The sequence below is a fragment of the Lepidochelys kempii genome, chromosome 1 (genome assembly GCF_965140285.1).
Source record: "Lepidochelys kempii isolate rLepKem1 chromosome 1, rLepKem1.hap1, whole genome shotgun sequence".
In the NCBI taxonomy this organism is placed as follows: Eukaryota; Metazoa; Chordata; order Testudines; family Cheloniidae; genus Lepidochelys; species Lepidochelys kempii.
Genome location: NC_136380.1, coordinates 115484384 through 115772741, shown reverse-complemented (window position 1 = coordinate 115772741; position 288358 = coordinate 115484384). Strand labels below are relative to the sequence as shown.

At 42.0% G+C, this 288358-nt stretch overlaps 2 protein-coding genes across 9 annotated transcripts; both read left to right on the top strand.

Moving 5' to 3' along the window:
• The first annotated feature begins 94773 nt into the window (after positions 1 to 94773).
• On the top strand, positions 94774 to 257662 carry NCK2 (NCK adaptor protein 2). Of its 8 annotated transcripts, XM_073351313.2 has the most exons (7): positions 95502 to 95818; positions 98421 to 98521; positions 106909 to 107016; positions 151658 to 151731; positions 198221 to 198462; positions 235478 to 236199; positions 256254 to 257662. In XM_073351313.2, exons 5-7 carry the CDS (start codon positions 198237 to 198239, stop codon positions 256446 to 256448), a joined length of 1143 nt encoding a protein of 380 aa, XP_073207414.1. In that variant the 5' UTR covers positions 95502 to 95818; positions 98421 to 98521; positions 106909 to 107016; positions 151658 to 151731; positions 198221 to 198236; the 3' UTR covers positions 256449 to 257662. The 8 variants fall into 8 exon arrangements, with proteins under 8 accessions (XP_073207434.1, XP_073207444.1, XP_073207454.1 ...); XM_073351304.2 differs by lacking the exon at positions 106909 to 107016; XM_073351333.2 differs by lacking the exons at positions 95502 to 95818; positions 98421 to 98521; positions 106909 to 107016 and adding an exon at positions 94774 to 95054.
• LOC140914186 (uncharacterized) lies at positions 167911 to 170045 on the top strand. The gene is made up of 2 exons (XM_073351426.2): positions 167911 to 168531; positions 169107 to 170045. Exons 1-2 carry the CDS (start codon positions 167973 to 167975, stop codon positions 169619 to 169621), a joined length of 1074 nt encoding a protein of 357 aa, XP_073207527.2. The 5' UTR covers positions 167911 to 167972; the 3' UTR covers positions 169622 to 170045.
• Positions 257663 to 288358: the final 30696 nt, after the last annotated feature.

Here is a 288358-nt window from a genome sequence, read left to right as displayed (position 1 = left end):
AGGCAGTGTTTTTAAGTGTAGACCTGCCCTAACTCAGAGTGTCACTGCTAAATACAAAGTGGAACAGATTGTTTAGCATAAGCAGTTAACACATATTTCAAGGCACCATTCAAGGGCCACTTCACCTTGAGTAGTCCCTTGAAATATGTGTTAATTGCTTATGCTAAACAATCTGTTCCACCTTGTATCTAGCAGTGACACTCTGAGTTAGTTTCACAGGCCTCAAAAAGAGCTCTGTGAAAGCTTGAAAACTTGTCTCTTTCACCAACAAAAGCTGGTCCACTAAAAGGTATTACCTCACCCTCTTTGGGTCTCAACTTAAGTTTAGTTATTTTCACATGACTGGGAAACTGAACAAAATAACCCCAGGAATGTTAATTATGGAAAGGAGTAAATGAATAAAATTTAAATTATTAGTTTAATTGTTGTTGCTCTTATTGTTAACTCTCAGACATGATAGTTCACCTCAACATTTTGTAGACACAGTGTGCCACATTCATTCCATGCCAATTAAAACCACGTGGGAAAAACATGTCCCAGCAGGTATTCTTTACACAGACACGTATGCAGTAAGGTATTGTAATTCTCTCCACTGCAGGAGTCACTGGGTGAAATTGTATAGCCTGTTATGCAGGAGGTCAGAGTTGAGGATCACAGTAGCCCCTTCTGCCTTAGAATCTATGAATCTGTCATGCTGAGGAATCAATACAGCAAATATTATCACTAGAGGCCAGCCCAAGCCACCATATTTGAATTTCAAAGCAGTATTTGTAGCTGGGCTTTGATTCAGCCCATCATAGAGGTAATGACCATCTGTAATCATAGCCAAATCTACCTTCAGATTCTGAATCCCATTTTACCCACTCATGGACACAATTTTTTGGGGGGAAGGATTAGATTTTAGCTTTTTCCTCAAGTTCCTTCCAAGATATAAAGTCACTAGGAATCTTGTTTTGTTTTTCTTCTAAAGTTACTGTTAACTTTAGCTATAAGAAGTTATAAAAAACTGTCTGAAATAGGCCACTCTCATTACCACTTCAAAAGTTATTTTTCCTCCCTTGGTATCCTGCTGTCAACTGAAATTAGACGGACTTCACACTTGGCAAGGCAACTCCCATCTTTTCATGTGTTTATACCTACTGCTGTATTTTCCACTCCATACATCTGATGAAGTGGGTTCTAGCCCACAAAATTTGTTAGTCTCTAAGATGCCCAAATAAATTTGTTAGTCTCTAAGGTGCCACAAGGACTCCTCGTTGTTTTTGCTGATACAGACTAACATGGCTACCACTCTGAAACCTTTAGCTATAAAGTTGCTTTTAAAAAACAAAGTCAGGAACTAATATTGTTTGTATTACTGTGCCAGGCCCACTCTATGACCCTTTTGTTTAATGCCAAGCTGGCATTTGATTTCCCAGCAATCATGCTTGGGAAGGTGTGGGGAAAATTGGTCCCCACTGCATTGAAAAAAAAGAAAGATGTGATTCAGCAGTCAGAGTACTACTACCCTTGTGGGTGAAATCTTCAAAAAGTGCCTTCTGCTTCTGCATTCACAGCTATGCAAACAATGGAATGCACAAATAATGGTGCTCAAAAGCGTTGTGTGTGCATAGCACATTGCTCCCAAATGGAGGGTGGGTTGAACGCTCTCTGAAAAATTGGCCCTGTGTGTGAGCACATCATCTGAGTCAGTTTGGGAGGAGAAAACTTGAACAGAGAGAAGATGATGAGAAGGCCAGTGTTGTAGCAGTACCAACATTGTGCAGGTCTACTTCCCAAAATATCACACACGCTGCGTAATCTGTTGAACAAAGTGAGAGGTGACTGGTGAGTGACAGACCTCCTCTACTCTCTCCTTTGGATATGTGGCCTCAGTGTGGTGAATGTTGTGTAGGGCTGTCAAGAGAACTGTGACACCAAGAGATCCACTAGACAGCAGTTCCCCTGCCAATTATGTGAATTAGATATCAGTCTAAGAATCCTGAGTTCTGTTCCCAGCTTTTCAACAGACTTCATATGTGACACTTGGGTCAGTCACTTAACTTCTCTATGCTTTATTCCCGATCTGTAAAAGGGGATTACAGTTGGACTGTGAGGATTAGTTAATATTTGCAAATTCTTTGAAAACAATATTATAATAATAATAACAAGGTCTTACATGGTGCTTTTTGTGCATAGATTGCAAGTGCTTCACTGTCTTTATCCTCATAAAACCAGTGTGAGCTAAGGCAATATGGTCACAATTTTACAGATGGGAAACTGAGGCACAGAAAGGCTAAGTGACTTTCCCAAGGTCACACAGGAAGTTGGTGGTAGAGCAGGGAATTGAACCTGGGTCTTCTAAATCCTAGTCGAGGGGCCTAATCATTGGACCATTCTTCCTTCAAGTTAAAAGCACTGTATAAGTCACAGTTATTCTTATTTCTTCAAATTTGGGTTGCTTTGTAGATCTGAGCAGTCAAGCTTTAACAGTTTTTAATAGTGGGGCTGCTGTGAGCCTGTCAAGGTTCCTCCCCCACTCTGAACTCTAGGGTACAGATGTGGGGACCTGCATGAAAAACCTCCTAAGCTTATCTTTACCAGCTTAGGTCAAAACTTCCCCAAGGTACAAAATATTCCACCCGTTGTCCTTGGACTGGCCGCTACCACCACCAAACTAATACTGGGTACTGGGGAAGAGCTGTTTGGACGCGTCCTTCCCCCCAAAATACTTCCCAAAACCTTGCACCCCACTTCCTGGACAAGGTTTGGTAAAAAGCCTCACCAATTTGCCTAGGTGACTACAGACCCAGACCCTTGGATCTTAAGAACAATGAACAATCCTCCCAACACTTGCACCCCCCCTTTCCTGGGAAATGTGGGATAAAAAGCCTCACCAATTTGCATAGGTGACCACAGACCCAAACCCTTGGATCTGAGAACAATGAAAAAGCATTCAGTTTTTTACAAGACTTTTAATAAAAAATAGAAGTAAATAGAAATAAAGAAATCCCCCCTGTAAAATCAGGATGGTAGATATCTTACAGGGTAATTAGATTCAAAAACATAGAGAACCCCTCTAGGCAAAACCTTAAGTTACAAAAAAGATACATAGACAGAAATAGTTATTCTATTCAGCACAATTCTTTTCTCAGCCATTTAAAGAAATCATAATCTAACACATACCTAGCTAGATTACTTACTAAAAGTTCTAAGACTCCATTCCTGGTCTATCCCCGGTAAAGACCAGCATATAGACAGACACAGACCCTTTGTTTCTCTCCCTCCTCCCAGCTTTTGAAAGTATCTTGTCTCCTCATTGGTCATTTTGGTCAGGTGCCAGCGAGGTTACCTTTAGCTTCTTAACCCTTTACAGGTGAGAGGAGCTTTCCCCTGGCCAGGAGGGATTTCAAAGGGGTTTACCCTTCCCTTTATATTTATGACAGAGCCATTGAACACAACTATAAACCTGTATATGATGGAAACCACTTCAAGCCAGGGGCACTCTAATTCCAGCACTCCTGCCTCGGAGATGTAAAAAATCACACCAAGTCTGAAGCCTGTATGTACTGCATTTTAGATTACTGTATGTAAGGTGATGTAACAAAATGCAGTTTGTATTCTGTAAAGGTATTCACTGACAATGTGAAACATAGGTAAAGGATTGGGGGAGTCAAGGCTGTGATGAGATAAGAAAAGGCTGTTCGGGGCAAAATCCTAGGAAATAGTTTTGGTCTGGACGAGGGTCTAAAGCTCTGAGAAATGAGCTCAAACTTTTGGAGGACCCAGGTGCCACGCGGCTTCACGTGCCCCTTTTTACTCCATGCTGATATGAAGAGTTGGCAGTGGCACACAGTAACAGAAAAACTTTTAGACCTGTACTCTCTACTCCGAATTAATCGGATCTGACAGATTCGCTGCTTCCCATGACCCTCACGTTTCACTTTCTGCTAGCTTGTCAGGCACTGATTTTCCTCTTTTCTTCCCCTAGAGCACACATTACAGTGATCTTCCCCACAACTGACAAGGGTAGGGCTTATTTCCAATAAAGGGGCATCGTAGTTAGCCTTGCAGGGTAAGGGAGGTCAGAGGAAGAGATGGGTGGAAATAAAAAGAGCAGGGAAGGCATCTGATTTCCAATATACTGAGACAGTTGCACATAACACATTCAGATGCTATCAGTGTTACTTTTTCATTGCTCACAAAAACATATCTATTTGCTGCTGTTATTTCCTCCCTTTACAGACTCCTTGCTAATTATTTTTAATATTTATATTCCAGAGCTGCTAGGTGCTGTTAAAATACACATGGAGATTTGCTCCCTGCCCTGAGGAGCTTATAAAATAAGGAGACAAGTGGTTACAAGCTCATAATCGTCTAGAACATAAGAACGGCCATACTGGCTCAGACCAATGGTCCATTCTAGCCCATATCCCGTCTTCAGACAGGGGCCAGTGCCAGGTGCCCCAGAGGGAATGAACAGATCAGATAATCATCAAGTGAACCATCCCCCGTCCATCCCTTCTGGCATCCATCAAGTGATCCATCCCTTCTGGCAAACAGAGGCTAGGGACACCACCCTGCCCATCCTGACTAATAGCCATTGATGGACCTATCCTCCATGAATCCTCAGATTCAGAACCAGAACAATGGCTGGGCAGAGCAGCCATTTCTTTCTTGAATTTGTGCCTTTGATATTAGCCTTTTGTAACAGGTAATCGGCAGGCATATCAGGGCATAGCTTCCAAAGGTTGGTTTTTGCACAATGAGTTGGGGAATTTGCATTCACCTCCCTCTAGAGATTCCCCAGGAAAACCACTGAGCATGTTTTGTTCCAAAAGTCTGTTTTGTCTGGCATATAGTTGAGTTATAGTCCTTTGCACCCTGAGATCTCACATATGTCACATCTCCCCACTCAAGAGGTTACATTCAATCCCAGGCCCACAATAATACGTAAACCATTCATTTAATGCAGTGGACCTCAAAGAAACTCAAACTTAATTCAATAAGATCTTCCATGGATATTGTGGGAAATTGGCATATGTGTCACAACTAAAAGACTTTCAGGCAAGGGGGGGCGGTTCTTTTTTAATAACTCTCTCCAGTTAGAGGAGAAGGGAAGAAGTGTTAAAAAGAAAGCCTTACTTAGTAAAGCTTACATTTCAAATGCTTTTAACTGTTTTTCCTTTATCTTTAATAAAAGGTTAAAAAGACGTTTAGTGGTATTTGCCAGGGCCTAAGCAGGCTGAGGTCTTGGTATACCAATCCCCAAACCATGTTTAATACTGTTTAAGGTTGGATAGTTACAAGGTCACATTAACACTTTTGACTCTTTGGGCCCATATATTACATCTAAATTAAAACAACAAATAGAGAGAGTGATACAATTTATTACCTGTAAGTTGTGCATTGTAATAGTAAAAATACATGTCAAAACAATGCAATAGCTTTGTATTGGATGAAGCACCCTCCTCTTCCTGTTCTCCTCCTTCTTCCTGTTTCGGCAACCTTTTCCTCCTTTAGTCCAGTCTTGGCTTTCTCCTGCTTCTGTCTGTTGCACACCTAACATTTGAATGGTCTTTAGGTTTTTGCTACCTCTACCTGTCCTGTATATCTCATGGCTTGTTGCCCCCTCCTCGTGCAAGCCAAGAGGAAAGAAAAACCAAACACAACACAACACAACCAGCCCCAGTTAGGCTACCTTTCTTACACTACACACCATGGCGGTGGCATGCAGTGCATGCATAGCTATGTGCTGCAGTGAAAAGCAGGCTGAATCCACACTGTGGTGTGTAGCTACACGTGTCGGTGAAAGGCTCTGGCAGAGGGGAAACAACAGAGAAAAGCTTCAGCAGCTCCCTGCTGACAGACCCTTTCACTGCGGCAAGCAAAGACTCTGGTGGCGGGGAGGCAGCAGGGAAAGGCTGAGCTTTTCCTCACTGATGAAGCCTTTCCCTGTGGTGGGGAAGGGCTCCAGCAAGGGAGGCAGTGGGACACTACACTGTTTAAAAGTAGCAGTGGAGATGGGGACACACGGCTTGTGCATGGAGACAGCCAGCTAGGGTATGTACTCTAGTACCCACTCCCTTCAGACATGTCTTTCCTCACCTAAGCCATGCCATACTGTCTACACGGCTGTTTTAATGTCTACTAGTAGGACTATATATGTGTGCACACCACACGCTGCCAAAAGAAGGATGCAGTGTAGTGGTATAATTTAGTCAGGGCAGTGATCTAACAGCATATTTAGAGCTCCTCTGGTGTCACTGAACCTGTCCTGCCAGGGTCCTCATTACTCATTACCATGCACACAGCAGCTGTTGCTAGGCAGAGAGCAATGAGAAGGCATCGCAGAATAGCAAGTCTGGCCTCCTGGCATCATATCAACGTCAGTACTAGAGAAGGGACAGGAGTCAGTGAATTTACTCTGAACTGCTGCTGGTGTAGCTTAGAAACTGGCCTCTTGTCATCTGATATGTCTGCAAAGCCTGATGCTCCCCAATCCTTTCAGCATTGCTTAGCCTTGGACCAGTTTTCAAGCTTCAGAAATGTCCTGTATTTTCCCCATATTCAAGTCAAAATGACTTCTGACTTCTGGGTTGTGTGTATCACCTGTGGTGTATGCAAGCACTAATGTGTGTTGCTTGGTTCAACAGAGATCCCACAAAGGGTTCTTGCCGGTATTGCAACATAAACCGGTTACCATGGCAATGTACCTGAAGTGACACTCTATTATTTCACTTTACTGGACATTGTGACATTTGTCTAACAACAGGAAGAAGAACCTGCCTTTCAAATGCATGTCTCTGTACTGAGCACCAGTGGATAATTTAAATGTACAAACATGTATTTATAAAGCATCTGAGAGAGAACTGTAGCAAAATAATAAGCAGAGACCAGACACATGTTCTAAGGGACCATGGAAAACATTTTTCTGCATAATTATCCTAAAGCTCTTAGAACATTAGTCAGGGAGGGAGGTGCACTAGTAGGCTTGTGTCTTCCGATTCCTTTTTCTTCCTCCTTTACCTCACTTAGTGTCAGGAATAGCTACTGGAAAACAGGTAGCTAAAAAACAGTGTGGGAAGTGGATAGCTAGAACAGGGAAGGATTGTCTTGTGTTTTAGGCGTTAAACCAAACCTCAGGAGATACAGGTTCAATTCCTAGCTCTCTGTGTGCTTGAGCAAATAATTTTAATTTTGTTGTGCTTCAGTTCCCTATCTGTACATTAGGGATATTATTGCCTTTTTCCTACCCTTTCTGTCCTGTCTATGTGGACTGTAAGCTCTTTGATTGTCTTTTACTATGTTAACATACCACACTTGGGGCTTGATCTCAGGGAGGGCCTACACAGTAATAAAAGTACAACACTAAAAGTGATTGAAGAGGTGACCAATCTGCAACAAATTATATTAAATGTGATACAGACCTTACTTCCACCCATTTGTGAAGAAGTCTTCCCCCCACCCCCAACCTTTATGAATATTAGGTACTTAGCTTCAGAATAAATATCATATTCCCTAAACTCACAGACCAGAAAAATATATGAAAATCCTTTTACTACAAATATAACATTATAAATTTGTGTGCCCCATGATGCCACATTGTATTGATAGTACTGTCTTTTTTTAGACTAGGGGAAATAAACAAAATACAAAGGTTTTTAAAAAAGCTTTCTAGCCTCATTACTGCAATACTAAGAGTCTGGATTGGGACTAGCAAAGCACTTAAAACACACACTTTACTTTAAGTGCATGAATAGTTCCACTGAAGTCAATGGGATTACTTCTGGGTTTAAAGTTAAGCATGTGCTTAAGTGCTCTGGAGGATCGAGGTCCTACTTGAGCGGATGATTTTTGTCATAGGAACGTGCTGGTGTACTGCATATAGCAGTTGTAGTTGTGATCAGCGGCCACTGATATACACTCGTGGTGCCCGGGCTCCAGCAATATTCAGGACCCAGGGGCCCAGCTCCACCAATGCTTGGGGCCGGGTCCCTCCCCAGGCCCCGCCTGCCACCCTCCCGCACCTCCCCAGAGTGTCCCCCGGCCCCCACTTGCTGCCCCAACTCACCTCCCCGGGCCCCGGAGCGGGCAGCTCACGCTGACTCTGCTCTGCCGGCTCCCCGCATCAACTGCTGCCGCAGGGTCCTAGTGACCCCCATTCCCTAATGGCAGGGCAGGCTGCCCTTACCCTGCCCTTCCGCCCTAGCTCTGAGCCTCTCCAACGCCCCAAATCCCTCAACCCCAGCCCCAGACAGAGCCCTCATCCCCTCGCACCCTAATCCTCTGCCCCAGCCCTGAGCCCACACCCCAAACCCCTCATCCTCAGCCCCACAGCCCTCACCGCTGCACCCCCTCCTGCCCCCAAACTCCTTCCCAGAGGCTGCACCCCTCACCCCCTCCTGCATCCCCACCCCCTGCCCCAGCCCAGAGCCTGCACCCAAACTCCCTCCCAGAGCCTGCACCCCAGACCCCCTCCCTCACCCAAACTCCCTCCCAGAGCCTGAACCCTGCACCCCTCCTGCACCCTAATCCCCAGCCCAGGGCCTGCACCCCAGACCTCCTCCCCCAACCCAAACTCCCTCCCAGAGCCTTAGGCAGGTGGAGGGTGGAGTTTGGGGGGGGGGGGAGGCGGGTTCTGGGCACCACCAAAATTTCTACAAACCTGCCACCCCTGTTTGTGATACAGCTTCCTGATGTCATTTCAGTGATCCTACCTACTTCTCATATGCAGATCTGTGTGGGTAGAGCATGTTAGGCTACTCCTGTGCAAGGAATGGCTGTTTGAGAAGGGATGCTTCTCTCCCACAGAATACATATGCCACTCTTGGCAGTTGGGGAGCCCAGGAGACTTGTAGAACATCTCTGGACCAGTCACAAACAGCTTTGAAAGCTCCTTGTGACTGGTTAGGGTGCTGACATTTCAAACTCCATTCTGTCATGTCTGAGCAATGGCGTGAGACTCAACACTCTTGTACAGAGAATAAACCATAAGGTCCGTCTCAGAATTTAGTTTATTAGTATGAGTAGAAATAACAAACCTATTTCGATTTTTTTTAAAACAAGTTCAAGTGTTGAAGGGGCTCTTTCCCAACCAATGTGTGACTGTTTTAGGCAGCACCATCACCACGTTGCTGTGACGCATGAATTAACAGCAGGTCCCTAAATATGTCTCTCGCTATCACATTATTTGAATGGCTAATAGGCTTAATCTGATGTAATTATCTATTTTAGCGTAAATGCAATGCATGGTTAAAATCCATTCATGGCTAAACTTTATTCTAACTTGGACTATGTTGAAACTATGTTGTGGCAAGATTTTATAACTTTCTTTTTTCAAATGTATATATTTCAAGTAAACTTCATGCACAGCTCCTCTCCCGCCACTAGAGGTCACAAGCAAAACATTTCTCTATAATAACTCCATATAGGTTTAGTGATCTCTTTAAATAACTATCCATAAGAGAGGTTTCAGAGTAGCAGCCTGTTAGTCTGTATTCGCAAAAAGAAAAGGAGGACTTGTGGCACCTTAGAGACTAACCAATTTATTTGAGCATGAGCTTTCCTGAGCTACAATTGCATCCGATGAAGTGAGCTGTAGCTCAGGAAAGCTTATGCTCAAATAAATGTGTTAGTCTCTAAGGTGCCACAAGTCCTCCTGTTCTTTTTATCCATAAGAGAGATACAACTAAGTAACAGGAAAACAATGTTCCATTCACAATATCATAAGTAAAATGATGGCTGTGGTACAAAGGTTTCCCAATACTTTTTGGAGGAGGTGGCAAGCTTACTGGTTGTACTGATAACAAATTATAAAAGGGGGAATGGAGCAAAAAACTAATGCATAATATTCTAATAAATAAAGCAAATAGTTCTGTTGGTATTTGATGACCTTCTTTAATGACTTATTAATGAACACTTAGACAGCAATTCTTTTTTTTCTTTTTTCTTTTTTTTTTGTAAGAATGTTTGCAGAACCTAAAAGCATTGTCAATACTACAGAAATAAATAATCACAAAAGTATTTGCACCTCAAGTGCTTTCATGGTCTTTTTGAAAACTTCTGTACTTTTTGAAAGCTAATTTATGGAACAGTAAAGAATATTTGCTAATAATTTGAAAATGTATAAAAAGATTTTTTTTCTGGCCATAAAGCTTGGGTCATCTAAGCAGGGGGAAAAAACAATGCCCTGTGGCTTAGGTGACCAATCAGACGGTGTGAATACTCTGGCCAGTTTGTGAAGAAAACATAGGTTCAAATATATTCACACAAATTACTTCCAAAACACAATTTGCAAAAGAAAAAGTGCTTACTTTATCAGACATACAATTCACAACTAATAATTTGATCGTCTCTACCTGTTATACTCCGAAACCAAACTCTTTATGTGTAAATCTGTTTGAAAAAAGTGGAGAGGATTGCAGGGAAAAAAAGTGGGGGGTGGGACTGACTCAAAAAATTTCTAAGATCCAACCCCCTGCAGAGACATTACCATATATATGTCATAGGGTGCCATCATACTCAGGTCAGACTTCTGCAGTATTACTTATTATTGACCAGGAATAATAATCTTCCTTCAAGAAGCACATATAAAGAGATAGAGAGAGAAACACCAGTGAACCAGAATTCTTCCTCATCAATGCAGTTTTCTGATGCTACATAAAATCATAAGCGCACCTGTCATAAATATAAAGGGAAGGGTAAACCCCTTTGAAATCCCTCCTGGCCAGGGGAAAGCTCCTCTCACCTGTAAAGGGTTAAGAAGCTAAAGGTAACCTCGCTGGCACCTGACCAAAATGACCAATGAGGAGACAAGATACTTTCAAAAGCTGGGAGGAGGGAGAGAAACAAAGGGTTTGTGTGTCTGTCTGTAGTCGTCTTGGCCAGGGACAGAACAGGAATGGAGTCTTAGAACTTTTAGTAAGTAATCTAGCTAGGTATGTGTTAGATTATGATTTCTTTAAATGGCTGAGAAAAGAATTGTGCTGAATAGAATAACTATTTCTGACTGTGTATCTTTTTTGTAACTTAAGGTTTTGCCTAGAGGGGTTCTCTATGTTTTTGAATCTAATTACCCTGTAAGATATCTACCATCCTGATTTTACAGGGGGGATTTCTTTATTTCTATTTACTTCTATTTTTTATTAAAAGTCTTCTTGTAAAACACTGAATGCTTTTTCATTGTTCTCAGATCCAAGGGTTTGGGTCTGTGGTCACCTATGCAAATTGGTGAGGCTTTTTATCCAACATTTCCCAGGAAAGGGGGGGTGCAAGTGTTGGGAGGATTGTTCATTGTTCTTAAGATCCAAGGGTCTGGATCTGTAGTCGCCTAAGCAAATTGGTGAGGCTTTTTACCAAACCTTGTCCAGGAAGTGGGGTGCAAGGTTTTGGGAAGTATTTTGGGGGGAAGGACGCGTCCAAACAGCTCTTCTCCAGTAACCAGTATTAGTTTGGTGGTGGTAGCGGCCATTCCAAGGATAACGGGGGTAATATTTTGTACCTTGGGGAAGTTTTGACCTAAGCTGGTAAAGATAAGCTTAGGAGGTTTTTCATGCAGGTCCCCACATCTGTACCCTAGAGTTCAGAGTGGGGGAGGAACCTTGACATGGTGGCACAGTGGTGGGATTAACCTGAAATCATTTTGAGATCCAGTTGAGATTTTTTGAACTAGAAATACAGATTTTAAAAAGGAATTTTTAGGAAGTCCAGAAGGCAGCTTTGAAACTGAAAGCAGCTTGGTTTCTCTCTGCTTTGTGGCCAAGCAGAGACAAAAGGGGATTATCTTGTGAATTGCAGATTTTCTTTGCCTGGAGGCAGGGTACTTAACTCCTGCAGGGAAATTCACAGTCTTCCAACCCAGAGGTTTTTTTTTTTTTTCTCTTTTCTTCCTAAAAGTAAATAGGGGGTGTGTGCTCTACCCATTTGCCTGGAGACAAAAGTGGCAGGGTTTTTTTTTAGGATTTTGATTTTTTTTTTGTTTGTTTTACAAGGAGCACAGGTTTGAAAAGAAATTTTTTTCTTCTTTGGGCTGGGTAAGCAGGTTTCCAAGTAGTTGGAGGTTTTTTGCTTTAATTTGGGCCCAGAGCAGAGACAAGGGAATTGTCTTTTTCTGTAGGCTGACAATCACTATCAGAGAATAGGTATTCTATTCCAGCACAGCAAAATTTTACAGCCAAGTTTTGTTTGTTTATTTCTAAACCTCGGGTGTAAAGTTAGTTAAAAACAGAGAGGTTAGAATGGCCAAATCCTCAGCTCGACTACAGCTGGAATTAGCCAAATTTCAGGCTGAGGAAAAACAAAGGGAACATGAAAGACAGATAGAACTCATGCAGCTGAAGAAGGAACAAGAAAGGGAGGCAGAACAACACCAAGAGGCTGCCCACAAGAGGGAAATGGAGGCAAGGAAGCATGTGGAGGAGGAGAGGGAAAAAGAGAGGAAGCATGTGGAGGAGGAGAAGGAAAAAGAGAGGAAGCATGTGGAGGAGATGGAGAGGATAAAGGCCCAGCAGAATATACCAACAAACCCTAGCAATCCTTCTCCAGGTACCACTTCCCATCCCAGAAAGTTCCCCACCTACAAGGCAGGTGATGATACTGAGGCCTTCTTAGAAAACTTCGAAAGGGCCTGCCTTGGGTACAACATCTCTACTGACCAATACATGGTAGAGCTGAGGCCGCAGCTCAGTGGACCCTTAGCTGAGGTGGCAGCTGAAATGCCTAAAGAACACATGAACAAGTATGAACTGTTTAAATCCAAGGCGAGAGTCAGAATGGGGATGACACCCGAGCAGTCTCGTCGGAGGTTCAGAGCCCTAAGGTGGAAACCAGACATGTCATTTACCCGACATGCCTACCACATTGTAAAACATTGGGATGCCTGGATATCAGGAGCAAGTGTTGAATCTCCAGTAAATTTGCCCTTCCTAATGCAAATGGAACAATTCTTAGAGGGTGTTCCTGAGGAAATAGAAAGATACATCCTAGATGGGAAACCCAAAACTGTAATTGAGGCAGGAGAGATTGGAGCCAGATGGGTGGAGGTGGCAGAGAAGAAGAAAACTGGTCGCAGTTGGAGCGGAGACCAGAAGGGACCACCCCAGACCACACCCTATTACCGGGGGCCGCCCAAAGCCCCACCTACCTCCCAAAGAACCCTCCAGACCCCTTATCGTCCCACCACCCCGTTCTCCAGCAACCCTCCTCGCCCCAGTGACCCGTCAGCTGGACGATGTTTTAAGTGTAACGAGCTGGGGCATGTAAAGGCCAACTGCCCCAAGAACCCCAACAGATTACAGTTCATTGCACCGGAATCACACCAGAGGTCCACAGGCCCAGATACCTCCCAGATACCCTTGGAGCGGAGGGAAACTGTGAGTGTGGGTGGGAAGAAGGTCACCGCGTGGAGGGACACCGGAGCACAAGTGTCAGCTATCCATGCTTCCTTAGTGGACCCCAATTTAATCAACCCAGAGATCCAAGTGACGATTCAACCCTTCAAGTCCAACTCTTTCAATTTGCCTACAGCCAAGTTGCCTGTCCAGTACAAGGGCTGGTCAGGAATGTGGACTTTTGCAGTCTATGATGATTATCCCATCCCCATGCTGTTGGGGGAAGACTTGGCCAATCATGTGAAGCAGGCCAAGAGGGTGGGAATGGTCACCCGCAACCAGGCTAAACAAGCCGTGAGGCCTAGCTCTGTTCCGGAAACTTCTATCAGGACCCAGTCAGAGGTGATGGACCTGGACCCCAGGCCAATGTCTGCAACAGCAGTAGTGGATCCAGTCCCAGAGACCCAGACGGAACCAGTCCCAGAACCGGAACCAGCCGAACAACCAACACCAGACCCCGTGTCAGCACTGAATCTAGTACTTGCAACCTCAACACCAGAGGGCCCCACCGAACCTGAACTGGCAGCAGCCGATAACCCTACACAAGAGGCTCAGCCGGAGCCTGAATCCCAACATAGTACACCAGCGGAGAGCGGTTCACAGTCAACAGAAACAGCTCCATCCCCTATATCGCTTCCAGAGGGACCAAGCTTAGGTCCACAATCCCATGAGGAACTGATGTCTCCAGCATCAAGGGAACAGTTCCAGACCGAACAGGAAGCAGATGAAAGCCTCCAGAGAGCTTGGACGGCGGCACGGAGCAACCCACCGCCTCTCAGCTCTTCTAATCGATCCAGGTTTGTTGTAGAAAGAGGACTTTTATACAAGGAAACTCTTTCTGGTGGACACCAGGAAGACTGGCATCCTCAGAGACAGTTGGTAGTTCCAACTAAATACCGGGCCAAGCTCTTGAGCTTAGCCCATGATCACCCTAGTGGCCATGCTGGGGTGAACAGGACCAAAGACCGTTTGGGGGGGTCATTCCACTGGGAGGGAATGGGCAAGGATGTTTCTACCTATGTCCAGTCTTGTGAGGTGTGCCAAAGAGTGGGAAAACCCCAAGACCAGGTCAAAGCTCCTCTCCAGCCACTCCCCATCATTGAAGTTCCATTTCAGCGAGTAGCTGTGGATATTCTGGGTCCTTTTCCGAAAAAGACACCCAGAGGAAAGCAGTACATACTGACTTTCATGGATTTTGCCACCCGATGGCCGGAAGCAGTAGCTCTAAGCAACACCAGGGCTAAAAGTGTGTGCCAGGCACTAGCAGACATTTTTGCCAGGGTAGGTTGGCCCTCCGACATCCTCACAGATGCAGGGACTAATTTCCTGGCAGGAACTATGAAAAACCTTTGGGAAGCTCATGGGGTAAATCACTTGGTTGCCACTCCTTACCATCATCAAACAAATGGCATGGTGGAGAAGTTTAATGGAACTTTGGGGGCCATGATACGTAAATTCGTAAATGAGCACTCCAATGATTGGGACCTAGTATTGCAGCAGTTGCTCTTTGCCTACAGAGCTGTACCACATCCCAGTTTAGGGTTTTCCCCATTTGAACTTGTATATGGCCGTGAGGTTAAGGGGCCATTGCAGTTGGTGAAGCAGCAATGGGAGGGATTTACACCTTCTCCAGGAACTAACATTCTGGACTTTGTAACCAACCTACAAAACACCCTCCGAACCTCTTTAGCCCTTGCTAGAGAAAACTTACAGGATGCTCAAAAAGAGCAAAAAGCCTGGTATGATAAACATGCCAGAGAGCGTTCCTTCAAAGTAGGAGACCAGGTCATGGTCTTAAAGGCGCTCCAGGCCCATAAAATGGAAGCATCGTGGGAAGGGCCATTCGTGGTCCAGGAGCGCCTGGGAGCTGTTAATTATCTCATAGCATTCCCCACCTCCAACCGAAAGCCTAAGGTGTATCATATTAATTCTCTAAAGCCCTTTTATTCCAGAGAATTAAAGGTTTGTCAGTTTACAGCCCAGGGAGGAGACGACGCTGAGTGGCCTGAAGGTGTCTATTACGAAGGGAAATGTGCTGGTGGTGTGGAAGAGGTGAACCTCTCCATGACCCTTGGGCGTATGCAGCGACAGCAGATCCAGGAGCTGTGCACTAGCTACGCGCCAACGTTCTCAGCCACCCCAGGACTGACTGAACGGGCATACCACTCCATTGACACAGGTAATGCTCACCCAATTAGGGTCCACCCTTACCGGGTGTCTCCTCAAGCTAAAACTGCTATAGAACGGGAGATCCAGGATATGTTACAGATGGGGGTAATCCGCCCCTCTGAAAGTGCATGGGCATCTCCAGTGGTTCTAGTTCCCAAACCAGATGGGGAAATACGTTTTTGCATGGACTACCGTAAGCTAAATGCTGTAACTCGCCCAGACAACTATCCCATGCCACGCACAGATGAACTATTAGAGAAACTGGGAAGGGCCCAGTTCATCTCTACCTTGGACTTAACCAAGGGGTACTGGCAGGTACCGCTAGATGAATCTGCCAAGGAAAGGTCAGCCTTCATCACACATCTCGGGCTGTATGAATTTAATGTACTCCCTTTCGGGCTGCGAAATGCACCCGCCACTTTCCAAAGACTTGTAGATGGTCTCCTAGCGGGATTAGGAGAATATGCAGTCGCCTACCTTGACGATGTGGCCATATTTTTGGATTCCTGGGCAGACCACCTGGAACATCTACAAAAAGTCCTTGAGCGCATAAGGGAGGCAGGACTAACTGTTAAGGCTAAGAAGTGTCAAATAGGCCTAAACAGAGTGACTTACCTTGGACACCAGGTGGGTCAAGGAACTATCAGCCCCCTACAGGCCAAAGTGGATGCTATCCAAAAGTGGCCTGTCCCAAAGTCAAAGAAACAGGTTCAATCCTTCTTAGGCTTGGCCGGTTATTACAGACGATTTGTACCGCACTACAGCCAAATCGCTGCCCCACTGACAGACCTAACCAAAAAGAAACAGCCAAATGCTGTTCAGTGGACCGGAAAGTGTCAGAAGGCCTTTAACAAGCTTAAAGCGACACTCATGTCTGACCCTGTACTAAGGGCCCCAGACTTTGACAAACCGTTCCTAGTAACCACAGATGCATCCGAGCGTGGTGTGGGAGCAGTTTTAATGCAGAAAGGACCTGATCAAGAATTCCACCCTGTAGTGTTTCTCAGCAAAAAACTGTCTGAGAGGGAAAGCAACTGGTCAGTCACTGAAAAAGAATGTTATGCCATTGTCTACGCTCTGGAAAAGCTACGCCCATATGTTTGGGGACGGCGTTTCCACCTGCAAACCGACCATGCTGCACTAAAGTGGCTTCACACCGTCAAAGAAACTAACAGAAAACTTCTTCGGTGGAGTTTAGCTCTCCAAGATTTTGATTTCGACATCCAACACATCTCAGGAGCTTCTAACAAAGTGGCTGATGCACTCTCCCGTGAAAGTTTCCCAGAATCAACTGGTTAAAATCGTCCTTGAGATGTGGAAAATATTGTTAGTCTTTATGTACTTGGTAGTATATTTAGAGATGCATGTGTCTTATTAACTCTGTTTTCCTAGAGCTCCAGGAAGAAATCCCAGCCAGTGTTTCACCCTAGCTGAGATTTGGGGGGCGTGTCATAAATATAAAGGGAAGGGTAAACCCCTTTGAAATCCCTCCTGGCCAGGGGAAAGCTCCTCTCACCTGTAAAGGGTTAAGAAGCTAAAGGTAACCTCGCTGGCACCTGACCAAAATGACCAATGAGGAGACAAGATACTTTCAAAAGCTGGGAGGAGGGAGAGAAACAAAGGGTTTGTGTGTCTGTCTGTAGTCGTCTTGGCCAGGGACAGAACAGGAATGGAGTCTTAGAACTTTTAGTAAGTAATCTAGCTAGGTATGTGTTAGATTATGATTTCTTTAAATGGCTGAGAAAAGAATTGTGCTGAATAGAATAACTATTTCTGACTGTGTATCTTTTTTGTAACTTAAGGTTTTGCCTAGAGGGGTTCTCTATGTTTTTGAATCTAATTACCCTGTAAGATATCTACCATCCTGATTTTACAGGGGGGATTTCTTTATTTCTATTTACTTCTATTTTTTATTAAAAGTCTTCTTGTAAAACACTGAATGCTTTTTCATTGTTCTCAGATCCAAGGGTTTGGGTCTGTGGTCACCTATGCAAATTGGTGAGGCTTTTTATCCCACATTTCCCAGGAAAGGGGGGGTGCAAGTGTTGGGAGGATTGTTCATTGTTCTTAAGATCCAAGGGTCTGGATCTGTAGTCGCCTAAGCAAATTGGTGAGGCTTTTTACCAAACCTTGTCCAGGAAGTGGGGTGCAAGGTTTTGGGAAGTATTTTGGGGGGAAGGACGCGTCCAAACAGCTCTTCTCCAGTAACCAGTATTAGTTTGGTGGTGGTAGCGGCCATTCCAAGGATAACGGGGGTAATATTTTGTACCTTGGGGAAGTTTTGACCTAAGCTGGTAAAGATAAGCTTAGGAGGTTTTTCATGCAGGTCCCCACATCTGTACCCTAGAGTTCAGAGTGGGGGAGGAACCTTGACAGCACCCACCTAGTTTCAATAAATGTACAAGGGAGAAATTAAAATAATATGTAGAGAAATCCTTTGCTCAGAGAGTAAAGAACATGATGGGTCTTTACGAAGAGATAAAAGTCCAAAGTAAAAATAATTTTATTTTTCAAAATTGGCAAACCATTTATGTTTCTGGGCAATGATCGAATATGCAAGTTTCATTCTGGAGTGAATTATTGTTACAATAATCAACCCCTGAAAGAGATTTATTAAGGCGATCCTGACAGATCATTAACTATATTAGTGAGAATGGTAGTGCAATAATAAATTTCCCATCACTTCATTCTTACAGTAAAGATAAGTAAAATGAATTCACCAGTTATGTCTCACATTGCGTATTGTATAGAGCCACTATCATATACTCTTCATAGTATTCTTTAATAAGTAGCAGCCTAGACATTGCATAATAATTTCAGAGCCATCCTTTGTCATGCTAGAACACGTATTACATTTTGTTGAAAAATTCTAGTAAACCACAAATGTTTATTCAGATGAAAAGGAATTTCTGGACATATCAGGTATATCAGTAGCAATGGACAAATAGGTCTGCTGAAGGCAGCTAGCCTGTCAGTCAGCATGGAAGTGATTAAATCCTGAAAGTAGCTTGCATGCCATCTTTTGAAGTTCAAATTATGGTTTACATGAATGATTGATGCAGAAAATATTTACATTTCATTATGTTGTAAGAGGATTGATAGGCTAGAAAACACATTTGATCAGTGAAGTGTAAGAACTGTTCATAGATCACATCAGGTAAAGTAGCAAATTGAGAAATATGAGGATAAAAAGTTAGTTGTGGATAAGACTTATTTGCTTTATTCAGTTACACTTGAGAATGGATTGAAACTTTATTGATTGTTGCAATTTCAGAACAAGATAACACTGTATGCATCCGATGAAGTGAGCTGTAGCTCACAAAAGCTTATGCTCTAATAAATTTGTTAGTCTCTAAGGTGCCACAAGTACTCCTTTTCTTTTTTACGGATACAGACTAACACGGCTACTACTCTGAAACCTGTAAATAGTAATTGGCACTTCATACTTATTTTGTATTAGATCTCTATATAGAGTGCTTTTCATCTATAGATCTCAAAGCACTTCACAAAGGTGGGTATCATTAATCTTATTACACAGTCTGAGGAAGTGAGGCACTGGAAGTGAATTGCTCAAGATCATGGTGGAAATCCTTGACAGTGCTGGGAATAGAATCTCCCACACCATCTCCAATTGATCACATTTGGGTGTCTTCAGACTTCTAATATCATGGTCTAATGATTAGGTCTAATATCATGACCTAAATCATCTGTTAATCTATTTATTTGCAGAAAAATGGGAACAGTATGTACTCTGACTGGTGAATTAGTCTGAATTTAATGAATGGGGATTGCACTGTTAGTCTGTCTGAGCACTACACTGGTTCACTGGCAAACTGCTTAAAGAGATTAGGTCTCCAGTCCAAAGTATCCTATATATTTAATTTCTTTACAATAGATTAAACTTTTCCACTAATAGTACAGTATATTTGGAACACTAGACTTCATTAGGCTCAGCAGTTCTCAAACCGGAGATTGGGACCCAAAGTGAGTCAGGATCCTGTTTTAATGGGGTCGCCAGGGCTGGCGTTAGACTTGTTGGTACCCAGGGCTGAAGCTGAAATCCCAAGCCCCACTGCCTGGGACTGAAGCCAAAGCCCGAGGGCTTCAGCCCTGGGCGGCACGGCTCAGGCTTTGGCTTCAGCCCTGGCAGCAAGGCTCAAGTTACAGCCACCCCATCAGAGGCTGAAGTCCTCAGGCTTTGGATTCAGGCCCCCCTACTTGGGCTCAGGCTTCAGTCCCCCTTTCTGGGATCATGTAGTAATTTTTGTTGTCAGAAGGGTCAAGGTGCAATGAAGTTTGAGAACCACTGGGCTAAATGTTCACATGTGCTGGATGGGTCATTTTGCCCATCCAATTGTGTGTAATGTATTTTGTACATTACTTCTATTTCTCTTTATTCTTAATAAAAAAAAGTTTCTCATGTCTCACTAGAGTTTGTCATGCTCTAAACCATACATTTACTCTGAAAATGATCCATAAGATCTAAATTCCTCTCCCCCTCTGTTGCTCCTCATCCTATATATACACCTTAATGATCATGAATGGAATCCTGGTCCCACTGAAGTCAGTGGCAAAACTCCCATAGGCTTCAATGGGGCCAGGCCTGCACGCCATGTCTTTGCAACCATTAAACTAAGTGAAAACCATTTGGCATTGAAAATTGAATGTATGGCAATACCAAATGATCTGTCAGGTTTCAAAGAGGTAGAGAAGATGGAACACTTTCTTTTGTTGTTCTGTTTCCATGGGATAGTGCCTCCAAAGCTAGAGTTAAACACAAACTTCCCAGAATTTATTCTGCCAGAATTTTGCCTTTGATCTGATTATGTATAATTGACAATGGGATTGCCCAATGGACACTATAGAAATGCTTATGGTGGGCAAAATTGTAAAAATCTGAGCTAACCACTTTTGGATGCTTTATTGGCCAAGAGGTTTTCAGCAAGAAGGTGACCTAGCTGATTGCACAGATGAGCATAAACTAGGGGTGACACATGGAAAAAGGGACTAGGCAGTAGCTGATTTACCATGGCACCAGCGGTGCCATGGCACCGGGCCCACACTCCGAAGGGGCCCCGGCGGCCGCCCTTCTCCACCCTCCGCTCTCTCCTGTGGGGACAGAAGCTTGGTGCTGCCGGCTCCTGGGTCTCTGTCCTGCTGCTGCAGGGCAGGCGCCACCGGCACCCAAGCTCCCCCCTCCCCTGCCTCTTCCCCAGCATGCTGCTTTTCCCCCTCCTCCTCTCACTCCCTTTCCCTGCTGCCGATCAGCTGTTTGCCGGCATGAGGGAGGGGGAGGAAGCGGAGAAGAGGCGGGGGAGGAAGCGGAGAAGAGGCGGGGGTGGAGCCTTGGGGAAAGGGGTGGAATCGGGGCATATCCCCTCGAGCCCCCTGCCGTGAGCCGCTCAGGGCAGGGGGCTGGGAGCATCCCCATGACCCCAGCCCACCCCTCACACCCCCGGGTCTGACTCCTGCATCTCCCTCACACACTCCCAGCCCTGACTCCTGCACCCCCCTCACATTCCCCCAGCCCTCTGCCCTGACTTCTGCACCCCCCCACATCCCCACCCCCACCCTAAGCACCAAACTGGAGCTCCTGCACTCTCTCCCCCATAGACTCTCCTGCACCCCTCGCACCGAATGGGAGCTGCCCCAGGTAAGCACTCCACACCCCAACCTCCTGTCCAACCCTGAGCCCCCTCCCTCATTCTAGCTCCTGGCCAGACCCTGCACCCCAACCCCAGCCTGGTCCTGCACCCTAACTCCCTCCCAGCCCCTGCACCCTCAGCTCGGTGCAGAGAGAGGCAAGGAGAATGGGCTAGAACCAGGGAGAAGGTATGTACCCGCTCTATGTGGGCGGGGGGGGATCCTGTTTACCCCCTTCCCAGCCCTGCTGCACTTGCAGTTTACACATGGCTCCTCTCTTGCTCCAAGGACCAACCCTAGCTCCTGCCCTGCTGTGTTTTTGCCCCCAGCCCGTGCCTTGCTCCAGTCAGCAGGGACTAATCCTCCACCCATGCCTCACTGTGCTCATCTTGACCCTGGCCCCTGCCTCGCTCCAGCTGGGGACCAATCCTTCCCCCTCACCATGCTCAGCTGTCAGTTACTTTAAAAAAAATCTGATTTTTTAGGGAGAAAACTAAAGATAGTTTTAATTAAGATACATTATATCTCATCATGGAATAGGGATTATAAATTCTAATTCTATAGTATGAGACAATATATTCATGTAATGTTTAAGAAAAGTTTTGCAAATGAGTTCTAATAGGTCATGTATTAGGGACCCAATTTTATGGGGTTCCAGGAGCTTTTGTATAGATTATTTAGGTTAATTTTTCTATCTATCCAATGGGACTCAGTGCTCAGTCTAGAAGATACCCATCAGAGATGCTTAGTTTTGCAGTACTCAGACTGTGGATTTGTCTCCAGAGGTAACATGGTATTTTCCACTGAATGCATCCAATGAAGTGAGCTGTAGCTCACGAAAGCTTATGCTCAAATAAATTTGTTAGTCTCTAAGGTGCCACAAGTACTCCTTTTCTTTTCACTTTTATGTAGACATCCATGATTAAATTGAGCCTTCCTAACTTGTGATTTAAATCATGATTTAAATCACATCCACACTGCCCGCTGTGCTCTTGCTCCTGGCCTCTTCATTCCGCAGGGTGGCCTCATAAATATGTTTGGTGCCAGGCCCACAAAAAGTTAATCTGGCCCTGAACATAGGGGAAGGCAGTTCTAACCTTGAAAATGAATGAACACTTCACCTGGTCTCTAGTGACAATGCAGGAGCCACAGTTAGTATGCAGCACATAGCAAGCAGCTGGTTTCGTAATGTGGGGGCCTGATCCTGCACAGATTACTTGGGGAAAACTCCCAGTGAAGTCAATGGGAATTTTGGATGAATGAACACAGCAGGTTTGGGCCCATGGGCCCATCCCATCGTGTAGAAAGGCAATCTTCACACCCTTCTGAAGCCTGATAATGTAAGCACAAGATAAGGTCTGCATTCCTTTCCCCTGATGTCACTGAGCCCTCTATCTCTCCCTAATCCAATGTGAGAGACAGCTGTATCAGTGCTGAAAAGACAAACATTTGTGCAAGAGATGACTAAGAATTTCCCAAATTATGTTTTGCATTAAAAACCAGTGTAATTTGTTCATCTCAACCAGATTTTTTTCTCCCTTTCTTAGTACTTTGTGTTCCGCCCACCCTGTGCATGTACCAGAAGAAGATCTACCCTGCGGGGGGGGGAGGGGGAGGCGATTATTGGGAAGAAACATTAACTGAAAGACTGGTGGCATTCTCTCTTGAATTATTCACGTAGGGTGAAATACATCCAAGTGTGGAGCCCTCCGTGGCATTTATATCCCATGTATGGCTTCACAGAAGAGAATTGCTGAATGGGAACTACCTGATAATTCCAGAAAAGATGACAAGGAGAGGCCACTGGTGGTGAGCCAAAGGAAGGTTTGGGGACCTATGTGGCTCCCATGGCTAGGAATACCTAAGCAGATGTAAACGAAACCATAAAACCTGGCTCTGAGGGTTTGGAGACTGTGGAGTTCAATGGACCCCCACCCAGTGCTTAATTTGTAATGAAAAAGGTGCCAGGGCTCAAGCAATTAGGTGCTGGGGCTCAAGACATCTTGTTTACATTCATAACTGATGCAGCAAGTCCAGAGGTGCCAGGGCTATGAACTGCCAAGCCTAAAGGTGCTGGGGCTCAGCTCTGCTAAGCCCTGCCACAAACTAAGCACGGGACTCCCACCCCCCAACACAATTACCCTCATTGCAGACCCAGCTGTATTGATGTAGTCATATGTATTTGCCTTTGGAGTATTTTGTTTGTGGTACATACATTATCTGTATGTATATCTATCCACCTTTGTCTGTAAACTGCTGTTAACTCCAGAGATCCAGGAACCCATACGATTGTTTGTTTGCATTACTATAACATTGACAGGTTTCAGAGTAACAGCCGTGTTAGTCTGTATTTGCAAAAAGAAAAGGAGTACTTGTGGCACCTTAGAGACTAACCAATTTATTTGAGCGTAAGCTTTCGTGAGCTACAGCTCACTTCATCTGTTAATTCTGCCCATTCGTCCCTCAAGCTAGTGTCCCTATAACTTTGAATAAAAGCTATAAACACCTAATTAATGAGCAAGCTTTTGCTAGTTTGATCTGTATCATTTAAGGGCTAGATAAAGCATCCTCTATAAAATGTGTTAGATGATTAAAATTATAGTAGATATAATCACAATGGTTAACCGTTTGTTTTTTCTTAAATATATCTAGGAAACCAAAGGATTTAAAACCTGCTGAATTAAACAGTGTGTAACATTTACCTGCAACAGTGCAGATGAACACTGTATATGTATGTGTGTAAAATAAAGTTGGTAATACATTTTGCATTGAAACATTATTTCAGTGGAAAATAGCTTTTCAACTAAACAGAAATTTGTGAAAAAATTGGTTTTGGTGAAATTTTTCATGGGGGAAAAAAAATCATCTTCCTACCATCTTACTCTGTAGATATGGCCATCTTGAAATTATCAGTCTTTGAGTACACATGACTTATTACTTCACAGCAAATTATGATTAACACAACTGGAATTTACCAGTTGATTAAGAATATTACAGTATATAGAAATGGCACATTTTATATCACATGATAGTTTGACATAATTCTTAGATCATAATTAGTACTGTCAAGTGTACCATTTAGACATGAGAAATAAATCCAAAATATCAAAACCACAAGTAGTAGTAATCCTGATTAAAATAAAGGGTAATCCTAATTAAAATAAAACAGCCCCATCTATTCAACTGATGGAGTATTTTGTAGATTAGTCCATACAGCGAAAATTATCTTTCTGCCTATAAAACAAATGTGTTATCCAATAGCATAACAATATTTTATTCAATAATATTATAAACAGATACTTTCAAGAGATAATAAACTTATGAAGGAACAGAGATGTGAACTTCGGTAGCCACTAGTGCTGGAACATCGATATCATTAACTCCACTGGAAAAGTCAAATAAAGAATTTATCAGGTTGACTTTATGGTCAGGAATACAAAGCAACCCATGGATTAGGAATCAGAATGTGATGTGTTTTAGGTTTAGTTTGGAGTTCAGTGTGGAAGAATTTAGTTCCGTTCTGGTTTGTCACAAAGTGGCCACCTTTTGTCCTCTTTAATTTGATGAAAATGAAAACCATCTATTACAGTGAATTACATGAGATGCAAGAGAAATTGACAAATAACAAAGACCATTGACAATAGCAAGCTGCAGCATTTAAGAGAGATTACATTGTCCAAATTTGAATGTTATTAAAAAATATGGTGAAAATTTCTAGAAAAGGGAAATACTTTTGATGAGAGCAGAGCAAATGATTAGTTTGTTCATCCAAAATCTTTCCCAGAATGCAATCAGTAACCATCTGGCTTCATACTATTTGTTTGTGGCTCTGGCTGTTTCTGACCAACATGTGACACTTATGAGCAGATGTGTACCAGGATGAAACAGATGAGACTTAAGTCACTGCCAAAAGGATTCAATGCACATTAGGAAGAATGAACACCAATAAATCACCACAATCAGATGGTATTCATCTCTGATATGGTCATAATTAATTAGACAGAATTAAATTGCTTGCGTTGTTAAATTCTTCAGTAAAAGTCTACCAAGTAATATATTGTATGTCTTCTATGTGTATCCATTTTTAAAATAAAAAGGTAGAATAATTTTCATGTAGCACCTTTCATACTCAGTGTGTTAAGGTTTTTAAAAAAGTTTTGAAGTCTGGAAATTCAGTTTGCAAAAAACAACTTTAATTCCATCCTGTATCCCCACCTAGCATGTATTTAATACTGCACTTGATTTGTGTGAATGAGTAACCCAAGCATAATGTTAGGGTGCACACGCTTAGGTGTTTTTATTTAAACTAGTTCAGGAAGTGAATAAGGGATCTATAGGTGTGGTATTAAGCTAATATATATTTGGAAAAGTGATTGCAGATGAGTTAATTAGCCTACACAACACATTGCAAAATGATGTCTCTGAAGTAGTTATTCCTGGAGCGATGATGATGAGTAAGAGAGGAGATGTCATTAGTCTTTGCAGGTGTGTGGCAGCAGAATGTGTGTGTGTGGGTTAAGGTCCCATATGAGATAGCTTGTGGATCTTTATTTAAGTTGATGGTTTGTAATGAATACTGGTGATGTGAAAGTGATGTTTTAGTGGCACAGTGAGTTGCCGTACAGGAGTATTCTGATAGAGTGGTGTGAGAGGGTGAAAGCTAAGGCTGTGTGTGGAATCTATACTTTTATTTGGCTGGCTTTCAAATATTGTTAGTGTTCTAATAAGGCTTTTTTAATACAGTAGTATGGCTTTACTTAATTTACTTTTTAATGAAACTTTGGTTGTAAATAGATGTCAATTCCCAGAGACCATCTTTAAAAGTACTTTACATTAACTTCTTTATACATAAAGCTGGTAAGTAGCTTTCATATCAATACTATATCAAATCATTTACCACAAATAAATCATAAGAGTATATCTATATAAAATGTGAGCAAAATTTATAAAATATAAATATGAGCATGAAACCAAAATAAAAAAAATACAGGACATTAGATTTGTTATATAAGCACTAGTATGATGTTTTAATCAAGATGTGGTTGCCGAGGAAGTAATAGGTATGTCTTTGATGCCATTTAATACAAGTCCAGTGGAAGTTATAAATCTAGACATATTTCTTCTATAGCACTTACTATTTTTTTCCCCCAATGCTCAAATATGAATTCACAGGTCCATGTTTCCTACTTCCAATTCCTCTTGCATTTACCACATATGTTAGAATATCTCCAATCCAAATGATGTAATGGAAGTGATGTCTAATTCACTCTGTAGATTTGAGAGTTTGGTAACTTGAATATGGTCTTTTTCACAGAAGTATAAGTGTTGTTTTTTTTTCATAGTTTGTCTATTGGATCTCCCTCCACTCCCACAAAACTTAAGTGATCTACAGGAGCTGAATTTTATTTATTTATAAACATATAGATTAGATCAGCAACTCAAATTGCGGCATGTGTACCACTTGTTGGTAGTCTGTAAAGAGCTGGTTAGTCATGTGTTTTTGTTTCTCCTCCATATTGACAGGTGCTAAATTGCATTGAGAGATAGCTAACATCCAGGAAATATCTGACTAATATAATTGGTACTTGCCTTAGTTGGTAGGATGACTATTTCACCTACTATAATGCTAGCTCCCTATCCCTGCAGCACAGCTCACATAAAAAGGTGATCTGGGAAGAATTTTCATCTTTCATCACAGGTTTCTGGCAGTTCAGACCAGACCTTTCACGATATTTTAATGCTTTTTGCTGATCCAACAATCGTGATTCACCACTTGGTATAAGGCCTCTTATTTAGGGTGACATTTTAAAGCAAGTATCAGCATGTTGTAATATTCACTGATAAAACCACTTTGAAACTACAAAGGAGGTGTAGAGTTTTCAAGATACATCAAAAGTAAACTAATGCTTTTTTTCTGCACTAATGACTAGAGTATTGTTTCTAACCTTTCGGGAATCAATCTGCTAAGTGTGTGTGGTTGTCTTTCAGGTTCCAATGGTAATTAAGTCTTCAAGGTTTCTTAAAATCATGTGACAGGAGTTTAGCCCAGGAACTAAAACACAGGCTCTTTTTTGCTGACAGGAAACAGGATATACATATAATGTATATAGAAAAATCTTACCCTATCCAGAGGGTTGACTTTAATAGTAACTCTAGTAACCACCACCACACATAAATTCCAGTCTAAACTTTTAGTAAGGTTGGTTGTTATTAGGAATCCTCTATGGCCCAGACACACTTTCTTTCAGTCTCTGAAAGAGACTCCAACCCCTCTTATCTCTCCAGTGGAGTTAGCAAGAGGCACCTGCTACTGTGACTCAGCAGTAATTATGCTTCACCTATAGACAAGCACCTGACACCAGGATGACTCAACAGAAGAGCCCTGCCTTCCCAACCTGGATCCTGCTGTGTAATATCCTCTTAGACCATTATAGGTAATCACCACATCCTTTCTGGAAGGAAGAATTAAACCAGAGCTGCTCAATGTGAAGACAGAAGAATTTAGGAATACCAATGTCTGCTCCCTAAAAAACAAAGATAACTGAATTGCCTGAGATTACACCCATTTCATCCTAATGGATGATCCCCTTTCAGTGCTCCAGAGAGAAGTGGAAAAAGTCATAAGCACGATTCATAGCTCAGACCCTCAAAACCTCTGAATTGTTCGCTTGCTTGTGGTTCTTTGTCCAAAATTTGTATATCCCTATAGGGATAAAGTACTTTAAACTGGATGTGGTATTGTAGGTGTGGCCTTATAAAATGCTATAATAATTTCTTTCCTTTTGGTTATAGTGCATGTTATTCTAAAATATAATTGATATGCAAACCAGAAAACTCGTCAGTACTTGCTGCATTTCTGGAAATGCTTCTATATTTAATAATTAGCATCTGTTCTTGGTGACAGATCTTGAGTGAAGTCCAAAAGTGCTGAATAATACTTGGCTTTCTTTAATAAGGTAAAAAATTACTTTTGCAGGCTCACAGACCATTAGCAGAACGATTCCATTTTATTCTATATGCCCTTTCCTAGCAGTAATCCCATATCTCATTGCCTCGGAGGGTGTCGACAGTAACTGGGTCAAACTCTGCCATAAGTTCCAATTGACCTGCAAAATTGACACTACAATAGGAATGTTCGCTGCAGCACTTAAACTACTGAGTGCCATATGTATCTCAATAAGCGCCCCAATTCATTATTTCAATTCAGAGAAACAGTTCCACGGATGTCAATGTGTGATTTGCCTGAGTAAAGATAGAGGGTCCAATTCTGCTCCCATTGAAGTTGATTGCAAAAATCCTGTTGACTTCAGTAGTTTTGGGATTGGGCTCCTCTGAAGACAGTAATCATCTTTTCACTGACTCCGTGTCTGTGAGAGATTCTCTCCAGTGGTAGTTACATTTTGCCATCTAAGTTTGTCCATATATGAACTCTGTTTCAACCTATTACATCTCATTAAAGACCACTTAGTCATTAGCACAAGCTAAATTCATCCTTATTAAGGACAATTTACACTGATAATGTTCTAATTAAGTCACAGTCCAAGTGGCCATGTTGATTCAGCATGCCCCAGCTGCTCTTCATCTAGCAGTGATCTCCTGTAAGTATTAAGACATGTTTGTGATGGTCTTAGCTGATTTTCTACAGATGCAGCCATCTAGCTGAGTGTCATCGGCATACTGTTGGCAGCAGAGTCAACGGCAAACTTGCCAAGTGATTTCATATATCTACTATAGAGGAAATGGTTTGTGATGAATATTAATTGCTTGCTATTGGGAAGGGGGACATTCACTACTTGCTGGGTCTGGTCCCAGCCAATTCACTGAAGCTAATATAGTGCTGTGCCATCTACCCCAGCTGTGTCATGTAAGTGGGTCACAGTAGCACTTTGTGGCTGGCTTTGTTGAAGCTGCAGAGAGGTGAAGTGGTATGAATATGAAGATGTGACCTCCATCCATAGACTGGAGGGGGTAATCACTTGGTGCTCCTGGAGTTGTGCTGTGCTCTGGTCTGAATCCTGACTGTGAAGTATCCCGGAGCCATGCAGAAAACTATGTAAAGCCTGAGCCAACTTTACTTAGATTGGCTCTAGGGAGACCAAATATTTGAAACCTGGTGTTTACACCACCATGTAATTTTCACCACCACAGCCTACAAGTTCCAGTACTCCTCTGGAGAAAACTTTTTTTTTTTTTTTTTAAATAAATAGGGTCACGCAGAAAGTCAGTTTCAAATTAAGGATTAGTACTGAGATCTGACTTCCCAGACCTGTGACAAATGTAGTATGTTTAAATGCCCTCTGAGCAAGTTACATACCATTTCTGTGTTTGTTTTACCATGCCAGTCTTACATTGCATGTGCCACAATGTCCCCATTGCTGAAGGCAACAAACCGGGTCCCAGAAGAGAGGGAGGAGCTGTTCTGCCATTTGTCCATCACCTTCTAGAAGTATGGAAACTGCAAGGCATCCTGCTGGATGCTGCTGCAGCACTGTTTGCCCTTCTTTCTGACCAAGTTTCCTTGGCAAAGCAGGTCAGGTGGGTTCACTCAGACATATTGTGTCAGTGTTCTGACACTGGCCCACTTGTCTGCTGGGAGGTGAAATGTCTTTCTTATATAGTTTTTAGAATCTATAGACACTACAGTCTAGTAAATGTAAGACTGGTACTGTCTTCTAATGCCAATTCTAATTCTGACAACATGGTCTTGGCTGACTCACTTAGCTTCTCTGGTACTTTTGTTTTCACGTCTGTATAAGTAGGGTAAAGATATTTGTCTCATAATGTGTTATGAGGTCTAATTAAATATTTCTAAATGGCTTCATATGCCAAAGATGATGAAGGCCAGTCAGTGGCAAAAGTGGAACACAATTCAGAAGTGCCACACTTCCAACCTTGTACCCATTCTCTGTATTATTTGGTTTTCAGACAGGCATCCTCACTGATTTCTCCTCTTTCTGCCCCGTCTGCTGTTAACTTCCTGAAGCCTTTGTAAGGTTTATCAGACTTCAGAAGTCCTTGGAAGATTGAAAATACTGTTAAGTGCTTTAGCTTAATGTTCAGAGCTAGGTGAGTTTGAGCAGTTAAACCTATTACTGGTATCTACAGCTAACCTTACCACACAAATTTACAGTGCTCATAATTCAAAACTACTGAAGCAGTTTCCTTCAAACTTGTCTTGTTCCTTAGCTCTCAAAGAGATCTGACCAAACAAAATAGGTTCAGCCAGTGCAGCCACAACTGAGTTTTGCTGAAGGGATTTTTTTGCTGCAACAATCACAAACAAAAACAAACCTTTAGGGCTGAGAGAAGTCAAAGGGTATGGAAAATGTCAGCCCAAAAAGGAATGGATAGAACTATAAGCAGGCACCTACATTATCCAGGCCTTCCTGGGTCTTAACAGATGTACAAGAGCCACATGCTGAGTTTGGTATTGTACCAGTCAGAGAAAAAGCCACTTTTCCCTGCCTATTGAAATCCCTCTCCTTTTCCCAGCTATTTGCCCTTGCCCCTGCTAGAAGGGATTATGGCTGAAAGTGACAGAAGATGATCAGATTTCCTGGAACTTTTCTCTCCATTAGAAGATGGTTGGAGGGCTATAAACTTTGGCAGCTGCACCCTGATCCAGCCCCATGGCTCCTTGGAATTCCTAGTGAAAGGAGCATCCATCCATGAGAAGACAACAGCTATCTGGTGGGACAGTTGCTCTGCTGTTGGCTCACTTGATCTGGCAGAACAGATCCAGCAAGATTGGCTGGACATGGATCTTCCCCTGACAGCGTGCAGTGGGATCCACAGAGGGGCTCTAGAGAGAGGTGACAGCTCCAGCCTGTATTAACTGCCTCTTGCACTTCCACAAAGAAATCCTGAGCCCTGCATAGAATAGTGCTGTGGAGCACAGCACCTCCTATATTCTAAATGGAGAAAGGGGTAAACAGTGAGGTGGCAAAGTTTGCAGACAACACTAAACTGCTCAAGATAGTTAAGACCAAAGCAGACTGTGAAGAACCTCAAAAAGATCTCACAAAACTAAGGGATTGGGCAACAAAATGGCAAATGAAATTTAATGTGGATAAATGTAAAGTAATGCACATTGGAAAAAATAACCCCAACTATACATATAGTATGATGGGGGCTAATTTAGCTACAACTAATCAAGAGAAAGGTCTTGGAGTCATAGTGGATAGTTCTCTGAAGACACCCCCGCAGTGTGCAGCAGCAGTCAAAAAAGCAAACAGGATGTTAGGAATCATTAAAAATGGGATAAAGAATAAGATGGAGAATATCTTATTGCCCTTATATAAATCCATAGTATGCCCACATTTGAATACTCCGTACAGATGTGGTCTTTTCATCTCAAAAAAGGTACACTGGTATTAGAAAAGGTTCAGAGAAAGGCAACTAAAACGATTAGGGGTTTGGAACAGGTCTCATATGAGGAGAGATTAAAGAGGCTAGGACTTTTCAGCTTGGAAAAGAGGAGACTAAGGGGGATATGATAGAGGTATATAAAATCATGAGTGGTGTGGAGAAAGTGAATAAGGAAAAGTTATTTACTTGTTCCCATAATATAAGAACTAGGGGCCACCAAATGAAATTAATGGGCAGCAGGTTTAAAACAAATAAAAGGAAGTTCTTCTTCACACAGCACATAGTCTACCTGTGGAACTCCTTGCCTGAGGAGGTTGTGAAGTTTCGGATTATAACAGGGTTTAAAAGAGAACTAGATAAGTTCATGGAGTTTAAGTCCATTAATGGCTATTAGCCAGGATCAGTAAGGAATGGTGTCCCTAGCCTCTGTTTGTCAGAGGGTGGAGATGGATGGCAGGAGAGAGATCACTTGATCATTAAGTGTTAGGTTCACTCCCTCTGGGGCACCTGGCATTGGCCACTGTCGGTAGACAGGATACTGGGCTGGATGGACCTTTGGTCTGACCCAGTATGGCCATTCTTATGTTCTATGTACCTCCTCTTGCCCCCATCCTGCTCCTGAATTCCCCACAGAGCTCAATACACATGGAGCTCCAGCATAAGGACATCCATGAGCAGCATGGGAGAGGTGTTGGTGGCACTACTTCCTTTCTGCACAGGCAGGGGGCGATTCTGAGGGTTGATCATGAGACCAACCACCAAATGTAATACTATCTTGGTGTTTACTTATAAAGGAGCATAATTTTAATAGTCTGACTAATGTGAGAGGGTGGAGTGAAGGTGAGCTCTGGGGCGAATATCCAAGGAGAGAATAGGAGAACATTCAAAACACTGAGACTAATTCTGATGGAGAGGAAGTAATAAGGAACAGCGAAAGGATGATCTGATAAGGAAACTAACAGTGATTAATAAAATTAAAAGGAAGCCTATTAGGAAAATAAATCCTATTAATGTAACCAGATGGATTACAAACAGCACAGTCAATACCAGAAAAGGCAAGGAAAAAATGTTGAGTAGACTGAAACTCTGGAGAACAAGTTAAGGGCTTATTAACCATATAGTTATAAAATATGGGTACAATTGCACGTGCCCACACAAGTCTGCGGAAATGAAATGCCTGATAAAGTAATTATCCTTTGTGTCTTGCCCATAAGCTTTTTTCCGGGGGAGGGGGAGAAGAGACCGAGTGTTCTTACAATCTATAAAGTGCCTAGAATATTATTGGGAATCTAAACAACATCTAAAAATTATGAGAGGATGGTAAAGTTATAGGAATTTGGAACATTAATGAATCCAGCACAAGAATATGGGGGCTGATGGAGCCAGGAGGAGATCAGCTATAATATTAGACAAGAAAGAACAGGAGAAAAGGATGGTTACGATACAATAGATGAGTGGCAGGTTATATAATATGTTAATTTGAATTCATTATACTTTAACTTATTGTCTGCAGAAAAGTTGGGATTTATATATAGAATCTGAAAACATATAGTCATGAAAGGCAGAAAAATGAATCCAGGCTCAATTCACGTTTGAACCTGAGTAACTAAGTTAGAATCATGCCTCTCAGATGTCCCGTACATTCCGAACAAGTTCGGTGTCCCCTCACTTTCACTAATAAAAATCAACAATAAAGAAAAAGAATCATGATATTCAGATTCTAAAAAGGGTTATTCAGACAAAAGGAACGGATCCCACAACGTTTTCAGTTTCCTGCATGAATAATATTTTGTGTCCCTCATTTTGAGGATCTGTCACATATTGTATCCCACATGTGGGCCATGGCCGATTGAGAGGTAGAGTTAAAATAAAAAGATACAATCTAGCCATCAGAAAAACTGGGAGATTGACATTTTTGCAGTGCTCCTACCATGAGCATGCAGCGTTATGTGAAAGGCAGACTCAGAAACTTGTATTTAAGGAAGAGCCCATTTGAAATATTGTGGGAAAGGAAGACAGATGGTATGTCTCGTTATGAAAATGCCCTGCTGTGTCAATTTACTGGGAGTGTTAGTAACTGAGCTGTGATGCTTAGAAGGAGGAGTTTAAGTAGGGGAGATGTTAAAATAGTGATAGGGAGATTGAAAAACAAATATTACAATAGGTCACTTTCAATGCACTAGGTAATTTCTTTCTATACACACGGAAAGATAGTCCATGAGAAATTCCTCCTTATGAATTTCTACAGTCCAAACCACCAGAGATTGTACAGAGATTGAAAGTACACAATATGGATTTCTATCTATTTATGTTCCAAATCAATATTAGAGATAGACTACTCATGTGAAAAACCAGAACTCCAGGACAAAGATGTATACAGAATAACAGGAACAGAGCAAAATCCATATACTCAGTATATTTATCTACACTCAAAGCCAGTATTAAAGCTAGTTTACTATTGCAAAAAACAAGAGCTACATAGTTCGGAGAACTATGATACTGGGGAGATGTGCTAAACAACAAAGATTACCTTCACCTCACACCTACCTATTGTATTTTTTATTGCACAAAGAAAATTGAAGACACCAAAAATAGCCAGGTAAACCAGTCTGTTAGTAACTACCATATCTGAGAGTAGACTTGTTATATCAGCTATACATTCTGATGCCTCATCAGATCGTGAGTGATATGTTGAAGGGTACTAGCTATCTTTTTAGTGTTTCCTGCAGTGCTCATCACCACAGTATCTAAGCATCACTAAGACTGCTGACATTAATTCTGGTGTGTCACCAACACCCCCATGGAACAAACCTTTCCATTACTTTACTCCTACTGCTGCTATCATCATCAAGTAGATGCCTGTTATTGCCTTCCCACTGCACTCCAGTTCTGTTCCTGCACCATTCTGTACATTAGGACTGTCTGTTGATCTCCACATTTTTATTAGAACAGAATGGAACTGCATGTAGATTCTGATTCACTATGTCTGATTCACTTGGTTTCATTTGTTGCAGAACCAAGTCTTCCTCCTTCACCTACTAGTACGGGGCTTCCACAAGCTGCTCTGCCCAATTGCTCTGCTCCATTGCTCTTGTGTTTTTTAAAAAAATCCTTTCCCTGTAGCTTATCAACACCGGCCACTGCTTGCTGAGCCAAGCCCTCTGCAGTTTCTATGACTGCACTCACCCCATCAACACCTGTCTCCTTCTTGACATTAATTCCAAATCAATCAATAACCCAATTAGATAAGCCATGTATTGCAAAGCAAGGAACATTTATCTTGCTCTGTTAATATCCTAACAATGAGTCACCAGGCAGCCTAATTTTTTGAACTATTACAATAGCTAGGCTGTTCCAGTCTCTAACGTTTATTTTTAATGTCAACAAAAGAGCCATTTCCTTAGAAAAGAAAGTGCCATGCAACGTATTCTGGTACTGATTAATATTTATACCCAAATATTGTCCACCACAAAGACAATTCACAGTGATGATAGTCAGTCTCTGAACATAGCTTACATTTCAGTTTGCAAAAAGTAAATCACAGTCTAGTGAAATATCATGTAAAAATTGGAGATATTTATTTATCAAGATAAAAATTGGAGAGAAGGAACATTGAAGTAACTAGAGAAATGCTGAATGTAAGTCTTATTGGGCACCTGATACAGAGTCAGTACTGCACTTGAGAAATGAGACGTTAAACTCTTTGGCAGCTTGCTAAAGCTTCAGGTGTAGATTTCTCCCTCAGACACTGAACAGTCTTTTTGCATATATGTAAAATAAGTCAGTCAAAATTCACCCGCTAGTTGATACAGATAAATCCTTTGTACAATTTGAATTTTATTCAAAAGAGGATTGTTAAAGCAGTTGGCAGCTCATGTTACCCAGTCTAAATTCAGAAAAACAATTCCAACAATCTTGGGGAAAGGGACCTTTTGTTTATAGAAATTTGGTAAGGTCTTCACGAATGAGGTCAGCTTCCAGACTACTGCACTGGGCAGCACAGCATGGGGAGGAGGTGACCAGCCCTCTGTGGAGAAAGAAGTGGTTCGGGGCTGTTTAGAAAAGCTGGACAAGCACAAGTCCATGGGGCTAGATGCGTTGCATCCGGGATTGCTCAAGGAGTTGGCGGATGTGATTGCAGAGCCATTGGCCATTATCTTTGAAAACTCATGGCGATAAGGAGAGGTCCTGGATGACTGGAAAAAGGCTAATGGACTGCCCATTTTTAAAAAAGGGAAAAAGGAGGATCCGGGGAACTACAGGTCAGTCAGCCTCACCTCAGTCCCTGGAAAAATCATGGAGCAGATCCTCAAGGAATCAATTCTGAAACACATAGAGGAGAGGAAAGTGATCAGGAACAGTCAACATGGATTCACCAAGGGCAAGTCATGCCTGACTAATCTAATTGCCTTCTATGACGTGATAACTGGCTCTGTGGATGGGGGAAAAGCAGTGGACATGTTGTTCATTGACTTTAGCAAAGCTTTTGACACAGTCTCCCACAGTATTTTTGCCAGCAAGTTAAAGAAGTATGAGCTGGATGAATGGACGATAAGGTGGATAGAAAGCTGGCTAGATTGTCGGGCTCAACGGGTAGTGATCAATGGCTCCATGTCTAGCTGGCAGCCAGTATCAAGTGGAGTGCCCCAAGGGTTGGTCCTCGGGCCAGTTTTGTTCAGTATCTTCATTAATGATCTGGAGGATGGCGTGGATTGCACCCTCAGCAAGTTTGCAGATGACTCTAAACTGGGAGGAGAGGTAGATACGCTGGAGGGTAGGGATAGGATACAGAGGGACCTACACAAATTGGAGGATTGGGCCAAAAGAAATCTGATGAAGTTCAACAAGGACAAGTGCAGAGTCCTGCACTTAGGACAGAAGAATCCAATGCACTACTACAGACTAGGGACTGAATGGCTCGGCAGCAGTTCTACAGAAAAGGACCTAGGGGTTACAGTGGACGAGAAGCTGGATATGAGTCAACAGTGTGCCCTTGTTGCCAAGAAGGCCAATGGCATTTTGGGATGTATAAGTAGGCGCATTGCCAGCAGATCGAGGGACGTGATCATTCCCCTCTATTCGACATTGGTGAGGCCTCATCTGGAGTACTGTGACCAGTTTTGGGCCCCACACTACAAGAAGGATGTGGAAAAATTGGAAAGCGTCCAGCGGAGAGCAACAAAAATGATTAGGGGACTGGAACACATGACTTATGAGGAGAGGCTGAGGGAACTAGGATTGTTTAGTCTGCGGAAGAGAAGAATGAGGGGGGATTTGATAGCTGCTTTCAACTACCTGAAAGGGGGTTCCAAAGAGGATGGATCTAGACTGTTCTCAGTGGTAGCAGATGACAGAACGAGGAGTAATGGTCTCAGGTTGCAGTGGGGGAGGTTTAGGTTGGATATTAGGAAAAACTTTTTCACTAGGAGGGTGGTGAAGCACTGGAATGCGTTACCTAAGGAGGTGGTCGAATCTCCTTCCTTTGAAGTTTTTAAGGTCAGGCTTGACAAAGCCCTGGCTGGGATGATTTAGTTGGGGATTGGACCTGCTTTGAGCAGGGGGTTGACCTCCTGAGGTCCCTTCCAACCCTGATATTCTATGATTCTATGGTGTGTTTACTCAGATCTTTATATACTTAATTTACTGCTGGCTAGTGTTCTCTGCCAGAGTCACTACATATGGTGATAAAGTACAGTGCTGTTCTTGGATGCTCAGCAATGATGTACAGGTCACATGGGGCACCACTTTAGGTACCTGTTCCCTTCACTTCCCAGTATTGGCTTGTATTTCCTGAGAGAGCTTTTTTTTTCCTTGCTAAGTACCTCAACGTTATTGGGTTTATTTTGAATGACAGTTATAGTCTAATGTATCAAACTGAAAGCCAAGAGCTCCCAAGTTCTTAACTCAAGTTCTCCCAGTTACTCCCTTTGGCCTGGTCTTTACTGCTAAAAAAAGGTGTGTTTTGTTACCTCAGGGAGCTAATGCGCATGAGGTAAAAAATACAGTGAAAACCAGGCACTTCAGTTTTACTGCGAGGGGAACAGCTCTACACCCCGTCCAGCGGCTGACCTTGGTGAGTTTACCTCATGGTAAAACTAAAAGTGGCTTCACAGGGATTTCACCTCCAAATAGCTCACACATGTTACAAAGGCCTTTATCTCAGGGTAGCTGACACTTAAGTCCCAGTCTGGGGAACCACGGTGATGCAACAAAACTCCTGCTGAGCCCTATAGACACCTAAACTTAGTGCCTAAGTTTCTGAAATAAAAGTTCCCTAGGCCCCTGTTTCTGCCTCTGAGTACATGCACTGCTGCCTCCCTCTAGACATCCTACCTAAGCCCCAGAGCGATTCAAAAATCAGGGTGTAACCGGGCACAGACTCACCAGCAGCGCCTCCTGCTGGTCATCTCAGGGAATTAGCGTTCCAGACTCCAGAGCGCCTTCTTCAGGCCAGCGTCTCACCTTGCTGCTGGCTCCTGTGTCCCTTCCAGGACCCTGGTGCCCCTTTCACTGGGTGCTGCTCGCTGGCAGTACCCCACAGTTCTGGGTCTCCCCCTCCCAGGGGGAACCCCCCACCCACTATCCCTACCTCCCCTCAATCATAGGCTCCTGCTAGTCACCAGCTAACCCCCACACCCTGGGGCAGACGGCAGTATGAGCCACTCATCACAGGCAAGGTTCGGTTTGGACCGGCTGCCTCTGTCTAACCTTGGGCTGTCCCCTGCAATCCCAGTACCTGTTGGGCCTAATGCTAGGCCACAGCCTGGGCCTTTCCTGGCTGGAGCTCCCCAACTTCTCAGGCCCTTCCCCAGCCCTGCTCCAATCTAGGTACTCTGCTTAGGTCCCTGCAGCCAGGTCCCACCTTCTCAGAAACTAGAGAGAGTGTCTCTTCTGTTCCTGGCTTCCCTGGCTTTTATGAGGCCCGCTGGGTCTGTTTGGGGTGTGGCGCCCAGTTGCGGCTGCTCTGCCAATCAGCCCAGCTCTTCCCCTGCCCCAGCCCTCTCCCAGGGCTATCTTAAACCCCTCTGGGCCCAAGTGGGTGTCCACCCCGCTACACGGGAGAAGATAGGCATTCCTCCACCTCAGTTATGTGCAGGGCCCAATGTGGTAGGCATGCTCAGAGAGTGCCTACTGGATTGGGCCCCACAGCCCAGGAGGAGGATATATGCTTAGAGTCATTGGATCAGGCAGAACACTTGAATCTAGGGTCTCCTACATCCCAGGTGAGTACATTAACCCTAGGCTAAAAGTTATGAAGACGGTCCTTCTCCTCCTCTCAGCTTCCTGCTAACAGCACAGGCCACCTAACTCTAGCAGGGGGTTTGCAACTGAGAATCCCAAGCAGGGGGAGGCACCTCCCTGCAGGCTGGCACTTATCTTCAGATACACGCCTTTTGTCAGCATCCCCCATTAGCTAGCTTAGGAGGCTCCCTGCCTAGCATGTGAATCACAGTCTAAGGCACCTCTCTCTCCGAATTCATTGTATAGGTGCCTAACTCAGGCTTTGTGAATCACAGTGATTTTCTAGGCACATAACTCCTTTTGTGCCTTCTGGCCTTGTCTTCACTGCAGAGTGCACTGCCGCTCTGGCCCAGGTGTTGCCCCAGCCTTCCCTCTGTCCACACAGAAAAAACTCTAACCTAGGGTTGAAGGTGCATTAAGCCTGGGGTAGCAGGCACAGCTGAAGGTATAGGTTTGAGCTTGTGTTTCACGTTAGCCTGGGCTGGCACCCCACTCACTTTGCAGTGAGAATGCAGGCTAATCAAGTCTGAGTGCGGTTAGTCCTCCAATGCTATTCCATGTTTCCACCTGAACTATATTTCTTGTCTATCTCCTCCTTTCTTCTGCGCTGTAAATCACCTACACTGGCTCAGTGTCTAACCCCATTTGCTTGTTCCATTTCTGCTCTGCTTCCACTGCATTTGAACAGAGATGCCGTCCAAGAAATCCTCCTCCCAAGCTGCCATTTGGCCAAAAGCTAACACCGGCCTTCTGGTAACGCTGTGGTGCGATGTGAGTAAGACACATAATCTGGGGAAATGTACCCAGCATGACACTTTCATGGTTTGTGGACAGGAAAGAAACGGAGAGGCAGAGAAGTCAGCCTAGTGCACTACAAATCACTTTGTGGTTTGCAGACTGAATTCCTTAATGACAATTCTCATTAAAAGTGCTTGCTGTCAAATGCAGTTTGCTTTTGCCTTCAGAGCTGTCTGCATTAATAAGAAGGAGCGCCACTTGGAAGTTATTACCATACAGCATTGTTCTCATGTCACTGCCAGACAGCAGCTCCACGCTAGGCAAGAGGGAGAGCACCTCCAAGTGAACTCATGGAATGGTCCTGTTTATGTACAGCAAAGAACCATGGGACAGGCCATCAGAACTCCAGTCCAGCACAGGGGCTAGTACAGCGCCACCAGGGACACAGCCATGCAGGTCTGACTCGGATAGAGCTTTGCAGTGGGGATGTTCCACCCAGGCTAGACAAGGCTGGGCTGACTCTGCAGTGAAGACATACCCTTAGAGGCTTATCCTGAAAGGTGCTCAGCACTTTACAGGACTAGGGTCCCCATCCACCAAAGTAGTTAAGCATATGCTTAATTTTTAAGTCCCTTTGACTTCAGTGACTGAACAAATTTGCTGGATTGGGCCCCAGGCCCTCACCCTTTCTTAAAAATTGGGATAATATGTTCTTACCTCTCAAGAGAATGTGGCTGTGAGCATCAGTGAGGTTACGTCTACACTACCACTTATTTCAGTATAACTTATGTTGCTTAGGGTATGTCTACACTACGAAATTAGGTCCATCTTATAGAAGTCGATTTTTAGAAATCGATTTTATACAGTCGATTGAGTACGTCCACACTAAGCTCATTAAGTCAGCGGAGTGAATCCTCACTACTGTGGCTAGCATCGACTAACGAAGCAGTGCACCGTGGGTAACGATCCCACAGTTCCCACAGTCTCTGCCGCCCATTGGAATTCTGGGTTAAACTCACAATGCCTGATGGGGCAAAAACATTGTCGCGGGTGGTTTTGGGTACATGTTGTCAGTCGCCCTTCCCTCTGTGAAAGCAATGGCAGACAATTGTTTCGCACCTTTTTTCCGTGCAGATGCCATACCACGGCAAGCATGGAGCCCGTTCAGCTCACCGTCACCGCTGCAGGTGTGAGCATTGTAAACACCTCACGCATTATCCTGGAGTGTATGCAGAACTGGTCTCAGAGACGCCAGCACAAAGAGGATTTTGATGAGGACATGGACATAGACGTTCCTGAAAGCACTGGCTGTGACAATTGGGACATCATGGCGGCAGTGGGGCTGGTTGATACAGTGGAACGCTGATTCTGGACCTAGCAAACAAGCACAGACTGGTGGGACTGCATAGTGTTGCAGATATGGGATGATTCCCAGTGGCTGCGAAACTTTTGCATGCGTAAGGCCACTTTCTTGGAACTCTGTGAGTTGCTTTCCCCCGCCCTGAAATGCAGGAATACTAGGATGAGAGCTGCTCTGACAGTTGAGAAGCGAGTGGCGATAGCCCTGTGGAAGCTTGCAATGCCTGACTGCTACCGGTCGGTCAGGAATCAATTTGGAGTAGGCAAGTCTACTGTGGGGGCTGCTGTGATCCAAGTAGCCAGTGCAATCATTGACATTCTGTTATCAAGAGTAGTGACTCTGGGAAATGTGCAGGTCATTGCTGCAATGGGGTTCCCTAACTGTGGTGGGGCAATAGACGGAACACATATCCACATCTTGGCACCGAACCATAAAATGCAAGGAGTTATTCTCAATGGTACTGCAAGAACTGATGGATCAAAAGGGACGTTTCACCAACATCAACATGGGATGCCTGGGAAAGATGCATGACGCTCGCATATTTAGGAACTCCGCGCTGTTTGAGCAGCTGCAAGAAGGGACTTACTTCCCAGACCAGAAAATTACCGTTGGGGATGTTGAAATGCCAATAGTTATCCTTGGGGACCCAGCCTACCTTTTGTTCCCATGGCTCATGAAGCCTTACAGAGGCAGCCTGGACAGTAGTAAGGGGCAGTTCAACTATAAGCTGAGCAAGTGCAGAATGGTGGTAGAATGTGCCTTTGGACATTTAAAAGCTCGCTGGCACTGTTTGCTGACTAGGTCAGACTTCAGCGCAGCCAACATTCCCATTGTTATTGCTGCTTGCTGTGTGCTCCATAATATCTGTGAGAGTAAAGGGGAGACGTTTATGGCGGGGTAGGAGGTTGAGGCAAATCGCCTGGTGTCTGATTTTGAGCAGCCAGACACCAAGGCGATTAGAAGAGCACAGCAAGGCACTCTGAGCATCAGAGAGGCTTTGAACACCAGTTTCATGACTGGCCAGGCTTCGGTGTGACAGTTGTGTGTGTTTCTCCTTGATGCAAACCTGCTCCCTTTGTTGATTTTAATTCCCTGTAAGCCAACCCCCCCCCTTGAAATAAAGTAACTATTGTTTTGAAACCATGCATTCTTTCTTTATTAATTAAAAATAATAATGAGATACTGGACAAGGTAGCCCAGGTGGGGTGGGGGAAGAGGGAAGGACAAGGCCACATTGTTTATTGTAGCCACATTAAAAGTCAAACTGTTTGAATGACAGCCTTCTGTTGCTTGGGTCATCCTCTGGAGTGGCGTGGCTGGGTGCCCGGAGCCTCCCCCCCGACCCCGCGTTCTTGGGCATCTGGGTGAGGAAGCTATGGAACATGGGGAGGAGGGAAGGCAGTTATACAGTGGATGCAGCGGGGGTCTGTGCTCTTGTTGGCTTTCCTGCAGCTCCAGCAGACACTTCATCATGTCCGTTTGCTCCCCCATTAGCCTCAGCATCGCATCCTGCCTCCGCTCTTCGCGCTCACTTAATTCTTTCCTGGCCTCTGCCACTGAATGCCTCCATGCATTCAGCTGTGTCCTATCAGTGCAGGAGGACTGCATGAGCTTGGAAAACATGTCATCACAAGTGCATTTTTTTCACCTTCTAATCTGCGAAAACCTCAGGGACAGAGATGATAGGGGGAGCATAGAAACATTTGCACCTGGGGGGAGATAAAAAGAGAGAGTAAAACTGGGTTGGCTTCTTATGCCTTCATAACATGTGGGAATGTTTTCAAACTGCAGCACCCCCCTTTCCCAGAGTAAGCAATGGGTTGGGTTTTACATTTAAAAGGAGGGGCTGCAGTATTTAGGTAGATGTGCAGCACACACCTACTCCCATCCCACTGCGTGGCTATTCTCCGGGATGATCCCTTCACCCCTCCCCCCCGCCTCCTGGCTATTCTCTGGGATGATCCTTTTTAGCCAAGTGCAAACAGCCCAGCGTGAACGGGGTCCTTTTACTGTTCCCTTACAAAAATTCCCCTGTTTCAACCAGGTGACCATGAACACTATTGCGTTTAAACCCTGTACTGTAGTTACAAATGTGCACTCACCAGAGGTGCCTTCTCCGGCTTCAGGGTCGGGGATCCCGGCTTGGGGGAGTATTGGCTCCAGAGTGATGAAAAGGTCCTGGCTGCCGGGGAAAACGGATTCACCGCTTGCCTGCTGCGCATTCTCCTCCTCCTCCTCTTCCTCAGCCACAAAATCCTCCTCCATGCTTCATGAGACTCCCCCCTTGCAGGTGTCCATGGACAGTGGTGGGATAGTGGTAGGGTCCCCCCCTAGAATGGCATGCAGCTGATCATAGAAGTGGCATGTATGAGGCTCAGACCCGGAGCGACTGTTTCCCTCCTTTGTCTTTTGGTAGGCTTGCCTGAGCTCCTTGATTTTCACACGGCACCGCCGTGTGTCCCTGTTGCAGCCTCTGTCCAACATGCCCTGTGAGATTTTGGTAAATATATTTGCATTTCTTCTTTTGGATTGGAGTTCTGCCTGCACAGATTCTTCTCCCCATACAGCAATCAGATCCAGCCTCTCCCTTTCGCTCCATGCTGGAGCTCGTTTGTGATTCTGGGACTGCATGGTCACCTGTGCTGCTGAGCGCTGCTGAGCTTGCCACGTTGACCAAACGGGAAATGAAATTCAAAAGTTCCCGGGCTTTTCCTGTGTACCTGGCTAGTGCATCGGAGTTGAAAGTGCTGTCCAGAGTGGTCACATTGAAGAACTCTAGGATAGCTCTCGGAAGCCAATCCGTTGATTTGCATCTGCACTACCCCAAATTCGACCCAGCAAGGTTGATTTTAGCACTACTCCCCTCATTGGGGAGGAGTACAGAAGTCGATTTTAAGAGCCCTTTAGGTCAACGGAACGGGGTTGGTTGTGTGGACGCAGTCATTTTTAAATTGATCTAACATGCTAAATTCGACCAAAGCCCGTAGTGTAGACCAGGCCTCAGAGGTGCAAATAAGCCACCCCCCTGAGCGACTTAAGTTACACTGACCTAAGTGCCGGTGTGGACAGCGGTATGTCAGCGGGAGAGCTTCTCCTGCCGACATAGCTACCACCACTCACTGGGGGTGGATAAATTAAGCCGACGGGAGAACTCTCTCTTGTCGGCTTAGAGCGCCTACATTAGAGAGTTTACAGCTGTGCTGTTGTAAGCTGTCTACTGTGTCATAGCCTGAGTGTATATGTGAAGTGCTTTAAACATATAAAAGGCTATATAAAGGGATATTAAAGATATATCGGTGTTAAATTCTATTTACCTTTACCTTCTCCCAGTAGCTGCACAAACTAGAGCTTTTCACATTTCATAGCTTGTGTAGGCAGAGTTTACTGCACCCACCCGGGCTCCTTGCATTCCTCCATTCCCCCCACAAGCTCTCTGTGCCACCATTTCATTCTTCTCTTTTTCAGGGATCTCCTGAAACTCCCTCCAATCTTCCCCCTGCCAGGGGTTCTGTGTACCCTATCCGAGCCCTCATGCCAAGGCCTGTGTGTATCCCCCCACTCCTTTCACCTCCCAGACAGAAAGAAGAATAAGTCATGCAGGGTGTCAACATATTAAACTCTACTGGGAGAAAATGCAGAGATGAGTTAGGGGTATTCTTATGCTGGAAGGCTTGAACAGGAGCCAGCAACCATGTGTTTGATCTATAGACAATTGCAGAGGTGCTGGAGGCTGTGGCTGTGCTAAAGAGCTGACAGAAGCTCCATGTAGGCCCCATCCGCCCCTGTTTTGGTTTTCTAATTTTGCCCAAAATCGGTAGGGTTCTGCCCATCGATGCATACAACAGTCCCTAAAATTCTGGAATTTGTCAGATATGGCATTTCAAAGTTATCACTTTACAGACAGACACAGAAATACCATCAAGTTGAGTGTAACCTCTTTGCTAGCTCTTCCAGCTCTCACTCTCACCTGTGCACATTCTTTCCTTCCGCCACTGAAGAGCAGTCAATAGTAATGATAGAAGAAGCCCACACTTTTGAAAGGTTTCAGAGTAACAGCCGTGTTAGTCTGTATTCGCAAAAAGAAAAGGAGTACTTGTGGCACCTTAGAGACTAACCAATTTATTTGAGCATGAGCTTTCGTGAGCTACAGCTCACTTCATCGGATGCATGCCGTGGAAACTGCAGCAGACTTTATTTATACACAGAGATGAAAAAATACCTCCTCCCACCCCACTGTCCTGCTGGTAATAGCTTATCTAAAGTGATCATCAGGTGGGCCATTTCCAGCACAAATCCAGGTTTTCTCACCCTCCACCCCCCCACACAAATTCACTCTCCTGCTGGTGATAGCCCATCCAAAGTGACAACTCTTTACACAATGTGCATGATAATAAAGTTGGGCCATTTCCTGCACAAATCCAGGTTCTCTCACCCCCTCACCCCCTTCCCAAAAACCACACACACAAACTCACTATCCTGCTGGTAATAGCTCATCCAAAGTGACCATTCTCCCTACAATGTGCATAATTAAGGTGGGCCATTTCCAGCACAAATCCAGGTTTTCTCACATCCCCCCCCACCCCCATACACACACAAACTCACTCTCCTGCTGGTAATAGCTCATCCAAACTGACCACTCTCCAAGTTTAAATCCAAGTTAAACCAGAACATCTGGGGGGGGGGGGGGGAAACAAGAGGAAATAGGCTACCTTGCATAATGACTTAGCCACTCCCAGTCTCTATTTAAGCCTAAATTAATAGTATCCAATTTGCAAATGAATTCCAATTCAGCAGTTTCTCGCTGGAGTCTGGATTTGAAGTTTTTTTGTTTTAAGATAGCGACCTTCATGTCTGTGATTGCGTGACCAGAGAGATTGAAGTGTTCTCCGACACTTTTGAAAGACAGAAGGCTCCCAGATTTAACATGCTTTTGCATTTAAGGGAATGCAGTCAGCTCTGTGTTGGTGTTGCATTTCCCTTGCAAATGAGCTTCACTAACTCCTTCTTATAGTTGTCTTTGCACTAGCTGCTTCTCATTTCTCAATGCCATGGTAGCAAACTGACTCAGCAGTACTGCCTGCTTTCATCTGCTGTATATCTATATTTAATGAGGAGTCTGGCAATGAGTCTCTAATGTTAATGATTAGTAAATTCTCACGTTTGTGTTTTCGGACAGAGAATCTGAGCCACATGAGATTTATTTGAGATGAATAATGATCTTGGATCTATAGATAAATAAAACACATAAAAGGAATAGTTTTAAATATTAATATAAAGGTTTGCAAAACTAACAACAAATACTACAGAATGGCTTGGATGAAGGCTCCAATGTGATTGGTTGAAAGCAGTTTAGAAATAGTGCAATTATCCCCCAATAAATGACTGTATCAGATCTATAAAGTTCTCGACACCAACCAGATCATTGCACTATTGACACTTGACAAAATATTAAAACATTACAATTTAGTGAGTCATAATCTCCCCTCCAATGTGTGTGTGTGGGTGGGGGAGGGGAAGTCGTGGTCAGAAAAATCTGTCAATTGTGGCATTTCCCTCAGATCATTCCATTAAGGGTTTTGCTGGCCCCCAGCCTCTGCAGAATAAGCAAAGAATTTGGTCCCCAGAGATCTTGGTGATGAGATCCATAGGAAGCCAGAGGCATTCACACATAGGTACTGTTACATCTCCCAAGCTTCAGGGACCCTATCTTACCCTCTGGGTCTGTGTACTACTTTCCCTGAAATTGTCCTAAAAATGGGCAGGTGGAAATAGAGAGAAATCACAGATGTAGAACTTTTCTATAGATCTCCCCACCATCCCCTCAAAGACCCAAGGAAAGTGGGAAAGTTTCTAAATGGGACCAGATTAAGGTATAGGAATTATAGGCGCATGCTTAGGGCCCCAGTTCTAGGAGTCACGTGAAATCTAAATTTCAGCTTTCATTTAAAAAAGAAAGGTTTCTAGTTCTCCTGGATGTAAAATATCTGAAACTTTAGAAAATATGACCCACATGTAACTGGTGCCTGTGTGAGTCTGTAGTCAGCCTGAAACAATAGCTCCAGAAGGTGTGAACTTCCTCGCTCCTTTTAAATTAAATTAGCTACCATGCCTACAGGGTAGAGCAACGACACAAGGCAGGACCATGATGTGCAGGTGTAGCCATGAGGGCACCATTTGAATTGTATCTAGAGTCCAACATTTGCTTAATTCAATGCTACTTCTAAAGAGGGCCACTAAGGGTATGTTTAGACTGTAGTGTAAACCCAGGCTTTGAAGTCAGGCTCAAGCCTAATCCGCCTTGCATCTACACATAGATCGCACTGACCCAGGGTCCCAAGACCCCATGGGGGTGGAGAGTCCAAGCTTGAATCAAGCCAGGAGCCAGGGTTCAAGCCCTATTGTTTTGCAGTGAAGATACAGCCCCACTGGACTCTGGGTGTCTGCCAAAAGTATCCCACAGGCTGACATTCTTTGTCCTCTAGACAATCACATTTTCCCACACTGCACCACGAACAAAGGGGTAGAGCAGCCATGTTTGGGGAGAGCCCTGGCAACTCTGGGATATGGGTAGTTGGACTCAGGCCTGCATAATGCAGTGTAGGTGCTGGAGCCTCTGGCTGGAACCCAGTGTTCAACAATTCCTAACCAGGGGTTACAAATGACAGTAGATGCTCAAGCCCTAGGTTAACAAATCTAGGGGCTGCTAACTTGAGTTTTACCAACCCTGGGCTTACGTTGCAGTGTAGACTTATCCTCGCTGGGTCTATATTTGGAGGAGTCCTGGGGAAAATTGTCTGTGACTGCAAGTTACCTGGTCAGCTGTGGCATACCCCTAAATTGCTATGCAGATGTGACTCTTCTGATTACACTTCTTGCAATTGGTTAGAATTTCTTGAAACAAAGAAATTATTGCATGTAAGGTGCTAGTGCGTTCCCTAATAATAGCATATAATTATGCAACAGGTATAGCTATACTTCCCCTTCACACTTCACATTTCTCTCTTGCCTTGATGAGCATTTAAAAATATTTATTATATTATTAATTTGGATCAGCTCTCAGATACTAGGAAGCAAACTTTTCTAGTACGCTACCTGGATACTAAAAAAAAGCAGTGTATTTTAATATTTTTTTTCCTGGATGACCAATATGCTACAGTAATTTCAGCTTTAATTTCTGGTCATTCCTAAAATGAATGGTAGTGATCTGTTTAGATCACTATCACCAGTGTGCCCAGAAAGTGGGCAAATCTACTGACTGATCTGTTGTTACTTCACGGAAACTTGCTAATTGCCAGCACAGGAATATCACTAATGAGATAATCTGAGACCAACTCATGAAGAAAACAGCCATATGTCAATAATTAATGCTTGCACCAGAATTAAGTTTACTTATTGCTAGCCAAATTGAGACTGCTATAGCAGGAATTAAAATTATTGCTCAGAGGACTACATTCAAAACATCCAAATGCAGCAAATGGAGATACAGTATTACAAATATTGTCTACAAAAGCCACATAGTAACCTCCCTTTAGGATAAAGGGAAGAGCCCACCATGCTCAAGGGAAACAAAATATTCAGAATTGCTGTTCAGCCCCCTAAACCATCCTCACCAGAAGATCCTACCAGCTCAGTTGCTGTTCTGTTGTTGTTTATTTGTATTGTGGTAGCATTTATAGGCCCTTACTGAGATGGTACAAACATATAAGACACAGTCTGTGCCTTGAAGAGTTTGTGGTCTAAGTAGACAAGATAGGCAATGGATAGAATGAAGGAAAATATGATCAATCCTATTTTATAGACAAGGAACTCTGACACTCAGAGAGTAAATGACTTTGCTCAAAATTACATCAGAAGTTTGTGGCAGAGCCAGGAAGTAAAACCAGATCACCGTATTCCCAGTTCATGGCCTTAACCACAAGAAAATCCTTTCTACTCTGTATCTTCCCTCTTCTTCTTTTCTTTTAATTGCAGAAAATACTTCTGCCAACCATCTGCTGATCCAAAACTCCTATTGCTCCTATAAACCTTGAGACTCTCCTCCCTTTCACAGGCTTTGTGTAACATGGAAGAGCTAGGTTACAGCCATAGACGTTTGTTCTCCCCTGCATAGTGCTGCTTACCTAGTGATTTTCAATTTTCAAAGCGCTTTGTAAATATGAACTAATTAGTCTTCAAAGTGCCCCTCCCCCACACAGAGTAGGTAAAAATGAGTATTTTCGTCTCCTGTAGTGTATAGGAATTGGGTAGTATCCCTTTACATAGTTCGCAAGCTCTCTAGTGGGCCTCACAGTCTTTGAGATATGTATATATGAAAGTAGCCTGGTGTATTCTATATGTTTAGTAACATAGTTATTTGGATTCCCCCCATGCGATTCATTCATGTTATGTTTGTTCTGTAAAGAGCAAAAGACACAACATCCCTGTTACATATTAGGAGTAATTGAGGCACCAGCCATTTAAATGACTTGCCCAAGATCACGCAGCAGATTATGATCAATAGCCAAATAAGCAGCCCTCAGTGGTGAAAGAACAGGTTAAGGACCATTTAGAAAAGCTGGACATGCACAAGTCCATGGGTCCAGATCTAATGCATCCAAGGGTGCTGAAGGAGTTGGCTGACATGATTGCAGGGCCATTGGCCATTATCTTTGAAAATTTGTGGCAATCAGGGGAGGTCCCGGATGATTGGAAAAAGGCAAATATAGTGCCCATATTTAAAAAATGGAAGAGAACCTGGGGAACTACAGACCGGTCAGCCTCACTTCAGTCCCTGGCAAAATCGTGGAGCAGGTCCTCAAGGAATCCATTTTGAAGCACTTGGAGGAGAGGTAGGTGATCAGGAACAGTCAACATGGATTCACCAAGGGGAAGTCATGCCTGACCAACCTGATTGCCTTCTATGATGAGATAACTGGCTCTGTGGATATGGGGAAAGCGGTGGATGTGATATATCTTGACTTTAGCAAAGCTTTTGACTATAAGGTGGATAGAAAGCTGGCTAGATTGTTGGGCTTAATGGGTAGTGATCAACTGCTCGAAGTCTAGTTGGCAGCTGGTATCAAGTGGAGTGCCCCAGGGGTCAGTCCTGGGGCTGGTTTTGTTCAACATCTTTATTAATGATCTGGGATGATGAGATTAATTGCACCCTCAACAAGTTCGCAAATGACACTAAGCTGGGAGGAGAGGGAGGTACGCTGGAGCGTAGGGATAGGATCCAGAGTGACCTAGACAAATTGGAGGATTGGGCCAAAAGAAATCTGATGAGGTTCAACAAGGACAAGTGCAGAGTCCTGCACTTAGGACGGAAGAATCCCATGCACCACTACAGGCTGGGGACCGAATAGCTAAGCAGCAGTTCTGCAGAAAAGGACCTGGAGATTACAGTGGATGAGAAGCTGGATTTGAGTCAGCAGTGTGCCCTTGTTACTAAGAAGGACAATCGCATATTGGGCTGCATTAGTAGGAGCAGGGAAGTGATTATGCCCCTCTATTCGGCGCTGGTGAGGCCACACCTGGAGTATTGCGTTCAGTTTTGGTGCCCCCACTACAGAAGGGATGTGGACAAATTGAAGAGAGTCTAGTGGAGGGCAACAAAAATGATTAGGGGGCTGGGGACATGACTTACAAGGAGAGACTGAAGGAACTGGGGTTATTTAGTCTGCAGAAAAGAAGAGTGAGGGGGGATTTGATAACTGTCTTCAATTACCTGAAGGGGGCTCCCAAAGAGGATGGAGCTAGGCTGTTCTCAGTGGTGGCAGATGACAGAACAAGAAGCAATGGTCTCAAGTTGCAGTGGGGAAGGTCTAGGGTTGGATATTAGGAAACAGTATTTCACTAGGAGGGTGGTGAAGCACTGGAATGGGTTATCTAGGGAGGTGGTGGAATCTCTATCCTTAGAGGTGTTTAAGGCCCAGCTTGACAAAGCCCTGGTTGGGATGATTTAGTAGGTGTCGGTCCTGTTTTGAGCAGGGGATTGGACGAGATGACCTCCTGAGGTCTCTTCCAACCCTAATATTCTATGATTCTATGATAAGAACCCAGGTCTCCTGAGTACTAAGTAGAATGGTGAATCTACTCAACTGCAGTGGCTGTGTGCCTCTGAGCCATGTCCACTGGCTCCCTGGCACCTTCAAGGAGCATTGGGCACTGTCTGGGGTTCTCTGCTCAGTGTCTCCCTCTAGATCCCTGCTTTTGACCGTGTAACCCTCACTCCCATCCTCATTTTATCATTTGTTGTCCCACGACTTTACTTGAGTCCTAGGCTCAGTGGCTCCTTCCCTTAAACTGGGGGAAGGGCCTTTAGATGCACCCCAGGGCCCCCCCCCCAAGTCTTTAGCTTAATCTGCTAACTCATCTGAAAAACTACAGATTGCCTTGTCTTCACTAGGATTTTCCCTCGAGTTAAGAACATATTTTAATTTCCTAGTGAAAATAAGGCCAGTGTCTCCCATACATGTTACTTAATTTGTCTTTATTTCAGGTCACCCATCAGTAAAAAGTGCCTTAGGAAACTGAATCAGCATTACTAGGCTCAGTTTGCAGACCACCAAGTAACAAAGCACAGACAGGCTTTATTTTGTTACCTGATTTTCAAAGCCAAGTTGCTTCAGCTCCTGTTGACTTCAGTGTGATTTGTGGGTGCTCAGTGATTTGCCTGTGGAGTGATGGGGTTGAGTGGGTAACGTGTGGGCATTACCAGTTTTGTGACCCTCTAGACTACTGCTCCTGAATCTACTTACTGTGTGAAGTTGGACTTAGGGTTAGATTGTGTCCTGACAGCAATGGGACTGTGCAGGAAGGATGAGGGAAAGAAGGAACACACACAAACACTTCCGGCCCTCCCACCCACTTCTCTCTCTGGTCATGTTGGACCTGTTGGATCATGGCTGTAGGAATGAGCAGTAGGGGGCATGTTTCACCTACCTACCCATAGGCACATAGCAGAGGTGGTTGGATGTAAGGGGGCAGTGGGGAAAATATGCTTCACCCTGTAATAGGAATGTAGGAATCTAATGCCTCTCTAGCACAACAGGAGAATATTGGAAGCATTGTCTCTCTAAAAGATGTCTCCAAGGCACATTGCCTCCTGGGGCTACTCCTGCAGTGGTGTATCGTATGCATCACATCTTACTCAAGACTGTTCATAAAGGCAGAACCTAGCCTTCACTCAGTGAACCTCAGTTACCCATCTGCAAACTAGGATTAATAATATTTGCCTGTTCCAGAGTCACAATGTCTAACAAAATATTTTTTTGTGAAGTACTGTATAAGTGCAAATAATTTTTAAGTCCAGCTAGTGTCATTAGGTGGGACAAAACTCAGGACCTCCTGGTGCCTAACCCAGATATTAAGCCACTACTAGACTTTCGTACATCTCTGGAACAGCAACAGCTGCTGATGGTTTAGCTTAAACTAATAATTGTCTCTGTTATCAGGACTTTAGCTGGTTTAGATCACGATACAGAAGAACTAGTTATATGCACATGACTAACATTAGAGCTATAACACTGGGTTTGTCTACAGTGGGGCTGGGAGGTGTGATTCCCAGCTCAGATTGCTGTACCCAGCACCTAAAAATAGCTGTGTGTCTGTGGTGGCATGGGTGGTTGCTTGGGCTAGCTGCCCCTAGTGCATTCCCACCTGCTCCTTCTCCCTCTGTGAAGGGGTTCCATTCACCACAGGTATGCCTACCTGTGGCTAGGTCTGAGAATTATCTCTTACCCAGTCCTGCGCCCCCTTCCTTCAGTTACTCACTCTCTGACCCCCCTCTCTCTCTGTGACTCGGGGTGCTCTCTCTTCATGGCTCAACCTTTCAGTTTTCCCCTTCTGGGATAAGAAAATCCAATCAGACAAGCTGCCTGTCTGCCATTTCAGACAGTCTTCTGTTCTGACTCCAGGTCCTGTGCCACATTCCTGGGGTCTGGCAGGGTAATGCAGGCCCACTCACTAATTCGATACCAGCCCAGGGACCCTATGACTAGCAGCCTAAGTCTGCTCAGTCTCAGACTCTGTTGCTCTTTTTCTGGGCTGCTTCCTACCTCTCTTCTTTATCTCCTTTCTTATCTCTGGGTTTACCAGCAGAGCATCCTTCACTTCCTGAGGCTACTTCACACCTCTAGGCCTCTTATAAGACTCCCTAGTCCAGGGCAGGATGTCAGGGTTTTCTCTTGCCAGGGATCTCCTCCTTGTCCCTAGCTAACTCCCTTTCCCTTTAGGAAGTGACTGCCAGCCTCATCTCTGCAGCCCCCTTCCTGCTCTCACTTCTGCTATCCCAGCTTCTCCTCCATTAGGGCTTCAGCCATCATTAGGCATTATCTATCCTTTGTTCCCCTCCAGGTGCAGCATGTAAGGTTAATTGGCTCCTCTTAGCCCACATCAACCCACTCGAGCCTTGTGTGTGGTGGACACCCCATCACACCACCCAAAAATATGAACACATATTTTTGTATTGCTGGGAAAGTGGTTTGTTTTGGTTTTGGTTTGTTTTCACCTCATCATAACTCAGAAATAGTGGAACAGTTTTTGTTCAAATTTTAGAAATCAAAATTAATCTTTAGGTTAAATTTCAGGCCCAAAAGGTGAATGTGTGCATGTGAAAAGGAAGATTAAAATGGAAACTCTTTTGCAGCCTTACCTATAGAATTCACTTGTAAGTGAACACTGTAGTAAGTGCAGTTTTACAGGTATCTATAAGACTGCCAAAATTTTGTTGTGGGGTGGGGATGCGGTCAGGAGCACTTAGCAGTAGTGATAGTAGGGTTAGCAGCTCTAGCTTTGGTAGCGGTTGAAACCTAGCAGTAATGGACCCCACTTTAGGACAATAACATGGACGGGGCAATGGAAGAACATTTTTGAGGTTTATTGTTTTTTTCCTTGCATCGAGCTAGTAGCGTAAATGGGGAATCACAAAGGGAACTGTCAGACTATCCTGCTATGATAAACTGGAAATGAAATCATGAGGTCATTTTTAATTATATGCACTATGATGATTTTTAGGAAAGAATATAATATAAAACATGACCTAATCTCATCCTGTCTTTCAAGCAAATAAACTTTAGTCACTGCTTAAAAAGACAAACTCCCTTAGCAAACATGGATGGGAAGGAGAATATGTATAGAAAGAGTGATTGAACTGGATAAAAGCAAAACGGAATTCTATGTTTCCATCCCAGGGGACTAGATTTTACTCTTTGACAGTTCATAATATTGGAATAGATTATACATTTTGCTTCTTTCCTTCTCAGACGGAACAATGGAAGCATTAATGACTAACAGACATGGTCTGCCTTCGGGGGAAAAAAAAAAGTATGATAAAAAAGGCAAAATGCTGAGAGCGAGTCAGATTCTTGCTCTTGGGTTACTTTTATTCTGACACTTCTCAGATACAGCCAGCATGCATATTTTAGTGTGGTTCTGCTTTTACTGACTTGAATCAAGCAACGTAAGCAAACTCACACAGGGCCATGTTCTGCCACTGTATTTGTGCTGAATAGCTTTGTGAGTGGCCCCATTGACTCGAATTGAACTACTTTTGGAGTAAGGGGCTATTCTGCCTGAGCAAGGGTGTCAGAATCTGGCCCACAGTGAGTAGCTGCCTTATCCCAAAATCCCTTTGCTTCTTATTCTTTTTGGGAATGTTTGAATGTGAGCCAGATTCTGCCATCTTTTCTCACAATGAGTAGTGACTTACTCAATGAAGCATCCTATTGAAGTCAAAGGGACTCCTCGCGGAGTCAGACGGGCTACTCAATGTGAGTAAGGGCAGCAGAATACCTATTTACACTGCGTTTAGTGAATGCTTGAAAACTTGATAGACAACCAGAATTTCTGTAGTAGTGGAATTACTGAAATTCCAACCTGAGCAGGATTATTAATATAAAGAAATTTGTCCCAGGGTGAAAATTTGCCATTATTTATAATGTAATATCTCCTAGAGCAGTGGTTCTCAAAGCCGGACCGCCGCTTGTTCAGGGAAAACCCCTGGCATGCTGGACCTGTTTCTTTACCTGCCGTGTCCACAGGTTCAGCTGATCGCGCTCCCACTTGTCACAGTTCGCTGCTCCAGGCCAATGGGGGCTGCGGAAAGCAGCGCAGGCCAAGGGATGTGCTGGCCGCCCTTCCTGCAGCCCCCATTGGCCTGGAGCGGCGAACCGTGGCCAGTGGGAGCCGCGATCGGCCAAACCTGCAGACGTGGCAGGTAAACAAACCGGTTCGGCGCGCCAGGGACTTTCCCTGAACAAGAGGCGGACCGGCTTTGAGAACCACTGTCCTAGAGTGCTACTTCTGAGCCCTCATGATATTAAGAGCATTTTATATCCAACTTTGATTCACAATTGTCTAATATCAATGACATAGAGATAAATTAAATTACTGATTGAGGGTGTAATCCAGCGAGGTTTGAGTTGATAAACCTAGGGAAAAAACACAAACCTAGAAAGAAAGCATGGCCTGCAAAAATGTGACCAAACTCCTCTGGTTCTAGAAAGTTCTTCAGTAGCTCTGAAGCAAAGCTTTGTGCTTAAAGCCAATAAAAGGCAGAGAAGCACATAAATGGTTATTACAGGCATGAAATAATAACCTGCACCTCAACACCAGTCTGATGTTTGAATCCTTCCCTTTAGGGATGAAACAAATAGAAAATGATCAGGTGATAGCAATCGGAGATCAAATAAATCATGTTAAAATACCTCCAAAAGCCTGTTTTCGCCCCAAACACATAGCTCTCAAGCACTGAATCCTGTCATGTTACCATTTGTCAGAAAAATTCTGTTTACCATATGCCCCGGGAGAAGCTGCTACAGTTCAACTGTGCACGACATTCATCCCACTGAATAAGTTGTCTCCGGCATTAACATGCAGAGAAGAACTTAGATCCATTTAGAAGCTTTGTCATTAAATAGTTTTCTTGTCAACTGATCCATCGTGTGGGTGTATTTCAGACTACTAGATCTATCAATTGCCAGGGAAAAAGTGACAACGGGTCTTAATCCGTTAAGCAGGGAAGTACTGCTTGACGGTCCCCTTTGGGATTCAGGTCATTTTGGGCCTCACTGTGGATCAGGAAGCAGCAAAATCAAGCACTAGAAGGTTGACCTTAAACAAAGGTGAGAGCACATCTGCAAATGAGAGTGAAACACTATTGTAAGCAAGAGCCACACAAACCTTTCTCTGCTCCCTTTTTATAAATTGTATGAGCTGTATTTTCTGCAGAGATTTCAGTGCTTTGTTTCCAAACTTGCAGACTTTTCTCTATATATATATTACATGCTCTGTGACTTGTGCTATTCAGTTAATTTCTGCAAAAGTGAATAGTCCATGGTGTTCCCAGTGGTGCATAACTGCTGCCTGGCTTACTCTGACTTGAAAGAGCAGCTGTGCATATGTGTTTTCAGTTTGTACACTGAGATGGAATTGCATACCATCAATGCATTGAAATGAAATGATTCCTTTTGTGATGAAAGATCAATAGATTCCTAACCATTAAATATAAGGAGAATATACCCCAAACTGTTTAAAAAAGAAAAAGATGTAATTTCATCAAGGGGTTCTGTTGACATCAGCTGAGAGAGAAGTGTAACTGATTTGCTCATATCATCAGAGACCTAACATATAATTGTAGCTCTAAAGCCTGTATCGGAACACATTCAGTATTATACATAGTTACCAAACCTTCTCCCTCTATCCAAGCCAGTTGTCCTGTGCTCACTCTCTTCTCCAATCTAAATATCAGGCCTATACCTATAGCTTTTCTCCTTAAACCCTACAGCATGTTTCTGGCCTTCCTGTCTGCCCCAACACCCAGCTTGGCAGTTTAAATTTTTAAACTGTTGTTGACATTTCAGAAGATTTTTTTAAAATAATTTTCAGTTTTTCAGAATGCCTTACAAAATATAATAGGAATGACAGTAAAAGGAAAGGAAAACATTCCTGTAGTATTTCTCCAATATATGAATCAATGTGCTATTTTCCATTACATATGTTATAAAGTTAGTCTTGCTTGATTTACAATTCATGGCTTCTTACCAGGTATTCTTTTTGTTGTCATCTTCAGACAAAATCTTATCTCCAATTGAATCTTCTCTTCTGTATTTTTTGTTCTTGTCCTCATCAGTGGAAAGTTTCTCACTCAGCATCTCATTTAATACTTAGAAAAATTATGTAAGTACTTCATTGAACATACTTTATACAAACAGGAAAAGGTCATTCACCCATATTACAAATAAAGGAACAGAGAAGTTGCACAAATTAGGGCATCTTTACAGCTTCTTCACCATTCTACGCCCAAGAAATCCTAGAAAGAACCACTTATTTAGTGGTGGGCTTAATTAGTTAATGTATGTACTGCACTTGGAAAATGTAAAGTGTTGTGTAAGTACTAGCAGGATTATTGTATGCACAAATACCTGATGTCATATAGCTAACCCTGTAACTTAGCACAGATCACCAAGTGTCATGTCTATGATTATAGGTAGGTTTCTCCTCAGTAAAGAAATTGTTAATAAAACAGTGAGTTACATCCTGTTCCCCTACAATATACTATGAAGCCAATTACTAAACTGAAAAGTAATTTGGTATTAAGAATTTTGTAGTGTAGTTAAAAATACATCTTGAAATTCAGCCATTACAGAAGGACATGGTGAGAATTAAAACTTACCCCCTTCTTCAGAGCTAGGAATTCATGAGAAAGCTCCGGTGAAGATCATCAATATTCTGACAACCTAAAGACTGAGAAGTTTAATCTGTGACCCTTACAATTAATTTTATTTCCAACTGATCGGCATAGAATCAGATGAATACTTATTCCAATAAAAAAAAATCAATTCAATGCTTAAAGTTCATTTGTGCAGTTTTGTTTTTCATATTTACAACATTATGATTCATTCACTGGGATAATCAAGAATTTAGAAATTAATATATAAACCTGGTGTGCTACAGTTAATTTAAAATTCTCTGAATAATAAATGTGATCAAATACTATAGAAAGCAAATACAGTACTATATGTGCTGATTATAAATCAGTTTGGTGCAAAAGTTCAATTGTCTGATCTCTTCCTTTAATGAAATTACCATAATTCATAGAAAGGAATACTCTTGACCATTGATTACAACATTTATCTTAGAAAGACTTTTCACTGAAGTACAAAGCATTGTTGTTCATTATTATGTATAGAAGAAGAAAAAATGAATTCTTAAAAAAATGAAGGAGGTTGAAACAAGACATTAGGAAATACAGAATATATGGACTCTATCAAACCTTTACACGTGTGTAAGTTCTTTGGGTGATGTGTTTGTACAGTACCCAGCACAAAGTGATTGTGATTGATCCATGATTGGGGACCATAGCTGCTACCCCAAAGCACCTAAATAATAAAAGGAGTTATTATAAATACGGGCTACTAAAATGTCTACACCTCATTTTCACATCTTGGTTCACACTCATGAGCACTTCCAGAAATTAAGAGAGAACTAGAAGAGCATTCTGGGCATTGACATACAAATAATTTCATGGAATTTATCTCATTTGTATGCATAACATATTATTCAGAAATAGCCAACATTAATATTTTGACAGGTTTCAGAGTAACAGCCGTGTTAGTCTGTATTCGCAAAATGATGGCCCAACTTGATGATCACTATAGATAAGCTATTACCAGCAGGACAGTGGGGTGGGAGGAGGTATTGTTTCATGGTCTCTGTGTGTATATAATGTCTTCTGCAGTTTCCACGGTATGCATCCGATGAAGTGAGCTGTAGCTCACGAAAGCTCATGCTCAAATAAATTGGTTAGTCTCTAAGGTGCCACAAGTACTCCTATTAATATTTTGGCCACTAGATGGCAGTGATTTTGAACTGTATCTTTAATTTACTGTTTCTGTTTGCAAAAAGAAAAGGAGTACTTGTGGCACCTTAGAGACTAACCAATTTATTTCTAAAGTCTCTAAGGTGCCACAAGTACTCCCTTTTTGCGAATACAGACTAACACGGCTGTTACTCTGAAACCTGTTTCTGTTTGGTAATCCTTTGTGGTTGAAAGACAGGAAGCTTAACATCCAGTACTTTCCTCTGTCTATTTGTTATTTACATGAACACACAACAGTGCCATTAACCCAGCTGCTCTAAAATATTGTCTATTTCTGAGCAGTGTACATGTTTCATCTCTGGCTAGGAACAAACCAAAAAGTTTTTATGTGCCTATCCTGAGTTTTTTGCTGTGCTTTGCAAGGAGGAACTGGGAAAAGCTTTTTTAGCCTCCACAACTTTTTGGGGGCAGGAATTTTTATTTATAAAAATAAATGTTTTTTATTTGTCAGATAAAATATTAGTAACCAATATTAATTAGCATGGCAGGACTAGGAGTCAATGCTTGTCAGATCTAGCATTCCAAATTATTTTATAACATGCTACAGAATTGGAGTTTGTAAAGGGTATAGATATCAGGGAAAAAGAGCTCTAATACAGACACTCTGTCTACATGTTTATGCTTTGAGAGAACACTTAAATTATTGGTTTAGGAAACTGGCAAATCTTTTGAGTCCAGCAGAGAGAGAGGTGACTTAGCTACATTTGCAACCAGAACGGTAGGTGTTTGTATTGTAGTTTCCAGCTATTTGAAATCTTGAATCTAGATGAGGGATAATTGCTGCATTTTCATGGAGAGAAAGGAAACTGTACACAAAAACGAACCAAGGCGCAACACTCTGGTCAGGAAAGTACCCCTAAAAGCAACATATCAGAGATTGCAAATTCTGGAAAGTTCATTCCCGACAAAGGTCTCTGAAGGAGTTCAAGAATCAGAAGTGGAAATATTTCTGTTCCTCATTTCAGAGTGAAATAATTGCCTGAATACATATGAAGAAACCCACTGCTTGCAGCAGCTTTGGCAATATTATAGAAAGTCCACCCTACTTTTGCCAGAGATGTAGAAATTTATCCTCCTTTTTGTTATTTCCTGCAGTAGAAAACCCTGAATTTCTTCCAAGGTATGACAGCAATATGTTTTAGGACGTGGTGAGGAAAGAAATTGGCTGATCTTTTTGGGAGCCTCAGTGGAGCTTTTTTCTAGCTGAAGAGTTGTGTCAGCATTTCAGTGACTTTACACCCACTCATTTGTTGTTGTTGTTTGTTGCAAATCTGCCTGTAAGACACTGCTTTTAAAGACAACATGTAAATCAGAGCTCAGTCTTTTATACTTAAGGTTGTATGGAGTTACAGGTTAAGTGAGCCAAATGCCCAGTTTTTCTAAGATTGGAAGGAACCTGATTAAATATTCTTCCCTCCCTGCAAACCAATTCTTTGAGGTGGCTTTGTATTTCGTATGAATGTATTTAGATAGAGAGAAATTTGAGCATGTGTCTGTATATGTATATATTGCAGATGACTTTGGCAAAAAAAATGATGTAAATTGCAATCTGTGGTGCAGAGAGAGCCTAAAATAAAAATGGTGAAGCTTCTCACTCTCCCCTTTCTCCCTGTTTTTTATTTTATTTGCTTTTCTTCCTCCTCGCTCTCATTTCTTTCCATTCTCTCCAAATTTATTGGAATAATAAGTGGAGAAAAAAATGACTGTTAAAAAAAAAAGACAAAACCTTTTTGCTGTATTATTTCGGCTTATTCATGGAGACAAAAACCTTTTGAATTGTTGTTTGTAACACATTTATCTTTGAACCTGGGGATTGTATCTTTCAATAGCAGTACAGATATTTTAAAGTGAATTTTTCACACTGTTTTAATGACATGACTCTGCAGTTTACCACATGGCTATCACCTCTATCTATGTGATAAGTCACTTATAGATACACTGTACGCACACCCACCTAAATATTAATATATATTTATAATGTATATATACATCTATACAAATACACATTTATAATGCATCTGTGAAAATTCAGCAGTTGCTGTACTCTGTCACAGTGCATATTGAATTTGAAGCCCTTGGGACTCTCCCAAATGACACAGAATCAGCTTGGACAGCCACAGGCGCCCCCTCCCCCTCACTTTTGTGTGTGTATGTATAACTACACAAACACATTCTATACATCTCTGTGTGTGTACATGTACGGTGTGTATGTGGGTGGATAATGTGCATATAGACTGAAACTGAAAATAGGGAGGTTATTATCTAATCTATTTTTAAAAGTTTCCATTAGTCCAAATGTTGCTTCATCAAGCTTTTATCATAGCTGAATAATTAGGTAAAGTGAATTGTGATTATTCATCTCCCTACCTCCAGTCTGCACAACATATGGGAAGTGTAATCATTTTGCTTTGGGTCATGCCCAAAGAGTTATCTAATCAAGTTGAACAATATAATAAATACCACAGTATTGGGGGTTATGCTCTGGCCATCCTATTAGGGGCTACTGAGAGCTCCAGTATCTCTCCTCACAGATGAGATTATTGATCTCTGTAGCACTGATGACAGTTAAAAAGTACAATTTTTAAGAGGGAACAGTAGAGACTGCCAGTTCTTGTTGGTGATTTGGGAATTTTGTGACAATTTCAGAAATATTAAAGGGCAGTTTTGATTTACTGGAGAAAATCTTGATTTTGTATGTAACCCCCAAGGAGATTACATAGATTCCTGGGACCCTGTCTGTTGGTAGCTCAGGGAGAGGCACACTGTCCCTGGTAAGGAAGGGGAGCCAAGGCAGACTCAGAGTCAGCCCAGCAACCAATAGGGAGTGAGAGGCCCTCCCAGGGAGTTGAGAAAAGGGGAGAAGCCATTTTGGAGTCAGTCTGGAGTCAGCTAGGAAAAGGGCAGTATTGGGTGTGTGGGGAGCTAGTGAGTCTCAGGCCTGCATGTAGGGTTGCCTCTAGAGACCTGACAGCAGATCCCTCAGCTGGGTTTTTCCTTCCCCACTGAGGATTCCCAATTTGTAGAGTTTCCTGGGAAATTTCCCCAGCCAGGCTGAGTTTGCCCTCCAGCTCCCTAGGTGAGACCAGTCACCACATGGTCAGCTCTGCTCTGGCTGCTAGTCCAGGGAAGCTGCCTGCTGAGTTTGTGTCTGGAGGCTAGGCTAGGAGGCTACAGTTTGGATGTTAGTGTAGTTGTGTAACCTACACCTTGAGCCCTGCACCCCTTTGTGCCTGATCCCTGCCTGAGGAAGATCCCTGCCAGCAGAGATCAGCCCCCTGCAGTGACTGTGGAGTCCAGAATCATCTTTGAACCTGGGGATCATTCATGGAGTTTGTGAGTGCACCACCTTTTAGTTAGGGAATTTGTTTTGGGGGATCCCCTACTCCCTGAACTGTGTCCTCAAGCCAGGGAGTAAGGGTTTGAGGATTTTATAACCTGCTGCATATTACATCTGTGGCAGGATTTACCACCTTCTTCCACTTGTGAGCCCTTTGGGCTGTACTGAACCCAGTCAGCCACACTGCTAAACCACTGCAGAGAAGAATTTTGTGGTTATAGGTCATCAAGGGTCCCAGCAAAGTAAGCGTACCAAAGGGACACTAATTTTACATTTGCTACATCAAGTCACAGGTATTTTCAGTGTGGGCACCGGTGACCCTAAGAATAGTGTTTTACCCTATTATGTTGTATTTGTCTCCTGTTTAATATAATTATTGTGTTGAATATATTGTATGTGTTTGTGTTATTTCTTGGAAGTCTCCAACTATCTGGCAAGTAAGTGGGGATTACCCTGCAGATAGAGTTTTTTGCCCAAGCTGTCCTGGTGACCCTGCCAGGAAGGAGCGAGGGGGGCAGAGGCACCGCCAAATAATTTCATAGGAAAAAAGAAAGAAGATACACACCGCTGAGTGGGTGGCGGGATCCAAAAGAACCCAGACCTATAAGCGGCTTGGCATTAAAGGAAGTAACCAGGTGGAGAGGGGGCGCTACATGTATAATTTTTGGTTATTAGAAGCTTTGATCGCATATAATCTTCCAGTGCTTCTGGCGCAAAGACAATGTTAACTTTGGTAGGTATAGGATGGGAAAAAACCACTGTGTACGAAACCAATGAGATGCAATTGGATAATGAAAAGACTAGCACCCAAATACGTGGTGTAAGGACATTTATTATGTCTATGATAGACAAAGGAGAAACTGCCACGGGCATTTGTTACAGAGACAAAAGACTGGCAGAGAGTGAATCTGAAGAATTCCTGGACTGACTTTCCCTGCTGCTTCCCCCACTGCTGGAGCCTTTCACTGTGGCAGAGAAAGGCTCTAGCAGTGGGGAGGCAGCAGGACATGGGAGGCACTGCTTTGGCGTGTAGGGAGCCTATACTGGGAATATACCCTGTGGGTTCTGGCATGCAGTGTACTCTACTCGTCTAAGGCCTTGTCTACATTACCATGGAAAGTCAACCTAAGTTACACTACTCCAGCTTCGTGAATAATGTTGACGTAGCTTAGATCAATTTACTGCGGTGTCTACACCGCGCTGCATCGACGAGAGATGTTCTCCCATCGACTTACTGTACTCCTCTCATTCCTGGTGGAATACCGGACTCAACCGGAGAGCGCTCTGCAGTCGATTTAGTGGGTCTACCCCCGCTGCATCAATCACAGCAGCGTTGATCCCCGGTAAGTGTAGACCTGGCCTAAACCATGCCTCCCTGTCTATACTGCCATTTATACCTGCCCTAGCTGGCCATACAGGATCCATGCTCTGTACACACTGCATGGGTAGACATACCCTTTGAGCTTGAAACAACAGGATCAAAAGTCAGAAGGCAAATAAAAAGAACCTATAATTCATTATTTTATTAAAATCTCATGTTTTGGGGGGCCTGATTCATGATTTTTGAATGCTTTGGTTTGGCACTACAGGGATTCAGTCAGAGAAGATGTCATCCTGTAGCTACTACTTCCCAACAAGGGGAAAACAGATATGTGAGAGTACTGTAATAGGAAAGCTTGATTCGAGTGACCACAGCTGCTTGAATTAAACAAAGTAAGTTATGGGAACAAAGAGCCTGATCCAAACCCTGGTAAAGTAAATGGAAAGATTCCAATTAACTGCATTGAGCTTTGGATCAGGCCCATATTTTAAAAAGTGAGTTGATATAAAGTAAAATGTGGCATGTGTTAAGAAAAGTAGTGATTGTGATGCCATGGAAAGAAATATTTTTTTTAAGATCCATGAGTTTGGAAGAAGGCTGGAGCATATTGAAAGAAACCACAGTTAAGCATACCTAACTATACAGTTCTCCTGTGAGAGAAAATTACATAGCAAAGGAAATGGCCAATATGGCTTCACAAAGACTGCTTGTCAGACTCAGTCAAGACCCACGGGGAAAAAAGATCAGGACAGCAAAAAAGCATAATGAGTTAATGCTCATCAAAGGGGCTAAGAAGAATACGAAATACAGTGCTAGAGAAAGTTGACCCATAATTTAAAGAGGAAGGAGATAAAGTTAATGATTATAAAATGGCGGAGATACTGAATTGTTTTTTAATGGGGTTTTAGCAAGAAAAATGAGGAAAAGGGAAATTAGGAGAATGGTAATATTGTAGCTGTTGAGAATAAGCACATAAAATACTTGGAAAACCTGAGTGTATGTAAATCAACAGGCCCTGGTGATATACTTCCCAGAGTGTTAAAGGAATTAAGGGGTTGGGGAGTATTTCTTATGGAGAAGTACTGGAAGAGCTAAATAAATATGACATAGCTAAGCAAAATTTAGAAAGATAAGAACTGCCATATTGGATCAGACCAATGATTACCTATCCCTATAAATTGGCAAGTCAGTTTCCGAGTCAGGAACAGCACCCAACCCAGGAATCTTGACTTGCAATGCAATGGTCTAATTGTTCCCCTCCCTGAATTCGTTCAACTCTCCCATCACTCAAATCTCCCATTAAGATTTACTCCTGCTGCGACAGTCACAGGAAATGAGTCAGCCAAGTCATTCTTATTATCTAGACTAGAGGATGTTAATTTGGTTTATAACCTCCCTAGTTCGACAGAGTTATGTCAGTATGAAGGCACTTTATACTCGTATAGCTATTCCTGTTTGGTAAGTGGTCTCTATTAGGTAATTTCTTTGTTTCAATGACTTGGTATTCTCCATATGGTCTTATATGGGATAGAACACTCATGGACAAAGATACATATATGTAGCATAAATCTTTGCACAGATCAGATAGATGCCATCATAGTTTAAGAGTAATTGGACCTGTATTTCCACCTCCATGGTCCCTCGGGGGCACTCACTTAAGGTTTCCGGCTCCTACTAGTCACCTCTCTTTGGTGGAGACCTTCATCTTTCTCTCTCTTGACCAGGGATTTTCAGGCCGCACACTGATATCTCCAGCAAGCCAGTCTACCTTAATGCCAGTATCTGGGCATTGCTTCCTATTCAATGGCTATGAACAGTGTATTGCCAGCAGTTACAGGCTACCACAAGCTCCTTCTCAGCAAGCGCATTTATTCTCAAGGGAAAAGCATTATAGAGGAAAACATATTAAAGATCATAAAAGTTCCTACACACCTGCTAAAAGCTTACCATCAGTCTTACGGGGCCCTAGTAGGCCAAAATCTTTCCAACCCTTCTTGAAGGATTGGGGTCTTCCCTTAGAAAGTCCTGTCTGTTTGATGAATCAGAATGAAGGCCATGAGTCAGTTCCGTTTATACCAAAACCCTTTTCTTTGTTTACTAGTCTCTAGAAAACACAGCATATGCAAAGCTCCCCACGGTCCCTGGCCCACAGTGATACATAAACCATTCATACAATTAATACAGTATGGTTCCTCAAAATATGGCATTTAGTTGCAATATCTGTCAGTTACCTCTTTATAGAAATCCTCTGCTTGTGACCTGGTTTGTTCCTGTTCCTTTAATACAGGTTTAAATCTGCACTCAACTGATGTTAGTGCCTTAGGAGTGACATTAGACATTAGTGAAATTGCTGTAAAGTTCAGACTTAAATAGAGCTTGAGGAGAGCATCAATCTAATTCTGCGCTTCATCCTGTAAATCAAATGCATGACTGCCACTTTAGAGTGAGCACGACTTTATTTTCAAGTGTTCTTGCAATACAGGGTAGTACTTTTTAAAATAACAGTTGGGAGTGCCTGTAGTTCTAACCAGCATAGACTAGTGTTAAGAATGTGACCATCAGCTATGGATAGCTCCCTCTTACAGCTGCAGCACACGTATTTTTAGAACTTCTTATTTTGGACCTAATGCACTTAGTGTTGTAACTGGAATTTTTCTTCTTGTGCACATTTTCTTTGCAAAGACCTCTGCAGTGCAATGTATATATTTGTATCATTTTTGTTGATTTGTAAAGACATGCTTTCAATTTTTCATTTGTTTTGACAAAAATATAGAACATAGCGAGCTTGATTAGACGTTAATTTGGTGTATTGGAATTATCAATTACTAGAACTGAGCACTCAGTCACAGTGGTTGTACAGACAAACCTAGTTTTTAAAATTGGTGTGTGTGTGTCTATGTTTTACAAGATGAACAATGACTCTGGAGTATTTTAAGTTATTTACAGCTAGGTTGTTTGTCCCTTTTGAATCTTTATTTAGACAACAGTTCCAAAATGAATATGCATAATATATTTCAATTCTGCTTCTACTAGGCAATGAGGGTTTAAAATATTTTCATTTTGAAAGTTTCTTTCACCCATTATATTTCACCTGAAGCGTTTTTTCCTGCCCTTAAACTTTTAAACACTAGACAGATCTTAGAGATCAGTCTTGGAAATTATTCATTTCCATGAAATATGAAGAATAATCCAGCAAGATAACTATTAGCATCTGTAATCAGTCAATATTAAATGTGATTACCTCAAAATATACCATGCTGAGGTACTAAAATTACTGAGGTAGTAAAACTATTCCTTTATCTCAAAGGCTAATAATAATACAAATAATACTTAGTACTTATAAGTATATTTGCCCCCATATTACAGGTGGGAAACTGAGGCACAGAGTAATTAAATGAACTGTCAGAGGTCACACAATGGGTCAGTGGCTCAGGTGTGGACCCATGAGTCCTGACTCCCAGTCTAATGCTCTGTCTTGCGAATTATGTGACTCCCAATATTTTCTTTTCTTTTCTAGCTGCAGACAGGTGGCATAGCCTGGCCTTTAAAAGTTTTACTAGGATTTCTCAGGTGAATTATATTCCATTCCTTTAAAGCTTTCATGTTGTAGTCTTCTCTGTTACTCAGTACCGGGTTCACCATGGTGCCGGGCCCACAATCAAAAGGTTACCAACAAGACAGTCTTCCAGAGGCCTAGAAGGGCCAGGAGGAAATAGTGACCAAACAAGAGCCAGAAGACTAGTTAAGAAGGCTTGCCTGTTTCTTTTCAGGCAGTGCAGTAGGGTGAGACTGGGGCAAAGGGGGAGCTGCTCAGTGATGGCTAGGCCAGGGCCTTGTCCTCAAGCACTGCAGATAGGTGTTTGCCTTGGTATTTTGTGTAGTTAAAGGCATAGACTGCCAAAGTTTGAGTTTGTTATTGAGCTTGGCATAGACTGATGTCAAGCTTACGGCCATATCCAGTGGATTGAGGCAGGGAGCCCCTGAAGTACCCCCATGCTTGGCCCTACAGGGCGTGCTATAGAGCAGCCCCACCTGCCACAGAAAAATACTGCAATCCTAGACTGTGTTATCTTTTGTAGGTATTTCCTGTGGGGATGAAGGGTGTGATTTATGTCCCACCTCAGTTTGCCTCTGGATACCCATTGTCCACCCTTTGCCCCGCAGCATAGATCTTGGATCTACTGAACACCCTCTATGGAGCACAGAAGTGGTTGGTAGCGCTGTTTGAGTTTGAGCCCCCATTCTGTGTGGGAGGAATGAGATCCATGCTCAGAAGATCCCCTCCATTTACAAATCTCAGTAAGATGATCTGGGCCAATATTATTGTGTATGTTCTTCTTCCATTGGTAAACAAACAGTGACTCATTGATTGTGAGGGAAAATGAGATTACAAAGAATTTATAAGTAAATAAATTAACTGCCTTTAGTCAGGACAATGACTCACTGTTTCCACCCAATCCAGCATATGTTTCATTCATTGTCCATCTAGTCACACATTATTGCCCTTATACTTTAGGAAAACGAATTCTTAGAGAGTTAATGCAGAAATACAGATTTTTCAAAACACGATGGACATTTCTAGGCTATATTTGAAGACTTGGTCTTAATTCTTTTGACAGTTACAGATACCTTCAACAAGAATTACTTCTGAGATTTACTCAGCCCCCTAAGTACAGCCTCCAAAACTTACAACATGGAGAGCCATGGCTCTCTAAGGATTTAACTATTTAAAAACAGATCTATTTTTCTAATTCCTTTCCAGTACAGTACTTCTGCATTTTAGAATAGTAACACAGTAAGTGAAAAATACTCTTCCTACTTTCCACATTTCTTGCCCATGTCCAAATCTCATAGGATCTGTCCCTCTTTTTTTCATTCCATTCTTTCGGAAAATGACATTTTGATGTAGTAACCTTGCCTTAACATCTAGTGACTTTTCTAAAAATGCCAAATGCTCTTCTGACTCTCTACATCTATTTTGAATAGATGAAGTGAGCTGTAGCTCACGAAAGCTCATGCTCAAATAAATTGGTTAGTCTCTAAGGTGCCACAAGTACTCCTTTTCTTTTTACGTCTATTTTAACCCCTTTAACCTCACTCCAGGCCTCATGGACACCAAATGTACTGAGGAAACTAGGAAATTGTTGGCATAGCGTTCTGATTTAAATTAAAGCTGTGTCAGTGCTGCTTCCTCTGGATATTAAACTTTTCAATAACATGGAAGAAGGGATACAGGGATCTATACCAAATAACCAAATTATTCAAATATTACTCTTATTTATACAATTTTACAATAAATATTATCCCATGGTTTTTTTCTTCTCTTTATGTAGAATGTTTTATAAAGGAAGATTTTAGGCAAATAGGGTGTAGATGGTGCACACACGTTTTTCTTGCACACTCTGCTTAATTGTTTGAAATAAAGGAAACACCTTATTTAAAATGGACTACCAAAAGCTTTCTTATAAAACCTTTCTTCTTATCTGAATTTAACATCTAGTCTGCCTTTTGATATTGCTGTATGTACCACTTCTAATTTTATAATTTATCTGATGCTATTCCAAGCTGTGAAGATGATTTCCTGGTAATGAAGACCACAGAAATATGGATGCAGTCAGCCTCAATAATATAGTCCTCACATAATTCTGTATTAATTTTGAAGTTACCAGGCCAGATTCTCCTTTCAGTTACATGTGTGCATGTTCCATTGAATTTGCCCCTTGATATATAATTCCCTTTCCTTACAGAAACACTTTTAGATCACAGTAAGATTAAGATATACTTACATATCAACCTGCCAAGGCTCAAATATAGGGCAGAATGTGTAGTGAAGACTCAAAATGAGGGACATAAAAATTATTCGTGTGGGAAATTTAAAACGCTGTGTTTTGTTCCTTTAGGTTAAATAATTCTTTCAGTAAACCTCAGTTTCATAATTCTTTGTTTCTGATGTAAAAAAATTTCAACAATAAAAGTGAGGGATGCCAAATCTCTATTGACTGTACTGAACTTTCTGGCTAAAAATGAGCAAACGCCCCCAAAATGTAGGACAGTTGAGAAGTATAGAGAAATGACACTACAGTTTATTGCCTTTTTGTATCTTTCTGTTTTGTGTATGTTTTCATTTAAGAAATTTCCTTTGTTCCATTAAAGGACAGTGGTAAACTCTAGATACTGTTTTAAGTGTCTCAGATTGTCATTTCATTGGGTACATTAATCACACAATGAGAAGGACAATTTCTAATTAAATTTGAATGAGAGGAGGTCATGTGGAGTTCTGATTGGGTTATTGCCCTGACACCTACAGTGCAGGAAGTACAGCAGGAAAGCCCTTTTGTAAACAAGTCATGATTCATTGCCTTTTCCTTGCCTAAGAGAGAGGTCATGATTCAGTTCTCAGTAGCAAAGATCAGATATTGAGATGCTGTAGCCAGAATGTTGTTAAAGTTTGAATCCTGCAAACATAAAGTGTTGGATTCAGTAAAGCTTTTATAGTAGCCCGTGTGACATAGGAGTTCATACTGTTGATTGTTTTTCCAAAGTACATCTCGACAAAACAGTCTCAGTGGAGAAAAACTAAATTAATTTATTTGAAGCAACCTGCCTGATTTGAGGTGTGCTTTTAATAAAGAGAAATATGAAATTAAAAACACAGAGCCCCCAAAGACTGGTTCTAGGGAAAGAAGAAAGTAAGATATTTTTCCTACCCACTATTTATTCACGGGTGGCTGATACTCTTAGTAGCTATGCCACTATGGAGGAGATGGACATGAAGATTGGTATTTGGGGAGGGGAGATATTACAGATTTTTAAGATAAATTTTGGTTGGTTAATCTTGGCTAGCGGAGGAAGTTAGGTGCTGGATTTGTTGTTTTGTATTGATTTTTCTTCTTAAAATATTGTCAAAGGTACCTTGAGCAAAGTACTTTTAAACAAGCATTAATAAATGTAAATAGAGAATATGATATTTAAATAAATACTGAGACACTGGATGGGAACATAGAGACAGAAAATGAGTTAGAGATATGGACCATATAAGAGAAACTATTGTCTGCTAGTTAGCGCTTGGCACTAGGAGTCAGGAGGTCTGAACTCTGTACCTAGCTCTGCCCAATGACTTGCTTTTTGCCATGGGCAAGTCACCTAACCTCTTTGTGCCATAGTTTCTCTATCTGTAAAACAGGGATAAATAATGCCTACCTGCCTTTTGGGATATTGTGAGAATGAAGGGAACTATAGAAATTCAGAGTATTATATTATTGCATGTATTATTTAACTGATTGTATTTGTTTATATTCCGAGCTGCTTAGCACTTAAAACTTTCCTACGTGTTATTTTTTCTGCATATGGGTGACTTTATTATTACACACAGAAGTGATTAAGCACAGCCAATGAGAAAGAGAGGAGAGAGAGGGGTGTCTATGGAAGAAATGTATGGTTTAAAATCTTTCCTGCTTAGATTCCCTCCTGCTTTTATTCCGTATGCTCATTTAAGTTTATTTGCAGTGAGTCATAGGATCATTTTAAACACCCCAACATTTTGGGAATGTCTGGCATGGTTTTGTAGCTCCCAACCCTTGTCTAATTCAAGATAATAGGCAAGATGTAAATGTGCTGGTTATTTGCTAAGGTTCTTGGACCGTCACAACATAGGTAAAGGTTACTCTGAGCATTTCACTGAAAATGTAAACGCCTTTGTGCCTTAGAGTATTTGTTTAAGTAAGGAAAGTTTAGGTAGCTTACTTTGTGGGGAAATTCTATCTCATTTCCTCTGTTACCATCTCATCCCACAAGGTCTACCCTTTCTTCAGGAGTCCAAAGCATAAACAGAAAAATGTATTGCATTTAATAGTTGACTTGGGAAATGATTCCAGGATGGAATGTTTGTCCATTACAACCATGCCTGCTGCACAGAGTGCACTGCTTTCATTAGATTTTGTTCTTCTACCATTGTGCTGGCTGTAAGAACATGAGCACTTAAGTCCTCTCTCTCTCTCTCTCAAAATGTTGTGGTTTGGCTGGAGTGCTGTAGGATAACCCAAAGTGTTAAACTGCATGACAGTGTCATATGATAGATCAGGGGTTCTCAAACTTCATTGCACTGTGACCTCCTTCTGACAACAAAAATTACTACAGGACCCCAGGATGGGGGACCGAAGCCTGAAGCCGCACAAGCCCCGCCACCCCAGGTGTGGGGGAACAGGGCCAAAGCCCAAGCCCCACCTCCCCAGGCTGGAGAGCCAAAATCTAAGCCCAAGGGCTTCAGTCCCAGGCAGGGGGCCTGTAATCTGAGTCCTGCCGTCCAGGGCTGAAGCCCTCAGGTTTGGGATTTGGCCCAGGGCCGCAGCAAGTCTAAGCCAGCCCTTGCAACTCCATTTAAATGGGGTCGTGACCCACTTTGCGGTCCTTACCCACTGTTTGAGAACCACTGTTATAGATTGTTTATTTTGCTCTTTGTATTTGTGGTTTTTTTGTGCTCATTAATATGGGCACCGTAGTTCTGCACAGGGGTGGAGGTGCCATGGAGTAACTCAGCAGAAGCACCTGTCTCCCCTTTTTATATGCTGCAGAAATGAGTTCTGTAACAGCCCTGAAAAATCTGGTGCAGAGGGAAATGCTAGGGATTGAGATGGGGGAAGGGAGTAGGAACCTGTACATAGAGAGCACAGACAGCAAAGTAGCATTCTGCATGTGTGAGCTTGAGGGGCAGATTCCATTCCATAACTTATGCATAGGTCGCAGGCGTTCCCTGTTTATTCTTGCTTTATGCTAGGAGGTGTACATTTAATTCATTGTGTACTGGAGTAATAGTACTGTTCATACAGAGTGAAATTCATCCATGGTGCAGAGGGCCAACACAAGATCTACACAAGATACTTCAGCCCAAAATAGGTGCTGTGTAGAGGGACTGGAGGCAGAGCAGCTTCTCAGGAGTGTCTTGGTGCCCCCATTGAGTTGTGAAAACAGGACTCCATGTTGGACCCACGTGGAATTACACTAATTTACTCCAACTGAGGAGCTGGCCTGTGGTTTTTACCATGTGCCTAGGTCAGTGGTTCTCAGACTTGTTCCACTGCTTGTGCAGGGAAAGCCTCTGCCGGGCCAGGCCGGTTTGTTTACCTGCCGCGTCCGCAGGTTCGGCCGATTGCAGCTCCCAGTGGCCGCGGTTCGCTGCTCCAGGCCAATGGGACCTGCTGGAAGCGGCGCGGGCTGAGGGACATACTGGCTGCTGCTTCCAGCAGCTCCCATTGGCCTGGAGCAGCGAACCGTGGCCAGTGGGAGCCACGATTGGCCAAACCTGTGGATGCGGCAGGTAAACCGGCCCAGCCCGGCCCTCCAGGGGCTTTCCCTGCACAAGCAGTGGAACAAGTCTGGGAACCAGTGGCCTAGGTTATTAAGAGATCTTTATCTATACTAATAGGTCAAGGTTTTCATACCATACTCATTAGTCATCACCATTATATCTGAGTATTTGGCCATCAAGTCTGAGCCAAATCCTGCATTTGCATGAATAAGACAAATTTGGATCTAGCCCCTGATACATATGTTGCTTTCTAGATAAATCTAGATATTACTCTTAATTGAAACTCAGGCCAAATAGTCACTGTTAATATCTCCTCTAAGAACTTCATTATATGCATAGATGTCTTCTTACTTTCTTTCCTCAAATTTCCAGCCCTGGTTCCATTTAATACCAAATGTATTTTGTTTCTCTGAATTCGGTGATTGGTAGTCTGTCTTTTATTGATCATTTACACTTTAAGAGGCAGCACCGAGTCATTCACAATAGAAGGTGAAATATAAAAAAAAACCTAGCAAGGTAAATTGCTTCTTGTATAAATGCTTTTTTTTCTAAGTTTGTCCTAGTGTGAAAATCTCTCTTGAACATTTCCCTTATTGGACATGCAAAATGAACAATCTAATCAGTAAGGAGGAATTCTCACAAGTAGTAAATGAATGTTCCAGTTATCTGAAAATGAATGCTACGAAGAGCAGCTTAGCAAGAATAGGAAGAAATGCATAAGCTGTCATGTAAAAAAAGTTAAATCTTTAAAGATAGGACACTATCCAAGTTATTCAAGAGCTGTCTGAACAAGCAAAGGCCTGCAGGTCAGAACAAGTCACGGATTTCAGATCTCTGGGTCAATGCAATTATTGAGTTGAAGCAAGCTGTGGGTGTACTGTGTGCTTCTTTTCTTTCTCAGTATTATGGTCAGCTGTGTTCTACTGATTTATTTGAAGTAGAGGAGCTAGAGAAATTCAGTTCCTCTCAACCCTCATAAACTGTTCTCTGACTGTAAACTTTTAATAACTTTGCTGCCAGGAATTTCCTCCTCCTCTATAGCTAGTATTCTAATTTTTAAGTATCAAAAAATACTAATTGCCTAAGGCTGCAGATTTTAGGTCTTTGCTTCCTCACAAGATACACTCTCTCCCAATTTAGGAATCTGACAAACCGCTGTCATTGTATATAATTTTTTTCTAAAAATAGTTGCCAATTTTAGATTGAAGTAAATAAAAGTCAGAGCTGGTCAAATAGTATTCAGTGAACCAAATAGTCCAGAAATGTAAGCCTTTTTTTTGTTTTCGTTCATAAATCACTTGTGAGCCATTCATAACTTGTACAAATGGATCCCTTATTATCAAGTATTCACCCAATAGTTCGTCTGAATCATTTTTATACTATTCTGGGTGGCCCATCAATGGTCCCTACAGCTAGTCAATATTTGCAGTCTGTGATGTGGAATTAGTCACATGATATTGATTCTGCTCCCTGATAGTATGGCTGAAACTTAGTGAATAACAATTTAAGCCAGGGGTGGCCAACCTGAGCCTGAGAAGGAACCAGAATTTACAAATGTACATTGCCAAAGAGCCACAGTAATATATAATGATTATATATGTATATGCAAAAAGAAAAGGAGTACTTGTGGCACCTTAGAGACTAACCAGTTTATTTGAGCATAAGCTTTCATGAGCTACATCCGATGAAGTGAGCTGTAGCTCACGAAAGCTTATGCTCAAATAAATTGGTTAGTCTCTAAGGTGCCACAAGTACTCCTTTTCTTTTTGCGAATACAGACTAACACGGCTGCTACTCTGAAACGTATATATGTATATGTGTCTATATATGCACACACATAATTATATAATATAATTTGGTAATGTATAATTTATACATGTATAATGAATCGTTAACAATAATAAAAAAATACCCTTTTACTTAGTGGGACTTCTGGCAATCCCGGCTTTCCACAATTCCCTTGAAATTTGGTTTTTGTTCAGTTGTGCTCACATGCAGCAATTCTCTTAAGTGGCTGTCTGTCAAAATGGATCGGTGCTTGAATTTCACATATTTGAGTGTCGAGAAAACAGACTCAAAAAGACAGGTTGAAGTAAACATGGAGATTAATTTAGGGCTGCACATCTGATGTTTTACCCTTTGGTACAGATTTCCCAAAAGTAAGGGTCCCCTCTGTCTTCTGAACAGATTTCAATCTGTCATCTTCCAAATGTTCTGTTATTTCCACCTGGGATTTTGCTTCTTCAGTGACTAAAGGAGGGTTCAGACAGTCGGCTTCAGCACTAAAAGGGTCAGTCAGAAATCTGATATGAGGTCTTTTCTGCTGCAAATCTTGGAATCTTTCCTCAAAACTGTCCTTCAGATCTTTAATCATGCTCGCATATTTAGTTGTGCTCCGTTTTAGGGGTTCAGCTGCATTCTCTTTTGATCTGGCTTGAAGTTGTGACATTGAGGGAAAGTGTGTCAGCTCTCCGTCAACCATTTGTCTGGGAAACAACTGCAGTTTGTTCATGAACACAAATACGCTTTGCACTCGATCAGACAGCAAACCGAATTTTCCTTGTAAGTCCACATTTAGTTTATCCAAATGCAGCAGCACGATTAGGCATTTCTTGCAGACTAGAACCCTCCCAGGATCTGTAAGCTTGGGGTGTATTCTGTGCTTCTCCTCCATAAACGATTTTACTGGTTCCAGGAGCTCAAAAAAACAGGAAATAACTTGACCTCTCGAGAGCCATCGAACTGTGCAGTGAAATGGCAAATCAGCAAGGGAGTCATCTTTATCCAGTTCTTCAGTTAGATTTTGAAATTGTCTGTGAGTGCATTTGAGCAAGTGAAATTCACAATGTGCAAGACAGGTTTCACGACGTGATCAAATTTGAGATTCTTAGATACCAGTTGCTCCTGATGAATAATACAGTGAAATGTCCAAACTTTGGGAAAGCTTTCATCAGACTTACAAAGCCCAACTAATCCATTCACAGTTCTGTCCCTTAGTGACACAATATCAAGGAGTCCTTCCCTTACAACACAGTCGCCAGACACAGTGCAGCCAAAAATACTGATAATTGAAGTTTATCCTGTGCATTGCACGAGTCATCTAAACCAATGCTCATATACTCACACTCCTGAAGTTGCGAGTGCAGTTGCGATTTGATGTCACTGTTCAGGTCAGAGGTTCTGCGTTCTATTGTGTGGGGTGAAAGCTGTAGGCCAGAAATTTTCTTCTGTGGAATCTTGTTCTCTGGTGACAGGATTGAAATCACATCAGTGAGGCATGTTATATGAACTCGCCTTCAGAGTAGGGCTTTTTCGCATGGGCTAGGTGCCAAGCCACATAATAGGAGACTAACGTTACAGTTTGCGATCTGTTGGCAAATCTGGTGAAGAACTGGGCTTCTACATCCATTTGTGTTTTCAAAGTTTTCAGTTTTAAAGTGTGGACTTCAGAACCTTGTGGGAATTCTTGATCCATATGTGCACGGCTCCAAGCGAAATGAAGATTTGAACTGAGAAGAAGACACGTCTAGTAAAGAAGACACATGGCCTTACCATTACTTTCAACAATGTGCTTGCCGGGAGCCATTGCAGAACGTCACAGGTGTAACATAACGTAATGGCTATGGAAGCTAGTCACTGTGTGCTTGTGCAAAGATTCAAGGAGACACAGGCACCGGGTGCCGGGGGGGCTGCTCAACCCCCTGCTCTGCCCCAGGCCCCGCCCCCACTCCTTGGGGGAAGGGGTGGAGTGGGGGCAGGGCTTGGGGCAGAGCTGCAGGTTGAGCACTCCCCTGGCACATTGGAAAGTTGGCGCCTGTGGCTCCAACCCCGGAGTTGGCGCCTATGCAAGGAGACACATATTAACTTCTGAAGAGCCGCATGTAGCTCCGGAGCGGACGGTTGACCACCCCTGATTTAAGCAATTAATGTGGGATCCACAAAAGATACTTAAGTATCTAAATCCCAGACTCAGGCACTTAAATCCCAGATTTGGCTCCGCTGTGATTCACAAAACTCCTGCCAAACCCTGTAAGTGCCTAAACTGAGTATCTGAGTATCAGTATCTAAGTTTCCAGGGTACAAGTTCTTTCAGTGCGTAGGTTTTTGCCTTTGAGCATGAGCACGCTGCCTTCCTCTATGTCTAGGTGCCTATTTCCTACCTAAGTGGCAGAGCAATCCACAAACCAGGGGGAAGACAAGCATTTGGCTACCTAAATTGTGTGCAGAGTCCAATCCAGTAAGTGGCCTCTGAGTATGCCTACTGTATAGAGTCCCATTCAAAATTGAGGAGGATCAAGAGGTGGTACCTACCTTATAACTTTTAGCTCAATGATTAAAGCACTCGCCTGGGATGTGGAAGACACAAGTTCAATTCCCCCCTCTTTGGCAGAAGGAGAGAAAGAGTTTGAACGATGCCCCTCAGGAGAGAGCTCTAGCCACCGAGTGGAGGGATATAGTGTGATGTGGGGCTCCCTTAATCTCTCCTTTTGCAGTGGTTCCACTATGGATAAATAATGAAAGAGTGATTGGAGCTGTGGGACTGGACTGTGCGTCTCCAACCTCCCAGGTGGGTGTCTTAACCACTGGACTACAGAGTCATTCCTCCCTCTTTCTCTGGCCCACATTTTAGGATTCACAAATATTTTCCTGAGTACAGGCAGTTGTCCAATATTCACATACAGGCCTAGACTGTGGCTTTTCCACAAGCTCCGAGTGAGGATTTGTCTACACTAGAGTGTGAAGTGCTCTTTTAACTTGAGTTAACTGTTGTCCCAGGGCACAAACATTTGTGATTTACCCTAGGACTTGGCCTCGGGTAAACCGCAAATGTCTAGACTAGCACTTACAGGCATGTGAATTGACATAGTTGGCAATCCATTAACTTGAGTTAAAAAAGGACCCCAGACTCTAATCGCATCAGTGAGGCATGTTATACAAACTCGCCTTCAGAGTAGGGCTTTTTCGCATGGGTGAAACCACAGAGTTGCACTGCCCCAGGAGCAGACCAGGGACCAGCATATGACTCAGAGTGTTCTCCTTACTCCCTATCCCTGGCATAGATTATTTCCTCCTCCATGTTGGTTCAGCTGAGTTTGCTGGCATATTTGGGGGGAAAAGCTCAGGAGGGCGAGCAGCAGCCCATGGAGATCTCTCCCCCAGTTATGCAGTGTCCCATGTTATTGAGGGTGCCTTGGGAGGGCACATAAAGGAACTCTCGTCTGGCCCATAGATCCATATTTCTGCAAATAGCAGCAGTTATCAAATGTGAATAATTTCTTTGAATATATTCACTAATCTGCTTTGTTCTCTTCTGTTAAGGTTTGTATGCCACACTCCACACCATGATATCTGAGTGCCCTTCAGCCTGCCCTTTCATTATTCAGCTAGCACCAGTAAAAGACATAAGTAGGAAATAACTTTGAAATTACAGCTGAGGGCAGATGGGCCTCTTGTAGATATAATCTTAAATTACAATTTAAAAGACATATGGACCTCTTGTAGATATAAATCTTTTTCTCTTGAAATAAAGATGTTGTAATGTTAAAAGAGAAAAGGTCCTGACAAGAGTTAATTCTACTACCTTTTCCCCTCCTCTTGTGCTGGCACTAACCATAATAGCATTTCCATTATGTGCAGTTTCTGGTATATTGCTATCAAAGCACACAGAAATTTTCCATTGAGTGGAAAATTGGCACAGCTTTCTTGTTTACAACTGCAAAGGTAATAATTTTGATAAAGTACTCTTCTATAATTATACTTCTATTCACTGAACTGGGGGGGAAATACTTACTATTCAGTTAACCTGGCCAATACACCTTTGTGTAAATTTTATCCTTAAAACCAGTGCTGATTTTGTTTTTCATAAGCATCTCCATCCAGACAGGGCTGTCTCATAGTTTTTTGACTTCCTGGCATCAGCAAATGGGGGGGGAGGGGAGTGAAAGAGCTCTCTCACTGCAAACTCAGTTTCAGGCTTCTCACTTCATGCTCTCAGTAGGTTCAACTTTGGTGGGCTAGTGGGATACATTGCCTTTATTTCTGTGCAACATGTTAGAGGCAGAGTGTGAAACTATGGGGTGGAAGGTAATCAGACAGTTATGTTCGCAAAAGGTTCCCACAGGAGTCCTTTCTGGCACCATGTGGTGTGGATTCTGTTCACCAATAGCCTCTGAAAGGATTGTGTGAGTTTTGAGGCTGGAGAATAAATAGACACTGCTCTTTGTTGTTCGTGATCATGTGATAACTGTTGTAGATTCACACCCAGAGCAATTTAGTTCAACACTGGTTAAAAAATTAAACTTTGAATACAGCTGAGAAGCAAATGTATGCTCTCTAGAAGCACCTGGAACACTCCAGAATAATTAGCTACAACTATGGGAATAATATTTTGCACGTCTATAGTGCTTTCCATCTAAGGACCTTAAAGTGCTTTACAAACATTAATTAAGTCTCACAATACCCTTATGAGGTAGATAGTATTATACTATCCATTTTCCAAGTTGGTAAACTGAGGCACAACGATTAAGGCTCACATTTTCAGAAGTGCCCACTGATTCTGGGTAACTCAAATTTTGGATCCCCAAATTGAGACATTTGGGATTTTCAACGCGAGGCATTCAAAAATCCTAAATCCCCAAATACCATCAGATTTAAATAATAACAAATGTTAGGTTATTTTTATTTGTTTTCTAGTATTGGAAGGTTTAAGGTTCACATTTTAAAACTTTTCTCCACAACCTTGACGGCTAGAAACTTGATTTCTTTAATGAAAATTGACATTGTTGCGTAATAGCCTGATTCTAGCTGTTGAGGATTAAAAAAAGCCCCCCCACAGTATTGCAAGACACAATAAAATGGAGAGAGTTGTTAACACTGAACACCTACAATTCCAGTTGAAGCCACTGAGTGCTGTGAATGTCCAGTTCTTTTGAAAATTAGGCTTAAGTATCCCAGGTTATTTATCCAAGATTAGTGCTCGGCATCACATGGAGCAAATCAGTGAAATAAGAATGGATCACACCTCTGGCTGTCAGGTGAATCTAAATGTACAGCATCATGCTGGTCACTTCCCTTATGGATACTTCTTCCAGGAGTATTCCTGTGGATGAGGTGCCCATGGACTGCAGAATTGAGGAAAAGAATAGGGAGAATGCAACCACTTCCATTATCATTCTTCCCCCTGCCCTTCCCACCAAGAGTGCCTCTTCATGGAGTGGAACCTCTCCACGTCCTTCTGCTTTAGAAAGAGTTCCAGTGTCAGCAGCTGTCAAGGGAAGCCCTTTCAGCTTGGGCCCAGATCCAAAAAGGGACTTAGCCTTTGTGACTTAGGCACCTAGGAAATCACAGGAACACAGATCTGCGAAGCCTGAGCTTGGCACCGAGGCTCTCCCTACAATGCATGGGGAGAGATAGGTGCATTAGAATGGGTTCCATGAAAGCCGGCATGCAAGGTGGGGAACTGCCTAAGCTAGCGAATGGGAGATGTCAACAGGAAGGGTGGGTCCTAAGCTCCACCCCTCGCACAGAGATAGACGCCTATCTCTGCTAGCGATACATGAACGGGAACCCCTCTCCTAGAGTAGACGATTTAGGCGCCTCCATCATTTCTAGTAAGAAAGAGTTAGGGGCCTACCTTACTCCATATAAAATGGTGATCTTATAACTTTTAACCCAACGGTTAGAGCACTCACCCGAGAAGTGGGAGACTCAGATTCAATTCCCCCCAATCCCTGAGTGGGAGAGAAGATTTGAATAGGGCTCTTTGACCTCTCAGTGACGTGGGGCTTCCTCTGTCTCTCCTGGTGAAGCTGTTCCACTGTGTATAAATAATGAAAGAATGATTGGAGAAGGGGTCCTGGGTATCCTACCTCCCAGGTGGGTGCCCAAACCACCTGGCTCTGTGTCATTCTCACTTCTTCTCTTTCTCTGGCCCAATGACTCTTTACAGATTTATACAAAGTGGAACAGCTTCCACAAGAGAATTTGAGTACCACATTAGAATAGCCCATCATAACTCACTCTCCGCAGAGGTGGGAAAATCCTGTTCAGATCTTTGCTCCCCCTCAGGCAGAGGGGGAATTAAACCTATATTCCCCATGTTCCAGGTGAGTCCTCTGACTAATGGGAAGAAAGTTATAAGGTGGTTACCTCTCCCTTTGAGTAGGAGTTTTGTGGATTGCAGTGGCACCTAAATCTGGTATCTTTGTGGATCAAAGTCTTGGTCCTGTCCTGACAGGAGACTGATGGAGAACTGCAGAGACATAGGACCTTTACACTGACTGCCTGGACTCCCAGCAAATTCCCTCTGATCCACATTTTTCTCAAGGAGCCTATGACTTATGGTAGCCAAACCTGCTGAGGAGAAGGGCAAATCCCCCTCTTTCCCCTGATAGAATGATCTCAGAGAGAACTATCAAGAAAACCAATATTAATATAAAGTAAATGAGATGCAATTAGTGCACTGGAATAATTAGTTGATTATGCAGTTCTTGAGGGCTACTAAGGCCATTCACCATGCATACTGAATTTACCCAAGAAGAACTTAGATGCTCTGGTGATGGCCACCGTAGAAAACTCTAAAATAAATAGAAAAAAAAAATCACAGCGTGCAAAAATGTGACAAGCTAATCTACTTGTGTATAGTTAAATGTTAATGCATACATAACAGTACTGTGAAAGTTAAAATCAGGAATATAACTTATTGTTAGTACTGAGTCAGGTCTATTCATGCAATAGATGGCTAGACTTCATTTCCATTCTTTTTTATGTCACAGCTGAAATGAGTATGGTTGTCTCTACCTAGCCCCTGTTGTCTACATCCTGAAATTCTCACACTTTGGTACTATTAAGGAATCTCTGTTCAAGAGAGGTTTGGCATTGGAAAAACCATGATATTTCAAATCAGGAATTTGTAGAACTATGTGTATCATTGTATGGAATAGTATATTTCATCTTCATTTGCAGTATGGGACTGTGACAGGTTGGATCACAGAAACCTCCTGGGAGTTGTCAACTGATGTGCCAAGACTACTTCTGCCTCTGCTTTCCTGCCCTGTCAGCTTAGGACTCCAGCACCCTGTCTTGCTGAGCCAGACACGCCAGTCTGCTCCAGCACAGACCCAGAGTCTGAACCACGTACCCCAAAGCTGGAGACTTAACGGAAAGCAAATTAAGAAGTGTTCCTGCCTTTAACATTCAGATGCCCAACTCCCAATGGGGTTCAAACCCTAAATAAATCCGTTTTACCCTACAGGGTAAACTCATAAATTGTTCACCCTCTATAACACTGATAGAGAGATATGCACAGCTGTTTGCCCCCTCCCCCAAGTATTAATACATACTCTGAGTTAATAAGTAAAAAGTGATTTTATTAAATACAGAAAGTAGGATTTAAGTGGTTCCAAGTAGTAACAGACAGAACAAAGTGAATTACCAAGCAAAACAAAACATGCGAGTCTAAGTCTAGTACAGTAATAAAACTGAATACAGATAAAAACCTCACCAGTTCCAGTAAGCTTCCTTTTACAGACTAGTCTCCTTCTAGTCTGGGTCCAACAATCACTCACACCCCCCGTAGTTACTGTCCTTTGTTCCAGTTTCTTTCAGGTATCTTTGGGGGTGGAGAGGCTCTCTCTTTAGTCAGCTGAAGACAAAATGGATGGGTCTCCCAGGGGTTTAAATAGACTTTCTCTTGTGGGTGGAGACCCCCTCCTCTCTCCTATGCAAAGTTCAGCTACAAAATGGAGTTTTGGGGTCACCTGGGCAAGTCACATGTCCATGAATAACTAAGTTCCTTACCAGCCAAGCCACATTCCTGGGAAAGCCCAGATGTGGACTGGCGTTTCCAAGTTCATTGTTGGCTTAAGGGCTTCTTGATTGGGCACGTACTGAGAACAGTCTTTTCTCAGGAAGCTGACCAATTCCTTCACTAAAACCTACTCAGAATCAAACAAGTATGTAGCCAATATTCATAACTTTGAATACAAAAATGATACATACATACAAATAGGATTAATAGATTCAATAGATCTTAACCTTTACAGAGATATGTTACATGGCATATGTAGCATAAAACACATTCTAGTTATGTCATATGTACGTTCATAAGTATATTTCCATAAAGCCTTATGGGGGGCACCATCACAGGGACTGAATCAGGTATAAGCCCTGATTTTCTCTCTTAGGGCATGGCTACACTGGAGACTTCAAAGCGCCGTTGCGGGAGCGCTCCCATGGCAGCACTCCGATGGCAGCGCTTTGAAGTGCAAATGTAGTCACGTGCAAGGGCTGGGAGAGAGCTCTACCAGCGCTCCTAGTAATCCACCTCCACGAGGGGATTGGCTCCGAGCACTGGGGGAGTGCGGCTCCCAGTGCTCGGAACCTGTCTACACTAGCACTTTAAAGTGCTCAGAGTTGCTGCGCTCAGGGGGTTGATTTTTCACACCCCTGAGCCAGCAAGTTAGAGCACTATAAAATGCAAGTGTAGACAAGCCCTTACTCTGGGGTAAGTCCCTTGACATCATTGGAGCTACTCTTGATTTACATTGATGTAAGATAAGAATCAGGCCTAATTAATGTAAAACCTATACATTCAACAAATCCACCCAAAAACTTAAGAAACAAATAGTAGTTCACATATGTCTGTTTCGCAACTGAATCAGAACTGATTTGACTACTAGGAGTCATAAAATTATAATATATCACACATATATAATATCTTTCATCTGAGGACTTCAATGCTTACAACCACCAATTTGCCCCACAACAGCCTTATGAAGTAAGTATTATTATAACCATATAACAAGATAGGAACACTAAGCTTAAATGGCTTAGCCAAGGGTAGGAATCCAGTGACAGAGCCAGAAAACCTGCACACAGCAGTCCTGTTTCCTGGGTCTCTTCTTCAACCACTAGGTAATACCTGCCTGAAAGAAAGAGCACGTAAAAGATGGGTGTGGGTAGTGGAGCAGCGCTGACATTAGATATGCTCTAACATTTGCTGTAGTAGAGCAGCTCGATTTGCATCAGCTCTTTTGAAAGAGATCAGTGTAAAACTCTAAAAATCAATTCTGTAACCATATTGTACAACCTGATTGTTTTAGTTGGCTCTTTTGTGTGACAGCTATGATTAAATTTATATTAATGTACTTAAAATAATAATTGATGGACTCTACTGGTTATCAGTTTCACTTATAAAGCTATTAACTTTTAAAATAAAAGAAATCTGACTTAATTTCATTTAATGACTTACATTAAATCTTTTCATATTTTTACACAGGAGGCAGATTCCTAGCATCAGCCTTTACAATCAGTATTTCCACTATCTTTTCAATAATATTTATATTTGACCCAATGATTTTATAGAACTCTTGTTACTTTGATTTTCTATTATAGATAGTAGTTTAGCAATTTGAATGATAATTGGTAGAGTTACAGGACAATCTCAATTTCAATCATACATTATTTCTTGACTATTTTTTTCTTTCAGTTAATTCCACTGTTAATTAGCTACAGCTGTAATTGATTGTACGGATGCACTATTTAATTAATTCCACAGTGGTGACCAACGTTATTTTTTGAGTGACAGCAAAATACCATAGTGCACAATATTTTGCAGTAATTATGTGCTGGCTCCATCACACTGTACACCTGATTGGATGTCTTTACATTTTATTTTTAAATTAAGTTAATTTACGCTGAATGGTTTGCCTATGTAACAAAACTTGTTTAAAAAGAATCCCAAAGGAGAGTTTTATACATTACTTTATAAAGTATGTCCCTTTACCCAACGCTACCAAAAAAAAAGTTTAATGTACAAAGAGTGGAGTTTTGTTTTTGTGATGGAGTGCTGGGATTCTGCAAGTGCACGAGCAGGCTGGTCACTGTTTAACTAGTTAGACCACAGGGAGGGCCTGGTTAAGGAGAGGAGTCCCTGATTACCAGATCAAATTGGGGCTGGGAAGCTAATGAGCTAATTGCCCCCTTAACAAGGAGACTGGAAAAAACAGCACAGGGAGGAAGCAGGGCCCAAAGAAAGGAAGGAGAGCAGGGCCTGACATAGGGTTGCCTGCCAACTGTCTAATCGCACAAACCCAAACATCCTTGCCCTACCCCTTCCTCCAGTCCATGCCCCTGCCCCACCCCTTCTCCGAGGCCCTGCCCCCACTCACTCCAGCCCCTCTACCTCAGTCGCTTGTTCTTCCTCACTCACTTTCACCAGGGGCAGGGTGTTGGGGTGTGGGCTCTTGGCTGGGGGGTGGGGCCGAGGAGTTTGGAGTATGGGAGGGAGCTCTGGGCTGAGCTTGGGGCAGCGGGTTCGTGTGCAGGAGGGGGTGTGGGCTCCAGGAAGGAGTTTAGGTGCGGGAGGGGGTTCTGACCTGGGGCAGCGGGCTCAGGGTGTGGGCTCTGGGAAGGAGTTGGGTTGTGGGAGGGGGCTCAGGGCCAGAGCAGGGGGTTGGGGTGTGGCATGGGGTGCAGGCTCTGGGGGGGAGTTTGGGTGCGGGAGGGGGCTGGGGTAGGGGGTTGGGTGCGGGAGGGGGTTCGGAGTGCGGGCTCCAACCGTGTGGCGCTTACCTCAGGCAGCTCCTGGAAGCGGTGGCATGTCTGGCAGTGGCTCACGGCAGCCAGGAGGCTCTGCGTGCTGCTCTTGTCTGCAAGCACTGACCCCGCAGCTCCCATTGGCCGCAGTTCCCTGTTTCTGGCCAATGGGAGCTGTGGAGTTGACGCTTGGGGTGGGTGCAGTGCGCACAGACCCCCTGGCAATATCTCCTCCTAGGAGCCACTGCCGGATATGTCGCTGCTTCCGGGAGCAGCATGGAGCCAGGGCAGGTAGGGAACCTGCCTTAGCTCCACTCTGCCACAGGACTTTTAGCAGCTTAAAATCTCCTGGATTGGCTTCAGTAGCCTCTGGGAGATTGAGCCTGATTCTGGGAGACTCCCAACCAAATTGGGAAGGTTAGCAACCCTAGTGACAAAAAGAGAGGAGACGTGTTTAACCACCCCACCCTTTTAGAAGAAGGTCTAGTGAAGCTAGATAACTTGTGAATACTGTGACTTCACTACTCTGTAGAGGTGGTGAAGTAAAACACTATAAATAAACTGCCCAGTGGTATCTACAAAAGGGAAGGTCTCCGAGCAGTCTGTGTGGAGCTAAGAGGACAGGAGTGGTGACACCCCATCACAATACTGTGTAAGATTAAAAAAATGAAAAACTGTGTGGCCTAGTGAAATTTCTTGAAATTGGATTCTTTATCATGAGTACATTGCAGGTTTGATTCTGATAATTTCCCTATAGCATTGTTTGCCAGATGAAGAAAGGTAGGAAAAAAACCTGACTTCTTTGATTCCTCCTCCTGTTTAGATTTTGAATATAGCTGCCTTTCATTATTATTTTTAAAAAATGTTCCCCCTTGAAATGTGAAATACAGGCTATGTTTTCATAGTCTGTCCCCTGGACAAAACAGATGTGGATGTGATCCATGTAGGATGCAGATTGAAGTTTAGGAGTATATCTTCCCCTCTAAATCTGTGTATTTCCCATTAATATTGACTAGAGTTACTCAGGCTGAAGTCCACCCCAAATGCACAAAGTTGATTATTGGTGTCTTTTTAAAATATAGTTCATGCAAAACAGTTGGGGAGATGAAATCCAACCCTAGGTCATTGTGCAGGGCTGCTGTGTAGCCCTCTTGTCGCCACATCGAGCTGCTACGCAAACATATAGACTGGAATAGTGGCGCTTCTATGCCATTTGCACAGGATCCTGTGGCCATTGGATCCATGTCAATGTGGATCTGTGGTTCCTCTCCAGTCCCACTCTCATGGCTTTCTACACCAACCTATCACAGGCCAGAGCAGAAATCCTTTCAGTGGCATGCAGGGGCTGGATAGGTGCCCTTGTGCCGGTGCTCTGCCAGTAAGTCCCCCATAAAGCCTGTATCATGGCTTAAGAAGAGATACTGCTTTATTCCTGAGTGAAATGTAGCTGGCCCCTTATTTTCATGAGCATATGTGATCTGTAACTCAGTTGAGGGCACTAACTCTATGTAGTCAAACAAAATGTTGACCTCTTTAAATTACTTTACGAGACCTGTTGTATTCTGCTGTCATGGGTAAAGATCTCATAGAACTGTTTTTCTCCTAGTAGGGATGTTAGCTTGGAGTCCTGAGCAAATTCCAATTTTGCCTACCTAGCTTGGAAAAGATACTGATCTCAGAGGTGCATCTTATCCATCAGAAAGTATAAATAACTTAAGATCTAAGAAATATTAATGTATAATCTCTTTGTGGCAAGGCCCATATATATGCTGTGTTCTGTGAGGAACAGAGAGATCAATAAAGAACAATCAGTAACATTACATATTCTGCCTACCTACATTTCCTTCTGCAGTTTCAGTTGGATTCTGTGTTCTTCACTTCTTGTACTAAACTCTTGTGTAGTGTTGCTGTGTGCTAGATAATTATAGTGTTCCATCTAGGAGGTGGCTGCACTTCTGTATTGGGAGCTGTGATTCTTGAATCTTTATAATTAACCCACTGATACTCAGGCAGAGCCTCAAGAGCCACAGGTGTCTTTTTAATGTGTCTCCTGTAGCTTAGTGCAGCACATGATATTAAAACAGTGTGATTTAATTATTAATCAATTTAAATTAATAACCAATCAGATGCTTTTACTTTATCATTTACCAATTGTAGTTGATAAAATAATAATACTTGGTCAGTCATTTTGCTGTGAGAATTATATATAAAAATAGTAAATGAAACAATGAATTCACATTACTGTGGCTCTTTTGGGTAATGCTGATCACTAATTTGGCTCCTGAACCACTGAGCTCTGAGTATCACTGAGTTAACCAGAAGGATCCTAATGTGCTTGGCAGAAAGGTGCTGTAAGTGTAAGATCATACTATATTATTATACCAGTCTGAGTCATGTCATTTAGCAATACAATAGTATCTTGAATTCCAAAACAATGGGAAAGATTAGTTATGAGCTTTGAACAAGGTTCAAAAGGCATACTTCGTGGGGCTGTCACCTTCAGATAAATGAATGAGTCAAGGGCCTTGACATTTCTAAAGCCCAAAAGACAAGGATGTTTTGCTTACAGAAACACATTGAATTTTAGCACCTGTCTGAAAAAGAGAGTGATATAAATTATCATAATAAAATATCATCTCCTGATAGATTTAACTCACAGAATTATAGCATCTTTGGGTTGTTTGGTAAACTGAATATAAAAATTTGGAAATATTTCCAGCTCCATGGTTTTTGTAAATGTCACTGAAGACACAACAGTCATGCGGCAAGTGAGAAAATCAGCTCTGTTACTGTCAGGCTGAATTAGAATCATTGTACAAGTATACTTAAGTGACTCAGCAGTAACTAACTGAGTATTGATATGTTCTACCCATGTAGTGCCCACTTAATTCCCTGTAGTGTTAGTAGGAGTTAAGCATATGTATTAAGCAGGAATTATGTACCACTGCAATTAATTTTTGCACATGTATAAGATATTTCATCTAAGGTCCAGATTTTTCTTTGGAGAAAAAAGAAAATGCTTTCAAAGTTTTAGTTCATTTCTTTGACAATTATGATTTCTGAAAATGAGTTTCTTTTTTAGATTCGGCAAATTAAAATTTACTCCTTTGAAATGTATTCAAAGTGTCTGGTGTTTCTTTTGTTGCTCTCTCGGGTCAATGAAATTATACCGTAACAGTTTAAAGGTGGATCAGTGTATAACATTGGCTCATATAAGGGGCAGTTCTGAAGGACAGGAATAGTGAATTGTTTAGGAGGCTGCCATTATTTGAAACCTATATATGATTTTTTTTTTGGGAGGTCAGTGATGCCAATAGACTAAAAACCAGACAGAATATTTTTGTTGTCCATCTGTGAATTGCACAGGATGCTTTTCAAAATTGAAAAGAAAGTTTGGGATCTGGTAAAATGACTTCTTTCTGAATTCCACAGCAAAACCTCCTATTAGCCTATGGGGAGCATGCACTTGGTCATTTTCCAGATGGGGTGGTGTAAGTGACTCAACAAAGGTAAAACTGGCAATTAGTGGCAGAGCTTTGAAAAGATCCTGATCTCTGAGGTGGTAGCCATGTCTTATCCATTATCAAATATGAATAAATTAATATATCTTAGATGTTAAATTAGAATCTCTGCAGGGCAGGGATCACATCTATGCTGTTTTCTGTGAAACAACTAGCCAGAACAATAAAGAGCAATAAGTAACATTATCTATGAAATAGAAAGCAGTTAAAAGAAAGAAACATCTATAAAAGAGGGAGAAAAAAGAAGTGAAAGGAGAAAAATATGACAAAAATTAAAAATAACTGTATTCTCTAACTCACAAATTTCAAAATGGGTTTACTGTTTTCATGTAGTCCAGGAAGATATCCTTATATTTTTGCAACCTCAGCCTCTTTGGAAGGAGCCATGTCCAGTAGTTCATTCTTTTAACAAAGTTGAAGATAGAGCTTTCTAATGCCTACTGGGTTTTCTCTTTTATTGTTACTATACAGTTATAACCAGACGCTATGGGTAATATTTATACTTTTCTCTTTTGTATATATTATTTCATAATGATTACACCATTCTTATACATGTGCAAAGATTTTTTTTTTGCATTTTTACTTTTTTGTACACAATAATGTGTGTTCACTATGGTGAGTATTATTTTTAGTCTTAAGCAGGGTTTCTCAAACTTTCTGAGCTGTTGACTGCCTTCTACACAAAATTCTAATTTTAACAGTGAGCAGGCAAAATTTTTAACTATAGCCATTTCAGAAATAACAGCTAATTATAATGTTTCAGAAAGTGAACTTCAGTTTTCAAGATGATGAAACATTTTAAATACAATTAAACAGGGTGGTTTAGCCTGTCTTGCTAATGAAACATGGACCACAGAATTGGAGATATTTTCAGTAGACAGGCAATTGAAATACTTTATTGTTATTGCTCCCATCAAAAGAGAAACTTGATTTGTAGAGATATCAGGATGAAATGGGATGAGAACTTTCAAACTTCTGCAACTACAGCTGGGTACCTCTCCTTCAGAGACAGCCAAAGAAAATCATTTTACATTTATTGATTTATTTTTAAACTAAATTTTACATTTTTACTTATCCCACACCCCTTCCATGACTCTTTTGTTGGTCATAATAACCCACAGTTTGGAAAACCTACTTTAAAGAATAATTTCTTAATAGAATTAAATATATTAAAGAATTGTAAGCTTCAGAATCCTTAATTTTGTCCTTTGCATTAAGACAATATATTCATTTCAGTCCCCCCTTAAAACACTTTTCTTCTACAAATCATACGAACATTAATTCACCAAATAAAGATATCTTTCACTTTGAACCATCATTTGGTGTACTTATATCTGAACTGTATAGTCTGTTTAATTTAGATTGTAAATTCCTTGGTGCAGGTATTGTATTCCACTGTACAGCACCTAACACTGCAGCACTCAAAAATAATAATGTGAAGGATTGGGTGTGGTGGGAAGGGTCAAAATTGAGTTTATAATTGGCAGCTTAGCTTCAACCTTAACTACAGCAGAAATTATCCATCTCTCTGTAATTAGACCTGGAGTATATTTTGTACTGATAAAACAAAAGCCCTTGCACAACGAATTCCATTGCAATAGTAAGGGTGTGCAAGATAAGTCCCTAAGAAGGAATGCTGTCCAAGGTCGTCATTGTCTAAAGGGTAAATACTCATTATTCTTTTCCATTTCCTGGAACCTTAAACATTGTCTCAGGCTAGGGAGCTGCACAAGGACTGATACTTAGAAGGCAGGCAGCTGGGCTATCAAATTCCAATGTAAGGGTGGACAGTCCAGTCAGGTAAGAAAAGGTCTTTTTGCTGCTTCCTGGTTCGTGTAGACAGAGCTATAGTTGAAAGTAAGAAGGAACCAAATACCTCTTCCAGTTGACTTCTATGGAGTCACCTCAGGGAGGAATTAGATCTAGAGTATTCAGAAAGTTAATTAAAAGTAGAAATGAGTAGGATAAGGGAAGAAACTAACAGATGTAAAATGGAATTATCCACATATTTTAGGAATAATTATAAGACACCTAGTTTAAAGAGGAAAAGGATTTAGTTTAGTGAAGCAGAAAGATCCCAGGAAAAGTAATAATTTTGGAAAATTGGCCTGTTTCAAAAGCTGAAAGCCCCTATATCGTGGATAAGTACTAAGTTCCCTCTACTGTTTTTTCCTGATTAGGGAAGAATCCGTGGAGGTTTTTCATTATCCCATGAATTTAGTTTGGAGCTGCTTGTGACAGGTTTATGTATTATTGTCTCAAGAGCCAAGAAAAATGAACTGGTGAGAGATAGACTGAGCCAGTATTGGTAAGTGCAAGCCCTCTTTTCTCATAGCAAAATGTAAATTTAGTTAAAATTGTGTACTTATTAAGTTATTGTAGCATTCATAGGAGTACTATTGCATAGTTGCAAAATGACTTTTATTATAACTTGGTTTTACTTGCTAAGCACCCAGCCCTGCAAGTTACTCCACAAGGCCAGACCCTTTCACTGCGTAGATCCCCAATGACTTACAAAACATGCAGAGGGGTCTGCCCCCACAGAAACAGCTCCAGGATCAGGTCCCAAATAATACCTTTTTAAAACAAATCTTCTAGGCTGAAATTTTCTCTTCTGCCCAAATATGGGTGGCTTTTTTTTCATTTCATTTTATTTTTAGTTTGTGGAAAATTCCTTTAGCCATTTCTGAGTTATCAAAGCTTAAAAAAAATTATCCTGATACGTTTGTTTACAAAAATGTGCCATTGCATATGTATGCAAAATACCCACGTGCTACTTGTTATGAATGCATCCGTACCTTAATACAGGTTGTAATGCAGAAAATGACAGAACTTTTCTTTTAAACTTCCAGCTTATGTGTAAGTAGTCATTACTGAGGAATGCAGGTTTTGCTAAGTTTTCAAACTTTCATTTTAAAATTAATAGTAGCATCTATCACTTACATAGTTCTCTACTTCTTACTGCATAAATATTAACTAACTAGTCACCACAGTCCCCTAATGAATAAGGTTGTATCATGACCATTTTTCAGATGACAACGTTGAGACACAAAAAGATTGTGTCTTGCTCGTAGCTAGGGCCCTACCAAATTCACAGTCCATTTTGGTCAATTTCATAGCCAGGGTTTTAAAATTAGTCAGTTTCACATTTTCAGATGTTTTTATCTGAAATTTCACAGTGTTTTAACTGGGGGGGGTCCCAATCCAAAAGGCAGTCAGGGTGGGGGTGTGTGTCACAGGATGGGGAGGTTGAGCCATGGCCTCCCACACTGATGGGGTGGGAGCTGATAGCTGGAGCCATGCCATCCCCGTGCCCGGGGGCTAATAGCTGAAGCTGTGGCCTCCCCAGGCTGGGGGCTGACAACTGGAGCCAATGGAGATCCCGGAGGTGGATCTGACCCGCCCTAGGAGTGGCCCCTGCAGGGGAAGAGGAAGTCTTGTCCTTCCCCATCCCTGGCTGGGCCTAGCAGCCCTACACAAGGTAGGAGCCCCCAGCTGGAAACCAGATTTCATGGAGGGGATTAGATTTCACGGTCCATGATGTGTTTTTCAGGGCTATGAATTTGGTAAAGCCCTACCCATAGCCCAGGAGTGATCAGTGCCTAAGATTAGAACTCAGGGGTTCCCAGCTTCTAATCCTATATAGTCATTGTATAGATGCAGTGTTGCCACCTCTCATGATTTTGTCATGAGTCTCATGATAATTATTGTTTTTCTTAAAGCCCCAGCTCTAGGAGTCAAGTGGATATGTGATGAATTCAGCCTTAATTCTTAAAGAAAAAGTAAGTTTCTAGCCCTCGTGGCTGTGGAGATAGCTTCAAAATGTGACCCCCAGTGCACTCTAAAGGCTCAAAAAGCAGAAGGCAAATATAAAGAACACCAAATATATTGTTTTTACATAATCTCATGATTTTAAAGCCAATCTCATTATTTTTGAACATTTGGGGTTGGCAATACTGTGAGTCCTGCCAACCCCTGGGCACCACCACCAGGAAGTGGTGCCTACCTCACCAGATAAGGCCAAAAAATTCTTGGGTACTAGGACTCAGGCATAGTTTGAGGAGGTTAAAGAAAGGTACAGTTCCTTTATTTCCCTCCCATCTCTTGCTGGCTCACCTCTAAAACTAACACTGGAATATTTCTGTCTTCCTCCCAGCCCACAACGCACAGCTCTAAGGCAGAGAAAAGGAGCTGAATTAACAGTGTGTGTGCAGCCAGAGCAGTGCTGCCCTGGAACCTGAGTGCAATTTAATGGGGAGAAGGCACATTCGTACCTTTCAACTTCCCAATGTCCAAACATTGTGGGATTCCTTCCTTTAGTGTAAATAACCTTGCTATAACTTCAGTCTCAGAATTCTTTAATTTTGATTCAAATAATTTTTAGCAGTAAAATTGAGGGGACACCAAATGTGTGTGCAATGTAAATAAGTTTTGGACAAAAATGAGTGATGCTCATTGAAAATGAGGCGATATGAGGAGAGAATGAGGGGAGAATACAACAGCACCAGTCCCTCTTACCTACCCCACAAGTCCCCTACCTAGCCGCATTAGTGGCCTCAACCCACAGCACCCAGACATTATCAAACCCCACCCACCTTCCAGTAGAGCCAGCCTCCCCTACAAGTCTCCAACCAGCAGCTCCTACCCCGTTATCACCTACCCCCACAAAATAGCCCCTTGTTATTTCCGCATAGGGCAGGTCATTGATGATTTGCTGGTATTTTGAGAACTGCAGACCCCAAAAGGTTGAAGACCACTGTATTAGACCATGCTGCCTCTCATCTGTAACAATGAGTTCAGTTCTGCCCCCTCTGGTGTTAGTAGCAAAACACCCATTGACTTCTCTTGAAGGAGGATTTGCCCAGTTACTAACATTAAAAAATGCTGAACTGAGCACGGGCAGTAGACATTTTTATATGTTGCAGGATGCATTTAAGATTTGGCCTAAATTTTCAATTATTTTAAACATTTATAAAATATAAGACCAACAGACCTTTTTTTCCATTTAAAAGTGTCTATAACATCGTTTGTTTAAAAACATTCTCCAAACAAACATATCTGAAACCCCACCATTGATTTACTAAGAACATTAAAGTGAAAATGACTTTAAAGCAAAATGAAACTGATATGGTAGTGTTAATGATGTGGGCAAAGATTTGTTTTATTACTATATATATATAATTGTTAGTATCAAACAATTAGGAGCTAAATCCTGCCAATGCCTTTACTACTGACTTCAATGGGGCTGAGTTGGAGCATGTCACTGAACCTACAGTCAGTGCATGCATTGACAAAGTGGTTGCTTGACTCATTTAAGGTGTATCTCGTGTGAGCATTTCTACCTGGCATACTTTACTGGGGTAGAGATGCAGACATAACAGGACTGGTGTGTTGCATACTTTTGCAGTAGTATGTCTTTGGTGGAAAATGTCTGTGATTTCATAAATTTTCCTGTCTTGCACACAGTTTTTTGTTTTGGAGCGGAGAAGAGCAGAGGAGAACCTAGGAAAATTAAATACAAAAATCTGTTAACAAAATATAAAAGTTGAATGTTTACAATGGGAAAAAAGCTAGGGAATGCAAAATTCAGGAAGCAGCAACGCTAATTTTCTCATACTACACATGCTTTAAAGTATTATTACTTTACTGTACCATCCCAACATAATCCAAAAAACTAGATGTGTAATATGGCTACATTAAAGTTATGAGGATTTAACTTAGACATTTCCTATTTTTGTGCTCTTAAAGTCACAACTGTGCGATTGCAGTAACCATATTTTGCATTTAATTTTTTGCACACAGACAGCACAGCACTGCCATTACCTTTTTACTAGGGAGCTCTCTGAGCTGGTGTATTCCCTCCGCTCCAGTCCTGCCTCCAGGAGGCAGAGCTTCTGCAAGCGACCTCACAGACTTGGCCAATCCGCTCGATTAGACGCTGTGATGCTATTCCTGAAAGTTCCCTTCCCTAGGGTGGCACTTCGGGGAATAACATTGAATGCTTTCTATTTTTAGTGGGCAGGCCAAGCGCTTTGTCCCCAGCCCTGCCAGCTAACCCCAATTCAACTCCTCGGGAAGGAGAGGGAAACATTTGCAGCTCAGCAGGAGAAATGACTGAAATCCTCTCGAGTGAATCCCTGACAAAGGAGGTGTTAGGCGGAGTGTCCCTGGCGAAGGACGCCCTCGGCACACATCGCGCTGCAAACTCTGTGGCGCGGCTAGAGTCAAAAAGAGGGTGGGTGGGGGAACGGCTTTGTGCGGCTCCATCTTTTCTCTCTCTCCAGGTCAGTTTTGCTCAGTTTACAGTCAGAGCGACCTGCTTTGGCTCCCCTCCGCCCGGCATACGCAGCCTGGGCTCGGCCCACGCGCCCCGGGCCGCGCAGCCCCGGCCACCAGCTCCTCCTGAGCCCGCCCCGGCTCACAGCGCCCAGGTGTGCGCCGGCGGGCCCGGGCCCAGCCGTGGGCCCGATCCTGGCCGTCCTGCAGCCTGAGCGACTCCGCCCTTAGGAGAGGGCCTGGACACCCCACTCCCCCCAAAAGAACTTCAAGTGTTGGGGGGCGGCGGGAGGGAAGGAGCAGCCCCCCCTGCAGCTGCCCGAGCCAGCCCAGCCCAGCCCAGCTCGAGCAAGGGGGAGCCCAGGGGCCCGCCCCTCCCGGCCGATCCCGGCCGCGGCAGGAAGGGAAGGGAAGGGAAGGGGAGGGGTGTGTAGCGGGGGGAGGGGCTGCTGCTGCTGCTGCTGCTGCCGCCGCCGGGCTGAGGAGAGGCAGCAGCGCCGGGGCCTTGGGCACGTCCGGCCGGCCCGGGGGAGGGGGTGAGGAAGAGGAAGGGGGGACTCGGCCCCTCACGAGGACGCAGCCGCCGGGGAGGGGGCAGAGCGCGCGCGGGGGAGCCAACCGCCGCCGCCGCCGCCGAGACAAAGAGCGGAGCCCGCCTGGGAGACCCCCCCCCCCTCCGCTGCCGCCGCTGCCATTACTGCTCCGCTCCCGCCCCTCGGCCGGAGAGCGCCGGGCCCCCGCCCCGCCGCGAGCCAGCGCTGCCCGGCCCGAGGTGAGAGCGGGGACGGCAGCCGCCGCAAACTTGTGGCGGCCGCTGCCGGGGAGTTGGGTGGCCCCGGGGGGCGCTGCCGGGCCTAGGGCCGCTTCCCCCGCCGGGCCTGGAGCCCCGCGTCGGGGGCAGCCCCAGGGGGCGGGGTGGGTGGGACTCGGGCTTGGCGGGGCCGGGGCCGCAGGAAGCGGCCGGCGGGAGGGGGAGGTCGCTGCCACGTTCGGCCGCTGTGTCTGCGGGGAGGCCGGTCCGGGCGATGGAGCCGCACAAGCGCCTTGTCCTCGCGGAGTTTTTTTTTTTTTTTTTTTTTTGTTGCGTGTCTGACAGCTGCTGCTGCTGCTTTGTAGCAGGGTCCGTGCTGGGGAAGGGGCAGGGCAGAGCCGCGTGGCGGCGTCTCGAGCCGGGGTCTGGGACTCCGCCGGGCTCGCCACTCACCCTGCTGTGCAGGCTGACACCGGAGGCGAGCTACTTCGAACATGGCTTAACTTAAGTGCAGCTCAGGTCTCGCTGTGTAGCTCAGAGCCCGACTAGCAAAGGGGCAGAAAACAATGCTCAGCTAGGACTCAAATGATAACCCCGTCAATAAAATAACCAGCCTTAATATGTCCAGTTCCTTATGTGACAATAAATCCTGAATAAATATTGTGTTGAGTATAATAAAGGCAAATTGGCAAAGGCAAAACTGATTATTTGCATTTCTGTTTTTAATGATTTCATCCCCTGCAACTTACTTATTTAGCTTAAGTTAGGTAGCATCTAGTACTTATTTCATCTTAAATGTTAAAGTTTACATTCTAATGGAAAGTTGGTATTGTATAAAGTTTTCAGAAGAGTTTAATGTGGTATTTGAAACATTGACAAGCATTAGTATTCAAAAATTAACACCTGTGATTTGTTTACTAGGAATGGAACTCAGTTTTTATATGTGGTAATACATGTTTATAAAACATTAGACCCTTTGTACCTATTTAATAAGTCAAACCCAGCACCTGACACGATTAAAACAAACTAACAAAGCCGAAACAACCTTCAGATGCTATATGTTTGTATTTGGTGAGTTTTAACTTTGCATATATATCTAAAACTGTATTTTCACTTTTGTAGAAACCGTGTTACATTTAATGCCATTAAAGTCAGTACACTGTGGCAAGCTGATACTTGTCATTTATGTTTGTGTCATGGTAGCCAGACTAATAATCAGTAATATTGAGCAGTCTACAGGTGCTGGGGACGGGGGACCAAAATAATACCTAAATTAAAGATATGACTTTTAAGTTAATAAAAAAAACAACCCCAAAACAAACCTACAGATAGACTCCGTGTGGGCAGAATAGGTTAGTAATTCAGGTTAGAATTACAACTTTGATTAATCTTCTTGGCCCATATAATGTAGTTTGTAAGGTATTTTATGTCTCCTGTTAGACGACCATTGCACTGTAAATAGCTGTGTGTATTGAAATCAAGTTGTGAACTAAATATTGAATTTCACTTAAAATTGTTTTTTTTTTCCTGTGTTGGTTTAAAAATTCGAGTGCTATCTACATTTTTTATTTAATTTTGCCCTTGTGTATCTGGATTCCATTTCTTTTTCTACCTTCTTATTTGGTAGTTGTCTCTGAAGGCCATGCTATTGCTGTAGCAGCTTAATGAACAATAGGAAATCAGGCTTCTTTTCAGTGATGGCACAATAGTGTTGTCCTAATGCCATATATATATATATATATATATACAGGTTAGCTCTGCCATTTTTGGCTTCTGTTCTCCAGAACTTGGGCCAGTAGCTTAGAATGGAGGAGAAGTCTAGGTTTTTAAGTACTTACCAGAAGAGAGCTTCTTAGAAAGGGTCCCTTTTTAGCTTAACAATATTTCCTCTAGAAGTGTCATTACCCTGCTGTCTGTTGCAACTGTTCTTAAGCAATTTTAACCTGTCATCACTGCTTAGGAACTATGATGCCAATACATCTTATATTTGGATTGTAGACATAACTGTAACTATGAAATAAGATTTAGGTAGCTTAGTGATTTTAGTGCTTCTAAAAGATATTGTCTTTACAACTCTGAAAACTGAAATCTTCTGTCTGACCCAAGCAGTCAAGTTTTTTCTGTTTATATTTCAAGTTTTGCTATCCCACCAGTATGTCCCAACGGAGAGCATTTCAGTCTTCATAACTATTCCTTGTTTTCTTTTCTGAGACTTCCAACAAGGAGGCCAGTTGTGCAGTAGGGGTGGAGATTGGAGGCACTCTTGCCTACTAACATCATGACTAAAATTTGCAAATAACTTTTTGTAGGCCAGTGAACAGCGTTAAGATGGTAAACATTTTGACACTGCCTGTGTCAACTGTATTTGGATTATTACCCAGAGGTGAAAGGCATATTCCAGCTTCTTGAGCTTTATAATAATCTTCCAAATCTTCTTCCCCTTGCTCTCCTGCAAAAGAAACACAAAGGTAGTAATTAGTCATCTATCCTCTGCATGGTTCCTTATATTGATCTCTGGGTAGTAGGTGTCTGATAAATTTGAAACTCCAGCATCTCACTGGCTGCTGTAACAGAAGGAACTTACTATCTCTTCTTCTTTCCCCCTCTTCATTTCCCTTGAAAGCTTCCTGATAGCTCTGTGTAGTTGGGTGAGGAAAGGTCTGCACCAGTCTACACCTCTCCCAGCATCTCCTGGCTGCTGCAAGGGGAGAGAGCAGGACAAAGGTCTGCTATTCTTTTCTTACCTACAATTTATTCTTATTGTGTTCTCTTCCACTGTTGGTAACTGTTGTGTATTCCTTTGCTGATGCCCATGGCTTTCCTCAGCAGCAATCTAAAATTTGAGATTCCAGTAGCTTCATTTTTGGCTACAGTTCTGATAAGCAGTAATGAAACTGACCAGAGTCGTCTGTTTCTTAACACTGCTGCTTCTTGGTGGAGTTACTCAGGGTGCTGCTGCTTGGCAAGTTATGAGCTGCCAGCAGCAGCAGAACTGCCTACAGACTCATGGAGACAATACTTTATTAGTTTACATTTGGCTCAGGGTTGAAAGGCTGTCTTTAACATAACAACGTGGTCTAGAAATTTTTGTTTCTGAAATAAAAGTTCAAATTCTACAAAAACTTATAGTTTAGGCCCACTTATCAGGGAAAACTTTCCATTTAACCTGATAAATGGATTTTTTCAAGGCATGGCTGTAATCATTACATTTTCTATGTTAGGAATTTTATTTGTGGAACTAGTCAAAAGTTTTGAAGTAATTTCCCAGTGATTTGCTATAAATTTAGTTTCTTTAGTGTTTTTAGTTCAAAATGAATTTAGTAGTGGTGCATGATGCTGGATAAGCCTCATTGGATGATGCTCCATCAAAATAGCTCATCCTGGTTTTGGAGGGATAGCCTCTGGGGATGGGCGAAGTTGCTGTGGAGGAGACCTGCTTTTTCACTTCCTGTAAAGGAAAATATCTAAAGAAAGTGCATTTTCTTTTTATCATATTTAAGGTATACATAAATACCACAATGCCTTCAGTTGCCATAGGGTGAGATCTTGTAAACACTCACAAGTTAAGTAGGGTGGTACCGCTATCAATATTTGGATGGAATATCTCCTTGGAAAACTCAGCTGATCTTGGTCATTTAGTAGGTAACATTATTTCCTCTAAGTGCTCACCTAGACAGAGAGTGACTATAGCACACCAGCTTGCTGTTCAGTAATGTGTCCTGTGTGGACATTAGTGCAGCACAGTGAAAGTCCTGGAGTTCAGCTTGGCTTGAAACTATAGTTAGCCAAGTCTAACACTTCAGAATTTTTGCTTGGCTAACTATGCTTTCAAGCCAAGTTGCACTCCAGAACTTTCAGTGCACTGTAAGTATCCACACAGGATGTTACTGCGTGGGAAGTTGATGCACCATACATTCACAACCTGGCTTGCTGTGCGGTAACTTGATGTGTAGAAAAGCCAGTCAGCAAAACCAACTTCCCGTGCTGGTACGGCACAGTTATGAGGTACCATCTTCTGGAAGAGATATTAAACAAGGTCCTGATGACTTGTGGTCATTAAACAACCCATAGCACTTTTTGCAAGACTGAGTGTTGACCCAAATGTTCCAAGCCAATTTCCATTTTAGATAATTCCATTTTATCAAGCGAAATCTCCCTGCAGTTGCTATTAGATACATTAGCAAGTTTATCATAAATTATTCTGTAGCGGTGGTTTGTATGGTTAAACTGATGATATAGTTCACTTTAATAGTGGGTGAAGCAGTTCTTTATGGTGTTTAGTTTTTTAAAGTTATTTGAAATTTTTCATGCTGAAGGGGCTACATAAATGTATGATTTGTTATTTTTAATTAATACAAATGAGAATAATTCATTTATAGTGCATGAAAACATGAAATGGAATTGAAAGTTGAATTACAAGAACAGATCTGTGTAAAGTATACATCTTCTACATAGTAGATGAATTTGTTTCCATTTTGTTAACAAAAGAATGGATCCTAAATTTTGAACCCATGAGAAAAAACACTTCTTGTATAGCGAGTTGGTTTAACAGAGGTATTTTTAAGATTTAGTAGGCTTTATTAAGTGTATAAGTTCAAGTGTGCAGAAAAGAATCTTGGTTAGCAATTATCAGCATTATTAATTTAAAACTGTTCTAAATATGCATAGAAACAAGCAGAGTGTACCAGCCCCTTTCAGTAAAGTGTTGAATTTGAAAAATACTGAATGTTATGAAAAACTCTTGGTTAGTTACCTAAGTGTCCACTGTATTTGCTGGGCTATAACAGAATGTTTTGTGAATGTCAGAAATAAGCTTTATATGGCAATGCGATTTTCTTTCCTGCCTGGTAGATGAGGTCAGTGTCAAAACTGACATAGGTTTCCATGTGGTGATATGCAACGTGTATGTATTTATACTGTGAAGTAGGTAAAACTCAAGATGACCATGCAATGGTCTAGAAAGGACAACTTTCAAAGTCTTCTAAGGAATGTAGATATAAATATACATTACATTAATGTAGTGCCTGAGTTGGAAAATTTAAATACATAGAAATCAGAAAAGTGGTTTCTTCAGCAACTTTAACCTCAGCCATGTTGCACCTGTGAAGTATTTTAGGTAACTGTGTATGTAGTGTAACGTAGATATTGAGGTTTACAGTGTGTGGAGTATGATCAAGATCCATTGCTATAGGAAACATAATATAGGTTTGCTTTTCAAATCGGGGAGGGCTCTGTGAAGTGAATGCTTTTATTTTTAAATAAATGTCTTTACTCCTGATTGAAAGGCAGGTTGGGAGCCAGGATATGGTCCATAATCAATCAGTAGTGCTGTTAGTCTCCTAGCAAAGAGCTGGGATACTGTGATGGGCAGCACACCTTCTCCTTTTTGCCACCTTGTCTAAGGATTCTACCTGGATTATTTTTTAATGTGTTGGATGCTGTACAAGACTTGGTCCCTATCCCAAATATCTTAGTTTGAACTGATCAACAATAAAAGAAAATGCACTGGCAGACCTAAAGGGAAGTTCTGTTTTACAAATTTATTTTATTGTCTTTTTTTTAAGAAGGGAGAATGATAATATTTTTCCTGATGTGTGTTAATATTTTGCGGGTCTGGAAGGTCGAGATTATTTGTGGCTGATTTTTATTGTAATAGAAAAAGGGATACAGAAGGATTTGGAAGCTTTTTGAAGGGTCAGAGATTGAGGACTGCGTTCAGTAAAGCATGTGTACTAAATTCCATCTTTTTTTATAGTACGTGGGTAGGTGCTTTTCATTTTCTCAGCTGCTAGCAGCTTCTGCTCTACGCAGGAGTTGGCTGCTTTCCTTAGTAATGGCAGCAGTCTCTTCTTACAGTAGCTGTGGGTCAGGCTGACACAAATATGAGCATTCAGTGCAATTTGGAGCCATCAATGGGAAGATGGATGGGGCGGACTGGTAAAGGGAAGTGTACTGCTGCTTATGCTGCGGCAGGAAGCTAGATTCTGCTAGCACTGGGGGTTACTAGTTGCTTAGTGCTGAAAGTTACCAAAGCTGATCTTCATAGAAAAGGACTGAGTTTGTTTTTGGAATGATTGCATTTATCAGCTATAGTGTCCTGTATTTATTTTTAAAAGAGGTCATTAAATGTTGAAGAGCAGCTGGCTGTTCATTATTGGCTTAGATAATTTTGAGAAGAAAACATTTTTTTAAAGTTATATATTAAATTAAATGTATTGTTATAAAGATGGTATTTCTTTTCTGTTCAGATGTTTTAAAGCCTTTCATTTCATATGATTCCCAAAGTATTTTAAAAACTATACAACAATTACTTCAGTCATCTGACGTTTTAGCCACCTCTGTGGCAAAATATATCCGTTCAACAGCTCTCAGCTACACTACACTAGGAGTGTAGGGCAGAAGATGAAAACCGCTAAATCCAGTTAACATTACGGGAGTAATTTAGGAAGGCAGAGTTTAACTTACCATATTAATAATAATTTACTTTGAACTTCTTTCTAAGACTATCAGAGTATCTTAGAGACATTAATGAATTAAGACTGCCACTTCGCTGAATCAATAGCACCACTTCTTAGAGGAAAACTGAGTACAGAGCAGAATGTCCTTCTTAGCTTTAGTTCTGGTCACATGACAACGCAATGTAGTATAGATGTAGGGTCTTCCCCTTCCTTTCTTCTAATTGCAGCATGTTTTTATTTGGTGTTTTCTATTTCTCATCTTCAGTATACGTCTTGGATGGCATCCGTGTCAAAGTAAATGAATGCAGTTCGAAAGAAATTCAGTGCTTAGTTGAAAAGCTGGTGCCATTTTGTATAATGTCCAGGGAAGGATTTTTCAACCTTTCAGTGCAAAAAGCAGTGCATGTGTCTGTAGGGAACATTTTGGGGCTGCACTTTGTTAATCTATCATAATGACAAACCACATGTTCATTTTCCTGGACGTATGCTGTACTTCCAAACATACTAAAAGGGTTATTAAATTTCACAACTATTGCATGATGAAGTGGCAAGGATTTTGGATTCTATGGAGTGGAAATACAGACAGCTACAAGTTAATGTTGCCCCACAACTTAAAATAATTCTACAATAAATTTTGCTATCTCTTCAGTGGAGCAGAAATACAAGATCCCATTGTAATTTAAAGTTCGCATTTGTCCAACAACTAACTTATAAAATTGGATTGGCTGGAAAAAATGCTAAATTCAGTAAAATTGGCATTGAGCATTTACTTTTGCCAATTAAAACCACATTTTGTTTCATTTTAAGACTCCCTTTTAATCAGTTTATAAGCTATTGCAAATGTGTACAATATTACTTAACTCCCTTTTAGAAAAAGTATGAAGCAGCAAAAATTTGAGCATATTGTGTCAGAAGAAAGCATTTATTTATTTTATTTAAAATTTTTGAAGCGTTGGCAAAAACTAGTCAACATATCAACACCACTCTTCAGTTTTGCAGTTGAGGGAGGAGCAAGAAGCTGACACGTGGAGGTCATAAGAAGAAACCCATCAGTGATACAAAAGTCCCTATTTTTTGTTGTTTAGCTTTGACTAACATTTATCAGTAAACTTGCAGCTTCATTTTGGCAGCTCTTTTGGCTTAGACTAAAACTCGGAAGTTTTGTAAACCTAGAAAAGAATCTATACATAATAACAGTGTAACTTGAGGACATAGTACTTCAGTGTGTAGTATTGCATGGCAACTCAGTTTAAATAAGATGAAACTGACAGTAGTATACAGGTTTAATGGTACAGTTGTGTATTCTCTTATCAGTGAAAAGTGTTGTCTATGCCAGTGGTTCTCAAACTAGGGCCACCGCTTGTTTAGGGAAAGACCCTGGTGGGCCGGGCCGGTTTGTTTACCTTCCACGTCTGCAGGTTCGGCCGATCGCGGCTCCCACTGGCTACGGTTCACCGCCGCAGGAAGAGCAGCCAGCACATCCCTTGGCCCACGCTGCTTCCCACAGCCCCCATTGGCCTGGAGCGGCGAACCGCAGCCAGTGAGAGCCGCGATCGGCCGAACCTGCGGACGCGGCAGGTAAACAAACCGGCCTGGCCTGCCAGGGGCTTTCCCTGAACAAGCGGCAGCCCTAGTTTGAGAACCACTGGTCTGTGCGCCTTCTGTAGCATTAAAGAATTAGAAATTGGTGGCAGCTAGTTGTTACCCTCTTTCCATTTGTTCTGTTTTATGATACCGTATCCTTTGTTAGTCAGCCTTACACAGGTTCCTTCATAATCCTGATTAAGACTTACTTTGTCAAATTTACAAATTTGTCAAATAAAATATGTTGAAGTCGATTATTTTTTCTTGTCTCTCTTTAACAGGCTTATGTTTTTTAATTAAAAATGACAAAATGGATACAATATTATGACTACTAAAGGGAAACGGTGAGAGTTTCAAGCATAAAGGTTGAATACAAAAATATTTAAGCGCTTATTGTTAAATATTTTCTTTAAAAGGAATGTAAATAATTAAGAATCTAAAATTACCAAGTGCTCCCTTTTCTCCTGTTTTTAATTTTTAGATGACTTGTCACTGCTTTGTTCTGTCGGGTTTTGTAGTCACTCTGACTCTGTTAACAGTGCTGCGATTGTACAAAATATTTCTATTGTGGACTTACTTTTACATTAAATTTTTAATTCTATTTAACATCTGTAAAGAGGAAAATTAACACTATCATCTCAAATAATAAACATTATAATAAGGGATCTACCCTCCACTTGACACTGAATGATTAACATTTTCTTACATCAAAACACTTCGTTTTATAATATTGAGGATTCTGAATGACCTAATTTGAGAATATTAGGAGTTTAATCAGATATCTGTGTAAGGGTGATGGAATTTGTATTTGTTTTAAAATTGGGTTGTAATCAAGCTTGTGTTTAGCACAAGTATCAGAAGATGATCCATCTTAATAAGCACTCGGGCTATTAAAGGATGCATGTAGAATCTTAATGATCTGCAATTATATAGGTTTCAGAGTAGCAGCCGTGTTAGTCTGTATTCGCAAAAAGAAAAGGAGTACTTGTGGCACCTTAGAGACTAACCAATTTATTTGAGCATAAGCTTTTGTGAGCTACAGCATCCGATGAAGTGAGCTGTAGCTCACGAAAGCTTATGCTCAAATAAATTGGTTAGTCTCTAAGGTGCCATAAGTACTCCTTTTCTTTCTGAGATTATATAGTCTTACTTTAAAAGAACACTAGCTTGTCCATTAAGCCGTAATGAGTAAAGTTGTTTGCATGGCTGATGTGCATTTTTTACCTTTACTGTCTTGTAATATCATTGTTCACAGCCATTTTATAACCTTTTACTCTTTCTGTTTTAAAGTCATTTTGCTCAATTTTTAAACTTTTTTCTTTCCCCTCACAGAATTGGGGCCTCTGAAAGATAGTCTTACTGTGATTTAAAAGCAGTGTCAAAAACATTCTTAATTTTTCTTTATCATTTGCATCCTACCTATCACATTGTGACACTGATCCTGCGAAAACTTAGGTACCTTATGCCTGGTGAGTAGTCCTATTGAAGTCAATGGGCCTACTTATAGTGTGAAAGGTTAAGAACATTTGTAAGTCTTTGCAGGATCAGGGCCTAAGTTGCATCGTAGATCATATGTTCTCCAGTTACGCAGTCTTTAATTTGTCAAAGTGCATATGCTAAATTGTATGATGAACTTTTGGTAGCCATGCAGTTTAAATAGTCAACTTATATTTACAGCCAGATTCTGTACTCCTGCATAGTACCTTGCGATTGATTTAATGGGACTGCTTGTGGAGTGAGAATAGCCTTATTCATTAAGTACTTTCAGAATCCATTAAAGAACATGAATGGATCAAAGAGGACTTAATCCGATAAAGTCAATAGAGAAAGGGAAGGATTGATAATTTGGGGAAAAATAGGAAAAACAACATATTTTCTGTACTATATGGATGATTTAAAAAAAAAAGGAAAACTAGACAAAGGCAAAAAATAGGCAATAGATTAAAAAGCAGAAAAATTAATTTGAAAATAAGTATTGGGTTTTAAAAATTGAAAAATAGAAATAAAATAAAAACCCATTTAAATTGACCCATCAGTGACCCACTTAAATCAATGGGATTGTTCACAATGTACATACAGTTTAAAGATGTAAGTATGTAAATCTTAGCGGGATCAGGGCTGAAGAAGTTTTTGGTCTTGAACGCTGACCTTCCAAAGGATACGCAAATCTTTTTATTGTCTAAATGGAATATATTTTAAAAAAATCACAATAGATATTTTAAGTAGGGTACAAAGACTTCTTTCCTATCTCCAACAATTGTCAGATTCCTTTAATTTGCCTTTCAGAATGGGTCTGGTCATGATTTATTTTTGTTCTTTGATTTCCTTTTTTTTAACTACTGAAATAGGGTTCTGATACTTAGAAATTTTGATTCTCTTGAAATTTGCTTTGGTTTAAGGAAAAAAACAAGTCTGTTGTAGCACTGTGGAAACTGATGATGAAAAATGGTTGTAGCTTATAGTGTCATGGCTGGGAAGGATTAATTAAAATTGATATAGTCTAATTTTTATATGTATCATATAATTTTACCTTTAATGTAATAGAGATCACTTTTGCTGAATTGCATTCAATCATTACATATCCATTTTCAAATGTTGCTTTTTTGGGAGGCTATTAACTCTAAAATTATAAGACTTGGGTAATTCATACTACTTCCACCACACTGTACTTGTAGATTGCTTACAGTTTGGGAGAAACAATTGGCAAATCACGTGGTCTATATACACACACTATTTTCCACAGTGGGTTGAGAGTTTTTTAAATTATTACAGAACTGATATTAGAATAAACCATTTTGGGATATTGCTTCAGGTTACATAGTGAAACTAGATTTGATATCTTACTCAAATTGAAGGATATTTCATAACTTTTCCAGATGCCAAAACTATTCTTTATATAGCTATATACACACAAAGATTGAGGTAATTTTTGTATGATTCTGAGGATTCTTATAAACTTTATATTAGAGGGTTTTTTTGTAGTAAATGTAAAAGAAACAACAGCATACAGAAATTTTGTGTAAAGGTAAATATTTGTCAAAAGGCTGACTTTTTTTTTTTTCCCCCCAGAGGTGGAAACAAATGAAAGCTTGACATGAGGGATGGTGTGTGGTGGGTGTGGTGTCAACTAAAAAACTGCACTCAACAGAAACTGATTATTTTAATGATCTATCTAAGGTACTATTGCCATATTATCTAAACAGATGGTACTATGTGTAGATTTAGTGTGCTCTGGCAGTGCTTCCATTAAGGCTAAACTTAGCTTTGTTTATATAGATTTATGTGTGACTAATTTGTATAGATGTAAGCATTTTAAAATTAAGAAAGTTAACTTCTGAGTACTATAAAAATAACTATATAAGTCATTAGTGGTGCTGTTTCTGTACTATATGATATTTCTGTAACTTACAATTTAAACATCTTTTCAAAAGCTATTTGATTAAAAATAGTCTTAAAACTATTCCACAACCTTCAAGAATATTTTGTTTTATAATGTTAAAGATTTTTAATCAAATTTTTACAAGTTGATCATCACACTGTTTTACACATTGTTCTTCAGCTAAAGTGTGGTTATAGTCCTAAATCTATATAAAAACATTGTTGAGTAAGAAGGCATATGTATTTCCTATGTATCTGAATTACTAGCTTACTATAAAAAGAGAGCATCCCATTACATCTGTTAGATGTGTTTTTGCTTCTTACATCAACACAATTGTCAACTAATATCTGATTGCAAAATCTTTCTTGCTTTTGAATATATAAGATACCAAGAACACAGCTTGATATCTCAGATGCCAAGTGGATTTTACAGTTCTGGCAGTTGGAGTGAGTTTGACAAGTAAGCTGTTGCGAGTGGATAAATATAGAATCCCACAGTGCCACTTCTAGGAATTTTCTGCCCTACAGATATTACTGTTCTGTAGTGTGTGTGTCTATGACAGAGCATGGATGCCCTAAACTAACAGGATTTTTTAATTGATTGCATAGATTGGGAGCAATATGGTTGTATAATACTGTTCTGTAACAGGTTTATAGTCCAGTCCACCTTTACATTGTTTGTCCAATCCACCCTTACATTGTTTTAATAAAAAAAAAAAAAAAAGGCAGCGAAAACTGACACCGGGATCCCTAGCAGACACCTGTCTTAAGGCACATTTTCTCTCATGTAGATGTACCCTTAGAGTTGTTTTGGCAAATAACATTTTATTTTAACAGCACTGAAAAATTGTGCTCTAAACCTAAACTTTCAGCCATTGCAAACCCAGTTAAATAAATTAAGAATTCTTTTGGAGGTGGATCTGCTGTAAATAATCACTTAAATGATTAGTGGGGTGGAGAAGGAGATTCTACTGCCAACTCCATAACTACTGGTAATACAGATCCCTTTTTCTTCTCTCTCTCTGTATCTCTGTTATTGTTTCCTCACTATCCTTCTACATGGAATTCTTGTAGTAGAGAATGGGTCAGTTTCCTTAACAGTTTAATCTTTGAAATGTGGCTCAGGTTATATCTTATTGATAACTACAGCATGTCTACATAAATAAAAACACTTCATAAATACTGACTTGTGCCAATATTATAAATATTCTGTAACTGATTCTAGAAGAATTTGGTTTTATTTATGGTGGAATTTTAGTAGGCATGTCACTTATTTATTCAGAGAAAATTGAAAAACCACTGCTTGTCCTTAGATTCTGGTCATTGGTCAGTGTTTTCCCATCACCGTTTTCCTTATGCAGCATTTTTTGCATAGATATAATTAGGAATAGTGTCAGTCTGGTGAAGACTTCTGAATGCCTTGACTCTGAATGACATATTTTGGGATCACGTCTAACTCCACTGACATACAAGGTAGGGAGGACTACTTCACCAGTTTAAAAGAAGAAAACATTAGATTGTAAACTTTGGCTCCAAACCTATTTATCTTATTTGAGAAGTTAGTTCCATTGACTTAAATGAGAATAACGTGAGCATGATTTGACCCTACAGATGAATGCTCACTAAGTGTACTTTCTATACACTTAAATGGTCAGAATGCTCAGAGGTGTCTGAGAGTATTTGAGATGATGATACATTTAGCCCCTCTATGAACCAGAGTAACAAAAACAATTATACAGGTGTAAAACTTGTTTTGTTTTTCCATTAACACATATTCTGGTATCAAAGTGTTAGGTAGGGCTCAGCTAGAGACTAGTTTCCCAAATATTTCCAGCTATTAAACCTTATCAAAATATTTTCCATTACATATAGTAACATTTTCACATTTCACATTCACAAAAATCATAAATGTTTTATACTGTTGTATATTAAGTAGTACATTTTGGGTTTACTGCAAGTGGTTTTAAAACATCTAACTTTAGAGAAATCTAAAATGAATGTTTTATAACATTCCTGTGGAGAGTTCTCTCTGCTTCCACAACTAATTTTTATTTTCTAATACCATTGTTCTCACATTTTGTCCTTTCTCCTTTACTAATTATACTGTACAGCCTATTATGCAAACCTCTTTTGAAGCTTGGTTTCCTCTTTCATTTTCTCATCCCCAAATAATCTCCCTTCTGCCTGACAGTGGTGACCAGTATTAAGTTACCACTGTAAATTGCCTTAGAATTCATGTGCTCTCATTAAGCCCCTTCTGAAGTTATGTTGAGGTGGATAGGCAGTTGAGTAAATCCTACCTGGTGCTGCTATGGAGTACCCTGTTAAAAATTTGAATTGTAGGGTGACTGAAGCGGGTGCTCTACGTGGATCCTTAATCTGGAAAGAGCCATTCCATCAAAATAACTGTGAATGGCACAGAATATTATGATGATGGTATATTTTTTACCCTGGTTTTAGTTTCTCATTTTTCTATGTGGGATAGTGCTCTAGTGATCTTTAGATGATTGCTTGCTTTATTAATTTAAGCTATGGGTGCTCATGGTGCACTGAAGCCAATAGAGCAAAGGCCTTTGTTCTTTAGCAATTACGTTTTACGGGCTTCATCTTGCAATCTGTACTCTGAGTGGAGCCTTGCATCTGAATTGGACCTTATATCAGTTGAACTCCACATTGGTGCAGATTTGCTTATGTGGAATAGCTTGCAGGATAGGAGCCTGAATTAGACCACTACACAGAAAGAACTGCATGGTGAATAAATAGGGATAACGAGGAGTTTGTTTCTGTGGGAGGGGAGACATCAGTAAACGCAAGGATAGAAGTTGCCATTGCATGAAATTTACCCTGTTCAGAAGGCTAGCATCGTACCTATGAACCACTTATGTGATGTATAAGTCTGGTGCTGGCTCTCTGCCCTGGGGTGAATTTCACTTACAAAGAGCAGGAGAGATGGTGAGCAGCAGCTTTCTGTGGTGGTACCTCCTTTCTTCCCTTCAGAAGACTTGTTGGTTTCTTAGAGCTAAGACAAAATTTAACTTTCCATTTCACTGGAAATTTCGATATTCTTCAAGTGATTGCACATGTCCATTCCTTTATAGGTGTTTGTGTGCTCCGGTGCACAGTTGTTGGAGAGTCCTCCCCCCCAAGTGATACCCATTGGAGTGGCCCGAGTGTCCTCTGCTGCCTTGCGCATGCATAAAGGGAAGACCTTTCCCCTGACCCCTCTTAGTTCCTTCCTATTGCCAATGACCGTTGTTGGAGCTCCCTGTCCTTGCTTCTGCAAGTCTTTAGGCAAGTCCTGTAAATAGTACATGTTGTGTGGTTAGTTAGTTAGTTGTTCGTAAAATAATTGTTGTTTTGTGTGGTTCTGACACCAGGTCTGGGCAACGGCCTTGGTACTGGAAATATTCTGCGCTCTCTGGATTTCAAGCCCTGCCACCCTTGTGGTAAGGCAATGCCTAATAGTGACCCTCTCCCTAGCTGCTTTAAGTGCTTGGGGAAAGGGTCACTGAGGGCAGGTCTACACTACAGCTGGGATAGGTGCTCTGAGATTGATCCGCCGGCGGTCAATTTAGTGGGTCAAGTAAAGACCCGCCAAATCAACTGCAGATCGCTTTCCAGTTGACTCCTGTGCTCTACCCCTTATGAGAAGAGTAAGGTAAGTCAACAGGATATTTTCTCCCGTCGACCCCCAGCGGTGTAGACCCTGCGGTAACTCAACCTAAGGTACGTTGAGTCCAGCTACATTATTCACATAGCTGGAGTTGCGTAGCGTAGGTCGACTTACTGCAGTAGTGTAGACATAGCCTGAGTGACAGTTGTGCCATTTTAAAGGGCTTTAAGCCCCATTCTAAAAAAGATAGGGCAGCCAGACTAAAACACCTGCTGCTCAAATCAACACTGTGTCCTCCATCTGAGTCGTCTACCTTGGTCAGGATACTGAGCACCTCGCCAGCGGCTGCTGGTACCAAGACGCAGCTTGGCATTGCTGATACCAAGGAAGAGGCATCAGAAATAGGATTTGGTGCCAGACTTATCAAAAGACGTGAAGAGGTTGACCTCTCAAATGCATTCCCGAATCTTTAAAGGGGGAAGCACTCCCCAGAATACACCTCTAAATAGGGGAGTTTGTTGATTCTTCAGCCCACTACAGGCCTGTCAAGATTGGCTCCTAAAGCACCTTTGTCAGCATCTTCTTGTGCCATGGTTCTACAGACTGTCTTCCCAGTGAGAAACTGTTTAAGGCTGCTCCAGTGCATGGCAGCGTGCACTTATATGGTCCAGTACACCAGATTGTGTCTCAAGGCTGGTTGGCAGATGTGAATTCTCCAAAAAGGCACCACATAGATACATTAGTGTACGTACCAAGTTACATCCTATCTTCTATAGATTGGTGGATAGACCCAACCAATATCTGCCAGGGAGTTCCTTTCGCCTTCAACAATCTCTTACCTTAGTTATGGATGCCTGGGTTGGGGGGGCTCAATTTGGGCCTCTACAGATGCAAGGTGCCTGGTCTCCCCAAGATCTCAGTCTACACACAAACATCAGGAAGTTGTGGGCTATCCAGTTAGCTTGAATAGTGCTCCTTTCATCAGGGGGAGGGTGTATTGGTACTGACCAACAATATGACTGCTGTGTTTTATATAAACAAGCAGTGGGGAGACAGGTCTGCTCTACTTTGTCAGGAAGCAGTACTATTCTGGGACTTCTGCAATGGCAACTCTATTTCTGAAAGTGCCCTACTACTTGGGGGTTCAGAAATATGCTGTCAAACATCCTGCTCAGGCGATCTATCAATCACCGTGTGTGGTCCCTTGGTGAGACATAGCAAAATCTATTTTCCAGCTGTGGGGAAAGCTGTTTGTTGGCAACAAAGGACAGTGTAAAATATTACCAGTTCTTTTCCAGAGTGGGACACAGCCTGGGTTCATTGACAGAGGCTTTGCTACTGGTCTGCTGTATGTTTCTACCCAAAGTTCTGTGCAAGGTTATACAGGACTTATACTTATGTCTTATACTGATCGCCCAGTTAGCCCCATAAGGGTACACATAGCGGCTGTGTCAGCATTCCACCCTTCTGTGGATAACTGTTCCCTTTTTTCCAACCCAATCTCAATGTAAGGGATTGGACAGACTGTTTCCACATGTATAGAGTTCTGTTGCACCATGAAACCTGAATCTAGTCTTAACAAAGCTGATTAGTTCCCCGTCTCAAGCCTCTGGTGACCTGCTCTGTTGCATCTTTCAGTGAAGGTAGAGCTTTTAGTAGCCATTACATCAGGCAGAAGAGTGGTGGAGTTGAGGATGCTAGTATCAGATCCTCCACATACAGATTTTTTACACAGATAAAGTCTGCCACCTTCTTCCTTTCCAAGCTTTCTTATGAAAATGGTCTCCACTTTTCATCTCAACCAAGCAATTTTCTTACCGACCTTCTCCCCAAAGCCTCATGGTAGTAAGCGGGAGGAGAGAATGCACACTCTAGATGTTAGAAGAGCGTTAGCAGTTTTACCTGGAATGACTACATTTTTCAGGCTTTTCTCAATTGTTCATTGCTTTTGTGGACAAAATGAAGGGCAGTCCTGTTTCCATGCAAAGGATTTTGTCATGAATATATGTGTTACCAGTTGGCTAGCATGAAGCCACCAGATAGAGTATTTGGCTAGATTCCAAGCGACTTCTGCAGAATTTCTGGCTAACATGCCAATATTAGACATTTGCAATGCTGCAGCTGGGTTATTATGTCATACGTTTGCCTCTCACTGCACAATCTCTCAACAATTTAGAGATGATGCTAAATTTGAACGAGTGGTCCTCAAGTCCCTGTTCCAAACCGAGCTCCATTTGATACTGCTGGTGAGTCTCTTACAGTGGAATGGATGTACAATTATTTGAAGAATCAAAAATGATTACTAACCTTTCTGTGGCTATTGTTCTTGAAGATGTGTTGCACATGTCCATTTCATGACCCACCCTCCTTACCCTCTCTCTTGGAGTTTTTCCAGTAAGAAGGAACTGGGAGGGCAGGCGGATGACAGGTGGCTTGGCCCTTTATGCCCCTGCGTAGTGCATGAAGGAGCAGAAGGCACTAGCACTGCCCTGACAGGTACCACCAAGAGAGAAACTCTGTGACTACAATGCACGGGAGTGCACAAACACCTACAGTTGACTAGACATGCACAACACGTCTTAAAGAACAACAGGTATGGAAAGGTTGTTAACTGGTTGTTTTTTCACATTTGTTTTTCTTCTGAATCAGGGCAAAAAATCAAAATGTCGCATTTCTTTTGCTGAATGACAGGTTCTGTAAAATTTTGATTGGGAAATGTCAAAATGAATTTTTATATATATATTACCAGAACAAAATGTTTTGACTTTCCTAAAATGAAATGTTGTGGTATGTTTAACAGAACTTAGATGTTTTGTTTTATGTTAGCTTGATGTTAAATTGCATCTACTAATGGTGCTGCTGTGCCTCGTGTGGTGGTGTTCTGTTGCCTGATGCTGTCACTGTTGCCTATGGGTTGACTACCTGGCCTGACAGCATATACCATGGGGCACAGCATTGTTAGTAGGGGAAACTTCAGTCTTGGGAGATAGAGGCTGGCCAGGGAGCCCTGCCCAGAGGATAGAATGGTAGCATGAATCACTGAACTACAAATGTAGTTAACGTCAGACTGAAAGCAAACAAAATGCATCGGTTCAATTCAAAAAAGCCAAATTGTTCTTGATTTGGGTTGAACCAAGAAAATCCATCAAGTAAATCTAAACAAATAATTTCAGCAAAATCAAAATTTTCCCATCGAAAATTTATATTTTGCAGAAATTTCATTTTTATATCAAAATCACGTTGACAGTAAATACCTGACCAGTTCTATTTGTGATCTTCTATCTACTTCCGTCTCAGTTTAGTGTCACTCTTTAGTTTATTTTCCTCACCCAAACCCTTCTTCCTATTATTAAGAACTATCTTTAATCTTTCGGCAGTCACCTAAACGTAGCCTGGAATTTTTACCTCCCAGATGTTCTTCAGCATCTTTAGCTACAGCTTCTGATTGGGAGGCTTATGTGTAAGATTGGAGGTTTCAAACTGCAGTTGGCTGAGTGGAAAAAGCAGAGCAAGTTGGAGATCAAGAATCCTGATCTAGCACCTCTTAGGAAGGAGAGACGGGGTATATACTTTGTACTCCATAACCGTGTGTGTGTGTGAATGGTTATTAAGACTACAGATTGGATCTACTTTAAAGATTTTGTTTTTAAAGTAATCTTGCTGTCTTTGTATGTGTTTCTGATTAAAAGTATGAACGATGTAGATTGCTGAGTCATTGTCCCTTCCCATCAGCTATTTACATGTCTTGACCCCTCCCATCAGCTATCTACATTTCTTCAGTTTGTTTGTCCTTGTACCAAAAAGCAGCAGAAAAGTCATTTTCATATAAACTCACAGGGTGAGTAAACTTGCTCATGAAGGAAGGGCTTTAATTTTTCTTTGGTATGTAATTTTTCATGGACTCTCAGAATGTGCTCAGCTAAGATTGATCACTGGTGTGTGAAATGACAATTATAGCAATGGAGAGTTTTCTGAGGTGAGTAATACATTTTCGTGTATAGTTCACAGTAGTGAGTTTAATATGCTGAAGGCCACATTTTCTGTTCTCTGTTATTGAAATTTAGTGTTCTTGATCACCTTGCTTAGGTTAATCCAAAGCTTTATCTGGAAAATATTCAAGAAAAAAGCATCGAAACAAAATAGTAATAGTCTTGGAATATTGGAAGAATTATCTTTAAATACAAAATATATGTACAGGAACTTGAAAAAAACTGTGTGCAACACCTGGTAGCTCAGTGGCACCCAAACTGCGGAGCTTGCCACCCCAGTGGGGCACAGAGAAATGTTTGGGGGAGGGAGGGTGGGGAGGGAGCACCCTGCCATGTCCCCACCCACAGGTGCAGCCCCCGCCTAGGCCCCTGGCTCCCGGCCTTGGCTTTGCTCCCGGCTCCAGCACAGGCCCCGCTCGCAGTCTCAGCTGCAGCTCCAACTCTGGCCTCAGCCCCTGACCGTGGCCCGGATCCCTGCCCCTACTCCTGGCCTTGGCTCCTGACCGCAGCTCCGGGGGGTGGGTGGGGCCAGATTATGTTACAAGTAAGGGGGGGCATGACATAAAAAGTTTGGGGACCACTGTGGTAGCTTGAGGCTAAACCTATTAAGAGTGCAAAATAGCTTTGTCACCACATATTTTGAGATTTAAAGGAATAAAATAGTTGTGTACTGTGTCTGATTAGAACATTGACAATAATTTTTTAAATTTAATATATGGTTTTAAATGAACTTTCCTGCATTTTTTTCCACTGGATACAGGATGTTGATCTTCTGCTTAGACAGCATTGCTTATCTTTCTCTCTATCCATCTCTAGCATGAATCTCTCATTAGAGGATTGCTACCAAACTGATGCTACCAAATTAGATTGAGGATTGAGTGTATTTCCATTATTCTCCGTTTATGGGACTGATTTTGGTTTTGCTTCAGCTCAAAGTCACCAGTGGAATTCTTCAACCATTCTATAAACTGAGTTAAAATATGAATCAAGACAAGCGTGTGTGCACGCATTTACTTGAACTACTCTTGTTAGAATTGGATTTAATGCTACAGTAAGAAAAGTGTTCCCATCCATAGAGAAGTAAAGAAAATCTTGGTTAAAGTAAAAGCAGTTATAGCTGAGAATCCAGTTTTCTACGAATCCTAACAGTATAGGAATTTCCATCCTAGTGTAACCCTTCTGCCAGGTGGAGTCGGCAGCAATGAGGGCCTGGTTCCATCTCTAGGGTGTTCCTTTTATTAATACAGAACCGGTTCTGGGACACTTGCACACCACCTCTCGGAACCTCTACGAGGCAATACTTCTTCCCTTCTTGCAAACACTGAGTCTGTGTATGGAAAAGACAACTTTTAATAAAAAGGGGAAAGGTACCCGACATTCATTTGGGGAAAACGCCACAAGCATGATTTGAAAACGTGACCATGAGCAAAAAACCCACTCAGAGTACGTTGGACAGTGTCCTTTTGCTCAGCTTTTCAAACAGCTTAATGGGACTAAATCGGGGGGCCCAGATAATCTTCATCGAAGAATATTAAAGGAATTGGCACCCGAAATTGCAAGCCCACTAGCAAGAATTTTTAATGAATCTGTAAACTCAGGGATTGTACCGTATGATTGGAGAATGGCTAACATAGTTCCTATTTTTAAGAAAGGGAAAAAAAATGATCCGGATAACTATAGGCCTGTCAGTTTGACATCTGTAGTATGCAAGATCTTGGAAAAATTTTTGAAGGAGAAAGTAGTTAAGGACATTGAGGTCAATGGTAAATGGGACAAAATACAACATGGTTTCACAAAAGGCAGATCGTGCCAAACCAACCTGATCTCCTTCTTTGAGAAAGTAACAGATTTTTTAGACAAAGGAAACGCAGTGGATCTAATTTACCTAGATTTCAGTAAGGCGTTTGATACCGTGCCACATGGGGAATTATTAAATCAGAAAAGATGGGGATCAACATGAAAATTGAAAGGTGGATAAGGAATTGGTTAAAAGGGAGACTACAACGGGTCCTACTGAAAGGTGAACTGTCAGCCTGGAGGGAGGTTACCAGTGGAGTTCCTCAAGGATCAGTTTTGGGGCCAATCTTATTTAATCTTTTTATTACTGACCTCGGCAAAAAAGTGGGAGTGTGCTAATAAAGTTTGCAGATGATCCAAAGCTGGGGGAGGTATTGCCAATTTAGAGAAGGACAGGGATATCATACAGGAGGATCTAGATGACCTTATAAACTGGAGTAATAGTAATAGGATGAAATTTAATAGTGAGAAGTGTAAAGTTATGCATTTAGGGATTAATAACAAGAATTTTAGTTATTAGCTGGGGATGCATCAATTAGAAGTAATGGAGGAGGAGAAGGACCTTGGAGTATTGGTTGATCATAGGATGACTATGAGCCGCCAATGTGATATGGCTGTGAATAAAGCTAATGCGGTCTTGGGATGCATCAGGAGAGGTATTTCCAGGTAGGTTTTAGTACCGTTATTCAAGGCACTGGTGAGACCTCACCTGGAATACAGTGTGCAGTTCTGGTCTCCCATGTTTAAGAAGGATGAATTCAAACTGGAACAGGTACAGAGAAGGGCTACTAGGATGATCCGAGGAATGGAAAACCTGTCTTATGAAAGGAGACTCAAGGAGCTTGGCTTGTTTAGCCTAACCAAAAGAAGGTTATGGGGAGATATGATTGCTCTCTATAAATATATCAGAGGGATAAATACCGGAGAGGGAAAGGAATTATTTAAGCTCAGTACCAATGTGGACACAAGAACAAATGGATATAAACTGGTCATCGGGAAGTTTAGACTTGAAATTAGACGAAGGTTTCTAACCATCAGAGGAGTGAAGTTCTGGAATAGCCTTCCAAGGGAAGCAGTGGGGGCAAAAGATCTATTTGGCGTTAAGATTAAACTCTAAGTTTACGGAGGAGATGGTATGATGGGTTAACATGGTTTTGGTAATTAAATATTCACGGTAAATAGGCCCAATGGCCTGTGATGGGATGTTAGATGGGGTGGGATCTGAAAGAATTTTCTGTAGTATCTGGCTGGTGAATCTTGCCCATATGCTCAGGGTTCAGCTGATCACCATATTTGGGGTCGGGAAGGAATTTTCCTCCAGGGCAGATTGGAAGAGGCCCTGGCGGTTTTTCGCCTTCCTCTGTAGGATGGGGCACGTGTCACTTGCTGGAGGGTTCTCTGCTCCTTGAAGTCTTTCAAGCACGATTTGAGGACTTCAGTAGCTCAGACATAGGTGAGAGGTTTTTCACAGGAGTGGGTGGGTGAGATTCTGTGGCCTGCGTTGTGCAGGAGGTCAGACTAGATGATCATAATGGTCCCTTCTGACTTTAGTATCTATGAATCTATGAAAGCCTACTCACAGTTGTTTTCTCTGGTCAGTGAAGACCCAGAGTCAGAGGTGCATTTGTGTGAGTTCACTTCCAATAGGTAGGGCTGGAAGCATCGCTCTATGCCTCAGCTGCCGCCACCATGCCATTCACTCTGCACCTGCATTGCTGCCTGCTGTCATTCCGCCGCTGTGTTGGTGTGCCGCCGCCGGCTGCTGCGTCATCATCTGTTCTGCCACTGGCTGCTGTGTCGTCATTCGCCCCGCCACTGGTCTCTCTATTGCAACCTCTGCTATGTCTTGAAGTCTTACCACTTAACACCGCTATCAGTGATTTCAGCTCTCAGTAGGACAGCCTCACTGCTAATGCAGGCTGGGTAGTCTTTCACTGTACACACTTCCTATAGCAGGTATTAGGCTTATCACCTAGACCTGGTTATCAGTGATTTCAGCTCTTTTGATCTGTAACAAAACAAAAGACTCTCCGTTGAGTCTAACCAGCTCTGTCATTAAACAGAGGGAAGGGTAAGATGGTGTCTAGGACTCTTAGGTAGAGCCCACATCAACAGGTGGCCGCCTCAACCAGGGCAGGTCAAGCACAGCCCTAGCACTTCCACTCACGCAACAAGGGCAACAATCTTTCATCACCCCTGCACCAAACACCAAAATGATTGGCAATCCAGCAACAGCCAAAAGTGATCACTTGGGAAAAGCAACTCCATCATGCTGTGCACAAAGGCAGAGTAAATGTGTCAGTGCAAACAGGGTCAGTTCCTGAAGTTCTTTTTGTTCACAGCTCATCACTAGATGCCAGTTGGAGAGCACATTCAGAACCTGCTCTCACTAGATCAGCCCAGTTGTCCATCTAATCCAGTATTCAGTCTCTAAAAGTGGCTACCACTAGTGACTTCAGAGAAAGGTGGAAGAAATCCTGCAATAGGCATATATGAAATAATCTGCCCCCGGGGAAAGCTAGTTCCTAACTCCCATTAGCTAGAGGTTGGTTAATGTCCTGTGATGTGACTGTTTAAGTCCCTTTCAAAACTTCTTTTTGTTTGTTAAAAAAGCTCTTTTATATCTCTGGAAGTTTGTTTTGCTGGTCCTGATGCAATTACATCCATGAGAGCCTTAGTGTAGACAAGGCACATGCATTTTTACCATTGTAACTTCTAGACTTGCCGTGAGCAAGGTTAGATAACACAGTAGTAAAAGCACTTGTGTTCTGTCTACACTGCTGCTCCCACAAGTTGCAACTACCAGTGGAGCTGTGCTAATGGTAATGCAGTGGTGACAGATTTCCTGAAAAACACAAGGGTAGACATAGCTTTAATATCCACAGGGTTTTTCCTTATGCAGATGTTAACTCAAGCTGATAAACCTTGAAGTACAAATTAAAGATTCCAAAACACTCCCTCCCTGCAACGGTGGGTAAAGAGGGAAGAGGTTCTTATGAGTGTCTAGTTTCATGCAGACTATAATGATCTTGCATGACAAGATTAGAGAGCTTTGTCTTATCTAGGCTTGCCATTTCTACAATGGATTTTACCTCTCAGGAGCAGGTCTAGACCTGTCCAATACTTACAGAGGCTTGGCTTCCTGTATATGAAAAGTCTCCAGTTCCATGTGCATCCTGGCAGCAGCAACAAGTGGTGTCTGGACATCATCCTTCTCAAACTAGAGTACATAGAAAACCTTAAAACCTGCTAATTTGACTCAAAATTTTCTTCCTTTTGTTCCCCCTTGCTAGGAAGCTTAAATGTGTCACTTACAGGGGTTTTAGCTTGCATTCTGACTCCAGTGGAATTTTGCTTTACAGAGTACAATAGCCTTTCATCCTCTCCCACTTACCTCATCCCCAAGCTCAGCATGCCTGAAAAGCCCAGTAAGAATGAAAAAGGTACTTGCTCTGCTCTTCTCCCCAAACCTTATCAGTAGGGGAGTGTTCTGTATTCTTTACTCCTGGAAGTCTCTTCCTGACTGTTTCAGCTTCTAGATTCAGCTCCCCTGGATTTTAGCATCTGCACTGGTAGCACAGTGCATATCATGCCTGGGGACAAGAGCACTGGCTGTCTACTGGTGGCTTTTACAGCAGTACAAAAATGAGCTGACACTCTGGCATCACCCAGGGAGATTCAGGCAGCAGCTTCACTCTGGTGGATTGACTGGAGGACTCAGCAGTTTAAGTGGCTGGCTCTCAGCTTTGGTAGGGTCCCAGCTGCCACTTGCAGTAGACACTGGCAGTATCACCTTTTGTGGAACCTAGACAAGCACCATAGCAGCTCCAATGGGTCAGTTGGTGTGCTGCCTTTTGCACCCACCTCAATTGCTGCTGACAAAAGTGTTCTTCAGCTACTCACCAATGTTTCATTTCTGCTGGAGAGGAGGTGCTTTTCCTCACTGGTACACTTCCCTTTCCCCACCTAGCAGCCCCATCCATGGAAGCCTTGCAATAGCTCAGGGTGGCCTCTAAGGACATGACAGTACAGTGAGCAGCAGCGAATCTCTGAGCCCAGGTCGACAGTTTTGGGCTTGAGGGACTTGAGCTACTGCTCTAAAAACAACTGTGTAGTCATTGCAGCTCTGGCTGGAACCTTGGCTCTGAAGCCTAATGAGGGGTGGATTTCGGAGTCTGAGCTCCATTCTGAGCTGAAGTGTCTACACAGCTACTTTTAGCATGATAGCCTGAGGCCCAGTTTCTCAACCTGGGTTCAGACACTCGCTGCCGTGGGCTGCGTAAACATACCCTAATAGACCACAATATATTTGTATGTGGCTTTCCATCTCAGGCTTCCCAGCCACCTTCTGTCTTGGAGATGATGCAGATATAACCTCTTTTCAAACAAGCTGCCTCGCAGAACCTGCCCAGTTGGAATCAGACCATTGCCTTGACTAGTTTTCCTTTGAAAGCTGAGGGCCCAAATTGTCAAGTAGCACTTCTCTCAATCTCTCGTTAGATGGGCCTTTCCCAAAAACGTATGCCAAAACTAAGCATCTCACCCAGAGGAGTCCTTGTCAGGAGAGTTATCCCTCACTGCCAAACTCTGTTCTTAGGGTGCCAAGACTGTTCCCAGCTCAGTCCAAAGAAGCAGCCTAAGGAGAATAGGGGGAAGATTTGCTCCAGGATCTATCAGGGTTTGTAATTCTGTGGCATCTTGCTTCATAGTGAGCTAGCCAAATAACTCTAAAGAGCCTTGTGGTGTTGTTTTTTTTTAAAGACCCCTTTCCATGTCTCGCTCTCAAAAGAGAAAAATCTGGTAGTCACAAATTTTTCTTCATCCTCCATCTCAGGTGAGGGTGAACTCTCGAATTCCAACCCTGAAGAGGGAGACACCTAGGAGAAAGCCCCTCCATGTAGGCTGTTAGGATATTTTCATTCAACTAAGTTTTGTTTTATTTAAAATCATGGAGCAGCAAAGTGATGGCAAGAAAGAGAGGGTTGTAAACCCTCTCTGGCTAGATAGGCAGGAGGTAGGTTGCTGCTGAAGAGAGTGGTGCAGTGTGTGAACTTGTTATAGCTGTACCGTGTGCGTCCATACTACAGAGGGCCAGTAGAACTCCACTGGTAGGAAACTTTTATCCCTTGGAAAAGGGAATAGCTATTTCACAGTAACTCAGGGTGTACTTCTATTGGAGACAAGGCAGAAATGTAGAATTTTATTGGTTCAGTATTTGAGTGTAAGCCAGGCCTAACGTCAGAGAGGCTTTATTCGCCACTGCTTTGCACCTTGTGAAGTAATTTACACCTCTGCCACGTGAATGTGAAATGGGTGAAATTGTTGTCATGTCATAGTGTTAACATTTTACATGCACTTTGTGCCTTTGGAACATAAGATAAGTGACTACAAAGCAGTTTTGTTTACTTTCATGAGAAATCTTAGGAGGGGCAATTACTTCTAACCATCCCTGCACAGACGATTTCATGATGTTATAGAGTAATATGTAAAAGACAGGGAGACTGGCATACAGATATTTAAAACTGAAAGAAAGTTGGCTCTTTTGCTGGCTGAAATAATCATCTGTACTCTCTCAGCTCAGTCATTTGATCTACAGTCCTACTTTAATGGAAGACTGTAGCTAGAGAGCAGCAACTGTAGCTAGAGAGCAGCCACTTCATCCTCCCACTAGAATTTCTACTTCACTTTGAAAGGTTGCTTACTAGTATCAAGTGATTTATGATAAAGTGAAATGATCCTTTATATAAAGTTTAGATTTTCTGCATGATGCAGGTTGATAAATGGCAAATTACAGTCCATTAATACCATTGTAAAGCACTTTCTGGAGACAGAAAATTTCCAGAAAGCACATGATGTATGTATATTTGAAAATATCTGAATAATAGGGACTGAAGGAAAAGGAAAGATTTCTACATAGCACAAAGTCCTTCACATTCTGTACTTCAGAGCTCCAATTATTCTGATTAGCAAAGTATATTTATGGAAAGAAGGTTCACTTTCAACTACTAAATTGGTTCCTAATTGCACTATTTGGGGCTGTAGTTGTTTTATATTCATAATCATCTCACAATTTAGTTTATATAACTAAAGATAATTTATAACATGATTCTCCTTTTTCCAAACAAGAAAAACTGATAATTGTAAGCAACAATGTATACGGGTTGATGGCCAGCTATTTGATAGACATGAGGAGTGGGTGGCAACTAGATTGTGCAAACAAGCTATTTTGGAAAAAAGAATGGCAGAAATAAATGAAATAGGTTAATAAACAGTGTGTCAAAGGGACATCTTTCACTGCATCAGGCTTGGGTATGGCTTTTTTAAACTGAAGTGTTCTAAGCGATTTATGGCATTATAAACCGATAACTCAACTGAGTGTCAAGTGTTCCTCAGCTGTTTCATCAGCAGGAAAATTAAATATGGTCCAGGTAGTGAGATTATAATGGTTCAGTATAGATGTTGTTTTGAACCTACTCTCCCAGTGCAGAAACGCTGAGGCGGAAAATACCTCACTACATCACTCAGTAAAATAAATAATATATAGAGGCGTATGATATAGCAATGACTAAAGCCAGGAGAAAAAAATAAGAATACCATGAAGTTCATGTTCTAATTACAGCTTTTGCAAAAATACAAAATAAATGCCAAGAACGATAAGCAGTTTGATTAACTGCCACTTGTGATGCAAGTTAAGAGGAAAAGGCAAAACTATGTATTACCATAAGAAAAATGGAATTTAGAATATTTTTACATGTGTAAGGTTTGCCAAATATTGTTAAACTATTGGTAAAATTAATTAAGAAATTACTAACTGTTTGGTACAATGGTAACTGTTAGAATATAGATATTCAGGCCTGCCTGTAAAGGCTTATACTTTAGGAACTTAGGTTATTTTTATCACTTAGCTAGTTACAGGGATATAAAAACAAAGAAAATCACAGTCCACCTGTGTATAGGCCTTCTCTCACTAGGATAGTCTGAGGCCTTGTTCTTAGGCTAAGGCCTTTGGCAAAGCAGCGGGGGCAGCCATAAGCTGGGAAGTGTACAGTCACATCCTCACATTCATAGAATCATAGAATATCAGGGTTGGAAGGGACCCCAGAAGGTCATCTAGTCCAACCCCCTGCTCGAAGCAGGACCAATTCCCAGTTAAATCATCCCAGCCAGGGCTTTGTCAAACCTGACCTTAAAAACCTCTAAGGAAGGAGATTCTACCACCTCCCTAGGTAACGCATTCCAGTGTTTCACCACCCTCTTAGTGAAAAAGTTTTTCCTAATATCCAATCTAAACCTCCCCCACTGCAACTTGAGACCATTACTCCTCGTTCTGTCATCTGCTACCATTGAGAACAGTTTAGAGCCATCCTCTTTGGAACCCCCTTTCAGGTAGTTGAAAGCAGCTATCAAATCCCCCCTTATTCTTCTCTTCTGCAGGCTAAACAATCCCAGCTACCTCAGCCTCTCCTCATAACTCATGTGTTCCAGACCCCTAATCATTTTTGTTGCCCTTCGCTGGACTCTCTCCAATTTATCCACATCCTTCTTGAAGTGTGGGGCCCAAAACTGGACACAGTACTCCAGATGAGGCCTCACCAATGTCGAATAGAGGGGAACGATCACGTCCCTCGATCTGCTCGTTATGCCCCTACTTATAAAAAAAAACAAAGACCAGAAACCAAACCAGTCACACTGAAATAAGGTGGTATTGGGCTGTTAGGATAGTGTCCTGTCCTGTCCTGATAGTGCCCATCACCACCAGATAAAGAAACAGATCTTAAGATGGTTAAAGAAAACTTGCTGACTGCAGGATGGAGTCACTCTTATAGCACAACTATGAGGCAGTAATATATGGTATAAGATGAAGAGAAGAGTTGGTGACTAAGAATGTCTTTATTATCCTGTCTTATATTTCCTTCAGTATGAGAACCTCATATAGTTACAATATGTTGTATAGTAAATCCACTGATGGAACAAACTAGTTGTATGTCCTTCTCACCTCCCAGCTCATTGATACAACTCCTATTTTCATTCATACCTACCCTTCCAAATATCTGCCTTAATTCAGAAAATAACAAACAGAAGTATTTTTGGAAAATCATTTTAAGTAAATGGGTAATAAATACTTTGAGTAGTAGCTTGCTCACTCAACATCTAGTTCCAACATTTTCAGAATTCATGGATGTGGGACCTTCTGACCATGTGATTAAAACATTCTTTGATTACGTTGGATGGTTTAAATTCACTGAACTGAGTACCTCACAAGTATTTCAGTCCAGGTATTTTAGGAGCTTCTTTTAAAAGTTGCTAAACGCAAATGGAGTCAATTAAAAACATCTGACTGCTTTGGATCAAAACTCATTTAGAACTCTTGGTGTAAAACCTTATTTAAATACTTTATTTTTTTAATAGTGTAATCCAGGTTTGAAAAAAGTAATAGAAATTTACTATCCTGAGGCATTGGTCTATTAGCCAGCATAGAAAGTACCTGTGCTGTTAGCCCCCTACAATTTAGGCGAATAAAACATTTGTGGACTATTTTTTGTGTAATGTGTTTAATGGTTATTTATTTTCAATCAACTTTAATTAAATTAACAAAATGTAACTTTGAGTCTTTCTTTTCTTATACATCTTTCCCTGGCTGCACAGTGCTTTTTCTTTCCTGCTCAAGTTTATGGTGTCTCTCTTCATGCTATTTTTGCAGTGTCCGTTTTCTCGCCTCTCCCTTCTATCTCCATATACCCTGTTATTTATCTCTCCCCTACATTGTGTGCTACTTCTTTCCCTATGTTTTGTGTCTCCTTTCTCACTTCTCCTACCAAAATCTGTCTCCTTTGAGTTATCACATTCATCTCTCCACCTACCATTCCCTCTAGCACAAAGGGTTTGAAAATTTTACAAGGTATCTAATAGCCAGACGACTAAACCTGCTTTCTGAGCAAACACGGATATGAAAGGTGAGGATGGGGAAGTGCTTTTAGAAGCAATACTCAATTGAGAAACTCAGCGTCTCTCACCCAGAGGTGCTGGAGTTCCTGCTAAGGTGCTGTTTTTAGATTCTCCCCAAACAGCGTTCATCTTTCATGTTGGCTTCTGGATAGCACTGTAGTTTTCTGATACATTTTACACACCGAGACACACACATGTCCTTCTGGAAGGAAGAAGGCACTTTCTCTCTCTCTCTGTTTAGCATGAATCTGTAACCCTGCGGCTTTCTGGATGTTTGTGTTCATCTATTACTTCACCACTCCGAGGTGCTAGATGGGGAGGTGTGTATTTCTACTATTTTAATACCTTTTTAACTTTTTTGCTAGTCCAAGGTAGAATGTGTTCTCTGCTTTTACCTCTCACCTTTCCTCCATTTTATAGCTCCAGTGCTGCTCAGAGTGAAAAAGACTGTTTTTGTTTGTCATTTTTACTGCTGCACACAGGGTTACAAATAGAGGCAGTGAAATACGACAAAACTGGTCAGCTTTCACTTTTGATGCAGTTTGGAAAAATTTGTGGGAGCAGAAGCAGCACTAATACTGTCTGTCTTCAGATACTGTATTGGGTTACGCTTGGTTTAGAAGGTTTTCTTGCACCCGTAAGGATTTTAAGTCTTTTTTTTTTTTTTTTTTTGGGTAATGAAAGGTTATTCAGTAGAAGCCAATGACACTTATTCAGGAACTTATCGTAAGTTAGAGAGGGTCTTTAAAGTGTTGGTGTGAAAGTTCCGCCATTGACTTTAGTAGGTCAGGATTTTGCCCTCTCTGTAGTCACTTCAAAGAAGTTGTTTTATATAAATGTGCATGCAGGCAGTCTTTGAAGTATGAGACTAATAAGCACAAGACAATCTGCTCCTTCAATACATGTGTGTACTTACAAAATGTGTATTATTTACTTTATAATTTGGCATAATAAACTAACAATTACTGTAGTTCATAACAGTCGAGTCATGTAAGTACATATTCAGATACTTTAAAACACTCACATTGCATACTTTGATGCTGGCCAAGGATTGTGCTATTTCAACAGCTTTCCAGAAAATCCTCCCACTATGTGAATAAAATATCCCTCGGCAGAATACTCTCAAAGGGCAGATGAAGAAACAGTACTTGTCCTCTGTTGAGGTGATTCTCCCTCCCCTGAGGTGCCAAAAAGCTTTTCTTGTTCAAGCAGAATACATTTGCACCTTATTGTGCCAGCTGTATTGAATTTAGCCCTTGAATGCTTATTTGGATCTGTTAGTATATTATTTGGATCTGTAATTATACTCTGTTAATTTGCAGAATGGAGATCTTACGTTAATGTGTTAATGACAATGAAAGGTAGCTCATTGGAGCTCATAAGGAGGCAGAACTGGAATTCAGTAACTCATCACACCTTTGTCCTTTGTGTTGCTGTAAATACTATATTGAGTATCACACAACTTTGCACTATTAATCCAGTTAATGTTGGGCCTTCACCATGGTTTGAAGTCCCGTTTCTCTGTAAAGATGTTGGTTGTTCAGGATTTTCACTCCTTGGGCTGAACACCTTAGCAACCAGATATCAAAGGCACTGAAGATTGCAGCTCCCAATGACTTCAGTGAGGTTTGTGGATGTTTGACACTTCTGAAATTGAGTTTACATTTTTATTTAGGTGCCTAAATATGGATTATAGAGAGTAACTTTAGTAACCCAGCTGTGAAAATTTTGGTCAAATAATAATTTGCTCTTATTTTGTAATTATCAGCATGTAAGAATTTGTGACATCAATCAGTTGATTGTATTATCACTGATTGATTTGGCAGGAGACTGTACAGTGGAGTTGCATCTTACGAGGGGGGTTAGGTTCTAAAGTCAGCACGTAAGGTGAAAATCATGTATAGTCAAAAAGAGAGAGAGACGGAAGAATGAAAGAATAAAAAAGGGAGAAAGACGACTTCAACGTTGTTGTATGCAAGCCGGAGTGCCTCAGGGTGGCCAGGAGCATTGTCTACAATCAGCAACACTTTAAAGTCAAGTCCTATCTCTTCGAGGTACCGCTTGATCTCCGTAATGAAACACTTGTGGAACCAATCCAGAAATAATGCTGCCATCACCCAAGCCTTTTTATTTGATTGCCAGAACACAGGCAGGAGATTTTTGTTCTTGCCTTTAAGGCACGGGTATTTGCAGTCCTGTAGAGCAAACCCGGCTTATTGCCACAAAACAACACAGTCACGCTGTCTTTAGCTGCTTTGAAACCAGGGGCTTCTCTTTCTGATTTCGAAGTGTAAGTGCAGTTGGGCATTTTTTTCCAGAAGAGCCCAGCCTCGTCAGCATTAAAACCTTATTCTGGAAGATAGCCCTTTTCTTCTATGATTTTCTTTAATTGTTTGGGATAGGCTTTTGCTGTCTCTTCATTAGACTGTACGTTTTTGAGGTTGAAGCAGTTCCTAAAACTGTTAAGCCAACCTTGGCTGGCTTTGAATTCCTTCTCATCAGAAGGCTGTCCCTATTCGGCAGGAGGTTTGAACAGCGCATAGAGGCTAAGAGCCTTTTCTCGCAACGTGTTGCCATCGATAGGCACACGTTTACCGTTCATGTCTTCCATCCATAAGTTTAATGCCTTTTCAGTCTTCACTAAAGTCTTATTACGCACCTGGCTTGTCACCTTAGCAGTTATTGGAGCACTTGATGCCATGGGTTGACGAATGTCTCTCTCTCAAATCTTAATGGCATGGATGCTAGTTTCGTTGTGGCCATATTTACGCACCACGTTGGAGACCAACATACCGTCTCTCAATAAGTCCAGCACAGCCAGTTTTTCCTCCAGCGTTGGAACAGATTGCTGTTTCTTCTGAAGTAGTTGGCTTGTGTTTAGGGGCTATGTTGTAGGAAAAATACATATCTTTAAACACTAGAATCACACTCAGTGCGGCGAGATGCTCACTGGATCGGCGAGCAATGATCTATCCAGCGGTGGTCAATTATCATGTCTAGTCTAGATGCGATAAATCGATTCCAGAGTGCTCTCCCATCGACTCCTGTACAGTACTCCACCGCCGCGAGTTGTTGTACACTGAGAGAGTGTAGACACTGCATGACGTGTCAACTTTAACAGTCCTCCACCAGCTGTCCCACAATGCCCCATTCCCTGTGATGGTGACTGTTCTGGTCATAATTTTAAACTCCCACTGCTCAGGGGTCACACTGCTCCCTCCCTCCCCCCCCCCTCCGCCCGCCACTCCGGCCAATAATATCCTGTGTGTTTTTGAAATTTTTCTTCCTGATTGCTGACCTTGGTGACCACCCCTAGTGGCTCACCCTTTTTTTGTGCAACTACCCAGCTGACCATGCTGGCTTTATGTGCTCAGGGATCTACTACAGATGCTCTTGTCAGGAGTAGTCAGGAAGTATTGGATCTCTTGAGACTGTGGGGAAAAGAGTCTATGCAAGCACAGCTGTGGACCAGCCATAGAAATGTGATGTCTGTGAGCAGATTGCATGGGATATTAAGGCAAAGGGTACAACAGGGATCATCAGTAGTGTAGCATGCTGATGAAAGTGTAGCAAAGTGAGGGAACTTTGCCAGGTATATCATAAAGCTAGGGAGCACGACAGTATATATGGTGCTGTGCCAAAGACCTGCAGCTTCTACAAGGAACAGCATACAATACCTGATGGAGACCCCGCCAGCAGCTCATAGACCACTGTGGATACCTCAAAGGAGCATGAGACAGACCCTTGCTGTGAACAGCGAGGAGGAGGTGGGAGATGCGGTAGGGACTCCAGCCATGCTATGAGGCAGGACCTGTTTGAGATTTTGTTAGTCTAGCTAGAGGGGGTCCTTTGTGTACACTGGGGTTGCGTTCTTGAAAAGGGAGATGGATACTGAAACGATGTATACCGGGGAATTTTTCCCCATAAGAAATAATGGAATAAGTGGCGGATGTGTTTGCAACTTCACTATACTTGCCTATGACAATGCTCTTTTTGCCTAAACAGTTACCTTTTTACAATGAGAGGTTCTACAGTACATATTTTACACACAAAACACTGAATAAAATAATGTAGAATTCCTACTAACACATAGAACATTTTAATACAGTAAATACAGTACAGTATTACAGGACAACAGGGCCAATTATGCTAAACTTAGGTAGGGGTGGCGGCTTACTTTTCCGTGGCTGGCTTTTTGGCTGCGGATGCCTTAAAAAAGGATTTTATCGACGTCTGCTCTCCTGAATGAACCTTTGAACAATAGATCTCCCTGTAGCAAGCCACTGCATCACTGAAAGCCCTGGAGACTTTGGCAGACCATTGCAAAAAGGATCACTGCTCTGTATGATTTCCATTGTCTCATCTAGCAATCCAAAGAAATGGGAGAGATTCTTTGTCGTCAGACTCCTGGCTTCCTGCCTTATGTCATCATCCTCATCCTTGCTTTTTTCAGATATTTATTGTTGGTCCAGCTCAATCAGTTCCTCATTTGTCAGATGGTCAGCGTGAGACTCCAACAACTCCTGTACATCATCCTCCTCCTCCACCTCCTTGAAGCCGACATCCTTCTCCAACTTGATAATTTCTTGCTCGAGAGCAGGAACAACATCAAATTCCACCAAGCTGTGGACAGCATCTGGCCATGCATGGCGCCAAATGCCGTTCATACCTTGCAAAATGCATTCTTCCCATGACACATCAATGTTTTCCACGCTGTTCAAGATGTTGTAGAACTTCCAAAATTCCTTTACACTGGGTTTCCTTCACCTGCCATCTCCTTAATCAACATGGAGAACGTGCTCCATAGGTAATAAGCCTTGAATGTGACCGGCAGATGCAAGTACAGTCCTGTACTGTACAATAGGGGAATGTGTTCCAATTCACATCGGTCCTGATCTGTGCAAATGACTGATATGCAGATCAGGACCAATGTAAATCAGAACATGTTCCCCTATTGATGAGTGACGGATATCCAAAACAACGTTTAAGGGGGAGATTTGTACCGGGGACCTCCTGTAGTCCTATCAGGTGAGGATGGATGAGCCTGCTGAAGGGGAAGGGAACTCAGGTAGGTACGTGGATGCATTTTTCTTTAAAATGTTCAAATTTAAAGATAGCATGTGGCCGGTCCCCAAATTAACAAGACAAAAGTATTGCCTTTTCATTATTCTACTCATATGAGAAAGGTAGAGGTAGAATAAACAGAGGTAGAGTTAGCACCTGCTTTTTATTCCCTGTTGGGCTAGGCATGGGGAGCTGGGTATATGCAGAGCACTTTGTTTACATGCATAGAGATGTCCTTTTTATCCTCCTGAGACATCTCAATGAAACGTTCACTCTACAGTCCTCTCCCAAAGATTTCTATGAGTGGCTGCCTTATTTCTTCCTCTGCTGTAGGACATTTTCCCACACTACTCTGGAATGAGTTTGGCTGGCACCATGATAATAATCAAGCTAGCAGCGTACAAGCTGGGATGGCTTTGGGATACCAGTAGCAGCTGTGTTCTCTGTGCCTTTGTGATCCTCAGGAGAGAGATATTCGCTAAAATCACCACCACCTGTGGAAAATAGTGCCATTGTTGAGTGCCATTGCCCATTCTTGTACCCATGAAATAGGGACAAAAATTTTATAGCTTCAAGCAAAACAAAATCCTCCCCCTCCCCCGAAGTCCACACTCTCCATGGCCAAAGCTGAAGTGTCAATAAGGATTTCTTTCTAAAAGTATTCGTGGGAATAAGGGAAGGGAGTTTTGAAACATATCTTCATCTTCCCCTTGTATTTCTAAATCCAGTGGTACGTATTTTATCAGCAGCAGCTTCTGGTGCCCCCTCTTTGCCTGCAGAAACACCTGACCCTGATGGGGGAAGAAATAAGAGGACAAGGGAGGACGTGTACTGTGAGATTGTGCAAGCCAGTGCTGCATTGGACTATGAACAAAGGGCTTAGAGGGTCAACATGACTGACAGCATAAAGATAGAGTGGACAGAAAAAAAGTCCAGCAGTCCCAGCAGGACAGGAAGCTGGAAATGCATCAGGACATAATGGGTCTTCTCAGGTAGCAAATCCAAATGATGCATACCCTGGTATGGACCGAAAAATCCAAAGATCCCAGACTTCCCACCCTTCGCAGTCCTTAGAGAACTCCATGGTCTCTGCCACATACACCCACCCTCCACCATACGACACAGCAATGTGGGACATAATTACCCTACCACTCCATGCCAGGGGACAAGCTTTACTGACCTCTGAGGAACGTGGTTGGTGTATACGTAGCCACAACCAACTGTATTTGTGTACTCAAATGGACACAAATGTTTCTACCTTTCTAATTTTAAATTTTCACTTTGTTATGTCAAACATTTGTATAACATTGACTGACTGCTGGATTTTGCACATTGATTTTCTGCACTGTTTCCCTCCCACCCCCTCAGTAAAGTTCAGTTTCTGGAGAATCTGCTATTGCAGAGTGCATAGTGATAGTCAAAGTAAATAGTACTTATAAATGCACACCAAATACAGGACAAAGGATTCATAGCTTCAGGAAAACATCCCGTCATATTTATAAATGTATAGCAAGCACTACACATTTCTTAGTAGCACCTAAAGCTTCCGGCCCAGAGAACACTCCAGCAGAAAACACATCTGTGACTGACCGTTAAAGTTGTGCACTTTCAAGTCCTCCCTCAACTGCATAATTCTTGTAATAGCCCTCGTGTCTGGCTGTTCAAAGTTGACAGTTGCTTCACCCTGGTGGCAGCTTTTACCCCTTTGCCTCACAGATATTGTGCAGTATATAACAGGCAGTTATAACCGTTGGGATATTTTTCTTATAGAGATTGAATCTAGTGAGTAATCACCATCAGCATCTCTTCAGTCAACCAAAAGCACATTCAGCAATCATTCTGCTCTTGCTGAGCCCAGCTGAATCTTTCATTGGTGCTTTTGAAGTGGCCACTGGTACAGCTTCATGAGCAAGGGATAGGCTCAGAATCACTAGTGGCATTTCCATATTGCTGATGGTAATCTGCTAGTTGGGAAGGAATGTCCTTGCTTGCAGCTTTTTGAACAGTCCTGTGTTCTTAAAGATGCAAGCATTATGTACCTTCCCTGACCAACCCGAATCAATAAAACATCCCCTGTGATAAATCATGCTTGCATAACCATAGAAAAATAGCCCTTTCTGTGGATGTATGCTGTGGCAATGTTGGCATGGGCCAAAATAAGGATGTGTGTGATGTCTGTTGCACCACCACAGTTTGGGAACCCCAGTGCTGCACCATTTGCTGTATGTTGCTGACAGTCACTGTCCTAAGCAGCTGGAGCTGATTAGTGGCCTACACACTTGAATGACAACAGTTCCCACTGTGGATTCTCCAACTCCAAAAGGATTGCCCACTGACTGGTAGCAATTTAGCACTGCAAGCTTTCAGAGGATGATCTCCACTCTCTTCTCCACTGTCAATGTAGCTCTCGTTCTGGTGTCCTTGCACTGGAGGACCGAGGCAAGCTCAGCACACAGATCCAGGAATGCAGGCTTTCACATCCAAAAGTTCTGCCGTCCCTCATTGTGCCAAAACTGCATTACAGTGTGATCCCCCTACTCAGAAGTGGTGCTCTGCTGTCTTCAGCTGCTCTGTGAACACTACCAACAACCTTGAATTGCTTTGCACTGTGTCCCTCTGCAAACCATCTTCGAGGACATCCTCCTGTCCCTCGTTCTTGCAGTACTTCCTTTGTGGAATACAGGAGAATGATGTGACGTATTTGCACTGTTTATGAGACAAGCGCATATATCTGTGGGCTCCATGCTTTTGTCAGAAATGGCAGACACTGAAAAGTGTCATGCAGATTTGTGGAATATTTTTTAAAAGGCATGAAAATTATGGGATGGGGATGGTATTATGGGTTGAAGAACGTCGATGGCCAGGATTTTGACCCTTGGGCAAGCTGTTATCCCACAAAATGTTGCTAAAATGTCTGAAAGACATTGAGCCAGATGGTGCATGTGGTACACTTGGATGTATACCCGTGGTGCACTGCAGTTTACATTGACACAAGCACTCCTGATGAGTATGCACAGCACTGACACAAGCAGACAAGTAGGCATGTGCCTGAGCCATAAACGTTGGCGGCTGTAACTTGTGTAATTCAGAAAGGCTCAAGACCAGAATAATTAGTCTCTGCAGCTAATACCTCTACAGAGAGGTATTGGATGTTATAAAAGAGGGTTACACCATTACGGGTCAAGACCACTCCTCCCCACCATCTCTTCCCTTCCATTTTCAGAGACCCCGCTCATGGCAGTTTTCTCAAGGCTATTACAGGGAGAAATAAAGGAGGTTCTGGAAGATCTCAGGAGTCAAGGTTTTTACTCTCATTTTCTAGTTCCACAAAAGGAAGGAGGCTTCCAACCAATCCTAGGTCTGAGAAAACTAAACAAATACATCAGTAAGTTTAACTTCAGGATGCCAACTCTCAGTTCAGTCATCCATTCTCTTTCTTCTCTAGATTGGTACACTGCTCTCAATCTCAAAGATGCTTACTTCCATATTTCCATTCAACCATATCATGGAAATTACCTTCTTTTTGTCCTAGGACAGAACCATTTCCAATACAAGATTTGACCTTTCTGCAGCACCTCAGATTCTTATAGAATGCCTTTCTGTAATAGCAGCCTTCCTGAGAAGACAAGGAATTTTCATGTTCCCATATCTTGACCACTGACTTCTGTCTCACTCCAAAGACAAGTTGAACAATGACATTCTCTTGACATATTCTGTATTTCAAAATTAGGTTTTCTGATAAACAAGAAAAAATCTATATTGTGCCCAACACAGACAATTACCTTCATAGGAGGACTTCTCAATGCTCTGGAGTCAAGAGGAAAAATTCCAAAAAACTGAAATCCAGCATACAGTGCTTACTCCAGGAAGTACTGGTTTTCCTCATCTTTCTGGGTCTTGTGACATAAAAAAAGTATGACATACACCTTATGCAAGGCTCAGAATGAGATCTTTTCAACAGTGGGTTTCAAGAAATTTCAGGCCCACTGTAGTTCCAAGGAAAGTTTGGAATCCTGATCTGTGATGAACGAACACTGAGAATACACTGAAAGGAGTGATGTTCAGTGCCTCATCTCCTTCAGTAATAATGACAACAGACTCTTCCAAGACGGACTAGGAGGTGCATCTCAACAAATTAACAAGAAGTCCCTAGAATCTGCAAAAATCGCAACTTCATATCAGTGTTTTGGAATTAAGGGCTATCAATTTAGCACTGAAATCTCTCCTTCCTCAAATTCAAAGCTCTGTCGTTCAAGTCACAGTAGACAATATGTTAACAGTATATTATGTAAATAAATAAGGAGATATCCGTTCATCATAGCGTTGCCCAAGAAGCAATAAAACTGTATGAGATGGTGGTGCATACATCACAAAATTTACCTGATTGCATTGCGTGTAACAGGATCTGACAACCAACTGGCAGATCAACTGAGGAGAGACTCCTCTCAGGTTGTTCATGAATGGCCTCTGAAGGAATCAGTGGAATCAGTTCAGGATGTGTTCCGTCTCTGAGGATTTCCAAAGAGACCTTTTTGCCTCAACACTACATCCCCATGCTTATGTTTCAGAGCAGGGGCAGACATTCATTTGTTGATGGATGCTTTTCTCATCAGTTGGGGGATGTATGCTTTCCTGCTTTGTTAATTTAAAAAAAAAAAATTGACGGTGGTAAAAAAAGAACAGACAGGACTCAGCCAAAATGATACTCGTTGCTCAATATGTCTAAGACAGCAATAGTACACAGACTTGTTTCTCCTCTCCAAAGGGAAATTCAAATGCTTACCGGTATCACCAGATCTCTTGTTATAACAAGGGGAAAGAGTACCATCCAGAACGTGAAGCGCTACATCTCACGGCATGGGCGACAGGACTCTGACAACTTTTGAGAACATTTTCTCTTTAACATGTACTACATAATTTAAAAAAAAAAACAGCTATACAATGGTATGATCTAAAACAGGGGTTTTCAAACTGGGGGTCAGGACCCCTCAGGGGGTCCTGAGGTTATTACATGGGAGGTCGCAAGCTGTCAGCCTCCATCCCAACCCTGACTTTGGCTCCAGCGTTTATAATGGCGTTAAATATATAAAAAAGTGCTTTTGATTTATAAGGGGGGGGGGGGGTTGCACTCAGAGGCTTGCTATGTGAAAGGGGTTACCAGTACAAAAGTTTGAGAACCACTGAACTAAAATAAGGAGATTTCTCCTGTGGGTATCAGATAAGGGTTTTAATCCAGTATTTTCTCCTAGTCGGTGTATTTTAGAGTACTTGCGTGTCCTAAAGAATAAGGGATTATCCATTGCATCTCTTGGAGTGCCTTTAGCTGCAGTAGCAACTTTTCATAATCCTATGGATGGAAACTCAGTTTTTTCATTATATTGTAAAAGGTTTTCAAAGGGTCTGTTGACTCTACCTAACAGTAATAGACACTGTTTCTCCATTAGACTTAAACTTAGTTTTAACACACCTTGCTTTCTGTTTCATCTTTCCATTAAAACAGCCTTTATTATAGCAGTTACATTGGGTAGAAAAACTAGTGAATAGCAGGTCTTGATGGCAGACCTTTCATTTACAGTTTTTTTATAAAGATAAAGTAGTGCACTTGCTGCCTCCAAGTTTTTACTTCAAGTAACTTTTGATTTTCATGTTAATATGTTAACCTGCCAGTGTTCTTTCCAAAACCTCACACTCATAAAAGTGAATCAAAGTTACATTGCTTGGATGCTAAGTGTTTTATCTTACTATTTAGATAAACTTAAAGAGTTCAGAATCTCACCTAAACTGTTCATTTCCTATGCAGATAACTGTAAGGGAAAAGCTGTTTCTGCTCAAACCTTAACTAGATGGGCCAGACAAGGCCTGGAAGTGAGTTACAAGAATGTTTCACGTTCTCTGCTTACTGCTATTAAAACACATTTTACTAGTGTAGTTCCTACTTCAGCAGCATACTTTTAGACATGTTCCAGTAATTTAAATATGTAAAGCAGCTACACAGAGCTCAATACATTTTTACTAAACATTATGCATAAGGCATAGCTGCTAGGTCTCATGCTCAATTTGACAAGACTGTTCTGTAATCTGTTTAATTAGGACATCTTATCCCACCATAATATGCACTGCTGACCAAATTGACCCAAAAGTTTATGCAGAGATCACAAGAAGAAGTGAATGTTTCTTGCGGTTCTTTGAAATGGACTCTGCATATTCACAGACCCCACCATCCTCCTTCCCCTTTCCTGCGGAGTCCTAATTATTCTATACTTTGCATTAGTGATGGAAGGAATTGAGGTGGCAGCCACTGCCATGCCCTTTTTATAGCCACACCCCTCAGAACACTCTAGAATGCTGAAGCGACACATGCGCATGTCAGCACTTACATTCTAACAGACACTACTTACAGAAGGTTCCACCATTCAGTGGTACCAGTCACTGCATATCCCAAAAGTACATCTTGAAGAACCTTAGTTACAAGTAACCAGCCTTCATTTCACAACTTCTTCAGCTCTCAGTCATTTGAAGTCCTAGAGTAGGAGGTGGAACTGCAAACAAAGAGCCAGACTGTGACGATCAGTTGGCACAGTGATTCTTGTTAGTGGGCCTCATTCAGGTGTAGGGGGAGGCTGGTCAAAAGCAGAGTGGCCTGTTAGTTGTTTTCATGACCTCCTCTCTCCAAAGTGATCAGTCTTGGGGAGTCTGGAATGCCAGTCTTCCCTTATGTGGCTTGTTGAATTGAAAAGAGGCTTCTTAGCCTTGCCCTTGATGCTTATGTCTTACATGTTTTGCTTTCTCCGCTTTGTAGTACCTCCTTCCAAAATGCTCAGATAAATCAGATGCGAGGAGCATCTTGGAGTCATGCAGCTTAGTCCAGTCAAGTTTGAATTAGGTCACTATTTATTTATTTATTTTTTTTAGCTGAGGCTCACTAACATTCTATTCTGTATCACAGAGACTGTTGATATGTGATCCCCCCCCCCCCCCAAGACTATATTTGAGGAAGCTGGCATAATCTCATCTATGTGAAAGGTCCCAGAAAGACATTATCGCCAGTTCATGAAAAATTCATTATAAAATCACTATAAAAGAAATTTATGAGCAAATATTAGCTTACCAAAAATGTCCCATGATGCAGTGTTTTCCGTCCCAGCATTCTATGGGCTTCCGACTGCATTTCACGGCATTTTTTTCAATGGCCCCTGTTTACTGTGTGCCCACCATCTCCGTGTGAAAGGATAGATCCGGCACTGCTCTCTACTGTTGTGGTAACTGTCATTAACACTTTATGGATGGTCATGCAGTATATCATGAGCTTGCTATCTGAACAGGAATCTGAGTTGCCTGACCTGTTGCATGCCATAGAAAGAAACACCACTAGATTACGTTGGGCATTCATGGAGTAGCTGGAGACGGTGGACTGCCGCTTTTGGGCTCGGGGAACAAGCTCTGAGTGGTGGGATCGCATTGTTATGCAGGTCTGGGCTGATGAGCAGTGGCTACAGAACTTTTGGATGCGGAAAGCCACCTTCCTGAAACTGTGCGAAGCTTTCCCCAGCCCTGAGGCACAAGAACGCCAAAGTAAGGAGGAGTCCGGTGGCACCTTAAAGACTAATAGATTTATTTGGGCATAAGTTTTCATGGGTAAAAAACCACTTCTTCAGATGCAACAAATAAATCTGTTAGTCTTTAGGGTGCCACCTGACTCCTTGCTGTTTTTGTGGATACAGACTAACACGGCTACCCCCTGATACTTGACACCAAAATGAGAGCAGCCCTCTCAGTGTAGGAGCAAATGGCAATTGCTGTGCAGAAACTGATGATTCTAGACTGCTACCGATTGGTCGCATATCAGTTTGGAGTCAGTAAGTTGACCATTGGGGTAGCTTTAATGTAAGCGAGCAGGACTATTAACGGCATCCTTCTCTGAAGGACTGTGACTCCTGGCAGTGTGCTTAAATAGTCGATGGCATTGTGGAAATGGGCTTCCCTAACTGTCAAGGGGCCACAGATGGAACGCATATTCCAATTTTGGCCCTGGACCATCTTGCAACAGAGTACATCAATAGAAAGGGGTACTTTTCCATGGTATTGCAGGTGCTTGTGGATCGCTGCAGGCGTTTCACTGACATCAATGCTGGGTGGTCCTGGAAGGTGCATGACACAAGCATCTTCAGGAACACCAGCCTGTACAGAAAGCTACAAGCAGGGACTTTTTCACCAGACCAGAAGATTCCAGTGGGGGATGTTGAAATGCCCATAGTGATCCTGGGAGACCCAGTGTATCCCTTACTCCCATGGCCCCTGAAGCCTTACATGAGAAACCTGGACAGCAGAAAGGACTGCTTCAACAATAGGTTGAGTAGGTGCAGAATGACTGTGGAATGTGCATTTTGCAGATCAAAAGCACGCTGGATTTGCCTTTATGGCAGGTTCGCTCTCAGTAAGGAAAACATTCCAATGGTCATAGCTGCCTGCTATACACTGCATAATCTTTGTGAAGCCAAGAGCGAAAAGTTTGCACGGGGGGTGAGTGCCGAGGCAGATTGCCTGGCTGCTGATTTTGAGCAGCCTGATTCCAGGGCTTTTAGAGGTGCATAACAGGAGGCAATTCGAATCAGGAAGGCTTTGAGGCGACATTTTGAGAATGAGAACCAGCAAAGTGTATTTCTGTGCAGGACTCTGCTGTGCTTCATTAGATCAATTTTTGTTTGTAAACACTTGTGATGATTCCTGACTGGGGTTTTCAGTAAGCAGATGATTAAACTGCATGTATATGTTTTACTGTCAGCTGCTATCGCAGTTTGTAGGACACTTGTTATGTTTGTTATATTTCGGAGGTTTTGTTTTTATTAAACACCAATTAACACACACACAGTCTTGGTTGAAGGGAGGTACTAGTGCAGGGAAGGCTCTCATAGCTGTGCTTAAGTCCAGATATCATTTTGGAAGCTGTTCAAAGGGATGGAGTGAACAGGAAACCAAGAAGTTCCAGAAAGTTGAAGGAATGTGTGGGAGGAGTTTGGGGAGGGCATGGAAAACATTTCTATATGGGCTGTGGGAGGCGAGGTGGGGGCAAGCATGTATCTGTTCTGACTGTAACATGATTAGGGACTTCAGCATCGCTGTTTGCTCCTCTATTACTTTTATCATCCACTCAGTGGCCTTTTGAACAATCTCCTGATTTTTTCTTTTCCCATCTTTCCATTGCTCTCCACTCCCTGCTTTTCCTTTTTTCTGCCTCAGAGAATTGCAGCACCTTCTGGAACATGTCCTCCTTGCTCCGCCTTGGTCGCTTCCTTATTAGGCGGAGGCACTCCACTGGTGTGTAGGAGGTTCCCCTGAAGGCCACTTCTGCAGAAGCACAAGAAACAGTACACAGAAGCATGATTGTTAGTGCATGCATAGCGTTGAATTGTTGTTGTAAAAAATACATCTCTTTATAACATACCAAGCACTTTCTCACTGGCCCTTGGAAAGCACACGTCTCAGCTAACACCCTAAAAATGGTGAGTTCTGCCCAAGTGGGTGGGGGTTGTTGAAGCTGGGGTAAAGAGAGACTTTGGTGATTCAAGGGTAGCAGTGCAGGCACCTAAGGACAATATTGTAAATCCTGCCACCATTTTTCCATGGTTCATTGAAGCAGATTTCTCACTCCTGAGGGTATGCAAGGGTGCATCTACTTCATATGTGCGGCTTCAGAGCTAGTTCCTGTGCTACTCCCCTGTGTGCCACTTTGGTCCCTGCATAAGTGATTGCAGAGTGGCGCAGGAAAGTTTCCTACAGTGGGTGGAGGTCTGCCAAGGAACCTTTGATAGAGGATTGGCAAGTACCTCCAGGAAAGCTTCCTAGAGATCTCTCTGGAGGATTCTCGTGAAATCTCTTTGTGCATCAACACACTTCTTGCACCACACAGCTTAGCTTCACAGGGCGATTTGGAGCACATTCAAACGTAGCTAGTCTTCCACACTTCTATCCCTTCACAGAGTCCAAAAGCATACAAAGCAAAGAACAGCTGTACGTCATATAACCAAACAGCATCAACACAAGTAAATCACTTACCAGGGGTCTCCTCTCCCGCTTCTTGCTTGCTGAAAAGGGAATGCTGGGACTGGCCAAACACCTTCCAAGTGGCGAAGAGTTCCTGACTCGCCACACCGGAGGCCCTGCTGTGGGCTCCCCATTGTCTGGAGTCTTGGACAAGGAGGTGAACTTGAAGTGCTGACCAGAGCGGTCTAGATGGATATTGTGGGATACCTCCTGGAGGCTATTTATGGCAACAAAGCCAAGCGCGGTGTCTACACTGACACTTTGTCGATAGGACTTTTTGCTGCAAAGTTTTGTGTCTCTTGTGAAGGTGGTTTTATTGTGTCGCCAAGGCAGGAGAGCTTTTTTTGCCAAAAGTCGCATTGCAATGTGTACATCTCCACTGTTTCATTGAGAAAAGCTGCCTTTTGTCGACAAAACTCTGTAGTGTAGACAAGGCCAAAAGTAAGTAACTTCCCCCTTTAAGTACTAAAAGTACTTGGCTATTTGTCTATCTTTTGTTAGATGGTGACACTCTGACACCTTAGAGTGTTGCCATTTCTCCATATAAAAATGCCTAAACCAATTTAAATAAATTTGTTTTAAAAAATACGTTCTGTCTGGATTAAGTTGTTTTGACACGTTTCAGTTTGATGCAAATTACAAAACAATATTTATAGTGGAAATGTTAACATTTAATTATAGTCCGTATCAGTACAATTTAAAAAGGAATTCATTTAGGTTTCTTTATGCCTAGTCCTTTTTTCCAACTCCAGATAGTTTTATAACAACACTACAAAGAGCACACATAATATAGGGTGCCTCATCTCTCTGATTCCGCTTGTCAGTATAGTGAATTGTCAGCTTCCTTTGAAGGTAAAGGAAGTCATGTTTTTAATGAACTTAAAACAACTCTTTCAGACTGTCATTATTTAAAAAGTTACTTGTACCATATATACATTTTCCTTACCAAGCGCCTTGCCACTCCCAAAAGATAAACTGCTGCTCTTCTCACTACACTGAGCTACTTCCAGCAAATCGCAGTTACCCTTCTCCGGTTCACTTTTACAAGCTGTACTCTCAAAGTTCAGTTTTCCTTCCATTACCAACCTCTGCTTCCACTATATGTTAAATTCACTGAGAGACTACCAGTCATATCCAAAGTGTCTAGAGATGAGAGTAGACCTGCCATCCCCTGCATTCTCGAGAGATTAACAGACTCCGCTACCCAGTCTTACCTCTCACTGGCTGGGCCTGGGGTCAGAGCCCCGCTGAGCCCTCTCCGTGGTAGCTCCATCCGTGCCGTGGACTCATTTCCCAGCAGCACCTCTGGACAAGGCAAACCTGGTTGGCAGCTGACCTGCCCTGCCTGTGGGTCCCCCCATTCAGATGAAGTTACTACTTATATTTTAGTAATGGATGGTGGGGGGGGAGGGGCATATTGTGAAATGGATTTAAAAACAACTACTGTTTTTTTCTAAGTGCATGGAATCGTGCACAGGCCAGAGTTTGAAGAGAGCATGAGTTCACATGCAGGAGTAAAATGGGAGTACAGGCCAAGTGCACTTTTTGTCTCTACTAATTAGGCCAGCATTCACATTTTTCACTTTTTTCAGTAATCTAAGGAGCCAGCAACGTCTGTTTGCTCAGCAGTGAAGGCTTTTTTGTGCTGCAGTTCACATCCCCTCTTTTGTTTTTTCCTGTTTACATAGTATGAATGTTTTAAAAGAAGAAAAATTAAACTGACTTTTGTAGACTGTACAGTACATGGATGGACTTGTTTCTTCCGATTTGTTTCTTCCGATTATATCAGAGGACATATAGCAACATGGCAATTAATGACATTTCTGACTTTATGTAAAATAAGAGGCAAAAATATTATGTAAATTGAAGTTTTTGCCTCTTGATGCCTTAAGTTGTGTGTTCTTTGCCCAACTTTTAAAAATAGTATAGTTAGCAGATACTTGGATCTCTTTCTCTCCCCCCCGACTCGTTTTCATAAAGGATCAGCAAAGAAACATGGTATAGCTCCATAGACATTCTTCATTCTAAAGGGAAAATATTCAATATATATCATGTCTTGAGTAAATTTATATTTAAATAATTTTTTCTTTCCAACTGTTGGGTTCCAAACTTTCAGTCACCTTTTGACTGACAAGTGTTTATCTAGGTACTGCTTTACAGACACTAGTTATGTTTGCCACAAATGTATGGATAGCTCCCATATTCAGATATATCGTATGCTAAAATAGTAGCCTGATTTGAAATGCCTGTCTAGCAGGGAGGTTTTATTGGAACATTTGTAATAGCCCTAGACTAGAATTGTAGTTGATGTAGTATATTTCAGTCAGTTACAAAGAAGGTAATGAAAAGGAGTACTTGTGGCATCTTAGAGACTAACAAATTTATTTGAGCATAAGCTTTCGTGAGCTCAGATAAATTGGTTAGTTTCTAAGATGCCACAAGTACTCCTTTTCTTTTTGCGAATACAGACTAACAGGGCTGCTACTCTGAAAGAAGGTAATGTTTAATAGAGATAATTGGCTTTAGTGGTGTAGTGAACTGGCAAACTGCCCACATGATCATCCTTGCAGGAAGAGTGCATGGTAAAGTGTTGCTTTACAGTTGCTCCCCAGAAGGCTACTGGTTATATGTCAAGCACTGAATTTTACAACAATTATCAGAGTCACTTGAACTAATTATCCTTTGAATTGAAATCCCTAGGCTACACAACATAGGTTTATGGGCAGGCTATTGATACTTAATACACCACAAAGAGCTTATTTTAGTTCATGTCAGAGAGGTTGAACAGGGGAGAATCAAAAATTGTGAAGGCCTGAAAGGATGTCATTTAAAACAATCCTTACAAGATGGAACCTAAGTGTTTTTTTTTTTTTTTTTTTTTTTTTAGCAGTGGGGCTAAAGAAGGGGCAGATTTTAGATCTGTTAATCTATCTCCTTTTTGACTCTTTTTTTTAATGTACTTAGTAAAGTATAATTACAAAAGCATTAATTCAGTCTTATACTGTACCTCCTAAAATCAGTATGAACTGTGTACATTTAGCTAAAGTTTATTATTGAATATTTATTTCTTGATGCTTGGAGTACAACAGTTATTTTATGTCTGATGCTGTTAGCTGATGTAGTATCAAAAACTATTCCTGTCTCTCTGACTGTGATCCTTGCCTTAAGACAGTTTATTAAACCCTGTTTCGACAAAATAAAGTTTAAACTCTTTATCCTGGCTTTGCAAGATGTTGCAAACTGAGCATTCAGCACTGTAAAAGATACAAATGATAGTCTTTGTCCTGAATATTCGTTTGAAAGAGAAACGAGACAGTGTGAGATTGTGTTTTAAAATATATATTACATCTGCCCTTCCTCCTTCTTCCATGTTTGTACCTTCACTTCCCTCTGATGCCCTCCTCTATGTGTATGCTTCCCAACTTGTTCTCTTATTTGTATCCTCAAGCCTTCACAGTAAATAAAAGCAATTTTATTTGAGTCCCATTATCTTAATTTGTGAGGCACCTCAACATGTTGTCTTCTGTATCTTCCTGTGTTAGATTTTGCTCATTTCCTAATCTTTGTTTTAGAATAATGCCAGTGGTATGCATTTGATTCTGCTATTGGCATCCTTTGAGAAGCAGGTAAGTTTTGCAGTGTTGCAAGGGAACTGTTTAATCTCTCATACGAGTCAATAGAAATACAATTCACAAAATCCTTACCACCTTTGAATAATACTGTTCCGGAAACTTAGAAACAGTTTAGAAAGTTAAATGTGTAATGTGAACAAAAGAGTGGCCATACTGGGTCAGACTAATGGTCCATCTAGCCCAGTATCCTGTCCTCTGACAGTGGTCAATGCCAGAGGCATCAAAGGAAGTGAACAGAACAGGGCAATTATCAAGTAATCTATTCCCTGTTGTCCAGTCTGAGCATCTGGCAGTCAGAGGCCAAGGGACACCCAGAGCATGAGGTTGGATCTCTGACCATCTTAGCCATTGAAGGATCTGTCCTTCATGAATTTATTTAATTCTTTTTTCAACCCAGTTATACTTTTGGCCTTCATAACATCCTCAGGCAATGAGTTCCCCAGATTGACTGTGCGTTGTGTGAAGAAGTACTTCCTATGAGTTGTTATAAACCTATTGATTTTATTGGGTGTCCCCTGGTTTTGTGTTATGTGACAGGGTAAATAACACTTCCCTGTTCACTTTTCCACACCATTCATGATTTAAAGACTTCTATTGTATCCCCCCTTAGTCATCTCTTTTCTAAGCTGAACAGTCCCAGGCTTTTAAATCTCTCCTCATAAGGAATTGTTACCTGCAAAAATCTAGGGCACCCCGCCTATACCCTACTGAGGGGTCAAGGCATGACCCAATCAATTTAGGCACTCCCACCCTTTCCCTTTCCTAGGGCTTAGGGTATAAGGCACCTATCCTTGCCTGCCCCCCAGGGCTCAGGAAGAAACCTGGTCAATTTAAGTACCTGCCTTTTCTCTCCTGGGGGCTCAGGGCTCTACAGGTCTGTGAAATCTTTTCCCAGTGAGAGAGCTGTAAACAGCTGTGCTCTAAACATCTATTTATCAGCAACACACACAGAATACGGATACCAAGCAAATCTCTTATGCTCACCACTCCCAATATACAGACAAATTTCACTCGATGGCCAGTCAGGATAGACTCATCTGGGGGTTCCTGCCGATGCCTCTGCACATCACGGTCATGCAGAGGGGTCAGAATTCCAGCAGCTTAATGTTGAACTGCAGTCTGGAAATGGTTCCCAAAGAACATTATTTTTGATTTACATTGTGTAGGTAAAACTAGCTATCTCCTTCAAATTTACTAAACCTATCACATTATCCCACACTCCTAAATAACAAAAATTTTAACCAATTATACATTGGCACCAATATGTCCTCCTTCCTACCCAAGTTCTTTACATTTTGTCTTTCATGCCCAAATTGTAACTTAGTTGTGACCTTCTCTGTTTGTGCAGATGGTCAGCATAAAATGCTGCTCATAGTTTATCTTACCATTTGTTATGTCTTTTTCTGTATTCTCCCTAATTTCCCAGTGCCTTTACAACCTTAGTGGTTATAACTCTCCTTAGGGACATTCCTGAGGTGGGGGTGCTTTAGCAGCAGCTGTTGTTCCTTTTTTTCTTTTAATTTCAATTTTAATGGTGAACTCCCAAGGCTGGTTTAGTATGGGGGGAGGTTTGATCAGGTCTCAGGCCTACAGAATCAGTCGTATACCCTTAATTATTTTTGTTACCCTTTCTGTACCTTTTTCATTTCTAATATAACTTTTTTGTGATGAGGTGACCAGAACTGCATGCAGTATTTAAGGTATGGGCGTACCACAGTTTTACATGATTGTGATATTTTCTGTCTTATTATCTATCCCTTTCCTAATGGTTCCTAACATTTAGTTAGCTTTTTTTGACTCCTGCTGCATACTGAGTTGGGTGTTTTTAAGAGAGCTGTCCACAATGGCTGTCCACAAATTCATGAAGGACAGATCCTTCAGTGGCTATTAGCCAAGATCTTTCTTGAGTGATAACTGCTAATTTAGACCCCATCATTTGTATGATAGTTGGGGTTTTGTTTTCAAAATGTATTATTTTCATGGTTTCAGAGTAGCAGCAGAGTGTTAGTCTGTATCTGCAAAAAGAAAAGGAGGACTTGTGGCACCTTAGAGACTAACAAATTTATTTGAGCATAAGCTATTTGAGCATAAGCTTTCGTGAGCTACAGCTCACTTCATCGGATGCATTCAGTGGAAAATACAGTGCGGAGATTTATATACACAGAGAACATGAAACAATGGGTGTTACCATACACACTGTAAGGAGAGTGATCAGGTAAGGTGAGCTATTTGCAAGTTTGACTATCACTACAAAAAGATTCCCCTCACCCCCCCTTGCTGGTAATAGCTCACCTTACCTGATCACTCTCTGTGTATAAATCTCCCCACTGTATTTTCCACTGAATGCATCCGATGAAGTGAGCTGTAGCTCACAAAAGCGTATGCTCAAATAAATTTTAGTCTCTGAGGTGCCACAGGTACTCCTTTTCTTATTTTGCATGTGGCTTATATCCAGAACAGGAGAATAAAATGGAAACATTAAAGTTTTAAGTCAGATCCATATAAAGATTTTCTTGCTTTCCATTGTCAGCATCTCCTGCTTTACTTCTGTGTGGACAATAAGTGTTAGGCTGGCAAAACATATCCTAACAGTGCAAGATTTAAGAAAGAATAAGTAATATCCTCTCTGGATTTTCATACTTTTTTATCCAGAGCCAAAGGATGGACTATTAATTGTGATATTTAAAGTCCCAGAAATTTTGCACTATTTTTAAGACATTTTCTCCTTATCCCCAAATACTACTTGAAATATTAGGACTTATCCTTTTCACAGATGAGAACACAACTTATCCCATATAATTTTCTTAAAACAGGAGTTCATTTTATTTATGAGGAGAAAAGGTTTTCCAGGTCATCCTGAGTTTTCAAAGTGCAGCTGCTCCTGTGTTATGACTTTTTATCCTATTTACAATTAATATTTTAGAGTTCTGTAAGTGTTATTAAACCTTGTATCGGGATGCTATTCTACAGTCCAAACCTTTGTTTCTATATTCTGTGGGATAATTTTTTCTAGTCATTGAAATATTCTTGTAATGAGTATTTTATTAATAAGTTCTGTGTTTCTTTATTCAGCTTTTTTTGAGATCCAAATTCCCATCCTTAAATTGCCAGTAGTTTTGCAGCTCCCACATTTCCCATCTTAACCTGTGAACATTTTGGTTGGGGGTGAAAATTGGTCGTTTGAAGGAGGTGGTTCTCAGTTTACTATGTAGCAGGGTAGCTTATCATGTCCAGCAAGCTAAAGATTTTCATAGGATACCAAAACCAGAATGGAGCCAAGAGAAGATGGTGACCAGCCTCCATCTTGTACTTGTGTGCCTCTCCCTCTGTTGTGTGTTGTGTCAGTGTTAAGGACTTGTGTATACTTTTGGCTAAATCGGCACTGCTGCAATTGATGCAGCGGTGTCAATTTAGTGGGTCTGGTGAAGACAAGCTAAGTCGATGGCAGAGCACTCTCCCGTCAATGTCTGTACTCCACCTCCCTGAGAGGCGGAAGGTAAATTTGTGGGAGAGCATCTCCTATCAACCTAGGTCGACTTACAGTGGTGTAGACCAGACCTTAGTATCAAATCAGTAATATCAAAGAGGTTTTGGTGTTGTATTGTTTTTCCTTTGAAATTTGTACACTGTCAGGTGGTCTTATTATTTTGAGCTGTTTTTATGAAGGTTGATTGAGGTGTCGAAAATGGAACTACGGGTGTCAGTTAAAAATGCTGGATTATTTTCCCTTCAGATATTTGGAAAAAATTAACCCAGTTCCCTCTAGAGTTGCTAACCTTCTAGGGTTGGCCTTGAGTCTCCAGGAATTAAAGATTAATCTTTAATTAAAGATTGTCATGCGAAGAAACTTTCAATAATACGTCCAACCAGAATTGGCAATCCAAGTCCCCTCTCTGTTCTAAACTACTTTCTTTGCAATCAAAAGTGAGAGAAAAACAAAAAAAGCCTGGGGATGAATAAAATAATAATACTGTTTTTGAAGTAAAATTTCTAACACACACAATTATATCTGCTAACAGATTTATCAATGAACTGGAATACAATAACTGGCAAAAGAAACCAAAGTTGGTACCAAATGGGCACAATATTTTGTAGAGACATATTAATTATCTAATAGCTACTTAGTTTTAAAGTATGTGGAGGACTGGAAAAAAAGGGCTAGGATTAGAGGGAGACTTTGTGAGTAAAAATAAACATGTTTTTTCCATGTTATCCAGGGTGTTCTTCTGGTACAGACCTAACAGGATGTTACAGAATTTTTAGCCAGTAAGTGGAGGGGTGGGGGTAGTATTTCTGCCCCCTCCAAGGCACAAATTAATATTGCTTCATTTGTTTCCTCCCTTCAGGATCGCTCTTAATCTTATAATTGCAAATAGAGAGTGCTAATTTCCAGTGAGAATTACAGTCAATCCAAAGTAGGGCACAAGAATCCTCTGCTTGTCCCCTTTGTCTACTGAATTTCAGAGCGACAAGGTGGGTGAGTGAGGTAGTATTGGACCAACTTCTGTTGGTGAGAGAGACCTGCTTTTGATCTACACAGAGCTCTTCCTCAGATCTGGGAAAGGTATTCAGAGTGTTACAGCTAAATACAAGATCAAAGAGATAGTTTAGCATAAGTAGTGAGCACATTCTAAGGGACCATTCAAGGTGAAGTGGCCTGTTCGCACCCCTGTATTCATAAGACAAAAAGAGGAGTTAGTGTGTCACAAATTGTTGTAATACGCCGTAAATCTGGTGTGTATATTAACACCATAGAATTATAGGCCTGGAAGGGACCTCGAGAGGTCATCTAGTCCAGTCCCCTGTACTCGTGGCAGGATTAAGTACTATTTGGATCATTCCTGTTCTTAAAAATCTCCAGTGGTGGAGATTCCACAGCCTCCATAGACAATTTATTCCAGTGCATAACCACCCTGACAAGTTTTTCCTAAGGTCCAACCTAAACCTCCTTTGCTACAATTTAAGCCCATTGCTTCTTGTCCTATCCTCAGAGGTAAAGAACAATTTTTCTCCCTCCTCGTAACAACCTTTTATGTACTTGAAAACTGTTATCATGTCGCCTCTGTCTTCTCTTTTCCAGATGAAACAAACCCAATTTTTTCAATCTTCCCTCATAGGTCATGTTTTTTAAAACTTTAATCATTTTTGTTGCTCTTCTCTGGACTTTTTCGAATTTGTTCACATCTTTCCTGAAATGTGGCACCCAGAACTGGACATGGTACTCCAGTTGAGACCTAATCAGCGTGGAGTGGAGCAGAATGACTTCTTGTGTCTTGCTTACAACACACCTGCTAATAGATCCCAGAATGTTGTTTGCTTTTTTTGCAACAGTGTTACACTGTTAACCCATATTAAGCTTGTGGTCCACTATTGGCCCCAGATCCCTTTCTGCAGTACTTCTTCCTAGGCAGTCATTTTCCACTTTGTATGTGTACAACTGATTATTCCTTCCTAAATGGAGTACTTTGCATTTGTCCTTATTGAATTTCATCCTATTTAGTAAAAAGAAAAGGAGGACTTGTGGCACCTTAGAGACTAACCAATTTATTAGAGCATAAGCTTTCGTGAGCTACAGTGAGCTGTAGCTCACGAAAGCTTATGCTCTAATAAATTGGTTAGTCTCTAAGGTGCCACAAGTCCTCCTTTTCTTTTTGCGAATACAGACTAACACGGCTGTTACTCTGAATCCTATTTAGTGCCGACCATTTCTCCAGTTTGTCCAGATCATTTTGAATTTTAATCCTATCCTCCAAAGCACTTGGAACCCCTCCCAGCTTGGTATCGTCTGCAAACTTTGTAAGTGTACTCTCTATGCCATTATCTAAATCAGTGATGAAGATATAGAACAGAATGAGACCCAGAACTGATCTCTGCGGGACCCCACTTGTTATGCCCTTCCAGCATGACTGTGAACCGCTGATAACTACTCTCTGGGAACGGTGTCTAGCAAAGTAATGAATTTAATCTCTCAGGCTTGTCTTTTGAAAGGGTTGTGCAGGTTTCCTTTGAGGATGAGCACTGATAGGTCAGATATAGTGGAATCACTTTGTGAAAAGTGTTCACCCACAGGTGGCATGGTTTTTTTGTCTTATCATTTTCCTCTGTCAGTTCATTAGAGAGTGTGGTGATTGTCTGACTTCACCCACATAGTTGTTATCAGGGCATTTAGTGCACTGGATGGGGTACACCGCATGGTGTGATAGGCATGTGTAGGACCCAGAGATCTTGAAAGGAGTGTTGGGGGAGGAGGGGTGTTGATCATTGTAGGAATGGAGATAAGTATGCAGGTTTTGCGTCTGTTGTTCTGGCAGAATCTGGTGCCCCTTTGAGTTGGTGTGGCCTGGTCTGTGGGGAGCTTGCTTCTGATGATGAGGTTGGAGAGAATTGGGGCTTGTATGAAGGCCAGAAAAGGCGGTTCAGAAAATACTTTTTCAGGATGGGTCCCCCTTGAGTATGGGTTGTAGTTTGATGTTACCACTTATGAGTTCCAGTGTGGAGAAGTAGGTGACAACTAAGTGTGTTCGGTCAGAGGGGGTTTTATTTCTGTATTGAAGTAGGTTCTCGTGGTATTTGGGTGGCCTGTTCCATGATGCAATCTATACATCCACCAAACAAGGACACTCTGCCAGAGAAGTAATTTTCATTAGTTAAAAATTACACCACAAAATTAAACGCAACAAAACGGTCATTTTTGTTCCTTGCTTGAATTGGATTTGTTTTGTTTGTTTGATTAAAACTGGGCTAGCTATTTTTGTGGGTATGTCTTAGCATTTTGGGAGCACAGTACTACCAATGATGAATTAATGGATTTGCAATATGTGAGCTGTCAGACATTCTACAGGGTTTGAAATGTAATTAAAAATGGCAATGACTGTTCATAGTCCCTTCTAAAATATTATTCTATGACTAAAAATATTTACTCGGATATAATTAACACTGTTTATTATATGGCATTTTAAAACATGGTGGCAAATTAATATACTGTTGTAAAAAGGAAAGGGCAGAAGTTAATCGCTTTGACAAATGTGGTCATTTTAACTTACTGTATTTTTACTTCAGTTTATACACAGTGCCTCTCACAGCATGCTGTTTTGATTATTTGGATGGACTACAATTCTTTACAATCCTTCTATATATAGTTCTTGTTGAAAATAAAGAATAATTTTTTGGTGTATCGGATCATACCAAATGAAGTCTAACAAATAAATTAACTTAAATAAATTCTGCCACACTATACTTGCCCTGCTGTACAGATTTACTTTTGAAAATTTCGTACAACTTAATCCAAATTGCATAAAAAAAAATTCTGAGGTAAATTTATTGCTAGAATTGAAATGTCTGCATCTTTGCTGTTTCAGTGACTTCTTGTGAACATAATTTTATTGGAAAATCCTGGCTTTCGCTGTCTGGATCCTTTAACAGTGTGCCAAAGGTGAGTTGACTCCGGCCTCCTTCTCATAATTTAAGATGATACGAAGCTAATTGGATGAATTATTTGTTACTCTGATTGTTTAATGTACTTCAGTGCTTATAAATTGTTAAGCTACCAAAAAAAGTGTTAAAGCTTTTTCCTCCGCTAATTTGAGCCAAGTAAATTTTAGCTCTCTTTCATAAGTGAAGAGGGTCAGATTTAATAATTAGATATTGCTGAGAGCTGTATTTGGCTCTTATCCTATATTGTCTGTTATCTTGCTTCAGGATTTTTTTTTTTTTTACAGTCCTCAGCCATAGTTTGTTAGCTTTGCTTTATTAACAGGCTCAGCATTGATTCCTCATGGTTTCCTAAAAACTAGCTCCATAAAATAAATACTATTGCATACAATGTTTAAAGACAAATAGAATTTTGTTTATCACTTGCTTAATCTACATGGCCTTCTTATAAAGGATCAGCAGAACTGTAGTTGGTACATTTTAAGGATATTTTTTGGGCAGTCTCCAAAGACATGAGGTTGCCTGATTAAATTGTGTCTTATACAAGATTCATTTTACAGAAGAATTTTGTTAATTCCTATTTTCCTAATGCACACACCACACCATTTGCACATGGCAACTGTTCTCTGTCACCAGGATTTAGCAGAAATTTATTAGCAGAATGCTGTGTGAAGAGGCTTCATCTTACTAAGACCTCAGTTTACAAAAAAAATACAACAGAACACTGAATAGTCTTGTGGCTGCTGTATAGAGTTGGGAGCCATGAGAGCAATGTTCTGTTCATGGCTCTGCCATATATTTCTTAAATTTATTGAGACGAAATCATCTAATCTCTCTGCTCCTTAGTTTATTCATCTATAAAAGGAAAAAGGATGTTGTGTGAGACTGAGTTCTTGAAAATGTACAAAGTAATTGAAATGTTTAGATGGAAGGTAATATGGAAGTACTGAATATGCTTTTAATTCGTTTTGAGTTCTGTTAAGAACCTGTATAATGATAGAAACTAAACATCACTTGTTAAATAAATACATGTGTACTTAGTAATGCATTATTTTTACTTTTTTATCTTTGCTTGTTTGTAGTGGCTAACTTAAACATAGTAATTTGTAATGAGTTTTTAGCATAAATGTAGTGACATTTTATTGTATGTGAATTGTCAAAGATGTATCTTAACAAAAGGGAAAACAAAAACAAAAAAATACCACTGACTTTACCAAACCTTTTTTAACAATACTTTCTATTTTTCATATGAAAGATGAAATGCCACTATTTGTAGTGGTATACTGTTACATAATAGTCAAGGATTTGCACACCACTTAGCTCAGAGTTTTGCCATTTCCTGATAGACTTTGTGAGTCGATGTTAGGTGAACCACTTAAAATAAGAACAAAACAACAATCCTTGTGAAATTAAAAAGAGGTATGTGTATGTGCACACATACATACTGTACTTTTTTTTTTTGCATACCTCTAGACTTTCTTCTTATAGTAGAGGTAGAAGTACTTGAACTAGTTTGGTAAAAGACAACAGTAGAAGCTTTTTGTACACAAAGCACTGATTCATGTTTAATCTTAACCTGTGACAAGTACAGTTGCCATTTATAGGATAATTTACACAATTTAAGTTAAGGACGTGCTTATGTGCTTTGCTGAATCAGGCCCAAAGTATGTACTTAATTCAAATGTGGGTTTACATAGTAAAAAATTTATTTTGTGATATACATCGTTTATTTTTTGTAGCCACATGTGGTTTTTATGCTTTTCATAAGTAATGTAGTGACTGCACATGTTCTGAGAATATCTACTTTCATATTTAATACATTTAAAACTAGGACACTTAGTGTAAGTCAGAATTGTCTGTTACATTAAACTTTGTGTGCTTCAATGTGTAATGGTTTTCAGTAAATTTTATTATATACAGATACTTGTTTGTCTAAGATATTAATATAATTTGAAGTGCAGAAGTAGAATAGTCTTCATTTTTCACTTGTAGAATTATTTCTGTCTTACTCAGAGTAATTCTTAAATGCCACATTAAAGAACATCTTGTGATGAGAACATCACTAAATTCTAATTTAAGATTTTTCAGAGAGACTGATTTGCAATAATTTGTTATCCCAGCATGAGGGTGTAAATATAGTCTGTTTTAGAATGTAATATTGCCAAGACTATTACGCTGCAGTTTTAAACTGGGGAGACTTGTTACTAATTTCTTTCAGTCAAAGAAAATGGGTTACATTTTACAGTTTTACAGTACAAGATATTTGCTAAAATATTTTGGATAATCATATGTTTACTGGCAAGGATTAATTTGGTTATAGACACTTAGAAAATGGATATATGGGAGGTATATTTTATAGGTATCAGTCTTTTTTTTTTTTTTTTTTTTTAAGAGCATCTTTCTTCATAACCCTTACAGCATATGCTTATTAGGTCATTTAATGATACACGTGTGAAGAAGAGAGTGTTTAAGGCCACGTCTACACTAGTACTTATGTCAGCAAAATGTTTCTTGCTCAAGGGTGTGAAAAGACACACCCCTGAGTGACGTAATTTTCATCAGCATAAGTAGTCATGTGCACAGCGGTATATTGATGGGAGAGTTTCTTCCACCGATATAGCTACCACCATCATTGAGGGTGATTTAATTATGTCAACGGGAGAGCTCTCTCCTGTCAGCATGAGAGCAGCTACACAAGAAATCCTTACAGTGGCACGGCTGTGTTGGTAAAGCTGTGCTGCTGTAAACTCTTCAGTGTAGACTTAACCTAAATTGGACAAGATTAGATGTAAACAGGTAAAATGAAAATTGATCACAATCCACTGTGACCTCATTTTGATAAGCCTGTTGAGTGACAAACATCCTCAATAAGTATTTCTGCAGTGCTTATGTTTAGGACCAGTGAGTAAAGTGTTGAAGTAACTCTAAGTAGGGGGTACTCCAACACCTTGTGGGATCGGGCACTTAATTATTATAGTATCTTAAATGTCAACTCTGTAGTTCATCATTAAAGGAGAACAACCATAAATAAGAACATTTAATAAAGCTAGCTGATGGTGATGGATTCTGGAACGCTTACTGGAGCTTACTATGTTTGAGCATTAATGTGGGTGAGACTGCTTCAGGATTTATATTAAGTTAAAACTTTCAAGAAAATATTATGCACTCTTCCAGCTTGATGCTATACACATTTTGGTATAATACAAATTGCTAAAAGGATAAAGAGTACAAACTAAATAGGTACTTGGTGCCATGTCAAAAAACAAAGATTCAGGTCAGGTCTAGACTAAAAACTATGTTACCCAACTATGTTGCTTGGGGTGTAAAAAATCCACACCCCTGAGCAGTGTAGTTAAGCCAACCTAACTCCCTGGTGTAGACAGTGCTAGGCTGGCAGAAAAATTCTGCCACTGCCTCTCAGGGAGGTAGATTTGAAGCACCGCAGCTGTGCCGCTGTAGCAGTTTAAATGTAGACATAACTTCAGTCAATTATGTCAAGCAGTACTGGTGTACCTGGTGTAAATCTAATCCTTAAATGCAGCTCTAGGTTTATATGGAAAAGATTTATTGAAATTTAGTTTCTTTTATTGATTGAAGTTACAGAATACTGCACTAACCCTCTTGCAGTGACACAGTATTTTTAAACAATTGTTTTAGGCAATGAAAATTTATTAGCAAGATATAAATACACTTGAGAAAAGAGTTGACTGTGTGTTATACATTATATAAATTATTTAATTTTCTCTTGATCAAAACAGTTAGCCAGTTTAAACAGATTTTTGTGTGTGAGTGTAATAATTAGAGAAGTCCTCATTTGGAAATCAACACCATGTTTGTTTTTAACTAGTATCGGAAATGGATCATTCAAGAACACTTGTTTGTACATTCAGTGTTTGTACATTTGGCCAATCCTCATTGCATTTGTAGAACTATAACATTTTCTGTCCTTGTCAGAACCAAATCTAGAACTTATAGTTATAATCTGATATGGAGCCTTTCCACTCTAAGTATCAGCATCAAATGCAGCCCCGATCTGTTGTTACATATAGTACCCTCTTATGGTTCTAAAGTGGTTTCTGTGATATGCTGTTGTGATTTCAATCTAGTTTCTGATTTATCAGATTCCACATCATCATCATCATCACAAAACTGCCACGCAATTGAAATTAATTGTTAAGAATTCAGTTCATTTTAAAAAAGTAAAAGAGGAATAACAATTTTTTCTTGTTGTGTAGCTTACTAGCCAAAGTTGCCTTTGTGCACTCTGTACCTCCTAATTTGATTTATCATATTTCCTAGTTCTGAGACCCAGAGAAATTAAGGGTTTATGCCTGTCAAGTGCTGAGTACTCTGGCCAACCCAGCAAAGATTGAAGCATATACTTAACTTTATTCATGTGCTTAAAAATTAAGCATGTGCTTAAAATGCTTTCCTGGATGGGGGTCAGAGTGTTTAGCACCTTAAAGAATCAAATCTTAAGTGATTTGACCAAGGTCCCACACAGAGCCAGTTGCAGAAGTGGGAGCTGGATCTAAAATCATGATTTAGACTTAACCTAATGCACCAAATTGATTGGGATTTTGTTCTAATTTTTCTAAGGTGATACTATAAGTAGAAACAACCCAGAATTAAAGTAATCCCATTTAAAGCATGTAACTGTGTCAGGTTTTGTGAGTTGATTATAGATACACTTATATCATGGGATGGCTTAGAATGCGATGGATATCTCTAAATGCTGCATCACTGCTAGATATCTGACACAGTTAAGTAACATCAGAAGAGGAGTGTCCCAGAATGCTGAAAGCATTATGATTGGGCTGGTAAATAGTTTATATCTTTACTTTATCCAAAGGAAGCGTGACTGTTTACAACAGCTGAAGAATTAGTAGGAGAAGCAAAAGTGGATGGGAACCTGGGAGGCAGTGACCATGAGATGGTCGAGTTCAGGATCCTCGCACAAGGAAGAAAGAAGAGCAGCAGAATACGGACCCTGGACTTCAGAAAAGCAGATTTTGACAACCTCAGGGAACTGGTGGTCAGGATCCCCTGAGAGAATAACATGAGGGAGAAAGGAGTCCAGGAGAGCTGGCTGTATTTTAAAGAATCCTTATTGAGGTTACAGGGACAAACCATCCCGATGTGTAGAAAGAATAGTAAATATGGCAGGCGACCAGCTTGGCTTAACAGTGAAATCCTTGCTGATCTTAAACACAAAAGAGAAGCTTATAAGAAGTGGAAGATTGGACAAATGACCAGGGAAGAGTATAAACATATTGCTTGGGCATGCAGGAGTGAAATCAGGAAGGCCAAATCACACCTGGAATTGCAGCTAGCAAGAGATGTTAAGAGTAACAAGAAGGGTTTCTTCAGGTATGTTAGCAACAAGAAGAAAGTCAAGGAAAGTGTGTGCCCCTTACTGAATGAGGGAGGCAACCTATTGACAGAGATTGTGGAAAAACCTAATGTACTCAATACTTTTTTTGCCTCTGTCTTCACGAATAAGGTCAGCTCCCAGACTGCTGCACTGGGCAGCACAACATGGGGAAGAGGTGACCAGCCCTCTGTGAAGAAAGAAGTGTTTTGGGACTATTTAGAAAAGCTGGACAAGCACAAGTCCATGGGGCCGGATGCACTGCATCCGAGAGCGCTAAAGGAGTTGGCTGATGTGATTGCAGAGCCATTGGCCATTATCTTTGAAAACTCATGGCGATCGGGGGAAGTCCCGGATGACTGGAAAAAGGCTAATGTAGTGCCCATCTTTAAAAAAGGGAAGAAGGAGGATCCTGGGAACTACAGGCCAGTCAGCCTCACCTCAGTCCCTGGAAAAATCATGGAGCAGGTCCTCAAGGAATCAATTCTGAAGCACTTAGAGGAGAGGAAAGTGATCAGGAGCAGTCAGCATGGATTCACCAAGGGCAAGTCATGCCTGACTAATCTAATTGCCTTCTATGACGCGATAACTGGCTCTGTGGATGAGGGGAAAGCAGTGGACGTGTTTTTCCTTGACTTTAGCAAAGCTTTTGACATGGTCTTCCACAGTATTCTTGCCAGTAAGTTAAAGAAGTATGAGCTGGATGAATGGACGATAAGGTGGACAGAAAGCTGGCTAGATTGTCGGGGTCAATGGGAAGTGATCAATGGCTCCATGTCTAGTTGGCAGCCGGTATCAAGTGGAGTGCCCCAAGGGTCGGTCCTGGGGCCGGTTTCGTTCAATATCTTCATTAATGATCTGAAGGATGGTGTGGATTGCACCCTCAGCAAGTTTGCAGATGACACTAAACTGGGAGGAGAGGTAGATACGCTGGAGAGTAGGGACAGGATACAGAGGGCCCTAAACAAATTAGAGGATTGGGCCAAAAGAAATCTGATGAGGTTCAACAAAGATAAGTGCAGAGTCCTGCACTTAGGACGGAAGAATCCCATGCACTGCTACAGACTAGGGACCGAATGGCTCGGCAGCAGTTCTACAGAAAAGGACCTAGGGGTTACAGTGGACGAGAAGCTGGATATGAGTCAACAGTGTGCCGTTGTTGCCAAGAAGGCCAATGGCATTTTGGGATGTATAAGTAGGGGCATTGCCAGCAGATCGAGGGACGTGATCGTTCCCCTCTATTCGACATTGGTGAGGCCTCATCTGGAGTACTGTGTCCAGTTTTGGGCCCCACACTACGTGTGTGGAAAATGTGGAAAAATTGGAGAGAGTCCAGCGAAGGGCAACAAAAATGATTAGGGGACTGGAACACATGACTTACGAGCAGAGGCTGAGGGAACTGGGATTGTTTAGTCTGTGGAAGAGAAGAATGAGGGGGGATTTGATAGCTGCTTTCAACTACCTGAAAGGGGGTTCCAAAGAGGATGTTCTCAGTGGTAGCAGGTGACAGAACGAGGAGTAATGGTCTCAAGTTGCAGTGGGGGAGGTTTAGGTTGGATATTAGGAAAAACTTTTTCACTAGGAGGGTGGTGAAACACTGGAATGCGTTACCTTGGGAGGTGGTGGAATCTCCTTCCTTAGAAGTTTTTAAGGTCAGGCTTGACAAAGCCCTGGCTGGGATGATTTAGTTGGGGATTCGTCCTGCTTTGAGCAGGGGGTTGGACTAGATAACCTCCTGAGGTCCCTTCCAACCCTGATATTCTGTGATTCCAGATTGTAAGAATTGGGCTCACAACTTTGTGATTGGGGATTTTGGGAGAATTAATTGGTTTCTAAGTTAAAGGTGTTAGTCACTCTGAGGCCCTGGGGTTTAAACTGAAAATGCAATTAAATATAAACATGCACATTTTCAGTAGTGCTTTGACATGCAGTCTACATTTTTTTTTAATAACCTTGCATAATTTGACTATGTAATGGGTGGGGCAAAAGAAGTGAAGCTATCATCATCTCACTCGTTTCATGTAAGCCAGCAGTGGTACAAAAGGTAGATGTGGTGTGTGTGTGTGTGTTTACATACACACACTTTCCAAACCTAGGAGACTCAAAATTAGAACCTCAAATATATATGTAACTTGTCTATTAGGAGCAGTATTGAAGCCTCAAAACAGCTGTCAAAGGATAGCTATTTTACATGATTCTCAGTTTAAGTCAGATTTGAACAATGAGGTTGCCATTTGTACTGATTCACTGCTGGGAATGCTATCAGTAGGAACATGGATTCTTCATAGTTGGAAGGATTGAGAACATGTCAGTTGCCCTTTGAATTATTACTCACATTTTGTTATCAGGATTCTAATATTGATGCTAGACACCATAGTATCTGAACAATTTTCTTCCCTCCGAACAGATGGTAATTAAAACCTTAAGTGTATTCACACTTCTTGTATGTGTGCAACAGTGAGAATGTGCTATCTCTTCAGTGACTAAGAGAAAGAGAAAATATAATAATTTTTGGGTGGAAGGGAGTTGAAGTAAGCAGTAGCCAATGCCAAATAGCCAGATTAGGACTGAAGCTACATGTCACTGCCAAATTGTAAGGATCAACATTCAGAAAAGAATGCTGTGGAGAATTTCCTGTGAAAGACTGTCCTGTACTGGTTAAGGTCAGTGTTGATCAGGTACATGTATTAAAAGGTGCTTGTCGGGAGGAGTTCACTTCCCACCTTTTTGAGGTCACATGATCTGGTTGAGACATCTAGAGGTTATATGAGGAATCTTTTAATTGATATTATGTTTCTTTAATAGAAACTGACTCAATTTTTAACCTCAATAAATTTTTGGTTAATACCAAGAAAATTTGATATTTCAGTTCCTGCTCCAGCAGAAATTCTGTCTTATACATGCATAAACTTTCTACCATTTGGTCAACAATTTTATTGTTCCAACTGAACATCATGGAAGATCATGGTTGTGGAAGAAAAGGGAATTTTTTAGGTAGCTAGGGCAAATTATGTAGTTGACTTTTCATATCACCTCATGAAAGCCTCTCTGTGTTAGTGGTGTTTAGTGGAGAGTTAAATAGGATCTCTGTTTTAACCAAATTGGTGCATAGTATCCACAAATGCTTGCCTATTTGGCTGAGGAGCTCATTTGGAATGTAGGAAGATATCCAAGAGATGATGCTATTAAGAGAAAAAAATAAATGCCACTATGCTAGAACCAAGAGCCACGATGAAAGCGCTCTGAATTTTTAAGAATCCTTTAAAAACAAAAGTTTGTCAGGTAGGAAAGATTGTGTAGTAGGTTTTATTTATGTGGACATGCAAGGATGGAGAGAAGTAGAATATTCTTATGTGGAAAAAAAATCTCCTGACTCCAACGGCAAATTATATTGCAGGAAATCAAATCACTTAGTGGGAAGTCTGAACCACCTTCCCTCAATGTTTGGGGATCATGGTTTCCACAAAGTGATGCCCTGCTTAAATCAGTTCTTGTCTTCCTTAAAAGCCAGACAGCTTCAGTAGTGCAACCAATGACCTTAAGGTGACCTGTGGAATCATAATCACCATTCTACATATTCTTTGGACGTTCTGCCTTTATAAGTTTGTTATCAATATCTAGGTAGACACATTCTCCGATGATAAATTTCATCCATTTCTGGCCCAGTGCGTCCTGTTTGTAGAGCTAGCTAAAAATGCTTTGTGTACCAAATTGTCTTTCCCAAAATATTGTTCTACATCTCAGTGTGAGGGCTGTTCTACTAGCCAGATGATAAGGTAACACTGTTGCAGAATATGTAAAAAGGCGTCCTTTCAGTGGTGTGCAAGGCCATTTCCTGTTCCCTTAGAAAATCAAGAATGCAACAACAATAATGTGTTGACAAAGGCTTCGCTGAGCTTAAGACTACAAACTTAGTCCTACCCAGGAGAGAGATTCAAGACATCTGGTTGATTTGCAAATTTTTCTTTCCACTTCTTTTGGGCAGCATACATCTTTAAGTCTCCAGTTAAAGCATAGTATTTCCACATAGCTAATGTTTCGGTTTAGGTTCTATCTGTGAGTTAGGTGTCATTAAAGTACCTTTGCCTTGAAGCCATAATATTACACGTGGTTACTGAGCCTATGGCTGTCTTTTTCACACCATTTGTCTCTCTCTCATGTTTGTGCACATGCATGCATGCACACACTTTCCGTGTGTTCTCCAAAACAACAGAACTGTGTAATAGCTTCTGTTCTACTTTAATCAGAAGATGGGGTCTGTCTAGCTTTTTCTTCCCTTTCAGGCCTCTGGTGTATCCTGAATGTTAGTAGAACTATAAAATTCTACCTGGAAAAACCCTAAGGATTTTTTGATCCTCTAACAGATTAAGCATCCTGTGGGACAGGCCTAGGAGCAGTGTCATAGTCTGTTATCTTTGCTCTCTGTGTTTTTAATTTGAGTGTGAGAATATACATGAAAGGTGCTGAAATGACAGTTCTAGATACTGAGATCTTGGGCCTGGTCTACACTAGAAAATTAGGTTAGTTAAACTATGTTTGCCAGGGGTATGAAACATCCACACCCCATAGTGACATGGTTAATCTGACCTAAATCCCCATGTAGACAGCACTAGGTCGATGAAAGAATTCTTCTGTCTGCCTAGCTACTTGCCTCTCTGGGAGGTGGATTACCTATGCCTGCGGGAGAACTCTCCCATCAGCGTAGATGGTGTCCACACTTACATTTATTATCTGCATAAGTATAGAACTGACAGCCCCAAATTTTTCACTCTGCCCTGCCAATGTACTTTGACCATCCCCATCAGGGAGCATCTCTTGGGAGAGAAGGTCGTTTGGATTCTATGGCCATTTGGTCCTTGGGCTCCCTTCAGAGGCAATTAACAAGGATGCAAATTAGTGCAGATTGTGGTGTGAGCACTTCTCTTCAAATTGCCATACCTCAAAATAGGCAGGATAAATTGATTTGACTGGCAAATAAAAATGGTAAGCATTGGCTCTAATAGAGTGTACATTAATTCAGTGCTCATCAGACTAAATATATTTAGAAAATATTTACAAGGTTTATTTCAGTGGGACATCCCTGAGTGAGTGTTTTAATTAACACTTGACTTTTGTCCACTTTGCTAGTACACTAGCAATGAATTACTACAGAATAGTTATTTTCCCATTGTGTGTTAATGCTTTAAGCATAAGGCTTGGCTTAGCCTAACTGCCATTAGTATAATTTCATATACTATGCACTGTTTGTAGTTTTTTTCCCTCTATTCCACTTTCCTAGTTCAAAATCCTTTTGTTGTCCAGCTTAGCCTGGTCACCATTAAAAAGCCAAGTTGCTACCGCACAATAGTAGACATACTGCAGCCATTTCTTATTCTAAGTTTAGGGAAGTACTGAAGTATCTCAGGTGCTTTGATATGGTAACTGTAAATGTTGGCTTTTTAATGGCAGACCATGCTATTTGCTTTTGTGCGTGTAGCTTCATTTTGTTTAAAGTAGTTTGGCTACTTGCTATAACATAATCTATCTAAAAAAAATTGAAGTATTTTCTCTGTTCAGTACTACACATTTTTATTTTATATAAAACTGAGCAGAGTGGTTAGTTGTATATGTATTATGTCTGTACAATAACATCAAACTTGTTTAAGTCAGACAGTTCATGGATTGAAATGATCCAACACCATCAAATGTATGCTGAAAATATTATGCCTAACTATAATCCATACAAATCCCCCTACTTGCTGGCTAGGGAGTTAAAATATGTTTTTGTTCAGTACATATCTTATAGCAAAATAAATAAAATTAATATACACTCCTCAAGGTGATGAGTTAGCTTATTTTAAATATTTACTGGTGTAATTTTATTTATGATGGATTCAATAGTTCAGAATCTACTGCCTTAAAGATATCAATAAAAAAGAAATAATTGTTTTGTTAAGTTCCTGTAGTAACTTATAATTTACTCTGCTGTAGTAACTTATAATTTACTCTCCTGTGAGTAATACAAATTTTATGCAATAAGAAACTATCCAGCTGAGAAGATGTACTGTGCTTAATATATAATTTAATTTAAATGAAAGTAACTAAAGACAATAGTCTATTTAAAGTAAAAGAAAAAGGATTGGTTCTTCAAGCAGTTGCCCATGTACATTCCACATCTGGTGTTCATGTCCCCATAGGCATATTTGCTGGAACTAGGGATGCTACCACACCCCTTGGCTTGAAGTGGTTTCCATCATATGCAGGGTTTACAGTTTGTTCAATGGCTCTCAGCACCTGCACTATACAAATTGTTCCAGCACCCCATATGTGTGAGACTGGAATCTTTCTGAATAGAAGCATCTGTTGGTGCTGTACCTACATCTTACGTGCCAAGGACATAAAGGGTAGGACAGCCACAACCACTCTCCAGTTCCTTCTTACCACCTGTGGCTGCTGGTGCTGCAAGTCTACCACAGTACCAATACTCGCTGACAACACCATAGTGATGTACCACACCAACAAACAGGGCAGTTCTGGTACTCCGGCCTCATGAACTTGTCAATATGGTCTCTGATCACGCTCCCAATGTTTCCGACATGATCGCGCAATAGGAAATACAGTTCCTGCATCTGGAACCTACTTCTCTCTGTCTCATGCTTGGATGCTGTCTGGCTGACATCTGCTGATAGGTCCTGCTTCTTGGCAGTTGAAAACATTCTAGCTTGCAGCTGGAAGGATTACACAAGCTTCTCCTGTGCTGCTAAATGTAAGAAGTTCCCTGGTGTGTGGAAAATCAAGGAAGCTCTACTTGCTGCCATCCTTGACTACCTGATTTCCTTAAAGCACTTAGGGCTCTCTGGTAGTTCCATTAGAATATACCTGGTAGCCATCTCCACTCATCACCCTCCAGTAGAAGGTCACACTGTCTTCGCCCATCCGTCCATGGCCAGGTTTCTCAAGGGGCTTATTCATACTTTTTTGCCCGTGAGCCATCCCATCCTCCTGGGATCTCAACATTGTTTTAACAGATTTGATGGTTCTCTTTGAACCATTGGCATCCTGTTCTTTTCACTTGTCTGTGAAAAACACCTTTGTAGCAGCCATTACCTCTGCCAGAAGAATGAAAGAGATTCAAGCCATTATGACAGAATTTTCCTACACAGTACTCTATAAAACAGGAGTGGCCAAACTAGGTGGCTCTTTTACCATTAAAGTGCGGCTTGTAGAGTCCCCCTAAGGGCCCCCGCCCCCATTCTCCACCTACCCGACTTAGGGGGAGGAGCGGATCTGAGGACCTCTGATTTGCAGCAGGGTGTTGTGATAGGGGCCTCTTCCCAGCAGGGATGGGGGGGAGTCTTGGGGATTTGGCCCTGTGGGGCACACCTGCCAGGGCTCGGGGTTCAGCAGGAGTGGGGGTGAAGCTCCAACCCGTGGCTCCCAGCAGGTGTTCCCCGGTTCTCGAACTTCTGAAGATTGTCATATGTAGCTTAGAGGGTCAGGTAAGTTTGGCTATCCCTGCTATAAGAGGTAGATGGTTGATGTAGAGGTAAGATCTTTTCCCAGGAAGCTGAAGGTTCTGATTTCAAAGAAAAGGGCAGATGTTCCAGTGGTTAAGGCATTGACTTAGGATGTGGGAGATCTGGGTTCAGTTCCTTGGTCCACCGTGGACTTTGTGTGACCTGAGCTAGTTTCTTAGCCTCTCTGTGCCTCCGTTTCAATCTGTAAAATGGGGGTAGCAATTGTGTGTTTTAAGTGTGTTGTGAGGATAAATACACTGAAAGACTGAGAAGCTCTCAGAGATCTACTTATGGAAAACACTATGTAAAAATAGGAATCATTATTTTAGGACAAAGTGACTGAGACCTCACCAGAGGTTACTGCCTAAAATGGTTTCTGGTGTTAATCTTAATCAGTTGATTCACCTACCTGTCATCTTGTCCAAACCTTTCACTGCTATGGGAGAACCAGAACTTCATACCATGGACACTGTTAGCTGTCTCTCATACTACCTTACAGAATGAACCTATTTAAGAATTCTCCTAGACTGTTCCTAATGTTTGCCAGCAGAATGAAAGGGCAACCTATCTTCCCTCAGTCTGCCTAAATACTGTCTCAGACTGTATTAAGATTAGTCACGTGGTGGCCCACTTAGATCCGCCTACCTGGATTAGCACAAATTCCACTAGACCTCAGATAGCCTCTGATGCCTCTCTATGGGGTGTCCCAGTCTCAGAGATTTGCCAAGCAGCTATGTGAAGTTCAGGTATAAATGAGGCATAAGTCAGAGGTGCAGTTTTGCTTTGAAACTTAATGAACAAACTGTGCAGAATTTGTTCCCCCCCTCTTCAAAAAAGGGTATAGAATTCAACTCTGAGTGACTTACTGCAAATTCTAAAGGAACAGAAATATTCTGAATATTTTAAGTAACAGTAGTTGAAAAATGTAACAAATTGAGACAGTCTTGATTTAAAACAATGAATAATACTTCTGTGAACCAAAAAAGGTAAAATTTGTGTGAAAGCAAATTTCCACAGGTTGTCTGTAATGTTGCTGTAGCATTCTAGAATTCATTAAATTTTATGGAATATTTATATACCTAACACATAAGATTGATAAAGATCACTTAATCCCACTAATCCAGTCGGTTTCTTTGAAGAAAAAGAAGAGGGCAGAATATTTTTTTTCTTTTCAGAGATGCTCACTTTACCCTTCTGATCAAACTCTAAAATATCTGCATCTTTTCTACTTAGAACACAAAAAGTGAATAGAGTATATGATTTTTTTTTTTATTGGGGAACAGAAGGTCAGCAGTTCAGTTTTATTTTCAGCATTTTATAGACAGTATAAAGTGAAATCCCTTGAAAAGTGGCTAATAGTGTTCCAAGGGATTAGCAATAAAATGTAGCAGGGTATGGTGGTTCTGATCCGCTCCTCCTTTCATGTAAGATCAAGGTTAAATTCATACATTTGAGAACTGTGTTCTTTGTTTCTAAAACCAGTGAATGTACTATTGGTATGGCAAAGTGAAACATGAGAGAGAACTAATTAGGACCAGGTCATTTTAACTATTTCAAATGTTGAGATTGCGAAAGATTTAGTGAAATCTTAACCAGGCAGGGAAGGGTTCTTTACCATTTCATAAAATTTACCATATGTTGTCGTCAATATTGCCAGCCTAGGCAGTAGTTTCTCATTATTTTACCTTTTTATTTTTTTATGTAAAGACTGACAGAATCACTGTAGGTGGCATCAGTCTATGAATAGCAATAAATCTATTGGGATTTATCTTCCACAGAGCATGTCACATCAGTATAACATACAGATAAACAGTTTAAATTTTCCTTCTCAATTTTTGTTTCCTTTTGCATGACTCAATGTATATAATTTTTTCTCTATTGTCACATTCCCTTCCAATTTATTCTTTGGCCTTTTCATTAAGGGGTTATATGAAGGCTGGTAGGTCTAATATTAAACCTTCCACCTTTGTCTTGTGTAGTGGACTGCCCCTTCATTCTGCCTACTTATTTTATTTTTATAAATTTCGATATGCTGCTTGCTCAGAAGAATGAAGTAGGTGAGAGGAGTGGAAACTTGGCAGGCAAAAACAAAGTCTTGTCCTTATTTATAATTAGGGAGAAGCATCCACATAACGACATTGATTGCTTGCCACTGATTGTTCTACTGGGGCTACTCCCAAGTAGGGACAAGGGCTTGGTCCTCCTATGAGAGGTTTTCTTCATTGCAACTTAACTCTTTAATTGCCATGTAGTTCCTCTAAATCTTAAAGATTACTTGAAAAGATGTTTTTTACAAGTTGTGATTGTGCCCTTTTTTCCTTCTTATTTTATGTACGAAGGCCTGAAAGATGGTACTACTCTGTCGGGTGTAGAATCTTTAACATAGACATTTTTTTCTGAAATGTTATCTAATTTAAGTGATTGATTAGGTGTTTATAAAACCATATGGCTTAAAAAATTCCTAACCACCTATTGCTCAGCGTTTGTTCTATATTCTTGTGATGTCATTTCAGTAGTTCTCCAGTCTCCATAACATCATTTTCTCCCTTTTTTAAATCATTCAGGTCATCTTTAGGCATAAGTTTTTACCAGTGGCAGTTACCTTGTTACTGTATTGTTGTTCTTCAAATGATGGTCCCTGTGTGTATTCCACACATGGGTCCACAGGCACGCCATGTGCTGGAGTCCGGAAATTCTTCAAAGCAGTGTCCGTTGACCCACACATGCATATTAGCTCCCCTTGTGTTCCTGCCTGAGGGCATAAAAGGTAGTGTGGGTCAATGCCTCTCCAGTTCTTCCTTACCCCTGCATGTCGTGAGTCGGAATCGTGTCCTCCTTCACTGCATCCACACAATATATATATACTATCTGTGTGGCCCTGAGGATGTCACATGGGCCACAGCAGGCTGTGGATTGAGAACCACTGGTCTACACAGACCCTAAATTTGTCTCTGTCTTGCCTGTGTTCAGCTTTAGTCAGCTGTTTTTCATTCAGTTGCTGATCTCAGCCATACATTAAGCCCTGGTCTACACTAGGACTTTAGGTCGAATTTAGCAGCATTAAATAGATGTAAATCTGCACCTGTCCACACAATGAAGCCCTTTATTTCGACTTAAAGGGCTCTTAAAATCGATTTCCTTACTCCACCCCTGACAAGTGGATTAGCGCTTAAATTGGCCTTGCCAGCTCGAATTTGGGGTACTGTGGACACAATTCGACGGTATTGGCCTCCGGGAGCTATCCCAGAGTGCTCCATTGTGACCGCTCTGGACAGCACTCTCAACTCAGATGCACTGGCCAGGTAGATAGGAAAAGAACCGCGAACTTTTGAATCTCATTTCCTGTTTGGCCAGCGTGGCAAGCTGCAGGTGACCATGCACAGCTCATCAGCAGAGGTGACCATGATGGAGTCCCAGAATCGCAAAAGAGCTCCAGCATGGACCGAACGGGAGGTACCGGATCTGATTGCTGTATGGGGAGAGGAATCCGTGCTATCAGAACTCCGTTCCGGTTTTCGAAATGCCAAAACCTTTGTCAAAATCTCCCAGGGCATGAAGGACAGAGGCCATAACAGGGACCCGAAGCAGTGCCGCGTGAAACTGAAGGAGCTGAGGCAAGCCTACCAGAAAACCAGAGAGGCGAACGGCCGCTCTGGGTCAGAGCCCCAAACATGCCACTTCTATGATGAGCTGCATGCCATTTTAGGGGGTTCAGCCACCACTACCCCAGCCGTGTTGTTTGACTCCTTCAATGGAGATGGAGGCAATATGGAAGCAGGTTTTGGGGATGAAGAAGATAGCTCACAGCAAGCAAGCGGAGAAACCAGTTTTCCCGACAGCCAGGAACTGTTTCTCACCCTGGACCTGGAGCCAGTACCCCCCGAACCCACCCAAGGCTGCCTCCTGGACCCAGCAGGCGGAGAAGGGACCTCCGGTGAGTGTACCTTTGAAAATACTATACATGGTTTAAAAGCAAGCATGTGAAAGGATTACTTTGCCCTGGCATTCGCGGCTCTCCTGGATGTACTCCCAAAGCCTTTGCAAAAGGTTTCTGGGGAGGGCAGCCTTCTTGCGTCCTTCATAGTAGGACACTTTACCACTCCAAGCCAGTAACACGTACTCGGGAATCATTGTACAACAAAGCATTGCAGTGTATGTTTGCTGGCGTTCAAACAACAGCCGTTCTTTATCTCTCTGAGTTATCCTCAGGAGCGTGAGATATAATTCATGGTCACCTGGTTGAAATAGAGTGCTTTTCTTCAGGAGACACTCAAAGGAGCCCATTCCTGCTGGGCTGTTTGCCTGTGGCTAAACAGAAATGTTCCCCACTGTTAGCCACAGGGAGGGGGGAGCCACGCAGTGTGGGGAGGCAAAATGCGACCTTGTAACGAAAGCACATGTGCTATGTATGTAATGTTAACAGCAAGGTTTACCCTGAAAGAGTGTAGCCACTGTTTTATAAAATGTGTCTTTTTAAATACCGCTGTCCCTTTTTTTTTTCTCCACCAGCTGTATGTGTTTCAATGATCACAGGATCTTCTCCTTCCCAGAGGCTAGTGAAGCTTAGAAAGAAAAAAAAACACACTCGAGATGAAATGTTCTCCGAGCTCATGCTGTCCTCCCACACTGACAGAGCACAGACGAATGCGTGGAGGCAAATAATGTCAGAGTGCAGGAAATCACAAAATGACCGGGAGGAGAGGTGGCGGGCTGAAGAGAGTAAGTGGCAGGCTGAAGACAGGGCTGAAGCTCAAATGTGGCGGCAGCGTGATGAGAGGAGGCAGGATTCAATGCTGAGGCTGCTGGAGGACCAAACCAGTATGCTCCAGTGTATGGTTGAGCTGCAGCAAAGGCAGCTGGAGCACAGACTGCCACTACAGCCCCTGTGTAACCAACCGTCCTCCTCCCCAAGTTCCATAGCCTCCACACCCAGACGCCCAAGAACGCAGTGGGGGGGGCCACCGGCCAACCAGCCACTTCGCCACAGAGGATTGCCCAAAAAAAAGAAGGCTGGCATTGAATAAATTTTAAAGTTGTAAACTTTTAAAGTGCTGTGTGACATTTTCCTTCCCTCCTCTACCACTCCTCCTGGGCTACCTTGGTAGTCATCCCCCTATTTGTGTGATGAATGAATAAAGAATGCATGAATGTGAAGCAACAATGACTTTATTGCTTCTGCAAGTAGTGATCGAAGGGAGGAGGGGAGGGTGGTTAGCTTACAGGGAAGTAGAGTGAACCAAGGGGCGGGGGGTTTCATCAAGGAGGAACAAACAAAACTTTCACACCGTAGCCTGGCCAGTCATGAAACTGGTTTTCAAAGCTTCTCTGATGTGTACCGCGCCCTCCTGTGCTCTTCTAACCGCCCTGGTGTCTGGCTGCACGTAACCAGCAGCCAGGCGATTTGCCTCAATCTCCCACCCCTCCATAAACGTCTTCCCCCTTACTCTCGCAGATATTGTGGAGCACACAGCAAGCAGTAATAACAGTGGGAATACTGGTTTCGCTGAGGTCTAAGCGAGTCAGTAAACTGCGCCAGCGCGCCTTTAAACGTCCAAATGCACATTCTACCACCATTCTGCACTTGCTCAGCCTGTAGTTGAACAGCTCCTGACTACTGTCCAGGCTGCCTGTGTACGGCTTCATGAGCCATGGCATTAAGGGGTAGGCTGGGTCCCCAAGGATACATATAGGCATTTCAACATCCCCAACAGTTATTTTCTGGTCTGGGAATAAAGTCCCTTCCTGCAGCTTTTGAAACAGACCAGAGTTCCTGAAGATGTGAGCGTCATGCACCTTTCCCAGCCATCCCACGTTGATGTTGGTGAAACGTCCCTTGTGATCCACCAGAGCTTGCAGCACTATTGAAAAGTATCCCTTGCGGTTTATGTACTCGGCGGCTTGGTGCTCCGGTGCCAAGATACGGATATGGGTTCCGTCTATGGCCCCACCACAGTTAGGGAATCCCATTGCAGCAAAGCCATCCACTATGACCTGCACATTTCCCAGGGTCACTACCCTTGATATCAGCAGATCTTTGATTGCGTGGGCTACTTGTATCACAGCAGCCCCCACAGTAGATTTGCCCACTCCAAATTGATTCCCTACTGACCGGTAGCTGTCTGGCGTTGCAAGCTTCCACAGGGCTATCGCCACTCGCTTCTCAACTGTGAGGGCTGCTCTCATCTTGGTATTCATGCGCCTCAGGGCAGGGGAAAGCAAGTCACAAAGTTCCATGAAAGTGCCCTTACGCATGCGAAAGTTTCGCAGCCACTGGGAATTGTCCCAGACCTGCAACACTATGCGGTCCCACCAGTCTGTGCTTGTTTCCCGAGCCCAGAGTCGGCGTTCACAGCATGAACCTGCCCCATTAGCACCATGATGCATGCATTGGCAGGACCCATGCTTTCAGAGAAATCTGTGTCCATGTCCTGATCGCTCACGTGACCGCGCTGACGTCGCCTCCTTGCCCGGTATCGCTTTGCCAGGTTCTGGTGCTGCATATACTGCTGGATAATGCGTGTGGTGTTTAATGTGCTCCTAATTGCCAAAGTGAGCTGAGCGGCCTCCATGCTTGCCTTGGTATGGCGTCCGCACAGAGAAAAGGCGCGGAACGATTGTCTGCCGTTGCTCTGACGGAGGGAGGGGCGACTGACGACACGGCTTACAGGGTTGGCTTCAGGGAGCTAAAATCAACAAAGGGGGTGGCTTTACATCAAGGAGTATTTCAGGCAGGACTTCACGGATGGTTCCAATAAGAAATGGTGCACCTAAGTTATTGTTCTTATTGGAACAAGGAGGTTAGCCTGGCCTCTGATGGATACATGGCTAGATTTACCTCGCTGCACCTTCTCTGTGAGTGACTGCAGTGTGACCTAGAGGAATGAGTCCCCTAGATGGGGGGGGAGGCAAATGAGTACAAAACAAATCTGGTCTATTTCTTGTTTTGATCCACTCCATCTATCTTTTACATCTTTGGCTGGCAGCAGACGGTGCAGAAGGACTGCATGCCATCCACATCTCTTGCCTGCCCGGCAGAAGATGGTACAATACGACTGCTAGCAATCCATATCGCCTGCCTGCTCACCATAAGACGGTTCAATAGGACTGACTGCAGGACTAAAGAGAATGACCTGGTCAAGTCACTCCAAATTTAGTCCCTGCGCCCATGTCTGCCCAGGCACTCCCAGCCGACGTGGCCAGGAGCACCTCGGACATGACGAGGATGGCTACCAGTCGTATTGCACCGTCTGCTGCCAGAAGGCAATAGGTTGCTGCTACTGTGCAGCAATGCTGTACCGCGTCTGCCAGCACTCAGGAGACATACGGTGACGGTTACCTGAGCGGGCTCTATGCTTGCCGTGGTATGGCGTCTGCACAGGTAACTCAGGAAAAAAGTCGCGAAACGATTGTTTGCCCTTGCTTTCACGGAAGGAGGGAGGGAAGGGGGGCCTGACAATATGTACCCAGAACCACCCGCGACAATGTTTTAGCCCCATCAGGCATTGGGATCTCAACCCAGAATTCCAATGGGCAGCGGAGACTGCGGGAACTGTGGGATAGCTATCCACAGTGCAACACTCCGGAAGTCGACTCTAGCCTCGGTACTGTGTAAGCACTCCGCCGAGTTAATGCACTTAATGCACTTAGAGCATTTTCTGTTGGGACACACACCCTCAACTATATAATACCGATTTCTAAAAAAACGACTTCTATAAATTCGACCTTATTCCTTAGTGTAGACATACCCTAAGATCCACGAAGATAACAGATGTAAGTGAAATGTGGAACTGGATTTTGTCTACATATACTGGCATTTTAGACCATGGCATGTCACAATTCCACCCCATCCACTCATGCTTCATATAGATGATGATGTCCAAGCTGGAATAGAAACTGTCTCACTCTCGCCTAGCTGGATTAACTCTGTACTATTAGCAGTAGTAATTTTTGTCACTGAAGTCAGCAGTTATATTTGTAAAATACACACAGAACCAGATCTGTTGAGTAACAGTGCTATTTTTATATTGTAGTTTTTCCAACTGTAATCACATTTGAAGTAAAAACAAACAAAAATCTGGATAAAAAATAGTTCAGAGATTTCTAAATTCAGATTTTATAAACAGAGTCCATAAATATGGTAAATAAACAATGCCCATAAATAAGTACTGGAAGCAGTGATCTGTGCAGGATACTAGTCCTCTCACTGTTCAAAGTTTGTGGCATTGTAATGAGAAAACATTTCAAGAGAGAGCCATGCATTTTGTCCATTATCTGGTTAAGCTGTAGAATGTTCTGGATCTCCTTTAGCAATGCAGTTAACATTCTGCGTTTACTGAGCAGTTCACAGAAGTCAGATAATTTTCTGTAAGTTTTCCAGATACGTTTAATTTTACCTAAGTCATCTTTAGGTGGGAAAAAGATGTGTGTGCTTTAAAGTACGCTGAATTCTCAAGACTGATTTCAAGTGTAAAAATACAATTAGGCAGGCCAAAAGAGAATTTGAAGAGCAACTAGAAAGAAAAACTAACACCAAAACTTTAAGTACCTCAGATGCAGGAAGCCTGCCAAACTAGTGAGGCCACTGGATGACCAAGGTGCTAAAGAAGTGCTCAGGGAAGACAAGAGTGTTGTGGAGAAGCTAAATAAATTATTTGCATTGGTCTTCACTGCATAGGATGTGAGGGATATTCCCATGACCTGAGCCATTCTTTTTGGATAACATATGTGAGGAACTGTCCCAAACTGAGGTGTCGGTAGAGGAGGTTTTGAAACAAATTGGTAAATTAACCAGTAATAAATCACCAGGACCAGATGGTATTCACCAAGATTTCAGAATAAACTAAAATATGAAATTGCAGAACTACTGTGTGTGGTACATAACCTATCGCTTGAATCAGCCTCTGTACCAGATGACTGGCATATAGCTAATCTGATGCTGATTTTTTTTTTTTTTTTAAAGGGCTCTAGCAGTGATTCTGGCAATTACAGACTGGTAAGCCTTACTTCAGTGACAGGCAAATTGGTTGAAGCTATGGCAAAGAACAGAATTATCAGACAAATAGATGAACACAGTGTGTTGGGGAAGAGTCCATTTTGTAAGGGAAATCGTGCCTCGCCAATTAATTAGAATTCTTTGAGAGTGGCAATAAGCATGTGGATAAGAGTGATCCACTGGATGTAGTGTACATGGACATTCAGAAAGACTTTGACTAGGTCCCTCACCAAAGGCTCTTTAGCAGAGTAAAGATTCATGGGATAAGAGAGAAGGTCCTCTCATGGATCATTAACTGGTTAAAAGATAGAAAACAAAGGCTAGGTTAGTTTTCACAGTGGAGAGAGGTAAATAGTGGGGTCTCACAGGTATCTGTGCTGTTCAACATATTCCTAATTGATTTGGAAGAAGGGGTAAATTTTGAAAACTGGACTTAACTATGTTGAGCAATTTTGTAGAAAGGAGACTGAAGAGTTACAGAGGGATCTCACAAAACTGGGTGAAGGCAGATGAAATTCATTGTTGATAAATGCAAAGTAATGCACATTGGAAAACATGCTCCCACCTATATATACAGAATGATGGAGTCTAAATTAGCTGTTACCACTCAAGAAAAAGAACTTGGAGTCCTCTTGACGAGTTCTCTGAAAACACCTTCTTAATGTGCAGTAGCAGTCAAAAAAAACTAACACAATGTTAGGACCCATTAGAAAAGGGATAGATAAAAGGACAGAAAATATCCTAATGCCATTATATAAATCCATTGTACATCCCACCTTCGACACTGCATGTAGTTTTGGTCACCCTGTCCCAAAAAAGAAGCATTAGAATTGGGAAAAGTACAGAGAAGGGAAACAAATTGATTAAGGGTATGGAACAGCTTCCATAGGAGGAGAGATTAAAAAGACTGGGAATGTTCAGCTTGGAACAGACAAGATTGGGGAGGGGGAGGGAGAAGATAGAGGTCTGTAAAATCATGAATGGTGTGAAGAAAGTAAATAAGGAAGTGTTATTTACCCCTTCACGTAACACACAAATCAGGGGTCACCGAATGACAGAGGCAACATGGGGGGATGGGAGGTGGGGTCATGTGTGTCCCCCCCCACAATTTCTGCCAGGGTTTACACCAAAACGTCAGAACCGTCTAGTGAGGAATGCTGCACTTATTCCCTTTGCCTTGCCCAGGCACTGCCTCTAGCCTGTGTCTTTGCAAAGCTCATTCTTCTCACCACCTCCCCCCACCCCACCCCTGCTGGAAGCAGCTCTCCTTCCCACCTGCACAGTGCCAAAAGGCAGCTAATGCCTCTTGGCTGCTGCTGGCCACTAACATAACCCAGCTGCTTCCTGTCTCCTGGCTGCAGCGTGGGCTGGATGGGATTAAGGAGGCATTGTGCACGAGGGCCCTGGGGAACCTGTAGAGGTTGCTGGGATCTGACAGAGAGGAGAAGGAGGTGATGATATTGAACCCCAGCACCCGGAGAGTGCGGTGACAGGTCCAGTGCAGCCTGGCTCCTTTCCTTTCCTGCCAGTGGCACCAATGCCATCCTGGGCTGGCAGTGCTGCCTGCCATTTCACACAGAAAGCAGCAGCCAGGTAGGGTGGCCTCCTGCATGTGCTTCTAGATGTGGGGGCTGAGGGACACAGGCAGGCACGGGGCTCAGCCCACTCTGGACAGCCCAAGCTATCTGGGGAGGAGCGAAGGGCACTTAGAGCTACCCCCAGGCTGACAGAAATCTAGGCAGTCTCAGTGCAGCATGGATGGTCTCCGAGGCTGGCTCACAGGGCATGTCTCCCTAGAGCAGTGATTAGCTTGCCCTGCTCATGCAGTGTTTCTCTGAGGGTCTCAAAGTGCTTTACAAACCGCACTGCACCACTGGGAAGGAGGTGGGGATCCCCCATTATAGAGCGGTGGTGTCTTTGCATTTAACCTCATGCAGCTGTTCAGGCATGTGTGTGTGTGTGTGTGCAGGGGCTGCACCTGCAGCTCTGAGAACTGGGCCCAGCTGCCTTGTTCAAGCTCACAGAATCAATCACGGAGCCAGGAATAGAGCCTGCAGCTAAAGGCCAGAGCCTGTGGCCAAAGGTGGGGCTGGCCGGGGGGGCAAGGAGCTGGCTCTGAGCTGTGAGGTGCTAGGAAGCTGCTCTGCATTGCACTGAAGAAGGTGCAGTGACTGTGTGGCCATGCTACAGCCCACGAAGCCCCTTCTTCTCCCCCCTCCCCCCCATCAACAGTTACATATTGTCTCTGCCAAGTGAAATTAATAGGTAGCAGGTTTAGGTTTCACACAGTGCACAGTTAACCTGTGGAAGTTGTTGCCAGGGGATGTTGTGAAGGCCAAAAGTATAATGGGGGTGAAAGAAGAATTAGATAAATTCATGGAGGATAGGTCCATCAGTGGCTGTTAGCCATGATGGTTGGGGATGCAACCCCATGCTCTGGGTGTCCCTAAACATCTGACTGCTAGAAGCTGGGACTGGATGACAGAGTGGATATGGTGCCTTGTTCTGGTCATTCCCACTGAAGCATCTGGCGTTGGCCACTGTTGGAAGATGGATTACTGGGCCAGATGGACCATTGGTCGGACTTTGTGTGGTCATTTTATATTCTTCGTTTGGGATCATATACAGACAGTGAGGGGTGTTTCTTTTAAAAATATTCAACTTCCTTTAGTAATGATTCCTGTTCAGTTATGTGCATGACACTATTACTAATATGCACTTTTAGTTAGGTTTGGGGCTGTATGTGTAGTAAGCCGCATTTTTTCTATATTTCTATATTTATAGTCTTTTTGAGTCAGTCTTAGTGTGAACTTGCTTAGAGCAGTGGTTTTCAGACTTTTTTTCTGGGGACCCAGTTGAAGAAAATTGTTGATGCTCACGACCCAGTGGAGCTGGGGATGAGGGGTTTGGGGTGTGGGAGGGGCTCAGAGCTGGGGCAGAGAGTTGGGGTTCGGGGGGTGAGGGCTGTGAAGTGGGGCTGGGAATGAGGGGTTCAAGGTGTGGGAGGGAGCTCTGGGCTGGGGCAGGGGATTGGTGTACGGGAGGGGGTCTGGGCTGGGGATGCAGTCTCTGGGGTTGGGCCAGGAATGAGGATTTTGGGGTGCAGGAAGGGGTTCCGGGTTGGGAGGGGCCTCAGGGCTGAGGCAGGGGGTCAGGGCTCTGGGCTGGGGCTGGGGATGAGGGGTTTGGGGTGCAGGAAGGGGTTCCAGGTTTAAGGGGCTCAGGGCTGGGGCAGGGGATTGGGTCGCAGGCACGGACTTACCTCCGGTGGCTCCCAGTCAGTGGTGTAGCCCGGGTGCACTGCGGACTGTGCTGTGCCCCAGAAGCGGCCAGCAGCAGGTCTGGCTCCTAGGTAGAGGCGCACAGGCACCACCCCGTGTTGCGGCCAATGGGAGTGTGGAGCCAGGGGCAATGCTCCGAGCCCCATGGCCCCCCTGCCTAGATCCCAGATTCACTGCTGGCCACTTCTGGGGCACAACGCAATGTAGGAAAAGATAGGCACTAGCCTGCCTTAGCTGGACAGCATTACCAATGGGACTTTTAACATCCCAGTTGGCAGTGCTGACCAGAACAAGGTGACCCAGTGCCTTACATGCCACGACCCAGTAGTGGGTCGCGACCCACAGTTTGAAAAACATTGGCTTAGAGGATGGAAATAGGTAGTCTAGTAACATAGGGCTTCGAGAGTTGAATTTTGGTGGTACGTGACTCTGTGCTTTAGGAGCAGTTATATTGCTGGATTACAATCTTACCTCATTCCTCTGGCTCTCAGACTAGCCATCGTCATCTTTTCTGGTTGCTCTTCAGATTGCCTTATCTTTTTCCTGCAACTTTCTTGGTCACACCACTGGTCAATTAAAGAACCGTGGTGTGAAACTTGAATGGTAGTTACCTGGAACTCAGTATCCATATTCCCCTCTGTCTTCACTTGACATTAGATTTTTAAACTTGTCCCTCTCACAGTCCTAGCTCTGACCTCCCCCCCTCCTCCTCCTTTGTGGCCCAGTAGACGTGCCATTGAGCCTGTTAGGGCTGAGGTATGTGAGACAGTATGCTTCCAGTCTCCTTTCTAAGTGTATTCTATATGTTTTGATTTTATATATTATTTGAAGCTTTGTTCTGAGGTAGTTATAGGGCAGTTTGAATTTCCTAGGACTTTGGAGACAAGAAGGCAACAGCTTAGATTCCTTAATCATGCAAACGTTTTTGCTTTGAGGCGGGAAATTCTGAGATGTGGGGCAGAGCTTGGGTAGAGCACCACTGTGATGTCTCCTGTCTAATCTCTGAGCCTACCGTGGAATTAGTGAACTCAAGAAAAAGATCCAATACATTCTATGTACCTTAATTAAAATATGCACCCAAGAACAGCTGTATATCTCTGACATTCGTAGGCTGAATTATATATTAGGCTCTTTATACTGTGATTATGCCACCACCAAAATTGTCTAATCATTATCCAATTTGTAAAGTATCTCACATACCTTTTCTTCATAATCTAAACTTCAAGGTTTTTAAAACTGGAGGGCAGGGTGAACTCCAGTCCCTAAGGTGAAAAAGATAGTTCACCTTTTGAAAAGTAACAACCTAAAACAATAGTTCTGAGAGAAGCGTTACATCCATTCATCTCAGTTGTTAACTCTGAAGTATAATGATGTATGTGTTTTGGATTAGTGTATGTCTGTGTATCTGTCAGTCTGGAAATGCCATTTTGGTTGTAACATGTTCTGTGCCTTCCCTTTGCTTTTTAATCTTCATATTGATCTGAGCTATCAAGGTGGTGTCAGCAGTGACTGTGTCCACTGGTAAAGAGCTAACAATGGAGAGCAATCGAGTCATTAACGTGGATGGTCTTGCATCCAGATGGAAGCACCCCAGAACAACAAGCTGCTGCTGCGCAGGAAAACCAGTTTAACTAGTCTGGTCTGTAAGTGGGCTTTAATCAAACAGCAAATCACCTGAATCCACTGAAGCTACTTTCACATGAGAGAAGGGGTTGAAACTTTATAAAAATGGAAGTCGTCTCACTGGCCATTTGAAGAAGATACCAGGGCAGGAGGAGAGGGAAATGTCTTGGAACCCTGAAAGGGCTGATCAGAATCCAGAGGATTCATAGAGCGCTGAGGACACTGGAGAAAGGGTTTTGTGTGCAGGGGTTTGTTGTTTTTCTGTAGATATGCTCTATATCTTTTGTGTTTTGTCCGGTGAGTAAAGTATTTAGAAATTTCTTTGCAAAGTCTGTGTCCCCCTTGATTTTTTACATACTCTCTGAAGGGTGAACCACTAATCCATAGGGTTTTTAGCTTCAGTGGAACTCTGGGAAGCATGCAGTTGCTACTGGGGTGGGCTAGCACTGTTTTCAGGGCCGAGCCAGTTGAATTGTGGAGTCATATATCTCAGGAAGGGATGCTGGATACAGGATCTGCATCCCAAGAATGTGTCTAGAAGACCAGAGCTTGAAATAACTTGATGTTGTCCTGAACCAGCCAGCCTTAAGAGCATGTGGGATCCAAGTTTGGGTCTACTACAGCTGCCTGGGGAGACTCCACGAGGGGAGGGGAAGGGATGGAGCTCAAGCAGGATTGTATTATGTACAGCAGGATTATATAAATGTCAACATTAACTGTTATACTGCTGATCATTTTAGAATAAACATCTAGTTAATATGCTAATTTATTAAAATAATGGCAGATATTGGGGTGGGTACAATGTGGAGCTAGTTGCAGTGGTGGGTGGAAAACAAGAAATTCAACCCCCCAATTCACCCCTTAAATTAAGTCACCTCCAGCCCTACCCGAAAGAGGAAGGAAAATGGGAGATACATCCTCTCAAGTATAGAAGCCTTCACTGCCTGCTGGGTGCCAAAAACAAAACAAAAAAACCCCCCAACCACACAAAATGCAGGCCAGGTGTTTCTGGGTATCAAAAACCCCAACTGCTCAGTTGTGAAAACCTCCGGTTCCATGGCTGACAACTTATACAATGCAGTTACACATTGCAGTGCAAAAATCGGTGGCACACTGAAACTCTGTGGAGAAAGTAAATGAATTAAATCCAATATAAATTTTAATAACATAAGTTGTATTGTAATGAGTGTGCTGGGCAGGGGACAGGAGAGAGAGAGAGAGTACTTTCTGGTGTGGTGCTGCACAATTCTGCAGTACCTTTTGCATAGTATATGTCTAGTGTACTGCATATGTCCACGTGGACAGCTTATGTCTGTTTCACTATATATATACACACACACAAACTTTTAATTGTACAGTGCAGAAGGGCTATTGTCTGCATTAAAGTAAACTAACCTTATTAAATGAGCCGAACAGAGCCAAGTTCACTAATTTTTTTATTGCTTTTCCAATTTTATATCCGTTAAAGACTGTTAAACCACTAGTAGGGTACAAAACAAACTTAATTTCTGTGCTCTAATGGAGCTACAAAGAAATTCGTTGTCTCAAAAGTAGAACTGAGGTTTCCTGTTTGCAGTTGTTTTGTAACACAGGATGCGAGTACTATAGGGAGGCTGTAGTTGCACTAGAGATTTTGGTATCAGATATATTGCAGTGCTCGAGAGAAAAGCAGGTAATGGTTACAGTTGTCATAAAGCATCCGTTTAAAAAACAAAACCACTAGCAACAATGCTATGAAAAGCAATTGAAAATCATCAAAGAAGAAACAATGTCTGAAATAGTTTTTCTGGTAGCATTAAATAGAATATCTTTAAATGGCCTGAGTCTCAGTTGATCAGTAATTGTGAGGACAAATCCAGAAGAGAAAAGTGACATGTCAATGATTATTTAATATCAGTTATGTGATAGAAAAGATTATCTTCACATGCTTTTTGTTAAGCCAAGCACGTAAAAAGTGAGGGAACATCTCTCGAAACATACAGGCTAGTTAGTACAAGTAAGTTTTAAAAAAGAAAAAAACCACCTTTCTGTAATATAAACTGTCTTGTAATGAATAAGAAAATGATTTGGGTATGCATAGATTAATAGATTTTTAAGTCCAGAAGGTGATCTGGATACATTAGAAGCAAGAAGAAGAACAAGGACAGGGTAGGCTCATTACTCAATGGGGTGGTGATGGGGAGGGAGATGCAAATGGCAGAAGTGCTTAATGACTTCTTTGTTTTGGTTTTCACCAAGAACGTTGGTGGTGATTGGACGTCTAACATAGTGAATGTCAGTGAAAATTAGGAAGGATCAGAGGCTAAAATAGGGAAAGAACAAGTTAAAAATTACTTAGACAAGTTAGATGTCTTCAAGTCACCAGGGCCTGATGAAATTAATCCTAGAATACTCAAGGAGCTGGCTGAGGAGATATCTGAGCCATTAGCGATTATCTTTGAAAAGTCATGGAAGACTTTAGAGATTCCGGAAGACTGGAAAAGGGCAAATTGAGTGCCAATCTATAAAAAGGGAAATAAGGACAACCTGGGGAATTACAGACTATTCAGCTTAACTTCTGTACCCCAAAAGATAACGGAGCAAATAATTAAGCAATCAGTTTGCAAACATCTCGAAGATAATGTGATAAGTAACAATCAGCATGGATTTGTCAAGAACAAATCTTGTCAAACCAACCTGATAGCTTTCTTTGACAGGGTAACAAGCCTTGTGGATAGGGAGAAAGCAGAGACGTGGTATATCTTGATGTTAGTAAAGCTTTTGATTCTGTCTCGCATGACCTCATAAACAAACTAGGGAAATGCAGTCTCGATGGAGCTACTATAAGGTGGGCGCATAACTGGTTGGAAAACCGTTCCCAGAGAAAAGGAGTACTTGTGGCACCTTAGAGACTAACCAATTTATTAGAGCATAAGCTTTCGTGAGCTACAGCTCACTTCCTCAGATGCATATCGTGGAAACTGCAGCAGGCTTTATATATACACAGAGAATATGAAACAATACCTCCTCCCACCCCACTGTCCTGCTGGTAATAGCTTATCTAAAGTGATCATCAGGTGGGCCATTTCCAGCACAAATCCAGGTTTTCTCACCCTCCACCCCCCCACACAAATTCCCTCTCCTGCTGGTGATAGCCCATCCAAAGTGACAACTCTTTACACAATGTGCATGACAATCAAGTTGGGCTATTTTCTGCACAAATCCAGGTTTTCTCACATCCCCCCCCACCCCCATACACACACAAACTCACTCTCCTGCTGGTAATAGCTCATCCAAACTGACCACTCTTCAAGTTTAAATCCAAGTTAAACCAGAACAACTGGGGGGGGGGGGGGTAGGGAAAAACAAGAGGAAACAGGCTACCTTGCATAATGACTTAGCCACTCCCAGTCTCTATTTAAGCCTAAATTAATAATATCCAATTTGCAAATGTATCAGTGGTTCATAGTCATGTTGGAAGCGCACAATGAGTGGGGTCGTGCAGGTTCGGGGTCCGGTTCTGTTCAATATCTTCATCAGTGATTTAGATAATGGTATAGAGAGTACACTTACAAAGTTTGCAGACGATACCAAGCTGGGAGGGGTTGCAAGTGCTTTGGAGGATAGGATTAAAATTCAAAATGATCTGGACAAACTGGAGAAATGGTCTGAGGTAAATAGGATGAAATTCAATAAGGACAAATGCAAAGTACTACACTTAGGAAGGAACAATCAGTTGCACACATACAAAATGGGAAATGACTGCCTAGGAAGGAGTACTGCAGAAAGGGATCTGGGGCCAATAGTGGACCACAAGCTTAATATGAGTCAACAGTGTAACACTGTTGCAAAAAAAAGTGAACATCATTCGGGGATGTATTAGCAGGAGTGTTGTAAGCAAGACATGAAAAGTAATTCTTCTGCTCTACTCCTACGCGCTGAGTAGGCCTCAACTGGAGTACTGTGTCCAGTTCTGGGCCCCACATTTCAGGAAAGATGTGGACAAATTGGAGAAAGTCTAGAGAAGAGCAACAAAAATTATTAAAGGTCTAGAAAACATGATCTGTGAGGGAAGATTGAAAAAATTGGGTTTGTTTAGTCTGGAAAAGAGAAGGCTGAGAGAGGACATAACAGTTTTCAAGTACATAAAAGGTTGTTACGAGGAGGGAGAAAAATTGTTCTTAACCTCTGAGGATAGGACAAAAAGCAATGGGCTTAAATTGCAGCAAGGGAGGTTTAGGTTGGACATTAGGAAAAACTTCCTAACTGTCAGGGTGGTTAAGCACTGGAATAAATTGCCTAGAGAAATTGTGGAATCTCCATCATTGGAGATTTTTAAGAGCAGGTTGGACAAACACCTGTCAGGGATGGTCTAGATAGTACTTAGTCCTGCCATGAGTGCAGGGGACTGGACTAGATGACCTCTCGAGGTCCCTTCCAGTCCTATGATTCTGATCTTTTAGTCTGACCTGCTGCATTGCACAGCCAAGGAACTTCATCCAGTAATCGCCACATCAAGCCCATAACTTCTGTTTCAGCTATAGCATAGCTTTAGAAAGATATCTAGTCTTCATTTAAAGATGTAAAGTGATGGAGAATCCATGACATCCCTAGGTAAGTTTTTTCCAATGGTTAATTAACCTCACAATTTAAGAAAAAGAAATTGCACCTTATTTCTAGACTGCCTATCTCATTTGTGTCACTGCATTCGAAGATAACAGTCCCCCATCGTGAGAGTATGCATTCTTTGTTCATAGATGTATGTATGATCTTTCATATTGGCTGAATTAAAATGCATATTGTTCAAATGAGCTCACCTTGAGTCAGCCTGTACCACTGACCTGTCGCCATCATAACTTAACCTCTCCACTTATCTTTGTGTCATCTGCTAATTTTACCAGTTATTTTATATTTTCTTCCAGATTGATTAAGATATTGAATAGCAGGAACCCACTAGAAACTCTCACATTAAATACCTATTCCTAATTTAACAGTTAATTTTTGTGATCTATCACTTAACCAGTTTTTAATCCATTTACTGTGGGCTACAATGATTTTTGTCTAGTCCAAATTTTTTTAAATCAGAATGTCATGTAGGACTAAGTCAAACACCTTAAGAAAGTCCTGTATGTCAGCACACTTGTCTTTATCAATCAGATTTGTGACGTCATCAAAAATATCAGGATTATCTGACAAGGCCAAGTTTTCATAGAACAATATTACTCGGCATTAATTAGGTTATCATCCTTTAAATCTTCACTGATTATGTCCAATATCAGCCTTTCCATGATTCTACCGGGGATCGATAGCATGTTAATCATCCTATAACCAAGGCCATCCTATTTACCATTTTTAAATATTGGCATGACATTACTTTTTCCACAGTCCTCTGGAATTTGCCCAGTGTTCAAAGATTTATTAAAAATCAACATGAATGGCTCAGAGAGCAACTTGGTGAATTCTTTTAGTACTTGTGGGGTGAAAGTTATGTGGTCGTTTAGATTTAAAAATGCTTCACTGTAGTAGTTGCCATTTAACATCCCTCCATAGTTACTGATGAACTAAAAAATATTTCATTATCACTGTAGGATAAGAATATATAATTGTTTCTTTCCAAATATAGAATATAAGTATTTATTCAATACTTCTGCCTTTTGCTACATCATCATCAACATTTTTACCATCCTATCTAGTATTGGACCTATACCGTTGCTAGAATTTCATTTCCTCCCAATATATTTAAAAAATTCCTTTTTATTGTCCTTAACCCTACTAGCCATAGATTGTTCATTGATATTTCCTAGCCTCCTTTTTATTCATGTTTTTACTTCCTCTCTTTACTAGTATGTTGAACCAAAGAAGTCTCTCTTCATGATTGGGGAACAGTGTTGTGTGAGTGGCTTTTTTTCTGGGGGGAGCGGGAAGGGAGAGGGCATCTAGTAAAGCATTTTTAATTGCCAGTTACTCAAATTTTTATGTTTAAAATTTTCCTGACATTCAGTTTTGCTCATGATTGTTTTCTGCTTTGGAAAATTAGCCTTTTTAAAGCTCCAACTGTATATATTACTGGCTGGGACTATATTCTATTTGCACATTTCAGATGGAATTAATTCATTGTTTGCATCTAGCCAACTACGGTTTTTAATTCAGTGATCAGTTCATCTTTATCCATCAGAAGAAACTTGAGGGGGCCATTTAGGGATCTGGGGCAAAAATTGGTGATTGGTCCTGCTTTGAGCAGGGGGTTGGACTAGATGACCTCCTGAGGTCCCTTCCAACCCTGATATTCTATGATTCTAAGAAGGTCTAATACAGAGTTGGTTGCAGTACTTCTTGTGCTTGAAAGTTATCATTCATTTTTAGGAAGTCCAGGGATTTTTTGCTAGTGGCAGCATGAGACCTCCAGCAAATGTCCCTCAGGTAAAATCCCCCATAATAACACAATTTTTGTTTCTTCACATTATAGATGGAAGTTTAAGGAACTGGTCATCCTGGTCCCTCATATGATTTGTTGGTTTATAGCAGACCCCCACCATCTTGTAATTTTGTCGGTTATTACAATAATAAGCATTCCAGGTCCTGTCTTTCTGAAGGGTCAGTAATTCTAAAGCAGGTAATGCCATCTTTGATGTAGAGTCCCACCCCTAGGCCCAACCTATTCTCTCTATTTTTCCTAAATAGGTGTTTCCGTGGTTTTAATGGTCCAGTCATGTGAATATGTTGTTAGATGTTCACATCTCAATTCTTTCACTTAAAACTTAAGTCTCAAGTTAAGTCTCAAGTCTTAAGTACTCCATTCACAAAAGCTCTGAATTTGATGCTCTCATATGATTGTTGTTTTAGGACATTATTTGTTTTACTTACTTATTTATCCCTTAAAGATATCTTTGTTACATCAAGAATTAATACCTGAAGGACAAAAGTTCCTTAATTGTGAGTGGAAAATGGAAAAAATGTACTGTATTGTCTATAATCTTTCTTGGATATTTATCCTAAGTAATCATCATTCATTGTGTCAGAATCTTGATTCCCAATTAATTAGTTTGGTAAGCTAGTGTTCTGCCCATTTTATTAGAGAACATACTGTACCCAGTAGAATTGAATACACCCTGGTTTAGGGCATTGTTTTATTGCAGAAATTCTCAAACTTATTAATAGTGTAGACTCATGGAGACTCTCTTATGGACCACCTGTGCTTTCACTTGTAATTACATATCTCTGCGGCCGCTACAGTAATTCATTATAATTGCCTGGTAGGAATATGAGAACATAGAAATTGCCCTACTGAATCAGGCCAGTCCAGCCACTCAACAATAACTAGTACTGTATACTTCAGAGAAAGAGATAAAACCTCCATAAGAGACAATTACATAATTCCCTGCTAGTAGGGAAACTTCTTCCTAATTCTAGACTGTAAGTAGTTGATTTATATCCTGGAGCATGAGCATTTATATCAATTATACATTTTTAACCTATTCACTATAACTCTGTTGGGCTTCATCTTTGCAATGTGATGAGGACTCCAACCACAGTTCATCAGTGTACTTTAATAGACGCTTAACTCTAAGGCCATGAGTAGTCCCATTGACGTCAAAGAGACTACATACACATTGCATAAAGTGTTGAAGTGTTTCACTGAATCAAGGTCACAGTGTCTAGCATCTTGCAGGTTTGAGTCCATTATCCACAGAAACGTTCTTGTAATATGAGAAAAGGTAAATAGGACTGCTTGATTTGCCTTCACAATTGGTTTGCATATTCTAAAAAATCCTTTTTTATTAGTCTGCCCTCTAAAGTAAATAATCCTGATATCTTTTCAATATCTCTTCATATGGAATTCCACTCCCCCCATGCTTCTAATAATTTTCATTGCTAGTGCTCTCTTTGTATTTTTGCTGTATCAATTTTGAGATGGGGTGACTAGGACTGTACACAATGTTCAAGTTCAGGACATACCATCCTTCTTGTATAATGACCAATTTTTTATGTTTTATCAGTATAAAATAGCTATTTTTATCAATAGCTTTGATCCTGTTTTTACACATCTTAACTTTTTTGTGCTTTGGGGGGGAGGAGAGCGGATGTGGGAGAGGGGAGACCAGTTTGCCATTTAGAATATGTTAGGTTGACCACAGTAATATCTGGGTCTTTTGCTGAATAGTTACAGTTAATGTAGAACTCAATGTGCAGGAGTCGTTTTACAGCTTTCTTGCCAGTGTGTTTTACCTTGCACTTGTCTTCACTGAATTTTTTTTTTTTTACCTTGCACTTGTCTTCACTGAATTTCGTCTCTCTTTATGCTATATAATCATCAAGTTTTGTCAGGTCCCACAATTGTCCCTTTCAGAAGTTTCTCATCTTAACTAATCTAAATTTTTGTGACATCTGCAAATTTTGTTGTATTGTTTGAAAATTGTTCACCTACTTTTTCAGACTATTGATAAATGTGCTTGTACAGGTTGTGCTTTGTAATGAAGAGCCTTAAAACCTTTAGAAGCAGCCTGAAAAGAGGGTTATCATGGAACCTATCTGTTGAGCACTAGCAAGGGCTGGGAACTAGTGGTCTAGTTTTAAAGCACAGGACAAAGAGTCAGATAGTCTGGGTTCTGTCACTGAGTCATTGTTCCCTTAGGCAGGTCACTTAAGATCTCTGAACCTCGGCTTCCACGTCTGTAAAACTTAGTTGCTAAATTTGCAGATGTGTGTTGGATAATAAAGTACTTTGAGATCTTTTTGTTGAAGTTTCTATAGAAGTATCCTTTTTTGTTTGTTTGGGCCTCACTGATTAAAACTGGTTTTGTTCTGTGAAATGAAGACTTCAGATCTGCTTTTTTCTTTTGTCATTTTTTTTTTTTTATTGGTGACCAGAGCTATTTGACAAGAACCTCTGACACTGTTTTTTTTTTTAAATAACTAGAGCTGCATGAAATACTGTATTCTTTAACAAGTTTTTGTATGAATTCTTCAAGTTTCTGTTTATGTGGGGTTTCACCCTTTGTGTTTTGTATTCAAGTGAACCCTAAAACTGAGACAAACTCAGAATCATCTGAAGAGGTACACCAATTTTTTCCTTATTTTATGTCAAAAACTGTAAATATACACTGGCTGAATTTCCCTTTGTGTGTGTGTGGTTCAATACTTGAGAGAGTTAGATTCAGGTAATAAATCAGCTCTTTAGATACTCTTCCTAATGGGAATAAGACTGCACCATGAGCACAACTGCTTAATATGACAGAGTGTTGTGGAGAGAATGATTTTGCCATGTAGCATTTGCCCAAGGCATGAAGTTTCACCCACGTGCTGTGGGTCATGAAGGAGTAACTGAGTGGGCACCGGACATGTATATATTGAGATAAGTAGGCCTTTAACAACACATGGTGGAGTATTAGGGGGCATGATTGGTTTCAGTTTTCTGGAGTGGCGTGCTCAGATTGTTTGAGAAATGCTGCCCTAATCAGCATAGTCCTAATTGCTCTCAAATGTCAGATTTTATTTTCCAAGCATAACTATAAATAACTGCAGTAACACATTCACTGAATGTATATGTATATTTTTGTAACACGTAAGAGCCTCCATATCAGTTAAGTACTGTACGTATGGTGTTAATTGGGAAATTAAGACCAAGGTGTCTTGAAATTTATCCAGTTTACAAAACAGACAATGTTTTTTGCTAGTTGAATCCTTCACTTTTTAGTAATAGTTTCTTTTATGTGTCCCAAGAAGATTAACAAAACTTCAAACAGTAATGTAAACCATTTTTCAGTCAATTCTTACCAAATGAGGACGCATCCCTAGTTTTATAGTTGTGAAAAGAAAAAAATCAAGCTTACTTTTTTCTCAGCAGGTCTCCAAAGATCACCCCTACTCCATGTTTTTACTACCCTCTTTAGCCTAGTCAACTTCAGTCTTTCTCCCAAGACCAGAGAGTTGAAAGTTTTCACAGCTTGTCTCAATAATTCCATTGGTGAAATTTGCAAAGTGGCAATTTGGAGCAACTTTTCAGTATTACCATCTCAGTTTGATGATGAGATTAGTCTTTCTTTAGTCAGGCAGTCCTCATTCTCTCATTCATTTCTACTTCAGCTGCTGGTTAATATCCAGAAACACACATTGCATGTCAAATAGTATGGGTTTGTAGAGGAAATATATTTGAATAACCTCCATTCCCAGCAAGTAATCTATCTTTCCTTTACAACACTGATTCTAAGCTCCTGTCTACACTGCTATTATAACTGAGTCAGAACCCCCTTAAAACTCTGCTAAAAATTGTATGATAGTTAGAATCTGACTGTGTTCAATAACTGACTCGAACTCAGGTCTTTAACCCAGTTGCAAGGATTCTATCTTCGAACTTCCAGTTTGATTGAAATGTAGGAGTGTGGTAAACATATTTCCAATATTGTCATAGATGAGATGTAGGTGAGGCTTAGTAGAGCCATTAAAATGCTTTATTTTTAAAACTGCTAAAATGTTTAACTTATTTACAAAAGCTACAACTAGAGACGAGTGAGCTCCAAAAATCCCTCCCTGGTGAGCAAGATTTTTTTTTTTTTTTAAAATATGTACTTCGTAGACTACAAGTAGTCTATGGCTTAATGAAGTGTAATAGCAAGTTATGAAGTTGTGGCAAATACAATAAAAATTAGCTTAGAATATAGCATTCTAGGGAAAGCCAGCCGTCTGGGGGGAGGGAGTAGAGACTGGGGCAGCCTGATCTCTGTCATAGCTAGTATGCAGAATGTCTGTGAACATAGGGAATATTTTATGGAAACTCTAGTTGGAGTAACATATGTAAGAAAAACAAATAACCACCCATCTGTTGCACTAATAAAGCTAAAAACAAAGCTGAACCCATATTGCAAAGTAAAGCATCCTTAATATTCACATGGTGAGAAACGGCTAAATTCCGTGCATAAATTGACAGCTGTGTTTGCAGTAATTTTTTTAGTTAAATAAGCATTTCCAAACATGTGATTCATTGAAGTCTTCTAGAAAGTGAGTTCATTTGACACCCCCACCCCCGGTACATCAACCAGCCATAAGGTGATCAGGGGCCAGATTCTTTACTTTGATCCAGCCCCTTTGTGTTGCTCTGGCAGTATAAAGAGGCCAGAAAGCAGTTGTCACAGCCAGTGTTCCCTCTAATTTTTCCCACACGTGTGCAGAATGAATTTTATGTGCACCAATATGGCGGGGATGTGTGACACTGTGGCAGTTCCGGGACTGGGCCTGCAGGATTGGGGCCCCTCCCCTGGCCAGTTGGGCTCCCTGAGCGTGGCCATGCAGTTTACAGGGAACTTAGGTCCCAGCCAAAGATTTTCCTGGTGTGAGGGAGTCTCATTAACATTGCTGTTGGACTCTTTTGCACTTGACTGGATTGTTTAAAAATATATAATATACATAGCAGATTTTCAAAGGACACTGATGCTTTGGATGGATGTTTAATTCCCTTGAAACTTTGCTGGTTGGGTTCTCCCCCAGATGCAACCTCCCCAACTTAGTTCTTTCATTTATAGTCTGTTATATAGCACCTCTCAGTATGTGAAAACCTCACATACATTAATAGAATTACCTCCTTCTTCGAGTGATGGTCCCTGTTGTATTCCACTGAGGGTAATGTGCATCTGCTCGAAGCCGGAGCTTTTGAAAGTAGTGTCCATCAGTCTGCGCAGGCGCCCTTGCACTACCTCATGGTTTCGCCTGAGGTGATAAATGGCAGGGCGGACCGATCACGTCTCCAGTTCCTTCTCACTGCATGCATAGTCCGAGTTGGAGCTCCAGCTATCTTTTCGTCCTTGGTGACACATTTTGCTGAAAATCATTGTATTTCTCACTTAGCTCAGTATTTTTAAGTCTTATGCTGTTTCTGAAAGAATTTGTGGGATTTCTTGTTTCTGAAAGTTCTACAGGTTCTCTGGACTGGGGACATTGCTCCTATAGTTCCCCTTCTACTAAGCACTTTCTTGTTTTATTTTAAACACTTTCTTTTCTTTTTTTTTTAAATTTGCAAACAGATGCCACTTTGGCGTTTTTCTTCTCTCCCTCCCCACAGAACCCTGGTCTGGGTACTGGAGTATGTAGAAGAGGCCAGAATTCAAGATCTGCTCTTCCTGTCCTTGCTTGTTCTTCCTCAACGACGAGCCCCAACACTGTCTCTTCTGTTTGGGGGAAGCCTACCCTACTTCCAGGTGCACATTCTGCCTCTCCTTCCCAGCCCATACATGGGAAGGCAGAGTCTTCCGTTTAAAAAAGCACTTCCTGGAGGTCACTGAGGGGCCACAGTTGGACTCTGGCTGGGGGATCCCCCCCGTACACCAACCAGAATAATCCAAGAGTGCACCTCCTACTGTGGAGACACAGTCCAACTCTGCTGGTACCAGTGCTACGGATCCCACATTGGGGCCTAGCCATGAGCCACAGAAGCATGCATGGAAGTATGGCAATACGTCTTGCTCCATGCCCAAGAGAGGACTACTGACCAAGAAGGGCATTTCAAGGGCTCACAAAGGCGATAAGAAATCTCGATGTTTTCCAGATGCATTGGTCCACAGTTCAGACCCACAACACTTGCAGCCAACACAGTCGGTGTCTGGGGCACTGTGGGTACCGATGCAAGTGACTTTACTGACTGCAGCAGCAGCTGCAATTTCAGTCACCTGGACTCAAAGTGGACTCAGCACTAATGCAGAACCGCTCGAGCGGTTTGTGCTGCAACTGGGACAGTCTCCACAGGCACAGGTACCACATCCTACACTGAAATCTCAGTCCCCGGCACCGGATTTGCTGCCAGCGGGACGTGTCCATACAGTACCACCCTCTCCGTCCACACAGCCAGAGTTGTTGGACTCTGATTCCTTCTCAGAAGCAGAGGGAATCGGTCACTCCATTTAAGCTGCTACCCCCTCTCCGGAGGCAAAGCCATCATAAAGTCCAGCCGACACCGTGACAATACCCTCTCTTCTCACAAATGAGGACATTAGTATCTGGCTCCTTGGCACCACAAGTACAACAGCAGGATCAGCCAGGGTTGGCCATATTGGAACTCATGGGCCCAATATTCACCATCAGTACCATCCTGTTCAGTACAGGGGGAATCCCCAGTGCCAATACTCTGCCTCTTACTGAGAACACACTCAGAACTAGGATTGGATGATGCCCCGATCAGCCTATACCCGTTGGTATCCTCAGAGCTGGAAGGATCCTGATCATTGTCCCTGAACAACCCCAAGGTGTCAACACCTTGCTCGCTAAAAGACAATTATCACCAATTTCAGGAGCTGCTGCGTAGAATAGCCCACACTCTAGAAATACCACTAGAGGAGGTGCAGGATAAATAGTGCCACATATTAGACATTTTACATTCATCGGTAGCAACTAGAGTAGCCAACGAGGACATTTCCAACTGACACGAACAGTGTGGCACACCCCTGCCACATGTGCTCCCACCTCAAAAGGGGTGGAGAAATGGTATTATGTCCAAACTAAGCAGTCTGAATTCCTATTCTCCTACTCTTGCCTAACTCCCTAGTTCTTCAGGCTGCTACGGAGCAAGGGGAACAGCAGCATCCACTCTCTACTCCACCTGATAATAGATTGGACCTTATGGGCCAAAAAATCTTCTCTTCAGCTGGACTGCAATTCCAGATCTTGAACTATTTGGCCTCAATTGCCAAATACGATTTCTTACATTATGAGCAGATGCCCAAGTTCCTTGACAAGCGGCCTAAACAAGATCATACTGAAATCTGGCTGCTCTAAAGGAAGGCAAATTACTTGCAAGGTCTATACTGCAGGAAGCAGTTGATGCTACAGGTACATCCTTGCATACTTTGGCCACTGGAATCATCATGAAGAGGGAATCTTGGCTGCACTCCTCAGGTTTCCCCAGGGAAGTTCAAAACGCAACTGAAGATCTTCCCTTCAATAAATCACACCTTTTCAGTCAAAAGACGGACGAGTCTCTGCACTCACTAAAGGACACCAGGGACACGTTATGGACCTTAGGTATATTTTACGTTGGCACCAAAACGCAAGTATTATCGTCCATCTTCCACACGTTGTTACAGAACCTCTCAATTCTACCAGAAGCACACCTATGAGCCCCTACAGAAACAGGATAAAACCCACAGAGCCCACTCACCTATCACTCCACTGCAACCCTCCACACATCAGCCTCAGTCGGCTCATAAACTGTATTTCTGACCACCACTAGAGAGCCATCAACCACTTCACAACCCAACACCTCAATTCACTGTCCCAGATGGGGGGCCTCCTCCAACTCTCCTTGCCAACCTGGCACTCGATCACAACAGACAAGTGGATCCTCAATGTTTTTGACGTGGCTACACCATTGAATTTATGGCACTGCCTCTAAAATATTCCTTACCCAGATTCTACTCTGGGAACCACTCCCACGACAGTACCATTGTTCTGGAGGTGGATTCCCTTATACCGAGCAGGGCGGTGAAGCCAATCCCCATGCATCTACAGGGCACAGAGTGTACTCTATTTACTTCTTGGTTACCAAGAAGAAGGGAGGATGGAAGCCAATTCTAGACCTCACACACCTCAGTCGGTATATCCACAAACCAAAGTTCCATGTGGTCACGCCTCTGGCAGTCATCTCCTCCCATGGGCAGAGGGTGAAGCTTCCCCTCAAGACGGCTAGCTCCCCATCCTGCCTCTTCTGCCCATGGTCCTGCTCACACTCCACACCCACTCGCCCCACCCCCCCACCATTCGTTGCATATGCCCCATCTCCCCTTCCTCTCTCCTCCTCGCTTGGCCCCCCTGCCACCGCTTGCCTTGTGCGTCCCTCTTCTCCTTTTCCCCTCCTCCCCACTCAGCGCCCCTGCCCGTCACTCGCTACATGTGTCCCTCCACTCCTTCCTCCCCTCCTCCTCACTCAGCCCCCTGCCGTTGCTCACCACGTGTGTCCCTCCCCTCCTTCCCCGCTGCCCAGTTACTGGTAAATAACCTCCCTCTCTCAGCTCCCTTGTGAGGTACAAATTGGAATATCAAGACAAACACTAAAAACCTGGCTCTACTGAAGTCATTGGCAAAAATCTTGTTGTTTTCAGTGGGGACAAGATTTCACCCAGAGAGACTGACTTGCTTAAATATAGTGTGTTGCCGAGATTAAGAGTTTATCTAGGCTAGAAATTCTACAGCAACACAGTTGCAGCACTGCAGCTGCGCCACTGTTTCACTTCCATGTAGAAACTATCTATGCCGATGGGAACGATTCTCCCATCAGCATATGTAATCCACCTCCCCAAGAGCACTTTCTACACTGGGACTTAGCTTGTCTTTACTACGTTGCTCAGAGATGTGGATTTTTTGGGTCGCTCTAATTTTCTAGTGTAGATCAGCCCTAAGAGAATCCAGATTTCCTTATTCCCCGTTTAGTGACATAGACTACGGATGTTACTGTAATTAACTTTAGTTCCTCATCCCAGTCTATCAAACGTTTGTAATAATTAAACTTATGAATGTAGAAGTGCCACTTGTGTCCTCTTTGACCCTTTCTGAAAAGTGCAGCTCCTCTTTCTTCTAAAACTAATTTTCCACTTTTTTGTGCCCCCCAGTAGTGCAGTTTTATATCTTTCTGTGCTGTATTCCTTTTCCCTCCCTCTTCTTTTTCACTTACGTAAATCCATTTCAACAAGATTTTTAAGCACATGCTTAACTTCAAGTGCATGAGTAGTTCCATTGACTTCAGTGGGACAACTCACATACTCAAAGTTAGGTACAAGCTTAAATACCTTGTTGAATCATGTCCTATGTGGGCAAGTCATTATAGTGGTTGTAGGCTTGCCTTCTCTGCATCTTTATAAAGCCATATAGTGCAATGGTCTCATTCTGAACATGACTTGACATTTTGGCCAATTCTACATTAGGACAGCTACCTTTTTTAACATCTAATGCCAGATCCTGGACCATGGTTCCCTTCCTCTTTCACTGTTCTGATAGCACAAAAAGATCAAAACTGCCCTAACAAGGCTGCTGGGAACTCCCTGATTTAGAGGAATCCCTTGGTAATGTTTTAGAGTTGTCAGTGTCATCTTTACATTTGCTCTTCCCCTGGACATAAGGTACATTCCTGGGTGTGGCCAGGTGGCAAGAGGGAATCTTTGTAGCTAAAGAGAATCTAGATCAGTACTTCGGCTGCTCTAAATTATGCAGTGAGCCAGTTCAGCCCTCTGGTCATCCCCACAAAGAGAGGAATAAAAAATTTAGCTGCCCTCTTCTAGGCCCTCCGTGTCCTGTGTTCACCAGTGCTCACCTAGATCCAGGAATCTACTCCCTAGCATTAAATATGGTAGACCACTGTTTCTTAAGGCAACCCTTATACAAAAAAGCAAGGTTCACACAGCTGCCTCTTCTATATCAGTGAGAGCGCAAGGCTGCTGTTCTTGACACCTGATGTCAAATGTGGCAGATCTCAGTAAAGAGAATCTTTGTCTTAACATTTTTTGTTTATGTAAAAGACTTATAATCTTTCAGGTAGGTGACTAATTCGATTTTAACCTTCCTTTAGGTGTAAGCTAACCTCTACCAAACCCCCAAACCTCGTAATTGCTGCTCTTCTGCACAACCATAACGTCAATTAACCTCACTAGTAGCGTTTTAGTAACTTTCTTTATGTTTTGCATATCCACTGGAGTAGTGAGAATTGGCTGTCCTAGTTCACAATCGCTGAAAATAAAATAAACCAATCTAAACTGGAGAGAGATTGTATTGACAGCACCAACAACTGGAATGGGATCAACTACAATCTCCCTATGGCTCCATCATGTTATTGATCTGTGAAGTGTTTGTCCATTTTATATGAACTGAAGGCAGAGATGTCAGTTTATCAGGAACTTGGTTCAAAAGCTCAAAAATGTACTATGTCATTATCAGAGGGGTAAAATGATTTTAAAAATTCAGTTTTCAAAGGATCTTAATACCACCTATTCCTTATTCTTCCTCCAACAGGCTGCAGCTATTGTGAATTGTAAAGACACCACTTATTGTCTGTAACTAATTGTTTAAAGTTTCAAAACCCTTTCTTAAATTCATTAAAAATAATTATATAGACTCATGTTCAAACCATCTCATCTCTAGCTGGGGATTACAGTGGACGAGAAGCTGGATGTGAGTGAGCAGTCTGCCCTCGTTGCCGAGAAGGCTAACGGCATATTGGGCTGCATTAGTAGGAGCATTGCCAGCAGATGGAGGGAAGTGATTATTCCCCTCTATTCGGCACTGGTGAGGCACCTCTGGAGTATAGCATCCAGTTTTAGTCCCCCCACTACAGAAGGGATGTGGACAAATTGGAGAGAGTCCAGCGGAGGGCAACAAAAATTATTAGGGGGCTGGGGCACATGACTTACGAGGAGAGGCTTAGGGAACTGGGGTTATTTAGTCTGCAGAAGAGAAGATTGGAGTGGGGGAGATTTGATAGCAGCCTTCACTTACCTGAAGGGGGGTTCCAAAGAGGATGGGGCTTGGCTGTTCTCCGTGGTGGCAGATGACAGAACAAGAAGCAATGGTCTCAAGTTGCAGTGGGGGAGTTCTAGGTTGGATATTCAGAAATACTATTTCACTAGGAGAGTGTTGAAGCACTGGAATGGGTTACCTAGGAAGGTGGTGGAATCTCCATTCTTAGAGGTTTTTAAGGCCCAGCTTGACAAAGCCCTGACTGGGATGATTTATTTGGGGTTGAGCAGGAGATTGAACTAGATGACCTCCTGAGGTCTCTTCCAACCCTAATATTCTATGATTCTAGCTGCTGCATGCTACTCCGTGTCCTGTGCTCCTGTCCTGAAAAATGAGGATGTAGACAAACCTCTGAACTCTTTCAGTATTTCAGAAAAAAATTCATGCCATGACTTCTATGTTAGCTACAAATATTTGTCCTGTCCATTGTTTTCAGGTGAGAGTCAGCTTGCTTTGTCTTTTTTAGTTGGAAGAATGGATCAGCAGTATCCAATACCCAGACCACCATAACTCAGTTCTGTAATGGAATCATGCTATAATCATATAGTCATCTTTAGGACATCTTAGTGTTTGTGGTCTCTAAGTTATTTGATTTTTAAAGATATATTTGTCTTTTCATACTTTCCCTTCATTTTGTCACAACAGCTCTGAGTTTGCACAGCTTGTACTGTAGGTAGGTACTGCACAAGTTGGATCTGGAAATGAAGACCACCATTAACATGAAACCCCCAAAATAGTATTTTTGCAATCACTTTTCAAAATTAGCCTCAATTCAAATACTTTAATTTGCTGAGTAGAAAACACCAAAATAATTGCTTTTATTACCTTACAGCCACATAAGAGCTCTTAAAATAGTTTGTAACACGTTGCAATTGTAATAGTATACTGGTAAAAACAAGGTACTAAAGGCAAATAATATAAAGAAAATGTGCTTGGAGTTTAGAATTGAAATGTATTTTAAAAACTATTTCTACCAGATTGTAACACATTTGTGATGTCCGCACATTTGACTTTAAGCTTTCAAAAACAGCTACTGTACTAACCCTGAAAGATCAAAAAGCTGATGCTGTTTAATATAGAAATCTCATAAGTTACTTTTCAGTCAAAGATCACCAAGGAGTTGTTGAGAGGATGAAATAAGTCAGACTCTTATTAGTCATTTTAAATGTTACTGTACTTATTATCTCTTGAAACTTATGCTTTGTAGGCTTTTTTTAATTATTTTTTTAAAGAAAGCTCCTTGCTTTTTATAGGGCTAAATTGTTCCTAGACCTTACTCAGCCATTATGTGAGTAAAGGGGAGTAAGGCTTCCCCTGCTCAATTGAGTAACAGCTATTCAGATTACAGCTCCAGTCATACGTGGACAGAAGGAGCTACTCACCCAGTCTTGTCAAACCTCATGAATAAGTGGACAGAGAGTGGTGGGGGGCAAGATGCGCCTGAGCTGTGTGTTCCCCCTACTTGCTGACTCTCTCCTCTGACACTTCCTGCCATGCCACTCCAGGGAACAAAAAGGAAGAAGGGCTTCTAAGATGGCATAGCTATATTCTATCCCTTATCCGGGTCATTGAACAAGGGCTCAAAAAGCAGTAAAGTATTTAAAATGATACAGACTAGAAGAACGTAACTATTTTCACTGCTGAAGTACAAATTCATTATGTAATTAATTAGCCCAAAATGTCACATCTTCCTCTTTTTTTAAAAAAAAGCCCACACTCTTCTTTTTAAACCTAAGTATTTTGTATGTGTGTATGGAACATGTTAGAATGAAGGTCATTATAGAATGATGTAATGTAGGAAGTGTGATAATGAGGATGGAAAGGAAAAATCTTTTTTGGACTGTACTACTAGTTTTCTCATTAAGAACAGGATCTTAAAGAATGTAGAAACAATTTTATAATTGTGTGTATAGAGACTAAATGTGTTATATATGTTAAGTTTAGAAACTTTTGTGGCTATTCTTATAGTCTAATAACATTATATAATATTCCAGAAGAAGAAAGTTAAACACATGCAATGACTAGAATTTATTCCCAGGACATCCTAATTTAGTGAGAAAATAAAATAAAGATATTAGTTTTAAGAAAGGTCAGTTTGATTATTGTATTGTTTGGCAAACCAAAAAGGGGTGATTTTTTTCATTTTCTTCTGTATATGCCTGTTTTTTCCTAAAGGAGTGTAATATGACATGATTTCATGTTGAAATAATGGAGGGGGATACAAGTATAGTGTGTTAATGAACTTTTCCACTGTTTTGTGTCAGAGGGACTCCATGAAAGATGACAGAAGAAGTTATTGTTATAGCAAAGTGGGATTACACCGCACAACAGGACCAAGAACTTGACATCAAGAAGAATGAGCGTCTTTGGCTGCTGGATGATTCCAAAACATGGTGGAGGGTAAGAAACGCTGCCAACAAAACGGGATATGTGCCATCAAATTACGTGGAGCGAAAGAACAGCTTGAAGAAAGGCTCCCTGGTTAAAAATCTAAAAGACACATTGGGTAAGTCTGATGGTACTTTTGCTGGGGTCTGATAGAACCGGTGACTTTTAAGTTAGGGTGTTAAAAACTAATTTGTCTTAGAAAAATTAATGCTCTGGGGGATTTTGTAGTTCTCATATTGAGGGGTAGTGTTGAATGTTTCAGAAAAAAATATTTGATGTAGTCAGTAAAGATTTCACTCTCATCTGTGAAGGTTAAATAAAGCAAGAAACATTTTTTTCTTTTCATTCAGATGCCACATGTTCATAGTGGTAGCGCTTGATTTTTTTCATTAACTTAAGAGCATTTTCTAACTCTTCTATTCTCAAAACAAGTCCAAGTGGAAGCATGGAATTGAATATCAGAATATTTCAGCCATTATCTATATCTGCCCATCAGTTCCTCACAAGAATGCATTAGCCACATAAAGAAAAGTATAAATGCTTATATTTTTAAGAAGTTAGGTTGTGTTTTTAGGGAGGTGTATTTGGAAATCAGGTAATGTGCACATATTTAATCTTTTCATCACTAAATTCTTTGCTTTCATTTGCAAAATACACCAGATACGTGACTCTTGTAGATTGACTAAAAAAGCATTCTGAATTGGATTAAGTACAATACTGTAAATCTTGAAAGGGTTTTACTGTGCTTTTTCAGAATTTGGTTCCTCATTTCTGGAATGTCTTTCACTGCTGTTTGGTAATTATGACTTTTCCTTAATTGAACTGTTAAGTGCCTATAGCTGTAGATAAAAAGGCTGGATAAGTAGGCAAATGGTACCAGTGATTCTTGCTGTTATAAATATAGTGATGTTTCAGGATGTAATGATTAAAGTGCAAACAATTATAAAGCTAGAGCTGGTTGGGAAAAGAATTGTGTTGGAAACTTTGACAAAAACAGGAGAAAAAATGATTTAATTGAAATTCATATGTAAAGTTTTTGAGTTTTCAGCAGAAAAAAAACCATATTTGGGGCTGAAAACTGTCAACTGCAAACCAAAAATTTCAATTTGGAAATGCCAGTGTGGTGCTTCATGGGAGTTCTAGTTCATCTGTCTCGTGCCTTTTTTCCTTTATGGGCCAGGATCTCTGTAGACTACATCTTTCATGATGCACCTCCAGTGTCTCCCCTCTTATTGAGCTGCTATAGTGCATCATGGAAGAGGCAGTCCAACTTGGGAACCTAACCCATAGAATAACATGAAGGCATACTGCACCTGAACTACAAGTCCCATAAGAAAACACAGCATTTCCAAATCAAAATTTGTTTACTTTCAGCAAAAATATTGTTTTCAGTTATTTGGTGTTTTGACACAAAGTAAAAATCTTCTGTGTAGAAAGCAGACACTTTTGAAAAAACGTTTTTGTTTTGTTGAAAACACAATTTTCCATTGAAAAACACTTTCAATGGACCTATGTACAGCTCACCTAGCTCCTCCTTATGTCTCTGTTACCCTTTCATATCTAACATCAGCATTCTTAAGAGGACTAAAGTGATTTCCAGTCTGTCCTGGGACCAGGCTTTTCTTCATTGCTGTGAGTAGTTCCACCCCTAAAGTTACCAAGATATTTAGGACTAACAAAGTGCGCTCTTCCTCATCAGCCTACCCTTTTCCTAATCTCTTCTTACTCTGTAGTTTGTTTCGAGATTCCTGATTCATGGCTTGGCATCTTAGTTCGCCTCCGCCACCACTCATTGTGGTGCAGATCTTGTGGGAGAACCTGCTATTTTCCATGGCAGACCTTTTATATTTCACTTGTTGTTTTAAGCTTTCAGGAAGAGGGGAAAACCCAACAAGATGAAACCATTCTCCCCAAGCAATTACCAGGCAAACAGCTGTTATTAGCCAATTTGTGCACAGTCAAGGCAGAGCACCAGTGAAGAGCATGCTAAGTTGGAGTGAAGTGAGCTCTCCACTTCATCCCAGCTCATTCCTTCCCTAATCAATTTCTTCTGTTCAGCTTTTTGAAGTGTGTAGGTTTTGGGGGCAACTGGCTGCTGTTTGTGGTTTTTTTGTCACCCCATACCCAGCATTAGAACAGGGTTTTTCTCTCTTCTCGCAGAGCTTTTCCTACAAGTTTTGCAAGCTGTCATTGTATATGCATAAGGCCCTGGTAAATCCATGATTTCACACTCTGCACAGAAATCGTGGATTTAGCCCAATACAGTGATTTTTCCAACAGTGGGGGGAGGTAGAAGTGAGAATTGGGCTAATTTGACTGCTGACTTGGGAATTGGGCTAATTTGGCTGCTTGTGGGAGGGAGGTGTCTCACCACATGGCAGCTGTATGTCTGGTCCGGCCCAGTCTGGCCTGGGGAAGGAATCAGAGCCCAGCTTGCTCTCCTTCTGCTTCCTGCCAACCAGCAGGGAGAGGTGGACAGCACTGACAAAGCACAGTGATTAGAACCCCCTGATCTGGCCCATCTTACCCCACCTTCCCAAGGCTAGGGGAGACAGTGCAGGAGCTGAGACCAGGATCCACGACTTGGGGAATTAGCCAGGTATGTAAGGGAGCCCTGCTCCGGAAGACGGATGAAGGAGTGTTTGATCCAAATCTGAGTCAGGGCATCCTCTCACATCTCAGGGCCTCCCCACACATCTGCTTGTGCTCCAAGCAGCAGATCCTGGTTCCAGTTCCTGTGGTGTCTCCCTCAGGCCTGCTGGGGGCAAGGCCAGGCCTGGGGCTCCTAATTGCCATGCGTGTTCAGTGCGGACTCCTCTCCCCACTAGCTGGGCAGGCAAGTAGCAGTGGCAGCCTGTACTGGACTGACCAGCACCATGTGGTAAGAGACCCCCTGTCCCGGCCCTGCACTACTCCCCTCTCAACTTCCTGGGATGGGACCAGCCCACTACCCCCATAAAGCAGCTGCGGCCTCAACAGGGATGCCCACTTTCTCCTCCCTGCTGTTGGAAAAATCTCAGCGGTTTGGGTAAGGATGGAACTGTGCGACTGTATATATCTGTGAAATTAAAACACTTAACTGGGGCACTGTTGTGTTTTTTGTTTTTTTTAAACATGACTTACACAGGGACTTATATATGCAATGTCCTTTAATACCCAGTATGTTCTCCATGTGAAGGTACTTATGCATTGTGATCAAGTCACCTCTTGGTCTTCTTTTTGATAAGCAAAACAAATTGAGCTCCTTAAGTTTCATTGTAAAGCATTGTGTCTAGCTCTCAAAACATTTTTGGTTCTCTTTTCTGCATCCTCTCCAATTTTTCAACATCCTCTTTAAAATATGGATGCCAGAACTGAGCACAATTTTCCAGTATAAGAGCTAAAATTATCTCCCTGCTCTTCACAATTCTGTTTATACATCCAAGGATCACATTAGCCCTTTTGCTACAACATCATGCTGGGAACTCATGTTGAATTGCTTGTCTCTTATGATCCCCAAATCCTTTTCAAAGTCACTGCTTTCTAGGATACAGTTCAGTTTTGTAGCTATGGTTTGCACTTGTTGGTCCTAGATGTATAACTTTGCTTTCAGCTATATTAAAACATATTCTGTTTTAATGGGCTCAGGCTACCCAGTGATCTAGGTTGCTCTTTATGACTGTCTTGTCCTCATCATTTACCATTCCAGCACTCTGTGTCATCTGCAAATTTTGTCACCAGTGTTTTAATATTTACTTCTAGGTCCGCGGTTCTCAAACTGTAGGTCAGGACCCCAGAGTGGGACACGACCCCATTTTAATGGGGTTGCCAGGGCTGGCTTAGACTTGCTGGGGCCTGGGGCTGAAGCCCAAGCCCCACTGCCCGGGGCCAAAGCCCGAGGGCTTCAGTCCTGGGTGTCAGGGCTCAGGTTACAATCCCCCTGCCTGGGGCTGAAGCCCTTGGGCTTCAGCTTTGGCCCCACCTTGCCCAGAGCAGGGGGGCTTGGGCTTTGCCCTCCTCCCCAGGGCACCGGGGCTTGGGTGGGCTCAGGCTTCTGTCCTCGCCTCCTGGGGTTGTGTAGTAATTTTTGTTGTCAGAAGGGGAGTTTTTTTTGTTGTCGTGATGCAATAAAGTTTGAGAACCCCTGTTCTAGATCATACATTAAAATATTGAGTAATGTCAAGCCCTAGTACCAGTCCCTGCAGAATCCCACTAGAAAATCCCCCAAGATTCCCCATTAATGACTACTTTTCGAGATCCATCAGTTAGCCGGTTCTTAATCCATTTGAAGTGTGCTCTATTGATATTGTGTAGTGCTAACTTTTTAGTCAAAATGTCATGCAGTACTAAATTAAACACCTTACAGAAGTCTCAGAACAGTAAACTTCAGAGTTACAAACACCTAGGGAATGGAGGTTGTCCGTAACTCTGAAATGTTCGTAACTTTGAACAAAACATTATGGTTGTTCTTTCAAAAGTTTACAACTGAATATTGACTTAATACAGCTTTGAAACTTTTCTATGAAGAAGAAAAATGCTGCTTTCCCTTTATTTTTTTAGTAGTTTACGTTTAAAACTGTACTGTATTTGCCTTTTTTGTTGTTGTTGTTGCTCTGCTGCTGCCTGACTGTATCCTTCCGGTTCCAAATGAGGTGTGTGGTTGACTGGTCAGTTCATAACTCTGGTGTTCGTAACTTTGAGGTTTTATGTATATTACATCTATGCAGTTATCTTTATCAATCAAATTTATAATCTCATCAAAGAATGAAATCACATTTGTTTGACAAAAACCTATTTTCCATAAAATCATGTTGATTAATATTAATTGCATTTCTGTCCTGTAATTCTTCATTATTAATTTCTCAGCTTTTCCATTGTTGATGGAGTTCCCCTGATGTCTTTAGCTTCCTTTATCAATTTTCTGCACTTCATAATGTCTGATTTATATTAACATATTTTTCATATGTTATACATTACTGTTTTATTTCTAATTGCTCCCTGCACTTTACCACTGAACCAGGATGGTCTTTTAGCCAGAGTTGTCCTCTTTCTGAATTGTAGAAGCATGGCTTTTTAGCCATCTAATAACTGCTCTTAAAGAACTCCCAATTTTCATTCACATTTTTCTGCCTAAATTTTTCCTCCCAATTAATTTTGCTCATAATTTTCCTTGGTTTTGGGAAATTGGCCCTTTTAAAGCACCAACTATATAGATACTGGTTGGCTCTCTTCTGTTTGCCCATATTGAATGTAATTAGGTCATGATCACTGCTCACTAGGCATCCAACAACTTCCATTCCAGTGATTGATTATATCTTTATCCATTATAATGAATTTGGAAATAGAGTTGCCTCATGTTGGGGGCAATATCTTTAGGGTTAGAAAATTCTCTCTCATTTTCAGAAACTTCAATGATGTTTTACCGCTAGCTGCATGAGATCTCCAGTATGTCACCCAAACTGAAGTGCCCCGTCAGAACACAATTTTTCATGTTTCAGTCTGTTGCTATAAATCTCCCACACCGATTAAATGTCTCTTTCTCAAATGAACTATGAATAAGATCAAATGTTCCTCCAAGGATCACAGCGCTGAAGGAGAAACTATGCTTTTTATTAATTTTTGGCGTAGATTTTAAGGACACTCTGAACCATTATGATTATATAGTTTGGACCTCCTGTATAGTATGGACCAAAAACCCATCACTCATTAACAACTGGAAGTAAAGTAAACTATAAATCCATCGAGTAAAGGATATACTGAAGCCAGGGCTATTCTGGATTTTATCCTTACCAGATTGTATGGAGAGTTTGCTTACTGTGTGTGATTTTTATGTAGGTGGGTATGTATGTATATGTTGTTTTTGTCAGTGTGTGTATGCTGTCAATGGGTCAACTTCCACATACATCAGTAACCACATCTGTATCCCTGACCCACCAAGATATGTAAGGTATTACCATCATATTTTGCTAGCAGCTGTGGTGAGAGCAGTAAAACGAGCATCTTTTATCACTAAAATTGACCAGACTGTAGGCTAGTCAAATGTTACTTAGTAGCTCATTCTGCAGCCAGCGCTGGCCTGTGCGTGTCCCCCCCCCCCCCCCCCCCCAAAAAAAAAAGAATACTTTATCTCTGGCTCTTGCATTTCATCCTGCTGTTACTCTGAATCCTGATTTTTGTAACTGCATTATCCAAGAGAAGGATGATTGTCTTGATGGGTCATTGGTGGGTCATTGGTAGAGTTGAAGGATCAAGACCTTCCAGTGTCAACACAAGTAGATAGGAACCAACTTAGGAATTGGAGAGCAAGGATAATGTGCTCATGTTGTCTCTTCGGCAGAACGAGTAATCTGCTACATTCTACAAATCTGGAACCTCTACGTTGCTTCCACCTTCAGCTCTAAACACACAAAGTTAAAATAATCCAGTCTGGTGGTGATGAAAGTAGATCATCGTCGTCAGATTCTAATTCAGAGAGAAGGGGTGAAGTCTCCTAGCAATTTAAAGATGGAAGAAGGCATTTCTTGTCATATTACTACATCCCTAATGCAGCCATGCAGCATTAGGGATGAGTCCAGGGTTTGTACCACTTTGAATAGTGGCAATTTCCTTCAATGGTAGGATTTAAGTGTCCTCACTAGTCATTGAAACTTTTCTCTCTCATGATCAACATCACATCAGTCTTGCCTAGATTTTTTTTCCAGCTAGCTATTCTTGTTCTCTTGCAGACCTTAGCCAACTTTATAGCATTGGCTGTATCTATAGAAAATATTAATACAGCAGGATATCATTAACATAATGTTGAGAGACAGCCCACAATGTCCTGTTACCTCTCCATGTGATCTCATATACTGAAACGGAGAGGAGATGGGATAGATCCCTGTTTGACTCCTCAGATGAAGGATTTTGGGGAAGAACAACAGCTGGCTGTTCCCACTCTACAAGTTCTATTAGAGAGGAGTGATTGATGCTATTGTAGTGTTACTCCAACTATGTAAAGCAGGTCATCAAGATTTTGTGGTAAACTGCTGTTTACTTAGTATGGGTACTGAGTCCCATATCCAAAATAAAAGAACTTGAAAGGGAACTCAGTGTATATATCTTGTTTTATTTTCTTTGAGTAAATTTCATTTATGCCTTATATATGATCAGATAAAATATTTGAGTTTGTAAAATAGTCACAAACCTAGCATTATGGGCCTAATCCAAGCCTATAAAGTTAACTGCATTTTCATAAAAATAAAATGTGTTCAATAAAATAGTAGGTTACTGAGAAATGGGCTAAAGAACATTTTCTCACAAAGAAAATGAAGACATTACAATTTCTAAAGAAAAGTTTCTGCAAAAAGCCAAGGAAAATAATCTGAAACTGTAGTGAGCCAGTTAATGAAAAAAAATATCATGGTACTCATTTATTGCCTGAAGCAGGAAACTTGAAGGTAGAGAAATGTATAATAAAGCATTGTGGTGGGTACTAGCACAAGTGCCATTGTAGGGGTGCTGTTGAAGGGTGAGAAAGAGCTTCCAGATTAGCAATTACTTTCAGGAATTTGAGGAGAAAAATAATCTTGGTTTTCAAAATGCTTCATAGAAACACCCTCTCTGTACCTTGCTTTGCCAGATGCAGCTGATAGCCCCTTGATCTGATCATATATGAAATGTTCAAAGCAGTACTGAAAGCAAAATTGTTGTATAGCACCATGCCAGTGAACTTCAGTGCGAGGGGGCAAATGGAACAGAATTTACTCACATATGTCAATTTATAATTACATGTACTGTATTGTAGTCCTTGTGTGAAGTATATCTTATTAATATGTGAAATCTAACTCCTACCCTACCACTTAAAGGATTTGCCCTGTAAGTCTGAGCAGAACAATTAGTTATAAATCATAATTTACTATATGTTTTTGAAGACTTCTGTAGAATATTTAGAATTACAGTAAAATACTGTAAAATTGAATAAACTGAGAAGTCCAAGTGGTTTGATCCATGTTTTTAGCAAGAACACAACTGTATTAATTCTGTTTTTGTTGTTACAGTAGCACCAAAATGAGCTAGGTCCTGTACAATGTATGAGAAGTCAGTTCCAGATCAAAGAGTTATAATATAAATAAATCATACGACGTCTATTAATTTAATATAAATATCTTTGTACTACGAGATTTTAGGAACAGCTTGTTGCTATAAATATACCACAGAGATGAAATGCCTCTTTCTCAGATAAACTGTGAATAAAATCTAATGTAAAATAAAAGCACCAACACAGTGTGTGTAGATCTGTTTTATAGGATAAAGGACACTTGCCGAGGCCAGCGAACGGACCAGTTTATCGTTTGTTAGTGATTTCTTTTGAAGACTTCTGTTACAGCTTCATAGTTAAAATTGCTTTGAGATTTTTACCTAAAGCTGAATTAAAATCCCTTTGTTTTATAATTTAATGATTGAATTTAGTCTTCAAATTTAGAACAATAAATAATCATTGGACAACTGAATTTTCTGTTTATTTTGTATTAGTAAAATATTTATTACCTTTAGTAGAGGAATCCTTTTTAAAAGCTTCCTTTTTGAAATATTGCTTTCTTTTCCTCGCATTTGTTTCAGTTTCTGGAGCTACACCGTGGTAGCCATGAAGACTCAAATTTTATTACAGTGTGTGTGCATATACATCTCAGATCTGGTCAGCCTTTGAACTTTAAAATTAAATAAATTTATCTCCTTATTCAGGATGTCAAAATTTATTTAGGTTAAGATTAGCTGATAGCACTGTCAAGAAACCTCAGCTCAAGGTTGTTAATGCTTCTTTGGTGTAATGATAGTAAAACTAAAAATGCAGAAACATCCTTCTATTATTGCTGTTTCTATCTTTCTTCTGGTGTCATAATTCACTTGGAGTTTTTATCTGGCACCTTGGGTGAGACCTTTAATCTCTCTGGGGTTCAGTTCCTCATCTGTAAAAGAAGGATAGGTTGTTTTCATTTAGGTAGCGCAAAAGGGCTCAGTCAAGATCAGGGCCCTGTTGTGTCACGTGCAAACATTAAGTGGACAGTGTGACGCTTCCTCGAGTCATCTTATTACCTTTGCCTCCAGCATGAGGGAGTCTTTCCTGTGGTTGCTGAATGTTAGCTCCTAAACACCACCAGCTTCTCTGCCACTCAAACACACTCCTCAGAGCTCTACTTATTGTGCCTTAAAGGTTACAAAAGGTATACCAAAGCCCCCAAACCCTGCAGTGTTCAGGCCCTGTCACTGGGCCCTCGCAAGTTTGCTGTCCCCAAAGGGAACAGTAATACACATCAGCTTTTTTAATTCAACAGAGAGTTCACACTCTGCCTGATAACACACCAGTGAGCTAGCTATATTTGTAATAAAAATGAGAATAAGTTTATTAACAAAGAACAAAGATTCAAAGACTCAAATGAGTAGAGAGTAAGAATATTGGAAACTGAATGGTTACATATGAAACAAAAGTATAACATGCTTCTAAAAGTCTAAACTTAGCTTTAATAAACTAAAATTCTTGTCTAAATAATTTCTCATCCAAAGCAACTTTCCAGCATCACCAGCCAGCATGGCTGGGATCCTCCATTCATGGATGCAAAAAGCTCTGTCCTTCTTGCTTCCTGAGTGATAGATAACAGGGTGCTTGCCCCCCCAGACATGTAGTGTATGCTTTTGAAGTGAACACCCAGAGAAAACTCTTCTGCCTTGTTTGTTTTCCTGTGTGCACCATTCCTGTTGACTTCATAGTTCTCTGTTGATTTGGTATGTAAATGTAGCTTCCATTGTATTTTGCTTACAATGCTTAATTTATATCAGAGACAGGGATAGGTGAATAGATCTCCTTTGTCTGGCAGAAAACCCGTTTGTCAACTCTGCCTGGTTACATAGTTTAAAACAGTTATACTTAGACTTCAGTGGCTCAGGAACCAAATTAGCAATCAACATTACCCAAAAGAGCCACAGTAGTTGGAATGCTTTGTTTTATTTACTGTTTTGTGTGTGTGTGTGTGTGTGTACACACTCTCTCACACAGCAAAATGACTATTCTACAATTGGTTAATACAATTGTATATATAGTCTCACTGCAAAATGACTGTATTCTACAATTGGTTAATAACCTCATAAAAGCATCCTGATTGGTTAATATCTTTGGTTAATAATTAATTCACTCAATGTTTTAATATCATGTGTTGCGAAGAGTCGCAGGACACACATTAAAGAGCTACTTGTGGCTCCTGAGCTGCAATCTTGGTGTCACTGGTTTAAAATTGTATGTACACATAACTCCTTTCACACCAGCCGTACATATATTTTGCAATGCCTATAACGATTAGTGTGTCACTGGCTTTCATGTTATACTTTACATGGCACTATTTTTATGGATAGATTGCATGACAGTGGTGTGTTAGGTGTAGAGAATTTGTCAGGCCTCATAGGTAGGGCCCTACCAAATTCACAGACCAGTTTTACAGCCAGAGGGTTTTTAAATTGGTCAGTTTCACATTTTCAGCTGTTTACATCTGAAATTTTACAGTGTTGTAACCAGGGGGGTCCCAATCCACAAGGTAGCTGGAAGAGGGTCTGATTCTCTCCCACCTCTTCTTCCGCTCCCCCCGCCCCCCCCGTCCTTCCCCAGCCCAGCAGGGACTCCCAGCTAGGAGCTCCCTGGCTGGGGTGCTTCCAGGAGCAGGAGGGTTTCAGACCCACCTCCACAAATCTCTTCCAGCTCCAAGGCTGGAGCTACCTGCAGCAGGGGGAGGCACTCCGAGGTGGGTCTGATCTCTCCCTGAGAGCGGCCGTACAGGGGAAGGACAAGTCCTCCCCCTCCCCAGCCCAGCATGACTTGCAGCTAGGAGCCCGATGACTGGGGCACTCACAACAGCAAGGTGGAGATCAGATTTCAAGGGGAAGGGCTTATTTCACGGTCCGTTACACATTTTTCACGGACGTGAAATTAGTAGGGCCCTACTCATAGGAGTTCCTTTTACAGAACAGTGAACCCTTTGCCAGTTGCCATTGAGTGGTTTTGTGGATCACAGAAAGTCCTTGCTCCAAATAGAATACAGACTAAGGCCCTAATCCTCCAAGAAGCTCCACCTAGGAGGAGCCCCGGTGAAATCAGTGGTGCTCCTCATGGATGCAGGCCTCTGCTTGATCAGTACTTTTTGCAGGATTGGCAGCTAAAAAGAACAGGAGGAAGGTTGAGAGAAAGGGATATAATATTCCGACAGACTGATCCAGGGGATGGCATGAGCAGACTGATCAGGGTGAAGGCATATGTGTTTAAAAATATTTGTGTTATTCTATGATTACCTACTTTTAGGGATGATATTGGGGTGAGACACTTGAAGTTGGAGTGGGTGAGAAACTGGGGGAGACCAAGGAAGAGAGGGTAATAATAGACAGCTGGAGAGTTGTGATGACAGGCAGAATGAAGGATGTCCAGCAATAAGTGGGAGAATGGGAAATCAGTCTTTCTAAGGTGAGTGATTATGTGAGCCGGTCACAAAGGCTCCACCAAGCTATTGGAGAGGGGTGGCTATTGGACCCAGTGACCCATGTAGATTCCTATCAATTTGGTGGGTGTAACATTGGGAGCAGGAAATTCCTCACTTCTCCCCGTGTCCTTAGGTGCAGCTGTTGCTGACTGATTTAATGAAGGTTTTCTGAAGTTCTGTGGAATTTTCTCAATTATTCTTAAGACCCTTTTGTCCACAAGATCCACAGTTTCATTAATCAGTGTCTCCCAACCAACATGCAGCCTACGTAGGCATAACCAGACCATTGAGCCATTGACAGAGAGGGCATGGCTAGCCACACTGAAGATCCTGTCAGTTTTTCATTCTGCCTCCACAGTTGCAAGAAAGCTTTAAGCAGACCTTCTACTGCAGAGAAAAAACATCACGCACACCCCCACCCTCCAAAGAAAAGAAAAAAGAGCTTGCTTACATAGAGATTTTTATTCGGTAGTACCCAGTTGTGTCTCTGAGCTTCACTTCTCCCTCCCTTTTGCTGGAGTTCTAAGGGTCCAGTTCCTCTCCACTGCGGGGACTCCATTGAAGTACCTCTATGGAGTACAACAAGGAGGAGAAAGACATGAAGGTAAAAAAGATGTGTTCTTGCTCCACCCCACTGGTAAAGTACTTGGATGGTCTCTGCATTTACAGCAATGAGGAGAAACTTTGAATAATTAGCTTGTGCCAGGGGTCTTCAAGGTGCCCTCCCCTAGATCAAAGTACTAGCACAGGAGTCCTTCACCGGCATTTTTTTCCAGAGTATATCAATACTCATTGTCCTAAGAGGGTTTAACAGAAGAAAGAGTTCTTGCAAACACAGGAGCCCTTGTGTAGCCACCTGGTAAGATGGAGGATTTTCAGTCTAAACAGGAACCAGTAGGTGGAAAAGCCTTTTCAGTGAGAATTCTGTGATTTCTTAAGAAAGCAGTTTTCATTCTAGATCAATTTAGATCAGTGGTGGGCAGCCAGCGGCTCATCAGGGTAATCCAATGGTGGCCACAAGACTGTTTGTTTACATTGACCGTCCACAGCTGCCAGTGGCCACAGTTCGCCATTCCTGGCCAATGGAGGCTGCGGGAAGCAGCGGTCAGCACGTCTCTGCAGCCCATGCCACTTCCCGCAGTTCCAATTGGCCGGGAATGGCGAACCACAGCCACTGGGAGCTGCAGGTGGCCGTGCAAATATATCCTGATGGGTCGCAGGTTGCCCACCACTGGTTTAGATTCTAGATCTGCCTTTAGAGGAAAGTTACAAGAAAGACAAGGTCAAGCTAATTACCTAGTTTTTGGGTGGTCTCACATGAAGGACACAGTGCTATTCTGAAGGCATCATCTCCACTTGTGTACATTTAGGAAGGCTTCCACTAATTTCTCTTGTTTTAGAACTTGGCTGAAATTCAAGCAGTGGTGCAGGAAATGTGGTCTCTTTCTGTGTCTTCTATATTGTAGATATTGGAGTTCTTCCAGGATGTTCGAACAAGAACATCACTATTTCAACCTTAAAATGTCAAGTGTCTGCACTCTCTAGCATCCTTACCTCCGTAGGCAGGAAGAGGATTTCTGTTCATGCAGATATGAAACATTTCCTCAGGACTACATCCTTAAATCATCCTTCTAAGATTCATTGAGCTTTTCCATGGGACCTTAACTTGGTTCTTTAATGCCCTGACCTGACATCGCTTTGAGCCCCTCAGGAAGGTAACTATTCATTTAATTGTTATTAATTTGGCCTGTCTGGTCATCATCTGTTCCTCCCAGATGGTATCCAAGTTTGGGGCCTTTTCTACTGAAGAACATTACTGCACAGCGATAAAGGGGTTCCACACGCCCAACTTTGTAACAGTCTCTGTAAGGAACAGACCTCTGGGCCTTCCACACTCCTGCTTCACACCATGAGCTCTGTTCAGCGAGTCCAACTGAGACTCCTGATGGAGACTTGTACACTCTTCAGGGATTAATGAACCTCACCAAGCATTTGCAGCAACACTCACAAAGCGCTGTCAGAACAGTAGGGTTTATTTGTTAACTGGAACACAGTATAGGAAGTCTTTAGGGTAGCATAGAGAAATGAAGGATAAAATATAGTCCATTCTGGTTAGCTGAGAGCCCAGCCAAGGTGTCTATCCATCTGACCTCCTTTGTCAGAATCTAGGTGAGAGCCCTGGTTCCTTTCAGCAGCCAAATCTTATCCCCCACCTCATACCTCTCCAGTCATTTGATCTCGAGCTGGGGGATTTTTGTTCAGCTTCCCTAAGGAGAGTTAGGGAAGTCCATATCCTTCTGGGTTGTTGGTTGTTAGGTGCCAGCATTCTGGCGAATAGATTCACCATGGTTTTCTCAGGTGCTCCATTAATATGGACTAAGGCCCAGACTCCTAAGTGATACCCACACCTATGTCTCTTCACCTGACCTGAAAGCAAACAGTCCCTTCCAGTCACTGGGTAACAATGAAGCACATAGGGGAAACTGAGACACAAAGAGGCCTCATAAAAATATTCCCATGTCATCACAGAGTCCAAGTGATTGTGTTCCCCTTTTGCCTAAATGTATCTCGTTCAACAGAGAAGCTCTGACATACTCTGGATATATATGGAGCATTCAAGATCTACATACATTCCTAGCTAACCCTACATCCAATACTCTAGCCATTCTCTTCCATCTGGCATCTGAGAAAGTATCTAAATCTGCTGTTTCCAGATGACTGAGATGATGCATCTACATGAGGCCTACAAGTTAAGGAGCCTCTCCAACAACAAACATCAAGCTTACTCACTCAGAGCAGCACCAGCCTCCTTGTCCAAGAGGACTTATGTTCCATATGAGAAGATCTGAAGGGTGGCCACTTTGTCCATTCATACCTTCCTAAAATATTATAAGCTGGATATTCAGACATTATCAGCCTCTTTAGGTAGGAAGGCTATGCTGTAGTTTTCAAGAAGCAAAGTAGTAGTTTAGGACCATATATAGTTTGGTTTGATTGAAGGAATATTGCTATGAAAATCCCAATAGTTGCTGGATCTGTGGACTTCGTAAATGAAAGGGAATAGGGAATTTTATATTGCCTAACTCAAAATTTCCATTCTCTGAGTTATGGGGTCTACAGATCTGAGCCTTCCTAATTGGAGTATATCATATGCTTAAAATTCATTCATTGTTATTTTCTCTGGTAAGAACTCGGCTTATAACTATTTATAAGAATCCTCAGTCCCCAGGAGAATTTTTCTTTGCTGTAGAAGCTGCTTCAATTGATGGATTCTTGAGTGTGGCTGGTTGTGTCCTTCCCTGTCTGTAACTGACATGTCTGGTTCTGCCCATGTAGTGGTGTGTAGCCTGAGTCTTGGTTAACAGATCTATGGACCTGGTAACTCAAAGAGGAAATTTTTGGTAAATCAAGAATCAGTGGCCGCGGTTCGCCGTTCCCACCCAATGGAAGCTGCAGGTGGCTGTGTGAATGTAAACAAACTGTCTGGTGTCCTGCCAGCGGATTACCCTGACGGGCTGCATGTGGCCAACTGGTCACAGGTTGCCCACCACTGCTCTAGGGTGTATGACATGTCTACCTGTGAAATTGCTAGGGTTTTAAATCAGTTTTCAGTCGTCATGACTCCAGGTTGTGATATAGGCTGTATGGCATGAGATCTTTTATATCTGAAGACTTGATTCACACCTGGTCTCTTGACAGTACAGCTATCTTGTCTATTTTTTAAATGTGTGTGTCGGTCCTAAGAAAATCCTCTGTTTAGTCAATATTTATGGACCTTGTCTTTCAAGTAAAAATATTGATACTGAATTGAGTAATTGTATAATTCATGTATTATCTAATTAGTTGGCTAGACTCAGACTTGTAGATCTGTAATTAAGTCTAATCTGTATTTGGGCCCTATGATGGGTGTTAAGTCTCTCTCTCCATTTATTGGGAGTCCAGAGAAAAAATTGAATAAGCAAAAAATAAAAAGAGAAAACTCATAAGTTAAACAGCCAATTAACCGTTTTTGTTTACACATCCATAAATTTAATGAGACAAACTAAGTATATGTTTTGAGTGTGATGGGCAGTTTGATTTATAAATTTAATATATAATTACTGAAATTTTAGAGTACAATTGAAAAGAATTACAAGGGCATTCCATGAATTGTCAAGACAATGTACAATAACATAATTTTTAATCAAAAAGACCTTAAAACACCTGGAGTACTAAATATGTTAATAATATTAAAGAATTCTATTTTATGTTGTAGGAATGTAATGCATCATATTGAATTAAACCAAAAATACATTTAAAATCAAATTTCAGTTTGGTTGGCCTGGTTATTCAAACAAAATTGAAACTGAACTTCATGAAAAAGTTAGTAAATAAATTTATAACGCTATTTTTATATGAATTAAATTCCAATTAAAATTGACCACATAGTTCAACAAAGGAAACTACAAAATCCCTCTTTCTGTATTGGTAAGTAAATGCAAATATGCTACTTTCTATATTCGAGTTTCAAATGTAGACACTGATCCTTCAAACACTTATATGCATGAGTAACTTTATGTCTGTGAGTAATTTAATTGAATTAATTATCTAGGACAAAATTTTCAAATGCCTGAGTGACTTATTGAAAATCAGTAGGACTTCGATATTTTTGAAAACTTTACTCTAGTCTTCTTTTCTCTGGCATGAAAATAATTAAAGTTTGAGTCAGAGATTTGTAATCAGAAGTTACTGATGCTGGAAATTTAAGAATCTTGAAATATTTTTAAATTTTACATGATGAATTTGATCTGTAAACAAAGAATTTAAATATAAAAAGAGCTGTTTAAATAAGTTTATACAACAGATTTTGGAAACCCAAGTATCTTAACAAGGCCATCAGAAACTCAAGGATCATAAGAAGGTTCTTGTCAAGGAGGATTAGACTTCTGACATCACCACTTTCTAAAGGTATTCAGCTGCAAAAGGTGAAAATGTGCCGGGTCAGATTATACAAGTGGGTTTTGCTATATGGTCAGTCTTGGGTTTAGTCTGGTATGTTATTCCATACATCAAGGGTCCCTGACCAAATGTTTTATTACTAGTTCTCTCAAGTTTTTCCCTGAGCACTGTACTAGTTGTGTTCCACTGTGACGAAATGGCTGTCTCTTTGGAAGAGTGGTCTCTGATGTAACTGGATCTTAACTCGTTGAGTGTCGTACAGATAACTGTGCCTTTAATTGGCTTTGGAAAGAAAACAGGAAGCCAATGGAAGTTGCAGATCACTTGCGGTAGAGATGGTACATAAACTGAAGTTTCTGTGGTGCCTCCACATTTAACTCCAAATTTAGTGGATTATGAGTGGTGGTGTCACATTAATAAATCACATTAATGAATGAACTAGATATTCATACAGGAAGGAGAGCTATAGTCTGCTGGTATTCTAAATTAGTTGTTTTAAAGAAAATAGTGATAAAAATCAGTTTAACTCAATTTTTATTTCTTTATAAAGACACAAACCAATGAATTCAGTTAACAAAAATATACATTTAGCACCACTGTGCTACCTCAGTATCTAGGATAAGGTTTCAGCTAATTTATGTGCTGCTGCTTCTGCTTTGGTTTTTTTTTTGGTTGGTGGTGGGGGGGGGGCGGTTTAAGGTGGAAGAGGCAGCGGGGAGCTGGGATGTTACCTATGTGTTTAATTCCTGAGTATAGTGGGTGAATGGAAAAAGTCCTGTGGTACTGTTTTGTTATTTTGGAGAACAGTTTATTTTGATTGTGTCTTTCAAACAGTTAACACCTTATCCCCACATTAATTTTATATGCATTTAATTTATAATTTTCTTAAGATTGAAAGCATTGATACTAAAGGTATTTTTATTGGTTGGTTGTTTCTGGCATACCCACAGCATGCTAGACACTGTATAAATACAAAAGAAGGCATATTCCCTGACCCACATTGCTGTCATTTAAATTATGCCTTTATTGTATTTTGGTGATGTTGTATTAAAACATCTTTAGTGGAATGTGATGGAATGTTTATTATTATTTTGTATTGACTGCAAGTATTTAAATGCCATCTTTCACTATAATATCTGGATGCACAACATAGCTTAAGTTATAAGGTTTCTCACAGTATTTTTAATAAGTTCATTTGAGTGGAACTCATCTAGAGGACTCAGTTATAGTGGTGTTTGACCCATAGGAATCTTTTAAACAATATTCTTTGCCATATTTTAATAGGATTGTGACATGACTTAAACCAGTCATATTGTAGAAGCGTCTGAATAATTTCACGTTGAGGTTTCAACAGGGTCTTCTAGCTTTCTGATTGATATGGCATGTCTGTACCTGACATAGTGAGCTTCCTAAAGAATATACACAATGATCTTTATTAGGACTGTAAGCCTCCATTTCTGTATCATATATAAAGTTGGCAATTTCCGGAATTTACTGTTGCATACTTCAAACAGAATGCTGTTTTTGGGGGTGTGAGAGAATAAACTGTCAAAATATTGAACACAATATGTAGACGTTTAGCCTTTGAAAACTCATTAGGAAACTGTTGGGTTTTTCCCAGCCTGAGGATATGCTAAAATACGTTCAACTCTCTCTTTCTCTCTTCCCCCCGCCCCGTCCCAAAGTGAAAGGGTTCAATGAGTGTAATAACTGCTATCCTTCACACGTGTTCACTTCCTGTTCAATTCTAATTGCTTTTATTAATGTCAACCTAACAATTTAGATTAATAGAATATATGGTGATTTTTTTCAGTGAAAATGTGGTCTCCAAAATATAACCAGCAAAAACTTTTAGACGTCTACTTGTGATTGACAGTTGAAGCAGATTTTAAGCAGAAAGTGTCATTGAGATGAGTGTTTCCCTAAGAGAAGGGCACCAAAAAGGGTGTGGTGGTGGTGGTAAATGTTAAATACTCCAAATAGCTAAAATATCTGTTAATTCAAAGGATAATGTTGGTTTCTGACTAGAAATCGAGTTATTTGACTTTAGGATGTTCATCTATCATTCGTTTATCTTGACTCCTTCCCTATGAGAAGCCACAAGAAATACTGCATTTAAATTTAAGATATCTAAGTGCTGCCCAATGGCTATGTTAATCTCCTGCCAATCTCTTATATTTGTGAAGTAGTTTATTACCCCACACCAGGGCCATGTTGGGAGGTCGTATCTGAGGCCTAAACAATGGGAAGACTGTGGTTTTACTCAGGGCCTTCAGTAAGGCCGTTTTTCTTTTCAGAGATCCTTTGTATATCTGTCTAGATTACCTGATATTGAAAAATAGCTATTTTCTGAATTATAGGCTTTCTGAAGTTAACCCTCTTCTCTGGAGGCCTTCTTGCTGGGTCCAAATTAGGAAATAATTTTAACCACTCCAGATACAATTGTGCAGGCCCTCATATTGAATCCTTATGACTAAAATAGAAACATTCAATTGAGGAGAGTGAATTTGTGTGGGGGGGTGGAGGGTGAGAAAACCTGGATTTGTGCTGGAAATGGCCCACCTGTTGATCACTTTAGATAAGCTATTACCAGCAGGACAGTGGGGTGGGAGGAGGTATTGTTTCATGATTTCTGTGTGTATATAAAGTCTGCTGCAGTTTCCACGGTAAACATCTGATGAAGTGAGCTGTAGCTCACGAAAGCTCATGCTCAAATAAATTGGTTAGTCTCTAAGGTGCCACAAGTACTCCTTTTCTTTTTGCGAATACAGACTAACACGGCTGTTCCTCTGAAACCATTCAATTGAAATGTATTTTTGTCTGAATTTGTTGATTCATCAAAATCTAATTGTCGTGCAGGACCATGTTGATTTCAGCTAAATTCACTGAAACCAGATAGATTTCTGATGGAAAGCTGCCTGCCAGACAAATTTCCGAGTGACACCTGCCTGGTTTCCTGCTAGTTTACCCACCTGGCTCCTTGGCAGCCTGGTTGGTGGGTTGCCAGGGAGCTTGGGCTCCCAGCTCTTTGGCATCCTGGGCTCCCAGGTCCTTGGCTCCCAGAGAACAGTCGTTCCATTTTTCAGAAAATTTAGAAATTTTTTAGTTTCATTCCAAATCAGAACAAACCAAATTTCTAAATCTCAAAAGATTCTGTGAAGTGGAATTGCCGTTCTCTGTGCAGCTCTACTTATGACTGTGAAAAGAAAGTTGTATTCTGATTCAGAAGTCCGGTCAATATGAATTCCTGGATTGGTTGAGTAATGCAGTGCAGTCCATTTTTTGAAGTAAGAAATAGCTTTTAGTATACGTAAATATAGAGAATAGATGTAAAACAAAGTAGTAGTTACTGTTTGACATGTTTGTTTTAGCCACAGGTGTCTATTTGATTATCCTTTTCAGACATAGGTTAATTTTAGTTGGTTTACAACTATATATGATCATATGCTTGACAGTATAGTACCTTTGTGAGAAAATGGATAAATCTGTAATGTTGTTATTAATTGAATAACTAGCTCTGACTACTATGAAAGATGAACTTATTCATATAGAAGAAACAAAAATCATAGCAAAGTATTGTCAAAAACTTGTCTTGGGGAAAGAAAAAAACGGGTTGCATTTACTCAACAGCTTTTGCTACCAAATGTGCAGATATGCATTACACACTTTATTACTTTTAGAGAAACTGATTTTATAGGCTATGGGAAAGAAAGGGACACCATAAAATTGACATTTAGTAATTTTTAAACAAAGAGTTAAAAGTTAGTTTCAGGTAATACAGCTACTCCTGAGTTCCTATTTTAAAAGTTTACTATTAAAAAATGTTACCTCCTGCTGTTTTTGAAAGATTGCCACAGACAACTAGAGAAATTAATTGCTGTCAAATGCAAAAAAAAAAAAAGTTTTATATTTAATCTCTACTTCTTGTAACAGTAATACATTTTTTTTAAATGTTCAGACCTAACTGTGATTTTTAAATGGACACAAGCAAGTTCAGTGTCTTGAGGGTTTTCTGTGTTGAAATTAACATTTTGGAAGTATTTTTGTCTAGCGTTTCAGGATATCATCTAAGCTATTTTTCCCCCTCTCCTTTACCCCTACCCTTCTATATTTTTGTTTTCTGCAGATACCAAACATTTCTCCCACAACCTTCCCACCAGCCAGAGGTCATGGTTTAGGTTTATTCTTTTTCCTGGTATTGATTTGATACACAAATGAACTATAGAAACAGAATCGTTCACTTACTCTGTACGTGATTTCCACACGTTAAACATGTCATATTTTACACAGGCAGATTGCAGTCTGAGTTTAGGTGGCAGGTGAACAATGAAGTTTCTTGTTGTAGCTATACATTATTCAAAATTTTGCTTTTGATGTGTCTTGATGTAGAACTGGGACTTTTGGTATGGGGAAAGTTTCAGTATGTTTTGACGAAAGTAATGGTTTATTTAAAGTATTCCAGCTTGCACAAAAATATTTAGATTAGTCATGGCCTGAGAAAACTCAGGCTCTCCAGAGGGATCTAACAGAGTGAGATGAATGAACTGTAAGATGCAGATGAAATTCAGTGTTGATAAATGCCAGGTAATCTACACTGAAAAAAATAGTTTGAACTACTCAGGAGCTGACCAGAGCATGGACAAATCACTTAGCCATTGGGACAGGAAAGAAGGTTTATTGTATTTTCAGTGTCTTGAGTAAGAAGAAGATTCAGCATTTAATGACAGCTTTGGATGTGTGGGAAGCATACTTTTGTCAACAATAAACAGAAAATGGTGATGCTTTTGGAGGAAAAAGAAGCTTTATTTAATGTTTGAAACTATATAATTTAGGGAACAATTTTGTATTTTTCGGGTTTTAGGCAAGATGACTAAAGGTCTCTTCAATCTCTGGTTTCTATGATGCATGTTAATTAGCTCAACTTGAAATAGAACATAAGACTAGAGGTTAAACAAATTTGGAGTATTGATTAGGATTGACAAGGGAGATACATTGTGTAGTCACTTCGGTGTTTTCTACTCTTCTGTTTATCTGAATGAGTAGAAATAGTCAAAGTGCAAAAATGTGATAATTCATCATCAGTAACAACCAAGAACACAAATATTCAGGAGCATGAGAAGACTTAGTAAATATAAGCTTGCTTTGCAAATGTTCTTTTGTCAAGCAAAAATATTACATAGTATAAACTGTAATTAGAAAATGGAACATAAATCTAGAGAAAAGGATGTGTTTGTCTGCTGCTAGAAGAGAACTGCTAGATATGTGATGAAAATGACAGGTTCTCCTTCCTGATATTGCCTCCACAGAGGCCAACTGCAGATACTGCAGGCCTAATCATAGAATCTCTTGTGAAGTTACATTTGATCAGTGTGATGTTCCTCAAGCCCTACCTTCCTTGGGGTCAAGGACATGCTACCCCCACTCTGAACTCAAGCATATAAATAGCCCATCCTAATGGTCCTGCAGATCCTCTCTGTCTGCCAGGGTACCTCTGTCTCCCTTGTGTTGTGCAGTAGTGAGGAAAGCTGTTGATTCTAATTTCTGTATAGTTCTTGTAGGTTCATTTAGTAGTAACTTCAAGTTTTTTTGTATAAACCGAACAACTTTATCAGTCTAACCATTAAGGCAGATATAACAAAAAAACCAAAGGTTTAAGATATGCATATCTTGCCATGTCAGAAAGCCTGGTTCAGATGGTCGTGTTCTCAAAGTCCTTTTCTGAAAGAGAAAAAGGGCCACCAAACAAGAGTCCAAAATATTCTCCTTTGGGGTGCATTAAGAGTGCAGTCTTAGAGGCCTTCGTTAAAAAAGGGTTTCTGAGCACAAAGTGGTGTGGCTATGAAATCCATCTTGGTGCCAAAGCCTGCTGAGTCTCTGCAGGCGGACTAGGGGTCCATCTCAAAAGAAGGTGGCCTATAAAGGTCACTTCATAAGATACTGCAGACTCCAAGATCCAGACCCCTTTGAGCTTTGGAAAATTCTGCTCTGACTTTCAGTGGCTCTAAAGAAGTAACAAGGTGCTGGAAGGAAAAAATCACTGGCTGGGGCTTATTGTGGTTTGCCTCCTCAGAACATACAATTTTTGATAAAGAAAGGGCCTCCTTGGATCCAGGCCATTTGGTTTTGCCCTCTGCTCTGCAGTGCCCATTGGATTGTAGGATTGATCCTCCATTTCCCTGGATTACCAACGGATTCCCATTAAAGGTGTTAATAAAGGGGCTCTGAGGATTCAGCAGTGTTGTCAGTGCCAGACACTGATGATTCCTTTTTGGGCTTGATGCCCTCAATTCTGTTGAAGTTTTCTTTGGAGTAGCTGTCCCCTCAGGTGCAAGAGAGTATCTCAGTGCTGCGGGAGCCATGGTTCTGAGAAACTCCAGAGCGTGGTTTGGTGCTGTGAGGGTCTTGGAGCAGACAAGAATCTGCTCCTGGCCCTTCTGTTGAAGCTTCTCCTCAAATGGGGCCAGCCACCTATGTTTTGTCTCAACCCTATTTGTGCCTGTAAACTAGCGCTGTCAACCCTTTAAGGCAGAGGTGGGCAAACTACGGCCCCTGAGCTCCTGGCACAATGAGCTGGGCAGCGGAGCAGCGAGCTCCTGAGGCAGCGCAGCTGCAGAGCCTGGCCTGACCCGGTGCTCTGTGCACGGCTGTCTGTCCTGGTGCAGCTGCGCTGCCAGCCACCAATGCTCCAGATACCGCGGTAAGGAGGTGGGGAGGGGTTGGATAGAGGGCAGGGGAGTTCGGGGGGTGGTCAGGGCCAGGGGTGTGGGTCGGGGTGGTCAGAGGGCAGGGAACAGGGTGGTTGAATGGGGGAAGGGGTCCCAGGGGGGCAGTCAAGAAGGAGAGGGGGGGTTGGATGGGGTGGCGGGGGACAGTCAGGGGACAGGGAGAAGGGGTGGTTGGAGTGGCAGGGCTCTGGGGGGGCCATCAGGAAAGGGGGGGGTTGGATGGGGCAGCGGGGGGCAGTCAAGGAGAAGGGATGGTTGGATAGGGCGGGGGTCTGGGGGCGGGGGGGCAGTCAGGAAGGAGAGGGGAGTTGGATTGGGTGTGGGGGGCAGTTAGCGGTAGGGCATCCAGGGGCGGTCAGGGGACAGAGAGCAGGGGATGGATGGGGCAGGGGTCTCCGGGAGGCCATCAGGGAACAGGGGGGTTGGATGTCCCCTACCCGGCCCACCATACTATTTCAGAAACCCGATGCAGCCCTCAGGCCAAAAAGTTTGCCCGCCCCTGCTTTAAGGAGAAAATTTAAATAGAGGAAAATGAGCTTGTTGAATTATCTATATACAACTTTTGTTATTAGACATATTTACATAAAACAGAATCTTTGCCATTTTGGAATTCATCTGCTCCCACTGCTTTTTCTTCACTTGAAACCTAATCCTTTGTGCTTTTTACATTTGCCTTCACAGCAACTAATTGTTGTATTACAATGATTATGACTTAAAGTGAGGTGAAAGAAACAAAAGTATGGGGATCTCCAAAACAAAGTTGCTTTTTTCATACAAATGCCTCTATTAATGAAACCAGGGAAAGAAAAATGCCAAAAATGTATCAGCACAATTGTTGCTAAACAGTGTATTTTAATCTAATAAGCTCATGAAGTGATTAAATGCTTTCCTTTCCAGGAAATACATTAGTGGAGCTTCAGGCGTAGGGATATCCTGACACAAATTATTAATGTAGTCTTTTAGAAGGAGCAGGGATGTTTTGGCCAGACAGAGTATACATACATTTTTTTTAGACAGCTGTGATTACATCTTTGTTATCATAGGTACATACACATAAATTCTGGTACTGTCTTAACTTTGTTTTTACATTATTATGGCCATTCTGCTAAATTCTCTTTCTCAGTTACAGAATCATTTGTTCAGTAAAGTTGCACATAATAAACAAATGAAAGCTAGAGATGTTATTAATCCCTCCCACTCTGCTTGATGCCAGTAGGCTACTGAACAATTAGTTCAGTTCTACTACTGGTAACTTCCAAGTTAAAAAAAAAAAAAAATCAAATCTCCTTGCAGTGATATCTAACTTCTCTACTGTGGTACTGTATCTTAGTCCTGGTCTACACTAGGACTTTAGGTCGAATTTAGCAGCATTAAATCAATGTAAACCTGCACCCGTCCACATGATGAAGCCCTTTATTTCGACTTAAAGGGCTCTTAAAATTGATTTCCTTACTCCACACCTGACAAGCGGATTAGCGCTTAAATCGGCCTTTCTGGCTCAAATTTGGGGTACTGTGGACACAATTCGACGGTATTGGCCTCCGGGAGCTATCCCAGAGTGCTCCATTGTGACCGCTCTGGACAGCACTCTCAACTCAGATGCACTGGCCAGATAGATAGGAAAAGAACTGCGAACTTTTGAATCTCATTTCCTGTTTGGCCAGTGTGGCAAGCTGCAGGTGACCATGCAGAGCTCATCAGCAGAGGTGACCATGATGGAGTCCCAGAATCGCAAAAGAGCTCCAGCATGGACCGAACGGGAGGTACGGGATCTGATCGCTGTATGGGGAGAGGAATCCGTGCTATCAGAACTCCGTTCCGGTTTTCGAAATGCCAGAACCTTTGTCAAAATCTCCCAGGGCATGAAGGACAGAGGCCATAACAGGGACCCGAAGCAGTGCCGTGTGAAACTGAAGGAGCTGAGGCAAGCCTACCAGAAAACCAGAGAGGCAAACGGCCGCTCCGGGTCAGAGCCCCAAACATGCCACTTCTATGATGAGCTGCATGCCATTTTAGGGGGTTCAGCCACCACTACCCCAGCCATGTTGTTTGACTCCTTCAATGGAGATGGAGGCAATACGGAAGCAGGTTTTGGGGACGAAGAAGATGAGGAGGAGGTTGTAGATCGCTCACAGCAAGCAAGTGGAAAAACCAGTTTTCCCGACAGCCAGGAACTGTTTCTCACCCTGGACCTGGAGCCAGTACCCCCCGAACCCACCCAAGGCTGCCTCCTGGATCCAGCAGGCGGAGAAGGGACCTCCGGTGAGTGTACCTTTTAAAATACTATACATGGTTTAAAAGCAAGCATGTGAAAGGATTACTTTGCCCTGGCATTCGCGGCTCTCCTGGATGTACTCCCAAAGCCTTTGCAAAAGGTTTCTGGGGAGGGCAGCCTTCTTGCGTCCTTCATGGTAGGACACTTTACCACTCCAGGCCAGTAACACGTACTCGGGAATCATTGTACAACAAAGCATTGCAGTGTATGTTTGCTGGCGTTCAAACAACAGCCGTTCTTTATCTCTCTGAGTTATCCTCAGGAGAGTGAGATATAGTTCATGGTCACCTGGTTGAAATAGAGTGCTTTCCCTCAGGGGACACTAAGAGGAGCCCATTCCTGCTGGGCTGTTTGCCTGTGGCTAAACAGAAATGTTCCCCGCTGTTAGCCACAGGGAGGGGGGGAGGTTTGAGGGTTTAGCCACGTGGTGTGGGGAGGCAAAATGCGACCTTGTAACGAAAGCACATGTGCTCTGTATGTAATGTTAACAGCAAGGTTTACCCTGAAAGAGTGTAGCCACTGTTTTATAAAATGTGTCTTTTTAAATACCGCTGTCCCTTTTTTTTTCTCCACCAGCTGCATGTGTTTCAATGATCACAGGATCTTCTCCTTCCCAGAGGCTAGTGAAGCTTAGAAAGAAAAAAAAACGCACTTGAGATGAAATGTTCTCCGAGCTCATGCTGTCCTCCCACACTGACAGAGCACAGACGAATGCGTGGTGGCAAATAATGTCAGAGTGCAGGAAAGCACAAAATGACCGGGAGGAGAGGTGGCGGGCTGAAGAGAGTAAGTGGTGGGCTGAAGACAGGGCTGAAGCTCAAATGTGGCGGCAGCGTGATGAGAGGAGGCAGGATTCAATGCTGAGGCTGCTGGAGGACCAAACCAGTATGCTCCAGTGTATGGTTGAGCTGCAGCAAAGGCAGCTGGAGCACAGACTGCCACTACAGCCCCTGTGTAACCAACCGTCCTCCTCCCCAAGTTCCATAGCCTCCACACCCAGACGCCCAAGAACGCAGTGGGGGGGCCACCGGCCAACCAGCCACTCCGCCACAGAGGATTGCCCAAAAAAAAGAAGGCTGGCATTCAATAAATTTTAAAGTTGTAAACTTTTAAAGTGCTGTGTGGCATTTTCCTTCCCTCCTCCACCATCCCTCCTGGGCTATCTTGGTAGTCATCCCCCTATTTGTGTGATGAATGAATAAAGAATGCATGAATGTGAAGCAACAATGACTTTATTGCCTCTGCAAGCGGTGATCGAAGGGAGGAGGGAAGGGTGGTTAGCTTACAGGGAAGTAGAGTGAACCAAGGGGCGGGGGGGGTTTCATCAAAGAGAAACAAACAGAACTTTCACACCGTAGCCTGGCCAATCATGAAACTGGTTTTCAAAGCTTCTCTGATGCGTACCGTGCCCTCCTGAGCTCTTCTAACCGCCCTGGTGTCTGGCTGCGCGTAACCAGCAGCCAGGCGATTTGCCTCAACCTCCCACCCCGCCATAAACGTCTCCCCCTTACTCTCACAGATATTGTGGAGCACACAGCAAGCAGTAATAACAGTGGGAATATTGGTTTCGCTGAGGTCTAAGCGAGTCAGTAAACTGCGCCAGCGCGCCTTTAAACGTCCAAATGCACATTCTACCACCATTCTGCACTTGCTCAGCCTGTAGTTGAACAGCTCCTGACTACTGTCCAGGCTGCCTGTGTACGGCTTCATGAGCCATGGCATTAAGGGGTAGGCTGGGTCCCCAAGGATACATATAGGCATTTCAACATCCCCAACAGTTATTTTCTGGTCTGGGAATAAAGTCCCTTCCTGCAGCTTTTGAAACAGACCAGAGTTCCTGAAGATGCGAGCGTCATGTACCTTTCCCGGCCATCCCACGTTGATGTTGGTGAAACGTCCCTTGTGATCCACCAGAGCTTGCAGCACTATTGAAAAGTACCCCTTGCGGTTTATATACTCGGCGGCTTGGTGCTCCGGTGCAAAGATAGGGATAGGAGTTCCGTCTATGGCCCCACCACAGTTAGGGAATCCCATTGCAGCAAAGCCATCCACTATGACCTGCACATTTCCCAGGGTCACTACCCTTGATATCAGCAGATCTTTGATTGCGTGGGCTACTTGTATCACAGCAGCCCCCACAGTAGATTTGCCCTCTCCAAATTGATTCCCTACTGACCGGTAGCTGTCTGGCGTTGCAAGCTTCCACAGGGCTATCGCCACTCGCTTCTCAACTGTGAGGGCTGCTCTCATCTTGGTATTCATGCGCCTCAGGGCAGGGGAAAGCAAGTCACAAAGTTCCATGAAAGTGCCCTTACCCATGCAAAAGTTTCGCAGCCACTGGGAATCGTCCCAGACCTGCAACACTATGCGGTCCCACCAGTCTGTGCTTGTTTCCCAAGCCCAGAGTCGGTGTTCCACAGCATGAACCTGCCCCATTAGCACCATGATGCATGCATTGGCAGGGCCCATGCTTTCAGAGAAATCTGTGTCCATGTCCTGATCGCTCACGTGACCGCGCTGACGTCGCCTCCTTGCCCGGTATCGCTTTGCCAGGTTCTGGTGCTGCATATACTGCTGGATAATGCGTGTGGTGTTTAATGTGCTCCTAATTGCCAAAGTGAGCTGAGCGGCCTCCGTGCTTGCCTTGGTATGGCGTCCGCACAGAAAAAAGGCGCGGAACGATTGTCTGCCGTTGCTCTGACGGAGGGAGGGGCGACTGAGGATACGGCTTACAGGGTTGGCTTCAGGGAGCTAAAATCAAGAAAGGGGGTGGCTTTTCATCAAGGAGTATTTCAGGCAGGACTTCACGGATGGTTCCAATAAGAAATGTTGCACCTAAGTTATTGTTCTTATTGGAACAAGGAGGTTAGCCTGGCCTCTGATTGATACATGGTTAGATTTACCTTGCTGAACCTTCTCTGTGAGTGACTGCAGTGTGACCTAGAGGAATGAGTCCCCTAGACAGGGGAGCGGGGGAAGCAAAAGCGTACAAAACAAATCTGGTCTATTTCTTGTTTTGATCCACTCCATCTGTCTTTTACATCTTTGGCTGGCAGCAGACGGTGCAGAAGGACTGCATGCCATCCACATCTCATGGCTGCTCGGCAGAAGATGGTACAGTACGACTTCTAGCCATCCTCATCTCTTGACTGCCCGGCAGAAGATGGTACAGTACGACTGCTAGCAATCTGTATCGCCTGCCTGCTCACCATAAGACGGTTCAATAGGACTGACTGCAGGACTAAAGAGAATGACCTGGTCAAGTCACTCCAAATTTAGTCCCTGCGCCCATGTCTGCCCAGGCGCTCCCAGCCGACGTGGCCAGGAGCACCTCAGACATGACGAGGACGGCTACCAGTCGTCCTGTACCATCTGCTGCCACAATGCAATGGGTTGCTGCTACTGTGTAGCAATGCCGTACCACGTCTGCCAGCACCCAGGAGAGATACGGTGACGGTTACCTGAGCGGGCTCCATGCTTGCCGTGGTATGGCGTCTGCACAGGTAACTCAGGAAAAAAGGCACGAAACGATTGTCTGCCCTTGCTTTCACAGAGGGCGTGAAACGATTGTCTGCCCTTGCTTTCACGAAGGGAGGGAAGGAAGGGGGGCCTGACAATATGTACCCAGAACCACCCGCGACAATGTTTTAGCCCCATCAGGCATTGGGATCTCAACCCAGAATTCCAATGGGCAGCAGAGACTGCGGGAACTGTGGGATAGCTATCCACAGTGCAACACTCCGGAAGTCGACTCTAGCCTTGGTACTGTGGAAGCACTCCGCCGAGTTAATGCACTTAATGCACTTAGAGCATTTTCTGTGGGGACACACACACTCGAATATATAAAACAGATTTCTAAAAAACCGACTTCTATTAATTTGACCTAATTTCGTAGTGTAGACATACCCTAAGTACCAATCAGTGACTGACTGGCTTGCTCACAGATAAGTTCAAACAAAAAGCAAAACAGTCTTTGAGCTTTGAAAGACTTCACTTGTTTGTTGTTTTCTTTTAGTTTTTCTACCTTGTTGTGGTTTGTGGCATGAGCCAGAAAAAGAAGTACTGAACTACAGTGCAAGAGGTTGTTTTTTGTTGAATTTCTAGCCCAGCCTAAACCAGAAAGTTCTAGAAATCTTGTGGGGGGAAAAAACAGCTTGTGAGATTTCCAGCCTGAATTTGTTTTCCAAGCAAAAAAGCTTTCAGATCATCTCTTAAAATACCTAATAAGCCTTTAAAGTGATTTTGGGATTTTTTTTTACGCTTCAGAATCCAAGCTTCTTTTTAATGCACATTATCACAACAGATATACCTATCTACAGTTCTGTTTACAGAACTGTTCCTCTCAGTTCAGCTCTACCCTTTCTAATTAGCGCTTCACTCTGGTTTTGAAACAATTGTCTCCTGGCTCTCTAGCTGCTAGATCTTTTTGTTTCATGCATTGTTTTATCCATGTCTGATCACTTTCTTCTAGGTGTCATTACAGCCATGGACTTCTGTGAACTTTTGATATTTAATCGGCTCTTGCAGTTTAGTGCTTAAAGAGGATATATTTGCTTTTCATAGTCTGTTACCATAGTGCAGAGATTCTAAGAAACCATGTTACTTCTCCTATTTATGAATTGCATCTAAAATTCATAGTCTTAACTCTGGATGGTTAATTGTAGTTGATCTTCCAGTAATCTCCGTGTCCATGTTGTCTTTTTGTGTTGATTCCACTACAGCAGTGTGGCATTAGTGAATTCTTAGGCCTGGTCTACACTACAGAGTTAGGTCAAAGTAAGTCAGCTTACATCGGCCTAACTCTATAAACATCTACACTAAAATGTAGCTCCCACCGAAGTAACTCGTCTACTACACCGACTTAATAACTCCACCTCTGTGAGAGGCATAGCACTTAAGTAGATGTAGTTAGGTTGACGCAGTGTCAGTGTAGACACTGCTTTCCTTACATTGACTGTTGCTGCCTTCTAGAAACCATCCCACAATGCCCCACAATGGCAATTAAATTGGTGCAAGAGTTCTTGTTGAGGATGCGCACCACCAACGAAGGGAGCTTAAAGTGGACATGTAAAACTGATTCAATTACTGCGGTGGCTGTATGCCAACATAACTTAGGTCGATTTAATTTTGTAGTGTAGACATGCCCTTATTCATAATGAGGTCCACAGTCCCATGACATTGGGCACTCTGCTTACTCTATGCAGCCTTTGGAGGCAGACCAAACCTCTCATTCAGAAGCAGGGAAAGTGTGGCTCCATCTCTGAAAAACTGCCAGATTCCATCTGCCTCTCCAGCTGCAGGCAGACAGACTAGCTCCTCCTGATGCAAAGCAAATTTAAAGAAGAAAAAGTAAGGGGGGGGGAGGCTTAAAATCTCCAGGCTGTCAGAATCTGCCTTTATAGGCAGAGATTATTTCCTTTCTCCTCAATGGAGAAATGCCCCCACCCACGTGGAGGGCAGCAAGGCAGAGAATGCTGAGAGGGAAACCAGATGTTGTCTTTCCTCCATCTCCCCCACTGTTTAAATGCCTACGTTGGGATCTGTGCCTGTTCTGTAAAGATCCAGGCCTTTCTCAAGTGTTCAGACAGGCAGGATTTCCAGCAGCCTCTTTCCCTGGAAGCAATGGTAAAATGCACTAGGCTTAGTACAGACAGCAGCAGCAGCCCCAAGTCCGAGACCAGCAAGCAGCAGCTCCCTCCTGGTGTCTGCAGAGCAGCTCCCTATCCTCTCCCCCGCCCTGCTGCAGTGTAGATCAGGTCTCAGAGTGCAGCATGGCAAATCGGTGCAGAAAAGACCAGGCCATAGAAGTGCTGTTTCCTCTATGCACACATATACACAACCCCCACATGGGGAATTCTCCCTGCTAAGACAGGGAGACCAACACTCCAAATCAGAGCTCAAGACTCAAATAATAAAATAAATACATAGCTCCCTACCACATACATGCACAGAGAATAGACTTTCAGGAAAAGTATATTGAGTATTGTAAACTATAGTTTGAGGTCTGTAGATACCGTATATAAACTTTAGCTAGATATCCCTTCTCATATACCCTGTGAGCATGTAATAGTGGGATGGAGATTTCCTGCCGTGCTTAAAGACTGGGACAACAACGGGGCTCTTGTCCTGCAGGTTGCCATGTCTTAACTATTGGGCTTTCATTCCCAGTGATTGCTGTGGGTCACCAGGCTTTAATGTCCTGGTTATTGCTCTCAGCTTCTATTGCAGGATGTCAGTTTTCACTATCACTTCCATCTCTTTCTCCGGCACGTGGCTATGAATTGATGAGAGGGACAGCAGTGTAGATGTGGAAGAAGCAGCAGACAGTGAGGGGCCTTTGGCTCACCATTTCTTTCTTCTACCCCCCACGTCCCCTGACCTCCAGTTTCTACGGCTAGAAGGTTTATTGGTGTGCACAGTCAAAATTTATCCCAGTGTCATTACCAAAGATGGGTGTGCCTTTTTCCCCTGCGGTCAAGGGCTCATCATTTCTAAGTGGGGAAAAAAATTTTATCTGAAAGAGTGACATCCTTACTATATAGGTCCTTCGCAGGCCGCTAAATCCAGGTAGGCATAATCTCAGCTCTCTCCTTCAGACAGCATGCTAACAAGGATAAGTAAATAAATCAAAGAGAATTGTCATATGATACCTGTAGAACTGATCAATGAAATTGTTTTTAATTGTTCACTTTATTAATATAACTTCATAAGTAAAGTTTTATAAATGAAACTACATTCATTCATAAAACCAGGTACCCCAATAACTGGCTAATTGAGTTTCACTTGTAATCCAGTTGCTGCTTAAGTCACTGAAACTTGCACTGTTTCAACATTGTAACTTCTGTTCACTGTTTGTCATTCATTATACTTGTCTATATTGGAACTTCCTTTCACTGTTTGCCATTCCTTACACTTGTCCGTATTGTAACTCAAACTCCATTTTAACTTGTCCCAAACTTGTCTCTATTTCAAAATGCTCACTCCATTTTGTAAAAGCTTGCTGCAACCTTCATTTTTGCAAAACCCTGCTGTAATCTTATTAGTGTAGTTTAGATGTGTGAATGAGGTATGTATGGATGATGGAATCAACCTCCAGCCTCAGCCTGTCCTGATGAAATAAAGTGTAAACACCAGTGGCAGAAGATGCAGACAACAGCCCTGACAAAGCAAAAAAGAGTCCACCCTAAAAAGAAAAGAACAAAAGTACAATTGAAGAAACATCAAAGCCAGGTCCTAGGCTGAAAGTCATGTCTCCGATTGATGGGTGATCAATCACACCGGACCCAGAGGCAGCCTGACACAGCAAGATCTATAGACTCTGAATTCAAACTAAAGCCTACAAGAAGGATGGGTGAGATGGAAGACTTTGGAGGGTAACATTCTGCTGCCAACATGGAAGGGCATCGGTGCATGCCCAACAGAGACCCAGTCCTTCCTTGTGCCCGGCTTTCCTGGCCAGTTAGCCGCCACAAGCTACGAACCCAAGCCATGAACTCAAGCTACATTCAGGACTGGTAACTATCTAGCAGCTGCAGAATATTTGGGGGGGGGGGTGTACATAGGTATTAGATATTAGTTATTGGTTTTAAATCAAATTGTGTTATTATAATGAACGTGACATCTTGTCTTGTCTTCTGAAACGATAGTGTAGTTTTATCTGTATAACAAACCCTAAGTGCCCCTGCATGCTTTCAGAAGCAGTGCTAATATGGGTGGACAGTATAGCAGGTATGATCTCTCTCAGCCTATTAAATAAATCTCACAGCCTCAGAGCTTTTCCCTGAGAAGGAGTCAGGGCATGCAGACAGCTATCCTAGATTTCCTGCAAATGGGGACAATTGAACCTGTCCCTGCTCTTCAGAGGAAAAAAGGCCCTATTCCATATTATTCCTAGTTTTAAAAAAAAAAAAGTCAGATTGTTACAGAGCACTTCTCAACATCAAGTGTCTCAACAAATCATTTTAAAAAAATCAAAATTCAATATGGAGACCTTAAAATCCATACGATCTGCCATCGACCAAGGGGACTGTATGACATCTATACCTGGGAACAATGCAGGTGTCCATATCTCAATTCAGCAGTCTCACAGATGCTTCTTAAACTTTCCTCTTGAAGCACAACATTACCCATATAGGTTCTTGCTCTTAGATTTAGCAGCAGCACTTTTGTTTATAAAAGTGCTGGTAGAGTTAATATCACCTGTCAGAAAGGAAGTGATCTCTGTCTACCCCGTCCTGGGTGACCTTATCCAAGCCTCATCCAGAGTCAGTCAGAGACTATCCTACCGAAACAGGACGCTCCAAAGCCACAATTTTGTGAAAGTCTCAGTTATTCCCAATCTGTGAATGGGAACGGTTACTGTCCTCTACAAAGTTGCTTGTTGCAGAAAACGCAGAAGCAGAGAAATCTTATCTAAATAGTCTGTTAAGGGGAGTACCCGTTCATATGCTTCTGTCTCTTCTGGGATCATTGGTCTCCCATGTGGATATTCTTAGTGGGCCAGTGCTCACATGAGGCTACCACAGAGCTTTGTCTTATCCCTCCCTAACCTATTCCTTATCCACCGTAGGAGGATTCTTGGATCATTCACAGGCAGTCAAGGACCATCCAAGGAATCTGGCTCAAATGAGAGTAAGCACAGCATAAATTGGTGAGAGCTCAGGATAATCCAATATGGTCTCAAGGCTTTGCTCCCATATCTGGACTTAACTCAAGTGCTGATCATGACAGACAATACCTCAGCCATTCATATGTAAACAGACAAAGGAAACAAAGTCTACAGTCCTTCAAAGAGAAGCTCACCTCCTGATGACTTGGGAAAAGGAAAATGTGCAGTCATTTTGCTCCCTTCCCAGCCAAAGCAAAATTGAATATTGCGGCTGACTGGCTCATCATGCAAAAGTCAGATCATCCAGAATGGGAATTACACCTAGAGGTGTACATCTCCTGGTAAAGAAATTTAGTCTCACAGCAACAGATCTGTTTGCCTTCCACCTGAATCATGAAGTTTCAGTGTTTTTTCTTTTTCCAGTTGAGATCACAGAGCCAGGGCAACAGATGCTTTGTTGTGAAGATAGCCAAAGGAGACTCTTATATGCCTTCCTTTCCTTTTTCTCTCCTCAGCAGAATGCTGAAGACGATCAGAAGAGAAGCAGCACTGGTAATTCTGGTATATCTTTCTGGCCAAGGAGACCTTGATTCTCTCGTCTTCTTGAAAGGGTACAAAGCTCCCCCTCAGTTTTCCATCTAAAGGGTTATGATATTACAAGGCCAATTATGCATCAAAATCCAAACTGTGTGAGTCTAGCTGCCTAGTTCTTGAACAGAGCCTCTTAAGCCAAAGAAGTTGTTCAGAGGGCTGATATCCACAACTTTAGCTTCCAAAAATAAATCTACAAACTCAGCATATTTGAGGGCCTGGTTGAGCTTTAACCATCGGTCCTAGGACAAATGACACCCCCCACCAAATCATCTTCATGGGTACCACAGATGCTCAGATTTCTTCAAAATGGATTTGGGTTATGCCTGTCAGTTCCGACTTTCAAAGGTCAAGTTACTGCTTTGTCTAAGTGCTTAATTTTCCTTAGAGTGCTTAGTTTTTCCTAGGCTTATGGAAGTGTCTCGACTAGCAGTTTCTCAGAAGTGGAGCCACAATGCTTCTGATTGACAGATATGGTCTGCCTCCAAGTCTGTGCATAGAGCAGAATTCCCACTTTCCTGGATCTTATTGCTCAAGAAAGGAAAATTTCAGAAAAGTTTTCCTATACTTTAGTACCAGACCTTAAGGTTTCCTGGAACTGATAGGGATAAATATTTTGAAATCTCAGCTACTAGTATGGATTTGTGGGGGGGTGTTAAATCACATCTCAGTCGTTACATTTGTGCGTGAAGAAGTAATGAGGTCATTAATTTCAGACTTGCATTTTGTTCAGCTTTTTTATATAGTAACAAATGTTTTGTTTGTACATAACCTCCCTAATTAACTTCACTTAGTTCTTGTATTCTTTTGGTTGACAGTCACTGCTAAATAGCTGAGATTGGAATTTTTCATCAGAGATTGGACCTTAGCCAACTTCCTACTGGAGTTTGCTCAAAGAGTAGAAGTGGTGTTATCACGTTGTATCCCATAGGGCAATAAACTGGTCTCTCTGCTGTCATCTTGCCAAGGAGCACAGCCACTCATTTCCAGCTGAAGTGATATGGTTAGCAGGATGTGAAAGCTGGATGAGCAGGCTCTAACAGGGAATGGGTAACCACTTGGAACAGGTCAGAGAAGCCTTTTGCAATTCTTGGAATGTTCTTCAGTCAAAAGTTATAGTTCTTGATCTCAGTTAGATCAGCTTAACCAGTTAATTTCTTTCTCTTTTTGAAGCTGCCTAAATATACTCAGTCTAGCAGACGTTTATGTATGTTGCTCAAAAGAATAACCTGTAAGAATATACCAGGTGGGTTTATTTGCACTAGACAAGCACTTTGCTTAATTACAAACAGAGCAATTTAGCAAATGATGTGGTCAAGCAAAATTGGTATTGTAATCACAGTTACATTACATAGATGGCTACTTCTGATGAGACCATTTCTTTTTTTAAATACTGCCACACTTTTGATTTTCACTACATGTTTCATAGGCAGTTTATGTTCATGTCATCTTAGATAAATTGCTCCCTGCTAGTTGAATAATGCTCATTATAGGATCCTGGAGCATAGAGAAAAGTACAAAATTGTTAGATTTTGCATCACCTTTGTTTTCTGTCCATTGTGTTTGATTTCTGAATGCTGGCTGACTTGTGCTGTATTGAGGTTCCATCTTAATAAATAACATCAGAATTTAATTAAATCATTTGAAATTCAGAAGAGCAAGTTACTACTATTCTGTACCAGTCTGTTTATATACTTAGGCAGTCTTTGGTACAGATGTTTGAAAATGATGATGTCTGCAGAACTCTGGAATTTTCTGATTGACATGCTGAGAAACCACACCAATGCCAAAAATCTCCAGTTAAACATACACACATAACTTCATTCCTTTCTAAATATATTTTCCATTTCCTAATATCATTGAAGGTAATTCAAAATGTACATTTCTTGAAAATTATAGAACCTGAGGGTTACTTGAAGTCACTCCACCTATATAGCCTCATACCTGGAACATTCTAGGTGCACAATTCAACAGGAAACTTGATAGTTTCAGATGAAGTTGGTTGGAGACTGAAGAATGAAGTGGGGCAGAATGTAGTTTGTTCAGAAGGACCTTTTTCACTGTGCTAACTTTTTTTTTTATTTTTACTTTTTTCCTGACCAATTTAAGTGATTATAGTTATAATTAAAAGATATGATAAACTGACTGGATTTTAGAAGACATAACATCCCTGGAGGACTAATTGCTTATGTAAATGATGTGTCTTTCATCACTCTGTGTTTCTCCGTTACCATTAACTGACTTTGTAGAGAGGTACATTAAAGGACAAATTAAAGCTTATATTTAGAAGCTGAACCAATAGACAAACAGCAATTTCTTAAAATATTAAGACATTGATATTTCCCGACAGTCTGTGTCCAGTGTCATAGTTATGACCTGTATGTGTAACATTTTTGTTAACGACAGGGAAAGCACTTGGCTAATTTTATAGCTATGCATTATAGAGACTAAATGGTTTTTTTTATTATTTTTTCTATTTATATCCTGCATGCCTACTAGAAATTTCTCTTTTTATTTAACAGGTTTGGGTAAAACAAAAAGGAAGACAAGTGCACGAGATGCCTCACCTACTCCTAGTACAGATGCAGAATATCCATCCAACGGTAGCAGTGCAGATCGGATTTATGACCTTAACATCCCAGCCTACGTTAAATTTGCCTATGTGGCAGAGAGGGAGGATGAGCTGTCCCTTGTTAAAGGATCCCGAGTCATTGTTATGGAAAAGTGCAGTGACGGCTGGTGGAGAGGTAGCTACAATGGACAGATTGGCTGGTTTCCTTCGAACTATGTGGTGGAGGAAGTTGAGGAAGCAACTGCAGATTCCCCAAGTTTTCTAAGTTTAAGGAAAGGTGCATCCATGAGTAATGGCCAGAGCTCAAAACTACTTCATGTTGTTCAGACACTGTATCCATTCAGCTCCGTCACAGAGGAAGAGCTCAATTTTGAAAAGGGGGAAACCATGGAAGTCATTGAAAAACCAGAAAATGACCCAGAATGGTGGAAATGTAAAAATTCCCGAGGGCAAATTGGTCTTGTTCCTAAAAACTATGTAGTAATCTTAAGTGATGGTCCTACCATTAACACGTCCCATCCACCTCCGATAAGCTATACAGGGCCATCTTCTACAGGACGGTTTGCTGGAAGAGAGTGGTATTATGGGAATGTTACCCGGCATCAAGCAGAATGTGCCCTAAATGAGAGGGGAGTGGAAGGGGACTTCCTTGTTAGAGATAGTGAATCTTCGGTAAGTGACATTCAACACTTGAATTTTTATTATTTGCTTCATATAAATAAACAAAACTACCGTATGGTGTTTGAAGTAGCAATGATGATAGTGAATAATTACCTTACATTAGTACAGTGAGTGTCTATCCCAAAAGAAGTAAGCAATTTACAAACTTTACAAACTGATATTTTTGCTATACACTGGAGTCACTTCATTCACTACTGAGGTGCAACCATTTTTGGAATGAAACACAACAATTGTGAACTAGTTTGTGTACTAATTTTGGAGTCACTAGTCATAATTCCCTAGTAAAGATTGAATTCCATTTTGAACTTAAAGCAGGGATTCTCTTGTTAGGTATGAAAAATACAGCATATCCTCCCCAAATTTACCACACTTACTCTGAGTACAAAAAATAATTTAAAATGGGTCTTTTAAGAAATTTAGCATCTGTAGCAGTCTTTTCTTTGTCTCGAGTGAACTTAATAATGAAATAACATCTTCAAATTTTCCATATAGTTAAAATTTCTTGAACTCTTGTGCATAGGTTTTATTTGAAGAAATTAGGTGGTAATAAAGTAAATTAAGTTGTAATTAAAGATTTTATCTAATTTTTATTATTATAATAAGTTGCAGACAGCATCAAGTAACTCTTAAGTTGAGCCACAGTGACATCAGAGGGATGTTGTAATTACGTCAAACCAAGCATTACAAATGCAGGAAATTCAGAAAAGTTTACATTTAAATGTGTTCCAAATATACTAAGGTATGGAATCACTCAAACAACCTGAACTCTGTCTTATAGTGACATCATGACAAGAAAATTGTAGTTAAAATCCCTTAGTGTGTCTTTTAAAAATAAGTGTTATCTAATCTGGGACCTCTAATACTAAAAAGCCTTAATCGTTATCATATGGTTATTGCATGGCATCAGCCTAACTCAGTCTTAGGGTTTATCTACATACAATTTAAGTATACCGAAACGGTATCCATCTGAAACCAGCATAAGTACAATTCCATAAGGTGGACGCAGTATACCACTTTAAAAGTATTTATATTCCCATAAATTTAGGGCACCTGTATTAAAGCACCTTTATGCCAGTATAATTGCATCCACACTATGAGTTATACTGATTTAACTATACTGGTTTCAAAGTAATAAAGTTAAAGCAATATATATAAAACTGTGTAGAGGCCAGATCTTAAGATAGTTTTTTGTCTGAGAATATATAGCTTAAATAGGCCCAGCTATTGGAGCATTAGATCATTTGTATTAATCATTTCTACTTAGAACTTCTGACTAAGATTATTTTTCATATGATCCGTTAATCTAATATCAACTGTTTCTGTGTTGTTTAGGTTCTGTAAAATGACTTCACAAAACAATAGTACGTTAGGGTAAATATTGGTTGACAAATTGTGGCTTTTCATTAGTTACTATTAATCTAAAATTACCTTTTAGAAATTGATAATATTTTAGTTCTTCATGCTTCTGTTGAAGTACATTTTGTATTTCACGTGCTATAATTAGTGCTGGCCAGGTAAAGGTCAATTTAAATCCAGCTCTTAAAATGTAGTCAAACGTCTGCAAAATGAATAATGTTGCGGCAGATTGGCCAGGTTGCAATCACAGGCACTTCTGAACACAGCTCTTGTTACCCAGTTCTTTTTTGAGGGAGCGTTTCCAGAATTAGCAGAAATACCCTATAGCAGGGATTGGCAACCTTTGGCCCGCGACCCGCCTGGGTAAACCCCCTGGCGGGTAGGGCCAGTTTGTTTACCTGCCGCGTCTGCAGGTTTGGCCAATCGCCACTCCCACTGGCCGCAGTTCACCACTTCAGGCCAATGGGAGCTGCTGGAAGGGGCGCTGGCCAAGGGGTGTGCTGGCCGCAGCTTCCTGCAGCCCCCATTGGCCTGGAGCGGCAAACCACGGCCAATGGGAGCTGCAGTCAGCCAAACCTGTGGGCACCACAGGTAAACAAACTGGCCCAGCCCGCCAGGGTGGCTTACCCTGGCAGGCCATGTGCCAAAGGTTGCCGATCTCTGCCTTATAGTAAGTGTAAATCTACTCTTGAGTTTACTGGAGTTTGGTTTTTTTAACTCAGTGGTGTACTTTAAGTTGAGGTTTGCTGGCATACCTTGTTTCTGCCAGTAAGATTGTTGGTGTCAAGGGAATAATTTAAAGGCAAGAAAATAGTTTTTAAAAGTTGCTTCAACATTTTTCTTTTGTTTTTTTTAATTTAAACTCTCGCAAAATATTACTTTATTTTCTGAAACACATTTGCTGCTTTATTCTTACTACGGTTAGAAGAAGTGGAGGCTGACAAGTATTTCCACTCCTTGTAATTCTCATTTCATACACAAGAGTATTGATGACATACAGATGATGTCTTGCAAAATGATTGTCTGTGTAGGTTTCAGGCCTCGCAACCTAAGGGTTTTTCCTGGTAGACTACCGGGTTTTGGTTCCTTCTCTGGGGGAAACCCATCAAAATCTGCTGCTTCACAACTTAACTCTACGTCTCTTGGACTGTTAGTTTCTGTTTCTTGTCGCAGATTTTCTAGACATGACTTTGTGCAGCCTCTCTGTTATCTTATTTGCAAAATGTGGGGAATAATAGTTTGTCTTTTGCTGTCGTGGGGATATGCAGCCTTAGTTAATAAGAGCTATGAAGTGCACAGAAATATTAACAGCAGTCATTGAAAGAAGAGAACTTGAGGCTCATGGTATTCTGGCTCCCAGTCCGCAGTGGTCAATACTCTAGGGTGACGGATATTTTGTAGGTCTTTCTCTATTTTATGTGGATTCTGCCCATAAGGTAAAAATTATCTCTACACAACAAAGTATTATAGAAAAGTAATTTTTTTAAAAAGATGTAAATTGTGTTGGGGGCTGTATATCTGGAACGTCTAGCCCCAACTATGCACCACAAATTCTATCCTAGGCCCTGAACCAGCATACCAGTTTTCAGGCTGCTCTGACTGTGCAAATGGATTTTACAGCAGTTTGAAAATATTGCTAAACAGAAACACTTTTGCAACATTTACTAACGTGTGGCTACGTGCTGCGCCATAATGACCACTGTGTTACAGCTCTTTTTTGTTGTCTAGGTCTAAAAAGACACTCTGACTTCTATCTGAAATATAGAAAATACATTAGCCTTTTTATTTAATGACCTCATATTTGATCAATTGTTGTCCAATATGGTTGCCAAATGGTGGTTCTCTCACTCTGCAGTAGGATTGTCGCTTATGGGGCATACAAAGACTCAGTCAAGGTATAGTCAAGTAAGTCAGCTGTAAGTCAGTGACCCCATAAAAGTCTCATTGGACAACCCCATGGAATTTACTAAGCTCATCAGCAAAACATGATTGCTACAGCACTACACAGAAAGTTTAGGTTCAGGCTTGTTCTGAATTAAGGTTTCCATTCTCTTCAATGCTGGTCTCTCTCTAATCCAAATGCTTCAGTCTGGTGTTACAGATACTACATTTCTCTAAACAGAGAACTATACTTTTGTAGTTGGGATGTGTGTGTCTGCCTTTGGTTTAGTATAATTTCAGAATCATTTTTTTGTTACACATTAGATTTAGGGTATGTCTACACTGGCAAGTTTCTGCACCAGATGTTATACCACTTTTATTAAAACGCTGGAATTAAACAGCTGTTGCATATCCACACTGTGTTCCTTGTGACGCTGGAGCGCATCCACGTTAGTAGCTCTTGCAAAGGCAAAGACAGCAGTGCATTGTGGTAGCTATCCCACTGTGCAACTGGCCGCAGGGTGCTTTGGGAAGGGGTTGCAATGCCTCATGGGGATGCAGGTTTCCCAATCCCATTGTTCCATGGGCATCCTACTACATTGCCAGCTGCTTTTCAACTGAAGTGTGGAGGGGGAAGTGTGTGACAGGGAGTGTGTGTGTGTGTGTGTGTGTGTATGGAACAGTGTGTGTGTGTGTATGGAACAGGGAAGAGAGACAATATGTTTTGGGGGACAGAGTGTGTGTGTCACCATGCTGTCTTGTAAGTTCAGACAGCAGCAGGAAACAACCAGTCCTGAGGCAGGGGGAGGGGGAAACCCTGACATCAGCCCCCACCTCCCTCCCTCGGCTCTCTGCACAGCAATCTCTCTCTCTCTCACACACACACACTCTCACACCTGTGTTCAGCAGCACTAGCATTCCACATTAATGGTTTGCTTTGTGTCCCAGAGCAGTTCAGCACAGCACACAATGGCTGTCAGAAACAGTGCTTTGAAAGGGGAGAAGCGCATGTCTCCAGGGCAGCCGAGTTCAAAACAATGAGCAGAGTGGGCATTTGAGGCATTATGGGACACCTCTGGAGGCCAATTACAGTGCAGAAAGCAATCAAGTGTTCACACTGGCAATAAAGCACTGGAGCCTCTGCGCAAGGAGCCTTATGACTCTCATTGAGGTGGTTTTTTTGCAGCGCTGCAACTGTGGAGTTTCTGCGCACAAAGTGGCTTGGCAGTGTATACACGTCTGAAGTTTGAGTGCAAAAAGCTGCTTTACTGTGCAGAAACTTGCCAATGTAGACAAGCCCTTAGTTATTTCATTCCAGATTTGATCTTCCTTAATTTTTAATCTTATTGCCTGAATCATTCTTTTATATAAGTTTTAACACATTCTTCACAACAGTTGTTCTTTTAATAAATTCTAGAAACCATATAGTAAACCAGGGTGGTGGTGTTGAGAGGGAAATGGGTAAAGTATCATTTGTTTCAAGCTTCCAAAGGCTTATGATAGAGCAGTGTAAAAATATTTTTAAAATAATTTTAAAATTCTTGGGTGGTGTCTAATTTTCAGTGGATATACTTTGTAGTACTTTTTTGTAGTACCAAAAATTCCTATTACATCATGTTGTATGATTCCACTTGTTGGAGGAGCTTCTTCAAGCTGTGGACCTAGGTTTCCTCCCTGAAGGGGTCCTATCAATGAGGACCATCCTCTTACTATAGGTTTCAGAGTAACAGCCGTGTTAGTCTGTATTCGCAAAAAGAAAAGGAGTACTTGTGGCACCTTAGAGACTAACCAATTTATTTGAGCATAAGCTTTTGTGAGCTACAGCTCACTTCATTGAATGCATACTGTGGAAAGTGTAGAAGATCTTTTTATACACACAAAGCATGAAAAAAACCTCCTCCCACCCCACTCTCCTGCTGGTAATAGCTTATCTAAAGTGACCACTCTCCTTACAATATGTATGATAATCAAGGTGGGCCATTTCCAGCACAAATCCAGGGTTTAACAAGAACGTCGGGGGAGGGGGGATGAGGGAAAAACAAGGGGAAATAAGTTACCTTGCATAATGACTTAGCCACTCCCTGTCTCTATTCAAGCCTAAGTTAATTGTATCCAATTTGCAAACGAATTCCAATTCAACAGTTTCTCGCGGGAGTCTGGATTTGAAGTTTTTTTGTTGTAATATAGCAACTTTCATGTCTGTAATCGCGTGACCAGAGAGATTGAAGTGTTCTCCGACTGCAGCCAGCCCCTGCCGCACCCCCTGCCCTGCCTCCAGCCACCCCCCGCACGCCCTGTCTGCAGCCAGCCCCTGCTGCACCCCCTGCCCTGCCTCCAGCCACCCCCTGCATCCCCTGCCTGCAGCCAGCCCCTGTCTCCAGCCACCCCCTGCCGCACCCCCTGCATGCCCTGCCTCCAGCCACCCCCTGCATGCCCTGCCTCCAGCCAGCCCCTGCCGCACCCCCTGCCTGTAGCCAGCCCCTGCCTCCAGCCATCCCCTGCACCCCCTGCCTGCAGCCAGCCCCCGCCTCCAGCCGCCCCTGCCCGCAGCCAGCCCTAGTCTCCAGCCACCCCCACAGACCCTGGCCACACCAGCCCCTGCCTGCAGCCACCCCTGCACCCCCTGCCCGCAGCCAGCCCCTGCCCTGCCCGCAGCCAGCCCCTGCCGCACCCCCTGCCCTTTATCCAGCCAACCCCTGCTGCACCCCCTGCCCTGCCCGCACCAGCCCCTGTCTCCAGCCACCCCTGCCCGCACCAGCCCCTGGGACACCCCCTGCCCTGCCCGCAGCCAGCCCCTGTCTCCAGCCAGTCCTGCACCCCCCTGCCCTGCCTGCAGCCAGCCCCTACCTCCAGTCAGCCCCTGCCCTGTCTCCAGCCAGCCCCACACCCTCCTGTCTCTAGCCAACTCCACACCCCCTTCCCTGCCTGCAGCCAGCCCCACACCCCTTGCTTCCAGCTAGCCCTGCCCCATGTCCACTAGTGCCCTGCAGTTCTCAGGGCAGTAACCCTGCACACCTGCTTCAATGAGGGGGGCATGGAACAGCTGGGACCCACACATGTGCACACCCTAGGGTGACCAGACAGCAAGTGTGAAAAATCAGGACAGGGGGTAGGGGATAATAGGAGCCTATATAAGGAAAAGACCCCAAAATCGGGACTGTCCCTATAAAATCGGGACATCGGGTCACCCTAGCACACCCCCAGGGAGTGGTGGGGACCCAAACATGTGAAACGGAGCTCATTTCTAGTTCAGGCCCATCTTTTTAAAAAAGAACTTTAGGCAAGGTTAACATACATCCGTATTTTCCCGGACAGGTCAGGCTTTTTGGTTCTTAAATCGGATGTATGGTAACCCTGTTGGTACAAAAAATACATACTGGGGCACATCCCTTAAATCAGGACTTTTTATAGGGAACCGGTTGTTAAGATTTTGGCAGCTCATCACTGGGTATGCGTACCCCTGGGGGTACTCAGAGGTCTTCCAGGGGGTACATCAACTCATCTAGATATTTGCCTAGTTTTACAACAGGCTACATAAAAAGCACTAGCGATATCAATACAAACTAAAATTTCAAAGACAATGATTTGTTCATACTGCTCTATATTCTGTACACTGAAATGTAAGTACAATATTTATATTCTAATTGATTTATTTTATAATTATTTGGTAAAAATGAGAGTATGAATGTTTCAGTAATAGTGTGCTGTGACACTTCTGTATTTTTATGTATTTTATATATTTTTATGTCACATTTTGTAAGTTTTTAAGTGAGGTAAAACTTGGGGGTTCAGAAGACAAATCAGACTCTTGAAAGGGGTTTAGTAGTCTGGAAAGGTTGAGAGCCAGTGAAGTAGAACATAAGGTTCCTCGCACAAGTTGCCTGTTCCTACAATAGTTCCCTGTCATAATGGTTGCTGCTTCACCTGGAGAAGCAATACTGTCATGAGGGGTTTTGAGCTGTCGAAGAGGGGCCTTTGAGCCTGGTGATGGTGGATGTGAGGCAGGAGGGGGAGCCTCAATGCATGGAGAGTTTCATGTGTGCATCAACGGGGCAGATAAATTGGTGAATGAAATTATGGATGATAATTGAGAGGGGAGGGGTAAGACCGTGAAGGGAGATTGAACATAAGAACCGGCATACTGGGTCAGACCAAAGGTCCATCTAGCCCAGTATCCTGTCTTCCGACAGTGGCCAATGCCAGGTGACCCAGAGGGAGTGAACAGAACAGGTAATCATCAAGTGGTCCATCCCCTGTCACCCATTCCCAGAGTCTGGCAAACAGAGGCTAGGGACACCATTCCTTACCCATCCTGGCTAATAGCCATTGATGGACCTATCCTCCATGAATTTGTCTACTTCTTCTTTGAACCCTGTTGTAGTCTTGGCCATCTAGACTAGATGAGCAGAAATTGGGAGTTTGAAAGACCAGTAAAAGGGTTAGAGAGGTATAACTATAATTTTTCCCCACCCTGCCCTTTACAGTGAGTGTACCGTATTTCTTTGAGTGCTTGCAATGTCCATTCCATGTTAGGTGTGTGCGCACCATGAGCCGTCACCAGAAATTTTTCCCTCTCTGGTACCTGTCGGGTCAGCTCTGGTGCTGTGCGCTCATAAGGGCTCCAGCCAACACCGCACCTTCTCAGTTTCTTTTTTCGCCTGTGATGGTCACTGGAACTGCTCTTCTTTCTTCAGCAAGCTCTCCTCAGTGGAAGACTCTTCTCTGTGGTCTTAGTTTACTACCTTCCCTTTGTTTCTTTTGTCCCAGTTCTTTATTTCTAGTTTGGACAGTTGTGAACTTGTACATAGTTAGTTGGCATTTTCACCATTTTAGCGGAGTCTTCGTCTGCTCCCTGTACAGGACATGCCTCGGTCTCTCGGTTTCAAGCCCAGTGCCTCCTGCAGCAAACCTATGCCTGTTAGCGACTCACACTCCAGTTGTCTGAAGTGCCTGAGAAAGACTGATATCAGCAGTTGCTGCCAGATCTGCCGGGATTTCAAAACCTGTACTGAGAAAGGCCTGGAGACAAGGTTAAAGTCCCTCCTGTTGGAATCAGCATCCCGACTCTCGTCGTAGCCAGTTTGGCCAGACTCAGCACTGAGTATGTTGGCGTCAGTGCAAAGTGCTCCTCCCACCATGAGAGTCTCTGCACCGTTCACCCATCACCTGTGCCGAAGAAAAAACATAAGAAGCTGTTGGCTGAGAGAGGGTGTTCCCCAACTCTGAGGAAAGTCACGTGTGGGGAGCACAGTGGAATGTGACCTGAGTCTGGCCACTCCTCTGATTCTGAGGGTGATACCGTTAACTCCGTCCTTTATGTCCATTGAGTCCAGTCCTGGATCAACCTTCAGCACCAGAGGGACCAACAGGATCGCGGTGCTGTCTACCTCGGACATGTTTGTTTCAGCCAGGGACTTGCGGGAGCTTTCGGTGTTGCTGGTGATGGCAATACAAGAATCAGTGACGTCGGTGCCAGGGAGCAGAATGGAGCATGTTGCCCTGAACTCCCATATGGTACTGTCAAGAGGGAAACTGTCTCTGCTATCCTTGACACAGGTCTTCCCGACTTGTCAGCGTTCCCCAGCACCAAGTGGTATCTTCCTTCCATGGTCCCTGGAGGAAGGCTCATTGTCAGACTCGGAAATGGAATAGTATCCCCATCCGAGAAACTGTTCCCAGTCGTCCGTGTCCTTCCCCCCCCCCCCCCCCCATCAACTTATCCGGTTGTGGATCCATGTGCAGAAGTACGCCCGAATGCTTGGGCACTGGCCTATGCAGATGCAATGGCCATTTTGGAAACTCTGGGTTTTTCTCCAATGCAGGGACTCTCTTCCAGGCGCTAATACTTGGCGGTCTCAGAGAGGAGAGCACCTCTGGCCAATCGAGCAGCATTGGACCTGGACGCCGGTACCAAACCTGGTACCAATCCTCAGGATCGGATCAGAGCAGGCGAAGAAGAGGATCACCCCTGCTGGTGCAGAACTCCTCATCCTCTTCTCCAGATGAGGCAGTGTCAGGGGTGGGCATGTCACCTCCCCATGATGACTTCAGAGCCCATTAAGAGCTCTTGAAAAGAGTGGCCTTTGAACCTCTGGCTGGAAATGGAGGTTGTCAAAGAGCCCTCCCACAGCCTGGTCAATATTTTGACTGCGGCAGCCCTATCAAAGGTGGCTCTCCCTCTCACTAAGGCCATCGTGGGCCAGTTAAAGCTCTGTGGGAAAACCCCATCTTCCCTGCCTTCCACCTCAAAAAAGAGCCAAAAAAATAGTATTTTGGTCCCTCTCTTGGGTATGAGTACTTGTACTCCCACCCCCTCCTGGGTTCCTGGTGGTCTCAGTGGCAAACAAGAGGGACAGACAAGGGCAATAAGCTGTGACCCCCAAGGCAAAAGACTAGATCTTTTTGGTAGAAAGGTTTATTCTACAGGAGTTCTACAGCTCGGCATCTCCAACCAGCAGGCTTTTGCTGGGGAGGTACGATTTCATTGTCTGGGACTTTATGTTGAAATTCAAGGACTCGCTTCCCCAGGAATTCAGGCAGCAGTTCTCTTCTTTGGTTGAGGAGGGGAAGTCAACCAACTTACAAGAAGTGGAAGGTTGGACATATGACCAGGGAAGAGTATAAAAATATTGCTCGGGCATGTAGGAATGTTATCAGGAGGGCCAAATCGCACCTGGAGCTGCAGCTAGCCAGAGATGTCAAGAGTAACAAGAAGGGTTTCTTCAGGTATGTTGGCAACAAGAAGAAAGCCAAGGAATGTGTGGGCCCCTTACTGAATGAGGGAGGCAACCTAGTGACAGAGGATGTGGAAAAAGCTAATGTACTCAATGCTTTTTTTGCCTCTGTTTTCACTAACAAGGTCAGCTCCCAGACTGCTGCGCTGGGCATCACAAAATGCGGAAGAGATGGCCAGCCCTCTGTGGAGATAGAGGCGGTTAGGGACTATTTAGAAAAGCTGGACGTGCACAAGTCCATGGGGCCGGACGAGTTGCATCCGAGAGTGCTGAAGGAATTGGCGGCTGTGATTGCAGAGCCACTGGCCATTATCTTTGAGAACTCGTGGCGAACCGGGGAAGTCCCGGATGACTGGAAAAAGGCTAATGTAGTGCCAATCTTTAAAAAAGGGAAGAAGGAAGATCCTGGGAACTACAGGCCAGTCAGCCTCACCTCAGTCCCTGGAAAAATCATGGAGCAGATCCTCAAAGAATCAATCCTGAAGCACTTGCATGAGAGGAAAGTGATCAGGAACAGCCAGCATGGATTCACCAAGGGAAGGTCATGCCTGACTAATCTAATCGCCTTTTATGATGAGATTACTGGTTCTGTGGATGAAGGGAAAGCAGTGGATGTATTGTTTCTTGACTTTAGCAAAGCTTTTGACACGGTCTCCCATAGTATTCTTGTCAGCAAGTTAAGGAAGTATGGGCTGAATGAATGCACTATAAGGTGGGTAGAAAGCTGGCTAAATTGTCAGGCTCAACGGGTAGTGATCAATGGCTCCATGTCTAGTTGGCAGCCGGTATCAAGTGGAGTGCCCCAAGGGTCGGTCCTGGGGCCGGTTTTATTCAATATCTTCATAAATGATCTGGAGGATGGTGTGGATTGCACTCTCAGCAAATTTGCGGATGATACTAAACTGGGAGGAGTGGTAGATACGCTGGAGGGGAGGGATAGGATACAGAAGGACCTAGACCAATTGGAAGATTGGGCCAAAAGGAATCTGATGAGGTTCAATAAGGATAAGTGCAGGGTCCTGCACTAAGGAGGGAAGAACCCAATGCACAGCTACAGACTAGGGACCGAATGGCTAGGCAGCAGTTCTGCAGAAAAGGACCTAGGGGTGACAGTGGACGAGAAGCTGGATATGAGTCAGCAGTGTGCCCTTGTTGCCAAGAAGGCCAATGGCATTTTGGGATGTATAAGTAGGGGCATAGCGAGCAGATCGAGGGACGTGATCGTTCCCCTCTATTCGACATTGGTGAGGCCTCATCTGGAGTACTGTGTGCAGTTTTGGGCCCCACACTTCAAGAAGGATGTGGATAAATTGGAGAGAGTCCAGCGAAGGGCAACAAAAATGATTAGGGGACTGGAACACATGAGTTATGAGGAGAGGCTGAGGGAGCTGGGATTGTTTAGCCTGCAGAAGAGAAGAATGAGGGGGGATTTGATAGCTGCTTTCAACTACCTGAAAGGGGGTTCCAAAGAGGATGGCTCTAGACTGTTCTCAATGGTAGCAGATGACAGAACGAGGAGTAATGGTCTCAAGTTGCAGTGGGGGAGGTTTAGATTGGATATTAGGAAAAACTTTTTCACTAAGAGGGTGGTGAAACACTGGAATGCGTTACCTAGGGAGGTGGTAGAATCTCCTTCCTTAGAGGTTTTTAAGGTCAGGCTTGACAAAGCCCTGGCTGGGATGATTTAACTGGGAATTGGTCCTGCTTTGAGCAGGGGGTTGGACTAGATGACCTTCTGGGGTCCCTTCCAACCCTGATATTCTATGATTCTATGATTCTATAAGTCTGTAGTCAGGGCTTTCCTGTAGGCTGCCCTGGACGCGGCAGACTCGGTTGCTAGATCCTTAGCTTTTGCAGTAGTCATGCGCAGATGCTCTTGGTTCCAGTCCTCGTGACTGGTAACAGAGATCCAGCAGTCGATTCAGGACCTTCCACCTGAAGATGCTTCGCTCTTCTCAGAACAAACAGATGCAAAGCTCCGCGGTCTGAAAGACTCCAGAGCCACCCTTAAGTCCTGAGTCTTTACACCCTGAAGCCTTCAACAAAGCACTTCAGGCTCCAGCACTCCAACCACTTCTCAGCTCCACCGCCCCGTCGGGACCTGCAAAAGAAGCAAAGCAGGTGTTTTAGACACAAGCAGTTCCCCCGTCTACCTCAGGGTCTCTACCTGGCCTGCCCAGATACATGGGAGCAGCCAAACAGAACTTTTGATGGGATGCCTGAGGTCATTATACCAGTTTCCGTGCCACTTGATCCTGTCCCCCTTTTGTTTTCGGACCACCTGTCCCACTTTGGCATGACATGGTCTGTTATCACCATGGAGTGCTGGGTGCTAAACACTGGAGAAAGGAATTATACGTTCTAGTTTATTTCCACTCCCCACACATTCCTTCCTTTCCTATTCCTCTTCAGGTACCCTTCTCATGAGCAATGTCTGGTGCAGGAGGTGCAAGCCTTCCTCTGCGTGAGAGCCGTGGAGGAGGTTCCTCGGGACTTAAGAGGGAAGGGGTTTTACTCCAGGTATTTTCTAATTCCAAAGGCCAAAGTGGATCTCTGACCCATTTTAGACTTGCACCACCTCAACGGCTATCTCAAAAAGCTGACTTCTGCATGGTCTCTGTGTCCTCCATCATCCCCTCCCTAGATTCGGGGGACTGGTATGCCACCCTCAACTCAAGAGACACTTATTTTCACATCTCAATTTTCCAAAGCCACAGGAGGTTTCTCAGGTTCATTGTAAATCAAATTCACTACCAATTTACGGTTCGGCCTTTCAGCAGCCACAAAGGTTTTCATGAAATGCATGGCAGTAGTGGCAGCCTTCCTGAGAAGAAGAGGGGTACAAGTCTACCCGTACCTCGATGACTGGCTGGTCAAAGGCCAGGCCCAGGTGGAGGCCATTATCCACTTCCATACAATTGACCTTTCGGGTGCTGGGGTTTATAAATGAGCAGAAGTCTACCCTTGTCCCTGTACAAAGGATAGAGTTTATCAGAGCAGTGCTTGATTCCTCACAGGCAGGGCTTTCCTCCCAGAAGCCTGTGTCCAGACAATGGTGTAATTAATAGCCCAAGTCAAGGCCCACCCAGTCACGACGACCCATTTCTGCCTTAGACTTTTAGGCCACATGGATGCATCCACATAAGTAGTGCAGCATGCAAGGCTATGCCTCAGATCGCTTTAAGCTTGGCTGGCCTCAGTGTACTCACCCAGTCGCCATCACCTGTACTTGGTGCTCACAGTTTGTCACCAGTCAGAACAGGAAATGTCACCATTCGCTCCCTGCAAGGCCACAGCCCGGGCTTACTCACAGAAGCTTTCCTGCTCTGTTGGACTGGACATCTGTTCTACAACTTCCCCTCTGTTCCTCTAGTGCATAAGGTCCTACTGGAGATCAAGCGAGACAGAACGCAAGTCATTCTCATAGCCGTAGGCTGGCCCCACCAACACTGGTTCGACACGCTGTCAGTATCGACTCTGATGCTGTTACTTCTCCTCCTGGACCTGATATCTCAGGACCACGGTCAAGTACTCCTCACCTGACAGCTTCCACCTGACAGCTTTGAAACTCCATGGCTAAATCCTGAGGAGTTGGCCTGTTCGGAGCAAATCCACCAGGTTTTGCGAGGTATCAGGAAGCCTTCTACCGGAGCAACATACCTTGCCAAGTGGTAGCGCTTTTCCATTTGGTCTTCCCAGCAAGGTCTCTTGCCCGCACAGTCGTCTCTGCTGGCTGTTCTGGAGTATTTGCTGCATCTGAAACAGCAAGGTCTGGCAATTTCATCAGTTAAAGTACACCTGGCAGCGATTTCAGCATTCCATGAATGGCTGATCGGTTTTCTCAGATGAGATGTCTGTTCATTTTCTCACGGGCCTAGAAAGATTGTGCCCTCAGATTCGAGAGCCTATTCCCCCATGCGACCTGGTCTTGTCAAAACTCATGGGGCCTCAGTTCGAGCTGCTGGGAATATGCCCCCTGTTGTACCTTTCCTGGAAGATGGCCTTTCTAATAACTCACTTTGGCCAGGAGTGTCTCAGACCAGGGCTCTTACATCAGAATCCCTGTACACAGACAGCTTTGCCCTCACCCTGCGTTCCTCCCAAAGGTGGTTTTGCAGTTTCACAATAATCAGTAGGGCCCTACCAAATTCGCGTCCATGAAAAATGTGTCATGGACCGTGAAATCTGGTCTTTTGTGTACTTTCACCCTGTACTATACAGATTTCACGTGGGAAATCAGTGTTTCCCAAACTGGGGATCCTGATCCAAAAAGGGGATGGGGGGAATCACAAGGTTATTGTAGGGGGGGTCACAGTATTGCCACCCTTATTCTGCACTGTTCCCTTCAGAGCTGGGCGGCCAGTGAGTGGTGGTTGCTGACTGAAGGCCTAGCTCTGAAGGCAACAGCTCAAAAGTAAAGGTGGCAATACCATACCGTGCTATCCTTAGTTCTGTGCTGATGCTGGCAGCAGCATTGCCTTCAAAGCGGGGCTCTTGGCCAGCAAGCACCGCTCTCTGGCAGCCCAGCTCTGAAGGTAGCACTCCCGTCAGCAGCAGCATAGAAGTAAACTTGGCAGTACTGCAACTGTCCTACAATAACTTTGTGAGTCCCCCACAGTCCTCTTTTGGGTCAGGACCCCTACCTTTACAACACCATGAAATTCAGATTTAAATATCTGAAATCATGAAATTTACTATTTTTAAAATCCTGTGACCATGAAATTGACCAAAATGGACTGTGAATTTGGTAGGGCCCTAGTAATCAGGCTATTTTTCTGCCTTTTTTTTCCCTGAAACCTCTCACAAACAGGGAGGAGCAAAATCTCCACACACTGGACGTTAGATGCACTCTGATATTATACATTGAGAGGATAAAACTGTGCCATAGATCTATGTAGCTGTTTGTAGCAGTAGCAGACAGGATGAAAGGCCTTCCTATTTTGGCTGAGCGGATCTCATCCTGGATCACATCGTGCATTCACACATGCTGTGAGCAGGCGGGGGTCCCACCACTGGCTATAGTGACAGCCCATTCTATGTGAGCACAAACTTCCTCAGCAGCTTTCCTGGTCCAGGTGCTGATCCAGGACATGTGCAGAGAGGTGACTTGGTCATCATTACATACATTTTCTTCCCACTACACCATCACCCAGCAAGCTAGAGATGATGCCAGGTTTGGTCGAGCCATGTTGTGGTCAGCATGTCCATGAACTCTGATCCCATCTCCTATGGTACTGCTTGGGAGACACCAAACGTGGAACAGACATGTGCAACACATCTCGAAGAACAACAGTTACAGAAAGGTTAGTAAGTGATTTGTGACCCAACACCAGCCAAAATCGATCATTTGGGCAACACAGCTCTGTCTGCTGGATACCTAGGCAGAGTAGGTGTGTTCATGTAAATATAGTCTGGTCCTGAAGCCTTCCCCCAAACCCACCCTCCAGCTCATCACTAGCTGTCAGGGGAGAGCTCATTCAGACCTTGCTTACAAATCATAATTTGAAATTATTAGCTTGGCCAACATCGCCAAAACAAATGCACTGAACTTCTCATGAAAAAACAACAGCTATGTGAGGCAGCTAGTTCTCTGTTCATGCTTTTCAAACCTATTATACTTTTTTCAGGTACAAATGTTTTATCATCTATTGTATATGCTTTTAAAGTGTATACTGTTGACCAACCGGGGGAAGGGGGGGTGGGGTGATGCGGAAATTCAGGTAAATCCCTAATGGGGGAGAAACACTCACAGGCACCCTGCCGTGATCCTATGCTGTAGAATCACCAGACAACCTTACAGGTTCTAGAGACTCAGATTTACTTGTAATGTGCTTTTAAGGAGTGTATGCAAGTTCTGAGGCTTTTTTGCAAGATAGGTTTGCATGCAAGCCATCTAAATATAGCAGTTAATTCAAGTGGGAGAAGAGAGAAAATCTGCCAGAAGCTGAAAGAGAATGGCCAAAAAACAGTTTTAAAAATGAACAAACAAACAAACTTGGAACAAATCCAAGGACAGCAGGGAACCAATTCAGGCTGCATTCAACCACCACGCTGTAGCATGGTAATATTAAGAGTAAAGAGCAGTAGTTTACACAGATATTTTTTAAAACATTCTCTAAATATTTAACTTGTATATTTGCAGTGAGAAGAACCCAAAATAAATACAAGTCCAATTATTTTCACAGATTCTTCTTGTATTCTTGTTACTCACTAATTTGAGGCGAATAAAGGGGTTTCACATTTTTCCAACAGCTGTTCAAGCTCTTCCATCTCTTTGTACCAGATGATGGCTCTCGCAAGAGAGTTAAACAGGCTGTTCCACAGTTTTAAGACGATGAGTTCATCAAAAGGGTGCAACTTTACAACATGCTGTGGTGAAAAATAAGCAATGCTAAATTCTTCTATTATACAAAAATCTAATTAGCAACTTTGGGACTGGAAAAAATATGAAACATTGAGTATTCAATCACAACTGTATTTCAAGTGTCAGAAAAAGCAAAGCAATGTGGTGGTAGCAGCCGATAAAGTGAGCTGTAGCTCACGAAAGCTTATGCTCAAATAAATTTGTTAGTCTGTAAGGTGTCACAAGTACTCCTTTTCTTTTTGCGAATACAGAGTGACACGGCTGCTACTCTGAAACCTGTCATACTGGAGTTTGTGTGTCTACATGACATGGTAGTAAGTGTGGGCCAGTGGCTCGGGCATAGGACTGAAAATCACAGGGCATAGGTTCTGTTCTGAGCTCTGCCACTGACTCACTGTCGTAACCTCTCTGTTCTTTATCTTTATAAAGATAACAATACTTACTCACCTTTGTAAAGAGCTTTGACATGTATACTTGAGATCATAGCTTTGAGGTTCTGATAACTACACTGCACCAAATAGGAGGGCACTAAATCTCCACAATGCACAAAAGGATTAGCTTGGTTGGTTTTGTTTCAGACATGATGTAGCTTTTTCAGTTCCGTATTTTGGCATTCTGTTTATACCTGTGTTTTCAATTGTAATAGGGATTTTTTTCAGTTAGTATTTTTAAATGAGTTTTGCCTAGGTGTTACCTACAGAAGAGAGAATTAGAGGGACTTTAATATTAAGGTTTGGTCTTGTTTCTCAGACTCACACAAGCTAGTGTTCTATTACTCCCTTCCATGCTAGCCCTACTAAATTGTTTCCTACAGGCCTATGTTGTTAGTTTTAATATTTAAAGTAAAGTTAGTGGCATGCTATCCATTGCCAGTTCCCTGTGATACTTCTGTGATTCGGCAGGCACAGAATTTTCAGCAGAATTCATCCCTTGCTGCAAAATCGTGCTCCAGAGTCTCCGCTATAATTTTTTTAAATGAATGGTTCTAGCTCTTATGATTCAAGAAGATGATCTTGAAATCATGAACAGATTTGAAAGCAATACAGTGCAGAGAGCCTGCAACAATAGCTCTGAAAACTGTGAACTGCCCTATTCATCTCAGTCAGGGCCCATGGACTCTGCAGTTCCACAGCATCTGGCTTTTGCAGGCAAGCTGCTCATATTTTGTATTCAGTTTCCCTTCTTGGTCAGGACTGGCCTGCAACTGTCTCTTGCTTTCCAGTTTTCCTCACTAGGGGGAGTTAATCGGATTACAGTGAAACCTCTGCACTGTTCCTTTGAGCTCAGGCAGGAGGGGGTTAGAGCCAGAGCTAACCTACAATTTACAGCCAGGGAGTGCGGGGGGAGAGATGGGGAATGGAATCTAAGAATTTATGCTGGCAAGTAGAGCTAGTCGGAAAAATTCAAATGAAATGTTCATCAGAATTTGTGGATTCATTAAAAGTTAAATGTTTCACTGAGATGGTTCAATTTCAGCAAAGTTCCAGTTGAACCCAGGCAGCAATCCGCCAGAACCCTGCCAGTTTGCCTGCCCAGCTCCTTGGCAGACCACATTGGAGGACTCTTTAGTAGAGAATTTAGAAAACGTTGGTTTTCATTCCTAATTGGAACAAAACTAAATTGTGAAATATCAAAATCCTCAATGAAACTGAATACCATTCTCTGCACAGCTCAACTGGCAAGTTAGACTGGCTGGGGAATAGTGCAGTAGCTGAAGCCCTTGGATCCAGGGAAATGAGATGTAAAACCATCTACAAGCTCTGCACTCCTGTCCTCCTCATTTCTTTGACACATGCAGACAGAGGGATGGCCTGAGCCCATCTGCATGGACAGCATCACAGGAGCAAAGTCCCAGGGATTGGAGTTTGGCTGTCTGGAGAGCATAGTGAAAACTCGTCAACAAAAGTAGTCACTGTCAAAAATAATCTCTCATGAACGTTATGACAATAAGAATTTTCAGTTAAAATAGACATAGTTCTGTTTTTGTGTGGGACTGGAGGATTGGAATAAATGGTGTTTCATGACAATGGAATAAATTAATGTTGTGGAATTTAGGAGTTGTTGCCACAGAAATTAGGAGTTGTTGCCATGTGTTGTGAACCTGGTCTAATTGTGTCACTAAGTACACAGGACTTAGAATATAGAATGCATTCACAGTGATGTTTGTTTGATATACCATAAGAGCTTTGATTATGTTCGGTACCGGAAACATTGATAGAAAAGTAAACTTAGGCCATGTCTACACTACAAAATTAAGTCAACCTATCTTCCATCGGCATAGGGCTGCCGCAGTAATTACATGGCTTGTGCTTTTCCCCACTTTGCTCCTTGTGTCAGCAGTGTATGTCCTCTCCAGGAGCGCTTTTATTGATTGTACTGTCAGTGTGGGGTATTGTGGGACGCTTCCTGAAAGACAGTAACAGTCTACGTAAGCAATGCAGTGTCTATGCTGATACTGCTTTGACCTAATTACTTCACCCTTAACTCTATGCCATTTGTGGAGGTGGAGTTAAGTTGGCGTAGAGGGGCAGTTACATCAGAGAGAGCGAAATGTAAGTGTAGACTCTTCCATAATTTATGTCGAAGTAAACTGCCTTGTGTCAATCTAACTCTGTAGCATAGACAGACCTTAGAGGTATAGTCAGGTGGACATTCACTATGTAACTTTTGATTTATATAAATGTTGCTATCATTATTAAACATTTATACTGCAGTAGAGCCCAACTTCAACAGTTGGGTCCAAAATTACTGGGAAGAATTTAAAGTGAGAATTAGTATTAAATTTAATGAATGTTAAATGAAATAAAAGCTACAAATTGGAAGTTCACTCTTTTTAAAAAAATTAGTGTTGTCAATTGCTTTTTAAAATAGAGTGGCAGTAGGATGGAGGAGTGGCCAAACCATGTGTGAGCAGGGGGAAATGTTGTAGACATGGAGAACTTTTGCAGCCATTTATTTATGTTCACTTTAGTGCTATGTACCAAAGCAATCGATGTGCTGGTACATTGAAAAAGTTGTTGTATGTCAAAAATAGTAAATGGAATAGTTCTGTTTTATCTTTCAAATAATTTTTAAGTTAAAAAAAATTAATTTCACTGTACATGGTTAGTATTATATTTGGGTGATTTGTATTGTAAATGTGTATTCTGTGTCCTATACTACTTTCTTAAAATTAAAATAAACAAGAACTGTTCCTCATTTTTTTTTTTAGTTAAGTTAAAGGGTGGAAAGTTTTTCTTTTGTAACACAGAGCAAGAAAGGCCCTCTTGTGGTCATGATTTTAAAAAGTCATGGGAATTTTCTCTTCTGTGCCTCAGCCAAGCAATATTGTAATAAGAATATTGACTTTAGGGAGAGTTTATCAATAGAAGAAACCATGCATGACACAAGTCTTTTTCTGTTCTTGTCATTCTTATGATGCTAGTTTGAGCCAGTAATTTTTGCACTATTTGCAATTTAGTCATGTAACTTGCTACTTTAGACTATGTATTTTACTGATCATTTACTGCACATATTAATAATGCGGGAAATTATTTATTGAATAATAGACATTTGGATTTCTTAAATAGCTAAAGCACCATATTGTAGAACAAAGAATAGAGTATATTGTAGTTACTTTATATCACAGTTTGCTCCTTCAACCACAAATTTGTGTGTTCTCTTTGACCGCTTTGTAATAATTCTTTTTCTCTTTCTCTCTCTTTCAACAGCCCAGTGACTTCTCAGTATCTCTAAAGGCATCAGGGAAGAACAAACATTTCAAGGTGCAGCTTGTGGACAATGTCTATTGTATTGGCCAGCGTCGATTTCATTCAATGGATGAATTGGTGGAACACTACAAAAAAGCTCCCATCTTCACCAGTGAACACGGCGAAAAGTTATATCTTGTGAAAGCACTTCAGTGACGTTGAAGATAGACTATGCCACCTAGGCCTCTTATAACTTTCAAGCCTTAGGTCCTAATTCACTTTTATAGAGCAGAGCAATCTACTCCCTGAAGCAGGCTTAAAGGATGGATTCTTTCCAAAGTGTTTGCTCTGTTGGTTGTTATTGTCCTTTTTTGGTTTGGATTTGTTTTGTTTGCCTATTTTATCTTTTTGGTTCTGTTAATCTCAGATGACCTCCCCTCAGGTTGAAAATTTCACTTAAATGGGCGTTGTAAGCACTCACTTTCATGCCTGAGTTCTAAACTCCCCTCTTCTGTGTACGTTTACATAGTTAGTTCCAATAAACGAGGGGTGTTTTCAATTCAAAACAGTGTTAATCTGTTCAAATTGCTCATGCTGACAGAACTGTTCATTTGAGAGACATCGGACACAGTTTGAATGCACTGAAGCTGCAGCTAATTAAGTGAGATATAGTAGACATAACAGTTGTGGCAGTGAGTTCTGTAGCTATTTTGCTTACCAAGTAGTATATTACAAAAATTCCTAGTTCCTAGAAGCACTCTTTACACTGTACTCTGCTATTACATTGCCTCTTTAACTCTTTGTAAAGAGTACACTAATTAAAGCATTTTGTAATAGTACTTCTTAATCTACTATGGTAAGATTGTAGTAAAAGAAAACTATCTAGTGTATTTTGGTCTGTAATTGCAACAGAGAGGAATTTTCTTTTTTACATTGATTGCTAGAGAAAGAATCATTGAATTGTAAAGGCTGAATGTTTTGGTAATCTACAACCAAATGTGCCATCCACATAATGCTTTTTCCTCTTGCCCTTCTGCTTGTTTGAATTAAACAATTATGTATTTAATTCTCGAAGTAATATGTATCTGTAGCTGATTGTTGACACTAATACAGAAGATTAATAAAAACTGATCTTGGGGTGGGGCGGGCGGGCGTGCTACCAACACTATTATATATATAGATCTATATATATTTGCTTTATAGAGAAAATCTTCAGGGTTTACAGAGGATGGTGGGATTGGTAGTAGGAGACACACAGAATGTTTATGAAGAAAATGCATTTTCTCTTTTCTTTACATTTAAACTCCTTTATGGTTTAAATATACAGTCTTGAGATGGCACATTCCTGAGATTGAAGAAGGGATCTTGAGATCTCAAATTCTTGCATACCCAGTTTTTTGGATATTGTAATAAAACAGATATTATGTCAAGATGGAGTACTGGATTTATCCTTGAGTGGTAGTCATGATGTTGGTTTAGTAAGGTGAAATAGTGTAAATATGGAATTTGTGTATTTTGAATTTGGTCTAAGAAGAAAAAAATTTGAGCAACAATACTGTAGGTAATGAGAAATACTCTGTATGTTTTCAGTATTGGTTACTACGATGAGGAAGACCATAAACTCCTTTAATGAAAATGCAAAAGGAAACCATTTCCTAAGGCCTTCACCTTTTGTTTTATTTGTTGTTTTATCTGTCACTCTGTAATGTGAATAGGACTTACACCAATGCAGCATGATTTGCTTTGATTTAAATCATCTTTGCTATGGGGTTGCCCTGGTGCACTTGCACAGGTGGCTGAAAACCCAGTGTCAGAAAGGCTTGAAAAAGGGTTAAAAAAAGAACAAGATAAACTCATGGAGGATAGCCCCATCAATAGCTATTAGTCAGGATGGGCAGGGATGGTGTCCCTAGCATCTTTGCGAGAAGCTGGGAATAAGCGACGGGATGAATCATTTGATGATTACCTGTTCTGTTCTTTCCCTCTGAAGCACCTGGCATTGGCCACTGTCAGAAGACAGAATACTGGGCTAGATGGACCTTTGGTCTGACCCAGTATGGACATTCTTATGTTGAGGGGCAGACACTGTTTTGGAAGTTTTACAAACCTATTGTTTTCTTATCATGCCTGTGTGTGCACGCTCACTCCCGCCCCCCCCCTTCCTCTCCCCTTTTAGATTGCTTCATTTTTTCAATAGAATCTACTAGTAAAAATCAGACATCTGCTTGACTTCTATAGGACAGCTTTGTAGTGGCACCACTGATTAAGAGTGACCCAGATCTTTATAGTCACATTGTTATCATAAAGAGTCCTAATTTGTGGACTGCCATCTCCAGGCAGTGGCCAAACATTAGGAACTTAGGAATTTCCATACCAAATTAAGGTTTTTTTCTTCACCCTTCTCTGGACTCCCTCTATATGGAGATCTAACTGAACGCTATACTTTAAATGAGGGGGATACCACAGGTTTATATAATGCCTTCACAATCTTGGTGTTGTTTTCTATCCCAATCTTTATATATCCTAACATTGTTTGGTTTTGACTGCTGCTATGTATTGAGCAGAGGTGTTCATTGAGGTGTCTACAGTGAGAGGACAGGTCTTTTTCCTGAGTGGTTACAGTTAATTTATAACCCAGCAATGTTATATGAGTAGTTCATATTATTCTTTCTAATGAGTTTTAGCTTGCCTTTGTCAATGCTGAATTTAATCACGCTGGTTTGCTGGGTCCCTCTGCAGTTACTCAGTCTCTTGTAGTCTGGACCGATCTAAATAATTTTGTCTTCTACAAGTTTTTCCACCTAACTGATTCCAATTTTTTACAGTTGTTTGATGATTATACTAAACAATACTTGTCCTAATAAAGATTGCTGGGATATTCTACTGTTAGAATATCAACTTTAGGAATAATTGGAAACTATTTCTGTTTCTCAGCCAGTTTCTACTCCCTGACATAACCTTTATCTGACACTCCATGACTGCTTAGTTTCCTTAACAGCCTCTTGTCAAAGGTTATTGGTTTTTTGTTTTGTTTTATTTTTTAAGATTAAAGAAATTAATCCACTTGTTCTTCAGCTCCTTTTTTCATTAACAGGGCTTAAAGAATTTTAGTAGATTAGAAAGACATGATTTTTCTTTATATAATCATTCTGATTTTTCCAAATAATATCAGATTTTTCTAAGTGCATTTATTCTATTTTTAATTATTTCAACCAGTTTTAGTGGTGCTGCCATTTAATGTTTTTCTTGCCTTTCACTTCCTTTTTTTTAAATTGAGTCACATGCACTCCTTCTCTGAATCTGTTAAAGTACACTGCTGTATCTAAATGCAGTAATAGTTCAGGTTTCGACGTTTCTGAATCAAGGAATATTTCCAACACACCTCTGAACAACATACCCACAGAGACCTTTCGACCAAGACTACAAAAAGGAGGATTCTGGGTGGACTCCTCCTGAAGGTCGAAACAACAGACTGGACTTCTACATAGAGTGCTTCCACCGACGTTCACGGGCTGAAATTGTGGAAAAGCAGCATCACTTGCCCCATAACCTCAGCCGTGCAGAACACAATGCCATCCACAGCCTCAGAAACAACTCTGACATCATAATCAAAAAGGCTGACAAAGGAGGTGCTGTCGTCATCATGAATAGGTCGGAATATGAACAAGAGGGTGCTCGGCAGCTCTCCAACACCACTTTCTACAAGCCATTACCCTCTGATCCCACTGAGGATTACCAATAGAAACTACAGCATTTGCTCAAGAAACTCCCTGAAAAAGCACAAGAACAAATCTGCACAGACACACCCCTGGAAGTCCGACCTGGGGTATTCTATCTGCTACCCAAGATCCATAAACCTGGAAATCCTGGACGCCCCATCATCTCAGGCATTGAATCATAGAATCAGGATTGTCTGGCTATGTAGACTCCCTCCTCAGGCCCTACGCTACCAGCACTCCCAGCTATCTTCGAGACACCATTGACTTCCTGACGAAACTACTATCTTCCTGAAAACACCATCCTGGCCACTATACATGTAGAAGCCCTCTACACCAACATTCCACACAAAGATGGACTACAAGCCGTCAAGAACATTGTCCCCGATAATGTCACGGCAAACCTGGTGGCTGAACTTTATGACTTTGTCCTCACCCATAACTATTTCACATTTGGGGACAATGTATACCTTCAAATCAGCGGCACTGCTATGGGTACCCGCATGGCCCCACAGTGTGCCAACATTTTTATGGCTGACTTAGAACAACGCTTTCTCAGCTCTCGTCCCCTAATGCCCCTACTCTACTTGCGCTACATTGATGACATTTTCATCATCTGGACCCGTGGAAAAGAAGCCCTTGAGGAATTCCACCATGATTTCAACAATTTCCAGCCCACCATCAACCTCAGCCTGGACCAGTCCACACAAGAGATCCACTTCCTGGCCACTATGGTGCTAATAAGCGATGGTCACATAAACACCACCCTATACCGGAAACCTAGTGACCGCTATTCCTACCTATATGCCTCCAGCTTTCACCCAGACCACACCACACGATCCTTTGTCTACAGCCAAGCTCTACAACATTTGCTCCAACCCCTCAGACAGAGACAAACACCTACAAGATCTCTATCAAGCATTCTTACAACTACAATACCCACCTGCTGAAGTGAAGAAACAGATTGACAGAGCCAGAAGAGTACCCAGAAGTCACCTACTACAGGACCGGCCCAACAAAGAAAATAACAGAATGCCACTAGCCATCACCTGCAGCCCCCAACTAAAACCTCTCCAATGCATCATCAAGGATCTACAACCTATCCTGAAGGACGATCCATCACTCTCGCAGATCTTGGGAGACAGGCCAGTCCTTGCTTACAGACAGCCCCCCAACCTGAAGCAAATACCAGCAACCACACAACAGAACCACTAACCCAGGAACCTATCCTTGCAACAAAGCCCGTTGTTAACTGTGTCCACATATCTATTCAGGGGACACCATCATAGGACCTAATCACATCAGCCACACTATCAGAGGCTCGTTCACCTGTACATCTACCAATGTGATATATGCCATCATGTGCCAGCAATGCCCCTCTGCCATGTACATTGGTCAAACTGGACAGTCTCTACGCAAAAGAATAAATGGACAGAAATCAGACGTCAAGAATTATAACATTCAAAAACCAGTCAGAGAACACTTCAATCTCTGGTCACTCGATTACAGACCTAAAAGTGGCAATTCTTCACCAAAAATCTTCAAAAACAGACTCCAACGAGAGACTGCTGAATTGGAATTAATTTGCAAACTGGACACAGTTAACTTAGGCTTGAATAGAGACTGGAAGTGGATGGGTCATTACACAAAGTAAATCTATTTCCCCGTGTTTATTTTCCCCCACCCCCCACTGTTCCTCAGACGTTCTTGTCAACTGCTGGAAATGGCCTACCTTGATTATCACTACAAAAGGTTTTCTCCTTCCCCCTGCCCCCCCCCCCCCGCTCTCCTGCTGGTAATAGCTCATCTTAAGTGATCACTCTCCTTACCATGTTTATGGTAACACCCATTGTTTCATGTTCTCTATGTATATAAATATCCCCACTGTATTTTCCACTGAATGCATCTGATGAAGTGAGCTGTAGCTCACGAAAGCTTACGCTCAAATAAATTTGTTAGTCTCTAAGGTGCCACAAGTCCTCCTTTTCTTTTTTAGTAATAGTTCAAGGATTCTAATTTCCTCACGAGGGTCTTCTTGACTAGCTTCTTCTTTTTCTTTTATTATTTGTTTGTTTTGTGGTATCCCCTAGGAACTGTGGTCATTGACCAGGACCCCATTGTGCTAGTGCTCTACAAACACAATAAAAAATAGTCAAATCCTGCCCTTTCTAGATTGAGTGTCAACGGTCTAGTGTGATCTAATATGGCATATTTGTAGTCTTATGCTTTAGAATTTATATTCTGTTGAATGATCTTTTCCACTCAGAAATTTTCTCTCACAAGTTTCTGTGGAATTTTTAAAATCTAATGGTACACCTCCACCCCTTTGCCTTATGCTGCTCATCTTGTATAATTTATTACTTGGTATAACAATATATGCTATTGATTTTTTGCATTCTGCAATGTTTCAGTAACGGCTATTCTTCGAGTAGTGTCCCTGTGGGTGCTCCACTTCAGTTGCACATGTACCTTGAAACTTGATTGGAGATTTTCTGTTAGCAGCCTCCATTCAGCCCAGGCATGCACTCTCTACAATCTTGTGCTTCACTCCAAGGACATATAGGGCTGTGCGGGAAAACCACCCTCAGTTCCTTCTCTATTACCTCAGCCTGACGTGTGTGCCTGAGCATGTTTTTCTTTAGTTAGTTTAGTTTAGTGTTGTTAGTCTAAAATTAATTACATAGCAGTAAGAGGTATGAGATTTTTTTCCTATCCTTTTTGTCTGGGGAGCTTATTTGGCCTGGCTGAGCATGCCTGGCTCACCAGGTTTCAAATAGTGCATCTCCTGCAGGGAGGCTATCCCAATCACTGACAGCCACTGTAGGTGTCTCCATTGCTTGGGAGAGTCCTATACCTCCCAGAAGTGTAATTTTTGGCTGGCTCTCAAATCTAGAGCATGGAAGAATCAGGAGACCAAATTGAAGCTGCTGATGATGGAGCACTCCCTACCCCCCAGTACATCTGTTTCTGGACAGATCTGGGGCCCCTTCAGGCTCATCTAAGGTCTCCCTTAAGAGGGGGGTGACCTCAGAGGACCCGGGGAGGTTCAGAAGAAGAACTCTGACTCCCACCACAGGAACTGGTTTCCAAGAGGTCCTGATTTCCTCCTAAGTCTATGGTGTTGGAGGCCTCAACCTGACTCAGTATCATGGAGGTGAAAGACTCTTCCTCTGGTATCATCGTAGCAGGGAGATCCCAGAGCACTTCAGAAAAACACAGCTATAGCAGACCTCCAGTACTAATTGTGAAAGACCGGGAGGTCCAAACTCTTCTCTAAAATGGCACCATCTGCAGATTACCAATGGTGCCTTCCCACTCATCTCCATCGGTACCAAAAAGGCTTTAAAAAGGACTCACTTTTTTATATAATTATAGCAAAACAATTTTGAAAATACCAAAAAGTAGTTTCTGCTCCTAAAAATGTGTCAGTTTGCCCAAAAATAGATATCCTAGTAATCGGGTTTTTGGAATTCAGACTAGCATCTTGCTTAGCAAAATCAACTGGATAGCTATTGGTTATGATTTCTGTTCACTACTGATCTAGGTTGTTTTGGACCAATAACCTAAAGTTGGAAGGATTTCTATGCCATTTCAGTCCCTGGTCCATCTAGTTTTTACTCCTTGGTCAATGTGTACAAGTCAATGTTTGTAAATTTAGTTTATAATTAAACTTAGAGCTCGTCTACACAGTGGAGGAACGCACACTACAGGGGTATGATTTCTGTAGAAATAACAGAGCGTAGTTTTAAGTAATAAAAATATAGGATGGACTCAGGAATGATTTTTAATTATTTTAACTTTTTCTCCTATGTAGGCTACTTCGTTACTTAGGTTGAATTTTTGCAAAATAAGCCAGTTCAGTATATATTTTATAAATTTACTACAAGGGTTAAGCAAGCAATTATAACACAAATGTAAATTTAAGTGAAATATATTACTAGTTAACTTACAGTTTTGCTCACTTAATTTAGAAAGGTACAAGTTGAGGTTACAATTGAGATTTAATCAATAATAAATCAATGGTTCAATTTATCTGGCTTGCCAATTACTGCAGTTAGCAATTAAATCAACCTATAATGAGCAATTTGAGGAAAACAATCCTTGAAATTTTATAGGAAGGTTAAGGGGAGAAGTTGTTCCCTTTGGCTTGAGCAGTTTAGCTCAGTGTCTGCTAGAGACAAGGATTGTTGCTTGCCTTGATTTTAGGGAAGTACTCTTAAAATAATTTCTTTATAGCTTCCTTTTGGCTACTTTTCTCCCATTAAGCTTCACTATTCACAAAGATTACAGTAAGCTTGTCTTGTTTAATGTATTTATCTCCCCACAATGCCTGCGTCTTTCTGGCAGTCTGGCACAGACACCGTGATTTCTGAAATACCAGATTTATAGGAGTTTTAGAATTACCCTGGTTTAATCCAGAGATCTTCCTGTTCCAATAACAGATTTATGGGTTTAGTACCTAGTTTGGGGAACAGTAATACAAAAAGAGACCCATGCACTAGTGGGTGTTAGAGCAATTTGAGATCCTCGAGTTGCTCTACAGAAGGATTTTCACACTTTCTCAAAGTCTCACGTGATTGGTTTTAGCTTGGAACAGGCTAATGTTTACTGGTATCTTCATCAATTATAAGATGTAATTTGAGCTTTCACATGTGATGGTCTTGATCTTTCCTCTTTCTTAGTTGCACTTTAGGCTGCTCTCAGCCAGTGTTCTCTCTTCCTTTGGGTGGCCTGTCCAAGGAAGAGGAGAGCAGGACACCATTTGGGTGTTGGTGGGAGAGAGATTTCCTCTACTCCATCCCAGCGGACACTCTTGTCCAATTAGGAGTTCCAGCATGTTGGTTATATCTCCTTGTGGAACAGTGACCTGTCACCTTAATCTCGGAGTTGTATTGAAGATTACATTCTAGCATGTATGTGTCAAACCTATTTGTTGCTAACTGCAAAGAGATATCTCTCGAAAACAGAATACAAGAAGATGCCATATGATAAGGAGCTGGTAGGCAAACTTCTACTTAGGTTCTAGATATAATGTCTTGATTGCTGACTAGCCATTATTTAATCCTTCACTCATTTCAGCACATTCTTGTGACGGGAGGTTAATTTTGACACTTGCCAAGTAGTCTTAAGAATTGGGGATAGTGTTTCGGGCAAGTCAGTGGCCTTATCCTAATAATCTTTTGCCTACATACCAAAAAGTTGCTTCAGGCATTCTTTAGCAATGCCAACATGAACATTTGGCCTACCAAAGTTACCCAGGCCTAAATCCAAATATGGCCTATTTTCCTTAATTTTTAAAGTGCACTAATATGTTGCATATTAATTGGTCTGCATAGATCCTACTGGTGCACGCTAAATTGTTAATAATTAAACTACTCATTTCACAGTGTTTTACTATTGTTGGTAAAACGATTTAAGATGACTGAAAGGTGTATTGATTTCCAGAAGTAACTCAAGCTCTTAAACTATAGCAGGAACTGTAAATTCTTACATACCTTAAGAAGGAAAAAATTCCATATAGATATTTTTCCCCTCTTCATGCACAGTCCTGATTACTATTACAGCTGACTTGTTCCATTACAAAAGGCTAACAGCTCTGTTGGAGGGACGAGAGGAATCAGAATTGTTTACCCTACCTTCTTTGCTTGTTACTGTTCTGTAGAGGAGAGTTTTAGATAACAAGGAACACAATTATGCTCTGAGAACTTCAGAAATGTATATTGCTGTGTAGCAAATCTGAATCCAATATTTACTTAATAGGTGAGCTACATTGTACAGTAATGATGTCTGATACTTGCAGAATCCTGTGAAGTATTACAAAAGCAGTAGGTTAATTCCCTCACTGCTGATTAGTAGAACCAGATCTAGAACTACATCTGATTTAAAATCCAACAAAGAGTACAGTTTGTGGACAGAAAGGGACATGACATGAAATATAGGGGTTTTTTTTTTTTTGGTTTTTTTTTTTAAGTAATAGTTTCAGGTACCACACTTGCCCCTGAGACCTCTTGACAATTTTTGTGATTTTAAAATTGTTTTCCTTTATATTAAAATGGGTTTTCTCTCTCATTGCTGTATGAAATATCCACACAAATGAGAAGAGGAAGCTGATTTTACCACAGATAATTAATGATTCACAACAAATTGGAAAAATAGATTTTTGTTCCTGTAATTTCTTTCAGTTATGATAAAATGTTAGCTATAAGAGTAGGACGTTAAAAATGTAGACAAAAGTACGATTTTTATATTGACAGGCAGATTATCCCCCAGCAGTAGATGTCCATATCAGTGGATGCTTCTGTTATATGAGAGAAAATTACAGGCAAGAAATATTTTTTTTCTCGAACAAGTCTTGTGTGTCGACTTTGACATCTGATATTGTAGTGATATTTCCTTATCAATGTGGTTTGGAAATTAATACATCAAATTCTAAACCTATTGTTACCTGTGCACACTTCTCTTAGTGGAGAATTAGACCTGCCTCTAAGTGATTTATTCTGCTGTCTCCAAGATAGATCTTGTTCCCTTGTCCCCTATTCTGATAATGACCACCAACTCCATTCACTGGATCTGAGGGTTCCAAGCCTGAAGAAGTGATGTCAGTGTTCACATCAAGATACAGGAATGGTGATAGTCCTCAGAAGGGGAGAAGCTAGGCTATTTAGGTCTCACTAGAGAAAACAGTTGCAATTCACCTTTGTTTACGAACAGGCAGAATTTTCCCTCCTTCACAAAATATCAGATCAGCTTCCTCTTGGAAATTAGCCAGTCCGAATGAAATAAGTCTCATAACTGTAATTGAAGGTGTGGTGGAGAATAATGTACCACACTAATAGATTTTATTTTAAATTTTGATTTCCAGCGTTGAGTTCAGCACAATAGTAATTTGTGCTGTGAAAAATTCCTTGAATGGAATAGTGAGAACTATTCACATCCTTACAGTAATTGGGCCTTAGCTGAGATGAAAACAGGAGACAGCAACACTGATAGGTTGGGACTGGGGATACAAAGGGACACTTTATATATTTTGACAATGTGAGCAGGTTGTCCCTTGGGAAAGTAGTGTAAATATCTTGTGGGTTTCATAGAGGAGTTTTGCTTATTTTCATTTAAATATATACAAAAGTAGTGTTTAAACCTTGCATAAGTGAGACAGGAGATCTTAGAAATAGGTTCTATGCATAGGAGCTGCATGAGAGAGAGCAGACATTCAGGCCATGTCTCTGTTAAGAAAAGTCACACAATTGTAGCAATACCAATGTTAAAAGAAAAGGAGTACTTGTGGCACCTTAGAGACTAACCAATTTATTTGAGCATGAGCTTTCGTAGCTCACGAAAGCTCATGCTCAAATAAATTGGTTAGTCTCTAAGGTGCCACAAGTACTCCTTTTCTTTTTGCAAAGACACGGCTGTTACTCTAAGTCCTTAATACAGCTGCTTCACTCCAGCACAAAGTGGGGTTTGCTTTGATGTTAACAGATGAAGCTACACTGGGTGTAAGCCCCAGTTTGAGCTGCAAGGGCACATCTATATTACTGGGCAATGTAGTTCCACTAGTGTGAATTTCCTTAATGTGGACAGAAATTTGCTCCCTACCTTGAGCAAAGACAACAAGGTAGGGAGCAAATGTGAACTGAAGAAAGTGATAAAATTCCTATTTTAGGGAAAGTTATCAGATGTTCTATAATATCTAATCAGAAAATGCTATCCTCTTTAAATTTACTAATTTACCAATTTCCCACTTTAACTGAGAGGTTGGGTTTTTTTTCTTTGTTTTATTTTATCCCACCCTTAATATTTCTTTTAATGTAGTTTGTCTGTTATTTATCTAAGATTAGATTTTTAACAGTAAATGTCGGTAAACATCGATTTCACTATACACCACAAACCGACAAAGACTAATTCCATCGATAATAATCAAAATGTACAGATAGGTAAAGTAAGAAAAATGCTGCTTGAGAAGTTATTACAGTTTGATTTAAGGATATTTACTTTATATATTTTGACATGTGATGTTGACAATTTGTGTTTTAATGGTTATAAACCCTTAACTTTTGGGGTCTCAGTGTCCATTCTCATTAAGTCGTCTGACTGCCCCCATTGTCTGATCCTCCCGTATTTTCCCACAACTGTGCAAATTTAAATCAATAAAAAAAATTTAAAGCTTAAAATCCTTAATTTTGTGCAACTGTGAACGTTTAAATTGATAAATTGAAAAAAAGTTTAAATATAAGCATTTATATTATCAGTCAAAATTATAAAAAAAAATTCTTCTAAGCCTATTTATATCCAAAATGATGCAGACAGTACTTAGCTTCATAAGCGGCAGGAGTAGTTCATAGAAATTGCTGAATCAACCTCCAGCAGAAACGTTATGTGCTGTAGGAAGGTCGTTGATCAGTTGTTTTCAACTTTTTGTCCCCATTAGATCAGCATCCGGTGCCACTATTGCCTTTGTTGGGCTACTCTGTGAATTTGAGTTGGTAAGATACTGAGTCACTTCTCCCAGTAATAGCTGACAGGCCGGACTTGCTAATTTTTTCCAGTATGAGTCTTTGAAAACCTTGTACTGTGGAATTCATGATGGTTTCAGGGAAATTTGTAGTCCAGTTTTTACTTAAATTCCTAATGCAGTATAGCACGGAACTATAAATCTAGTTAATCCTTTGATGGAAGTTAGGATATCCTATTGTGGTAATGGAAGAAGATTCTGACCACCCAGAGTATCTAGGTTTAATAATCCCAACCCAAGTCTTCTGACAATGTTGATTATCTAGTCCATGGTAACCTCTCAAATTTGTTTCAATATTATAACTATACCTTGCGTTTTAAGTGTCCATGAATCAATGTGCATGTTTGTATATTCACTCCCACCCCCAAAATGCACCTACACATGTCTCCCTCTGGCAAGCATACTAGTTTCCTGCAAATTAGCACAACTGCATTGATATTTTGTGAAAAACCTGGGATAATTTGTGTGCTTAAAGCTGAAGGTTTCATTCAACACAGGCCCAATGGGAGATAAGTTTATTTGAGACAACTTTAATGAGCAATATTTTGAAAAATACAAATCAAAGTTGATTTTTCCAGTTTCTGCTAGTCTATTGGAAGAACAAGTACTTTGTACTAATGGGATGAACCATGCACATTCATTAGAACAGTAGCAAAGAAAGGCAAACTGCACCAGCCTCTAAATCAAATAATTTTTTAAGTAATGTTAGCCATGTAACTCCAAAAAAGTGGAGAAGCCAGTATTCATCCTCTTAATAACACACAGGAAGTAGAGTAACTTCTGAAGTGGTGAAAGTACTGCTTTCATAGTGGCCACGCATACCACTCCCCAGCCTTAACAGAATTAAAAAACAAATACAACCTCTGAGGTCTCTAAACCGCTAAAACCAGAATGTGTAATTATATCTATAGATGTAGATATAGATATTTAAAAACTTAAAAGCATAGGAAGAAAAACAAGGGCACACCTCACACAGACATTCAATGAATATTCATAATGCTTTGTGCTAGATTTTATGGCAGTGGAGACTGAAATCTACTATTCTGTCCTTAAGGCAAATCCACAGAGTCTGGCACTGGGTCTTCATTCTAGGCGGTTGAGCTCCCTTCTTTCTTACCTACCCTATACTCCATTCCTTACCATGTGTCTCTGTCCTTTTTCCACTCCCCACTACTGGCTGTTTGTCCTTTTTGCTCTCTGTTCTCACATTTACATTTTGTCCCTTACCTTCTTTTCTCCTGCCCCCACTTCTTCCTTTTCTCGTCTGTGGTTCTCAAACCCACCCAATCCTTTACTTTCTCCTTTGATCTTGACCCTTCTTCCATCTCCAACCTTATGGTCATTGGATTCCTACCCTACTGCTCCACTGCCTTTGATCAACATTCTGCTCCTCCAGATGTGTATTGTGCAGAATTGGAATGGCTTCTGGGCCTAGGACTCTGCTGCTTTGCATCAGGTAGAGTGAGGAGTGGAGCTGAGCAGCTGCACTGGGCCAGCAGATGTGACCGTAAGAAAGCAGCATTGATCCACACTCCTACCACACTTCAAATCTGTTTTATCCCTACCCCCTACTTCTCAGAACTCAAGTAATCTCTTGGAAAGTGATTTTAGATGCCTCAATATTTGGGTGTCAATGTCAGATACCTTGGACCTGATTTTCAGAAGAGCTGAGGAGCCACAATTCCAACTGCAGCTGGAAGCGGGAACCACAGGTGCTCAGTACCTCTGAAAATCCGATGCAAATTGTCTCAGATTGGGCGCCCAAAAATGGAGCCATGTTTGAAAAATTGACTGTATGTGTTTGGAGAGAGGGTGTTTCTCTTTGTGATTGTCAGGTGGTAACGTCTGCTGAGGAGGCAGCCAGGTAAAGCAGAAGAGCAGCCCCCATGAAAGTTGAAGGTCAGCAGTTGTCATTTTCCAGAAGAGGCACGGTTTTGCTTGAAGCAAATTGATGCAAAGTTAGCCTGACCGAAGTGTAGGCATTGTGCTGTTATATAAATAACTTGAAAACCACTGTGTTCCTGTAAAATGACAGCCCATTTGGATTATTATAATTATAGTGTCTGTTAATGCAGAAAAAATAAATAAACCTCTACTCCAAAGGCTGAAACTGAAAACAAAACCCTGTAATTAAAAATATATCAACCCACATACAAAAGGAAAGAACAATGCAAACCAAAAAGAGGAGTACAAAATAATTACTATATACCATACGGTATTGATGGAGAACAGACGAAAGAATCCACCAAGAAGCCATTGAAATGAAATGTAGTGAAGAGCTGATGGTGACAGATATGCTATTAGTAATGTACCAACCCAGCTGAATGTGGCTATACTTATGACAGGTTTCAGAGTAACAGCCGTGTTAGTCTGTATTCACAAAAAGAAAAGGAGTACTTGTGGCACCTTAGAGACTAACCAATTTATTTGAGCATAAGCTTTCGTGAGCTACAGCTCACTTCATCGGATGCATACTGTGGAAAGTGTAGAAGATCTTTTTATATACACACAAAGCATAAAAAAATACCTCCTCCCATCCCACTCTCCTGCTGGTAATAGCTTATCTAAAGTGATCACTCTCCTTACAATGTGTAATCACTTGGAGAGCTGAAGGTGGGGATAGACTGTTGGATTTGGAAGGTGATGGTGGAAGGCTTGATGGATTTCTCTGAGGGGATAGGTTTTTTTAAAATAAAATATATAAATGGCTTAATTGACTAACTTCTTGTAGTCTTCTTTGAAGAGAAGTGTGTTAAGGAGTGACTTGAATGAGGACAGTGTAGTGGCCTTGCTGGCCAGCTCATCTACAAAAGTTCAGTTTATAATGTACTACATTACCAGCATCCATATGTGTGACATTGCCCAGGGTACAATCTGGACTGATGAACAGCTGTGCCTCCTCAGTTCTCCAACCAGGGGTGCCTTTACACTGCTTTGCTGTGAGAGTGACCACTCCTGGTCCACTCTCACACAGCCTCCAGCATGTAAATTACTCCCATTTATATTGTATGAGTGCTATACCCAGGCACTCATGAATTACTCTGCAACACCAGCAAATTCCCAGTCCCAGACATTTCCCTAGAAATGTGTCTCTTGTGCTACCCAGCTCTCTCTTGGACAGTATAAGGTCATATGAAGTCTGAAATGTTATTAACAGAAGATGATATGCACAAATCCTGTTATCCTGAATGGAGTTTCCCAAACACTTCAAAAACACTGGTTTAAGTAAAACAACAAAATAGATTTATTAACTACAAAAGATAGATTTTAAGTGACTACAAGTAAGGAGGCATAAAAGTCAGAATTGGTTACAAGAAAATAAAAGTAATGCAACTAGTACCTAATTTAACAAGCTAAGTGAATTCAACGCAAAGGTCTCTCTCACCCTGTTACAGCAGTCTTACTGGCTGAATTCCTTTGTCAGGATCCCTCCCCCATTCAATGCTGCTTTCTTTGTTCTTCAAGTATTGTCAATGCCATGAGTAGAGAAAGAGGGAGAGATCATTTGGGGCATTTGCTCCCCCATCTATAGCTCTTCATCTTCTTTGAGAATCATCTCCAACTGAGATTCAGAAGACGGGAAGTCTGTGTGAACGGGAAGTCTTGTTCCTTCAACAAGATGTAGGTTTTTGCCCACATCCTCTTTCCTGCCAAAGAATGGCCACTTAATCAGGTGACGGTCCATTTGATTTTGTTCACACTTGGTTGAGGTGTTGGCTAGTCTTTTGTCTCCGGGGAACTGTGACTGCTCTCCAGCCTTGGAACATACTCTTGGAAGGGGAAAGAGTGGGGATCAAGACTGGTGCTTCCAAAAATGTCAACCTGCATTGCCTCCCAACGTCTAAGAAACCTTACTAGTGACGGACAAACTCTCTGTTTCTCTGGGCGGAAGTAAAAAATAGAGATACCCTCCTACCCTTCTGGTTTGTTTCAGCTGAAGTCAATAAGTTTAAACAAGTTTTTAAAATTGACCCAATGCCTATCTTGTTTTATGTGATTAGAGTCATTCACTGGGCTAACAAACCATGTAACTGAGCTCAAAGAAAATGGGAACATTGAATGAAAATACTATATCCTTTCAGAATGTTGCCTTGTTTAATGTTGCCCCAGAACTTTGCCTGTCTGGCCCACAGGGGAATCTATCATGTCTCCTCCCCTCCCCAGCACACTAACTGAAACCAAGGAAACTGACTAGTCCTCAAGCCTTGTCCTAGTAAACATTGTACTGTACATGTTTGCATGTATCTAGTGCATACCCATATACCAAATATGTGTGCAGTGCAAGTCTGGTAAAGTATTTTTGGTACTATTATGCAAGTGTAAACACTAAACTCCTAAACCATAAATCTGTTTATTACATTAGTAACTATGCTTTGTATTTCCTGTCACACATTATACAGTTTAGCACATAAGAGTTCACTTAATATTTTGAAGATGTGCTTGTTAGACATGTAACTACCACTTCGTATTCACTGCTGTATTACACATTTAGTACTATAGGTTTATATCCCTTAATTGACAGTTTGTATTGGACTTTGTTAATATTGCAGTATTGAATGGACAGTAAGCTTAGATGTGGAAGGAGAGCTGAATTTATCACAGCCTTTACAAAGAATCTTAAGTCATTACTGTAAGCATTAACATTTATTTTGTATTTTTTCTAATGGCCTGAACCAAAGCACACCGTCATTAATGGAAAAATTCCCACTGATCTCAATGGGCTTTTGATCAGACCCTAATACAGTTCAATGTTCATGTGACCTTTGTTTGACATCTGAAAAAATTCAGGCACTTACCTCTAGGAGTTTAAGAGGCCTAGTTGCAAAGGAAGGAGAGGATTGGAAATGTAAGCCTCTGAACTGCTGGAAAAGCTGACTGAGTAACATATATGCAGTTCCCAAACTATCACAAGTGTATTTCAACACTCCCATAGAAGGACAAAATTTGCAGATCTTTGGTCACGTATCTGCGAAGAAGGCTCCTCGTAAAGCCGATTTCATGGTTACTTTGACATTCACTGCTTACATGCTGTTTAACTGACACTGACTTTCAAGTTTTTTCTGATTCAGGAATCCTTTGACCTTTACAAAACCATCCAATTATTAAATCATTCAGTTCTCTTGTTCGAAGTTTCTCTTTGACTTATAATTTTCACCAGCAGCCTTTCTAGACTCAGTCTCAGATAATACAAGGTGTGTTTGTGCTGTGCAAAGGTCTCCAACCCCTTCTGCTAGCAAAGATATTTTAAGAAATAGTAAGTCTCTTCTGGACTACAAACCTCGGATCAGGCAAAAACACGATATTGTTGGTTTCCGATTTCCTTTGGTTCTTGCTGCCTTTTGGATACAGTCCCAATTGTGCAAGACTGATATAATAGCACTGAGTCTGGGTTCTAGTATTCCCATCGCACAGGGATTGTGTATGTGAACTCTGCTGTCTTTAATAATAAACACTGTAGAAGTTATGGAATCATGGGATAAAAAGGCAATCATTCCCCTTCACTGCATGGTTGCTTTGCTGAAGTTGCCAACAAAGGCACCAGTTGTGGTGGTGGTTTCTGTGGTGTGGACTTGTCCACTGAGGAACTACACTGAGACCATTGACTCATTCCACATAAGCCACTGAGCACCTGTCATGCAGATATAACAGTTTTCTTTCACTTTAGATACGGACCAAATTTGTGCTTGTGAGGGGGTATAAAAAGGATCTTTATTCTAAATCCCCTGAATCATCCAGTCTCCCTCTTATTGTATGTGTATATATTTCAAACAGGAGGGAGGAGGTGCTTTCATTCCCTAGTGGCGGTGGAATTACAATCTGCGGTGAAGAAGGAAAAGCTGGTTGTGTTGCAAATGGCACATTTAGTGGCAGCTGAAAACCTTAGATGATGGTTCACACTGTTTCAGCATGTGTCAGACAAGCCTAAAAGCTTTCTCCTTGAGGACTGAATGTGCTATTAACTAATTAAATATTTCACCAACTTAGGCAGTTGGAGGTTGTTTAATTAAAATGGAGTAGGTAGCACATACTACATCAAACATTTATTTTAACTCTGAAAACTTGGGAAATGAGAATTAATAGATTCATGCAGAAGTGTACTTACAGGGGATTAATGACTTCTGGTAAGATGGTGATTATTCATTTTCATTTGAATACATTATTCTGAGAGTGTACATTGAATACAAAAAAAAAAAGTGACTAAGAAGAAAAATCGGAAGCAAGGAAAGCTAGAGCTGAATTGTTTTCTTTGCTTCCATGGCCTGGAATAAAATCCTGGGCTGAAGCTTCAGATCGGATTATGATCATCATTATGGCCCTGCAGAACCTCACCTGAAGCCTTACGCTCAATTTTTGGTGGATCACAGTACAGGGGAAAGGTCACAAAGAGGGCAATAAAAATAATAGGGATCAAGCATTAGGAGAAGCAGTGGTATGTTTAGATGATGGAAAAGAAACCTGTTTGAGACATGTATAGAATTCTGAGGCTTTTAGGGACCAATCCAACTCCCATTGACTTCAGTGAGAGTTGGATCAGGCCCGGCAGCTGTCTTGATTTTGGCAAAAACTCTTTCGTCAGATTCTGCCTTTTGAATGAAAAAACAAAACTGCCTCTGGTTTAGATTTTGCATTCAAAGCCAACAGGAAGCAGTAAAAGATCCCAACCCTTCCTAGACTGGTGCTTGACTTAAGGAGCACTAGACTTGGAGAAGGGGTAAAAGGAAAAGCCTAGGTTCTGAAGTCTGATTTAGGTGCAGCCAGTGAAGAGGAGAAGAGGGGAAAAAGCAGAGGAAGGAATAAGACTCAACTGACCCTCAAATGCAGTGGGAGTAGAATTGGATCACACCAGGGGATTGGCATAAGCACAGAGGTGGTACTGGACCTAGTGCACAGACTTTGTTACTACCAGACACTTGTGACAAGGAGGTTATCTCACTGCCATGAGACCTACAAACAGCCAGAAACGGAGCCAAGACCAGAGCCTGTCTCCAGCCTGGATCCCACATACATTTTTTCAGCATATCACACTTTTTTGAGGATATTCATCATCTTCACTCCTAGTCACTCAGCATGTTAGGCATGGGCAGCAGGTATAAAAGGCCTGCCCTGGGGCCTCCATCTCACTCCCCTCTTCCGAGTCAACTGGGGCTCAGCTCAGGCTGGTGGCCTGGAGCTCGGAGTTCAGCTGGCCGGTGCTTGGGCTGGCTGACAGCCCAGGGCCAGGCTGGTGCCTGGACTGGTCAACGGCCCTGGGGTTGGCCCAACCAGTGTGGCTGGGGCCAGCCAGCCGGTGCTCGAGGTGGTTCATCCAGGGCTCCTCCCACCATGGTGGAGGGTGGGAGGGATCTCGGGGCTTTGGTGGGTGAGGCGGGGGAAGGGATGAGGTAGGGTAGGGGCAGGGCCTCACGCAAAAGGGATGGGGTTGGGGGCTAGCATCCCCAAAGGGGGGGTTCACTCTTTGCCTATTATGTTAGGCAAAGTAATTATAGCAGAGATAACATAAAGAGCTTATTGAAAGTAATGAGGGGTCACTCTCACCCACCATTATGAAATTATTTTTGAAAACTATCAAGATGAAAGATTAATATATTACAAGGCCAGAGGAGGCCATTGTGACCTCCTGTATAACAGAGGCCATAAAACTTCCTCAAAATAATTCTTAGAACATATCTTTTAGAAAAGCATCCAATCTTAATTTTAAAATGGTCAGTGATGGAGAATCTACCATGACCCTTGAAAAATTGTTTCAATAATTAATTACCCTCACCATTTAAAAATGTATGCTTTATTTCCAGTCTAAATATGTCTAGTTTCAACTTCCAGTCATTGGAATGTGGTATACCTTTCTCTACTAGACTGAAGAGTCCATTATTAAATATTTGTTTTGCATGTAGATACTTACAGACTGTAATCAAGTCACCCCTTAACTTTCTCTTTGTTAAGCTAAAGAGATGGAGCACCTTGAGTCTATCATTATACTGTATGTTTTCTCATAGCTCTTCTCTGAACCCCTTCCAGTTTATCAACATCCTTCTTGAATTGTTGACACCAGAACTGGACACAGTATTTCAGCAGCACACCAGTGCCAAATAGAGAGGTAAAATAACCTCTCTATTCCTAGTCAAGATTTCCCTTTTTATGCATCCAAGGATCTCATTAACCTGTTTGGTCACAGCAGGAGGTCACAGTCATCTGATTATCCACCATGACTCCCAAATCTTTTTTCAGAGTCGTTGCTTCCTAGGATAGAGTTCTCCATCCGGTAAGTATGGCCTACATTCTTTGTTCCTAAATGTGTGCATTTAACCTTATTAAAACACATACAGTTTGCTTGCCCCAGCATACCAAGCATAAGCGCCAACTTCTCCTGGCATCAGTGGGCGCTCAACCCCCCCGGCCCCACCCTGACTCCACTTGTACCCGACCCCACCTCACCCCCATTCCAACCCCTTCCCCAAAGTCCCCACCCCAACTCTGCCCCCTTCCTGAACCTATTTGACTCCTTCCCCTGCCTCTTCCCTACCTTCTCCACTGAATGCGCAGCATTCATGCTCCTCTCCCCCATCCTTCCAGAGCTTGTTATGCCATGAAACAGCTGTTTTGAGGCAGCAAGTGCTGGGAGGAGAAGCAGGGACACGGTGTGCTCAGGGGAGGAGGCGGAAGTGGCAGTAAGCTGGGGCTAGGGGCTGGGGTGGGGAGCTTGTCTGCCAATTTTTCCCCATGGGTGCTCCAGCCCCAGAGCACCCACAGAGTCAATGCCTATGCTACCAAGCAATCTGGCTAGCTCTGTATCAGTGAACTGTCGTCTTCATTATTTACCATTCCCTGACTTTTGGGTCGTCGGCAAACTTTTTATCAGTGGTGATTTTATGTTTTCTTCCAGGTCACTAGTAAAAACGTTAAAAGTGAAAGGCCAAGAACCAGTCCTAGACCCCACTAGAAACACACCTTCTCAATGTATGTTACAATTAGTATCAGTTAGCCAGCTTTTAATCCATTGAATGAGTGCCATGTTAATTTTCTATCATTCTAGTTTTTAATCAAAATGTTGTGTGGTATCAAGTCAAATACCTTACAGAAGTCTATTAATATTACATCAACACTATTCCCTTTATCAGCCAAACTTGTAAACACATAAAAAAATCTCATGTTAGTTTGACAGATATATTTTTCATAACCTATTTTGATTGGCATTCATTGTATCAACATCCTTTAATTCTTTATTCATCAAGTCCCATATCAGCTCTTCTGTTACCTTGCATGGGATAGATGTCTGACAGCCTTATACTGACCCAGGTCATCCTGTTCACCCTTTTAAAATATTGGATATTAACATTAACTTCCTTCCACTCTTCTGGAGCTTCTCCAGTGTTCCAGACTTACTGAAAATCAACATTAATGGACCAGTGAGCTCCACAGCCAGCTTTTTCTTTTTTGCATGCATGTAAGTTTTCTGGACCTGCTGATATAAAAATGTCTAACTTCAGTCGCTGCTGCTTCTCCTCCTCCTGAGATACTAGTGGAATGAAAAGAGTTTTATCATCATCATCATCATCATGATATGACTGAAACATCTGTTTTTTCTCAATTGCAGAACAGACTCATGCATTGAATACTTCTGTGTTTTCTGTATGATTACTGATAACTCTACCTTTTCTATCTAGCAATGGAACAATACCATTGTGAACGTTCTTTTTGTTCCTTAAATACTTAAACTCCTTCTTACTGGAGGATGGATAAAATGCAAGTGAACAGACAAAATGAAAAAGACCGTGTGCATAGCTTTAGAACACTGCAGATGGAATAGCTGATCCTTCTTGCTTTCTTTCCTCCTTAAAGTTTCCATTCCCTAAGTATCTAACCTAACACTTACTGAAGACAGTTGGATCCTTTCCAATGACTTAGATGGGAATTGGATTGGGCCCCAAATCTTCTGTTATGTGTGTAATTAACACAGCTCAGAGATGAGCAGAGGTTGTTTCATTACTGAGGAGTCCAAGCATGAAATCCGGACGCCATTGAAGCCAATGATAAAACTCCCATTGACTTCAGTAGGGTTAGGATTTCACCCAAAGACTCAGCAAGTATTGAAAACAGCTCTGAGACAACCGTGTATTTGATGACAGAGACACTCGATGTGATGTCTCTGGATCCAGTACCTGAGCATGCTCTACTTTGATTGCTAAAGTGCTGTGTTACAGTTCCGACTGATACACAAATGCAGCATAAGTGCAGGCGTGCTAAGCACAACAGCAGATGTTCCCGTTGCGCAGAGAGAAATGCTGGAATAGTACTTCAGGCTGAACATGTTTCCAATAATACTCCCCTTCTGGAATTTTCAGACTTATCCATAGATGGCCATCTCTAGCACGCCTAAGGTGGGTTCAGCTTTGTGCTGGCATGCTTAGCCCAACTGGGCCGTGCACAGCCAGCAGCCCACCATGGCCCGGACACACAGTCCTAAGTTCATTGTGACATGTGGAGGACAATATGAGGCAGGAGGAAAAATATAAGGAACTTAGAAGGAAAGAGACTTGTAAGAAATGAATGGGGCCACGCCCACCCACCATCCAAGGTGAAGAAAAATTAAATATTTTTTGAAAAAGAAATAGTGTGTTTTGTGTGTGTGTGTGTATAAAATTGAAAAACAGAGGGGAAAAATGCATGTGCAATACAGCAGCTAGCGTCGCAGATAGCTGACGTTTCTGCCCTTCCAATAAAGTGAAGTATATCCAATATTATTATTACTCATATAGCGTCATAAATAGGGCCCTACCAAATTCATGGTCAATTTTGGTCAATTTCACAGTCATAGGATTTTAAAAACTGTACATTTCATGATTTCAGATATTTAAATCTGAAATTTCACAGTGTTGTAATTGTAGGGGTCCTGTCCAAAAATGGGGTTTTGGGGGGGTCACAAGGTTACTGGAGGGGGCTTGCGGTGCTGCCTTCAGAGCTGGGTCCTTGGCCAGCAGCTGCCCCTCTCCATCCATCTAGCTCTGAAGGCAGCGCAGAAGTAAAGGTGGCAATACCACAACCCCCCAACAATGCCCTCTTTTGGGTCAGAACCCCCCAGTTTCAGAAACGGAGATCACTCCCATGAAATAGTAGAGGGTAAAAGCACACAAAAGATCAGATTTCATGGTTCGTGATGCATTTTTCATGGCCGTGAACTTGGTAGGGCCCTACTCATAACCATGTAATACAGATGTAGACAGATTGGGGCAAGGAATCGGTCTACATCTGTATTACAAAGAGTTTATAGTCTAACAAATGGAAGGGGTAGGGGACAGGAAGGATGAGGGGAAGGATAGTATAATTATGCACTTTCTGGGGAGTCTAATAAGTGACTTTCCGAAAATCATGTCCCTTTTAGCAGTCGTGCGCTGGGAACCCAAAATTCGAGGTATCCATAATCATCAGCTGCTTTAAAAGAAAATCTTGGCCACAGATGTCTATTTTCCTAATCTGCTACCCCAAGCCTGGCCTTCTGTGATGTACTGCTGCTAAGAGATCTTCTGCACCTCCCCCCCATCCAGTATGCTCCCAGACTATATGACATAGCAGAGTAGTGCCCAGATGGTTTGAGTCTCTGTTTCTGCTCACTGGGTATGTGTACAGACAGCATGTTCTTCAGCAGGGATCAGGATACTAAATAATAATGAAGAAATAGTCTTTCTTCTTTCAAAATGTCACTGCTGTGGTAGTCACTAGGTCTTGTGGAATTACACACCTAATTTACTGGGACACACCTTTCTCTTTGAGCCATACTGTACCACATCACTGATAATATTGCCAGTCACAGAAGCCCAGTGTTCTGATCTTGTATTAATTCTGCAATAATTTGACACACTGCTTCTGGAAGGCTCACTGAAATCTATGGATGTGGATACAGCCTGCTTCTCTCTAAGATTCTCTCATTTACAACAGCTTAAGCCCCCAAAATATTAATATTTGACTGATAACTCTAGGTGTGTGTTTAATGTATTAAATTAACAGGAAAACATCTTTTTGTTCATACAGATTCTCTTTTATTTCCCCCTTCTTCCTGGAGCATCCAGAATGCATGACTTCATCTGCTTTATTAACTTGAGTCTTGGGAATGCTGGCTTTGTCTCAGAACCCACTAAATTGTGCTAAGCAAATACCAGCACTAGTCAGACTATATCAGGGCTTAGATTTAAAGTCTTACATGCAAGTAAGTTTCCCAGGAGTTACATTTTTATGAGATCATCTTTAATGATAGGGGATTATCTGATTTGGTTAACTGCCTTGAACATGTAGGGCATCACAAAGGCCAAATAAAAGCTCTGTTGTTTGAAAGTATTTTATAACTTTTTAAGATTATACTTTGCATTAAAAGGAGCATTTTAAAATTGTGGCTTTGTAACCTTCTACCCTGAGCATGATAGTTTCTGTCCAAAGAAGGTGCCAAGTATCAGGGGGCAGCCGTGTTAGTCTGTATCCACAAAAACAACGAGGTGTCCGGTGGCACCTTAAAGACTAACAGATTTATTTGGGTGTAAGCTTTCATGGGTAAAAAACCACACTTCTCGGACTCCTCATTGTTTTTGTCCAAAGAAATAATTCAACTAAAATCCACTATTGAATCAGAAGTGTTTTTCCTGCAGAGAGAAAACAGATCCCTCTTTTGCCAACACAAACTTTTATCACAAATATAACTGCAGTTTTATTCAACATATGCTTTCATTATCATTCTTGTATATCAAGTATATGTGCTGATGTAATCAGAAGAGAATATACTTTAATAGGCATCCTACGTGAGCAGTTATATAGGGAGTTCAGAGTATTGTGATAAAAGTGCACAGGATAGAAAATGACCAAAAGCTTTTTATAAGGTTTTTTACTGCTACGAGATCAGTCTGAGAGATGCTCTGATTTAAAGTTGTCATAAATATAAAGGGAAGGGTAAATACCTTTAAAATCCCTCCTGGCCAGAGGAAAAACCCTTTCACCTGTAAAGGGTTAAGAAGTTAGGATAACCTTGCTGGCACCTGATCAAAATGACCAATGAGGAGACAAGATATTTTCAAAGCTGGAGGGGGGGAGAAACAAAGGTTCTCTCTGTCTGTGTGATGCTTTTGCCAGGAACAGAAAAGGAATGGAGTCTTAGAACTTAGTAAGTAATCTAGCTAAATATGTGTTAGATTCTGTTTTGTTTAAATGGCTGATAAAATAAGCTGTGCTGAATGGAATGTATATTCCTGTTTTTGTGTCTTTTTGTAACTTAAGGTTTTGCCTAGAGGGATTCTCTATGTTTTGAATCTGATTACCCTGTAAGGTATTTACCATCCTGATTTTACAGAGGTGATTCTTTTACTTTTTCTTTGATTAAAATTCTTCTTTTAAGAACCTGATTGCTTTTTCATTGTTCTTAAGATCCAAGGGTTTGGGTCTGTGTTCATCTATGCAAATTGGTGAGGATTTTTATCAAGTCTTCCCCAGGAAAGGGGGTGTAGGGTTTGGGGAGGATTTGGGGGGGAAAGACGTTTCAAAGCGGGCTCTTTCCCTGTTATATATTTATTAGACGCTTGGTGGTGGCAGCAATAAAGTCCAAGGGCAAAAGGTAAAATAGTTTCTACCTTGGGGAAGTTTTAACCTAAGTTGGTAAAAATAAGCTTAGGGGGTTTTCATGCAGGTCCCCACATCTGTACCCTAGAGTTCAGAGTGGGGAAGGAACCTTGACAGAAGTACTAATATGAAACTGAGGATAGCTTAAAATATAATACCAGTCACTTAAACAATGTTGTGAATAGGCAATATTGTGAATACAAATATCAATATGTATTGATAATTTAAAATATCACATACAAATCCAGGTGTGTGCCTTGTGGCTCATGTTGTTGTGATTCCCTCCAAGACCTTTTCCTCTTGTCTTATCCAGAATGCCTTGTTCAGTTCTGGGAGAACATTTCATCCAGTTCTTTGGGATCCAAAATGCTCTGTTCACTTCCAGATTTCATCACTCAGGTTCCTTTGTTTGGCATACAGCAAAGCTATGGTGAGTTGATCAGACTCAAGTGTAGGGAGTGAGTATAGGGCAAACTACATGTCCAGAATTACACAGAAACCTTCTCCCTCATATACATTTACAGATCTCATTGCATTTACTATTATCACGCTTTACATCACTCTTTTTTGGATTGGGTTGGTTACTTTGCTGGAGCTAATCCCTGAGCAGCATGCTCTGTCAATAATAAGCCATGCTCAACCTCCTTTTTACATTCCTAACTTATCTTGTCCATGGTTAGTAAATGGTTCCCTAAATGTTCTCCCTCTTATCTTAGCTGACTCACACATTCTATCTTTTTCATTCCAGTGATCTGTTTCCCTCTCTAATTCTATTCTCCACTAAATGATGCCTCCCTCCAGGTGTTAATTATTCATGTCAGGCCAGGCTTCAGCTACACGCATTATAAACTTTGCTGTTATATTTCATAGCATAGTAACAACTGATTCTTCAACGCTGGTGTAAACTTTATGGTGAACTATTATCACCATCTGGTGACAACACAAAGGATCCGATACTGCAAGTTGCTCAAAACTTTGCAGGATCAGGCCCTCAGGTTGTAATATTCTGATATTTAGGTAGCACAGCATAGAGGGATCTAAATAACAAGAAAGCAGCCGCTCATTGAGGTACCAGACATTTGGTATCTGGATTTTTAAATGTCCATACTATTCGTTTTGATCTATAGTTACATCTAACTACTGGACTGAATATAGGGTGATAACTAAACAAAAAACATTGAAAACACTGATGAGACATCTACAATGTATGGAAAAGTCCATATGCCAGTTGCAAGATAAATCAAATACAGGAGAATATGAGAGACTACCTTGGAATGTACACACCTAAAAAACAATACCACTTGCATTTAAGTTTTGATCCAATGCCTGTTGAAATCATTGGAAAGAATCCCATTCAATGGCCATTGGATCAGGCCATTTGATACTACCTGCAACATATAATAACAAACACATCTGAACACTTCCCTACTGAAATACTAATATGGCCTTACCATATTATATAACATGCTCATAAAAGCACACACATTTGAAGTTTCAGACTTCACTACAGGCACCTTGTGTAGTCCTTTACCCCAAAGTGACAGCATGATGTGACCAGTGGCAGTATTTTTACACTCACTTTTCACATGGGAAACTTTCTACTAAAGCAGTGGAGAATCAATCCCTGCATGGCTACAAGGCCAATCACTCACCAGTACGTTTCAGTGTATGTTCAGTGCCACGCTGTCTGAAGTGGCAGGATTGTCTGGCTATGTAGACTCCCTCCTCAGGCCCTACGCTACCAGCACTCCCAGCTACCTTCGAGACACCACTGACTTCCTGAGGAAACTTCAATCCATCGGTGATCTTCCTGATAACACCATCCTGGCTACTATGGATGTAGAAGCCCTCTACACCAACATTCCACACAAAGATGGACTACAAGCCGTCAAGAACACTATCCCCGATAATGTCACGGCTAACCTGGTGGCTGAACTTTGTGACTTTGTCCTTACCCATAACTATTTCACATTTGGGGACAATGTATACCTTCAGATCAGCGGCACTGCTATGGGTACCCGCATGGCCCCACAGTATGCCAACATTTTTATGGCTGATTTAGAACAACGCTTCCTCAGCTCTCGTCCCCTAAAGCCCCTACTCTACTTGCGCTATATTGATGACATCTTCATCATCTGGACCCATGGAAAAGAAGCCCTTGAGGAATTCCACCATGATTTCAACAATTTCCATCCCACCACCAACCTCAGCCTGGTCCAGTCCACACAAGAGATCCACTTCCTGGACACTACAGTGCTAATAAACAATGGCCACATAAACACCACCCTATACCGTAAACCTACTGACCGCTATTCCTACCTGCATGCCTCCAGCTTTCACCCTGACCACACCACACGATCCATCGTCTACAGCCAAGCTCTGCGATACAACCGCATTTGCTCCAACCCCTCAGACAGAGACAAACACCTACAAGATCTCTGTCAAGCTTTCTTACAACTACAATACCCACCTGCAGAAGTAAAGAAACAGATTGATAGAGCCAGAAGAGTTCCCAGAAGTTACCTACTACAGGACAGGCCTAACAAAGAAAATAACAGAACGCCACTAGCCGTCACCTTCAGCCCCCAACTAAAACCCCTCCAACGCATTATTAAGGATCTACAACCTATCCTAAAGGATGACCCAACACTCTCACAAGTCTTGGGAGACAGGCCAGTCCTTGCCTACAGACAGCCCCGCAACCTGAAGCAAATACTCACCAACAACCACATACCACACAACAGAACCACTAACCCAGGAACTTATCCTTGCAACAAAGCCCGTTGCCAATTGTGCCCACATATCTATTCAGGGGACACCATCACAGGGCCTAATAACATCAGCCACACTATCAGAGGCTCGTTCACCTGCACATCCACCAATGTGATCTATGCCATCATGTGCCAGCAATGCCCCTCTGCCATGTACATTGGTCAAACTGGACAGTCTCTACGTAAAAGAATAAATGGACACAAATCAGATGTCAAGAATTATAACATTCATAAACCAGTCGGAGAACACTTCAATCTCTCTGGTCACGCAATCACAGACATGAAGGTCGCTATCTTAAAACAAAAAAACTTCAAATCCAGACTCCAGCGAGAAACTGCTGAATTGGAATTCATTTGCAAATTGGATACTATTAATTTAGGCTTAAATAGAGACTGGGAGTGGCTAAGTCATTATGCAAGGTAGCCTGTTTCCTCTTGTTTTTTCCTACCCCCCCCCCAGATGTTCTGGTTTAACTTGGATTTAAACCTGGAGAATGGTCAGTTTAGATGAGCTATTACCAGCAGGAGAGTGAGTTTGTGTGTGTATGGGGGTGGGGGGGATGTGAGAAAACCTTGATCTATGCAGGAAATAGCCCGACTTGATTATGTAAAGAGTTGTCACTTTGGATGGGCTAGCACCAGCAGGAGAGTGAATTTGTGTGGGGGGGTGGAGGGTGAGAAAACCTGGATTTGTGCTGGAAATGTCCCACCTGTTGATCACTTTAGATAAGCTATTACCAGCAGGACAGTGGGGTGGGAGGAGGTATTGTTTCATGATTTCTGTGTGTATATAAAGTCTGCTGCAGTTTCCACGGTAAACATCTGATGAAGTGAGCTGTAGCTCACGAAAGCTCATGCTCAAATAAATTGGTTAGTCTCTAAGGTGCCACAAGTACTCCTTTTCTTTTTGCGAATACAGACTAACACGGCTGTTCCTCTGAAACCTACCTCAGGGCAGACTATCAAAAGCGGGGCAAACACCCCAAACTGGTGGTGTTCACCATCCCAGTAACAAGTGTGAACTCCTGGCTCAATATAAAAATCTTACCATCAAATCACACACAGTCCCCTTAACCTCTTCAGTCTACTGTAGCACCTCAGAGTTATGGACACCTCAAGAGTGGAGGCTGTTTGTCGCTCTGAACAAGACATTAGGGGATGCTCCTCAGGGTGGACTGCTCGGAGTGGGGGCTCATAGCTGGGCCTGCGAACTTCAGCATCTTCATCTTATACTGGTGAGTGGGGGTGGGGAGAGGCAGCTGGTTCAACCCCTCCCATCCCCCCCCGGGCTGCAAGGGTGATGAGTGAGGCACGCTGGGGCACTGCGGTGTCAGTGGGCACGTGGTGCAGGCTGTGGCCCTTTAAAAGTGAGCCACTCCTCCAGCGCGCAGTGTGCTGGCAGGAGTTTGGGCTCCGGCTCCAGCAGTTCACACTCCAGGCCAGGTTCTAGCCAGAGTGCGGGAAGTTTCCTTCCCAGGCTGGGACTGAGTATGCAAGCTTGGGGGGGGAACTGAGCCCATGTCTTACAGGAAAGCGGCACAGACCCCTACACTGCTCCTGCTTTGCCTGCTCAGGGGCTCACAGCTGTGCCTGTGAAACTTAGTGTCATCACCTCTGACCTGGAAGTGGCTGCCCTGCCCCCAGGTGACGAGGTGGGGGTGGGGACAGGCAGTCCAGATGTGCCTACCTTTAAGATGCAATACGGGCACAGTACAGTATGCTGGGGGGGGGCAGTGTTTTGGGGGGATTTTTTGTTATTGCTGCTGCTGCCTGATTGCTTACTTCCGGTTCAACATGATGCCTGGTTGGCCAGTCAGTCCATAACGCTGGTATTCTTATCTTTGAGGTTCTACTTTATCTTGCCACCCAGACAAACTGTACATAGTTATAAACGGTCATTTACACCAAACCTCACAAATATTCCAGGCTCCTACCAGTCCCAAAGGACCAGTCACTGACCCAGGTCGAGCTGCCTTCTAAATGAGTTATTGAGAGTTTAAAGCAGGTAAAATATATATGCAGGGGAGTCACAGTCTATAATTCCAAATGGTGGCAGAGATGTAATAAACTGCCAGTTTCCAAAAATCTTTTCAGGGTACCCAGATTGTCTCTGGGGATCTCCACTTTGCATTCAGTACCTTTCCCTGTAAGAGTCCAAACAGTGCAGAGATGCAGGATCTTTCCCTGAATCCATACTTACAGCTTCTTCTCACAGAAAACAAGCTGACTGGGTCACCGCACACATGGGCTCTTCCTTTGACTGGTGGAGAGAGAGGAGTGCATTTAGAGTCTTTGATTGCTGATCATCACACACAATGACCACTTCAAACGCACAAGAATTAGCACTTTCCTGGTGAAGTTCTTTATTTGCATTACACAAGACTTCTTTCTCATTTGATGGGTTGTTTAGTTACAGGGGTATATACAATGCAAATGTTTGCTATTACACTATAACAGATACAGATCAGGGAAAATAATACATGTAACATCCCATTCGTTTTCATGCAGTTAAAATACCAAATACATTCTTATACAGTTAACAACCACTTTAATCTGTACTAGTACAAAAGTGAATTGGTCTGACTTTCAGTTGTTAGTTTGTTAGTTTTCAGCTGAGCCTGCAGTTTTGATCAGAGCTGGCATAAGCATCACAGTTGGTAGGCCAGGAATAATCCTTGGATATTCATATTAACCCTGCCAAAATATTGCATTATCACCTAACTGCAAGCATGCCTTTTCCAGGACAGGGTTTGATAATGTACAATAAACACTGGATAAATCAGGGGGAAAGAAGTTTAAAAGAAAATTCAGCACTGGTAGGCCGAATTGGATTCCCAAAAAGTCAACGCATTTTGGGTGAAATTCACCCCCATGCAGAGGGCCAGCACAGATAATGTTGACGATGTGAGTTTTCTTGAGTTCACTTTCTGTGCAGGGGTGAATTTTGCCCTTTGAGTGTATGCATATCATAGAATCCTAGAATATCAGGGTTGGAAGGGACCTCAGGAGGTCATCTAGTCCAACCCCCTGCTCAAAGCAGGACCGATCCCCAACTAAATCATCCCAGCCAGGGCTTTGTCAAGCCTGACCTTAAAAACTTCTAAGGAAGGAGATTCCACCACCTCCCTAGCTAACACATTCCAGTGCTTCACCACCCTCCTAGTGAAAAAGTTTTTCCTAATATCCAACCTAAACCTCCCCCACTGCAACTTGAGACCATTACTCCGTGTTCTGTCATCTGCTACCACTGAGAATAGTCTAGATCCATCCTCTTTGGAACCCCCTTTCAGGTAGTTGAAAGCAGCTATCAAATCCCTCCTCATTCTTCTCTTTTGTAGATTAAACAATCCCAGTTCCCTCAGCCTCTGCTCGTAAGTCATGTGTTCCAGTCCCCTAAAAATTTTTGTTGCCCTCCGCTGGACTCTCTCCAATTTTTCCACATCCTTCTTGTAGTGTGGGGCCCAAAACTGGACACAGTACTCCAGATGAGGCCTCACCAGTGTTGAATAGAGGGGAACGATCACGTCCTTCGAT

Coding starts and splice junctions, on each gene's coding strand:
- LOC140914186 (XM_073351426.2), top strand. CDS start 167,973: ATGCACAGCTCATCAGCAGAGGTGACCATGATGGAGTCCCAGAATCGC. Junction 168,532..169,106: donor AGGCGGAGAAGGGACCTCCG/GTGAGTGTACCT, acceptor TTTCTCCACCAG/CTGTATGTGTTTCAATGATC.
- NCK2 (XM_073351333.2), top strand. CDS start 198,237: ATGACAGAAGAAGTTATTGTTATAGCAAAGTGGGATTACACCGCACAA. Junction 198,463..235,477: donor AAATCTAAAAGACACATTGG/GTAAGTCTGATG, acceptor TTTATTTAACAG/GTTTGGGTAAAACAAAAAGG. Junction 236,200..256,253: donor TTAGAGATAGTGAATCTTCG/GTAAGTGACATT, acceptor CTCTTTCAACAG/CCCAGTGACTTCTCAGTATC.